The sequence below is a fragment of the Papio anubis genome, chromosome 8, assembly GCF_008728515.1.
Source record: "Papio anubis isolate 15944 chromosome 8, Panubis1.0, whole genome shotgun sequence".
Taxonomy (NCBI): Eukaryota; Metazoa; Chordata; class Mammalia; order Primates; family Cercopithecidae; genus Papio; species Papio anubis.
The window spans coordinates 36,993,466-37,261,820 of NC_044983.1; the positions used below are offsets into that span (position 1 = coordinate 36,993,466).

Here is a 268,355-nt window from a genome sequence, read left to right on the forward strand (position 1 = left end):
TGATCCAGGAGGGAGGAGGGAAGAAGAAAGCACAAAATAACTTGGCAAAAGAAGTTGTATTTCCCAGTGCTTTGCTCACCCATCTCAACACAGATGCTGGAGCCTTCAGCACCTTCCCAGCCCTATACTCGGGGTCAATCCTGACTCAATTCCTTGTTCATAATGTGCTGTCACCACCCCCAGCCCTTGTCACCATTTGCAAAGTTTCCCTTCCTTCGCTCTCTCTGTCTAGGTCCCACACACCCTTCGAGTTCTGATTCAAGTCCCACGACTTCCATGAAGATGCGTTCCGCTTACTCTGACTTCTGTCTTCTTGGAACTCCTGTCACCCTGGATTCAGTGCCACACACGTGGTTAGCACTTAATTTTTGTCTAACAGTTTTGTGAAAATTAGATCTGTCCTATCAGCACCTTGTCACTGTAGAGTGAGCACAGCCCAGATGGATACTGGGATGGGCTCAGTAAGTACAGATTGACAACGACTTCCCAGAAAGATGGCAAGTTCTTCCAGCAGCTGGGGATGGGTCACTGTACCCGTTTTCTGGAGCCTACCAGACCACGGGGCACATTGGAAGAAGGGTCTTTGGTCTTGAAATTTGGAGGTGAGGCCCCAGCAGGAAGGAGAACTGAGGTGACAGATGTATCCTTTTGGATGGGGCCTGGTTTTGGGGCCATTGCATAGTCCCACGCCAATCCCAAGGAGCCATTGGTAGCCCCTTTGTGAGGATTTGTTAGGGGGAGAGTGGACAAGATGTTGCCTTAGCATTTTAGGACCACAGTTTCCTTATCTGGATGAGTGGTTTCAGTAGGTGACCTCAATTTTGGGGAGACTGAATTGTGTCTTCCCAGAATTCATAAGTTGAAGCCCTGACCCTCAGTGGGGCTGTATTTGGAGATAGGGCTTTTAGGAGATAATTAAGATTAATTTAGATCATAAAAATGGGGTCCTATCCAATAGGATTGGTGGCCTTACAAGAAATCTCTCTCACTGGGTGCGGTGGCTTATGCCTGTAATCCCAGCACTTTGGGAGGCTGAGGTGGGCAGAGCACGAGATCAGGAGTTTGAGACCAGCCTGGCCAATATGGTGACACCCCGTCTCTACCAAAAATACAAAAAAAAAAAAAAAAATTAGCCGGACGTGGTGGCTTGCTCCTCTAGTCCCAGCTACTTGGAAGGCCGAGGCAGAAGAATCGCTTGAACCCAGGAGGCGGAGATTGCAGTGAGCTGAGATGGTGCCACTGCACTCCAGCCTGGGTGACAGAGCAAGACTCCGTCTGAAAAAAAGAAAAAAACCACAAAAACAGAAACGAAAGAAAGAAATCTCTCTCTCTGAGTATACTCATGGAGGAAAGGGTGCAAGAGTACACAGTAAGAAGGTGGCCGTCTGCAAGCCAGGAAAAGAACCCTTACCCAAAGCCAAACCCTGTTAGACCTGATCTTGTGCTTTGTAGCATCCAAAACTGTGAGAAAATAAAATTGTGTTGTTTAAACCACCCAATCTATGGTTTTTTGTTATGGCAGCCTAAGCTGACTAATACAAGAGTGTTCACTGTGTGCCAGGAACTCATACCTGTACTGAGGTTGTAGCCGTGAACAAACAGATAACAGGCCCTTTCCTCATGAAGCTTACACATTTTAACAGGGGAAGACAGATTAAAAACAAATGAAGTAAAATAATAGTATGTCAAATGGTGATAAGTGCTACAGAGAAAAATAAAGCTGAGAAGGAGACAAGGAGTGCTAGAGAGGTGTGTTGAGGCAAGGCCAGAGTTCCTGATGGGTTTGTCTAGAAGACCTCACCAAGAGACATTTATGCAAAGACCTAAAGGAGGTAAGCAGGTCATCCACAGGAATATCTGAGATTTTAAAAATTACACTAAAAATATCCATTGTACAAGTAAAAGGTATGGAAACTGAAGTCTAACATTGGTTCGTAATTTAGGGATTTAGTTGACTGCAAGTTCACCAAGAGTCCTGGGCATCCTGTGGCTACTCAGAAAGTGAATGATACATGAACAGAAGTATAGTAGACAGATTGGGTAGTGATATTTCAACTGTATCCAGACTTTTGTATAGACTCAGAGGATGTTGCATAGATGCCTCCTCTATCCAGACTGTTGCATATCTAGACAGTTCTGAGCACTGCATAAGACCACTCCAGACCACAACAGCGAGGCTGAGATTTGGAAACCACGTGCTTGGGAATAGTTGAGGGAACCGGCAATATCTAGTCTAGAGAACAAAAGATGGCCAAGCATGGTGGTTCATGCCTATAATTCCAGCAGTTTGGGAGGCCAAGGTGGGAGAATTGTTTGAGGCCAAGAGTTTAAGACCAGCCTGAGCAACATAGTGAGAGCCTTTCTCTACAATAATTAAAAAACTAGCTGGGCAGGGTGGCATGCCTATGGACCAGCTACTCAGGAGGCTGAGGTGGGAGGATTGCTTGAGCCCAGATGGTCAGGGTTGCAGTGAGCTGTGATCATGCCACCACACTCCAGCCTGGCAACAGAGCAAGACACTGTCTCCCCTCAACCCCCCCAAAAAAGAAAAGATTTGTACAGCTGTGCAAGGGGATCTTTTCCACTAGATGGAGGATTGCTAGAAGGGCTTATTGTGTGGAGACACTGAATGCAGAAAAAGAACTGATCGGCAATAATCCCAAACCCAGCAAGTCAGTGCCAACAATGGGACAGAAGTCAGGCAGGTATACTTGATGATTAGACTTTCCCCTAGGATTGGTGGAGGATGATTGCTCAGGGGTTGGGAGGAGGATGATACACGTGGTCACACGTCAAACATGCTGGGGAAGAGATGCCAGCACCGGGGAAAAGCAAGGACTGATGGGTTTTTGGTCCAGTCAGCTCTAAGGGGTCAATCAGAATGTGCATAGAGTACCACGGAATGATGGAAAGTTATTGAACTGGAAGATGGGACCCTTCTACACATCAATTAACCTCTCTGGGGTTCAATTGTCTCCTATGAAAAATGTGGAAAACAACACCTGCACAGTTCAAGGGCAAGGGCAAACCACGTAATTGTTTGAGAGTCTTTCCAGCTTAAAGATCCACTAATCTAAGTTACAGGGAGGAAGGCTGCAGTCCATCACAGAGAGCATTTCTAACCCTAAGTGCCACTGGACATGGAAGGGGTATCTCGCCAATGGATTTGTTTCTGTAGGAGCTGGAAGGCATCCAGTGAGACACACTAGAAGAGAGATGACCTCTGAGGTCATTTCCAGCACTAAGGGTCTTCTGTAAGATGACGACTCATGTGTCTATGCTCCCTGCTCTGTCTTCAGCCACCCATTAGCCGCTTATACTCAAATGTGACCCCATATTTTACCCTAGTATGAAAATCAGAACACGGCGTAGAGCAAAGTCAAACTGTAAGATTCTCCAGCTTCCCAACTTGATAGCTATTACCATTTGCCTCTTGAGTAGTGGAGTGGTTTTTGTCTCAGGACCTGGGTCTTCCGGTCATGGAAGCCAAAATAGGGTAAGATATATCTTGCAAAGACAGCTAGTGAGATGGGGGCTTGTAGAGGTAAGAATATATGATGGATACAGAGCAAACAGCTACTCAATTGGAGGACACTTTCTGAAAGTGACAAGGGCTTACTGCCCCTCCTGGGTTCTTGCAGAGCAGCCTAAGCTTCTCTTATTTCTTCATCAACTGCCCACCTGTCTTCTTCCAGACCTCTCTGTGTTCCATTCTAATAGGCATCCTTATGGATCGACAGAATCCTAACATTTCTGATCTGGAAGGTTTTTTTAAGAATATGTAGTTCAATGTTTCCCCAAATGTCAGTCTTTCACAGTTTTGCCATATACATATGCCAACTGTTCTATTATTTACTCAAGGTTTTATTTAAATTGAGACTTTTCAAAATGCTGCATGTTTTTATATTACCAACATAAATTGAAAACCAGCCTTACCATACATTTAAGATAGCCATGATTAATATAAACATTAAAATTTAAAAATGTTTGCCCATTTACCCATGTAAAAGCATCTTAAGTACCTTATCATAGTGCATCCATACCATACTTTGGAAACGGATCCACAGCAATGCTCCTTCTAAACAGATTTGAGAGCGATGACCCAGAAAGGTGAAGTGACTTGCTCAAGTTCCACGACGGTGAGGGTCCTAAACTCTTGACTCCCAATCAAAGTCTCTTGGTTTATTCTATTTTATAACTCTTTAGATGAAGCTGATGAGGATAAAAGATATCTACCATCTGAATTAGGGTTCCTAGGGCTGCAGTAACAATGCATCACAAATTGGGTGGCTTACCACAAAGAAATGTTTTGTCTCACAGTACTGAAGGCTCTAGTCCAAACTCGGGGTATTGACAGGACCATGTTCACTCTGAAGCCTCTAGGGGAGGATGCTCCCTTTCCTCCTCCATCTTCTGGTAGCCCTAGATGTCCCTTGGCTTGTGGCAGCATAACTCCAATCTCTGCTTCTGTCTTTACATGAGGTTTTCCCTGTGTATTTCTGTGTCATGGCCATTTTGTTACAAGGACACTATCTTCTTACAATGATACCAGTCATATTGGATCAAGGCCCCACCTTACTCCCGTATGACCTTACCTTAACATACCTAATTACACCTGCAATGACTCTATTTCCAAAAAAGTTAATGTAACATATCTTTTTAGGGGTATACAACTCAACCCATAACACCATCTGAAAGGGACCTGAATCTAATAGGGGACATTGAAAGACTCCAGATATATCATGAATAAAAGTAGAACGATGGGACTACATATGTCAATAATATATTAACTTGCACTGGCATTGTACACTGTGATATGCAAGCACTATCTTACTGGTTCCTCACCACAGCTCTGTGAAGCAAACAGGTATGGTAGATTGTTGCAGTAACAGTCCCCAGTGAATCATTCTCCCTGTGTCTATGCCTTTATGTAGCCCCTTTGACAATGATTCTGGGCCTGGCCATGTGGCTTGCTTTGGTCAGTGTGATATTAGTGAATGTGATGCAAGCATAGGCTTGAAAGTGCTTGTGTATTGGTGTTTTGACTTCTCTTGCTACCAGGAACTCTCCTGCTATCATGTGAAGCAGCTTAGACTAGCCTACAGAGGATGAGGCCTCATGGAGCAGACAAGCTGTCTCAGTTGAGGCCCTCAAAACCAATCAACCTCCAGCTGAACTGCCAGGTGACTGCAGCTGCATGAGTGACCCCAGGCAAGACGAGCAGAAGAGGCATCAACTGAGCCCAACCCAAATAGCTGACTTACGGAATCATGAACAAATAAAACGGTTGTTTTAAGCCACTAAGTTTTTAGATGGTTTGTTACCCAGCAATACATAATTGGTTTATCAGATATCACAGCTATTTTATAGATGAAGAAACTGACTGTCCAAGAATTTGATTGACTTGCACATCAGGACAAGGACTGGGATGGAAAAAGAAAGCCATGTCCTTCTTTGGTTTAAGAACCTAACAGACAAGTACAGTGTAATGGACATTCTGATACTGGAAAATTAGTAATACATCATGGGGTTTGAAAAATTTTGGAAGACAGAAATAAAGTATTCTAGGGGCTGAAGTCTGGCCAAATATAAAGAGACTGCAGAGATGTGGTCCATTTGGATTGGAAAATCAAATGTGAGGTGGCAGAAGTGAAGCCTGCAGAAACATGTTGGATACAGACTTGGCTCCCAAGGCTGAGAATTACAAAACTGAGGATCAGGGTGAAGACTCCAAGCTTGAAAGAGGCAATTTTAGGGCAAATTTTTTAATTTTAATTTTTATAGATTTAGGGGATACAAGTGAAGTTTTGTACATGAATACATTGTGTAGTGGTTAAGTCTGGGCTTTTCATGTAAGCATCATCCAAATAGTTTACATTGTACCCAATAGGTAATTTCTCATCCCATCCCATCACATCCCACCCCCTCCCATCTTCCACCTTTTGGAATCTCTATTGTCTATTATTAATTTTAGGATGAATTTTTTAAAAAGACATCTTTTCACAGTGGGCATGAAATTAATAGAACTCCTTAATTTCAAAAGCAGTTAGGTTAAAAATATAAATAGTTTTATTTATATATTACTATATCATATCATATTTACTGAGGGCCTACTATATGCTAGGCATTATGTTTGGAGATGGGGATTCAGAAATTAGTAGAACATGATCAGTTCCTTCACATTCCAGCAAGAGAGACAGACAACCTGACTAATCCATCTACATGTGGTTATTGAGTCCTATGTGCAGATCCTGCGCTATTTCCTGTGCTAGTTCTGCAGATGGAGGAGTGAGCAAAACAAACTTGCTTCTGCTCTCTTTGAGCTCACAGTTTGTTGGAGAAGGCAGATATTAGATAAATAACTAACTAATCATAATACATGATTGATTATTCATAGTGTTGTAAGATAGAAGTACAAGGAGCTTTAGAAATAGATATAAAAGGGAGTCATTTTCTAATCAGGGGAACCATAAAAGACTTCCTTGAAGATTTTAGTCTTAAGCTGACAAAAGAAGGCTGAAGATAGGTGAGGTTGGCACATACAGGGGAAAAATCTTCATAGAAGAATCATCATGCAGCAAAGGGATGAAAAGAACTGTTTGAGGAACTGAAAGACATCCAGTATGCCTGTGTTGGAAGGAACAACAGGGTAAAACCAGGCTGGAGAAGGTCCTACTCTGTCCTGTTGTGCACCCCAGGCGGGTGACCACTGAGACTGTGCCTCCTGGGCTCCCTTGCCCTCTGGCTTCCAGTTGGGTCTGGGTGATGGGAGTAATGAGTAGGAGATAAGAGAACAGAGGGAAGAGAAGCCATGGCATTTCCCCTCCTGCTTTCTCCCTGCCTGGGTGCTGAGTTTCTGGTGGTGCCTGTATTCTACAATAGCAGTTCCTGTTGGGTGGCCCCATTCCCATAGCTCCAACTTTGTTGGTTCTGGTAGCACCTTTTTCCCTCTGCCCATTCAGGCCTAGGAGTCACAATGGCTTCCCACGTGTGTTAGTCCTGGAATGCCTTAACTTCTCTTTTTATTTCTTTTAACCTTTGTATATAGTCTCTTTATCAAACCATCCTTGAAATCCTGGTTGAAGGTACTGTGATGGTTAATTTTATGTGTCATCTTGACTGGGCCCAGGAATGCCCAGAAAGCTGGTGAAACATTGTTTCTGGGTGTATTTGTGAGGGTGCTTTTGGAAGAGATTAGCCTTTGAATTGGTGGACTGAGTAAAGTACTTGGCCCTCCTCTGTGTGAGTGGGCATCATCTAGTCTGTTGAGGGCCTGAATAGAAGAAAAGGTGGAAGAAGGGTGAATACACTTTCTGCCTGATTGCTTGAGCTGGGATATCAATCTTTTCCTGCCCTCAGTGCTCATGTTCTTAGGACTTCAGGATCAGACTGGAACCTGCACCATTGGCTTTCTGGCTCTCAGGACTTTGAAATATACCACTGGCTTTCCTGGGTCTCCAACTTGCAGATGGCAGATTGTGGGAGTTCTCAGATTCCATAATCATGTGACCCAATACCTTCTAATACATTTATTTATAGATATATCTTACTGGTTCTGTTTCTCTGGAGAGTCAAATGTAAGTTGGCAGAAGTGAAGGCTGCAGAAACATGGTGGAAAGGTGGATACAGACTTGTCTCCCAAGGCTTTACAGGTGTAGTCTGTCTTCTGCTCAGGAGTGTAACTGAAGGGCTCACTAAGGATTTTGGACTTTAAGGGCAATGATAAAATGTTTATAAGATTTTAGCAGAAGAGTGATATGATATTTGCTTTTTAAAAAGATTATCCTGAATTTTCTGTGTCCAGTAATGATAGAATAAGGTCCTACCAAACAGACTCTTCTATAAAAATCTACTAAAAGTCTGGATAAGTAGCCAAAAGCAGCTATGTGAGAGTAAACAGAAGCAGACAGGCTCTTCTGGGGGAAGTACACCCTCCGAGGTAGGGAGTTTTACAAAGTGAGTTCCCGTTTTTGTGGCTTCTTTCCTGGGGCCAGGTGCAGTTGATGTGACCCTAGAGGAGACATGGATGCTGGTGGAAAAACTGGAGTCTTTCTGAATTGGGAAACTGGAAAACTGAAGCCAGGAAACTTGTAGTTGCTGAAGAGAGTGGAGGAATCATGGAAGGGAAAGAGCCAACCAGAAGATCCTGAGTGCTGACCACCCATACCTCTCAATGACTCCCTGAATGTGCAGATCAGACTGAAAGTGATTCAGCAAAAAATAAAAATAAAAATAAAAAATTTGAACAGACACAGGAACTGCCATCCAAGAAGCAGAATTTATAATTACCATAAAAGAAAAATGACAGAATCCACCTTTTCCACAACTTAGTATTTGTAATGACCAAGATACAATCTAAATTTACAAGACATACAAAGAACTATGAAAATGCAAAACTTACTCAAGAGAAAAGAACGTCAACAAAATGACCCTGAGATGCTCCAGATATTAGAACTAGCAGACAATGATTTTTAAATGATGATTATAACTATTTTTAATGAAGCAAAACGAATAATGAATGAAAAACTAGGAAATCTTAGCAGAGAAAGAGAAATGATTTTTAAAAGAGAACTCAATGGACATTTTAGAACTGAAGAATACAATGTCAGAAACAAAAATTTACTGCATGAACTTAGCATCTCCAGTGGAGATGACAGAGAAAGCATTAACAGTAAGTGACCTTGAAAATAAAGCAACAGAACTTGTCCAAATTGAAAAACAGAGAGAAAAAGATTCATTAAAGTCAAACTGCGGAAAGTCAAAAATAAAGGGCAATTTTTTTTTTTTTTTTTTTTTTTTTTTTTTTTTTTTTGAGACAGAGTCTTGCCCAGGCTGGAATGCAGTGGCGGGATTTCAGCTCACTGCAACCTCTGTTTCTGGGGTTCAAGGGATTCTCGTGCCTCAGCTTCCTGAGTAGCTGGAATTACAGGCACACACCACCATGCCTGGTTAATTTTTGTGTCTTTAGTAGAGACAGGGTTTTGCTATGTTGACCAGGCTGGTCTTGAACTCCTGGGCTCAAGTGATCCTCCCGCCTCTACTTCCCAAAGTGCTAGGATTACAGGTGTAAGCTACCGTGCCCGGCCATAAAGAACAAATCCTGACAGTAGCAAAAGAAGAATGACGCAGTATATACAAGAAAACAATTCAATTTAAAGTTGATTTTTCATCAGAAATTGTGGGGTTCAGAAGAGTAAAATACCTTTAAAATGCAGAAAGAAAAAACTATCAATCCAAAATTCTATAACCAGTGAAAAGAACCTTCAAGAATCAAGGTTAAATACAGACATTTTCAGGTGAAAGAGAATTTACTACCAGAAAACCTGCCCTACAAGAAATACTAAAGGAAATATACATATATTATACTTCATATATATAAAATATATACAGTATATTTCAACTGTAACGTGAAGGATAAGGCGAGACAGAGGAATATAGACCAGTGCAGTTGCAAGAGTTCCACAATGTATGTCAAATGGTACAATGTTCATTTTAAACATGCTGTAAAAACTTAAGGATGTATATTATAGTTTCCAGAGAAACTGCTAAAAAGAATGCAAAGAAGAATAGTTTAAAAGCCAATAGAGGCTGGGCACGGTGGTTCACGCCTGTAATTCCAGCACTTTGGGAGGCTGAGGTGGGCAGATCACAAGATCAGGAGTTCCAGACCAACCTGACCAACTTGGTGAAACCCCATCTCTACTAAAAATACAAAAATTAGCCGGGCATGGTGGCGCACGCCTGTAATCCCAGCTACTCAGGAGGCTGTGGCAGGAGAATCACTTGAACCCGGGAGACGGAGTTTGCAGTGAGCCGAGATTGCACCACTACACTCCAGTCTGGGCAACAAAGTGAGATTCTGTCTCAAAAAAAAAAAAAAAAAAAAAAAAGTCAATAGAAAACAACCTATGGAATACCATAAAATATTTGCACACCGTACATCTGATAAAGGGTTAATATCTACAATATATAAGGACCTCAAACCACTCAATAGCAAGAAAACAAATAACCTAAATAGAAAAAGACATGAACAGATATTTCTCAAAGAAAGACATACAAATGGCCAACAGGTATATGAAAAAATGCTCAGCATCACTTATCACCAAAGAAATGCAAATGAAAACCACAATGAGGTATTACCTCACACCTGCTAGACTGGCTACTGGAATGTAAGTTGGATCACTTAACGTTATCCAATTTAAAAACTTACCATAAAGTTATAGTGACCAAGACAATGTGGTATTGAAATAAATATAGATATTAGATCAATGGAATAGACTAGAGAGTCCAGAAATAGACCCTCACTTACACAGGGAATTAATTTTTAAAGAGTAGACTCTTTTCTTCCTTTTTTAAAAATAGACTGTATTTTTTAGAGCAGTTTTAGGTTCACAGCGAAACTGAGTAGACAGCATAGAGAGTTCCCAGATACCCGCTGCCCCTACATATGAATAGCCTCCTCTACTATCAACATCTGGCATTGGAGTGGCACTTGTGTCACAACGAGGGAACCTATGTCCACATGTTGTTATCATTCAAAGCCCATAGTTTAGGGATCGCTCTTGGTATTGTACATTCTCTGGGTTTGGAAAAATGTATGGTGACATGTTTCTACCATTATAGCGCCATACAAAATGGTTCCACTGTCCTGAAAATTGTCAACTGACTTTTGACAAAGGTGCCAAAGCAATTCAATTAAGATAAAGAGTCTTTCCAACATATGGTGCCGGGACCACAGAAGATTTGCATGAAGAAAAACCAACCAACCAACCAACAAAAAACCCCAAACACAAAAAAACCTAAATCTTGTTTCTTACCTTAAGCCATTCATGGTTTAAAATGAATACACTCCAAATGTATCAATAAATACATGTATCGTAGACCTAAATGTGAGAACTAAAACTAAAAGAAAGTATAAAAGAGGAATCTTTATTACATTATGTTAAGCAAATATTTCATAAAGGTATAAAAGGTACAAATCCAGCTGATAAAATTAGCTTCATCAAAATTAAAGAATTTTGCCATTCAAAAGGCGGTTAAGAAAACAAAAAGCAAGCCACTGACTGAGAGAAAATATTTGCAGAGCATACATATAACAGAGAGCTTGTACTTAGAACAAACAGAGAGCTCTTAGAATGCAATAAGACTGGGCCGGGCGCGGTGGCTCAAGCCTGTAATCCCAGCACTTTGGGAGGCCGAGGCGGGCGGATCACGAGGTCAGGAGATCGAGACCATCCTGGCTAACATGGTGAAACCCCGTCTTTACTAAAAATACAAAAAACTAGCCGGGCGTGGTGGCGGGCGCCTGTAGTCCCAGCTACTCGGAGGCTGAGGCAGGAGAATGGCCTGAACCTGGGAGGCGGAGCTTGCAGTGAGCCGAGATCGCGCCACTGCACTCCAGCCTGGGTGACACAGCGCGAGACTCTGTCTCAAAAAAAAAAAAAAAAAAAAGAATGCAATAAGACTGGTTGCTTAACCAGTGAAAAAGAAGCAAAGGATTTGAATAGAAAATTTTCAAATGAAGATATATGAATGGCCAATAAACATGAAAAGATGCCAACATTACTAGTAAAGAGGTAAATGCATATTAAACCCTCAGTGACATACACAGCCACTAGAATGAGCCAAGGTAGAAAAAAAAAAGACTAAAGCAAGTGTTGATGAGGATGTGAAGTGACTGAAACTCTCCCACAGAGAACACAAAATGGTACACTTTGGAAAACCGTTTCACAGCACTTTTTTCTTTCTTTCTTTCTTTTTTTTTTTTTTTGTTATTTGAGACAGAGTCTTGCTCCGTTGCCCAGGCTGGAGTGCAGTGGTGTGATCTTGGCTCACTGCAACCTCCACCTCCCAGGTTCAAGTGATTCTCCCGCCTCAGCCTTCCGAGTAGCTGGGATTACAGGCACGTGCCACCGTGCCTGGCTCATTTTTATATTTTCAGTAGAGATGGGGTTTTGTCATGTTGGCCAGGCTGGTCTCGAACTCCTGGCCTCAGGTGATCCACCCACCTTGGCCTCCCAAAGTGCTGGGATTACAGGCGTGAGCCGCTGCGCCCGGCCACACTATCTTATAAAGCGAAATATATACTTACCCTATGACCCAGCTATCCCACTCACAGATATTTACCCAAGAGAAATGAAAATACGTGTCCACAGAAAGGTTTGTACGTGAATGTTCACAGCAGCTTCATTCAAAATAGGTCAAAAGTGGAAAGAACACAAACTTCACTGCTGAGTGGATAATCAGATTGGGGTATACCCATACACTACTCAGCAATAAAAATGAATGAAATTATTAATACATGCACCATAAATGAATCTCAAAAATATCATACTAAGTGGAAGAAGTAAAACACAAAAAGCACGTTGTCTGATTCCATTTATATGAAATCTTAGAAAAGGCAAAACAGAGCAATCGTAGTTGCCTGGGCAGGGGTCGGGAGAAGATATGGACAGCAATGGTTGCATTAACAAAGTTTTTATGGTGATGAAAACATCTATACCTTGATTGTGCTCATGCTTACAAGACTGTGTAAAGTTACTAACATTTCATCAAACTGCCCAATTAAAATGGGTGAATTTTGTGTATAAAATTATACCTGGCGGCAGTGTACTGAACAGAACGGGAAGTGCGCATGAACGGACGGAGGGAGGCCAGTTGGAAGGTCTCTCCTCCCCGCCACCCCCCATTACAGCATTCCCTTCCCAATAGCTTTGCAGCTGAGGAGTCTGCCCTAACAGAATTGGGGAAACCTGGTTCTTTTCCAACTGACTATCATACAAAGGACCAAATCACCACTGCCGCTCTCATCTCCATCTCTGTCTCCCTGGCTGGTTCCCAGGGATGTTATTAGGATAACTGAGATCTTGTCTACAAAGCAACCCCAGTTCCATGGAGACAAATATCCACTAAGCCCGAGGAGGTTAAGCGGCTTATCCATTGCAACTTTATTTCTTTAGCCCCTCTGTGTTCCTGTCTGCAAAAGGAAGGGCTGAACTACATGGCCTCGAAGGGTCCTTTGAGCCCTAACAGCTTGTGATTTTAAGTCGAATGCAGGTTTGAGTTATTATTTATAGTCTTCATGTGTATGCTCCTCTGCAGGAATGCCCTCTCTCTTCCTCAGCACCCGGTTGCATTTTACTCAGTTTCCAAGGGCCAGCTGAAGTTCCCTTCACACTCCTTGAAGCCCCTTCTTACTATTCTTAAGTTCTGCTGATCTGGACTCCTCTTGCAGTGACAGCCTGTACTCAATCATCCAGCACTTCCATATGATAGAATGCAAACTGCTTTGGGATGTTATTATGTATATAATAATGGTTTTTTCTCCTCAACCAGTTTGCAAGAGCCTTGAAGGGCTTCTATTTCTTTTTCTTTTCTTTTCTTTCTTTTTTTTTTTTTTAGACGGAGTCTTGCTGTGTATGCCCTGGCTGGAGCGCAACGGTGCAATCTTGGCTCACCGCAATCTCTGCCTCCTGGGTTCAAGCAGTTCTCCTGTCTCAGCCTCCCGAGTAGCTGGCATTACAGACATGCACCACCACGCTAGGCTATTTTGTATTTTTAGTAGAGACGGAGTTTCTCCATGTTGATCAGCCTGGTGTCGAACTCCTGATCTCAGGTGATCCACCTGCCTCGGCCTTCCAAAGTGCTGGGATTACAGGTGTGAGCCACCATGCCTGGCCCAAAGGCCTTTATTTCTTATGTTCTTGCCTTCCCCAACCTCCCTGCCCTAGCAAACACACACACACACACACACACACACACACACACACAGACTCACACACACACGACTGAGTTTTGAGCATTAAGTACATTGTCAATCCAGTCTTGTTAGATTCTTGTTGCTCTTTTTCTGCGTCTACAACGTGCTTCTCTTTAATTCTGTTTAACTTTCACCTTCTCATCTGGCTGTCCTTGTGCAGGAATCAAGGAGTTCGGCAGCAGGTTCTCAGAAAACAGTAGGAAGCAGAAATCTTACCCACAGCCCTGATACCTCCCACCGTCCTCACTGTCCCTGATTTCACTAGAAGTTGGCAGTGTGTGCACTCAGAAATCTTCCCACCAAACAGATGTGTGGCCGGGCAGTGAGGAGGAGGAGATCCACACATGAGGACTTTCTCCATATTCTCTCAGAGACCTTCACTGACTCTAAAGCATGATTCGTTTTAGACATAGATGAATTTCTATTTGGCCTTAAGCACACGAGTCCCATACACGTGTGGATCAAGGCTTATTTCCAGGGTTTTATAGAAATAAAATGAATTTGCCATATGTTGAAATGTGTGGTCCTGGAAGTCAGCTAGACCTAGGGTGGAGCCCCGGATCTGCCATCTACACACTGTGTGACATTGGTCCAATTGCAGAACTTCTCTGTTTCCCAGTTTCTATATCTTTGGGATAAGGTTTATGAGAGACATGAAGGAACTGACACAGGCACCGTGCTCCGCACAGGGGCAGACAATTAATTGCTCAACAAATGGTACTTGTTATTAGGTTTTCCTGTCATGCATAAAATGTAGGGTGCAAGGCAAAACAGTTCTCCTTTTCCAGCGGGGCGACCCCAGCAGGGCGTGCACTGGAGGGGTAGCTGGTTCCATCCTGCTCTATCCACGGGGCATGTTCCCTAATTCCCATCCTGAGGGATTCTCGAGGGCCCTGCCAGGAAGCGGGAAAGGCTGCAACTGGAGACTGTAGGATTCTGGGCGTGTCTGTGCAGGATTCAAAGACTCAGTGTTTTCCTTTTGAAGAGGAGTCTTTGAAACTCATTAGCTCTGTGACAGAGGCCACCAACCAAATCAAATAGGGGTCTGACTTAGCCTCTGCGAGGTCCCCCAGTGACCTCTGCATGGGGATTTTGGAGAAGAGAAGCTTGTTTGCACTCCACTTTCAGACTAAAGCTCACTGTGAGGAGAGGCTGGGTGCAGAGCAGGATTGCATGAGCATCTAATAAGCAACAGCTCTTGGTGCTGATGAGAAAGCTTCCAACACAGCACAAGGACTCGCCTTCACTGCCCCGTCACAGTGTCATGCACATCTGGACACTTGGAAGAAAATATCATTTGATGATGATGTTGCTGATAATATGCACCTCCTCCCCAGCCCCTGACCCACCGAAGAACTCTCTGTTGAGATGCACATTAAATTCCAAGACAAATGTGCCCCTGCGGTACTCACCACACACTCGTCAGTGGCGCGGTTTTGATCCATGCCCTTGAGTGAAAGGGTGGGGCTTCTTATTTTTTCCAGCATGGGTAGAAACTATGGGTTGGGACCATAGAGAATCCCACAATCACGGGGCGCCTGGAAGATCCAGCCCAGGATTCTGTGTCCAGGCAGGAATGTGTCTAGGTTAATCTAATTGTAATGAGTACACTGAGTTCTGTCTCCAGACCCCTGGGAGGTGAAGGAGGGAGGAAGATTTGACAAGTCCCCTTGTTCACCACTGGTGGTATTTCATAGCCCTTTCTCTATCCTGGAAGTGAGGACAAGAAGCTTCCATTCACGGGATGGAAGCTGTCTTCAGAGAGAATTGCGTGTGTAGTTGCATATATAACTCTACACTGAGAAAATGCAAAGAACACTTTGCCCCCTGTAAACACCTTTCCCCAGGCGGGTGCTGCCTGATGTAATGTTAAAGTCTTTAATCCCACAATTAGGGAAGATTAAAAGGCAAATATCTCTAGGTAGACCTAACACAGGGTTTTAAATTCACACATACATAAAAATGACTGAGGTTGGGAGACTTTTCTTCTGGGGTGGAGAGGGTTAGGTTTTACAAACCCGGAGGGAGTGGGGCTATGAAGGAGCAGAAATGGTGTCAGAGGCGATTGAACCAGAGCATCTGCATCTTGAATAGGGGCTGGGTACAATGAGGCTGAGACCTACTGTGTTGCATTCCCAGACGGTTAAGGCATTGTAAACCACAGGGTGAGATAGGCAGTCAGTACAAGATACAGGTCATAAAGACCTTGCTGATAAAACAGGTTGCAGTAAGGAAGCTGGCTAAAACCCACCAAAATCAAGATGGTGACGAGAGTGACCTCTGGTCGTCCTCACTGCTACACTCCTACCAGCGCCATGACAGTTTACAAATGTCATGGCAACGTCAGGAAGTTATCCTATATAGTCTAGAAAGGGGAGGTACTTACTGGCCAGGCGTGGTGGCACATGCCTGTAATTCCAGCATTTTGGGAGGCAGAAGTGGGCAGGTCATTTGAGGTCAGGAGTTCGAGACCAGCCTGGCCAACATGGTGAAACCCTGTCTCTACTAAAAATACAAAAATTAGCTGGGCATGATGGTGCATGCCAGTCATCCCAGCTACTCGGGAGGCTGAGGCAGGAGAATCGCTTGAGCCCAGGAGACGAAGGTTGCAGTGAGCTGAGATCACGCCACTGCACTCCAGCCTGGGTGACAGAGTGAGACTCTGTCTCAAAAAAATAAAAAAAAAGGAAAGGCATGAATAATCCACCCCTTGTTTAGCATATCATCAAGAAATAACCATAAAAATGGGCAACCAGCAGCCCTTGGGGCTGCTCTGTCTATGGAGTAGCCATTCTTTTATTCCTTTACTTTCTTAATAAACTTGCTTTTGCTTTGCACTGTGGACTTACCCTAAATTTTTTCTTGTGTGAGATCCAAGAATCCTCTCTTGGGGTCTGGATTGGGACCCCTTTCCTGTAATAATGGTGTTCATGGAAGAGTGCTGCCTGAGGCCTTTACTTGGGATCATGAGTTAAAGGCCTGTGTGGACCAGAATGGCCTTTCTTTATTAGAAATTGGCAGGGTTGGATGTGGACCCATTGGTGAGTATGGACTATGCCAAATGGTAGGTGTTTGCTACTGATTTCAGATATACTCCTGACCTCAACAGGCTGACATTCTGATGACCTTTTGTCTTCTCTGTGTATTTAAGATGCCAAGATGCCTAGATGTCCCCAAGCACGTGAGAATGCCAACATTCTACCTCATTTAACCAGAGGAGACTCATGGGGCAGGAGGAGAAGGAAGGCAGTGGACAGAGAGAGACACCTTGGAGAGAAGGGGGTGGGAAGACAAATGGATTCAGGCACTTTTGAGTGTCAGAAAAGTGGGACTGGGGTGGAATTTGAGATGGGCAGGGAATTGGGGGTGAAGAATGAAGGAAGGAGGGAAAAGGAAGCAAGAGAGTGTTTTTATTTATTTACATTTTAAATAAACAAGTACATGGAGAAAAAGAGAAGGAGAGAAGGGAAAGAGATGAGGGCAATGTCACACAGAGAATCTTCAGACACTTTAAAATGGACCTTTACTTCCCTGCAGCAAGGAATCAAGAGAGTTTTTTGCGAACATGTTTTCTCATGCAGCTGTGCAGGGTAGATCTCACAAGAACCAGATCCTGGTTCTTCTGAGAATATTTTTTGAGGCTTTTTCTTGCCTTCCTGAGGCTGCCTGGCTAGCCAGCTAATAGTAAAGGCTCTCACTTCTCCTCCCCTCCCCACCACCCCATCCCCAGCTGCCTCTCCCTTTCCTCCGCCCCGCTGACCTCCCTCTCCTCCTCTCCTGGGCAAGCCCAGGCTCCTGCAGGAAAGGGCAGGAGGACTGTGCCAAGCAGCCCACAGCTCTCGCAGAAAGTGCTGGAGAAACTTTAATGAATTCAAGACCTGCTGGGCTGTCCCAGAGAAAGAGCTGGGCTTCAGCCTTGCAGGAAGAAGCAGAAAACTGCCCCCTTGTCGGGAAGATTTACACCCTGGAGGCCCAGCAGGCCCTATTGCATCAGGCAAGCAATTAGTTGGAAAACTACATTTTGTTGAAACAAAGAACACACAAAAAAACATCGAATTCCTTGCTGCTACCTCCCCCACTGCCGCTGTACTTCCCCAAGTCGCAAAGAACTGGAATTTGGCTGCTTTGAAATCAAATGAGAGAGCTGCAACGCTGTACCCAGAGGAGAAGCTGCCCTGTCTAGGGAGAGGAATGTGGAGGCAGTGAACCGCCTCCAGCCCAGGAATTACCTCTTGTTTGAACCCTTTGCCCTTCTAGTGCAAGCATGTTGGAATTCCCTCGTGCTGGGGTGGGGCGGTGTGGGCTTCGAACTCCAGAGGCAGTTTCCAGCCCTGCAGCCCTGCTACAAGATCAGCCGCAACCAGGCTCTGCCTAGCTCCGAAATCCCAACTGGTTAGGAGCAGCCACAAAATGTGGGTCCTCAAAGGCGGCCACAAGTCTCTAGAGAGTTCTCTGTGGGACTTGATTACTGTTTTCAAATACTTAAAAGGCTGCCATTTGGAGAGGGATAGATTTATTCAGTGTGGAGCCAGAGGATAAAATTAAGACCAAAGGTGGAAGCTGTAAGAAAGCAGATTCAGGGCTCAAGAAAAAGAACAGTTTTGCTGCTAATGTTATCGGGCAGTGTAACGTATGGCCTTGGTACTCGTGTAATGTATGGCCTTGGTACACAGTGAGTACCAAGGCCATACATTACACTGCCCCAGCACTGGAGGTGTTGAAACAGAGAGAATTTGGAGAAAGTCTTTTCAATGTTTGCTGTCTCCCCTATGTGCTTCTGGGGGATAGGTACTCAGCTTTTCATGTCTGTATGCCGTGCCTGGCACAAACATAGCAAGGACTGGATGGCTGTTGAATGAATTAATGATTCAGTGGGTTACATTAAATGGCATTTGAGATCTTTTCCAACAGTGATGTGCTGGGGGTTCTGAGTGTTTTCTCACTCTTCAGAGGCCAGAAATGAGACACAGTTTTGCTGGGAGAGAGCTGGGTCCACATATCGAGCTCCCGGGAGGCCAGCATGGGGACAGGAGCAAAGCTGTGGGGCTCCTTTCCTGTGGCTCAAAAGACCAGGCTGGTTTCCAGTGGGATCCAACCCGCACACATGGGTTTGGGGCAGAGATCTCTTTCCCTCTCATCTTTGAGTAGAACTACTCACAGCTCTCTGAGAGAACCCCAGGGCTCTGTGAGCCTTCTCAAATGGGGAGTGACAGGGTTGGGGTGGGAGCAGATGGAGTGGGACTTTGGCTCCATACTCCCTAGTTTGAACAAAGCCACTTTGCTTTCATCTGTCTTGTGTATTCGGATTCCTTACCATATTTTTTGAAGAAATTATTACACACTAAAAAGCTGAATATCACAGGCCTGCAGGATTCATTCATTTATTTATTTTTTTGAGACAGAGTCTCACTCTGTCATCTAGTCTGGAGTGCAGTGGTGCCATCTCAGCTCACTGCAACCTCTGCCTTCTGGGTTCAAGTGATTCTCCTGCCTCAACCTCCTGAGTAGCTGGGGCTACAGGCACCCACCACCATGCCTGGCTAATTTTTTGTATTTTAATAAAGACAGGGTTTCAGCGTGTTGCCCAGGGTGGTCTCGAACTCCTGAGCTCAGGCAACCTGTCCACCTCAGCCTCCCAAAGTGCTAGGATTACAGGCATAAGCCACCGTGCTCAGCCTCATTCATTTATTGAATACTTACTGTGTACTAGACGGTACTCTAGGCACTGGGGATACAGCAGTGGATCAAACTGACAAAAATCCCTTCTTTCATGAGCTTGTATTCTACTGAGGTAGACAAACAAACAAGAAAGTAAAGTGCAGCACATTAGAAGGTGATCAGTGATATGGAGAAAAATAAAGCGGGGAAAGAAATGAGGGTGGTCAGCCGGGTGTGGTGGCTCATGCCTGTAATTCCAGCACTTTGGGAGGCTGAGGTGGGTGGATCACCTGAGGTGAGGAGTTTGAGACCAGCCTGGCCAACATGACGAAACCTCGTCTCTACTAAAAATACAAAAATTAGCTGGGCGTGGTGGGGGGCGCCTGTAATCCCAGCTACTCTGGAGTCTGAGGCAGGAGAATCGCTTGAACCTGGGAGGCAGCAGCTGCAGTGAGCCGAGATCGGGCCATTGCACTCCAGCCTGGGCGACAGAGCGAGGCTCCATCTTGAAAAAACACAAAAACAAGGAAAGAAATGAGGGTAGGGGAGAGGCTGTTGCAATTTTAAGTAAGGTGGTCAGAGATGGCCTCACTGCTGTGGGAAGAGTATTCCAGATGGAGGACCAGCTGCGGCAAAGGGTGCAGGGTAGGAACATGCCCCACTGGTTCAAGGAACAAGGAGATCTGTGCAGGTGAAGAAGTGGGGTGTGGTAGGCAGCGTCTATGATGGCCCCCAGTGAGCCCTGCCTCCAGGATCCCTGCTATTGTGTAGTCCCTGTTGTTGAGTAAGGGCTGGACCTGGGGATTTGCTTTAAACCAATAGAACATGCCAAAAATGCTGGGTGCCATTTCTGAGAATCAGTTACCGAAAGACTCTGGCTTCTGCCTTGCTTGCCTTCTGTTGTCGTGTAACTTGCTTGCTCTGCTGGAAGCCACCTGCTGCATCGTGAGCTGCCCCGTGGAGACACCCCCATGACAGGGCACTGAGGGAGGCCTGTGGTCGACAGCAAGTGAGCAACTGAGGCCCTTGGTCCATTGGAACTGAGGAACTGAGTCCCTCAACAACCAGGTAGATTCAACCTCCAGTTGAGAGGACCACAGTTCCAGCCGACACCTTGATTGCAGCCTTGTGAGAATCTGAGTTGGAGGACCTGCTAAACCACACCCCACCTCCTACCTGGAAACAGTGAGATAACAAATATTATTTTAAGCCATCAAGTGCTGGGGTAATTTGCTATGCAGTCAAAGATAACAGCTACACAAGGGAGACTAGTAAGAGATGAGCTCACAGAGCAAATGCGAGCCAGATCATGTAGGATCTGTTGCTTATTAAAGCCCTTTGACATTTCCCTGTTGGCGGTGGGAAGCCCTTGGAGGGCAAAGGAGAGAAGGGAGATAGGTCATCCAACTTAAAAACCTATTGTCATAATCCAGGTAAGAGAAGATGATGGCTTGGACCATGGGGGTATTAGTGGAGGGATGGAAGTGGCCCAAATCTGAACATATTTTGAAGTAGAGTCAATGGAATTTCCTGCTGGATTGGATGTGAGGTGTGACAGAAAGAAGAGTCAAGAATGACTCCACGTGTTTCAACCAAGAGGTAGAAGAATGGAGTTGTCATTAAATGAGATAGAGAAGCCTGGGAGAAGATCAGGTTTAGGGGAAAAACTGACATGCTCATATGCTAAGTGAAATACGCCAGTCACAAAAGCACACATTCTGTATGAGCCCACTTATATGTGGTACCTAGCTCAGTAATATTTATAGAAATAGGAAGTAGAATGGTGGTTGCCAGGGGTTTGGGCAAAGGAGGAATGGAGGGGGCTTGTTTATTGGGTAAAGGGTTTCAGCTTTGCAAGATTAAACGGGTTCTGGAGATCTGTTTCACAACAATGCCAATGTGCTTGATACTACTGATCTGTACTCTTAAAAATGATTAAGTTGGTAAATTTTATGTCATATATATATTTCCACAATTTAAAAAATTGGCCAGGCCCGGTGGCTCACGCCTGTAATTCCAGCACCTTGGGGACCAAGGCGGGCAGATCACTTGAGGTCAGGGGTTTCAGACCAGCCTGGCCAACATGGAGAAACTCTGTCTTTAGTAAAACTACAAAAATTAGCTGGGCGTGGTGGCGGGCACCTGTAATCCCAGCTACTTGAGAGGGTGAGCAGGAGAATCACTTGAACCTGGGAGGTAGAGACTGCAGTGATGTGAGATCACGGCACTGCACTCCTGCCTGGGTGACAGAGCAAGACTCCATCTCAAAAAAAAAAAAAAAAAAATTAAGACAAAAGAAAAAGTAAGCAAACACTGACTTAAAAAAAAAAAAAAAATGAAGAGGTCCAAGCCAGAGCCCTGGGGTACTCCAGTGGGAAGAGGTCAGGGAGATGGGGAGGAACCAAAAAACACTGATCACAGGGAGCATCTCATGAGGTAGGGGGAAAACTGGGACAGTGTGGTATGTGGAAACCAAGTGAAGAAAGCATTTCAAGGCGATGGTGTTGATCAGCTACGACAAATGCTCTTGAGGGGTCCAGAAAGGTAAACATTGGTTTGAACAATGTGGAGGTCATCAGTGACCTTGAGAAGTACAAGCTGAGCATCTCAAATCTGAAAATCTGAAATTCAAAATGCTCCAAGATCAACAATTTTTGGAGGGCCCACATGATGCTCAAACAAAATGCTCATGGGAGCATTTTGAAATTTGAATTTCAGATTTGGCACGCTTAACTGGTAAGTAAATTGCCAATATTCAAAAATCTGAAAAAAAAAATCCAAAATTTGAAACACTTCTGGTCCCAAGCATTTGGGATAAGAGATACTCAGGCTGTATAGTCTCAGCAGAATGGTGAGTGTGAGAGCCTGAAAGGGTGGGCTGTGAGCGGTTAGGAGAAGGAAAATTGGAGACAGTGAGTGTAGCTAACTTTCTAGGAGTTTTGTTCTAAAGGTGAGCAGAGGCGTGGAGTCAAGGAGGCTTTTGGTTTTGTTTTGAGATAGGTAAAGTAATAGCATATTTGGATGTTGACAGGAATGACATAGGAGGGGAGAAACAGGAATGCTGCAGGAGAGAAAGGGGAAAATTGCTGGAGGGATGTCCTTGAATAGGCAAGAGGGGATGTGATCTAGTGCACACATGCAGGAAAATACACTCCAACCTCAAAACCCCAAAGGTTCCAGTAATCCCCAACTGTCTAGCCAGATTCTCCCCCTACTCTGTATTTTTTCTCATGGTGCTTCCTCCCCTAGAAACATTCTCCTCTTACTGTGGCACACTGAACTCCTGCCCTCAAAAGCCCTGCTAAGTGCTATCTTCCTCTCAGAAGTATTCCCTCATCACCCCAAGGAGAGGAAGTTTCTCTCTTACCCCCACTGCCCAGAGTTCTTCATCCATGCCCTCTTGATTTTCTTTTCTCCCTTGAATTGCAGTTTCGTCTGCGTCCTAGATGGAAAGCTACCCAAGTGAATGAGTCGTACCTCATCATCATCGTCATCATCCCAGTTGTGCAGAGCTGACTCTCTGCCAGCACCACGCTAAGTGCCCTGTGTCATTTAATGAAATTGAAGCTTAATTTTACAAAGGAGCAAACAGAAGCTTGGAATAACTTGTCTGAGTCACAGAGACAAAAAGTGATTCATAGAGAGGTCTGTGTGACTCTGGCTGGTGCTAACAGTGGCTTGTTCCTACCTCTGTACTCCCTGCTACATCTCCCACTGCTCAGGGCCCGGCACACAGCGATGCTCAATGTACAGATAGAGCTAAAGAAATACAGCCTGCCCCAGGAGGAACAGCTCCACAAATGTGACCGACTCTGCCTCTTATCTGAACCAATTTTTTAAAGCAGGGAAATAACCTGACACCACAGCCTGGCTTGCTGTGGAGACTGTGGGCTCCAGGGCTCTGCTGTGTGCCAGGTGTGTGCTGCACAGAGGCAGCGAGAAGACTTGGGAGGGCAGAGGAAAGGAAGAAAAGGCGAACGAAGAAAGAAAGAGGAGGGGAGGAAGAAGGACGGGAGAGGAGGGGTGAAGGGAGATGAGGAAAATGAACAAAAGGGGGAAATGAGTTGGGGAAAGAGCACGAAAGCAGAGGACAAAGTGGGGAAAGAGGAAAGGCAATTCCTTGGGACATTTGATTGTGTGCTGCAGGTTGACTATGTGTGTGAATCAGTGGGCTGCTTGAGCTATGCCGTGGCTCTGTTCTAAAGAGAAGGGGTGCCCGTAATCCCAGCACTTTGGGAGGCCGAGGCAGGTGGATCACTTGAGGTCAGCAGTTCCAGACCAGCCTGACCAACACGGTGAAACCCTGTCTCTGCTGAAAATACAAAAATTAGCTGGGCATGGTGGTGCATGCCTATAGTCCCAGCTACTCTGGAGGCTGAGGCAGGAGAATCGCTTGAGTCTGGGAAGTGGAGGTTGCAGTGAGCTGGGATTGCGTCACTGAACTCCAGCCTGGGCGACAGACTGAGACTCCATCTCAAAAAACAAAAAGAAGAGGCCTTTGTGACTTTTGTGGAAAGCAGAAAGGGGCCCTCTCCATTCTGTTCACTCAGCCGCACTGTACTCAGACCAACAAGTCAAGAGGAGTCAGGCGCAGAGCCTGGGCCTCTGGCCAACGGAGAGCAAGCTCCTAATAGGGCTGGCCTAGCACAAACCTTTCTCTACCTCTTGCAGCCCTACTTCATCCAGTGTGTGTTCATGTTCTTAACAACCACTGTGTCAAAGTAGTTACCTTTAAAAGGAGGCTGGGCATGGTGGCTCATGCCTGTAATCTCAGTACTTTGGGAGGCTGAGGTGGGAGAATCACTTGAGCCCAGGAATTCAAGACCAGCCTGGGCAACATAGCAAGACCCCATCTCTACGAAAAACAAAAACAATTAGCCAGATGTGCTGGCACACACCTGTGGTCCCAGCTACTTGGGAATCTGAAGCAGGAGGATGGCTTGAGCCCAGAATTTGAGGCTGTAGCAAGCCATGATCATGCCACTGTATTCTAGCCTGGGTGACAGAGCAAGACCCTGTCTCAAAAAAAAAAAAAAAAAAAAAAGCAATGTTTCTTTTGATAAAACTACATGGGTTTCTCAGGTCCTCCCTTGAGAGCAGCTTTTGGCTGGGGAAATGGCTGCTGGGGCACTGAATTGTGGGGAATGAAAGAACAGCACAGAGTGTGATGCAGAAGGAGCTGGAGTTGTGCCCAGACTACAGCTCAGCTCCCGAACCTACCCATTTTGAAGGCCTCTGAGGCCCAAAGGTCAGCTCGGATATGCTCTGTGGACTCCATCAGTGCTCCATCAGCGCACTCCAGGGCCCAGGTGACAGGCCTTGGCCGTTGTTCCCATCCAGTGATCCCGGTATATGCTGGGACTTCCTGGAACTGAGCGAGCCTCCTGAGCCCCTCCCTAGGACCCTGCCTTCTGAGGCTGTGGGGAGGGCCCATGACTTGGGGCAGTGTAAGGGGCAGGGAACGTCCTAGAGCAGAGCCACTGCCTTCTGCACAGAGGATTTGACTTCAGGCCTGAGTCATTAAGGGACTGCCATGGCTATAAAAACAAGTTTGGCAGGTTTTTAAAGAGCTAAAATAATTGCCTATGCATGCCAACAGCTCATTAGCTCAAGCCAGATGCTTCAGTGCGGACAGGAAGCCTCGCACCCTGGGCAGGGAGTGCCCTGCGTTCTTCTGCCAGCTGGGAAGCGGTGCTACAGCTTGGCCTTCCTGGGCAGTCAGCTCTCCGTCCAGCCAAGAGATGAAGTAGACAGGCGTTTATCAGACAACAGGCACCTCAACACTGAAATACCTCCAGTTTTCACACTTTCAGCTTCCAACTACCCAGTGGAAAAGCAGAAGAAATACAGACAGGAAGAACCCTGGCTGGAAGCTGTGTTCCCTTAGACAAGAACAACAGCCTTAGAAAATGGCTTTATTCATAGCTGAGGACCATCTCCACGCGGCCCAGGGAGTCTTGCGATTTGCAGACATGCTCACCTTCCTGCCATCCCACCTTTCCATTGTACAGAACTCAGCATTTTTTTTAATTAAAAAAATTTTGATTTTAGACTCATGGTGTACGCATGCAGGTTTGTTATATGGGCATATTGTGTGATGCTGGGGTTTGGGCTTCTAATAATCCCATCATCCCAGTAGTGAATATAGTACCCAATAGGTAGTTTTTTCAACCTTTGTCCCACTCTCTCCCTCCTTTCTTTTGGGGTCCAGTGTTTACTATTCCCATCTTTGTGCCTGTGTGTACCCAATGCTTAGCTCCCACTTATAAATGAGAACATGTGATATTTGGTTTTCTGTTCCTGTATTAATTCGCTTAGGCTAAGGGCCTCCAGCTGCATCCATGTTGCTGCAAAGGGCATGATTTTGCTCTTTTTAATGGCTGTGTAGTATTCCATGGGACATATGTGCCATATTTTCTTTATCCAGTCCACCATTGATGGGCACTTGGGTTGATTTTCATGTCTTTGCTATTGTGAATGGTGCTGCAATAAACATTTGAGTGCAGGTGTATTTTTGGTAGAATGATTTATTTTCCTACACCTGGTAATGGGATTGCTGGGTTGAATTGTAATTCTAGTTTTATTTCTTTAAGAAATCTCTAAAATGTTTTCCACAGTGGCTGAACTAATTTGCATTCCCACCAGCAGTGTATAAGGGTTCCCTTTTCTCTGCAGCCTTGCCAACATCTGTTATTTTTTGACTTTTTAATAATAGCCATTCCTGACAAGTGTGAGATGATATCTCGTTGTGGTTTTGATTTGCATCACTTTGATGATTAGTAGTGCTGAGCATTTTTTCATATATTTGTTGGTCACCTGTATGTCTTCTTTTGAGAAGTGTCTGTTCATGTCTTTTGCCCACTTTTCAGTGGGGTTATTTGTTTTTTGCTTGTTGAGTTGTTTGAGTTCCTTATAGATTCTACATAATAGTCCTTTGTCATTTGCATAGTGTTTGTAAATATTTTTTCCCATTCTGTAGCTTGTTTGTTTACTCTGTTGATAGTTTCTTTTGCTGTGCAGAAGCTCTTTAATTAGATCCCAATTTTCAATATTTTCTGTTGCATTTGCTTTTGAGGACTTAGTCATAAATTTTTTGCTTAAGTCAATGTCTAGAAGGGTATTTCCTAGGTTTTCTCCTAGGATTTTTATCGTTTTAGGCCTTATATTTAAATCTTTAATCTATCTTGAGTTAATTTTTGTATATGTTAAGAGGTAGGTGTCCAGTTTCATTCCTCTGCATATGGTCAACCAGTTTTCCCAGAACCATTTATTGAATAGAGCATCCTTTCTCTATTGTTCATTTTTGTTGACTTTGTCAAAGATCACTTGGTTATAGACATGTGGGTTTGTTTTCAGGGTCTCTATTCTGTTCCATTGGTGTATGTGTCTATTTTTGTACCAATAGCATTCTGTTTTGGTTACTGTAGCCTTGTAGTTTAGTTTGAAGTCAGGTAATGTGATGCCTCTGGCTTTTCTTTGCTTATGATTGCCTTGGCTATTTGGGCTCTTTTTGGTTTCACATGAATTTTAGAATAGCTTTTTTCTAATTCTGTGAAAAATGACATTGGTAATTTGACAGGAATAGTGTTGAATCAGTAGATTGCTTTGGGTAGTATGGACATTTAATGATATTGATTCTTCCAATCCATAAGTATGGGATGTTTTACCATTTGTTTGTGTCAGCTATGATTTCTTTTTTTTTTTTCTTTTTCTTTCTTTCTTTCTTTCTTTTTTTTTTTTTTAGACAACGTTTCGCTATTGTTGCCCAGGTTGGAGTGCAGCGGTGCAATCTCGGCTCACTGCAACCTCCGCCCCCAGGATCAAGTGATTCTCCTAAGTAGCTGGGATAACAGGCACCCACCACCTTGCCTGGATAATTTTTTGTATTTTTAGTAGAGATGGAGTTTCACCATATTGGCCAGGCTTGTCTCAAACTCCTGACCTCAGGTGATCCACTCACCTCAGCCCCCCAAAGTGCTGGGATAAGCCACCGCACCCAACCCTATGATTTCTTTCATCAGTGTTTTGTAGTTCTCCTTGTAGAGATATTTCACCTCCTTGGTTAGATGTATTCCTAGGTATTTTATTTGTGTGTGTGTGTGTGGCTATCGTAAATGGGATTAGATTCTTAATTTGGTTCTCAGATTGAATGGTATTGATGTATAAAAATGCTTTCAATTTTTGTATGTTGATTTTGTAACTCAAGGCTTTGCTAAAGTTGTTTATCAGATCTAGGAGAATTTTGGCAGAGTCTTTAGGTATAAAATCATGTCATCAGCAAAGAGAGATAATTTGACTTTCTCTTTTCCCATTTGGATGCCTTTTATTGTTTTCTCTTGCCTGATTGCTCTGGCTAGGACTTCCAGTACTATGTTGAATAAGAGTGGTGAGAGTGGACATACTTGTCTTGTTCCAGTTCTCAAGGAAAATGCTTCCAGCCTTTTCTTATTCAGTATGATGCTTGCAGTGGATTTGTCATAGATGGCTCTTATTATTTTGAGGTATGTTCCTTCAATGCTTAGTTTGTTGAGGGTTTTTAATCATGAAAAGATGTTGTATTTTTTGAGGGTAGGGGAGATGGTGTTTCTCTCTGTCATTCAGGCTGAAGTGCAGTGGCACAATCATGGCTCACTGCAGCCTTGACTTCCTGGGTTCAAGCAATCCTCCCACCTCAGCATTCTGAGCAGCTGGGACCACAGGTGTGTGCCACCATGCCCAGCTAATTTTTAAATTTTTGGTAGAGATGGGGTGTCACTAGGTGGCCCAGGCTGATCTTGAACTTCTGGGCTCAAGTGATCCTCTCACCTTGGTCTCTCAAAGTGTTGGCATTATAGGAATAAGCCACCGCATCTGCCTGGATGTTGGATTTTATCAAAAACTTTTTCTGTGTTTATTGAGATAATCATATGGTTTTTGTTTTTAATTCTGTTTATGTGATGAACCACATTTATTGATTTGCTTACACTGAACCATCCTTGCATCCCAGGAATAAAGCCCATTTGATCATGGTGAATTAACTTTTTGATGTGCTGCTGGATTTGTTTTGCTAATATTTTGTTGAAAACCTTTTTGTCTGTGTGCATCAGGGATATTGACCTGTAGTTTTACTTTTTTTGTTGTTGTGTCTTTGCCAGATTTTGGTATCAGGATGATACTGGTTTTATAGAATGGGTTAGGGAGAAGTCCCTCCTCCTCAATTTTTTGGAATAATTTCAATAGGATTAGTACCAGTTCCTCTTTGTACGTATGGTAGACCTTGGCTGTGAATCCATCTGGTCCAGGTCTTTTTTTGGTTGGTAGGCTTTTTATTACTGATTCAAATTTGATTACTCCTTATTTGTGTGTTCAGGATTTCTGGATTTTTTTTTTCCTCAATATTGGAAAGTTTGTGTGTTTCCAGGAATTTATCCATTGCCTTTAGATTTTCTAGTTTGTGTGCAAAGAGATGTTCATAGTAGTTTCTGAGGATTTTTTGTATTTCTGTGGGATTGGCTGTGATGTTGCCTTTGTCATGTCTGATGGTGCTTATTTGGATCTTCTCTCTTTTATCTTTGTTAATCTACCTAGCAGTCTATCTATCCTTAAAAAAAAAACCAACTTTTAATTTTGTTGATCCTTGGTATTTTTTTGGGGGGTCTCAATTTCTTTCTTTCTTTTTTTTTTTTTTTTTTAGACAGAGTCTCTCTCTGTCACCCAGGCTGGAGTGCAGCGGTGCAATCTACGCTCACTGCAATCTCCACCTCCCAGGTTCAAGCGATTTTCCTGTCTCAGCCTCCCAAGGCTGACGCCCAGCTAATTTCTTTGTATCTTTAGTAGAGATGGGGTTTCACTATGTTGGCCAGGCTGGTCTCGAACTCCTGGCCTCAAGCAATCCACCCACCTTGGCCTCCCAGAGTACTGGGATCACAGGTGTGAGCCACTGCACCTGGCCTTGGCTCTCAATTTCATTTCAGGAACTTGGCATTTAAAGTCAGAAGGTTTCTTGGCAGGAGATTTTGCTTTGAATCCTGTCTTGCCTATTTATCAAAAGTATAACCTTGGGAAGGCCAGTTGGTCCTTCTGAGTCTCAGTTTCCTCATTTCTACATCAGGATTGTTGTGATTTTGTGAGATCATATGTGAAAGTGCCTTATAAATAAGGAATCCAAGACATTGTGGGTGGAGAAATTTCAAAATTAGTAAGTGTCATAATGGGGCCTCATTAAATCTGGCTAATGAGGTCTGGCTTCCAGGACTATTTTATGACTCTCTAGGTCCTCATGGTAGAAAAGGAGAAGACATCTTTGGGGCCAATGTCTCGGTCTACTAGGAAGGTAGGCTTGTCCTGTCCCAAGGATAATGAAATATATAGCCTTAAAAAGGAAGGAAATTCTGACATATACTACAACATGGATGAACTTTGAGGATATTATGATAAGTGAAATAAGTCACAAAAAAAAAAAATCCTGTATGAATCCATTTATATGACATACCTAGAGTAGTCAAATTCATGGACACAGAAAGTAAAATGGACTGGTAGGAGGGGAAATAAGGAGTTATTGTTTAAGGAGTATAGAGTTTCAGTTTTGCAAGATAAAAGAAGCTTGTGGATGGATACTGGTGATGGTTGCACAACACCATGAATGTATTTAATGCCACTGAACTGAATACTTTAAAAATTGTTAAGATTCTAAATTTTATGTTGTGTGTATTTTATGACACTTAAAATAATAATAATAAATGAATGTTTTTAAAATGGCCACCCAAATTTTATAAGCTAATGCCCACACAATTGGGATCTACTCTTGTACATATGGTATATAATAGAATATCATCTGATAATTTCTTTCAAGGAAAATCAAGATATAAATAAAGACTACTATGTTGGGCATGGTGGCTCATGCCTGTAGTCCCATCTACTTGAGAGGCTGAGGCAGGAGGATCACTTGAGCCCATGAGTTTGAGGCTCCAGTGAGCTGTGATCATGCTGCTGCACTCCAAGCTGGGTGACAGAGCGAGACACTCTTAAAAAAAAAAAATCAAACATGTAGCAATAGATCTAACAAAAGAGGTATAAGATCTCCTTACTGAAAATTACAAAACATTACTGAGAGAAATTAAAGAAGAGATAGATGCTTTAGTTTGAATACTTGTCCTCTCCAAAATTCATGTTGAAACTTAATCCCTAACACAGCAGTATTGAGAGGTAAGGCCATTAAGATGTGATTGGGTCATGATGGCCCTGCTCTCAGGAATGGATTAATCTGTTCATGGATTTATGGGCTAATGGGCTAATGGATTAATAAGTTGTCATGTGAATGGGACTGTTGGCTTTATAAGAAGGGGAAGAGAGACCTGAACTAGTACACACAGCCCCCACCATGCGATATTCTATGCCACCTAGGGACTCTGCAGAGAATCTCCACCAGCAAGAAGGCTCTCATTAGATGTGACCTCTTGACCTTTGACTTCTCAGCCTCCATAACTATAAGAAATAAATTTATTTTCCTTATAAATTACTGAGTTTCAGATATTCTGTTGTAAGCAACAGAAAACAGACTAAGACAGTAAATATATACCACGGTCAGGAATTGGAAGACTCAGTGCTGCAAAAAGTCAATTCTCTCAAAATTGATCGATAGATTCAATACAATTCCAATAGAAATCCAAGCCAGGTTGTTGTTTTTTTCGTAGAAATTGACACGCTGATTCTAAAATCTATGTGGAAATGGAAAGGGCTATGCATAACAAAGACACTCTTGAGGAAAACAAAATCAGAGGAGTTATATGATCACATATCAAGACTTATCTTAAGCTATGATAATTAATATTGTATGGAATTGGTACAAAGACAGACATAAAGACCAACAGAACAGAACAGGACCCAGAAATAGACCCACATAGACACAATTACCCGGCTTATGGCAAAGTTATCACTGAAATGTAACGAGATGAGGGTGATCTTTTCAGTAAATGGTGCTAAGGTTAATTAGAAGTCCAAATGAAAAAAAGTAAATTTGGTCTCTAGAACATGCCATACACAACAATCAATTCTGGGTGAACCACAGACATAAGTATGAAGAGTAATACAATAAAGCTTCTGGAAGGTAACATGTGAATATTCTCATGATATTAGAGTATGTGAAGATTTTGTAAACAGATCAAAATAAAACCCCCTTGTCAAAAAGGTATAAAAAACTGTGAAAATTAAGAATTTCCATTCATAAAAAGACACCATGAAATGAGTTAAAAGGCAATATATATTTCTGTATTGCATATATCTGACAAAGGACTCATCTTTAAAATATACAAAACACTTCTATAAATCAATAAGTAAAAGAAAGACAACCTAATGAAAAAGAACTTGGCAAATCAGTACAGGCACTTTACAGGAGAGGGTCTCTAAGTAGCCAGGAAGCATATGAAAAGGTGCTTGTTGATGCAGCTATAGTGTGGAGCTCAGGCCGCCTTCTGGGACTAAAGCGCTCATCTCCTTAGCTTCTGGGAGCTTTCTCCTCCCCTGTGGTCCTCTCTAGGAACTGCCCTTGGCAAAAGAGAACTCTACTACCCAGTCATATTCCTTTCCAAAGACAACCTGCATTCAATGATTGGTCAAAACCACATTAAGTGATTATTGTGAAGGCCTGGCCCCCTTGCCTCAAGGAAGACAACTCTGAAGGGTCAAGCCAGCTCCTGAGTTCCCATGGGATCAGCAGAAGCCTATTGCAATGAGACGTCCATCCTGTTGCCTTCTGTCTCTGACAGGTGTCCATCTAAGGGCATTCCCCAATCAACTTCCTCATGCAAACCTCCATCTCAGTCTGTTTCTCAAGGGACCTGACCTGAGACAGTAGTCAACTTCATTAGTTATCGGAAAAATGCAAATTCAAATGATCATGGGTCTAAAATTGAAAATATTGACAATACTAAGTATTTGGGAGGATGAGAAGTTGTGGGAGTGTAAATTGGTACAAGCACTTTGGTAAATTGGCATTATTTACCAGAGTTAAAGGTACAGATACCCTGTGGCCCAGAAATTCCACTTTTGGGTTTATATCAAAATGAAATGTGAGCATAAGTTCACCAAAAGACATATATAAAAATGTTCGTAGCGGTATTATTTGTAATAGCCCCAAACTGGAAATAACACAAACATCCATCAACAGTAGAGTGGTTAAATGAATTGGTATATCTATATGATGGAATAAACAAGAACAAACTGCTGTAATATCAGATGAACCTAAATACTGAAGAAAAGAAACCACACATAGAAGAGTACTGATGTGGTTTGACTCTGTGTCCCCGCTCAAACCCCACTTCAAATTGTAATCCCCATGTGTTGAGGGAGGGACCTGGTGGGAGGTGATTAAATTATGGGGGCAGTTTCCCCCATGCTGTTCTCTTGATAGTGAGTAAGTTCTCAAGAGACCTGATGGTTTTAAAAAGTGTTTGGCAGCTCCCCTCTGTGCGCGGGCTCTCTCTCTCCTGCTGCCATATAAGACCTGCCTTCCTTCCCCTTTGCCTTCCTCCATGATTGTAAGTTTCCTGAGGCCTCCCCAGCCATGCAAAACTGTGAGTCAATTAAACCTCTTTGTTTATAAATTACTCAGTCTCAGGTAGTATCTTTACAGCAGTGTGAGAACAGACTAATACAAGTACATACTGTGTGATTCTATTTCTATGAACTACAAAGACAGGCTCAATTAATTTGTGATGATAGAAGTCAGACTAGTGGTTATTTTTAGAGGAGTGGTAGTAACTGGGAGGGGCACTCGGGTGCTGGGGTGCTGGTAATTTTCTGTATCTTTATTTGGGTGTTCACTTAATAAAAATTCATTGGGCTTTAATGTATATATGTTATGCTTCAATAAAAAAGTTAGAGAGATTCAGCCATAAACAGAAAGATGCTCTCAAACCATTAAAAAAAAAAAAAAAAAAAGAAGACCTTTAAAGGCACATTGCTAAATGAAAGAAGCCACTCTGAAAAAGCTATATACTATATACTTCCAGCTGTATGACATTCTGGTAAAGGCAAAACTATAGAGACAGTAAAAAAGATCAGTGAATTCTGAGGGTTAGGATAGGAGAGAGGAGGAGTACAGAGGGTTTTTAGGGCTGTGAAAGTATTCTGTAGGGTAATGTTAGGTACATGTCTTTCTTTCTTTCTTTCTTTCTTTTTTTTTTTTTGAGACAGTGTCTCACTCCGTCACCTAGGCTGGAGTGCAGTGGCACGATCCTGGCTCACTGCAACCTCCGCCTCCTGGGTTCAAGTGATTCTCCTGCCTTAGCCTCCCAAGCAGCTGGGATTACAGGTGCCTGCCACAACACCTGGCTAATTTTTGTATTTCTGATAGAGACAGGGTTTTGTCATGTTGGTCAGGCTGGTCTTGAACTCCTGACCTCAAGTGATCTGCCCACCTTGGCCTCCCAAAATGCTGGGATTACAGGCGTGAGCCACTATGCCTGATCAAGGGTACATGTCTTTACATTTGTCAAAACCCATAGAATGTACAACCCAAAGAGTGAAGATGTTAGTAACAGAGGAAACTAATGGGGAGGGTCTGTAAGAAAATTCGGTACTTTCAGTCCCATTTTCCTGTAAACCTAAAACTGTTAAAAAATAAAGCCTATTCATTAAAAAAATTAGAAACTGGGTGTGGTAGCTCACACCTGTAATCCCAGTGCTTTGGGAGACCGAGGCAGGAGGATCACTTGAGCCCAGGAATTCAAGATCAGTCTGGCCATCATAGTGAGACTCTCTTCTCTGCAAGAAAATAAAAAAATTAGCTGGACGCAGTGATACACACCTGTAGTCCCAGCTACTTGGGAGGCTGAGGCAGGAGGATTGCTTGAGCCCAGGAAGTTGAGGCTGCAGTGAGCTATGATTGTGCCACTGCACTCCAGCCTGGGTGATAGAGTGAGATCCTTTCTCATAAAAAGAAGAAGGAAAGAAGGAAGGAAGGAAGGAAGGAAGGAAGGAAGGAAGGAAGGAAGGAAGGAAGGAAGGAAGGAGAGGGAAGGAGGGGAGGCAGGGAGGGGAGGGAAGGAAGAAGGGAGGGAGGGAGGGAGGGAAAAAAAAAAGAAGAGAAGAGAGAGAGCATGTGAGAGCCCCAGAGCAGTGAAGCAATCTGCCGGCTGGAGCCAGTGGACTGGGGCATGCATCTGGCTTGCCTCATTCCCATGCCCTGTGATCTTGCTGCCAGTCATTGTTCTGGGTGCCATTCAGGTCTGCACTCCCTGGGGAAGGTGTTTCTATTCTGAACCTTGTCTTTTAATATCTATTCTCAAATTGTTGAAAAAATGGTAAGTAATGATAATAGAGGGGTTTTTTTGTTTGTTTTTTGAGACAGAGTCTCACTCTGTCACCCAGGTTGGAGTGCAGTGGTATGATCTTGGCTCACTGCAGCCTCAACCTCCTGGACTCAAGCAATCCTCTCACCTCAGCTTCTTGAGAGCTGGGTCTGCAGGGGTGTTCCACCACACCTTGCTAATTTTTTATTTTCTGTAGAGACAGGGACTTCCCCATGTTGGCCAGACTGGTCTCAAATTCATGGTCTCAAGTGATCCTCCCACCTTGGCCTCTCAAAGAGCAGCGATTACAGGCATGGGTTGCCCTGCCCAATGTATCAGTGGTTGAGGATTGTTCCTCTTTAGGGTGTTTTCATTTGAGCTTCCAGGAATGGTGCCAGAGGAATGGTGGTACTTGTGAAAGAGGGAGGAATGGTGGTACTTGTGAAAGAGGCTCCGTCTCCACAGCCCTCTCACTATCCCAGGGCATTCTGAGAGGCTTGCTGACTTAGACATTTTGATATTGAAATGATCTCTAAATACCAGCCTCCTCCTTCCTTCACCACTGTAGCAAAAGCTTCTGCCCACTGAAGACAGAGAGGGAAGGAATGAGGCAGGGGAAGATGTGAGAAGCTATTTTTTGGCTTCAAAATCACAAGATCTTTAGGTAGTTGCCATCCTGGGCCATAGGAAAATGATTGCACTCATTTCTGAAGTTTGAAACACCCTCAACTGACAATCAGCCAGGACATAAAGTATCTAACATTGTACGTGGCGCACAAAGAATGCTCCATAAATATCAAATTTCCTTTTTTCACTAGGGTGTGGCATGATCTGAGGATCCTAGAGGGGATACAAAGATAAGGCACCATCCTAGCCTGTAAAGAGCTTAGTGACTTAACAATATTCGGCTGTGAATCCAACCCACCGGAATGAAGAAAAAAGCACAGAAATCCCTCCCCACTGAGCCCCAGCCCCTTTGGAAGTGAAAATCAGAGGCATCAGTCTCTGCCTGCTAAGCCTCCTGCCCCTCTCTTTCCACCCCCCAAGTTTAATCTGTTTAATTATTTCTTCATGTGTGCTCTGGAGAGCCTGTTATTTTTATGGGTCTGTGTCTATTAATTTTTCTTCCCTAACCTTCCCTCTTTCAGCACAACCAGAGCGGTGCAGACAGAGGGCTGGAGTCAGGCTCCAGTGAACAGAGATTACACAGATATATATAGAGATGAGAGGAAGAAGGCAAGAAAATGTGGTTACCTCTGAGGCTGCAGAGAAGCTGTTAAGTGCTGGAGATTTAAAGCTTCATTCGCCTCTGTACTAACTTCAAGCTGTTCTAAGCACAGTCTTCCAGACGACAAAACTCAGACCAGCTGCGAGAGAAAGGATATGACTCTCTTGGGAGCCTTGGGTCTGATTTAGAGGGTGCTTAGAGGGACAAGTGGGAAGGAAGGAGTTGAACAATCAGAGTTTTGTTTCTGGGGAGACTTTCTGTGCTGAAGAGAAGGCTAAGGACAGAGAGAAAACACTCATCGGTTATTTGTCACAGTTACAAAGAATAGGTTGAGAACTGAGCCTAAATTAGGGCAGGAAAAAAATCAGGTTTAATCTAAGGAAGAACTCACCTAAAAGAGTGATTTAATAGTAGCAGAGCTATCAGAATATAGAGTGGAATAATTGTCTCAGTAAGATTTGGGCCACGCGTGGTGGCTCACACCTGTAATCCAAGCACTTTGGGAGGCCAAGGCACATGGATCACCTGAGGTCAGGAGTTTGAGACCAGCCTGGCCAACATGGTGAAACCCCTTCTCTGCTAAACCCCTTCTTTACTAAACCTCTTGTCTACTAAACCCCTTCTCTTCTCAAAATACAAAAAATTAGCTGGGCATGGTGGTGGGCGCCTGTAATCCCAGCTACTCGGGAGGCTGAGGCAGGAGAATCGCTTGCCTGCAGGAGGCAGAGGTTGTAGTGAGCCAAGATCGCGCCATTGCACTCCAGCCTGGGCAACAAGAGCGAAACTCCATCTCAAAAAAAAAAAAAAAAAAAAGATTTGGATAGTCACCTATCTAGAAGCAGGAGGCTAGACCAGATGACCTCAGAAAGTCGTTTCCCACTGTTTTGTTGGTTTTAAGAGCTGGTAGCCCGGGCACCCTGGAGCATGGCAAATCAGGTTTCCAAATGCAATTGAATTTGGTGAAGGTGGCAGTACCTTTGTGAGATTTTACCTAGCTGGCTCCCCGACTGGAGCAGAAATAACCTTGCGGACCCTGCAGTAGAAAAAACCTGGATCTGGAAAAGGAGCCACAGAACGAATGCTTGTTTGAGTGGCAGTTGGGAGGGAAGGTGGAAGTTGAGGATGAGCGAAGAGAAAGAGAATTTCATCTGTGGAGAAACTGGGAGAATTTCAGAGGTTAAACTGAGTAATCATTCTTGCAAGGGCGGCTGGGGTTGATCCCGGGCCTGACTGAATGAATCCCAGTGGCAGGGTTTGGGAATATGAGGGGGAGTTTGAGCTGACTGCTGCTAAAGAGGTGTTGTGTTCATCCCCAAGTCAGTAGCAGAAGCTTTCTCCAATGAGGGGTTCTCTGGGACAGTTTTGGAGCTGGTTAGCACTCAGGTTTAAGGACCTACGGATAGAAGATGACTTTGTTTCCCTTCCAGAGGTGTGTGATTGGGCAAAACAGAGAAATACTACATTTTCCTGTAAAAAGTGTCTGGGATGTAACTGCTACAGGGAGCAACTGGGCATGTGCCCAGCAGCCTGTGCAGTCGTGGGCCTGCCTCCTAGGCTGGAGCCGTGCTAGTGGCCTGCATGCATAGTGGGAATTTCTTAGATGGGCTTAGCCTTAGCAACAGGAAAGTTTGAATCTTGTTCTAGGGTTTATTCATCTCCAGAAGCCTTCCTCAAAATCTACCCTGTTCCCTTTTCATCTGGGACTTTCCTCCATCAGTGTTTTGCCTTCCCAACCAAGGGGTGGCTGAGAGTCAATGAAAAAAATATTTATTATGGCAGAGTGCAGTGCTGTACACCTATAATCCCAGCACTTTGGAAGGCAGAGGCAGGGAGATTGCTTGAGCACAGGAGTTTGAGACAGCTTGGGCAACATGGTGAAACTCCGTTTCCACAAAAAACACAAAAAAATTAGCCAGATGTGGTGGCACTTGCCTGTAGTCCTAGCTACTTGGGAGGCTGAAGTGGGAGGATCACTTGAGCCCAGGAGGTGGAGGCTGCAGTGAGCCAAGATTGCACCACTGTACTCCAGCCTGGGCAGCCAAGTGAGATTCTGTTCCTCCTGCCACCGCCCCCCGACCCCTCTGCAAAAAAAGAAAAAATATTTATTGAACCCACTATTCACTAGGAAGCACAGTGTCCTTCATGTCACCCCCTTATGCCTCAGCTGCCAGAAAAACAAAGGCCAAATTTGTTGCTAAAATATCAGAAGCAGAACATCCTCAGTGTCTGAAACCATCAATTCCTTCTGATTCCTTCAGATGGATTCCATTTAAACTGCTCCTGAACTGTATCCTTCTTTGGTGCCACCTTGAGTCACCTTGAAAGTAAATTGAGCATAAGAGTAAACATTAACTTTCATGCTCTGGACAATGCTAGGCAAGTAGATGGGGTCCAAAGAGCATTGTCTCTGCATCACCCTTTCAATAAACACAAGAGGGAAGACCAGATGCACACAAAGGTGAGAGCTGCATCTCAAAGGGGTTCGGCCCTATGTGATCAGAGCTAGAATTGAATGTAAAGATAACTCCCTCTTTACCTTTCTACCCTCCTTTCAATCAGAACTTGTCCTTGGGCTTAACTAGAATTTCCTGCTGCAAGTTAGAATTTCTGTTCTCTTAGTCATCTTACAAAGAGGGATGCTGTGGTCCAGAGAGGAAAAGTGATTAGCCCAAAGTCACAGAGCAAGCCCCTGGATGAAAAATGCCAAAGTCATGCAGAACACTAGGATTTCAGAGAAGGAAGAGAGCCCTTTTGCACAAGATAAGGGGATCTGGCATCCTCAGTTCCTCTCCAGGGTCTGTAACAGAGAACTATTGAATAATGGAAAGCTTCAAGGTTCCCAAGGAATCTAATAACGGGGTTCAGAAGAGAGCAGATTTTTTTATTTGAGAAAGGAAAGCATCCCTAGAACCTCTGAAATCGCCTGATTGTGTGTAAGGCTGGGCCTGAGTCTAGTCTGTAGTTCTGAACACTTTTCTCATAAGAATGGAAGCTTCTAGGGCTTCACCCTTGCAACACAGCAGAGAAATGTGGCAGAATGTGTCCATGGAGAGGGAATGAGTTTGAAGAGAGAAAACAAGGGTATACTTGAAAGAGAAGAAGCATTCAGGGAAGGAAAGAGGGGGCAAGATGCTGAAATGACCAAGCTCCGTAAATGACAGCAGAGAGGCATGAACTTCCCTCTTGAGGACTCTCTGGGTGCTGTGTGAACTCTTCCTGGAGAGCTTAGGTCCTCCCAGCTAAGACAATGATTGCATAACCTCTCATTTTCAGCCGACTAATGGGCTGCATTAACAGCTTTTTTTATTAGCTTTTTATGAGAGGATGATCTAGTCCTGGCTCTTTGGTAGTTAGTCAAATTGTCAAGTTGCTCATAAACCAAGACAAATTAGAAATGACCATCCTCTCTTCTGAAGGATTCTGGCTTGCCCACTGGCCATCTTTTGAGTGTTCAGACAGGAAGGCAGTGGTGGTGGGTAGAGCGGAGGTTATCCGGTTGTTCCCTAGAGCTTTATGCACTTTTAATTCAGCAACCCCAGGGATAAAGGAAGAATGTGATTCTGGACTCAGGAGCAAGAGGCCAAAAACAGAAGTCGGGAGTTATGATTTAATGGAATTTAATTAAGTACCATTCTCGTTTGAGGAAGATTTTCTAAGTCATTAACCTGTAATCTTCCTATTACAACAGATTGCCCCCAGGGAGAAAGGGAGAAAGTTTCTTCTTCCATTAGAAGGAATGAAGCAAAAGGATTTCAGGAATTTAATACCCAAATTCTCCTTTGTGAAGATGTCTCAGAACCCCACAAGCTTAGGAAACTCTAGGGCAGAGATTTGGAGTTTAGTCAGAAATATGTTAAATTTGGGTTCAAAGATGGTTTCCAAATGAATTATGTGAGGTAAGAGCTAAAAGAGTTTAGAGATTATTTCTCTAAAAGTGCCTCATTTTTGTAGATGAGGATTGGAAAGGAAGAGCCATCTACCTCACCCACAGGGCAGAATGGCAGAGACCCACCTGGCTCTGTGACTCCTATTCCCTTCCTACCTTGTTACATGGCCTTTCTCCCATGGAAGCTAAACATCCTCTTTGGCTGGGTGACCATAGGAGCACACTTTCTTTTTCCCTTGGTAGTCCCCTCCTTTCTTCTATTCTTCTCCTTGATCACTGGATCCTACTTATCCTGTTACATTGTTACCCATCCCATATAGCAAGGATAGAGCAGGGTGCTTTGCATTTGTATCAATGCATAAAAGAGGGACAAAACCCAAGAGATTCCATCTACAGCTTGAGATGCTCCGTCTTTCCCAACGCTTGCTGCAATGGCTTGTCTTAATTTTGAAAACACTAGACACTCACAATGGCTAAATCCTGCAGCTACTCATGCTTGTTCCGTCTTTATTCTAAACTTTCTCCACATCCTATGTGTATCCATGTGGCTTTGGTGCTGGGCAGGTGAAACACTGCTGCCCTCTAACTCCAGAACAGATTTAGAAATGGTGGGGAAAAGCTGCGCCCGAGGGGTATCCCTTCTCAGTAGAATGTCCCCAGCTCTGTCCGTTACCAGGAAGAGGCCACTGGCCACAGCTTTTTATCTTTTTACAGAGGGAGACTGGAGCCATACAGAAGGTGAATGATTGCCCAAGGTCAGAATTAGGGACACTCTTGGGAATAGAATTCAGATCCTCTGACTTGTACCGTGGTTCTCTTTCTACTACACTTCACTTTTAAAAATCAATTATCAATGCACTATAGCTGGCAGAATTCTAAATTAATGGAATCTCAAATTAATAGAATTCTTCAGGTATTATTAATTTGCTAGATTTTTAGAGCTATCTTTCCAGAAAGTTCAAGACACATTACATAGACATTGAGTCTTGCCATGAAAAATAAAGGAGGTAACAAAATTATATGGAAAGAAAAGAAAGCGTCGATTCATTTTTTCTTAATTAAGAAAATATTAATTCATGCTTTTATCCAACCTGGGTTTATGGAGGGCTTGCTATACTTCAGCACACCACGTTTGCTGCTGAAGGAGACAGAAAAATGTAAAACGATATTGCCCCTTCATGGGCTTATACTTAATTAGGGAAACATACAGAAGGAAAGATCAGTGGAAGCTTGAGAGGTCAGGAAGGGCTTCATAGATGAAAATAAACTTGAGGTAGACCTCAGAACGGGGAACAGATTTGGACTGACCTGAAGAGAACAGGGGATTCCAGGCAGGAGGAAAAGCTGGGGTCAGAATAAGCCTGACTTCTGTTAGTTAGCCTTGCTGAGCAGTCGTATTTGCTTTGGGAAAGGAACAGGAGATAAGTTGAGTAGGTAGGGTAGGGCTAGAGCATTGAATGCCAGGAGAAGGTAGAGGGTATGAATGAAAATGGGATGAGAGCCTAAGCATGGTTTAATTTAAAACTTCCAGCAAACTGAGATCAAAAGAACGTGGCCTTCTAACCAGTCTTTCCTTGGAGACAACCGAGGCGCCTGGGGTGGGCAAAGGACCCTCGGGCTTGAGGTGGCCACGGGCACCCCAGAGGGACGGAGGGCACCATAACGCTGTTGCCATGTTCCTGCATGTGTTTGAAATCTCGGCTGACAAGACGAGCTGGACAATTTTGCTCCGTTACGTATTGAATTCTCTTCTCTGTGGTACAGGATCCCCTTGAAGCGTGACAGCTGCAATGACTTCCAGATGTCCGCCTCCTGTCTCCTAGCCGACTGAGGTGGATGTGGTAAACTCCGCGATGGAAACCAAAACCCCCACCAGATGTGCCATGTCAACGTCAGCCTCGCGCACATCTGGCTTCAATGCCGGCCGCCAACCCCAGAACAAATGGCTGCTTTCCCGCTGTATTCGGCTCGTCAGCGTTCCCAGGTTAAAAGGCGCTGGGGCAGGGACGGCGCGGGCCTTCGGCGGGGACGCGGCGAGGCCCGGCCTGGGAACGGGCGCGGGGCCCGTGTTGGCTGCGCTGGGTCCCGGCTCCCGGGCGGCTGAGCCCCCGGCGCTCTTTCCTCGCGGCGCTGCGGTGGGGTGGCAGGGAGGGCAGAACGAGGGGCTGCGGGATGGTGTTCGGGAGAAAATCGTGCGAGTTTAAAAACATACAAAGTGAGCCGAGCTGGGCCCCAACCCTCGGCCTCGCGCACTCGCCAGGCCCAGGAGGCGAAGCAGGCGTCGGGACTGCGGCGACCAGAGCCTGCTGGACAAGCAGGGCCGGGTCCCTCAGGCTGGCCTCCTCCTGGCCTCCCTCTCCCCAGCTCAAGCATCCACCAGCAGGACCCCCTACAGGGCGGGCGCAGGAGTAAATCTTAGCTGTCACTACTCCCGAGGTGGTATTTTCTAAATGAAAAAATCAGACAAATGGATATTCTGAAAACAGGACAGAGCAAGTGAAACCTGGGCTGATGGAAGGATGGTGACCACACCCAGGCCCGCTTGTCCACAGCAGCCGTAGGAGCCGGCACTAACATGTTTAGGAGCTGCCGTTGTGCCTACCCACGAAGTCTCATTTACTCACAACAGATGCTGTGTATTGGAAAAGGCCCCCAACGGAGCACCGAAAGACTTGGGTGTGGGTCCTGGTTCCAAATGAGCCAGGAGATGTGGGGTATATCTTGGTTCTTCCTTTATAAGTTGGAATATATACCTATTTCTTTCTACTTCATAGAGTTCTCTGACTCTTAATTGAGCAAAGTTTACAAAGAGAAGTGAATTAGATCTAGAACTAGAATTCAGTTTTCACCGATAACTGGCTGTATAATTTTATGCTACCCACTTCAGGGAAATGGAAAATGAAAAACGGCTCTGAAAAGTCTGATGTGCTTTATACATGCAGGCTTTATTACGTTTATTGTTTGCAAAAAGAAAACTGAGGCTCAGGGAAATTAACCAACTTGCTCCAAAGCCATGTAGTAGATGGACACATTTCATTATTACTTTGGTTTGACCTGGGTTGACACATAATTAGAGTTTTATCAGTCACCTTATGGCTTTGCAGTTCATCTTTCCTTCTATCTTCAGCTTTAAGGCCAGAGCTGTTTCTCCCAGCTGACTTGGTCACCGAGGAAGAAGGAATCTCATGTTAGAGGCCCAAATCAAAACCACTCTGCATAAAGCCTAATTCAGTGGCTTCTCTAGATTCTGCCCACGGAATTTCCATGAAGTAGTTACTCCCTTCTGGGTCTATAGCCCATGACAAATGTTCAATGTGTCTCTGCCCTGTCTTGTTGTTGAATCTCATCCCTTCTCATTCTCTCTGGCTCCCTTAAATCTGCTTGTCCTTCCTCCAAAAACATCAACCTTTTGTTTCCATTTCTCTGTGGACATTTCTCTCTCTCAATATCTCTCCCTCTCTCTGTAACTTTTTTATTTTTTTTTTTTTTTTTTAATTTATTTATTATTATTATACTGTAAGTTGTAGGGTACATGTGCATAACGTGCAGGTTTGTTACATATGTATACTTGTGCCTTGTTGGTGTCTCTCTGTAACTTTACCTGTTGGTTACCTTGCATACTTGACCCATCCTCTAAGTTAACTTAGCCAAGGGCATTCTTTTTGCCATCTTTTATTAGAAGAAAAATTTTATTATTTATTTACTTATATTTACAAAGCACCAACCACTGAAGAATAAAAAAATTACTTTTGACTGAAGTGATGTTTAAAAGCGTTTAAAAGTCAAACATTACTACTAGACTGTAACAACAATAAGAAAAACAGCAATCCTTTGACCACTCCCAGTTACCCCCTAGCCAGAAACAATCACTTTCCACTCTTTTATCTGTTTCTTCTTGGTATTTCTGTCCTTATTTATAAATCACATTCTTACCCAGTTTTTCTTGGTTTACTGACTTTAGGAATTGTCTTTTGACTTCCTATCATGGAAAATGTGACCATATAGCTTACTAGTGGAGAGTATGGACTCTGGAGAGAAATTACCTCGCTTAAATCCCAGGTCCAATACTTACTAATTGTGTGAGTTTGTACAAGTTGCTTGACTGCTATAGGTCTCAGTTTCCTCCTGTGTAAAACGGATGATAATGTCAGAGGTGTTTGAACCACAGCAACTCCATCTTGAATAGGAGCTGGGTAAAATGAGGCTGACACCTAATGGGCTGCGTTCCCAGATGGTTAAGGCATTCTAAGTCACAGGATGAGATAGGAGGTTGGCACAAGATACAGGTCATAAAGACCTTGCTGATACAACAGGCTGCAATAAAGAAGGCAGCCAAAACCCACCAAAACCAAGATGGTGATGAGAGTGACCTCTAGCTGTCCTCACTGCTACACTCCCACCAGCGCCATGACAGTTTACAAATGCCATGGCAACATCAGGAAGTTGCCCTATATGGCCTAAAAAGGGGAGGCATGAATAATCCACCCCTTGTTTAGCATATCATCAAGAAATAACCATCAAAATGGGCAACCAGCAGCCCTTGGGGCTGCTCTGTCCATGGAGTAGCGATTCTTTTTTTTTGTTTTTTTTTTGTTTTTGTTTTTTTAGACGGAGTCTGGCTCTGTTGCCCAGGCTGGAGTGCAGTGGCCGGATCTCAGCTCACTGCAAGCCCCGTCTCCCGGGTTCACGCCATTCTCCTGCCTCAGCCTCCCAAGTAGCTGGGACTACAGGCGCCCGCCACCTCGCCTGGCTAATTTTTTTTGTATTTTAGTAGAGACGGGGTTTCACCGTGTTAGCCAGGATGGTCTCGATCTCCTGACCTCGTGATCCGCCCGTCTCGGCCTCCCAAAGTGCTGGGATTACAGGCTTGAGCCACCGCGCCCGGCCGGAGTAGCGATTCTTTTATTCCTTTACTTTCTCAATAAACTTGCTTTCACTTTATGGACTCATCCTGAATTCTTTCTTGTGCAAGACCCAAGAACCCTCTCTTGCGTTCTGGATCGGGACTGCTTTCTTGTAACAATAATAGTATCTTCCTCACAGAGTGACTATGAAGATTAAATGTTGAAAATATAATGGGCTGAGAATAATGTCCAGTGCACAGTAAGCACATGTAAACATTACTTATTATCATCATTAAACTGGCCTGCACACACTTTCCCTCTGCTCAACCTCCCAACAGAGTTATGCCACCATTTTTGGTAAAATCAACATTAAATATTTATTTTATGGCTATGTAAATATTATTCCCAGGTAAGCCACATAGAATCCTATAATTATGTTTCCTTTTTCATTCAGCCTTTTGTTTTCCCTGGAATTAACAGTTTTCTGTTTTTGTATTTTGTTTCGTTTTCTATGTACCTATTATTAATTCATCCACAAAATCTCCTGTCAATACATTCAAATACAGGTATTCTCTTGGTTTCATTATTTTCGTTGGCTGCCCTTCCTAGAGCTTTTTGGCTTTTCTGTTCCCATCTGGACTCTGCTCTGTGGCCTGATTTACAGCTTTAGCCCTGTGAACAGGACATTCTAGGGGTCCCTTAAACATCATCTGGGATTTATCTTTGTTGGAGTCCTGTTGCCTGGATTATACATATGGGGAAACTGCTGGTTATCCTCCCAAATCCTTTCTTTCCTTCTTTCATTGTGATAGAAATGTAGCTAATATGAGGTTGCCCAACTAAACACTACACTATCCAACTCACCTTTAAAGCTAGGTGTTACCACATGACTAGATTTTGCCAAATAAATGCTACCAGAAGCAATGTATGCTACTTCCTGGCCTGGTCCATAAAAACCTCCACACTTTTCCTCTCTGGTGAACTGGAAAATGAAAGTACTTGCAATCAAACTTTCTTTTTTTTTTGTCTTTTTTTTTTTTTTTTTCCTTTTTGTGGAGAACGGGGTCTTGCTATATTACCCAGGCAGGTCTCGAACTCCTGGGCTCAAGCTATCCTCCCGCCTCTGCCTCCCTGAGAGCTGGGATTACAGGCGTGAGCCACCGCGCCCGGCCTGCAATCAAACTTTCATCATGCAGAAAAGGATAATGCCCTAGGATAGTCATCTTCAAACTTTAGCATGCATAAGAATCACGTGGAAGTCTTGTTAAAACACAGATTTCTGGCCTCTATGCCCAGAATTTTTGATTCATTAGGTCTGGTGTTTGGACCTAAGAATTTGCATTTCTAACACATTCTCAAGTGATGCTGATGCTACTGGTCTGAGGATCACATTTTTGAGAACCATTGCCCCCAAGACGTGGCAGAAAAACAAGATATGCAGAAGGAACCACAATCTCTGAAAGGAAGCAGTTGTCCTGTTGACCTGAAATATTTATCTTGGGCTGTTATATGAGAAAAAAGTAAGTTTACATCTTCATTAGCTATTCAATTACTCTTGGTTTTCTAAATTACAGCAGTCAGCTTTCCCATCACTGTATCTTTTTCTCCTTTTCTTACTCCCATATTTTAGGAAGCACACCCACCAATAGTTTCTTGAGACAAGAAGATAAATTTTTTTGAGACTTTGAATGTCTGAAACTGTTTATTATATTTGGTACACTTAAGTGATAGTTTGGCTGGGTATAGCATTCTGGGTTAAAATCATTTCCCCCAGAATTTCTCTGTTACCTTCAATTGCCATTCTGATTCTCAATCTTTTATAAGTGACTTGTATTTTCATTTTAAAATTTCTTTTTAGAATCTTCTATGACCTTTTTACTCCTGGTGCTATGAAATTAGAGAATGAGGTGTCTTGGGTATGTTTTTTCTCATTCACTGTATTATGCATCACTCTCCTTCAGTTCAGACCCAGTACTGATTCTTTAATGACTTTTTCCTATCTGTTTTCTTGGTTCTCTCTTTCTGGAACATCTGTCTCAAGTTTTCTCATCCTTTACATCTAACTATATCCTTTATCTATGTCCCTTATTCTTCTACTTTTCTGGGAGATTTCCTCGACTATCTTTCAAAAGTCGATGTTTTCCCCCTCATATATTTAACTACTCAGAGCATTGCCTTGTTTTCTAATTTTTTAAAATAAGCTCCTGTTATCATTTCATAGATGCAGTATTTTTTCCTCTGCTTCCTGCCTAGGTTTTTTTTTTTTTTTTTTTTTTTCTCCTGAGCTTCTCTTTTTGGTTAGTTTGGCTTCTTTTGGTGTATTTCATATTTGGAGCTTTTCTCAAAAGTGATCCTCTTCCACATGGAGTGGGGAGACTTGTCAGTTGTTGGACTTCACTATAGCTTGTGTGGGGCCATTTCCTTAGGGGAAACTCTGTAGCCTTTTCTCTTGGACTCATCAGCTGCTCTCAGAAGAATCCCCCAATTTCCCACCAGGAAGCAAGGATGGGGAAGGGGAAAGAGTGTATGAGCCTGGCTGCCAGCATGCTGGGACTTGAGCTAACGAAGCGGCTGGGAGTCTTATTTTTCAGCGGGTATGTCAACTTTCACTTAAATACATCTCTTTCATGAAGATGTCTCATCCTACCCTCAGCAGTGCCTCCTATTTCTGATTCAGAATGGTTTGATTCAGCCTCTCCAGAAGGTAAATTGTCTGTCTTCTTTTAGGGCTACAGAGGGGATCAGAAGGATCTAGCTGCTTCATGTAAAGTCAGTGTGGGGTTTTAGTCATGGCACGAATTTTAGTTTCCTCTGATCCACCAAGTCAGTTATTGCTCATCTGATCTGCTTTTCAGCTCTCAAAATGTTGTTCACATCTTTTGGCTGTTGACATCTCCTATTCCATTCTTTTTAACATTGTGGGCTTATGAGTTTTTTGTTTTGTTTGTTTGTTTTTAGTTCTTCCTTGTCATTTCAGTGAGTTTCAGAAGGGAGCAGAAATAATAAACATCTGCCCATCTTTTACTTGAAGCTTCTCTCTCTTCTAAGGAAAAATAAAGTCACTGGAAATTCTAAATTGCCCAAATTGTATTAGTGTATATTAGTATAGTGGAATTGTATTTTTCCTTTTCCTTATTTTCTGTAATGCACTTATTCTTTTTAGAATATTTTAATTGCATTTCTTTTGATTCAGTGGTTCTAGTTCTTCTGGGAATTCATCCTAAGGCAGCAACTAATGATGTGTGCAAGAAACCTCTACAAAGCAGTTCCTCAGAGGGTTTTTATACTATCAAGCATTGGAAACAACCTAATTGTCTAACAATAGGAGGTTGGTTAAATACGCCAGGGTACATTCATGTAATGGCATACTCTGTAGCGTTAAAAATGTTGTTCTGGGAGATTAATGATGTATAAAAATGTTCATAATACATTGTAAGTTTAAAAACGATTACAAAAACCAGATGTAAAGTGTGGTTTACTTTAAAAAAATAGTATATGTAAATGTATATATTCATAATTAAAATGGCAAGGATATATTTATTAAAATATATTATAATGCTGATTGTGATAGTGACATTATTGAGTACCTACTATTTGCCTGGTCATGTTCTGAGCCTCTTATGTGGATGACTTTAGTTCATTCTTATAAGAACTATGTGAGGTCAATGCTATTATTATTTCCATTTCACAGATGAAGAAACTAAAGCCTACAGAATTAATGTAATTACCCAAGGGCACCTAGAGCCCTTGGTGGTATTTCAAGTGACCTTTATTTTGTGTGTGAGTGGCTGGAATGAAGAAGAGGGAGGGTGAAGAAATAGAAGGGATATGAAGAGGTTGACCTTTGTTGCATTGTTTTCTTTGCAATTAATTAGTGGAAAGACATCCCTCTCCCTACTTGCACAATTTTGTTTTGGAGGTCTGGGATCTAGACAATTTGTCTCTAATATATGTTTAAGGCCAGTACTTTTTTGGTGCTTGTCACATATCATTAGATGAAAAGTCATTGGAAGGCACAAGCTGTCCATGTTAAGCCAGGTTTCATTAGAAACCAAACCCTGTGACAAGAAATCTGAGCAACAGAAAGAGACACAATCCCAACTTTCCGACTTCTTTTGAGCCACATTCTGTTGACTGAAGTTGCAGCATTTTTTTTTTCTTTTCTTGTGTTTTTTCATCATACCTCATGCAGAGTGGTTTATGGGCTCTCAGCAAAGGCTGTGGGCCTCCTGACGAGTTGTCCTGAGCAATAATTTGAGAAACCAGTGCTGTTGTTGCTGCTTCCCCTCCTCAATGTTGGTGCTTTGAGCCTAGGACTCACAGAGCTAGGCTCAGGGCCTCTTGGGCTACAGTCAAGGACAGGCACTCTCAGGAATATTTGTGGGATGCTTGTACCTGTCATCCGCCTAGCAATCCCTGCAGGTCCCAGCTGAATCTGATTAAAGGTTTTTCCTGATTTATAGAGTCCACCTCCTCCCATCCCTTCCCCCATTCTCACTCTGCTTGAGTTGCTTGAGCTAGATCATTAAGATGCAGCAGGTGTACGATATTGTTTTGCTATAAAACTAAATGGGTTTAAAGTGTTCAGAGATAATGCATTCCTGTATCAGAGTATTTATGAAAGAGTAAAGATATTCTGGTTTGGCCCCTTTCCCAATGTATGCTCTTTTCCAAGCCCCACACATTAAAAACTGTATTTTTATTACTTTCCTGTTTTAAAAAAAAAATGTTTTTTTCTACAATGGTTGCCTCTGATTAATATCCTTGTGCTCTCTGAGACCCAGAAAGTGGTTGAGTTTCCCTAGGACACTTTAACAACAGTGTGATTTACAGAGCAATTCATTGGAGCCAGGGGGCAATGTAATATAACAAAGCATTTTTCACAGCCTTTCTCCCCAGAGTTACCACAAATGCAAAACCACTGTGCAGACAACACAGGAATGAAGGTAAATTCACTGAAAGAACAAAAGGCACAGGTTTTCCAAGGTCATTTTGGATAATCAAACATCCAGTAGGAACACACTAACCTTGGTAGACCCAAGCTGAGTGAAAAGCAGGCAGAGGTGGACTGGGGCCAGGTTGCCCTCAGTGGGATTCTAATCTGAGAAACTGGTGTTGCCACTTAGCAACTGCAGAGTGCAGTTGATTGGCACCCCTGTCTATTGTCACCAGCACTGGGCTGAATACAGCATCCCAAATCACTGAGGGTTGTATGATTTGGTGCTAAGGAGCAGACTAGAATCAGAACCCTATGACTTACTGATGTGTATGGATGACACTGTGCAAGGCCAGTGGCCCTTCTGCTCTGCAGAGCAGACTTGCTTCCCATGTCAGAAGCATTTCACAAATACTGGAGAGGTTTAAAAGAAAGTTCTGCTTGTTAGGAACCATTTCCTCTGGAAGCATTAGTGTTCACTTGGCGGAATGCACACAACCAGCCCACAATGTACAGGAACAAGGCTTCCAACAGCCTCATGAGTTAGTGGGCAGCTCAGTGCAAGAAAGGCTGCATCATTAGCCCCAGCTAAATGCAGCAGGCAGTCTCTGAGCCTTGGCCTAAGAGCCAGCCTTCTTCCCCCAGCTGGGATCAGCAGCTGCCTATGGAGTTTTGCTCTGGACTTGAGTGATGATTCATCTGACCAAGTTTTTTCCTTGCTGACTCCTCAAATTCCCAGACTATAAAAAGGAGGATTTAAGGAGGGTCTTGAAGTCAATCAGTCAGTGAATAACTCTTGATTAAACAACCACCATGTGTCTAGCAGAGGGCTTGCCACTGTGGTCCCTTACAAATAAAAAGAAGACATATGTTCCCTTCTCATAAGGAGCCTACATTCTAGTTGGGGAAGCCATATAAGTACATGCAGAACAATAAAAAGTGATAAAGTGCTGAACTATATATAATGTTGCTTCTAAATGCAGCTGAAGTTGCATTTAGAGTGCTGGCGCTATGCATGGAAGGTTCATGAATGGAGTGGGCTGGAAATGCTGGGTCCACTGGAGATCAAAATGTAAGCAACATAAAGTGTGCAAAGTTTCCTATACTGTGATCAAGTTGGAAAAAAAAACCTAAATGTAAGCCTCATAGGTTGAATTGTCTTTCCTTCTGGCTGTTTACCAGATTCTGTACAGGATCAAGGGCTCACCAAAACTTTCACAGCATGGTAACCATCCTCCAAGATGGCTCTGGAGGGGATCTCTGCCTCCTGGCATTCACACTCTTGTGTGATTCTCTCTCACATTGTGCCAGGGATGGTCTATATGACCAATTAGAATATGGCAGAAATATTGGTATGCCACTTCTGAGATTAGGTTATAAAAGATACTGTGGCTTCCACAGAGATCTGAGTCTCTCTTTGTCTCTGTGCCACCCTGTCTTTCTCTCTTACACTGGGCAAAGCCAGATGCTACATGCAGCCCAATGGAAAGAAGCCATGTGGAGAGGCCAACATGGCAAGGAACTGAGACTTCTACCTACAACCATGTGAGTGAGCTTGGAATTGAATCCTCCAGCCCCAGTCAAGCCTTCAGATGACTGCAGCCCTAACCAATAGTTCGACTGCAACCTCATGAGAGACCTCAAATCAGAATCACCCAGATAAGCTGCTCCTGGGCTCCTGACCCACAGGAATGATGTGAAGGAGTATAAATTTGTTGTTTCAAGCTGCTGTCACTGAGCACTCTTCTTTTCTGGATCAGCCCCAACTCTGTACTCCAGTCTACAGCTCAGGCTGTGCTCTGTCTTCTTTAGGTTCAGTAGAATGAGGACATCTGATTGCAACAGTCTTCAACCTGGGATCAAATTCATACCAGCTCTTTCCAATTCAGGACTGTCAAAACTTCTCTCAGTAATCAGATCAGCCTCTGCTGCCACAGTGGATTTTCAGGAATAGTCAGAGACTTCCTTGGCTGTGGGTACATCACACAGCACTACTGTGTACTGTACAAGCATGAGTCTTCAGCCTGCTGATGGGACAGGATGTGTAGTCTTCTTTGTGGTTTGTGAAAACCACAAGCTGGAAAAAAAAATCTGCAAGGAATGAATGGCATCTCCACCTTCCCTGCAATAGTGGACATGAGAACATGAGATGTTCATTCAGAGACCTTTCAGTGGCTTTTGCAGTTGCAAGAATAGTCTGAATCAGAAATTGTGAAGCTGCCCACAGACATTATGGTGAAATCCTGCCATTGGTGAAGCACTTGCTGAACACACAATTTTCTTTTGGTCAAAGTTGAGAACTGATGATGTTCTCAAAGTGACTGGACTGTGTGACACTTTGAGAGGATGGCAAAGAAGCAGATTGGGAAACACTAGTGGACTGTTGGGGAGAGGAGAGCCATGGTTCTATATCATGGACACTCTGCCTTCATGGGAGCACAGTTGGCTTCTCCTCCCAGTATTCTCTGTTTTGGTGACAGGCAAGACCATCACTTAGTTTTTTTAAAGACATGGGAGGGAATTGTTTTGGAGCCCTCACAAGTCTCCATCTCCTCATTATGTCATTGAGTCTTGTAGAGAACCTTCTATTTTTCCAACCCTTCTCCTTTCCTCCATCCCCACTGCAATTGTTTAGTTTGGGCTTTAGTCATTTCTTGCCTGGATTATCACAGTTGCTTTATACCTGAGGATCAGAGTTATCATTCCATGGCAAAGATCTGATAAGTGTTGCGGGAAGTCAGAGAACCTGAACGGAGGGACCGTCTGGAGCTGCGGCAGAGGAACATAAATTGTGAAGATTTCATGGACATTTATCAGTTCCCAAATAATACTTTTATAATTTCTTATGCCTGTCTTTAATCTCTTAATCCTGTTATCTTCGTAAGCTGAGGATGTATGTCACCTCAGGACCACTGTGATAATTGTGTTAACTGTACAAATTGATTGTAAAACATGTATGTTCGAACAATATGAAATCAGTGCACCTTGAAAAAGAACAGAATAACAGCAATTTTTAGGGAACAAGGGAAGACAACCATAAGGTCTGATTGCCTGCAGAGCCATATTTTTCTTCTTGCAGAGAGCCTATAAACGGATATGCAAGTAGGAGAGATATCACTAAATTCTTTTCCTAGCAAGGAATATTAATATTAATACCCTGGGGAATGAATGCATTTCTCGGGGGGAGGTCTATAAATGGCCGCTCTGGGAATGTCTGCCCTATGCGGTTGAGATAAAGACTGAGATACGCCCTGGTCTCCTGCAGGATGCTCAGGCTTACTAGGATTGGGAAACTCCACCCTGGTAAATTTTTGGTCAGACTGGTTCTCTGGTCTCAAACCCTGTTTTCTGTTAAGATGTTTATCAAGACAATATGTGCACCACTGAAAATAGAACCTTATCAGGAGTTCTGATTTTGCCCTTGTCCTGTTTCCTCAGAAGCATGTGATCTTTGTTCTGCTTTTTGTCCCTTGAAGCATGTGACCTACTCCCTGTTCATACACCCCCTCCTCTTTTGAAACCCTTAATAAAAACCTGCTGGTTTTGCAGCTCAGGTGGGCATCATGGTCCTACTGATATGTGATGTCACCCCCGGCGGCCCAGCTGTAAAATTCCTCTCTTTGTACTCTTTCTCTTTATTTCTCACCTGGCCAACACTTATGGAAGATAGAAAGAACCTACATTGAAATATTGGAGGCAGGTTCCCTCGATAGATAAGGTAATACATCTGCTCAAAAACATTCAGCATGGGCCAGTCGTGGTGGCTCACAACTGTAATCCCAGCACTTTGGGAGGCCAAGGTGGGTGGATCATGAGGTCAAGAGATTGAGACCATCCTGGCCAACATGGTGAAACCCTGTCTCTACTAAAAATACAAAAATTAGCTGGGCATGGTGGTGTACACCTGTAGTCCCAGCTACTTGGGAGGCTGAGGCAGGAGAATTGCTTGAACCTGGGAGATGGAGGTTGCAGTGAGCCGAGATCGCGCCACTGCACTCCAGCCTGATGACAGAACGAGATTCCATCTCAAACGAAAACAAAAATAAACGAACAACAACAATAGAAAACATTCAGCATGGTGGACAGAGTTCTTCTACTTCCATTACTGAAAAATCAAAATAGGCTTTACCCACATGGTGTAAAGACCCTGACTGGCGTTCTGGTTCCACTGCTGATTAAGTTCTCTAAGCCTCAGTGATCTCTTTTGTAAAATGAAATAATAGTGCTTGCCTGCTAGAGAGACTGGCACATAGTAGGTGTGCCTCGAATAATTGTTGATTGAGTGTATATATTTTTTATAAACATACAAATATCTCTTATATGTTGTAGTGGTGTTAGAGAAAGTGTATGTATTAGATGACCCTCTTTCTTAACTGTAATGGTATTACTGTTACCAAGTGTCTATATTTTAAGCAACAGTTACCAAACAACTTCTTATATACTCTGACCTCTCTCTTTTCATCCTCATTCAGGCATGACAGTCATTCTTTAATTGTGTCCTCACGTGATTGGTCTTCTTTATATAAAATAGTGTTTTCTTTATGCCTCCAGTGAACTTTTTTCTTTTCTGTTATTTTTTTTTTCTTTTTTTGGTTTTTGTTTTTGTTTTCTTCTTGTAGGTTTACCAAAATCCTTTCGAAAGAGTAAGCCTGTTCTTTCAGGTATTGTCAGACCTGTCAACCCCTCTCTTTTTCTCACAACACTTGTGCACGCACTCTTCATGTCCTCATTACTTGATAGAAATATGGTGAGTCCATACCTACAGGTCACTTTCAGATATTACTCCACTGTATTAAAGCCCTCAACAAAGAAACCTTCTACATTATTTCTCAGTCATTAGCCAAGCAAAAGCAATTGTCAATGCCTCAAGTAAGTAGTATCTCTCTTCTGATTCCAGAAACTCCAAGACCAAGAACAGAGAAAATGATTTATTTGGAAAGACACAGACTCACCTAAGACAATTCAACATTATGTCAGCAAAATAGTAGAAAACATGAAGAAAAGAAATTAAATGAATGTATGCAAATTCCTGACACATGATAAGCATGAAGAACTCTATCTCCCCCTGTGCTTCGCTTTATGTTCATGTCAGTTGATGTTTTCTGGTTGCAAATAGCAAAAACCAATTGTACTCCACTGAAAGAAAAGGGAATTAGAGAGATTTTTATTAGGTCCCGTGCTGGAATGAGTGCTCGCTAAACTTTTTTGTGTACATGTCTTGCTTCGTTTCACTCTACCTTGAAAGCTCCAGGAGAGAGAATCTGGCATTCTTAGTCTGGTCTGACTTGTGACAGGTGTCCAACGTGTAGGTGCCATTTGGAGTGGTGAATAGGTGGGTGGTCAAAGAATCAACCAATGTCCACTCCATGGCATGTAAGAGACTTCCCAGCCTGACTTCCATCTGCACCTCCTCCCTAGATGTGCTCCAGTCTCACAATACACTTTTTCCTACCCTTAAGATGTTTGTTACTTTATTCCTTCTGCATGATATTACCTTCCCCATCTCTCCTCTTAAAAGTCCTTAGCCAGGCATGGTGGCTCAAGCTTTGAGTAATCCTAGCACTTTGCGAGGCTGAAGCAGGAGGATCACTTGAGTCCAGGAGTTCGAGATCAGCCTGGGCACATTGTGAGATCTTGTCTCTAAAATAAAATGAGCAAAATTATCGGGGTGTGGTGGCACGCTCCTCTAATCCCAGCTACATGGGGGACTGAGGTTGGAGGATCACTTGAGCCTAGGAGGCAGAGGCTGCAGTGAGCTGTGATTGTGCCACTGCACTCCAGCCTGGGTGACAGAGCAAGACCCTGTAAAAAAACAAAAACAAACAAGCAAACAAACAAAAAACAAAACAAAAAAACAAAAAACCCAACCAAACAAAAAAGGTGCTATTTATCTTTCAAAACTCAAATGTCATCCCAAAGAAGACATGAAAATGGCCAGTAAGTACGTGATAAGATGCTCAACATTACTAAGTAATAGGGAAATGAAAATCAAAACAACAATGAGATACCACTTCACACCTATTAGGATGGCTACTAGGAAGGAAGGACGGGAGGAAGGAAGGAAGGAAGAGAGACAGAAAGAGAAAGAAAGAAAGAAGGAAGGAAGGAAAGAGAGGGAGAAAGGGAGAGAGAAAGAAAGAAGAAAGAGAGAGAGAGGGAAGGAGGGAGGAAGGAAGGAAGAAAGGAAGGAAGGAAGGAAGGAAGGAAGGAAGGAAGGAAGGAAGAAAGAAAGAAAGAAAGAAAGAAAGAAAGAAAGAAAGAAAGAAAGAAAGAAAGAGAAAGAAAGAAAGAGAAAAGAAAGAAGAAAGAGAGAGAGGGAGGAAGGAAGGAAGGAAGGAAAAAAGAAAGAGAAAATAACAAGTGCTGGTGAAGATGTGGAGAAACTGGAGCTCCTGTGCTCTGTTGGTGGAAATGTAAAATGGTACAGCCACTGTGGAAAGGTGTGGCCGTTACTAAAATGGTAATAATAATAATAATGAAAAATAGAATTACCATATGATCAGCAATTCCACTTCTGGATATATATCCAAAAGAACTGAAAGCAGGGTCCTGAAGATACATTTGTAGACCCTTGTTCATAGTGGCATTATTCATTACAGTCAAAAAGTGAAAGCAACCCAAGTGTTCATCAACAGACAAATGGATAGGCAAAATGTGGTATATACAAACAACGAAATGTTATTGACCCTTAAAGAGAAAGAAAATTCTGGCTGGGTGCTGTGGCTCACGCCTGTAAACCCGGTGCATTCTGAGACTAAGGCGGGAGGATCCCTTAAGCACAGGAGTTCAAGATTGCAGTGAGCTATGATCACATCACTGCATTCCAGCCTGGGGGTGACAGAATAAGACCCTCTAAAAAAAAATTCTGACATATGTTCCTACATGGATGAACCTTGAGGACATTAGGCTAAGTGAAGTAAGTCAATAGCAAAAAGACAAATATTGTATGAGTCTGCTTATATCACATACGTAGAGTAGTCAAATTAACAGAGATAGAAAGTAGAATGGTGGTTGCCAGGAACTGGTGCAAGGGAGAAATAAGGAGTTACTGTTTAATGGGTACAGAGTTTCAGTTTTGCAAGATAAAAGAGTCCTGTGGATGGGTAGTGGTGATGGTTGCATAACACTATGAATGTACTTAATGTCACTGAGCTGAATACTTATAAATGGTTAATATGGTACATTTTGTTATGTATATTTTACCACAATTAATAATAATAATAAATGGATATCAAAAAATGCCCACCCAAATTTTATAAGCTACTTTCCCCACAAAACTGGGATCTACCCCTGTATATATGATATATTATAAAATATCCTGTGATAATTTATTTTAAGGAAAATCAAAATTCAAATAAAGGCCAGGCTCAGTGGCTCACTCCTGTAATCCTAGCACTTTGGGAGGCTGAGGCAGGCAGATCACTTGAGATCAGGAGTTTGAGACCAGTCTGGTCAACATGGTGAAACTATGTCTCTACTAAAAATACAAAAAAAAAAAAACTGGATATGGTGGCATGCACCTGTAATCCCAGCTACTTGGGAGGCTGACATGGAAGAATCGCTTGAACTTAGGAGTCGGAGGTTGCAGTGAGCCAAGGTTGAGCCACCGTACTCTAGCCTGGGCCACAGAGCAAGACTCTATCTCAAATTAAAAAAAAAAAAAAAAAGAAAAGAAAAAAGAAAAATAAATAAAATAAAGACTATTACTTAAGAAAGAGAAAACAAACCTTGCAAGTGTCACTGCTTCTGTACACTCTTCTCAGAACAGTGACTCTCAGATTGGTGAGTGGTGCTCAAAATTTGGTGTAAATGAGAATTATGTGATAAATGTGTTAAAATACATCTTCCTGGGGGCCTTCCTCCCTGGGATTCTGATTTGGAAGATTTGGAGGCCTGAGAATCTACATAAAAATGTAGATTAAAGACAAGTTAAAAAGTCTGAATCTGCTTCCTGTGGTCTGTGCACAGCCAAGAGAGTTTCTGCTCTGTACTGGTGGCTCATTCAACATGTCTCTATTACGGCCTTTACCCTGTCCTATTCCCTCCGTTCCTGCCTCTGCCTCTTTACCCCAAAAGAGGTTCCGCCCCAGGTGCCTGGTATCCTTGGTACCCAGCACCGTGCCTGACACACAACAGACACTTTTCATGGATGCTTATTGAATTAGTCTCTCAAGCAGTGTTTGCAAGTGGCGATAATCAAAAGACACTTGTAAAGCATCATATTTTAAAACAGACTATCACTGACGTGTGAGTCAGCCAGGACATCCCCACTCCTCACCTGAACCAGCCTCGTGGATGAAGGAGAAGATGGCAGACCCTGCAGGGTGAGGGTAGGTGGTGATTATGGGAGTTCTGGAGTGAGAAGAAGATGAAGTTTATCAATAGACATAACCAACGTCCTGAAATATACCAAGAGAGAGAAAAAAGGAGGCGGAAGATGACTGTTTTTGGCCAGGAAATCCCCAGAAAAGAGCCCTGGCTTTTCTGCCTGCTTCAAACTAGCTACTTAAGAGAAGCGTGCCCTGCCAGAGTCAGGAAGACAGGCTCAGGCAGAGCCGCCAGCCTGGGGGACTGCCAGCGCCCGCTGTCGGGCCCCTCCACCAGGCACAGGGGCTTTTTTATGAGGAAACGAGAACAACGAATAATCCCAGTTGGCAGGGCACCCCCAGAGGAAGTCAAGAGGCTTGGCTTGCAGTTGCCTTCACTTCCCATATGCCGGTGTGTTTGTTGGCATCGCACTCTTGTTAATTAAAGGAAGTGTGTGCGCCTTGGGCGCTGGTACCCTGGCCCCAAACATCATTCTTTCCAGGGGTCTTCACCACAGTGCTGCCGCCAGTGGAATCAATTAGGCTCCCTCCCAAAAGTCAGGCTGATTTCCAAGCCCGGAGGTAAAATAAATTCCCCTGCTGCTGGAGCCTGGGGCTCACACGGCAGCCTCACGTCCCACCCAGGCCCAGGAGCTCCCTGGGCAATCGCCAAAATGAATTGAAAAAATAACTCATGGGGCAACTCACTATCCTGAGAGATCCAGGGGCTGCGGGGAATCTGCTTGTTTCACAGACTGGAGTCTCTCATAATCCATCACAATCCTGCTATACTATTTAACTTTATTTGGGCCTGGCCTTATAAACAATTTTTTATGAAGCCAGAGGAAAGGTGCCCCAAGCAGAGGTTTCTCTAGGAGTCAGTAAAAGCTTTTTTTTTTTCTTTTTTTTTTCAAGACAAGAGTCGCTCTGTCGCCCAGCTGGAGTGCAGTGGTGTGATCTGGCTCACTGCAACCTTCACCTCCCAAGTTCAAATGATTATCCTGCTTCAGCTACCTGAGTAGCTGGGATTATAGGCGTGTGCCACCATGCTCCGCTTTTTTGTATTTTTAGTAGAGACAGGGTTTCACCTTATTGGCTAGGCTGGTCTCAAACTCTTGGCCTCAAGAGATCTGCCTGCCTTGGCCTCCCAAAGTGCTGGGATTACAGACGTCAGCTACTACATCCAGCCTCCTAGGAATCATTAAAAGTTACATCTGAGGCCTGGCGCAGTGGCTCATGCCTATAATTCCAGCACTTTGGGAGGCTGAAGCAGGTGGATCAGCTGAGGTTGGGAGTTCGAGACCAGCCTGACCAACATGGAGACACTCCATCTCTACTAAAAATACAAAATTAGCCAGATGTGGTGATGCATGCCTGTAATCCCAGCTACTCAGGAGGCTGAGGCAGGAGAATCTCTTGAACCTGGGAGGTGGAGGTTGTGGCGAGCTGAGATCACGCCATTGCACTCCAGCCTGGGCAACAAGACTGAAACTCTGTCTCAAAAAAAAAAAAGAAAAAAAAAGTTACACCTGAAGTATAACAGTCTTCATTAAAATGACACCTGGGACCTTCCAACAGTCCAGCCCACTCTCCAAGCCATTCACCCAAGAGCCAAGATAGAGAATGGACCCATATGGGCCATGTTTGAGGAAACCCAAGGCTGATGGGCTGCTCCAGACAGGCTCTGGGGGGTCTTGAAGGGGGTTGAAAGGGCACACACTCATTCCTTTCTCAGTTCTCAAGCATCATCATGGGGAAGGCTGGTTGACCAGCAAGATGCCTTGGGCACTCAGACTGTTACTGAACTGCACTGGGGTCTGCTTGCCAGTGCAATAAGAACAGATATCCACACTGAGGTTTGCAGGGGAAGAAAGGAAGGCATTTATTTGCAGCGACTGAAGCAAGGAGGACCAGGCAGCCAACACTGAAATCTGACCTCTTCAATGGCTCATGGGTAAGGGTTTTTAAAGGCAAGCATAAATTTCAGGAAATTAGAAGTTACTGGCAAAATCATAAATCAATACCTGGAGGTTACACCTTGGTTTTGGCCTAAAAGGGTGGGATATCTTGAAGCGGGGGCTTATAGGCCATAGGTAGATTCAAAGATTTTTCTGATTAGCAATTGGTTAAGGAAGAGAAGCTTTATTTTAAAAATTGGGCTCAGTAGAATAGAATGTTAGCTCCAGCTAATGGGTGTGGTCCCCTCCCAAGGCCCTTCGAAAAGAAAGTTAGAACAAAGAATCATGATCTGACTCCAGTCCTCACTGCCCCCTTATCTGAGGTCTGCATAATGGCAGATCTATTGGGCGGAGGTCCAGGTTTCTGAAACACAACTCAGAGATGTATGTTAAGATGTTTTGTTTATCACTGATCCTTAGAGAAATGCAAATCAAAACTACAATGAGATACTATCTCATGCCAGTCAGAATGGCAATTATTAAAAAGTCAAGAAAGAATAGTTGCTGGTGAGGCTGTAGAGAGATAGGAACACTTTTACGCCGATGGTGGGAATGTAAATCAGTTCAACCATTGTGGAAGACAGTGCAGCGATTCCTCAAAGACCTAGAACCTGAAATACCATTTGACCCAGCAACCCCATTACTGCGATATACCTAAATCATTCTGTTATAAAGATATATGCACGCATATATTCATCACAGCACTATTCACAGTAGGAAAGACATGGAATCAACCCAAATGCCCATTGGTAACAGACTGGATAAAGAAAATGTGGTACATCTACACCATGGAATACTATGCAGCCATAAAAGGAATGAGATCATGTCCTTTGCAGGGACATGGATGGAGTTGGAGGACATTATCCTCAGCAAACTAACACAGGAACAGAAAACCAAACACCACATGTTCTCACTTACAAGTGGGAGCTGAACAATGTGAACACATAGACACAAGGAGGGGAACAGCACACTGGGACCTGTCAGAGTTGTTGCGGGGAGGGAGAGCATCAGGAAAAATAGCTAACGCATGCGGGGCTTAAAACTTAGGTGAGGGGTTCATAAGTGCAGCAAATCACCATGGCACACGTTTACCTGTGTAACAAACCTGCACATCCTGCACGTGTACCCCAGAACTTAAAATAAAATTAAATTTAAAAAAAGAAAAAAAATGTTATGTTTAATTTCTACAAGGGAACCAAATATCCTACAATTCTAGCTTCCTTGCTATTGTTTTAGGCTACTATTACCTTCTTGCTTAGCACATTGCTCATTTACTTTTTTTTTTTTTTTTTTGAGACGGGAGTCTGGCTCTGTTCCCAGGCTGAATGCAGTGGCCTGTAAGCCTCGGCCTCCCAGGTTTACGCCCATTCTCCTGCCTCAGCCTCCTAGTAGCTGCTGGGGACTACAGGCTCTCGCCACCGCTACTTTTTTTTTGTATTTTTTTAGTAGAGACGGGTTTCAACGGTTAGCCAGGATGGTCTCATCTCTCCTGGACCTCATGATCCGCCTCCATCTCTCGCCTCCCAAAGTGCTGGGATTGCAGGCTTGAGCCACCGCGCCCGGCCATTTACTTCTTAGGACTAACTCGGTGTCTGGAATTTTCCTTGAAGAAACTTAAGACTTTCTTTTATTTCCATTCTTGGGGGTTGTGGAGGCATGCAGGCCCCTAAGAGTGGGGGTCCCTGCTGTCTCAATAGGAGGCCAGCCCTCAGGGAGTTCACTGGGGCTCAGCACAGCATGGGCTCTGGCAGATCCTGGAGCTCCGTCCTTCCTGCCCCCATGCTCACTGGTCTCATGATGTCCTGACATTCAGAGTCATTACAGAAAATGCTCAGGGACCACCCCACAAACCACACACATTTAAAATACTTTATTTTATTTCTTTGAGACAGGGTGTTACTCTGCTGCCCAGGCTGGAGTGTAATGACACTATCTCAGCTCTCTGCAGCCTTTACCTCCTGGGCTCCCTCAATCCTCCCACCTCAGCCTCCCAAGTAGCTGGGACTACAGGCGCTCGTCACCATGCCCAGGTAATTTTTTGTATTTTTGGTAGAGACGGAGTTTCCTCTATGTTGCCCAGGCTGCTCTTTAATTCCTGAGCTTAAGCAATCCGCCCAGCTCGGCCTCTCAAAGTGCTGGGATTACAGGCATGAGCCACCACGTCCAGAACATTTTAAGTCTTAATTATAGCCTTATAATGAGACAGGGATAGTTGTCGCCCATTTAGAGATGAGATAACTAAGGCAGACACAGGGGGTCGAGTCAGAATTAAACCACTTTTCTTTGGACTCTGAACCCAGAACTCTTTCTGCTAAACCGTTTTCTCGCTGGACTTCCTGCTCCCGTTGACTCATTTGCCTCAAGCTGCTTTGGACTTGGTGTGCTTTAATTTCCAAGAGTATTTCAAATTTCCTTCTTTTCCTCCACCAGTAGTCTTAACACTGGCGGGATTGCTAATAACAGCAATGGAATGAATAGCAGAGCCCACTAGGGGAGATTACTGAGAGGAAGGTCGCCCCTAAAATTAAGCTACAAAAGCAAGTTACTTTGAGTCACTCCAACCCTGAAGGAGAGAAAATTATGTCAAAAACCCGCCAGCCCTGAGGTGGTTTTTAGCTCCCATGATGGTTTTATGTGAAAAGGTTTGACTCTTCCTTTTAATTGGCCTTTGCAGCCACAGCACAAAATCAGCTAAAAAGTTAAATGAGCAAGAATGTGAAAGTAAGAAAGAAGATAAACTTTAAAGAAACACCTGGCCAGGTGTGATGGCTCATGCCTGCAATCCTAGCACTTTGGGAGGCCAAGGCAGGAGGATTGCTTGAGGTCAGGAGTTTGAGACCAGCCTGGACAACATAGCAAGACCCTATCTCTACAAAAAAATTTAAAAAATAAAGCTTATCTGGGCATGATGGCACATGCCTATAGTCTCAGTTACTCAGGAGGCTGCAGTGGGAGGATCGCTTGAGCTCAGTGTTTGAGACCGTAGTGAACTATGATTGCACCACTGAAAAAAAAATGGACACATATATCATTACCAGTTATAAAGGAAATTTAGAAACTGTAGGGGTCTGAAATCCCAGCCTGGAGATTCTTTCCGGAGGTTCTACATGTTGGAGCCAGTCTGTGGGTAAATACGTGACAAGACTCTCGGCCCCAGGGCTGGGTAGGATTCCTGGAAATGAGGTACACCGCAGGACTGCTGAAGCAGTGGGGTCAGCTGGGACCTTGTGCTCTCAGCCAGCAGAACTTGAGAAGGATGGGAGGGAAATATTGTGCAGCCCATCCTGGCTGAATACCTTCCTCTCCTGGAGGCTTTCGGAGCCAGACTCCTGTTAGCAGGAGCGTATGAACCACCAACAAGCTGCTGTGAGGTTTGCCACGATATAATGAGTTTGGGTGGAGCACTTTGGCCACCTAAGGAAGCAAGGTTTGGAAACTGGTGTCCTGTTTGCCAGCACTCTTCAAATACAGCCATTGTGCTGGAGAACCAAATGAAAGCCCTGGTAGTGCTAGCTTCAAGGACCACACTGCTTCTTTGACAGAGCCAAGCCCTGCACCCCCAGGGCTTGGATGAGTTCCCTTTGACCACCAAAGAAGAGGAGGAAGAAGAGTGCACAGTCCTCGTGCAGCAGGTTCTTAGCATCTGACGAAAGTCTTGGATCTGGGGTGGAGAAAGAGAGAGACACTGGAAACAGAATCTTTTTCTTTTTTTAAAAAAGAGCATCTTGTACCAAGTTGTTCCAAGTTCACGAAAAGCTCCCAAGCTCCCAACATGGAGTGGCTGTTAGAGGAGTTTGTTGTACATGATTCAGAGCCACATGGATTAAATTTCTCTTAAAATATACATCAATTTGAAAATTAAAGGGGAAAGCGCTTGAGACGAGACATGTTTGGATTTCTGTCAAACTCAGGGCCTTTGGAAAGCAGCTCAGAAGCCAGGATGTGGCTTCTCGGGGCTGTGCCTGTCCTCTGCCTCTTTCCTTTGTGTGTTCCATGCTCAGGTCATCCTCCAGCTCTGCAGGGCTGCACTGGCTTTGGCTTTGTCAGATCCTGGAGATAAGAACGAATTTTATGTTAATTTCTTGGCTTGGGGTTCCCTTCTGATGCAGACAGTAGATATTTGGACTCTAAACTTCGGCCAAGCACATGGCTGGGGTTTTGAGTTTTCACAGGGGTCCGTGCTTTCCCCCAGCTGGAGCCAGGGTAGAGATGAGCTTCCTTAATGTCTTTCCGGATTGATGGTTGGCTTTTCTCAGAGCATCTGGGTTTTATTTTATGTAGGGGACTCAATTCCAACTAGTCGCTTTATCCAGGCGTGAGGCCTCATCTCCTGTCCCTGCATGGGTGTTAAAAGCCAAGCCTTTGGCCATAACTGGACCTGATTGTCTCCCCATGACCACTGTTTTCAGCTCTCAGCTTCCTCTTCACTTCAGCATCTGGGACTTCCTTTTCTACCTTGCAGGTTCATCCATGCGTTATTTGTTAACTTATTTAATTTTATTTTCAAAAATTGTGTTAAGATACACATAACATAAAATGTAACACCTTGGCCAGGCATTGTAGCTCACACCTGTAATCCCAGGACTTTGGGAGGTCGTGGAGGGCAGACTGCTTGAGCCCAGGGGTTCGAGACCAGCCTGGCAACACAGTGAGACCCCATATCTATGAAAAAATTAAAAATTAGCCAGACTTGGTGGCACATGCCTGTAGTCCCAGCTACTTGTGGGGCTGAGGTGGAGGATCACTTGAACCTCGGAGGTCAAGACTGCAGTAAGCGGTGATCATACCACTGTACTTTTGCCTGGGTGACAGAGCGAACCCCTGTCTCAAAAAAAAAAGTACCATCTTAACTATTTTTAAATGTACAATTCAGTGGCATTAGGTGCATTCATGTGGTTGTGCAGCCATCACCACCATTGAGCCACAGAACTCTTCTCATCTGGCAAAACCGAAACTCTGTACCGTTAAATGGTAACTCCCTATTTCCCCTCCCCCAGCCCCTGGCTTTCAGTCTCTGTGGATTTGAGTGCTCTTGGTACCCAGTCTCATTCAGTATTTGCCCTTTTGTGATTGGCTTATTTCACTCAGCAAAATGTCTTCTCCATGTTACAGCACATGTTAGAATTCTCTTCCTTTTTAAGACTGAATAATTGTCCATTTCATATACATACATACTACATTTTGTACATTCATTCTTCTGTTGATGAACACTTGGGTTCATCAACTTTTTGGTTATTTCAAATAATGCTGTTCTACAACATGGTATACAAATACCTCTTTGAATCCTGCTTTCAATCCTTTTGGGTATATACCCAGAGGTGGAATTGCTGGATCATATAGTAATTCTACTTTTAATTTTTTGAAGAACTGCCATGCTGTTTTCCATAGTAGCTGCACTATTTTACATTCCTACCAAATGTGTACAAGGGTTCCAGTTTTCAATTTCTCCACATCCTCACCAACACTTGTTATTTTCTGTGGGTTTTTTTTTTTTTTTTTTTTTGGATAGTAATCATTCTAATGGATATGAAGTGGTATCTCACCGTGGTTTTAGTTTGCAATTCTCTAATGACTAGTCTAGTATCTTTTCACGTGCTTATTGGCCATTTGTATATATTCTTTGGAGAAAATGTTCAAGTCCTTTCCCCATTTTTAAGTTAGGTTGTTTGTGTTTTGTTGTTGTTGTCCATGGATTTTAAGAGTTTTCTTTTATCTATAAATCATTTCTATGTGTTTATAGGGAGGATTTCCATGCCACCCTTTGGCCATTTTGCTGGCTCTCGGAGTCTCTGCCTTTCTGATGGCTTTCACTGTACCCTCTCCAATATCCTGTTTAGTAGCCAAAAAACTTCTCTGCATCCTTACTTAGCCTTTTCTGGAATGTGTCCTGTCTACTTCCTTGTCATAACAGACCTGGTTTTGCCCTGATGAGACCACTGTCCCTGAAACCCTTTCAGGTGAAGGACCCAACACTCCTCTCCCACCCTTTCAAAGCACACACAGGGGGTCTCAAGTGCAGGCGAAGAGCTTAGCATTTATTAAGACGTTAGTCTCCTCCCCACTCCCGCTTCTGCCATCCCCTTCCGTGCCCAGGCTGTGATCCCATTCATCATCTGAGCCTCAGAGTCACCTGATGGTGTGAACAGAAGCTTCACTCTGGAGATAGATGGATGGGACTTCAAAATTCCGTTTCCATGATCACTCTGGTTCCTAATCACTCTGCACTTTAATCTCCTTGCCTACAAAGAAAAAAAAAAAACAAAAACAAAAGATAGAGTAAGAAAACTTATCTTAAGAGGTGGTTATAAAATTTAAATGAGATAATGCATTTTGGATTGGACGCCCATCCCAGCCAGTTGTTAGCACAGGATAAGTGCTTATGATGTTTCTTTCAATTTCACTTCACTTCCACTCCACTTTCAACAAGCAGAAAACTGAAAGCTACAAGTGGTACTTTATTCTCACTCAGAGCAACTCTCCTGTGTGATGTGGAACCCTGGAGTTCTCCTTTGTGGCCCTATCTTCCTAACCTGCTCTATTGGTTTCCTGTGGTTGACGTAACAATTTACCACTGGCTTGGTGGCTTAAAATGATAGAAGCGTGTGCTCTCATAGTCCTGGAGACAAGAAATCCAGAATCAGCAACACTGAGCTGAGATCATGGTGTTGAGAGGGCTCACGCCTCATTCCCTCTGGAGGTGGCAGGGGAGGATCTTGTGTCTTCCAGCTTCCAGTGGCTGCTGGCCTTGCTCGGCTGGAGGCTGCAGCACTCCAATCTCCACCTCTGTGTTTACTTTGCCTTTTCTTCTTCTGGTGTCAAATCTTTCTCTATAAGGACATCTATGATTGCATTTAGGACCCAAATGGGTAATCCAAAATAATCGCCTCATTTCAAGATCTTTCATCACATCTGCAAAGTCCTTCTTTAGCCAAATAAGATGACATTCATAGGGCCCAGGGATGAGGATGTGGATGTGTTTTGGAGGGCCATTGTTCAGCCTAGCACACCATTCTCCCTCCCACGCCCTGTCATGCCGAATCTGCTTCTCAACTGCGTGATGTTGTTCAGCCCCCGTTACTTCCTATACTTAGAGTTATCATTGGTCCCCTACCTTCATCCCCCTCTTCCCCACACACCCCTCCCTCACAACGACACCCCTTTGCTTGTCATCTCCACCACACTCCCCAGAACCTTCCATGCCCTCATTCCTTTGGCCTTCGGCCATTTTAGTCCTTCGAATCCACCCAGGAACACAGACACCTTTAGGTGGGAACGCCCCCAATTCCTTTCCCTTTCCTCTAAAGTAATAAACATATTTCCTCCTCCACTCCTCTTTTCTCTCCCTCCTCTTTATCCATATCTTTCTCTACTTTTGGGTGTAGGTTGTGTTGAATGGGATGGGGGTTGGGGGCTGGAATGAGTGGAAGAGAAGGAGGGGTCTGAACACAGACCTGATGGGCAGGAGGGCTCTGGGACATCTGGGAATGTGAAGGTTTCCCTTGGTTCAGCCAACATGGCCATCAGCCCAGCCAGAGTCAGAGCCAACCTAGGAAGACGTGATGGTCAGGCTCTTGCTGCTGGAAGTGAGGAAGTGAGGGTGGGGCACTCTCACTCACTAACCAGGTGGCAGGTCACATGAGGCAGACGGTGCTGTGGATGTGAGGCTTCCTGCATAGTGAGAAGGATAGCATCTCTCTGGGTTGTGTACTATCTTTGTCTATGTATTATGTTGGTAAAGTCTCCCCCTTGTCCCTTGGAGGTGGTGCTGTAGTCACCTTATCCAGGTGTGTGTGAGTCCCAGAGGTGGTTTCATATCTAAACAGCAAAGCTGCACTTAGCCCTCCTCCCTGGATGGTTTCCAAAGTCCTCGAGGAGATAAGAGATTTCACTGTTAACAACACGGTGCTCTACACAACGGACATGCTGAGGTCAGAAGGAGATCTTAGGAATTTAAAAAACACATTAGAGATGAAAGTTTTAATAGAAAAGAATGATGATAGAGATGAAGAAATCCCCAGAAAGTAGAACAAAAAGAGAAGTAATTGGAAAATAGGAGAGAAAAAATAAGAAAATTAGAGGACAAATTCTGGGGATTTAATATCCAAACAATAGGTCCAAAAAGAAGGAACAGAGTCTATTTGGAAGGAAGAAATCATTAATAAAACAACTCAATTTCTCGGACGCTAGGGCTTGTGATTCCTGATTGAAAGGGCTTCCTGAGCGCTTGGCATGGTGGATGAAAACAGAGTTACACCAAGTACATCATCATGAAATTTCAGAATGTTGGGATCAAGGAAAAGCTCCAATAAGCTTTCAAAGAGAGAAAAAAAAAAAAAGTTACATGCAAATTATCAAGTGTCAAAAAGGCATTGGATTTCTCAACAGCAACCCAGAACATCAGAATGCAGTGAAGCAATGCCTTCAAAATTCTGAAAGAAAATTATTTCCAGTCTAAAATTCTATATCCAGCCAAACTGCCAGAGAGAATAATGTGTTTTCAGACAGTCAAGGCATCAAACACTTTACTCTTACATACGCTGTCCTCAGAAGCTCCTGGAGGAGAGACTCCACAAAAACAAGGAAGAAAACCAAAACAGAAGATGGGAAGGACAGAGGATCCCACACAAGAAAGAGTGGAATTCCCCAGACTTGTGGTGAGGAGGTGTCATCCTTCCATGGCCTGAGGAGGCGGCTGCTGGAAGTCACAGGGCAGTGAGAATCATTCCCTCAAGAGATTTCAACCTATTGGGAGGAGAACAATTTGATGTGCTCTTGGGGTTGAATTAGCGGCAAGTATACAGAAAACTAAGAAAACAAGGAATAGGACAGTCCTAATATGAATGTTGATGTAACCAAATTTTAACTGAGTTGAGCTGACATGGGGGCTGGGAAGTGGGAGTTTGCGGGCTGGGGTGAGTAAATTATTATTTTCCATTCAGGAAAGTCAATAGGTAGTTAAAGCCAAAAAATGAAGAAGTAGCAATATAAGCACCTAATTAGAAATATGAGGGTAAATATTAAATACCCTATAAATCAGCCCAGAGAGTTGAAGTTATTGTTTCTGGGAAGTGAGAAACAAAGAATAAGTCTTCGCTGTTTGGTTTGGCCTGTTGTGTTTTTCTTCTCCTTTTTTCAGAAAGCATCTCACTCTGTTGCCCAGGTGAGATTATAACTCACTGCAGTCTCGAACTCCTGAGCTCAAGTGATCCTCCTGCCTCAGCCTCTGCAGTTGCTGGGACTAAAGGTGCACACACTACACCCAGCCAATTTTTAAAAAATGTTTCGTAGAGATGGGGTTCCACTATGTTTCCCAGGCTGATCTCAAACTCCTGGCCTCAAGCAATCCTACTGCCTCAGCCTCCCAAAGTGCTAGGTTTACAGGCATGAGCCACCCACTCAGCCATGGTCTGGTTTTGAATGTGCTTTGCAGAACTGCCCATCTCCCTCAAATCTAAGTCAATGGCTCATATCACCACTGCATATGAGAGTCACCCAGGGAACTTCAGAAACACCAGTACCCGGGCCATCCATCCAACAGATTCTTACTTAGTTGTTCTGCAGGGAAGTCTAAGCTTCAGGATTTTAAAACATTCCCCCAGATGAGTCTAAATTTTAGCCCTGTTTGGGAACCACTAAAAACCATGCATGTATAACTTTGATAGAAATTAAAACTGACTTTGAAAAAGATGAATGTATAAATGAAGCATATGGGATATTTCTGGGCGCTCTGTCCTTAGATATTAATGCTTCCAGTGGGGCTTGTAAAGGTTCTGGAAAGGGGTGGCTTGAGATACTCAAGGCAGGCTTCACTCAGAACCTCCAGAATTTGATTCTTGTCTGCCAAGAAAACGTACATCAGGATCAATCTGAAATTCCTTTAATAGACGACAGCCTTTCATTTGGGGTTACAGCTGAAAGGGAATAGTGGCAGATGCCAGAGGATTAACTTTACATAGAGGTGTGAATGGTGTGCAGCTGATCCTGCCTTAGCAGGCCAAAGGGCAGAGATCAAGAGACTGATGCCTGAGAAGGGGAGGAAAAGCCTTGAGATGGGAGAGGATAAAAAAGGGGTTGGTTGAAACAAAAGAAACCAAACTTCAGCTCTTTTTATCTAATTCTAGATAAATAGCCTCTTCTACTGCTCTCTTAAGAACCTCCTGAAGAAGCCAATTTTGAGTCTGTACCTTAACTCATGGCCCTGGCTAGTTGCTGGTGACTTTCAGAAGGGGGAGTTCGGCCGGGCGCAGTGGCTTCTGCCTGTAATCCCAGCACTTTGGGAGGCCAAGGCAGGAGGATTGCTTGAGCCCAGGAGTTTGAGACCAGCCTGGGCAACATAGTAAAACCCTGTCTCTACAGAAAATTAAAAAAATTAGCCTGGCATGGGTGGTGGGCACCTGTAGTCCCAGCTGCTTGGGGGGCTGAGGTGGGAGGATCGCTTGAATCCAGGAGGTTAAGGCTGGAGTTAGTTCAGTGATTGCACCACTGGACTCCAGCCTGGGCAACAGAGCAAGACCCTGTCTCAAACAATAATAAAAATAAAATAAAAATAAAGGAGAACCTCTGTCCTTAGTTTCTCTTCCAGTCCCTGAGTCAAAGATAGCTGTGTCTCATGCCCTCATGGGAGGGTGGCTGCCTGCCTCTTGGCAGAATGGCATTATTCTTGCCATAGTCCTCACTCTCTTCTTTAACACATCCACAGGTGCACCGACCCTTTTTTACTGTGCCTCACACAGGCTGTTTTTTTCCTCTGCCATCAGCCTGCTCAGGATACAGGAACCTGTTATTCACCATACAGTGTACTGTTATCCCTTTTGATTTGCTGCTGTTTGAGCCAGATGATGTCTGTCTTCTAGCATTTCATCCTTTGAAAGGTTGAAGGAAGCAATTTCTGTGAAGGATGGCTCCTTATGAGAAAGCAAAGTCATATTGCACTTCATGCCAATCTCGCGAGGATTTCCCTGTCTCCACTCCCACTCTCAGAGATTAATGAATGAAGAAGTACATTTTGGTGGCTTTAAGCTGGCTGTCCCCTGAGAAATGCCAGCACATGCCAGTGATTATGAGGAGCCTGGAGGGCTCAGCTGCTGGTCCCTTTTCTGCACTGAGACCCCGAACTCTATCCTGCATCGTAAATCTAGGGGAACGTGAATCCCCTCTCTATAAAAATGATGCTCTTCCTCAAGGCATGTTAAGTGCCAGGAATGGAATAGACATGGTCCTGAGAAATTGCTTTTAAAAGAAAATTTAAAAGCCTTTCCATATTGAATCATTTGTATATCTTGAGTAATTTTTTCCCATTGACTTGTATTTCCATGTTTAGATATAATGAGAATGAGATTGACAAAATAAACTAAATCACCCTTCAAATAATTCAGTTAGCACTTTAAAAACCTACAATAAATGAAACTGTGAAAAAAATCCCACTCAGATGAATGAATCAGAGATGTCCAACATATGACTTGCAATCCAGTGGAACCCTCCAATCAACTGGGGACAATGGCACTTATTGAATCTTATAGATGCTACAATTAAAACTTGCATGGTGACTGGGTATAGTGGCTTATGCCTGTAATCTCAGCACTTTGGGAGGCCAGAGCAGGAGGATCACTTAAGCCCAGGAGTTCGAGACCAGCCTGGGCAACATAAAATAAAAAATGAAAAATATAAACAACATAAAACAAAACATAAAACAAAAAATTTTTTTAAAATAGCCAGGTGTGGTGGCTCACGGGCCTGTGATTCCAGCCACTCCAGAGGCTAAGGTGGGAGGATTGCTTGAGTCCAGGAGGTTGAGGCTGCAGTGAGCCACGTCCACGCCACTGCACTCCAGCACTCCAGCCAGCACTCCAGGACAAAAGAGTGAGATCGTGTCTCAGAAAAAAAAAAAAAAAAGAGTTATATTGCATCCTCTGAAACCTAAGACATGAGGGCATCTGAGTAACTAATATTAGAGAAAAAGATATTTTTATACAAATAAGTCTAATAGAAAAAAACACTTAAAACAGTGTCTGGCACAGAGAACAATATGCAGTAAACACTTTTACTGGAATACTATTTTAACAGGAAAATGTGGGCTCATGGCCCTGCACTCGGTACCCACTATGTGTGTCCAGAGCCATGGGGTCATGGTTTAGTTAGGTCAAGATACATGGTTCCTGGTTTAGTTAGGGATAGGAGACAGAGCCTAAAAAGAAGGAACGATGCATTTTGGGGTGTGCGGTGTGAGGGGAGAGGTTGAGATGTTTTCTGAAGGAAGAGATCTTCGATCTGAGTCCTGAAAAATGAGAAGGTGTTTCCTAGATGGACCCAAGAGTAGGGCTTTTCCAGGCCTAGAGAGCAGAGCTTGCATATACGTGAAGGTGGGAAAGCAGTTGGAAAGTAGTGGTGGAAAGAGAGGGTATGTTTCAGGGAAGTTGGACAAATGATGGAACTGGAAGGTAAGCAAGGCTCAGGTACCGGCAGACTCTTAGGTCCCATTTTAAGGACTTTGGACTTGACTCAGTGGAGCTGCGGAAGGGTTTTCATCACAGGGTGTGTTTGCATGTGTATTTGGCATGTTGGGGCTGTGTTGAATGACCACAAACATTAAGGCTTTCTAGAGGTTAACAGACAATTCAGGAAAGGAGCAGAGATTAGATGAACGAGTTGAATAATGGACATGATCCAAAGGCACCCAGTAATCTAGGAGCTACTCAGATAGTTGAGACAATGGAGAAAGACGTCAAGGAAGGGGAATCTTCTAGGAAATGTTGCTAGGGGTGCAACTGTGGAAACTGCGGAATGTTACCTCCTTCCTCTGGGTGGGGGGGTGGATTGTGAGCTCCTCTCACAAGCCTTTACTGAAGTGCAGTTGGTTTGAGAACTGGGAGCTGTAAATAGCTCCGCAGGTGATTGTAATACATATTAATCAGGACTCGAGTACTGCTTGTTTGTGTTGGGGACACAAAAGAGAAGGGAGAGACAGGCGAGAACTCATATCACAAGCTTGCTAGGCAGAGGTGACCCCCATGTGAGAAGCAGCCTACAATCTAGAACCTGGGCCACGTCTAACCTGGGCAAAAGCGGCCTCCATGCATCTGCTCCCTTGACTCATGGATGGTCTACATCCTGATCAGCTGTCACCCCAGCAGAGCAGTAGCTTTGTGCTCTCCTTAAAACAGCCATGTATGTGTTGTGCACAAAGCCAGGGCAGAGGAAGGAGACCTGAGAACAAGCCTGGAAGAGCTGGGTCCGACCATCACACCGCTCCTTACTGGCTGGCTGGCCATGAGCAAATCGCTTGACCCCTCTGAGCTTCAAGATGATAACTTTTTAAAAGAAGACAATGGAATCTGCCCCAGCTCCCTCACCCGGCTGTGGTGAGGGTGGCTAAGAGGAGGGAAGAACTGCAGCCTGCGTTGGTGGTGGGCCCCAGAGTGACAAGGAGGAGAAGCAGCTCCAAGTGAGGTCAGAGCTCAGTACCACTGTAAGACCTGCATGTGATTGAACATTAAACAGTAGCTGGGTGAGGTGCCTCACGCCTGTAATCCCAGCACTTTGGGAGGCTGAGGTGGGAGTACTGCTTGAGGCCAGGAGTTTGAGACCAGCCTGGGCAACATAGTAAGACCCTAGCTCCACGAAAAAAAATTTTTTAAAAAACAAGCCAGGCATGGTGGTGTGCTCCTGTAGTCCCAGTCATTCAGGAGGCTGACAGAAGAGGATTGCTTGAGTCCAGGAGCTGGAGGTTGCAGTGAGCTATGGATCATGCCACTGTACTCTAGCCTGGGTGACAGAGTGAGACCCCATCTCTAAAAAGAGAATAATTAAATAAACAGCAGAAAGGGCACAAGGGGATTTCCTGGTACCTTGGATTGGGTCTATAGTCTCAGGTGCTAGTTAACTGAAAGTATGTATTTGTCAAAATTCATTGAACTGGCTGGGCGCAGTGGCTCACGCCTGTAATCCCAGTACTTTGGGAGGCTGAGGCGGGCAGATCACCTGAGGTCAGGAGTTCGAGACCAGACTGGGCAACATAGTGAAACCCTGTCTCTACTTGAAACACAAAATTAACTGGGTGTGGTGGTGCATGCCTGTAATCCCAGCTACATGGGAGGCTGAGGCAAGAGAATCACTTGAACCTGTGAGGTAGCCGTTGCAATGAGCTGAGATCGCGCCACTGCACTCCAGCCTGGGTGACAGAGCGAGACTCTGTCTCAAAAAAAAAAAAAAAAAAAAATTCGTTGAGCTGTACGCTTAGGATTTGTGCATTTTACTATATATTGATTATGCCTCAATTTTTTAAAAAAAGAAACAGGAAGACGAAAACATCTGCACTGAGAGTGGCTAGCTGTGCTTTCATCCATGGCACACGCAGCCACAGCAAGGCCACAGGGAAGGGCCACTCCTCAGAGCCGAGCCCGGGGCTGCCAGGCTCTGGGCCGCAGCTCCCTCCCCAGATTCCTCAGCAGAGGGCCAGCACAGCTCTTTCGAGTTGTTCAAAACCTGCTGGTTTCAGTGCATTCTGGGAAAATTGTTGGCTTTTAAAAACAAACAGGATGCCCCGTGCTGAAAGGAGGGGGAGCCTCAGAACCACAGCTGAAGTAATAATGAAAAACGCAGCCGTCAGTGAATCAGTGGGAGAACAAATTCCCTGGAACACTCTGGCAGAGGGGCCCGAGAATTCTGGAAAGACGTCTTCATGAGATAAATGTGTATCCGTTCACTGAATTTTGCCTCCTAACAGGACATGCTTCTCTAGCAAAGTGTCTATATACAGTTGTGTAAGCGTCACAACCCTGGTGCCCGGGGCTCTTTGTATCACACTGATTTGCACTTGACGATGAATGTCATTTCCTGTTGGCTCCTTGAACGGTGCTCTCTCTCCTGAGAGGGGTTCTGTCAATGTGGCTGCCTGGCTGTGCCTCCGCGACCTTAGCTACCCACAGCAAAACACATCTTTTCCCTCTAAGCCACATGACCTCCTCTGATGGAACAGAACACAGTTCCCTAAGAGTTTACAGGACAAACATTACAAACCACCTCCCTGAGGGGGTGTCAAGTCATCACTGGTCCAGGCAGGAAGCTTGGAATCTAAGCAGCCACCTTTCCTGCAAGGAACCGTGGGGGCAGAGACTCCAGGCCCACGCTCCTCTCACTCATCTCCGGAGGCCAGAACCCTGTGGAGGAAAAAACAAGGCGGGGAGGGATCCAGCTTTCTCCAGAAGACAGGAACACGGGAAAATGATCCCACTGCTGTTTCTCCTGGGAGCCACTGCAGGGATCATTTCAAATTCTCCTGTACGGCTGTTGTAATTAAGACAATAACTCAAAAGTTTTAGTGAGGCAGCCAACATGAAAAGTCAAGGAACTTAGCCATCCAAATGTTCACGGTACCTTCCCACATGTTCTGCAAAGGGGAGCTTTCAGATAAGGCAGCAGGAGAAACACTGATGTGGATGGAGAGTGGCGGGGAGCGGTGATGGAGCTGGACTACAGAGCTGAATAGTGGCAGAAAGCCAGCTCCTGGCCCCATCAGGAGCAACGCATTCAGCATTTCTACCTTTCCCTCTGAGCCTTCTAGCAAAACGCAGCCTGGACTCCCTCTGAAATGAGCTCAGAAACACCGGCTCTGCCCCTGTCCCTCCGGGACCTCTCAGTGTCTTGGGGGCTCTTCAGGGTCACCAGGGGCTTCTACCTTTCTCTGACAAGTTAAAGGGCTTAGTTCTTTTATTTCCAGAATGCAAACCATAATCGCTTTGCCTCCGCTGTGGTGCTGGCTGGCCCCTTGCATGATGGTTTTCATCAGAGAAACACCCGTGAGTTGCAGTGGTATTCAGAATGACGTGATGCCAAGCCGAGGGGAAAAAATTGTTCAGAGACAGTTTACCAATATAAAATCGGCCAGGCCTTGAGGGAACAATGGACAAGTTCCTGGTTCCCCACCCAGTTGTACAGGCTGCAGGCTTGTCCTGGTGGCTTGTGTGACCTTGCCCTGGTTCCTTCCCTTGTAACTTCAGCTGGTTCCACTTCTGGACCTCAACACATGCACACACAGACACATGCATGCACACAGAGACACACACGGACACAGAGACACACGCTTGCACACACAGACACATGCATGCACACACACGTCACACAGACACACAAAGAGTCCCGGGCACCAGGGTTGTTATGCTCACACAACTGTATACAGACACACATGCACACGCAGACACACGCATGCACACAGAGACACACGCATGCACACACACTCTCACAGCCTTCTACCCCTGTCAGTAGTCTGGGATTGCACTAAATATCAGAAGCATCAACACACATTTTACAAAGATTAACCTCAAACAGTGCAATGCCTGGAATTTCTACCTACTATGCGTTCCTGCAAACATCTCAATTCACCCAATTGTGACAATTATAAATGCATGGGCCTTATTGCAGTCTCATGCTGTCTTTTCAGACTTGGTAACACACTTTGAGGGCTGGTTTTAGTCTTTGAGGTAAGACTGATGTCAAAGTGTCCAGTTTTTCCATTCAGCCGCAGAGTTTGCTGCCTGCAAAACATGTCTAAAGTTATCCCTAATTCCAAGTCCTCTCTACATAGTCAACCTCTCCAATGTAATAATTCCAAAACCTTTCTTGACTCCTGCTTTTAATAAAGTACATTTACAGAGGATATGAATTCCAGATTTGATTTCAAACTCTAGGGATGTATATTCCTCTTCTGGAACTTGTATATCCGGTCCTGGGATGAAAAAAAAAGGGGGAGGAGAGAAAGAAAGAGAAAAAGAGGGGGATGGAGGGCCCATAGCATCACAAGCATTCCTTGTATTTCTTCTGTCTTTTACATGCTGAGCATGTAGAGCAGAGACAAGCTGATGCACAGCATCTGGTTAAAGTCAGGTAAGTAACACTCTGGGGAAAAAGTCTGAAGTCCGTTGCCAACCTCTTTCTCTTTCTAGTGTGTTTTTGCAGATGGATGAAAACTGCAGCCAATAAAGTTTTCAATTTTAGTTGAGAAAGAAAGAAAGAAGGAAGGAAGGAAGGAATTAAGGAAGGAAGGAAGGAAGGGAAGGAAGGAAGAGAAAGAAGGAAGGAAGGAAAAAGAAAGAAAGAAGAAAGAAGGAAGAAAGGAATAGAAGGAAGAGAAAGAAGGAAGGAAGGAAGGAAAAAGAAAGAAAGAAAGAAAGGAGGGTGGGAGGGAGGGAAGAAAGAAAGAGAGAGGAAAGAAAGAAAGAGAAAGAAAAGAAAGAAAGAAAAGAAAGAAAGAAAGAAAGAAAGAAAGAGAAAGAAAGAAAGAAAAAGAAAGAAAAGAAAGAAAGAAAGAAAGAAAGAATGGAAGGAAGGAAGGAAGGAAAGCAAGAAAGCAAGCGGAAACATTTTGCTCAATCACTGCCCTATCAGCTCCATGCCATTTGGAACATCTGACACAACAAAAGGAACATGGAACCATGCCACCCACCCCCAGGCGTCACCACGCCAGGAACATCTTCAGCCATGGATTCACCTGAATGAAGGCTGGAATATATGACTGGGCCTGGACACAGGAAACTGAAGGTGTGCTTCTGAACACAAACTCCTGTCACCATTGTTCCACGGGCATCTCCTGCAGTCGTTGAAGAGGCTTTAACCTGAGGGTTCACGGCAACTGGAAAACAACTCACAACTTGTTACATAAAAGTCGAACCAGACTGGTCTAATGCAGTTACACTTGTTCTCTCCATATGTCAGATGGGGATACTAACCTGCCTCCCCTCTCTCCCACACTGGCCCAGAGTGCAGAGGAGCCTCTTCCCATACCTTTTAAGAAGAAGGTTAGAGTGTGGTGCAGAGTCCCCAAGGCACTCACCCTACTCAGAGCACAGAGGACTTGTGAAAATGCTCTGATTTTTCTTAGGAGCCCCAGCCCCACCATGACGCGGGAAACTAAATTTACTCCACCCTCTAATCTCAGTCCAAGCTCATGCTCTGGAAGTTTTCTTAAGATTTCTCTTTTGAAGAAATACCCAGAGTTTCAGATGTCTCTCTCCTTTCTTTCTCTCACCAAGATGGCGCCAGGGTGTAGGAGGAGGGTGGATTGTGTTCTCATGGCAGGAGAAGGGCAGGCTTGATTCCACATGGTGTCTTCGGGATCCTCGCTGTGTTTGTTGCATGGTGGCTGATCTGGGCTGCCCCCTGGACTGGTGACCACAGATGTGTGGCTTGTCTCATTCCTTGGCATTCTGCCGGTATCTGCCGAAGACTGTGGGTTGGGTAGCTTGTGGTTCATTTCATCTCTTGGCTAAGTCACAGTCCAGCCTTTTTTTTTTCTTTTTTTCCTAATTTAACCCCCTTGGCTCTCTATTACTGTGGGTCCGTGGGTCTGGCTACGACTCCAGTGAGGTCAGAACTCAGGCAGTTCATTTTGCAGCCCTTGGCCACAGCACCATCTTGCCCCCCACCACAGTCATCCTCTCTGGTAAGTTCTCCAGCCAGACTCAACCAGCATCTGTGCCCCACCCCTGCAGGGGCATGCAGGAGATCCTGAATTCTTTCCACACCACACAGGAACTTAGGGCAGCTTGGGAAAGCCAAACTTTAGCCCTTCCACTGCCCAACCACACTGGACTGCTGAGTTTACAATGACGTGGCCGCTTCCAGATGGACCTGGAAGCCTATGTTTCCATGTAGAGTCTTGAATATGAAATGGGGGAAAGAACCCTGTGTGGACTTTAACTTATTGAACACACCCTTCCCTCTGGGCAGTCCAGAAACAGAAAATCAAGATCAGTGTGTCTCTCCAGCATCTGTCTCCGTTCTTCTTCTCATGGTCCTTTGGGACCAGAAATGGGCAGGCTTTCTGCCTCTACAATTTATTATTCTCCTTTTACCCTAAAGCATCTACCTCCCTTCCCAGCCCAGTCATTTTAAACAGAACCAGTGCTTGCAGGCATGGAACCAGTGCTTGCAGGCATGGAAATGACTCTGTGATCCGAGTTTTACCTACAAGCTTGTTTCTCAGATGTTCAATGGGAGCTACAGAAATTTAGAAAATCCTATTTCTCTCCCAACAAAGCCTAGGTTTTGCAACTATTATTTCTACAAAAATCCTACTTTTGATTGGAAGACTTTCAATATTAACTTTTTTTTGCACTGATGCTATAGAAATCTAAAGCAAAGTATATCTCTGGCAAAAGGGTAAAGGGTAGTTCAGTCAATAAACACAAAAGAGAAAAGTATATTAATGTTATTCCAAAAATGTTATCAGACAACCTTCAAAATGCCTTCCAACTCAAAAGTATTTGATTTCTGAGATGATGGTGCTTGAGGATTCAGTTTGGAAAGATAACACACTTTTCAAGTGTGTATGTATATACTAACTTTTTTATCATCTTTCTTATGTTTTCCAAGTGTTAACCCCTCAGAAGCTGGCCCAGGGTAACGTTAACCTTGATGAATGGCCATTTAACCTGCTGATTCTGAATGATGCTTAGTAACATCTAGCAATGTCTCTTCTGGCAAAACTGTTTCATGAATTATTCTGAAACCTCTGCTTTGAGCTACTTTCTACTCTGATGTGTCACAGTCCTCCTATTCCCGGCTCTGCATGTGCAGACTCACCCAATCGGATGGGGATGAAAAATACTGCAGGCGGGGGAATCCACAATAAAAATTAGGCTGGGTGGGGTGGCTTGCGCCTGTAATCAGCACTTTGGGAAGCTGAGGCTGGAGGATTGCTTGAGCCCAGGAGTTTGAGACCAGCCTGGGCAATATAGCAAGACCCATCTCTACAAAAATTTATTGCAATTAGCCAAGCAGCACGGCCTGTAGTCCCAGTAACTTGGGAGGCTGAGATGGGAGGATTGCTTGAGCCTGGGTGGTTGAGGCTACTGTGAGCCAAGATCTGCCATTGCACTCCAGCCTGAGTAACAGAGTGAGACCCTGTGTCAAAATAATAAGAGTAAGAATAAGAATAATAAGAAGAAAACAATACAGGCCAGGTGTAGTGGCTCACACCTGTAAACCCAACACTTGGGTAGGCTGAGGTGGAACAATGGTTTGAGCCCAGGAGTTCGAAACCAGCCTGGGCAACATAGCGAGACTCCATCTATACAAAAACAGTTTTAAAAATTAGCCAGACATGCTGGTGTGCATGTGTAGTCCCAGCTACTTGGGAGGCTGAGGTGGGAAGATTGCTTGAGCCCAGGAATTCAAGGCTGTAGTGAGCTATGATCGCATCACTGCACTCCAGCCTGGGTGACAGAGTGAGACAGGAAAAAAAAGAAGGAAAAAGAGAGAGAGAGGGGTAGGGGGAAGGAAGGAAGGGAAAGAGGAAGGGAAAGAAAGAAAGATGAAAGAAAAAGAGAAAAAGAAAGAAAGAAGAAGAAGGAAGGAGAGGAAAGAAGAAAGAAAGAAAGAAAAAAAGAGAAAGAAAGGAAGGAAGGAAGGAAAGAAAGAAAGAAAAAGAAAGAAAGAAAGAAAGAAAGAGAAAGAAAGAAAGAAAGAAAGAGAAAGAAAGAAAGAAAGAAAAGAAGAAGGAAGGAAGGAAAGGAAGAGAGAAAGGAAGAAAACAATACAGTATCGTAACTATTTACATAGCATTTCCATTGTTTGAGGTATTATACCTAATCTGGAGATGATTTACAGTATATGAGAAAATCCAGGCATGGTGTCATGAGCCTAGAATCCCAGTTATCTGTGAGGCTGAGGGGGAAGGATCCCTAGAGCCCGGTAAGCTGCAATGAGCTATAATGGCACCACTGCACTCCAGCCTGGGCAACAGAATGAGGATGTCTCTAAACTAAGTAAATAAATAAAATAAAATATATGGCAGAATGGGCATAAGTTACAGGCAAATACTACACCATTTTACATAAGGGACTTGAGCATCCTCAGATTTTTGTATCCTTGGAAACCCTGGAACCTACTCCCCATGGATCCCAAGAAACAACAGTGCTTTGGAGATTAGGAATCAGATTCTGCTTGCTGTGGCTTTTCACTTGGGTGACTCACTTTATCCCCACTCCACCCCTTTGTTCTCATACCTCCTGAGAGAACCAGCTACCATGAAGTGGGAAAGGAATTAGAGAAGATGGGTTCCTCAGTTGCTCAAGAAAGTGGACAGGCGGCCGGGCGCGGTGGCTCAAGCCTGTAATCCCAGCACTTTGGGAGGCCGAGGCGGGCGGATCACGAGGCCAGGAGATCAAGACCATCCTGGCTAACACGGTGAAACCCCGTCTCTACTAAAAAATACAAAAAAACTAGCCGGGCGAGGTGGCGGGCGCCTGTAGTCCCAGCTACTCGGGAGGCTGAAGCAGGAGAATGGCATGAACCTGGAGGGTTGGAGCTTGCAGTGAGCGGAGATCGCGCCACTGCACTCCAGCCTGGGCGACAGAGCAAGACTCCGTCTCAAAAAAAAAAAAAAAAAAAAAAAAAAAGAAAGTGGACAGGCAAGTCTACTATGGAAGAGAATTGGCCTTTTCAGTGGAGGAGATAAAATTAATACTGACACAAATAGAAAACAAAATTAAACATTAAGTACCTTCTATAAGAGAAATATAAATCCAAGAAGAAAGACTGGTCTGAGAAGATTTCACAGATGACTGGAAGGATGTCTAGATTGGGATAAGCATGAGAGAGGAGAAACAACTTAGCAGGGGAAATAACAATGAAGGCATAAGCACAAGAAGATGGGCAAAAGATGGGGACTGTGAGGAGACCCACTTGACAGGAGAGCAGAGTATGGAGGACCCAAGAACCACGGCTACTGTGACAGACAGTGGAGTGCCACTGGAGGCTCATAGCATGCAATGTGATGAGGACCGCTGAGCTTTTAAGATGACTGGGGACAAGATGGTTATAATGTGGGAAGTGCCTAAAGCTGGAAAGGCTGTTGTCTGATTAGTCAACTGGACTATGGTCATGGCAGTAGAAGAGAAGAAAAAGCAAATTCTAGAGACACATACAACAAATAAATAGAAATTCCTGATAATTGGCTGGATATGGGAAATGAAGGAGAAGGAACTTAAAGGATTTTGGTATCAAAGTTAGGGAGAAGGGTGATGCCTTTGTGAAGAAGAAAATCAGCTGACTGGAAAGGAGGCCTATGATAAAGTGGGAGGGTAGCAGAGGAAGAACCCCATCTAAAAGAAGAGTAATGGTTTATCTTGGTTATTGGGAACTTGACCTCCCAGCTGGTAAAGTCAAATCGGACCTAACAATACCAAACATTTTGGCAATGTGGATGGTTCTGTCTACTAGCAATTGGACTTATGACTCTCAATCATCAATTAAAGAAGTCATAAACCTGCCTGCTTCACCAGATGGATGTGAGGACAGGAGGCTGCATACCACTGCAAGTTAGGCTCTGGAGTCATGCTGACTATTTTCAAATCTCTGCTCCACTACCTACTAGCTGTGTGGTTTGGGCAAATTATGAAACCTCTCTGTGCCTTACCCGCACCCATAACAATAGGGATAATTATACCTACCTCATAAGTGAGATCATTTGTGGTGAGCACTTGATACTCAACATAATGACTCAACTTAATCTCGACTCAAAAATTGTTAACTATTTATTAGTATCATCAAATACAATAATAAAAGTACTAAAATAATTTATAAATTTCAAAGTTTTCAACAAAGGGAAAGATTTTTTTTTTTTCTGGTAAAGACAGTGGGTGGATTGGAAAAAGTACTGGACTTGGAGTCTTGATTGTAATCAAGACTAATGTCTAATATCAATTTTGTTACTTGAGGCAAGGTTTTTTTTTTTTTTTTTTTTTTAAAGTAGAGACAGGGTCTTGTTCTGTTGCCCAGGCCAGAGTTCAATGGTGCAATCACAGCTTATTGCAGCCTCGAACTCCTGGGCTCAAGCAGTCCTCCCACTCCAGCCTCCTGAGTAGCTCAGACTACAGGTGCATGCCACGAACTTTGGCTAAGTTTAAAAAAAATTTTTTTTGCAGAGATGGGGGTCTCTCTATGTTGCACACGATGACCTCCAACTCCTGAGCTTGACTGACCCTCCTGCCTCGGCCTCCCACAGTGTTGGGATTACAGGCGCTAGCCACTGCACCTGGCTAGGGCAAGCTTGTTAACCTCCAAGAAGTCTTAGTTTTCTCATGCAATTAATGTGAGTAATAATAGGGTTCTGAAAATAAAAAGAGATGAGTCATGTGAACCTATTTTGTAAACTATAAATATTTTACGAAGGAAAGGTATTAATTAGTTATTATCATGACGGATATATTAAAAACCCATACTTCATTTACGTACGATGGTCAGAATGAATACCCAATTCTTGGAAATGCTTTTACCATGCCTCAAAATAGCATTCCATCGTAACTTTATTTGCACAGGTTCCATGGCTTAATTGCCATAGAAGATGTTCAGTAGTCTTGAGTTACTTTACATTGGCCTGGGCTTTGGAAATGGAGGGCAGTTACTCTGAATAGAACCATTGTAGAGCTTTGCACATTTATTATTTGTTTTAGTTAGGCCAACCCACAGGGTGGGGATGGATGTAGAGGGGCCTGGTCAACCATGAAACAGTGAATTTCCAGCTCTAATCAATCCTTTTAGAAAAAGCCCCAGCCTTCCTAATTTCTAAGTAATGTCCATCATGAACTGCACCTCCTTGAAGGTGAAGGCTCTTCCCGGGCCCTCCCTGGCTCAGCAGTGCTGAGTCATTAGTATGGATGGTTCATAAGAAAACAAAGCTTTGAAAGGCAGGACAGAAACAAATTCTGACTTGACCCCAAATTGCTCCCAAAGCCCAGGGTTTATTTTCCCACTCTACACATCAATCTCAGCCTTCGGGGGGCTAGCAAGATGGGAGCAGAGTTCACGGCACCCTTCAATCAGGAGTGGCGCTTTAGGCAGCAAGGACAGGCCATGAATTATGTGAGCTCATTAAAAATATCTTTCTTTAGTCATTTCATATTCCTTTATAGAATGTAGCTCTGTTTTGACCTTGGACCAGAATGAAACAAAGATTTTAACTTAACAACCCCTTCATCTGCTAATGAGAGGACACCTCTTGCACTTCAACTTCCTCTCTCGCTTGAATGTTTTTTTGGTTCAGTTTTAATTTTTTGTATTGCATTCATTTATATGCTCAGTTTAGGTAGTGAAAGTTCTAATTGTTGCCTGCAGAAAGGGTACAAGCCTCACAACTTTTGCCATGAATATGCATAGAGATTGACCTTGGGGAACCATTGTGCTACACTTCAGCATGGGGCCAGTCTGAAATCAGGGTACATTTTCAAGTCACCAGGTACAACTTACAGCTCCATAAACCAAGACCTTCCTTGGCACCATTCCCCCAGCCTGTGGCAATCACAGTAAATGGAACTGGCTCCAGTTCTGGATCCGGCCTTACGGCTCTGAGCAAGAAGCTTTGTCTGCCACTTCCGGTTTCCAGTAATCCTCATATGAGTAACCTTCAGGAATAAAGCACATTCAGAGTGCCTAAAAAATAAAATGTAATTACAGAACATTTCAGAATGTGTGGCTTTATCTTTTACTTCACAGAGTATTGAGGTGATATTTGGAAATCACAATTAAAGTATAATTTAGTGCTATTAATATGGATTTAAAAGATAGAGAACCAGTAGTTTGGTTCTTGACATGAATTTTTCTTCCTTCCTTTTTTTTTTTTTAGAGATAGAGTCTTGCTCTGTCACCCAGGCTGGAACGCGATGGCTTGATCTTTACTCACAGCAGCCTTGAACTCCTGGGCTCAAGTGTTCCTCCCACCTCAGCCTTGCCACATATTTTAAACTGACACTATTCACCCTCTCCAAATTCTTTATTAAATCAGAATGGGGGAAGAGAGGGTCAGAAATCTGCCTCCTACTCTAAAAATACAGGCATTTTCATGTGCATTACAAGCATATTAAAATATATATGCATTTTGAATTTATCTCTGTTTAAATGGATTCACATTAATGAAACCACTGTCACAGGGTTAACTGGAATTATAAGCCAGGCTTTAGGCAGAATTATAGCTAGGCATTGTCTGGGATATGAAAACTGATGCATTTTGACCCATTTCCCTGCAGCTGCTAAGTAACCAGAAGTCATGTAGCTCACTGACCATGTGCGCCCCCATTGTTCCTATAGATAGAATCTCTTAACGACTGGACCTTTTTACCCAAGAATTGCTTTGCTTGAGGTGTTTTTCAGATCCTGAATTCCAGCAGAATGGCGGACCTCAGCTGATCTGAAGACCCCCATCAAGGAACTGACTCAGCACAGGAATGCAGTTTCTTTATCTCCCTTTCCCATGAGGTCACCCCTCACTTCTCACTTCTCAATGAGTCAGTGATGATCATACGTTTTAGTCCTTTGCCAAACAAGATCCCTTAAACGCTCCATCCCCAAACCTCTTGGGGAGGCAGATTTGAGGTTTCTTCCCATGTCCTCATTTGGCTGCCTTACAATTATTAAACTCTTTCTCTGCTGCAACTCCTGCTGTTCCAGTGTATTGGTATGTTACCACACAATGGGCAATTGAATCTGGTGGTCCTGTAACATTAACATCTGACTTAATTACTTTACGGCAGTGTATCTGGGAATGAAGTTGTGATTTTCAGTCTCCCAGCTAGCCTGCCCACCACAGTAGATTTGGATAGAGGAAACAAAATAACATAAGTAATTTCTAACAAGATCCTATTTCTCTTGCAGCGGGAAATTTTCAGTAAGGGAAACTGCACATTTTTGACTTTGAAAATAATTACCTAATAAAAATTAAAAACCTACTTTGGGAGGCTGAGGCAGGATTACTTGAGGACAGATGTTCAAGACCACCCTGGAAAACATAGCAAGACCCTATCTCTATAAAAAAGTTAAAAATAAAAAAATTAGCTGAGTGCAATGACATGTGCATGTAGCCTAAGCTACTCAGGAGGCTGAGTGGGGAGGATTGCTTGAGTCCAGGAGTGTGAGTCCAGGAGTGTGAGTGTGACATGGTTTGGCTATGTCCACATCCAAATCTCATCTTGAATTGTAGCTACCATAAACCCCATGTATTGTGGGAAGAACCCAGTGGGAGGTAATTGAATCAGGAGGTAAGTTTATCCCATGCTGTTCTCACGATAATGAATATTTCTCCTGAGATCTAATGGTTTTATAAAGCGCAGTTCCCCTGCACACGCACATGCTTTCTTGCCTGCTGCCACGTAAGATGTACCTTTGCTCCTCCTTTGCCTTCTGCCATGATTGTGAGGCCTCTCCAGCCAGGTGGAGCTGTGAGTCCATTAAACCCCTTTTTCTTTACAAGTTACTCAGTCTTGGGTATTTCTTCATAACAGTATGAGAACAAACTAATACAGACCTATAATCATGCCACTGCACTCTAGCCTGGGCAGTGGAATGAGATCTTGTCTCTAAAAAAAAGGAAAAAGAAAAAGAGAAAGAAAAACATTAAAAACCCTTAAAGTCTTACTTTAAGCTAAATCTCACTGTTGCCAGACTCTGGGTTCTGCATTCTCAGCTAATTCAGAGAAGTAGATTTCTGCAAAGACAATTCTATACAGAAGTACAAATCCTTCTGCAGTTCCAGCCCAGGGAGTCATGAGAAGCTTACCCCATCATCCTTTCTTTTTTCTTCTTTCTTCCAGTTCTAGTAAAAAGACAGTTTGGAGGCCAGGCATGGTGGCTCATGCCTATAATTTCACACTTTGGGAGGCCGAGGCGGGTGGATCACCTGAGGTCAGGAGTTCGAGACCAGCCTGGCCAAGGTGGGGTGAAACCCTGCCTCTACTAAAAATACAAAAATTAGCCGGGTGTGGTGGCAGGCGCCTGTAATCCCAGCTACTCAGGAGGCTGAGGCAGGAGAATCACTTGAACCTGGGAGGCGGAGGTTGCAGTGAGCTGAGATTGCACCATTGCAATCCAGCCTGGGGGACAAAAGCGAGACTTTATCTCAAAAAAAAAAAAAAAAAACAGTTTGGCACCATGAGGAATTTGCTTATGTGTATCATTCTACTGCCATCAGCTGAATGCCACCTCATTTTAGGCACAAGATAGATAGTAATATTGTCTTTCAGTCACTGCAAACCATGTCATCAATGATGTCAAGAGGAAAACAGTTTTCCCTAATTCTCTTTCTGGGTTCCCTCTAACCAGTGTACTAAAGCTTCCATAGCAATAGACAAGGCAGCTGGATAATTTCAGGCTCACAAATGGATAGAGCAGCACTGTGTCCTGTCACATAAGGGTTGTTCATTTCTCATTTACAGTGCATTGCAAAGAGCCTAGGTAGGGAGGCTGAGTGTGTCTTAACTCCCATTTGGATAATTGGCACTCAGAGTCTATGCAAAGAAAAGAAGGACCAGTCAATAAACTCTCATCACTGCCCAACATTCTGCACATCTGAAGTGACCTATGAAGCTTCTTTCACTTTCTGGGGCCCCGAAAACATGCCACCAACTGATTCAGGGTCAGAACCAATGAGTACAGGATAAACAGACTGTTGGGGACCCTTGCCTTCCCTGGGGGTTGGGTTGGCCTGCTTGGCTGACCTGAGTCTGGAGTCTGGTGTGCGTGGGATGAGCACCTCCAGAGACTGAGTGTCACCCAGAACATTTGTCTTGCCTCCAGCCATCCTAGGGTTGACTTCAGTGTTCCAGGCCCTTGAACTTGGTCATTTGGACTATTGCTCCTCCCTGATAGGAATCTACCTTTTGTCCTCTCTCATAGTAGACAGCCTTGACCTCCTTCCAGTGACAGGTCCTACAGGTGACCTGCCACCAGTCTCTATATGACTCATATTTACAAGATACTTGTATTAGAGTAGGCTAGGTTGTGCTGTGATAACAAATTAACCCCCAGATCCCAAAGCTGAAAACAAAAAGTTTATTTCTCACATTTGCTATATGTCCATTGCAAGTCCAAGTTGGGCGTGTGTGTATATGCTTTCGTATATAATGGATAAGAACTAGGCACCACAAGAAAGATGCCACTCTGAGCAGAGCAGATGTTTCATGAATCCTCACAAGTTTGCCTCTGTAGCCTCAAGCAGGCACATGCAGGGTTCAGAGGTTTCTTTTCCTCCCACTGAAGAAGTCAAAGACCAAAAATATTTTCAGGGGTGCTGTTTCAGATAGCCAGGCTCCAGGGCAGCAACTTGGATGCCCTGAACAGTGGGGCCCATGCCACACTGAAACAGCCCCTAATGAGTTAATGCCAGAGCAGTCTGTGGTGCTGTCCGCTTCAGGCGTGCATACTTGGTCGGCACTTAAAATTCATGTTGAGCATGGCAGGCCAGGCCCGCTCTGAGAAGCCAGAGTATAACTTACTGGAACAGAAACCACATCAAAAAGCCTCTCACATGAGGAACCCAAACCCCACATCAGAATGCTTTGGATAGTGTAGAAGTCCTGAAATGTAATGTGTATTCTTCCCTGGGAATTAAGAACATGTGGGTCCAGTGCTAATTATAGCCCACACTTAATGTGTTTTTAATTAGAGATTGAGGCACTTGGGTTTTAGGGGCCAGAACTGACCTGGCTATGAGATGGAGGCCCCACTGACCGTGTCTAACTTCTAGAGAACTTAAATAAGCTGCACACTGTAAGTGCTCAAAACGTTGTTCTTTAGAATGATGATATCTTGTGTGATTTATGGTGATAGGGATAAAACTCAGCTGAATTTACTCTGCTGGTTCTTTAAAGGATAAAGACACATACCCCAGTGCTGCCTTAATTTCTTGGCAGCCAGTAGAAAAAGCTGGTTGCTTTCAGGATCTGAGAACCACCAGCAAACTTTAGTTATTAACAACAACAATAGTATTTTTTTTTTTTTTTTTTTTTTTTTTTTTTTACGATTCATTGTATGTCTACTCAGTTCTAAGGCACCGTTTGAAGAATTTAGCACAAATTATTTCATTTAATCCTCACAACAGCCTATAAGGAAGGGACTATTATTATCTTGTTTATACAAATGAGGAAACTAAGGCCTAGAAAGTTTAAGGAATGTGTCCAAAATCCCAAATTTTAGAAATACTGGAGCTGAGTTCTAACATGGGTATGTCTGATTGCAAAGTCCACACAGGTTTCAGAATAATTTCCTTTTAACAACCCAACTAATAGGAAAATTTTTAAATATTCATGTGAAAAATTAACAGGATAAATGTCATTTGTCATCTACTTTTCAGAGATATTCACTCTCACAATTTGATGTGAGGATAGCTTGGACTTCTCCAGGCTATTCCGATGTTGCTCACAGGTGACTGGACTTCCTTGTCCTTCCTCTTTGTCTACCTCCAATGCACGTCAACATTCCCTGGGATCATCCCCCTAAAGCATCCAATCCAACACAGAAATAATTGCCAGATACAGTCATGCAGCTTTTACTGACATGTTTGTAGCAATCTAGAGGAGACTACACGCAGCCATCTAGCCAAATCATCCCCCACACCAGCCCTCTGGACAACTCATTGTCTGTCCTTTTGTCTCCTTCAGACACCTCTTCCTTTCTCAGGAAAAACAATGTTTTCACTCTCTTCCCTTTTCTAATTTGCATCCTCACCTATCACCCTGCTCTGGAAAACAGCAGGTTCTTCTCAGGATACTCTCTTCTCAAAGGCAGGGGTCAGAATCATAAACAATGAATAAATTTACTCTCATATCTCACACACATTTCCTTACAAAGATAAGTTTATACTGTTAAGTAACCAACTTTCCTTTCCTCAAGAGTATATTCTGTTATAGAGGAGAAATCTTCAAGTTCTGTTTGTGATTGTTTTTCTAGGTTGATGAGGAAGGAAGAGCAGGTTGCCAGCCTGTGCACTGGGAGATTTCTGGTAGAACAGTTTCAGTCATATCCTTTTGAGTCATGAAAGTCATTCTGACTATATTTAGGTTAGTATTTAATATATTTTGGTTTAAAGTATACTATGTGAAAGAGAAAACTTTGTACAGGTCACCAAGACCTGACCAGATAAATATGTTATTTCTTCTATTAGTCAAACTCTGTTTTATTGAATGAGAGAAAGCAATGGCACCAATAATAGACTTTATTTTTCCTCCGTTGTCCTGTACCTATTCTTCTGACTACAGAGTCAGCAAGCCACTAAGACAGAAGTCTGAGTCTCATTTCCGATGGAACATTCTTTGTGAGCTGCATGGGTGGAGCCAGGCAGATCAGCTTCTGGCGGCCAGGAATTCTTCATGTGAGAGTGCTGAGGCCCAGTCAGGGGAGTGGGGCTGTGGGACACATTTGTTTGTCTAAATTATTGGTCTTCAGACACTTGTGATCACGTATTATGTGGTAGATTAAAGATGGCCACAAATTATTTGGCAGACTACTCATTAATAGATGGGGTCTATCCCTTTAGCCCTTGAATCATGAATGGGCTCTTGAACTGCTTTGACCAATAGACTATGATGCAGGTGATGTTACAGTGTTTTTTGGCTCCAAGCCTTAAGAGACTGGCAGCTTCTACTTCCTGTCTCTTGGAACATTTCCTCTTGGAACCCAGCCACCATACTGTGAGGAAGCCCAAACAGCCCATTGGAGAAACCATGTAGAAAAAAACTGAGGCTCCCCTCAGCCAACAGCCTTGACTGAGCTCCCAACTGATAGTCAGCACCTACTTGCCAGCCATGTGAGTACACCATCTTGGAGGCAGCTGCTCCATCTGATGCTACCTGGGGCAAAAATGAACTGCCCAATTGAGTGCTTTACAAATTCCTGGTCCACAAGATTATGAACGAGCCACTGGCTTTTCACTTTTAACTGAAATAAACTCTTGATTCAAACAAACTTTTCAGTTTGTTTGTTACCCAGCAATAGATGACCAGAACATACTTTATCATCAAAAACATTTTAACAACCTTTGCATATTTATTGGTTATATACTATCCCGTTTTACTGTGTACATTATAAAACACATTACTTATAAGGCACATGTATTATGTTCATTATAAAACACATTTATTATATTTTTACATTAAAAAGGGTTAACTAGAAATAGAAGTTCTAAGATCTCCTTTTCACAGACCAGTGCTTTATTTTAAGGATATTTATATTTTTGTAACCACTGCTTTAGAATAGATGATACTTTGAGACCCAACTCAATGCCAACAAATAATCTCCTAATATTAGTGAAATATTTGAAAATTGGAGCATGTCTAGATAGCACCAGCACATGTTCTAACGGGAAATAATTAACTTCATATCTATGGACAGCCAAATTTTACCCAAGCAAGGATACCTAAGCTTAAGTTTTGCCACTTCTGGACATCTCTCTTTTTAAGGCCCACAATACATAAGTAGGGTTTTTTGTTTGTTTGTTTGGCATGGGGTTAAGAATGATTCATTTGATTCTTGCTGCAGCCTAGGGAGAATTTATTTATTATTTTATTTTATTGACACAGAGTCTCACTCTGTCACCCACGCTGGAGTGCAGTGGTGCAATCTCGGCTCACTGCAACCTCCACCTCCTGGGTTCAAGCGATTCTCCTGCCTCAGCCTCCTAGTAGCTGGGATTCCAGGTGCACACCACCATGTCTGGCTAATTTTTGTGGTTTTGTAGAGATGGGGTTTCACCATGTTGGCCAGGTTGGTCTCAAATTCCTGATCTCAAGTAATTCACCCGTCTTGGCCTTCCAAAGTGCTGGGATTATAGGTGTGGACCACTGCGCCCAGTCAGCCTTGGGAGAATTTAAATGCATTAGTCTAAAGCCAATTCACAATATATGAATATTATCCCAAGTCAGTAAATGAAAGTCCATGTCATTATTTTAATAAATAAATGGCATTCCAATTGGTGGACAGATCATTTTTAAAAATCTATAATCATTGGATATTCAGGCTGTTTTCCAACTTCTGGTGATTATAACAATCATTCTCATAGCTAAATCTTTTCATATCTCCTTATTTATGTAATTATTTCTTTCAGATGCATTCCTCTTTTTTTTGAGAGAGACGGAGACTCGCTCTGTCGCCCGGGCTGGAGTGCAGTGGCCGGATCTTAGCTCACTGCAAGCTCCGCCTCCCGGGTTTACGCTGCCTCAGCCTCCCGAGTAGCTGAGACTACAGGCGTCCACCTAGTTTTTTGTATTTTTTTTAGTAGAGACGGGGTTTCACCGTGTTAGCCAGGATGGTCTCGATCTCCTGACCTCGTGATCCGCTCATCTCGGCCTCCCAAAGTGCTGGGATTACAGGCTTGAGCCACCGCGCCCGGCCTTTCAGATGCATTCCTAAAAGAAGAATGCTTGATTATAGACAAACAATGGATATGAATAAGCACTGTCAAATTTATCTCCAGAAGGTTTGCACCAGTTTATAATTTCTCCAACAATGTTAATTACCCAGCACCCTCAGCAATACTTCGTATTGTAACTTAAAAAATATTTTTGGGCCAGGTGCTGTGACTCGCGCCTGTAATCCTAGCACTTTGGGAGGCCAAGGTAGGCAAATCACCTGAGGTCAGGAATTCAAGACCAGCTTGACCTATATGGTGAAACACCATCTCTACCAAAAATACAAAAATCAACTGGGCTGGTGGTGGCAGGCGCCTGTAATTCCAGCTACTTGGGAGGCTGAAGCTGGAGAATCACTTGAACCCAGGAGACAGAGGTTGCAGTGAGCCGAGATCACGCCATTGAACTCCAGCCTGGGTGACAAGAGTGAAACTCTGTCACAATAATAATAATAATAATTTTTATCAATTTAATATAAAGATTGTGCTAAACATATACACATGTATTTCATGTATTATACACCCTTTGTGCCTATTTTTCCTATTTACTTTTATAAGCTGCCTCTTTTTTTGTGGGAAGGAATAAAGCATATTGTAAATAAACAGTTTTAAAGAAGTATTTCCTAATTCTTGGAGAGATAGAAATGGCAGTTTTATTAGTCAATAACTCCTTTCATTTGCAAGTGTCACAAACACGACTCCAATTGGCTTAAGCCAAAAAGGAATTTCTTGGCTCACTGAAGAGTTTCAGGCACAGCTGAACTCAATGGACTCTCTCTGTCTCCATGTCTCAGCTTTGTTGCCTCTGGTGCCTTCATTTCCAGACAGGCTCTTGCTTCACGGCAGCAAGGACCTAGAGAAAGAAAAGAGCTTTAACAAAAGGCCCAAGAAGACTGATTGGCCAGCTTAGGTCATGTGCCCATACCTGAGCCAGTTGCTGAGGCCGGGATCATGGAAGACTGGCGAGGTCTTAGTTCCGTATCTTTAGTAGAGGACAAGGAGGGTTTCACCATAGCCAAACTAGGTGAGTCGTATTATAGAATTGGGTGCTGGGAGATTCCCTAAGGAAGGAAAGCTGGACAGACGAAAAAAACAAAAGCATATTTCCTCTTGAACAGTTTTGATAGATTTTGACCAACCCACAACTCTTTCTGGATTCTGTAATGAAAGGCAATCGGATGCAATGGAAATCGTGTCTAGGAGCCAGGAAACCCGGGATTAGTTCTACCTTGGTCACTACTACCTGTAGTAGTTCTCTAAGCTCAGATATCTCATTCTGATGACATAGGGAAAGATAAATGTCCACCTTATCTAAAATGATTCTGGTAAAACTTCAAATGAAATTATAATGCAAAAATGTCAAGAATAAAGGATCATGCAAGTGTATGTTGCATACAAATAAAAATAAAACTAGGAAATCTCTGTTCCCCATTGTAGTTTCACATACATTGTAGTTTCACATTCTTGTAGTTTTTGAGAAACCAAAAGAAAAATCAGTGCACTGTGACTCTGAGGCCCATACCTCGCTTAACCTTGGCTCTAAGGCAGTTCACTTTAATTGTGCTCAAAGTCATGTTAAAATATCTTCAGGAAGCAGGAAAGGGTAGCAGCTAAAAGTTGAAAACAGTACTGACGTCACACTATGCTAGTTTCTTTCTAGGAACATTTGTATCCTGTCTTTGCTTTCCAGCTAATTAACAAGCCCGTGACCTTCCTTAGCACGGGGATGACCACAGTCCATCGTGGAGCAGCAGGAAGTGGACAGCCATGGAATTGCAACCCAGCTGCGTCCCAGCTTGGTGGAGGGCCAGAGAAAGAAGCCAGGCATGGGGGCTCTCTGAGAAGCTGAGCACTTTTGGCTGGGAAATTTGTTTGAAAGTAGTCATATGCAGGCAAGGGGTGAGCACATAGAATTATGCACAGGGCCTGTGTTTCACCCAGTTACCCAGAGAAACCTGCACTAATTGTTCTCAGCCAACAACACAGAACAGTTAATGCTCTGCGCCTAACAGGAAGGCAAGGCTTTTGCCCACGTTCCTGCTCATGCCTGCCAGACTATGGCAGGAGATGGGAGGCGCAGCCAAAGGAAACTCCAGCCAGCTTCTAAGCAGGGAATGCTCATGTGTAGGTGACTGTCTGCAGAATGGGGATTTGAGAGGTATACCTGCTCCACAAATGCAACTGTCTTATTCTCCCAACAGCCTGCCAAGTTGCTGCCTCAAATCCCCACAATTCAGACAGTTCTTCTAGAGGCACAGTATTGTCACCAGAAAGCCTGGTTAAAATGCAGATATGGGGAGAGGGTAGATGGGGAGAGAGACGAACAAACCCATTAAACCATTATCCTCCATTGAACCACTATCCCTCAGGAAAGGTAGTATCGGGGGAAGGGGATTCAGAGAGGGTGATTAAATAGGGGACCAGAATGAGGACCTGAGATACTTGAGGGGAATGAAGAGTACTGAAGATACATTTTGCCTGTCTCTGATGCTGTTAAAAATTACTTAAAATGGGGGCAGGGTGCAGGGGAGTGGGTATGATTAATGGGTACAAAATAAAGGTAATAGAAATAAATACGATCCAGTATTTGACAGTACAACAGGATGACTGCAGTCAACAATTTATTGTACATTTAAAGAATAACTAAAAGAGTATAATTGGAATGTTTGTAACACAAAGAAATGATAAATGCGGCCAGGCGTGGTGGCTCACGCCTGTAATCCCTGCACTTTGGGAGGCCAAGGCGGGTGAATCACTTGAAGTCAGGTGTTCAAGACCAGCCGAGCCAACAAAGTGAAACCCCATCTCTCCTAAAAATACAAAAAATTAGCCAGGCATGGTGGCAGGCACCTGTAATCTCAGCTACTAGAGAGGCTGAGGCAGGAGAATCGCTTGAATCCAGGAGGTGGAGGATGCAGTGAGCTGAGATTGCACCACTGAACTCCAGCCTGGGTGACAGTGAGACTCCATCTCAAAAAAAAAAAAGAAAGGAATGAAGGAAGGAAGGAAGGAAGGAAGGAAGGAAGGAAGGAAAAATACTTGAGGTGATGGATACCCCATTTATCCCAATGTGATTATTACACATTGCACAACTGTATCAAAACATCTCATGTACCCCATAAATGTATACACCTACTATGTACCCAGAAAAATTAAAAAGAAAAAAAAAATTCCTTCAAATGCCTCACTACAAACTGTAACATCTCCCAGCACTTGGTCACATCCGACCTCACCTCTTGATTTACATAAAGAGAAGACAACAGCCTTCGTCTGTCATTTTGACTCCGGATTTTGCTAAATGATTGTTTACATCTCAGTGCCCTGCTGGAGACTTCTGAGATGTGAGGTTCCCTGGCTGGAGCAGGTTTTCAGCAGAAATCTGTAAAAACAAACTCTGAGTTTTGATTTCCAGATGGTATCCGTTAATGTGAACACTGCTGCTTCAGGGACACTTTCAAGCTCATTTTCTCCTCCTAAACAAAATGAAGCTCTGGGCCCAGGGCAGCTTCCTTCCATTTTGCACTGCTTGGGTTCCTAGCAGCCTGGTCTTTCGCTCGCTCTTAGTAGTTCTGCGTTGGCCCGGGATTAGGGACTAGAACTGTATTTGCTTTCCTTGGCTGTGGCGCCCCCATTCAGAGCATTTGTATTACCTCACAACATATGGCACAGTGCACACTTTTGAAAGCAAGGAACTGGAAACTTTCTCTTTTGGCAACATTTCCCCCAGTCGCCCTGGTGATTTCCACATGCAACACTTTCCATACTCATTGAGCACGGAGTTTAGAGGGTTTGAAATAAAAGGCCTCTCAAGCTTTCAGTCCTGGCTAAGAAAGCCCTCTCCACTGGATGCCAGAACAACGGGTTACTCCAAACACTTTGGATCTGACACATCAGTCAATGCAGAGGAATTCAGGGGGCTCATGTCTTTTTGTACGGGTAGGCTTCATGGTAGATTTTTTCCCCCATGGTGACATTTAGCCCAGTTATGAAATCAAGCAATGAGATGGTCAGCTTTTGCAAAGGCAGGACTTCTGCTCCTTAAAAAGAAATGCAGTCAGCTATGCCGATGGGAGAAAGATAAGAATTACCTTGGGGAAGAGTGGCTAGATAGCCAGGGCCGCAGGGAGGAATTGCCATATAGGGACCTAATGTCAGTTTCACAGAGGCAGCAGCAACAGGAAAGCCACGACGAAGCCACATCAATGTATTGCTTTGCACTGTGGTCAAGCCGAGAGAACACACATTAAATAGCCTTTGTGCCACCTTAGAATGCCAGGCAAGTAGTCACCAGGTAGACACAGGAAGCCCCTGAACATAAAGAATGCTGAGGACGTGTCCAAGACCCACCCCACAACCCTGCCACTGTCCTGTGTGACCCACACACATCTCTTTCTCTGTGTATCCAGACAGGGGTGAGAAGTAGTATCTTAGGGTGAGAAGCAGGCAGAGCTAAAGGCTGCAAGGTGGAGCATTTTTAACATATCAGAGACTGGACACTACCCAAAGTGACAATTTAAATGATCGAAGCTTTAAACTAGGTTGTCTGGACGTTAGTGACTTATTTGCCTTCTAACCAGGATGTGAAACGGGGAGGGGGGAAGGCCAGCAGAATTACAGACAACATAAACGAATTACCTCTTTCTGTACAGCCCGCTGAGATGGGGTAATTGTCATTTTGCTACAGGAAAGGCAGGACCTGCCCCTCTCCTTCTCAGCCCACACTGTTTCTGTATCTTGCCACACAAACAGAACCTTCTGGGCTTTTGCTCCTGCCCAGATCCTCCCCGTGGATGAATACCTGTGATTTCACTTACAATCTGCTCCTGGAGACGTGAGCTGTCAAGCGCCCCATCCCTCACTTGCATCCGCTGGCAGTGCCGGCACATTTCGCATTTACTCATTTTCCCTCTGCACATTCTTCCCAAATCTTGCACTCCAGGGAGTTCCCCTTTGTCCCCTCCTGCAGTCCCAAGGGGCAGGACCAGACGAAAACTCAGACTGACTTCAAAGAAATGAATGAAAATGCAGAAAGAAATCTTGGAGAAGAGTCTCAAATCAACATGCAAACTGACAAAAGGCAGGCAGGCTCCTTTAGTGCATCTTACATGGAAGATGCAGTCCACCGTAGACCCACGATGAAGGCCAAGAAAAGATGAACCAGCCTTTTGTGCTTCTAATTATTCCCTGCTAAAGACAGGGCCTCCTCTTTTAACTCATTCCCACTTTCACTCTACCTACCCCATGTCTGTCCTTCTTGTTTGTGTATTTTGTTCTTAAGGACTCTTTTTTTTGAGAGGGGGAGTGGGGATAGGGTCTCATTCTGTCGCCCAGGCTGGAGTGCAGTGATGTGATCATAGCTCACTAAAGCTTTGACCTCCTGGGCTCAAGCAACTCCCCTGCCTCAGCTTCCCAAGTATTTGGGACTACAGGTATGCACCACTATGCCCAGCTATTTTTTTTTTTTTTTTTTTTTTTTGTAAAAATGGGGCCTCGCTATGTTGCCCAGGCTGGTCTTGAACTCCTGAGCTCAAGCAATTCACCTGCCTTGGCCTCCCAAAGTGTTGACATTACAGGTGTGAGCCACCATGCCCAGCCCTTAAGGACTGTTAATAAAAAATGATGACAATAGCAAATGCTTAGTGAGCACTTCCTATGTGCCAGGCTGTCTGTGAAGGGCTGGTCCTATGAAGCCACATAATCTCCTCTGAGATTGAAAAAATATTTAGGATTGAAAAATAAGCTGAGGAAACTGTGGTAGGGGATGTGGAAAAGCCGACTGAAGCTGTTGGCTTGGAATAGGAACAAGACACACACTCACAAAATACAATGCTCCACTCTCCTCTTTTTTAGCTAATTTCCAGACTTCCCGCTTCTTTTTGCTGCCAAAATCCTCCACATTGTGGCCGACACTCAATGCCTCCATCTACTATTCCCTAAACCACGGACTTCCACCCCCACAATTCTATTGAAACTGCATTTGCTGGAGGTTGCCAGGACTTTCTTCTGGCCAAACACAATGGTTTCCCCCCCTAGTCCTCAGCCTTGTTGACCTCAGGGCAATACTTGACATTGTTAATGACCCAGCCTTCCCAAGGGGCTTTCCCACCTTTTCCTCTTCTGTTTACATATTTGCTGTGTCTTCCAAGTGTGCCCCTGAGCATGGCTCTTCTGCAGGGCTCTCATCACCCTGGGGCCCTCTCTCCCCTAGGCAGCTCCTCTCATGGTTTTAACTAGAAGATCTCTCCTATGACTCCCAAATTTACCTCTATATGGTTCGGCTCTGTGTCCCTACCCAAATCTCATCTTGAATTGTAATTCCCATAATCCCCATGTGTCAAGGGCGGGACCTGGTGGGAAGTGATTGGATCATGGGGGCAGCTTTCCACATTCTGTTCTCGTGATAGTGAGTGAGTTCTCATGAGATTTGATGGTTTTATAAGTGTTTGACAGTTCCTCCTATGCATGCATTTGCTCTCTCTTACCTGCCGCCATGTAAGACATGCCTGTTTCACCTTCCACTATGATTGTAAATTTCCTGAGGCCTCCCGAGCCATGCTGCACTGTGAGTCAAATAAACCTCTTTCCTTTATAAATTATCCAGTCTTGGGCAGTTCTTTATAGCAGTGTGAAAATGGACTCATACACTTTTCCAGCCCAGACTCTGCCCCTGTGCCCCTGGGTGCTCCCTGGTTCCCCTTGGCCCTTGAAAGTTTTGCTGGAAAATCAACTTGCAAAAGGCAGATTCATTGGAGAAAAGGTATACACATTTATTTAATGTGTATGCTTTTGGAATGAAGACCCAAAGATGCAGGGGAAATTTTCCCTTTTTATGCTTAGGTTCAACAAAGTATGGATAGTCCTGTAGAAATATGATTGCACAAAAAGAGAACCATCTAATGCTGATAGACAGAGTGGGGACACACCCAGCAATGACTGTCTGTCTGGATTCTTCTTGGCCTCTCTGAGCAGCACTCCTTCCTTCTGGGTGTGGGGCAGGACCCTCTCTGGAAAAGGGGTCCTATGACCTACAGTCCAATCAGAGAGGTCAGAAAATTTCCTTATGGCAAATTTTTTAACAGAAGGCAAAGGGAAAGTTAGAGAGTAATATTTTTAGTTTTTATGGCTTGCTTTGGGGGGAAGGGGTTCTGGTTCCTAAGACTTGCCTTGGGGAAGAGAGATTCTAGTGTCTCTGGCTAGCCTCCGGGGAGGATGGGACTGAGAGGGCAGGAGAAGATCAGAGAAAAACTTTTGCTTCTGAGGCCTCCATTTTGAAGTATTGTTTTCTGAGCCCCAGTAATCCAAATCCTGCACGTCCCTGAGTAAATTTATCTTCTTCCCTCAAATTAGTTCCTCTTCCAAATACGCCCATGTCCCATTGTCTCTAAGGAAAACCCAAGCCCAATACCCTGAGTCATCTTCTACTCCCTGACCTCTTCCAATCTACACATCCAGACTCCAAAACTGCCCCACCGCGTGCTCTCTCTCTCTCTCTCAGAGATGCTACCTCTCCATACCTCGATATTTTCCTAAAGTACGTCACTTGAAAGCAGTTTTTGCTAATCAACACTGTTAGAATAGACATTCCACTTACAGAAATCTATCCTAGGGAAATCATCAGAGATTCATGAAAACAAAGACTAATGTGTCTGAATCTCAAATAGGAGCAAATTAACTGAAGAGGATGGAAGGCCTTAGTTAATACATTGCAGTGGGTCCACTGCAAGGGAATAGCGCGGCCCTTCACAATTGGGCTGCAAAAGGATATTTGATGATATGAGAAAATGTTTATCCTATATTATTAAGCGGAAAAAAAAGACAAGGCAGAACACAGAGGATTTTTAGGGCAGTGGCAATATCCTGTCTGATAATGCAATGAGGGATATATTATGTGATCCTACATTTGACCAAACCCTGACAGGTCTTAGAAACCAGAACCCCTTTTCCCCAAACCAGTCATAAAACCTAAAGTATTACTCTCTAACTTTCCATCCGCCTTCTGTATAAAAATTGGCCATAAAGAAACAATCTGGCGCGATGGCTCACGCCCGTAATCCCAGCACTTTGGGAGGCCGAGGTGGGCAGATCACTTGAGCTCAAGACTTCAAGACCAGTCTGGCCAACATGGTGAAACCCCGTCTCTACTAAAAATACAGAAATTATCCAGGCATGGTGGCAGGTGCCTGTCATCCCAGCTACTTGGAGGGCTGAGGCAGGAGGATCGCTTGAATTGAGGAAGTGGAGGTTGCAGTGAGCTAAGATTGTGCCATTGCACTCCAGCCTAAGCAACAAGAGTAAAACTCCATCGAAAGAAAGAAAGAAAAAGAAAGGAAGAAAGGAAGGAAGATAGAAAGAAAGATAGAAGGAAAGAAGGAACAAAAGAAAGAAAGAAAGGAAAGAAAGAAGGAAAGAAAGAAAGAAAGGAAGGAAGGAAGGAAGGAAGGAAGGAAAGAAGAAAGAAAGAAAGAAAGAGAGAGAGAAAGAGAGAAAAGAAAAGAAAAGAAGGAAAGAATCTGACCTACCTGGTTTGGCTGTAGGTCATCAGACCCCCATTCCAGCAGTGTCCTGCACCATACCCAGAAGGAAGGCGCTCTGCACAGAGGCCAAGAAGAATCTAGGCACACAGGCCCTGCTGGGTGTTTCTGCTGAGTCTATTAGCATCAGGTCATTCCCTTCTTATCCAATGTATAATAAAAGTTAAACAAAATGTACAACACCAACGGTGAACCCTAATGTAAATTACACTATTTGGATTATAATGATATGTCAATGTAGGCTCATCAGTTGTAACAAATATACACCTCTGGTGAGGGATGTGGATAATGGGGAAGCTGTGCATGTGGGGTCAGTGGGTGTATGGGAAATCTCTGTTAGGTCTTTAAAAAAAAAAAAAAAAAGAAGAGGCTGGGCATGGTGGCTCATGCTTGTAATCCTTGCACTTTGAGAGGCTGAGGTGGGTGGATTACTTGAGGTCAGGAGTTCGAGACCAGCCTGGCCAACATATAGTGAAGCCTGTCTCTACTTAAAAAAAAAAAAAAATTAGGCAGGAGTGTTAGCGGGCCCCTGTAACCTCAGGTACTCAGGAGGCTGAGGCAGGAGAATTGCTTGAACCCTGGAGGTAGAGGTTGTTGTGAGCTGAGATTGTGCCACTGCACTCCAGCTTGGGCAACAGAGAGAGACTCTGTCTCAAAAAATAAATAAATAAAAAGAAGAAAAAATAAGCTTTACCTTGACACACACACACACAACACACCCCCTACAAATGGGAATGTACACCATGAATCCTATCTCAACCACTCTCTTCCTGGCTCATTATACCCCAGCAACCTCCTCTTCTTTCATTTCTCTTAAGCCTTTTCTTTCCCAGGACATTTGCAAACATCAGGACAAACTGTGAAAGGCTTTGAAATGGGGGAAGAATTTGTAGACATTCTGACTTACTCTTCCTGGTCATCTCCATCTTTCATTTTCTGAGCTAGAGACAACTCTGCAAGTTGTAGATAACTAAGAGCAATGTAAGGGTTATTTTCCATACGCCGATACATTCTATCCAGTGGAGGGACAACTGACCTTCATCCACCGAATCTGGAATCTTTGACATGTTCATTTCAGCATTCCTGATTGACCTATGTAAGTGTGGTACTTTGAATTCGCCTTTGAACCAGTTGAAAGAGCTTAATGTTTCCCTCATTCATTAATAAGGTTAAAAAGGTGAAAGATTAAATAAAATATTTGACAGATGTTCATCTTATGATTCATCTGATTTTTTTTTCTTTTTCTTTTTTTTTTTTTTTTTTGAGGGTCTCACTCTGTGGTCCAGGCTGGAGTGCAATGGTGTAATCATGGCTCCCTGCAGCCCTGACCTCCCAGGCTCAAGTGATCCTCCCACTTCAGCCTCCTGGGTAGCTAGGACTTACAGGTGCATGCCACCAGGCCGAGCTAATATTTTGTTTGTGTGTGTGTGTGTGTGTGTTTGTGTGTGTGATTTTTCTTTTTGTAAAGATGGAGTTTCTCCACGTTACCCAGGCTGGTCCCAAACTCCTGGGTTCAAGCGATCTGCCCACCTTGGCCTCCCAAAGTGCTGGGATTACAGGTGTAATTAGCCTCTTAAAGAAATGCGTCCTTTCACACACCTGTTATGTGCTTCTCTCTCTCTTCATCCATCTCAGCCCTGCTCATCCTTCAGGCCTCAGCTTCGATGTTGCATCCTGGGAGAGGCCTCCTGTATTCTAGATCAGGTCTCTCTGATTTATTCTCTTGCTGGTCCCTTTCTTCGCAGCACTTGTTACAGTTGATAATTATGTATTCTGTGAGCTCACTCATGTCTGGGAATGAAATTACCCGTGATTTGAATCTCCTCCTTTATATTTTTCTTCATCTGACACGTTTCTATAATGAACATCTACACTTTTACAGTTTTTTAAATGTTATCTTTAATCACTACTTTCAAAAGGAAAAGAAAAAAAAAACTGTGGTATTTTTACTGTCAATTGCCCTATGCAGTTCCAGGGAAGGCTCCCTCCTCCAACTACGCCAGCCCACCCAGATTGCTCCCGTACACAAACTCCTATTGCAATTCTACTCAGTTTCACGCGATTATACTCACCAGAGCATCTGGTAACAGCATCGCGAGCACCTATGTGTATAGCACTGTGCTGGAAGCTGTAGGGGGTAAGGGGATGCATGAGACCCTAAAAAGGGTAAATTGTGCTTCCTACTCTAGAGCAATTTATGACCTTATGGGTGGCACAAGACATGGAAGAAAAGTTAGATAACAGTGTGCAGTATTATTTAATGAAGCGCCATAGCTTTACATAAATCTTCAGGCTTGAGTTTACCGAAGGCCAGAATGGTCATGCAGCCTTATCGTATGAGCCTACATGTTCATTAGTCTTGTGAGTTAGACTAGGGTGCAACCTCATGGATGGCAGGACTACGTCTTTCTCGGCTTCCTTCCTATAAACTACAGTAATGAACACAGAGCCCAGGTGCATAGCAGAGGCTTCTGTCGATCGATTCACTTACTGTCCAAGACAACTGGCTGGGTCAGTTCTCAGCACACAGCTTATCTGGGAGATAGGAAGTTCTACTGAGCCTCTCCTCACTCCAGCATAACGTGGATCTAGTCTTACCATGTAAGTGTCCACGTTGTTGAAAAGTGATAGGTTTGCAATGGTTGGATTCCTGCTGGATCTGCTTAGGGAGGTGATAGAGAATCTTGCAGTGGCTAATAAAAGTCTGGGCACCTGGGCAGGAGATTTTTCTACAATGGTGGGGCAACAATGGCTACTTTCGGCAAGTGGTTCTGTTCCAAGATCCCAGGGCTCAGAGAGCAAGAATGTTTCCAGGAAGATGGGCCATGGCTTAAACAGAAGCTGGAGATTCACCACCTTTACACACCTGGTCAAAATCTCTAACTCTTTGGTCCAATCACAGGGGTGTCAGCTGCTGTTTTGCATCGAGCATAACACCTGCCTTCTCTCAGGCCTCCTTGAAAATGCTCCCCACTATCCGTAGCTGAACCCCTAGTACAGAGACATGACCCTGGTCACTTCCAGAATGGATTTACAGTGCAGCCACAATAAAATACAGTGGACTAGGCCAGGCATGGTGGCTCACGCCTATAATCCCAGCACTTTGGGAGGCTGAGGTGGGTGGATCACCTGAGGTCAGGAGGTTGAGACCAGCCTGACCAACATGGTGAAGTTCCATCTCTACTAAAAATACAAAGATTAGCAAGGCATAGTGGTGGGTGCCTGTAGTCCCAGCTACTCGGGAGGCTGAAGCAGCAGAACCGCTTGAACCCAGAAGGCAGAGGTTGCAGTGAGCCGAGATGGCGCCACTGTACTCCAGCCTGGGCAACAAGAGTGAAACTCATTCTTAAATAAATAAATAAATAAAATAAGATGGACTAGAGGAACTAGGATTGGAGAGAGAGCTACTTTTTAATCATAATATTCTATATGTGGTATACCCTGCCTTTTTTGTTTGTTTGTTTTTAAGAGACCCAGTCTTGCTCTGTCACCCAGGCTGGAGTGCAGTGGCACGATCTTGAATCACTGCAGCCGTGATCTCCTGGGCTCAAGACTGCCTCCTGCTTCAGCCCCACAAGTAGATGGAACCATAGGCATGTGCGACCATGCCTGGCTACTTTTTTTTTTTTTTTTTTTTTAGAGATGTGGTTCCATTGTGTTCCCAGGCTGCTGGTCTCAAACTGCTGAGCTCAGGCAATCCTCCTGCCTCAGCCTCCCCAAGTGCTGGGATTACAGGAGTAAGCCACCACGCCCGGCCTACCCTGCCTTCTTTAGGTGGTCTTAGAAACTAAAAATATGTTTCTCACTTTTCTGACCTCGAATTAGTTGAAACCTCCTCCTACATCTTTTTTTATTTAACTCCCTGTTTGTACAATCTGACCCTCTTCATGAAACGAGACACCGAGAGGCTGATTATCTCTTTCTCTCCTTCTCTCTCTGCTTTAGGAGGCATCCTTTCTCTTTAAGCCTGACATCAAAGCAGTAGCTATGTTGTCCTCCAAGTTCTCTGTGATGCTGTTTTCAGGAAGGCCTCCTGGGTAGGGTGGAGCCGGGCCTAACTCATCGTGGTGATGGTTCCTGCTCTGGAGGGGAATCGCTGGATCAGGGTACCCGGGCATATCAGCCATAGGCACTGGGTGGTGGCTGGGAAGGGCAGCAGGTTCCCAAGACATGGGACGCTTGGGGCCCGGGATGGCTCAAGAGCACTGTGGGGGCCCTGTCTGAATGTGAGAGTCCAGAGTGTTACCAGAGCAGCCAGGTGTGGGCTGGAGTGCCGGGGCAATTGTATTAGTTCCTCATCCTGGGGCCTCTCGTCCAACCCCAGGACAGGATAAACGAGTGTCATGTAAGTTTTGCAACTTGGCTGGGATGATTTGCTCGCGGCATGTGGGCCACATTGTCCTGTTCCTCTGGCAGATCTTTGGCTCCGGAAGTGGTGTGGCACTCACTCCCCCTCACTGGCTCACTGCAGGCCTTCCCTCCTGGCAGCTCTGCTCTGGGGCCTGTCTGCCCAGGCCCGATTAATGCAGCCCAATTTCCCCCAAAGATACCTTGGAGGTGGGGGTGGGGGAGCGCTCAGTGAAGTCATTCTCACAGCCTAATTGACTGATGATTTTTATTTCTCCTTTGCTGTGGACTTCCTGTTTATTGCTCCTTCCAGCTTATGCGAAGCCATTTGCAGCCACATGATGTTTTAAGCTTCTCTTTATTCAGGGATAGTCAAGAGACAAAACTGGAGCCTGCCTGGAAAAAACAAAAGAGGCAATAGTTCCAGAGCATTCAGGCTCTGATTCCCTCGTTGCGGGGGTGGCTGCCGACTGCCTTGCCCTGCGATGTGATGATTGCCAGTTATTAAGCCTGTCTGGTGGAGGGGGGAAGCCAAGTGAGGAAAACAACAATAAAAGGAAATAAATGGTCTGAGGGACTGAGAACCGTGCAGATCAGAAAAAAAACCAACACACACACACACAACGAAACAAAACAAAACAAAAAAACCCCTGCACTCTGTTTAGAGTTCATAGCCAGGAGGATAAACACCACTTAATTCGCAAACAATTACCATTTGGAGATGATAAAAAAAAAATTAAATATCACTGGAAGAAAAGTTTACACAGAAATCGCAAGATGCCGTGCTGGGAACATTTGTGAATTCCTCCCCAGCCGCCTCCTGGACGACAGTTCACGGCTAGACTCCACGGCATCTATTCCATGGGTGGTTTGGTTTAGTGGCTCTCAAACCAGGGCAATTTTGTTATCTTCTCCCTCTACCTCCCCCAAACATTTGGCAATGTTTGTAGACATTTTCTGTTGTCACAACTCTGATGGGGAGTGAGGACTGCTAGCAATTCGGTGTAGAGGCCAGGGATTCTGGACAGCCTCTCACAATGCACAGGACAGTCCCCACAGCAACAAAAATTTCCAGTCCAAAATGTCAGGAGTGCCCAAATTGAGCAAGACTGGTAGGAAGGTACCCAAGGGCAGAAAGGAACACACAGAGTTGAACTGGGCTTGAGTTCTAGCTTTCTCCTTGGAAGAAGTCAGGGTAAAGGCAGGAGGTCCACCCGGGAAGTTCCAGACTTCCCGGAAACACACCAGGCCAGTAAGGTCTGTGGAACTGTATTCTTATCTTGGTATGATCAGAATGTCTCCAGGGTCTTCTAAAATCTAGGCGAAGTTGACGGCGCGGTGGCTCACGCCTGTAATCCCAGCACTTTGGGAAGCTGAGTCAGGCAGATCACAAGGTCGGGAGATGGAGACCATCTCGGCTAATACGATGAAACCCTGTCTCTACTAAAAATACAGAAAATTAGCTGGGCGTGGTGGCACGCACCTGTAGTCCCAGCTACTTGGGAGGCTGAGGCAGAAGAATCGCTTGAACCCGGGAGGTGGAGGTTGTAGTGAGCTGAGATCTTGCCACAGCACTCCAGCCTGGGCGACAGAGCGAGATTCTGTCTCTAAAAAACAAAACAAAACAAACAAACAAAAAAACTAGGTGAAGACGTGGACACCCATCACTAACTGGCTAGTGGGCCAAATGGGTCCGATGTCCATGTGTGTGCAGCCACTGCCCTCTAGGGGCAGAATTGTGTGGGACTGCTCACCATGGATGTGTGTTTTGAGGCCGCACCATAAACCCTCAAGGCTCCTTCTTCACTCTAGGGGTCTAGGGAAAAGAGTACTAATTGTATGGTTACCTTCAGTTCTACCATTTGCTTACAGTGACAAACCTCGTAACCTCTCTGAGCCCCAGGCGTGCCCTTTGTTCTTCACAGGTCATAGGAATCTCACGAAAGCATGGATGAGGAGACACTGTGTATTAAAACATCACACAAATAAACGTCCATTGCTGAAATACCTCTGGAATCTGATGGTCAGAGATGTCCGATCATTAACAAATAGGCATCGAGGGCTTACGCACATGAGGAGGTGCATGGTGGGTAGAGAAAGATGTGATTTCAGATGGTGTAAATTGTTATGAAAAGATCATACGGGACGAGGGGACACAGAATGGTTGGGATGGGGCGGTACGGATGCCACATCAGTTATTCAGGGTGGCCAGAGAAGGCCTTTCTATAAGGAGGTACCCAGGAGGCATGAAAGAAGGAACTACCCTTGGAAAAGGGCAATAGGGGCCCCTGTCCTGGGCCTGGGGATTTAGAGGACCCCAACCATTCTGATTATTTAACACGCTTCAGACTCCAGGGAAACACTTCTCCACCACCTTGTCCTAATGCTGTCAAGGCTGTGGGTGGTGCTGGAAAGAATTTGCATGGCAAAAGTGCTTAGGTGACAGAAGGGACAAAGTAATTTGTTCAAACCTTTCTCAAAGACAGCATCAGAGCACTAGATTATTGCAGGAAGAAGAATTGTTCCCCAGAGTTCTGAGCATCTGCCTTTTTCTTCTCTTTCTTTGTGTTCTGGAGAAGCTCATGGATTGAAGAAGTATTTGGGACGTTTGCACATGATGGATGAAGAACATTTGCAACGTCAAGTAATTCACATTTCCCTTAAATGTGTATGTATGTTGGTTTAGATGTAAGATGCTCAAAGCATACCAATTATTTACCTTGACAGCACTGAACACCAAAACTGAGACACGTTTTCTTTTTTGTTTGTTTGTTTGTTTGTTTGTTTGTTTGTTTTGAGAGAGGGTCTCCTTATGTTGCCCATGCTGGAGTGTAATGGCGCAACCATGACTCACTGCAGCCTCGACCTCCTGGGCTCAAGTAATCCTCCCGCCTCAGCCTCCCCAGTAGCTGGGACCACAGGCATGCGCCACCACATCTAATTACTTTTTAATGTTTTTGTGGAGACAGAGTCTCACTATGTTGCCCAATCTGGTCTCAAACTTTTGGGCTCAAGTGATCCTCCTGCCTCGGCTTCCTGAAGTGCTAGGATTACAGGAATGAGCCACTGTGCCCTGCCAATCTTTTTTTTTTTTTTTTTTTTTAAAGAGACAGGGTCTCACACTGTTCGTAGGCTGGAGTGCAGTGGCATGATCGTGGCTCACTGCAGCCTTAATCTCCTGGGCTCAAGTGATCCTCCCACTCAGCCTCCCTAGTAGCTGGGACTACAAACATGCACCACCACACTCAGCTAATTTTTTTTTTTTTAATTTTTGTAGAGACAGGATCTCACTATGTTGTCCAGGGTGGTCTTGAACTCCTGGACTCAAGTGATCCTCCTGCCTCTGCCTCTCAAATTGCTGGGATTACAGGTATGAGTCACCATGCTCAGCCTGAGAATTTTTTTAAAAAATAAGAATATCTAATATAATTTAGCTAGATGTTCCAAAAGAATTTTTCAACTTTATTTAAATAATTGTAATTTAAACATTTCATATTCACTAATTAGAACATGTATTTGCTTAATTATAAATAATTTTGAATATCTGAGAAAAATAACTTTTTTGAAAGGATATAGGAAAACTATTTTAATTTTCAAATATTTACTTTCAGTTATATTTTAATGATAATATATTTAAATTTTTTACACTTTGAGGACAATAACATTTTAAAAACTATTTTATATCATTCATCTCAATCGAACACAATTATTTGAAAATGATTATATTAGTGATTGTACTGAAATGAAACAAAAAAATAAACTTTGTGGAATAAACATATAAGTCATAGATAATATATATGTCTCTATTTTAGTACTCATTCAAATATCACCAACCAATCAACAGAATAGTTAAATATGCACAGTAATAAATTTAATTTGCTTTTGTATTTTGCTAATTTGCAGTCATCAAAGCCATGTGTTTAAACATATTTTTCAATTTTGTCATTATGAAGGCATTTGACATGGTAAGAGGCTAGAACATGTTTTATGTGATAGGTTTTAGAGTGGTCTATAGCTTTTAAATACTTGGAGATATGGTTTATGGGTTTCCATTCCTGCCCCTGTTCCTGGACCTCACTAGTGTTAGAGGTTGGGGTGTGTATGAAGATCTGGAGAAAGAGGCACTAACACGTTCTAAGCCTTGAAAGAGCAAAATGCTTGGCCTGTGTGAGGGACAGAAAGGTCCGAGTGCCTGGGCCTCGGACAGATGTTGAGAGGTAGGCAGGGGACATGCCAATGTGGTAAGGAGTTTGGATCTCCCTGGACTAGCAATGGAAACTCATTGGAGGATTTTCAATGGGAAATGATGGTCCTGGCTGCTCTCTAGAGAATGATCTTTAGGGGAACAAGAGTAGAGGCAAGAGAACAAGAGAGGGGGCTGTTATATTTGCTCTGACATGATGACATGACCTTCACCTGCGTTTTAGCAGTGGCGGTGATGATACGTGGGCAGGTAGGGGACATATTTGAAGGAAGAGAGGATTGAATTTGCTGACAGACTACGTGTTAGAGGCAGGGAAAAGAGAGAATGGTTTCTAGGTCTTCGGTGTGTGCAACTGAGTGGATGGTGGAGGGAACCCTAGAGAGAGAAGTGGGGAAGTACAGAATACCTTGTATTTGGAACGGAAGTCCCGCTTTTGTTACTGATAATGGCTAGAGGAGAAACTAACAAGGTAGGATCAATTTCACTGAAGTATCTTCCTGTCTCCCTATCAACAGCCTGCAGCATCACTGGGGCTGATTACCCAGGTGCCACTAAGAGCCTGTCTCATCCCCGTTGCCTGTCAACGATCCCTGCAAGGTTTTGATGGGATAACTGAAATATTACTTGCTAAATCCTTTCTAGCCTTGAAATCCTAGGATTTTAAGGTAATGAAGTGGCACCCAGAAAAATTTGAATTTTAAAAGAGTACTTTCTGAAGACAAAAAGGAATCAAACTGCAAAGGTAGGAGGGTTTGCAGGACAATCTGCCAATTGACCACCACCCTGGCCACAGCATTGTTGTCCACAATCCTTGTCTTGTTGCACACTTTGGTGCACATTCCCATACACGGCCTATTTTTAGAACTAGCAAGTTTGCTTAGATGTCATCATGCATTCTGTGAACTCATAGCTCAATGCACTCAAAATAAAATAACAGAATATCAGAACGAGAAAGAACTTGTTCAGCAGCTCTGATTCTTTGTTGCCCTGATAAGGGAAGTGAGGGTTCTGACATGTGACCGTCGATGATCACACAGCTGGCTGGTGATAGACATGGGCCGGATCCCAGGCTTTGAGACGTTCTGCCTGGTGTGCTTCCCTCTGCCCCAGGGATGAGTAATAGGTTGTGCAGGGTGAGGACCTGACATTAAAATAAGTCTCAGATTTCTTCTTGCAACGGCTGCAGATTTATGTCATTTTCTGCAATGTAGAATATGGTCATATTCCCAAGAGCTCAGAGCTCTTTCATAAATATAATAATATTGATCTCCACCATCATTCATGTAATCAACCAACATTTATTGAGTGCCTCCTTTGTGGACAAGCCCAGTGATGCTGAGGATGTAAAGAACAGGCCGTGCCCCCAAGGAGCTCCCACTGCCTGTGTGTGGTGGGCAGAGTGGAGACACTGACATTGATGACCCCCACGCAGTGTGTGTGGTGCTGTGATGGAAGTGTGCATATGATCCCACAGGATGGCCCAGCACTGACAGAAAGGAAGGGTAGGGAAGGCATCTGGAGCCATTGCGCCCTGGGCTCTGCAGAAGGACTAACTGGAATTAAACAGGAGAGAAGGAGCGGTTCCAGGACAAGGGAAGAGCATGTGCAAAGGCAAAGAAGGCAGCAGAGTTGGACACATTCGAAGAATTGCAAGAACTTGGATCTGCCTGGAGCATGGAGGGGGAGGAAGGAAAAAGCCATAAATGGGATGGCGAAGTGGGTGGGGACAGGAGTTGTGATCCCCATTATACTGGTGGTGCATCTAAAGCAGATATCAAATTGGCAGCAGGGTGAGTTTCTCAGGCCTTCGTGCGATTTACTCCAGAGAGTCAAGAAATGCCCAGGTGAGAGCTGCGTTCAAGTCACACCTTCTACTTCCATCAGCCATCCCTCCTCAAGGGCAGAATTTTAAACAGGTGAAATCTTCAGAGTGAAAATAAAGGATATGATTAAAAGTTTAGGGATGGTGGAAAAGACATCCGTGGACTGAGTCTATGAATGAGTTTTTCCTCTTCCCTTTAACAGCACCTGCTGCCTCCTCTTCCTATTCTTCCTCCTCCTCCTCCTCCTTCTTTTTTGAGAGAGGGTCTCAGTCTGTCACCCAGGCTGGAATGCAGTGCCACAATCATGACTCAGTGCAGCCTTGACCTCCTGGGCTCAAGCAATGCTCCCACGTCAGCCTCTGAGTAGCTGGGACTACAGGCGCCTGCCAACACACCAAGCTAATTTTTAAAATTTTTTGTAGAAAGGAGTCTCACTATGTTGTCCAGGCTGGTCTGGAACTTCCGGCCTCAAGCAATCCGCCTGGATAATTTTTTAAAATTTTTTGTAGAGACAAGGTCTCATCATGTTGTCCAGGCTGGTCTCAAGCTCCTGAGCTCAAGTGATCCTCTCGTCTTGGCCTCCCAAAGTGCTGAGTAATTTGCAGAGCCCAAGACAATCCCCGAGTCTTCCCATAAGGATGGCACAGGCTCAGCAGGAGACAATAACCTTATTAATCACAGAGTATCCGGCACATATTAAGTAGGTGCTTAATATGTATGTATCAAATGAATGAATGATGTGAGTGTAGCAACAGAAATTCTTTGTTTCCCCCCTGGGATTTCTCTGATTTGCCAGGGCCCCAAGTGTGATTGGCTTGGATAGGAGAAAGAAGAGTCCTTGGGGGCCGCCCAGGTGCTTCAGGCAAGCTGTCTCCTTTCATCCTTACAACACTCTTTACACCCTTCCAGTGTGTGCAACAGAGTGGATGGTGGAGGGAACCCTAAAGAGAGAAATGGGAAAGTACATAATACCTTGTACTTGGAAAGGAAGTCCTCCTTTCGTAGAAGTATGTGTGTTATTGATAATGGCTAGGGGAGAAACTAACAAGATAGGATCAATTTCACTAAAGTATCTTCCTCCCTTCCTTCTTTCCTCCCTCCTCCCTCCCTTTACAGTCAGTATTTCAGATTTACAATCTCTTACCCTAGAGCCGGGTGTGCTTCAGGATTCTGGATTTTCTCAGGTTTTAGGAAGGTAACACAACCCAATATACCTTTTATTATATCAAACCCCCAGTAGGCTAGGGGAGCACTTTGTAATCACACATATAAACCCTTTCTGCAGCGAAATGTGAGAATATTCACGCTAAGTAGGATAATACATAACTTCGGGTCAGTTGAGGTCAGGTCTTGCTGCCCCACGAGTTACGAAATGCTTGTGGTTTCCAGAGTGGGGAAGTTTGGAAATGTGGATAAGGGATCGTGGACCTACGAAACCATCACTTTTTGGATGAGGTAACTGAGATTCAAAGAGGTGAAGTAATGTGCCCAAGATCACTCTACTGGGCAGAGGAGTCCAGGTTAGTACACGAAGGTGTTGGGTTCCAAGATCCACGCGCTCTCTACTGCATAATTCTGGCCTGCTTCCTGCTGCCCCGTACGGAAAGGAGTAAACGGCAGTCCCTCCGGTGCTCAGCGGCAATGGCAATCAGACCAAGTTTACAAAGAACAGTTTTCTTTCTGGAACAGCAATGCCTCCACCTACTGGACATATATGAGAATGATACCTGACTCCCCCCAAAAAACAGAGTTTGTTGTTCTAGTAATGGACTCTTACAGGAGGGCAACGGAATTGGCTTCTGCGACTCTGCAAATGACATTTCAGGAGCCAGGAAGTGGCTGTTACATAACTGTTATGTAACTATCCTTCAAAATAATAACAACAACAAAACAACAATAATAATGTTGGAACCGCCAATGAGATTTGTTGCTTGCTTGCTTTCTCTACTGGACTCAGCTCCTGCACCGTGAAATGTACCTGGAATAAAGTAAGAAGTTGGGAAGGGCGCAGTGGCTCATGCCTGTAATCCCAGCACTTTGGGAGGCCCAGGCTGGAGGATCGCTTGAGTGTAGGAGGTCAAGACCAGCTAGGGCAACACAGGGAGATCCTGGTCTCTACAAAAATAATTTTTTAAATTGCTTTTTAAAATTTTCTCTTTCATCCAACTGCCAGAAATTCTATTGCTAAATTGCCAATTTCACCATTCTCAGCATCTCCAGAACATCCATTCTCAAACATGGCACTCTCCAAACCTTTCAGGAGCTCCTTATTGACTACAGACACCTGCTGCTCCAGCAGATTTGCCACGTCCTATATCTGCCCTAGATGGGCCCTTATCATACCACTATATCCTATTATAGTGCTCAGAACCGCCTATGAGATGTGTTTGGTTGGTTGCTCTCTTTACTGGACTCAGCTCCTGCACCTTGCAATGTACCTGGAATAAAGTAAGAGTTTGGGTTGGCCACGGTGGCTCATGCCTGTAATCCCAGCACTTTGGGAGGTCAAGGCCGGCGGATCGCTTGAGCCCAGGTGTTTAAGACCAGCTTGGGCAACATAGGGAGACCTCCGTCTCTACAAAAATAATTTTTTAAAAAATTAGCTGGACATAGTGGCATGCGCGTCTGGTCCCAGCTATTCTGAAGGCTGAGGCAGGAGGATTATTTGAGCCCAGGAGGCCAAGGTTGCCATAAGCCATGCTCACATCACTGCCTTCCAACTTGGGTGACAGGGCAAGATCCTGTATCAAAAAACAAAAGACAAAACAAAACAGAAAACCAGAAACCAAACAAAAAAGGGTTTAGTCATTTTTGAGAAAGGAAAATTTAGAGTGAATTTATTTCATAAAATTAAAACAATAAAAAATTTTTACATTAACTAAATGCAAATATAGTCATCATTGCCTTCTAAATTTCAGAGTGATTATACGTTTAAAATCCTTTCTTGAATATGTATTTTGGTAGAAGGCAGGATGGAGAGAACTCGGGAATATACATGTTGCCAAAGGAGGGAGATCTTCAATGAATGTGATAATCACGATATACAGGATACTATGTTCATATGAGAGATGGTTCTTCCCTTCAGTCTCCCACATCATCTCTTCTTTTCTCAGACAGTGCCTTGAATTTCTCAAAAATACCTCTTTCCTTCTTTCTTTCCTTCTTTTCTTTTCTTTTTTTTTCTTTTTCTTTTTTTTTTTTTTTTTTTGAGACTGAGTCTTGCTCAGTTGCCCGGGTTGGAGAGACCTTAGAATGAATTAGCCAAGGAAACAAAAAAGTGTACATGGAATGTGACACTTTGGAAGTTGGAATGGTTACAAGATAAATGGATATTTTTTCAGGTATGTGTTTTGTTTCTACAACAGTTCTCCATTTAGATATCATTCACGTACCATAAATTCACCCATTTAGAACAGCAGTTCAACAATTTTTAGTATATTCACAAAATTGTGCAACCACTGCTGCAATCAATTTTAGAATTTTTATTTTTTTATTTTTTTATTTTTTTGAGACCGAGTCATGTTGCCCATACTGGAGTGCAGTGGACTGATCTCCTCGGTTCACTGCAACCTCCACCTCCCAGGCTCAAAAGATTCTCCTGCCTCAGCCTCCCAAGTAGCTGGGATTACAGTTTTGCCCACAACACCCAACTAATTTTTGTATTTGTGGTGGAGATGGAGTTTCACCATTTGGCTAGGCTGGTCTTGGACTCCTGGCCTCAAGTGATCCATCCGCCTTGGCCTCCCAAAATGCTGGGATTACAGATGTGAGCCACTGCATCTGACCTAGAACATTTTTATCATTCCTAAAAGGAACCCCGTATCCTTTAGCTGTCAACCCCCAAGCTCCCCACGCCCCCAGGCACTGGCAACCACTACTTTCCATCTCTATAGATTTACCCATTCTGGACATTTCATAAAAATGGATCATATAATATGTGGTGTTTTGTGACTGACTTCTTTCACTTAGCATAATGGTGTCCAGGTTCATCTATGTTGTAGATGAAGTACCGAATGTATCAGTACTTCATTTCTTTTTAAGGCCAAATAATATTCTATTGTGTGGATATACCACATTTTGTTCATTCATCAGTTGATGGACATTTGGGTTGTTTACAGAAACAGCTGTTATGAATAATGCTGCTATAAGCATTTGTGTACAGGTTTTTCTGTGGACATATGTTCGCATCTCTCTTGAGTATAGACCTAGAAGGGGAAATGTTGAGTTAAATGAGATAGGTATTTTTAAGCCAGGCAAAGTGGCTCACTCCCATAATTCCAGCCCTTTGGGAGGCCGAGGCAGGCAGACCACTTGAGTTCGAGACCAGCCTGGCCAACATGGTGAAACCCCATCTCTACTAAAATACAAAACTTAGCTGGGCATAGTCGCCTGCACCTGTAGTCCTAGCTACTTGGGAGGCTGAGGCAGGAGAATTGCTTGAACTCGCGAGGTGGAGGTTGCAGTGAGCCAAGATCACAACACTGCGTAGCCCAGGCGACAGAGCAAGACTCAGTCTCAAAAAAACCAAAAACCAAAAAACAAAAAACAAAAAACAAAAAAGAAAAAAGAAAAGAAAGAAGGAAAGAAAGACATATTTTTATCTCATCTCCCTTCTAGATTACAAACATTCCTAGGGCAGGGTTTGAGTCATTCCACCCTGGCCCAGTGCTATGCACATTGGTATTTATTAAATATTTACTGACTGGGACGAATCAATGGATGACATTTTCAATTATAACATATAACATGGTAGGGAGTTGCAGGACTAGACAGGCATCATGAATACAATAAATCTTTCTTTTACAAAAGCAAGAAACTCAGATCATGAACAATCTTAACACTGGCAAGTAAAATTGCAAAATATACATCTCAGAACCTAAGCTCCCCTTCTGTAAAATGAGAGCAACAATATTTTATAGTGCTGTTGTATGAAAAATTGTGTTCTATCTGAGAAGGCCTCAAACAGACCTGGCACACGTAGTAAGCACTCAATCAATGCTATGTAGCCAGTTAAATTCAATATGGTCCCTCATCCACAAACCAATCCAGCATTTGGCCTTTTGTGAAATATTGTTTAGCTTTCACCTTGAAAAGCCTGGGTTTTCATCTCACCTTCAGCTCTGTCTTTTGCGGTTCAACGAGAGATTTTTATACTTGTGTCTATATTCATGATATCAAAGCAAGTAGTTTAATAATTGCAACAGAGGTGACTGATCTAGTGAATCTTGCTCTCAGGGTAAGAATCAGAAGTGCCAGCCAGGCGCGGTGGCTCATGCCTGTAATCCCAGCACTTTGGGAGGCTGAGGCGCGTGGATACGAGGTCGGGAGACGGAGACGATCCTGGCTAACACGGTAAAACCCCAACTCTACTAAAAATACAAAAAGATTCATGCCTGTAATCCCAGCACTTTGGGAGGCCAAGGCGGGCGGATCAGGAGGTCAGGAGATCCAGACCATCCTAGTTAACAAGGTGAAACCCATCTCTACTAAAAATACAAAAAATTAGCCTGGCTTGGTGGTGGGCACCTGTAGTCCCAGCTGCTCGGGAGGCTGAGGCAGGAGAATGGCGAATGGCGTGAACCCAGGGGGCGGAGTTTGCAGTGAGCCGAGACTGCACCACTGCACTCCAGCCTGGGCAAAACAGTGAGACTCCGTCTCAAAAATACAAATACAAATACAAAAAGATTAGCCAGGTATGGTGGCAGGCACCTGTAGTCCCAGCTACTTGGGAGGCTGAGGCAGTAGAATGGCGTGAATCCGGGAGGCGGAGCTTGCAGTGAACCGAGATCGCACCACTGCATGCCAGCCTGGGCAACAGAGCAAGACTCCCTCTCAAAAAAACAATAATAATAAAAAATAAAATAAAATAAAGAAAGAAAAAGAATCAGAAGTGACATCCCACTAACTCTGCTAGGCAACACTCCATATCTCTGGTCAGATGTGTTCATGAGGCTACATATTCTTCAAATTTGTGGAATTAGACTTCTGCCCTTAAGTGGGGGCATAATTAATCTTTTTAAAACTTAGTTTGTCTATTGTTTAGATATCAGACAGACTCAATCTGTCTACCTCTTTTCAGAATCTGGTTCTTGAGATCATATGTTTATTTTAATATAATGTTTAAATATGTTAGACTATAAAATAGACATCTAACTACATATTTTTAATGCTGGGTTAAAATTTGTTGATTAGGATTATCTCCACATTACATTGAGTTTGAAATGATAGACTATCTAAATTTCAGAATATAAATGCATTTCAATTACTTTCAAGTTTAGGTACAAAACTTAAGCCAGAACAGAAAAACATCACCTAGGGTCAGTCTTGCTTCACTGACTAGATAAAAATTATGTGTAATCAGTACATCAACTCAACAATCTAGAAATTGCTAGCCTTAGTCTGTTATACATACAGTATAATTTTTGTAAATAAAAGATACTCCTAAAACATTTGAAACTTTCTAACACGATGAATTGGCAATTTTTATTTCTTTTCTTTTATTCTTTCTTTCTTTTTTTTTTTTTTTTTTTGAGATGGGGTCTTGCTCTGCTGCTCAGGCTAGAGTGCAATGGTACAATCATAGCTCACTGCAGTCTCGATCTCCCAGGCTCAAGTGATCCTCCTGCCTCAGCCTGCCAAGTAGCTGGGGGTACAGGCACCACCGAACTGGCTAATTTATTTTATTTTATTTTTGTAGAGACAGGGCTTCCCTAGGTTGCTCAGGCTTGTCCTGAACTCCTGGACTCAAGTGATCCTCCTGCCTTGGCCTCCGAAAGTGCTGGGATTACAGGCATGAACCACTGCACCTGGCCTAACAAATTATTTTTTCTTACAATCTTACTTGCACTATGAATGTGCAAGTAATGATAATAATAGTAATAATAACAATAGCTGGTAAAAGATTGCAGTGCAGGCCAGGTGCTGTGGCTTATGCCTATAATCCCAGCACTTTGGGAGGCCAAGGTGGGCGGATCACCTGAGGTCAGGAGTTCGAAACCAACCTGGCCAACATGGCTTCTAATACATAGAACAGAGGAGATATTCTCATTTCCTGCTTGTGAACAAATTCCCAATTAACACCATGAAAACTACTGAGTTTTGTTGCAGGGGTCAAAAGTACCCTAAAGGTTCCCAATCTGTGGTGGCATTTGACAGTTCACAGACATGCTACCCCCTGGGCGGTTACCAACAACTGAATCTTATGATTAGCCTCTCAGCCCGGTTACTTCCACCCAATCACCTCCACAAATCACAACCAGGGGTCTTCCAGGCTTATCCCTGGGGTGGGGAGTGGGGGTGGGGAGTAGAGGAGATAGAGTTTGTAATTTGAAATGGGACCCCATTTGAAAAAGGTAGCCAATTCCTGTGTGACCATTATAGAAAGACCTAGAACTAAGAGACACCCTTGAAGACCGTCATTACCCGTTACCCCTCTTTACCACACAGGATGCACACTGTGCTGTGGGGAACACAATCACACAGACAAGGCTGAGTGAGGCAGCACGCTACCGCCCACAGTGTAAGAACAAGAACACACGCATTGCAATCTTTTTTCTTTTTTTTTTGAGACGGAGTCTCACTCTGTCACCCAGGTTGGAGTGCAGTGGCGTGATCTAGGCTCACTGCAACCTCCGCCTCTATGGTTCAAGAGATTCTTGTGCCTCAGTCTCCCGAGTAGCTGGGATTACAGATGCCCACCACCACACCTGGCTAATTTTTGTATTTTTAGTGGAGATGGGGTTTCCCATGTTGGCCAGACTGGTTTTGAATTCCTGACCTCAGGTGATCCTCCCACCTTGGCCTCCCAAAGTGCTGGGGGATTACAGGCATGAGCCACAGCACCCCACCAGCCCTGCAATATTTGACCAGCTATTGTTATTATTACTATTATTATCATTAGAGACAGGATCTCACTCTGTTGCCCAGGCTGGATTGCCATGGCTCAATCATAGCTCACTGTAGCCTCCAACTCCTGGACTCAAGTAGTTGGGACTACAGACACAAGCTACTGTGCCAGGCTAATTTTAAAACGTTATGTAGAGACAGGGTCTCACTATGTTGCCCAGGCTGGTCTCAACCTCCTGAGCTCAAGCAATTCTCCTGCCTCAGCCTTCCAAAGGGCGGGGATTATGGGCGCAAACCACTGTGCCCAGTCCAACCAGCTGTTATTACTATTTTTCAGTTAGAAGGAGAAAAAACAAAAAACAGAGGGATGTGGGTGTGTATGTTTCTTGGAATCCAAGCGATCGGGGGGGAAAATCCGTCAAAAATGTTCTCAGTACAAAAGTTGGCAAAACAACTCTTTTTTTAAACTGAACTTTGTAATAGGAGAAATACTCTCACAAGGAGAGGATGTTTCTGAGCCAAGTTGAAGCAAAAGAAACTTTTTCCAGCATGTCAGGAACGAAGCTGACGTTCCATTAAGAAAAAAAAAAAAAAGAAGAAGAAGAAGAAGTGCTAGAGGAAGGAGTAAGAGGGGAAAAGGCACCAGAATTCAGACGTAGCTTTAAATTCCAGACAGGGCCAGCGTCGGGAGCACGTAGGAAGCGCCCCTCGGAAAGGAGCCGGAGCCCCGGCTGACTTCGCACTTGAGCTCCAGCCCCGTGGACATTTCCTGTTCTGCCTCTGGAAATTCAAGCTGAAAGTTACAAAACATCCTTTTCCCTGGAACCAAGTGCTTGGTTGGGAGACCATGCCCTCCCCTTCCTTCCTCGGAACTCCTCCCTGATCGCCCCGCGGCTTCCCCAGGAGAATGCCAAATCAGCGGTAGCAGGTGGCGCAGAAGGGAGAGGGGAGCGACCCTGGGGACCCCCGCCGAAGAGGTAGGAAACTGGGGACTGCACGTTCCTGAGGCCACTTCACACTTATTGAGCAAAACGAAGTGCTCGAAGTGCTCGTCCTTTAAGCCCGGGGCTGAGGTGTTTCCCTCGCTTGGGTATGCACTGGGTGGTGGGTGGACTGGCCACGAATCTGGAATAAGTTCAGGCATTCCTTTTCCCTCTCTCTTTCCAAGTTGAACTTTAATTCTTGGGTCTCTGGAACCACATACTTTGTTTCGTGTGGGAGGTATTGAAAGGCAGAATTCTAGGAAGTAAATATTGTGAATCCCTGATTTTTCTCTTTTCTTTTCTTTTCCCTTTGCTTCTCTCTTCTCTTTTCTTCTTTTTTCTTTCCGCCCCTGAAATGCCCAGGAGCCGTCATAAATACCTTCATCTGGGAATAGATTCGGGGAGAAGTGAGAACGGGACAGGGCTGGGAAAAGCATTCTCACCACGGTGAGCTGGGCGCGGCTGTTTCCCGGGACCTGGGCCATGTGTTCTTCTGGCCCAGATGCTCCCTCCCTCCTTTCCTTCCACCCATTGCCTTGGAGACAACTACCTTGAGTTGTTTCTCTGGGTGCAGGGATGTGGCACAGACCCTGGTCAGGGTCCTTGAGCATCAGTGCCCTGCGTTTATGGACAGAACCCAGGTGCTGTCTAAAATGTTTCTGTCTGGGGCAAAGCTAACTGGTCTACCCAGTAACCTGCGTGTAGCCCTTGCCTTCGTGAGGCACGGGCTCCCGGCAGTGGGTCTCTGGAAGGCCAGCCTTGACAATACACGTGCTGACATTGGACCTGCTCAGAGAACTCAGCATGGCTTCTGCATAAGGACGACTCAGCTGGGTTCACGTTTATTATATACATTTGTTTCTCTTAGAAAATGGCTTTTGAACTTACAAAACATCTTGTGTGGCTGGGCACAGTGTCTCACACCTGTAATCCCAGCACTTTGGGAGGCTGAGGTGGGCAGATCACTTGAGGTCAGGAGTTTGAGACTAGCCTGGCCAATATGGTGGAACCCCATCTCTACTATAAATATAAAAATTAGCTGGGCATGGTGGCAGGCACCTGTAATCCCAGCTACTCAGGAGGCTGAGGCAGGAGAATTACCTGAACCCGGGAGGTGGAGGTTACAGTGAGCTGAGATCACACCACTGCGCTTCAGTCTGGGCAACCGAGCAAGACTCTGTGTCAAAAAAAAAAAAAGAAAAAGAAAGAAAAAGAAAAGAAAAGAAAACATCTTGTGATCTAAGGACATCCTTGCTCCTGGGAAGGGATGCAGGTCCCCTTTGTGGCGTTCACCGTGGAGCCTGGGGGCACCTCCTCTTCCCACTTCCAACAAAGTAGCTCCATCCTTACCTGACTTTTATGTCGAGGGTCCCAGTTAAAAGCATGCTTTTAAAACAATTTGCAGAACTGCTGACCTGCAATAAGCAGTGCTTTGCCTAGACTGAAAATGACTGCTTATGGAACAAAGGTGATTGATGGAGGGATTTTTAGCTTGCCCCTGTCTAGGCTCTTACTCGGCCTTCCCATCCGCCTCCTTTAATGATCGCCTTCTGCCCTGGGGAACCTGTTGGAGGTGGGAGTGCCAACCAGGCTCAGCGAGCGAGCTGTTCCATCTCAGGCACCTGACCTCCTGTGCAGGGACAGACAAGGGGCAGAGCCCCAGAGAGCTGATAATACAACTTGGCCTCTCTCTCTAAGTCTTTTCTGAATTTGTCCTTCTAAGTGTGCTCACAGTTATGAACTATGTGATCAATAATTGTAACAGCGAATTATTGATCTTCCTTTACGATATCAGATTACTTACTGAGCCAGGCATGGGACTGAGCACATTACACAGATGAGCTCATGGAATCCTCACAAAGCCCTGTAAGGCAGCTTTTGGCATGACCCCCACTCTGCTGTGTGGAGTGGAAAGGAAGAGCCACTGAGTGACTGGCTTGAGGGCACCCGGCCACTTAATGGTGAAGGTGGGGCTGGGGCCCCTCCCCCTGAGTCTGAGCCACACTGCCTTGAATATTTTTGCAGCCCTGTTTGACAGAAGTAAGAAGGACATTGTTGTGAGTGTGGCTTTTTTGTATTTTGTTCAAGAATGCCCCTGAGAATAGGCTAGGAGGAGCAGGGTCACAGGGCCAGGACGGAATGTTCTGTGGGAAGGAAGAGTGCTCCTAAGAATAAGTGGAGTTAGGATTCTTGTCCAAACTGCATCCCTGATAAACATCACTTTTTTCTCTGAGAGTTGGTATAGTTTTTGTTTGTTTGTTTTATTTTTTAGATACAGGGTCTTGCTGTGTCATCCAGGCTGGAGTACAGTGGCATAATCCTAGCTCACTGCAGCCTCAACCTCCTGGGTGCAAGTGATTCTCCCACCTGAGCCTCCCCAGGAGCTGAAACTACAGGTATGCACCACCATACCTGGCAATTTTTAAAAATTTTTTATTTTTTGCGTAGAGATGGGGGTCTCCCTATGATGCCCAGGCTGGTCTTGAACTCCTGGTCTCAAGCGATCCTCCTGCCTCAGCTGCCCAAAGTTTCAGGATTACAGGCGTGAGCCACTGTGCCCTACTGAGGTGGTAAGGTTCAATGGGAAAGTGCCAGGCTCTGTAGCCTGACTGCCTGGGTTCGCATCTCAGCTCTGCCACATTTTAGCTTGGTCATCTTGGGCAAATTATACAAACCTGTGTGCCTCAGTTTCTTCAAAAATAATATCCTCTGGAGAAAGATGATAACAACAGTACCTATTTCACCAAGATATCACAAAGATAAAATTAGTTAATCCACATGAAGCATTTAGAATTGCATCTGGCATATGGTAAACATTCAATAAATATGTTATGTGTAAAAGAGGTTGTTGTGTTAACCCAAGGAAAAGTAGCTTGGGGGCAGTCTGGAAATAAGAAGTAACTGGTATTTGAAACTATAAAATGGACACCAACAAATGCAGTGTAATTTCAGTTTGAGCTGGGGAGAGGATTGTGCTTGGACCGCAGCTAGGAAGGACCCTGGGAGACAGCCTAGGACCTTCAGGGAAGAGCTTATCTGTTCTTCCAGAGATAAAACTGAAAACAACAACAACAACAACAAAAACTAGTCTTTAGGGTTGGCATTGCCAAATCACATCCTTGCATTAAGTGAAGTAAGTGTAGGCTGGGCGTGGTGGCTCATGCCTATAATCCCAGCACTTTGGGAGGCCAAGGCAGGCAGATCACTTGAGGCCAGGAGTTTGAGACCAGCCTGGCCAACATGGTGAAACCCCATCTCTACTAAAAATACAAAAATTACCTGAGTGTGGTGCCAGGTGCCTGTAATCTCAGCTACTCCAGAGGCTGAGGCAGGAGAATTGCTTAAGCCCAGGAGGTGGAGGTTGCAGTGAGCCAAGATTGTACCACTGCAATCCAGCCTGGGTGACAAAGTGAGACTCTGTCTCAAAATAACAAGAAAAGAAAAGAAAAGAAAAGAAAAGAAAGGAAAGAAAGGGAAAGGAAAGGAAAGGAAAGGAAAATGGTATAAGTGTAATTTATTTAGCTTTGTAGTTGTGGAAATGAGTCCCACCTCTGACCTAATGTTATATAAAGCAAAAATATGGTTTTTTCTTCTCTCTCTCTCTTTTTTTTTAATCAATGTCATTGGCTGAACCACTTGTATTTTTGGAAGGATGACTTTAGGATTTCCAACTGAGATATGAAATTTAAGAGTTAAATGTAGCTGATTTAAAACAACAACAACAACAGCAAAAGTAGATCATGACTTACAAAATAATTCTGTGGTTTTTTCAAAGAACAAATTTGTGAGCTCGGCCTGAGTCTGGATTACATGTATAATGATCTTGAAACTAGTTTGCCAATTTTTACTTGAAGTAGAAGTAGATGAGAAATAAATCAATGGCTGACATTGACTGAGCACTTACTATGACCCAGGCATTGTGCTAAGTGCTTCCCGTGCATCACCTCATTTGTTTAAGCCTCATGGCCGCCTGTCAGGTGAATACTATTATTATCCCCGGTTTGCAAATAACGATAGCAAGGTTTAGAGAAGGAGATAATATGCACAAAAGCAGATAGCTAGTAAGCGCTGGAGTTGGCATTCTAATTTAGGACTATCTAATTTGGGTATGAGTGTTTAAACCCAACATTATAGTTCTAGTAAATCTAATAATTCCATTTGTGTCTGTTTGAAGAGTACGGCACATAGAAGCTGATAAACAACAGTCATAACTCTTGCAACATGCGCACAGCGCTAGTCTGGGCAAAACACACTTGGGCATTTTGGAGAGCAGAGTTTGGAAGATTCAGAGGGCACGGGACAGGAGATGCACGGCGTCATTGCATCTGAGCAAGGAAACTGTTCCAGGCAGCTCCAGGTGTGGGTAAAATTGTAAAGCAAGTTGCCTTCTTCACCTTTCTCTGTGCTCTCCCAGAGGCTTCGCTGCTCATCCCAGGCAGGGGTATCTTTTTCTTTTTTCCAGACATCTCAGTCACGCTCCGACAAGACAGAGACGATCCCAGCTGTGGACTCCCACCAAGCCCCGTTCTGCAATAAATACCCTCCGTCTGTCATACCCAGAATTGATTCTCTTTTTTGTTTATTTTGGTCCATTAGAACCCCCTTTAACCAGCACTTGATATTTAGCAAACTGTTTGAAAGTAATCAATTAATTCATACACTGGTGTAGCTCCCTTGGGGGACTTTTAGGCTTCAGTGTGACAGTGACTAGGGGAGATGCACTTAGGGCAGGGAGATTCCCAGGAAACCCCTTGCCCCATGCCACTGTGGTTATCTGTTCCCTGGCGAGAAAGGCACTCTCCTTTCTGATGGTCTGAGGTCCGGACCGCAGGTTCTTGCTGTGTTCCTTCACAGAGAGGCTGCTTACCTGAATTTTCCGAACAATTCCTAGCACCAGCTCAGCAGGGACAGCGCCCGGCAGCAGTAGGAAGTGGGTGTGATGTTCTTCCTGGGTGCCCAGAGCCCTCTCCCTCTGTCCTTTTTCTTGGTGGCCCCTCTCCCACCCCATTCCCAGCCTCTCCCAGGCTCCCCTTCCTTCCTCACCTCCAGGAAAGCCTCGAGGCTCTTAATTCACCGGACAACCTTAAAACATACACTGGCCAAGCGTGGGCGTGTTTATAACAAGAATCAAATTATTTTGCTGGAAACAAGAGGACAATGGAATTTAGGAATCAGCAGTTCTGGGAGTTTTTTAACATGTTGGAATTCAGGTCCTCCTTAGATGTCTCTGCCTCAAATAATGCACTGTAAACCGTTCTCATTCATGGCCCATCAGTCATTGCGCAGGGTCCTAGTTTAATAAGTAGGGGAACTGGGGAAAGGAAGGGAAACCTGTTGCTCATCCCAGGTCTCCCAAGATTTAGGGGATGGCAGAGAGGGGAGGGCTTCCACACCTTCTGCACTTTCAATCTTCTAGAGGCAATGCAGACACCAGATACCTTCTTCTTTAACTTCAGTCTTTTTTTTTTCTTTCTGTTTTTGAGACAGAGTCTTGCTCTGTCATCCAGGCTGGAGGGCAGTGGTGCGATCTCGACTCACTGCAACCTCCACCTCACAGGTTCAAGTGATTCTCCTGCCTCAGCCTCCTGAGTAGCTGGGATTAAATGCAACTGCCACCACACCCAGCTAATTTTTGTAGTTTTGGTGGAGATGGGGTTTCACCATGTTGGCCAGGCAGGCTGGTCTTGAACTTCTGACCTCAGGTGATCCGCCCTCCTTGGCCTCCCAAAATGCTGAGATTATAGGTGTGAGCCACGCGCCTGGCCATAAGCCTGTATTTTTAAAAGAAGGTTCCAGATGGATACAAGCAGAAAGGAAGAGTTGCAAAAGCAGACACAATACAGAACAAAATGCCCCAGGGTGGCAGAGAGGGCTTGGTATGTTTATTGTGCAACGAGGGACTCTCCTGGCCCTTGGAACTTTCCATAGTTTGACTTTCTGGTTAATCATTACCATCTGCATGGCTGCTGGCAGCCAAGGCTTTGCTTGGCCTGCCAGGCCTGGCAGTCGCGTTGCTGGCCAGCCTGAGGGTTGCACCAGCCATAGTTAGCTGCGATGCCCCCTAGAGTTTCCTGCGGGAACAACCAGGAGTGCCCGCGGCCTGCTGACGCAGCCTGGCGGGGAGTGGCTTGCCTTATGCCTGTCTCCTTGTCTCACAGCTGGCTCTCCAGGGTCGGTCTGGTTTTCGTAGTCTCACGTTTCCTTTTCCAGCACGCCTGTGTGTCTACATACCACGTGAGAACACAGCCTGCTGTCTTCCTTGGAGTGGCTGGATTTCCAGCAGGCACCGCACGTGCTTGTTCAGATGCAAGGATACGTCATGGAAAAGAGAGGCCTGGATAGATGTATCTTAGTTCATACACAGCTGTCAGGACTTGAGGCATGCATCAGTCGAGCCTGGGAAAAAGCATGAGATCTGCTTGTAGAATCATGAACACCAGAGCTGAAAGGGATCTTACTCTCTATTCGAAACCCTTCATTTCACAGCTTTGGAAAAAGAGGCTTAGAGAGGTGGGGAGTTGCCCTGGGTCACAGAGCAAGGTCCAGGGGTCCTTCTATTCCTTGAAACTAAACTGGTTGTGTGGAGAGTCTTGAGAGGAAGCTAAAGTTACATGGGTGCTGGATTTTTCCATTTGGCCTTAGCAATCACTCTCCACCATTTTCCACCCACGCTGTGCCTGGGAGGCTGGCCAGACTGGCACCCTTACATCTGGCTTCCAGGTAGATTTAGCCAGAGGAGGGCACCTGCAGGTAAGTTGAGAGGGAGGGGAGTGTGCCATGGAGGATTTAGTCCACTTCTTCCTTTCCTGCTGCTTCCATGGGCTGGTGGTGTCCCCTGACTGAAGGCCAGGACTCCTGTCAGCAACCACCCCCTGCACTCAACTCTCTCCACTGACCCTTCAGGCCTAAGGCAATGACAGCATCTCCTACAATGGGCAGCCCTGGGCTACGCTGCTGTTTCCTGTGGCCTCCCAAACCCTCCTCAGACCTTTGTAAATGGTCCCTTTATTAAACCCTCGAGTCAAAGAGTGTTATTTGCTGGGATCCTGATCCTGACTGACAGAATGGATCCTGACCCACCTGAGAGGTGGCTTTGTTTGTTAGCTTAAAAGAGAAAATCTGTAGGAAAGGAAGATGTCCCTGAAATTTAGGAAGAGGGTGTGTTAGTTTCCTGCGGCTGCTCTAACGAATGACCACGAACAAGGTAGCTTAAAACAGAACAAAACCCGAAATGCATTCTCTCCCAGTTCTGGAGGTGAGAACTGGAGTTGACTGGCCAGTACTCCCTCCAGTGACTCCAGGAAATCATCTGGTCCTTGTCCCTTGCCTCTTTTGGTGTCTGGTGGCTGCCAGCATTCCTTGACTTGTGACCATATCCCTTTGATGTTGACCTCCGTGGTGATATCTCATGTATGAAATCTTCCTTTGCCTCTCTTGTATAATGATGCTTTGGGTTGCATTTAAGGCCCACTCAGATAATTCAGGATAGTCTCCCTCTCTCAGAAATCCTTAATTTCATCACATTAGCAAATACAGTAAGATATTTACAAATAATAAAATATTGTTCCAAATGAGGTAACCTGGCTGGGCACTGTGGCTCATGCCTGTGCGGTGGCTCGTGCCTATAATTCCAGTGCTTTGAGAGGCGGAAGAAGGAGGATGGCTTGAGCCCAGGAGTTCCAGATTAGCCTGGGCAACACAGTAAGACCCCTGTCTCTACCAAAAAGAAAAAAATTACCCAGACATAGTGGCACATGGCTGTAGTCCCAGCTACTTGGAAGGCTGAGGTGGGAGGATCGTTTGAGCTCGGGAGGTCAAGGGTGCAGGGAGCTATGATTGCACCACTGCACTCCAGCCTGGGCAACAGAGCACGACTCTGTCTCCAAAACAAAAGAATAAGATAACGATAACCTTTACAGTTTCCAGGGATTAGGAACTGATAAATTTGAAGTCATTGTTCAGCCTCCTGCAGAGGGTAAGAGAGGCACATCAGAGTCCCCTCAGGACATCTCTAGTGACACCCTTATGCTTGACAAAAGTAGTGACCAGTCCCTGGGGGGAGACACATTTCTGAGGATTCTGTTCAGCTCCAAACTCTCTAATTCTCTTATCTTTGTGGCTGGCAGCCAGATATCATTGTGATGGTCCCATTCTGAAGTCAGCTGTTTTGTCATCAGGCAAAGCACTCAGAAAAGACAATATAGTGGGCTGTGATAAGGACACAAAAATTGTGGAAGGGCCCAGCCTGGGGACATTTAGGGCATGGAAGTCATTTGACTCAAGGGTTGGATCCTAGAGAACAAAAATTGGGAGGCCCTCAGAAATGACCTAGCTCTGCCACCTCCTTTACCAGGCGGGGAAAATTAGTCCTGGAGTGGGAATTTCCTTACCCGCAGCTGGTCAGCGACAAGGCCCAGACTAAAACAAAAGTCTTGGCACTCAATCTAAGGACTTCTCCGCCGTGCCTCCCTATCACGGCTTCTCACCACCTGGCCTCCTCCCCAGCAGTCTATGAGAATTCTTTGCAGGAATTCTACCCCCAACAGTTTCATTTACTGAAAGGTAGTGGGAACGTACTCGATGTCAAGTCTGTGATGCAGCATGAAAGAAGAAACAACGCTGGGGACGGTGGCTTTGCTCAGTGCCACTCACAGTGTCAGTTCTCGACAAGATCAGGAGACTGGGCTGGAACAGAAAGCCACATGCAGTTTCCTCCATGGAGAAAGTCTTGCTGTGGAGGCCAGGCCGGGGAGCAACAGTGCTTAGTGAGGCAACTGGCTTAGCTTCTGCCACAGGCTCCTTATCTCAGCACTGGCCAGTGTGATGGTCCCTGGTTGGAGAACGCCAGGAAAAGCATTGCCTGACTGCTGCTTGAGCAAATTGACCTCCCAAATAGGGCATGGTGGTAGAAGAATATGCCAAAGAAGACAATCAGTCGCCTCTGGTGTCAGATGCCTGTAGTCCTAGACTACATGGAGAGCTCAGATTGGGAGGATCACTTGAGCCTGGGAGGTCAAGGCTACAGTGGAGCCTCAGCCTCCCAAAGTGCTGGGATTATATAGGTGTGAACCACTATGCCTGGCTACATAAATTACTTGGAATTCCATCATGGACATTTGTCTCTTCTCTTCATTTATTTATTTGTTTAATCATTAACTTATATTTGTAGGGACTCATGGATTTCTTTTAATACTTTGGGTTATAATCAAATACTGATTTATTAGTTTTGTTGCTCAAATTGTTCCAGCTTCGCCCATTGAGCACTCTCTCATTTGGCTAGACCCCATTATTGTGGGTCTTGGTGTTGTATTTGTATTTTGAGCCCTTTTTTTTTTTAACCTTCTGGTGCTACAAGATACTCCAGGCTCATCTTATATGTTCCCTGACCAAGTCCTAGAATCAGCCATTTTTTCAAGTATCCCTGGTTCCTTTCACTGGTGCATGATGTTGAAAACCAAAATCTTGGTACTAGACGTGCTTGTTGATACTGGGGTGCCATTGGTTCTAGGCCCTCTCAGCAGATAGGACAAGGAGATATATGTGTGTGTGCTGACTTCTTTTTTTTTTTTTTTTTTTGAGATGGAGGTCACACTCTGTCGCCCAAGCTGGAGTGCAGTGGCACGATCTCGGCTCACTGCAACCTCCGCCTCCCAAGTTCAAGCGATTCTCCTGCCTCAGCTTCCTGAGTAGCTGGGATTACAGGCACCTGCCACCACGCATGGCTAATTTTGGTATTTTTAGTAGAGATGGGGTTTCACCATGTTGGCCAGGCTGGTCTCCAACTCCTGACCTTGTGATCTGTGTGCTTCGGGCTCCTGAAGTGCTGGAATTACAGGCGTGAGCCACTGCACCCAGCCCGTGTGTGTTGACTTCTATGTGTAGCCATCTATATCTATTTCAAGCTAAACATGAATTCATACTGATGTCTGCAACTCTAGTTCATTGTCATATGGGTCACTCTAGACCTCCCCTTGCTTACCTGTAACTTTCCACTACGACCTGAAACCTGGCTCCCACCATCTGCCATTCATCCACTCAATTGTTCAACTGCAATGTACACATATAGTGGCATTAGAGTTGTTAACATGGATCCCCATGAGAAACAACTTTATCGACTAGATGACAGTGCTTATGTACAGTTTCTTTCACCTTTCATCTTAATAGACTCCACCCATTCCTAAAGTTACTTAGGTCAACAGTTTTTCCCTACACCATCTTCAGTGCGGTTGTTTTATACATTTGTAATACAATTAGATTGTTTTGTCAGAGTCTGCATTTCATCTGCATTTCCTCTGAATGCGTAAATGATTTTTCTTCGATTTGCATACATAAAAGTTCACTTTCTGTGCTGTAAAGTTCTATGTGTTTTGACACATGTATAGTGTTCTGTTTCCACCATTACAGTATCATATAGAACAGTTTCACATCCTAAAAATCCCCTGTGGTTCACCTTACTGAGGAGTAACACCTAGGGGAGGAGAAGGACGGAAAGCAGGATTGGATAATGGAGCCTTCAGGCTGTGATGCAGGAAAAACAAAGTCTCTGCCTGCCCCATGGGGAGCACCATAGCAAAGCTTGGCCCTTAGAGGAGTACCCTGTTGGGCAGCAGTGGCCAGGACTTTATCCTACTGCCTTGCTCAGCCATTGTTTGGGGGCTGCCAGAGAAGACTGATTTCAGCTCAAGAGAAGAGACAGACCCAGAAGGCACTAACAACTGGAGGTTCTCAGCTAACCACATTTCTTGAAGCTGGCTTGCTAAGTCCTTTCTTGGAGAGAGATCTGAGTGCTGTAACTCTGGGTGTGCCAGAAATATCTCTGAGGATTCCAAGCAGGGGTTGCCTGGCCACTGGTCAGGAATCTTGAGCAGAGGATTCCTCCATCAGGTGGGATTTGGGACCAGATGATCCCATTGGTCTCCTTTAGCCTGCTTCAATCCAGGTGATCCAGCCATTCCATTCCGCACATTCAGCCCACTTTGTTCAAGCCTTTGCTTCCCTTCTTGCATTAATTATCTTATGCTCTGCTGCGTCCTAGAGGTAGGCTCAGAACACCTCCTTTTCCCCAGGGAGCATTATTGGAGGGCCAGAGAAGCCAGAAGACAGAGTCTAGGGTTGCCTGCACCTTTTTGATCCCAAATGCTCAAGAAAGTGGTTACAGTATCCATAGCAATATAGATCAAGGAGTTGAATGTGCATAAAAAGTTTGTGACAATGAGCAAGAAAATGGAAACATTCTAAGCTAAGACTTCAAAAACCAATCTTTGTCTGAAATGTCTCCTCCCTGTGGAATGTGCAAAAAGCAAAACAGCACTCCCTACTGATCTCTGCATATACCACGCCTGGCAGGTACTATCCTTTTATTTTCTTCCCTCTTAACTCTCATTCTTATAGCGCTCCTGGATTTTCATTTGCAGGCGCAGAGTCATTTTAGCGCAATTCTAATCTTTCTCCGCAGGAAGATGGAAAACTTTCAGACCTCTCGAAGAAAGCATGGCTCTGATGTTGTGTTCTATCTGTGCTTATTCTTCGTTGTATTTAACCTGCTTAAGGTTAAAAGCCCGTTGTGTTTTGTTGTACCTTGGCAGCTCTCTCTGGCTCGTGAGTATCCTAAAGTCACTATATGGCCTCTAGGGACAGTCTTGACTTCTAAGCCAAAAGAACCTTTTATTTTACTTTGTCTGCCTTTAGAGATTTCCTTTGAATGTTTGCTTCTGTTCTGAAGCATTTTCAGGCTCCATAGACCTTGATTGTTTTGCTCAGTCAGGGCATTTAAAAAAATATTCATGCTACAATTTTTTTTTTTTTTTTTTTGAGACGGAGTCTCCCTCTGTTGCCCAGGCTGGAGTACAGTGGCATGTTCTCTGCTCACTACAACCTCTACCTCCCAGGTTCAAGCAATTCTCCTGCCTCAGCCTCCCAAGCGGCTAGGGTTACAGGCGCCCACCACCATGCCCGGCTAATTTTTTTATATTTTTAGTAGAGATGGGATTTCACCATGTTGGCCAGGCTGGTCTCAACTCCTGACCTCAGGTGATCTGCCTGCCTCTGCCTCCCAAAATGCTGGGATTACAGGCATGAGCCACCGCACCTGGCCCATGCTGTTAATTTTACACAGTGAACCATGCATACTAATTTTAATTCCAAAGGCTCACAAATTAAAGAGCTTCTTTGAACCCAGGCCCTCAGGATTCTTGCAGTCTCCTGGTTTTTCTGTCTGCTTTGTCATTTCTCAGTGGAATGACTAAAGCCAGAACCTGCTGGGTTAGTGAGTGGAAATAAAGTATTGGTGGATGAATTCCTCCTGCTCTGCCCTTCCACACGAGGCTGTGGGGTTGGAATCCATGTTTCAATACTCAAACACTGCACCAGCTCACAACTGCAAAATTAGATGAGACCCCAAAACAATACAAAGAGTCAATATTCCAAGAAGATACTTGCGGTTACTGGGTCCAGGATGTTTGAATTATAGGTAGACTCTGTCTCTGCCAGGGACTAAAATACTGCCAGGGAATAAAAAATAGCCTGTTTTTTGTTGTTGTTGTTTTTAATCAATAAAAATCTCAGAAAGGGCACACTGTCCCTGAACCATTATATATGAAAAGAAATGACAAGTAAATGGAACAAAACACAAGAAATTTATAAAAACAAATGCTTTTGTTCCTCTCCCTGAAAATACAGACTGACATTGTACACTTGGCAGCTGTTTCCACAGCAAGGAAGGAGGGTCACAGGTCTGAAGCATGAGTTCTCTTCTGGAAACCTCCTACTTATTATAGGTGACAGTTGCATCACCTTGAAATGGAGGAATAAAGACTTTTTTTCTTTTTTGCCATAATTCAGCATTGCTAGCACAAAGTGTTACAGAACAGTGACACACAGAGTGGCTGGTAGAACTGCAGAGGAATTTCTGAAAGTGAGCCTTAGGCAAGAGGTTGGAAACTTGCACTGGAAACTTACCTTATGATTAAGCATGTGACTCCCACCTGACTTAATTCTCTTCCAGTCCCAAGGGTTCTAAGGCCAGAGAAAGGTCCTAGTCTTGATTGCTGGCATGTTTACTCTTCAAGTACACTGAGATCAAATGCAAAGACAAACCATCAAAGGTAATTCTTTTCTTTGACATTGAATATACCTGGGATGGATTTTAATGTAAAAATTTTTATTTTCTGGTGAAAAATAACAGATGTGTAATCTTTGTATTTGGATTAAGTGTGAATGAAGGAAATAATGATCGAGGAAAGAACAAAGGACTGGGTGGTAGTGATGAAAGCTGAGTCCTGGTTCTGGCTTTGCTACTAACTATAACTTGGGCAAGTCTCTACTGCTGCTGCATAGAATAAATTTACTCACTTCTTTTTTTGTTTGTTTGTTTCGGTTTTATTTTGAGACAGAGTTTCACTCTGTCGCCCAGGCTGGAGTGCAGTAGCACGATCTCAGCTCACTGCAACCTTCGTCTCCTAGGTTCAAGCAATTCCCCTGCCTCAGCCTCCCAAGTAGCTGGGGCTACAGGCACACACCACCACACCCGGCTGATTTTTGTATTTTTACTGGAGTCGGGGTCTCACTATGTTGGCCAGGCTGGTCTCGAACTCCTAACCTCACGAGATTCACCCGTCTTGGCCTCCCAAAGTGCTGGGATTATAGGCGTGAGCCATTGCACCCGACCAACTTACTTCTTTACTTGTGTGAATGAAAGAAGGTGGAACTACATGGCCTCTGAGGGCCTTTCCAGCTCTGTTCTGTGAGTCAGTTTCTTAGTTTTGATTTTTCATTGTTTAGGCAGTGGCAAAACAATAATGTGAAGTGGGTTAGGGTACAGATTTGCAAGAGGTTCATCCTGAGGCTGGTAGCAGGCCCCAAAAACTCTTACCTCAGCCATCATTTTTGCAAAGATGAATTCAGAGTAAGACAGACATCAAAGTAGGCCTTCAGTATGTAGTTGTTGAATGAATGAATGAATGAATGAATGAATAACTCAGGCGGCCTTGAGGAGGAAGAGAAAGGAAACATTCTGCCAGAAGAAATATAAGAGGAAATGTATTTGGGACAGGGGATGGATTTGCTTGATAAAAATGGCTGGGGGGCAGTTTTATAGACATTTTCAGCTGCAGCTGAATTTTTGGCCTGGGCAGTATTAGGGTTAGGGCTAGTTTACAGAGCACTCCTTATCTATAGAGTAGGGTGAAATGATTGCTGGCAAGGCTGCTAAGAAATACAGTTCTTCCAGGTACAGGTGGCTTGACTACAAGATAATGGTACTCTTTTTTTGCCCCAATTTAATAATGAGTATTAATTAGGATTTGATCTGGCTGACTGTTATAGAAACTCAAAATAATAGTGACTAAATGATATATATGTTTATTTTTCTCTCACATAAAAGAAATCTGGGCCAGGCTTAATAGCTCATGCTTGTAGTCTCAGCTATTTGGGAGGCTGAGGCAGGAGGATCACTTGAGCCCGGGAGTTGGAGGTTGCAGTGAGCTACTGCACTCTAGCCTGGGCGACAGAGTGAGACCCTGTTAAAACAAAACAAAAAAGAATTCCGGGTGGGCGAGCTAGGGCCGGTTCAGAGCCTCCATGGTTTCAGGCATTCAGCCTCCTTTCACCTCAGCACATGGCTTGTACTTCAAGATTAATCACGGCTGCTTGACGGCGGGTCCGAAGGTAGTGAGTTATGTCTTGGTCACAGTCAGTTACAGATCAGACTCCTTGTTCTACTCTATCCCCCTTCTCACTAATGCCCTCGACAGGTCTTGAAAAATAATATGTGGCTGCTTGAATTCAGCAATCCCGTCAGCATCACAGCCAGCAGGGAGAAGAAAAGACCAATAAAGGGCTCACCTCTGCATTCCCCATTCACGACAGTTCCTGGAAGTTGAACTTGACACTTCTATTTCTTTTTTCCTTGTTTGTATTTTTAGTAGAGACGGGGTTTCACCCTGTTGGCCAGGCTGGTTTCCAACTCCTGATCTCAGGTGATCCACCTGCCTCAGCCTCCCAAAATGCTGGGATTATAGGCATGAGCCACTGCACCCAGCCTGACACTTCTATTTTCATCCCATTGACTAGAACCTAGTTATGTGGCCAAACCTAGGTGTAATGGAGACTGGAAAATGCAGCTTTTATTCATAATAGCTGTGTGCCTAGCTATCAGGGTTGGGTTTTATTTGTTGGTTTGTTTGTTTTACTTAGAAAGGGAGAAGTGCTACTAGGACATAGTAGCTTCTGCCACATAGAGAGATTACAGACTTATTCCAACCACATGATGATGCCCCCATTGCTCAATTCCTTTGGCTTGTATCCCTTAAAATTGCCCATCAGGGTCCATAAGAACTATTTTCAGTATTCTTTGATTTTAAAAGTAGTCCAAGTTCACACAGGACAACTGTGATGCGTGTGTGTGTGTGGCGGGGGGCGGGTGATAAAACTGAATGTGACCATAAGAATAATATACGGGCTTCTGCTTCTGGCTATTATAGATGATTCTGGGTATTGTGACCATTCCTGCAGAACATAACTCTAAAATCTGGACATGATACACAAAGTGACTGCCTGAAGGAGTTGAAGAGAGGGCAGAAGTGGATCGCCTCTGCTGTTGCATGTTAGCTTGGAGGACAGAAGACAAGGAACCAAATAAGCAAGTCCTTCAGCCCCAGGCTCCTAGCACGGGGCTGCGTGTAGGCTATACATTCTGGGGAGTGAGGAGATCAGGAATGCTGAAAATAAATGAAGGAATCCAGAAAAGCAGGAGTCAAAGAGGGCATCTGCAGGCCAAATCTCTGATCAACCCCTGACCCACATATACACAAAATACACTCAAAGCAGCTCAGCTAAAGACAAAGGATCTGCACTCAGACTAGAGCTGCCTCCCCAGAAACAGAGCTTGCAATTCAGGCCCAGCAAGAAAATTACCTGCAAAACAGAGGAAAAACAACATCCATCAGAGAAAAAGAACAGAATCTGGAATCTTCACAACTTAGCATTCATCATATCCAAGATTGAAACCCAAATTCCATGACATATTTAAAAACCAGGAAAATGGAATATAGTCTTAGGAGAAAAGTCAATCCAATCTGACCTGGAGATGAATAAGATATTGAAACTTAAAAGGCAGGGGTTTTAATTTTTGTTTTCTGGGTTTTTTTCTGTTTGTTTGTGTTTTTTGTTTTTGTTTTTGAGATGGAGTCTTGCTCTGTAGCCCAGGCTGGAGTGCAGTGGTGTGATCTTGGCTCACTGCAACCTCTGCCTCCTGGGTTCAGGCAATTCTCCTGTCTCAGCCTTCCGAGTAGCTGGGACTACAGGCGCACGCCACTACGCCCAGCTAATTTTTGTATTTTTAGTAGAGACAGGGTTTCACCATATTGGTCAGGCTGGTCTTAAACTCCTGACCTCAGGTGATCCACCTGCCTCGGGCCTCCCAAAGTGCTGGGATTACAGGCGTGAGCCACCGCGCCCAGCGTTGTTTTCTGGGGTTTTTTTTTTTTTTTTGAGACAAGGTCTCACTCTGTCACACAGGCTGGAATGTAGTGGTGTGATCCCAGCTCACTGCAGCTTTAAACTCCTGGGCTCAAGCAATCTTTTTGCTTCAGTCGGCATGCTTGGCTAATTTTAAAATATTTTTTGTAGACATGGGTCTTGCTATGTCACCTAGGCTGGTCTTAAACTTCTGGCTTCAAGCCATCCTCCCACCTTGGCCTCCCAAAGTGCTAGGATTACAGGTGTAAGCTCTCCTGCCTAGCCGGCAAGGGTTTTAAAGTGTTATGTTATTTTATAGTTATTTTATATGTCATTTTATAGTTTTAGGAGGTTTTATAGCTATCTACAATGAAGTTTAAAAATTAAGAAAAAAAAGCTTGCTTTTGATGAATCAAAATCTCAGCACAGAAATGGGACATTTCATCAGAGAAACAGATACAATAAAGAAGAGCCAAGTGGAAAGCCCCCTTTTTTGGTTGCTCTCTTTCTGCTTTCAAGGTTTATATTAGCTCGACTTAGATGTGCGTTGGAGTGGACTTCGTTATGTTCATTCTACTTGGTGTTTGTCTAATATCTTGTATCTGCAAATCTCTGATTTTTATTACAGCTGGGAAGTGTTTGGTTATTATTTCTTTAAATATTTTTTCTACTTCAGTTTCCTATCTCCCTCTGAGATTTCAATTACATGTATGTTTGTTTGATATCATCTAACAAGTCTCTGAGATTTTGTTCATTATGTTTTAAATCTTTTTCCACTCTGTTACTCATTTTGAGTAATTTTGATTGATCTGTCTTAAAATTTACTCTTTCCTGTAACATGTCCACTTGGCTGTTAACTCCATCTGGTGAATTTTCTACTTAAGAAATTACACTTTTCAGCTGTCGAATTTACATGAAGAAGTACATTATCAACTGTAAATGGGCCATGAAAAGCTAAGGTTGAATTTTGTAATTTATAAATCAACTATTAAACATAATGCAGAATAGCTATCAAGCATCAGGAAAATTAAAATGGAATACATCTTAAAATATTAAATAATTTTTAAAGGCAGGAAAAAAGAAATGAAGAAACAAATGTCAGAGGAGACAAATAGAAAACAAAATAAAACAAAAATGATAGATTCATACCCAACCATTTCAAAAATTACATTAAACATTTATGAGCTCAACACTCCAATTAAAAGATAGAGATTAATTGTTTTTAAATGGATACAAAACCAAATATAACATCTCACCGAAGAAGATACACAGTTGCCAAAAAATTTGAAAAGCTGTTTAATAGTATATGTTATTAGGTAATCACAAATTAAGACAACAATGAGATACCACTACATATCTACTGGAATAGCCGAAATTCAAAATGCTAACACCACCAAATGATGTGGAACAACAGAAACTGTCATTCATTGTTGATGGGAATGCAAAATGGTTTGGCCACTTTGAAAGACAGTTTTGACAGTTTCTTGCAAAACTAAACATACTTTTACCATATGATTCAACAATCTTACTCCTGGGTATTTACTCAAATGAGCTGAAAACTTATATCCACACAAAACCCTGCACATGGATGTTTATAGCAACTTTATTCATAATTGCCAAAAGCTGGAAGCCATCAAGATGTCCTTCAGTAGGCAAACGGATAAACTGTGATATATCCAGACAATGGAATATTATTCAGTGTTAAAAAGAAATGAGCTGTCAAGCCATGAAGACATGGAGGAATGTTAAATGCATATTACTAAGTGAAAAAAGCCAATTTGAAAGGGCTGTGTACTGGATGGGTCAAACTATATGACATTCTGGAAAAAGCAAAACTATGGAGACAAAAAGATCAGTAGTTGCCAAGGGTTGGGTGGAGGAAGGGATGAACAGATGGAACATAGAAGATTTTTAAAGGAGTGTAACTATTCTATATGATACTGTCATGGTGGCTACATGTACATAAATACATTAGACATTTGTCAAAACTCATAGAATATATAATACCAAGAGCAAACTTTAATGTAAACTATGGACTTTGGATAATAATGATACATCAATGTAGATTCATTGATTGTAACAAATGTACCACTCTGGTATGGGATGTTGATAGTGGGGAGTCTGCATGTGTAGGGGTAGGGGGTGTGTGGGAACTCTCTGTACTTTCATCTCAATTTAGCTGTGAATCTAAAACTGCTCTAAAAAATCCATTTTTTAAAAACCCAAATATAAACTATGTGCAAAGACATACTTTCAATATAAAGACAGAAGGAAACCAAATATAGATGGATAGAAAAAGATATATTATGTAAATAGTAAGCACAAGAAAGCTGGAGTGGCTACATTAGTATCAAATAAAAATAGATTTCTTAAAAAAGTATCGTAAAAGATAAAGAAGGGCACTTCAGAAGAAGAAAAGGAATAATTGATCAAGATGACATAAAAATTACAAATTTGTTTGTGCCTAATAATAGCCTCAAATTACATAAGGCAAAAACTGATAGAATGAAAGGAAGAAATAGAAATTATAATTGGAAATTTTAATGTCACTCAGAAGTTGATAGAGTAACCAACAAAAAATCAGCAAAGACAGAAAATCTGAACAACGTTATCAATCACTTTGACCTAATTAATATTTTTAGAACGTTTCACTCAACAATAGCAAAATGCACATTCTTTTCAAGTGCACATGGAATGCTTACCAAGATAGGCCATATTCTGGACCATAAAAGAGTTTTAATAAATATTAAAAAGGTTGAAATCAGATAGTTTGTTCTCTGACCACAATGAAATTAAATTAGAAACCAAAAACAATAAAATAACTAGGAAAACCCCAAATATTTTGAAACTAAACAACACACTTCTAAATATTTATTGGGCTAAAGACTAAATCACAAGAGAGATTGAAAATATTTTGCACTGATAATAGTATAAATACACGTATCAAAATTTGTGCAATGTAGCTGACGTAGCACTTAGAGGGAAATTTACAGTTTTGAAAGCCTATAAGAAGTGGGGAAAGGTCTTAAATCAATGATCTTAATTTTCACCATTAAAAAATAGAAAAAAGGAGTAAATTGAACTCAACGCAAGCAGAAGGAAGAAAATAATAAAGATAATGACAGAAATCAATGAATTAGAGAACAGGAAAAAAGAGATTAAAAAATCATTAAACCCAAAAAACAGTCCTTTGAAAAAACTAATAAAATTGATAAATCTCAAGCCTGACTGGCAAAGAAAAAAAAAATGAACAATATCAAGAATGAAAGAAGGGACGTTATTACTTGAGATAGTAAAAGAACAACAATTCTCTATTGTTATGAACAACTTTATGACATTAAATGTGTCACAGATGAAATGGACACATTCTGGGAAAGACATAAATTATAAATCTAATCAAAGATGAAATAGAAAGCTTGAACAGCCCTGTATCAATTAAAGATACTGAATCTGTAATTAAAAACTTTCTGACAGAATTCTGGGTTCAGATGCTTCATTGGTGAATTCTAACAAACATTTATGAAAAAATAGTACCAATCCTACAAAAACTGTTTAATAAAGGAGGAGGCATGATTTTATGATGCCAGTATTATTCTAATTCTACAGCCAGATGAAGACATCTTAAGAAAAAAAAATTACAGTCCAATATCTCTCATGAATATAAATGCAAAAATCCTCAACAAAATATTAACAAGCCAAATCCAGCAGCATATAAAAAAGGCTATACATGTGATCAAGTGGCAATGCAAAGTGGTTTTTTTGTTTGTTTGTTTTGTTTTGTTTTGTTTTTTGAGATGGAGTCTTGCTCTGTTGCCCAGGCTGGAGTGCAGTAGTGCGATCTCAGCTCACTGTAACTTCTGCCTCCCAGGTTCAAGCGATTCTCCTGCCTCAGCCTCCTGAGTAGCTGGTATTACAGGCCACACCACCACGCCTGGCTAATTTTTGTGTTTTTAGTAGAAACAGGGTTTCACCATGTTGGTCAGGCTGGTCTCGAACTCCTGACCTCATGATCCACCCGCCTCAGCCTCCCAAAGTGCTGGGATTACAGGCGTGAGCCACCACGCCCGGCCAATGCAAAGTTGTTTTAACAGCTGACAGTTAATCAATGTAATTCAACAAATTAATAGAATAAAGACAAAAACACAGGCACAGTGGTGCAGTGTAGCTAACGTAGTACTTAGAAGGAAATGTATCATTTTGAAAGCCTGTAAGAAGGGGGTAAAAGGTCTTGTAGTCCTAGCTATTTGGGAGGCTGAGCCAGGAGGTTCATTGGAGACCAGGAGTTAAAGGTTGTAGTGTACTATCATTGCACCTGTGAATAGCCACTGCACTCCAGCCTGGGCAACATAGCAAGATCCTGTCTCTTGAAGAAAAAAAGGAAGAAAGTGTAAACAATATGATCAGTTCAATAGGTGCAGCAATAGCATTTGTCAAAATTCAATTCCTTTTCATCATTAAAAAAAAAAAACCTTTCGGCAAATTAGGAATAAATTAAAACTTCCTCAACCTGATTAAGGGCATCTACAAAATCTATCAGCTAACATCCTACTACAATGTGAAAAATCAATGCTTTCTACCTAAGATGAGGTAGAGGGCAAGGATGTTGGCTCTCACCATTTTTATTTAACTTAAATTGTATGGGAGTGCCTAGTCAGTGCAACAAAGCAAGGGAAAAATAAGGTATACATGTTAGAAAGGAATAACTAAAATTGTCCTTATTTACAAGTGACATTGTATAGAAAACCCTAAGAAACCCACAACAAAAGCTATTAGAGGACAAGGTTGCAGGATAAAATATATAAAAATCAATTCTATCTCACATACTAGCAACTAACATTTAGAAAGTTGAATCATAAGACACTTTGTTTACAATAGCATAAAATATTTAGCAAAAGACATGTATGATCTGTAGGCTGAAAACTACAAAACATGACAGGAATCTCTACATAAATGAAGAGCTATACCGTGTTCATGGATTCAAAGTGTCAATATTGTTAAGCTGGCAATCCTTTTTGAATTATTCAATAAATTCAATGAAATTCCCATGAAAATCCTAACAGGTTTAAAAAAAAAAAAATTACAAGAGTATTTTAAATGTTATATGAGACGTCAAAGGACCTAGTATAGCCACAACATTTTGAAAGAGGAGAACAATATTGGAACACTTCAACTACCTGATTTCAAGAACAGTATGTGGCTCTGAAGAAATGAACCAATTTCATTCTTTGATCTATAAATTGGCATTTAAATAATTTCCAAATGAGGAGAGATGGGTAGCTCTGAGATAAGCATGGGACTTCCCAAAGTGGCTAATTTGAAGGGTAATTCTCCTTTGGGATGATTGCTAGGGACAAAAAAAAAAAAAAAAAAAAATCCATGTTGAAATTAAGGTTTGTAATCAAGACAACTGGATTTAAATATTGGATGCGCTGTTCAGCTCTCTAAAACTGAGTTTCTTCATCTTAAAATGGGATGTGCAGTGTAAGGATTAAGGCAGTGAAGTATAGAGGGTAAGCCATGTGCTATAGCGTTGGAGCTATCTTACCCAGGTTTGAATCTAGCTTTGCCGTTTTCTAGCTATGTGGCCTTGGGTATGTTTAACCTTACTATGCTTCATCTTGCTCATTTGTACAGGCACTGCTCGTTTTATTGCATTTCACTTTATTGCACTTCACATATATTGCATTTCTTAAAATGGAAAGTTTTTGGCAACGTTGTGTTGGGTAAGTCTATTGCTGCCGTTTTTCTAATAGCATGTACTCACTTCATGTCTCTGTGTCAGCATTTTTTAGCAATAAAGTATTTTTTAAATCAAGGAATGTATATTGTTTGGACATAATGCTATTGCACACTTAATAGACTATCGTATAGTGTAAACACAACTTTTATATGCACTGAGAAACTGAAAATTTTGTGTGATTCGCTATAATGCAATATTCTCTTTATTGCAGTGGTCTGCAATGGAACTTGCAATATTTCTGAGGTATGCCTGTAAATGAGAAAACTAAAAGTGTCTAGCCATAGGGTTGTGGTGAACAGTAAATGACTTAATAAATCTAAAGCACTTAGAACCGAATCTGGGCACATAAAAAGTGCTCTGTAAGTATTACCCACTGTTATTTTTTTCCCAGTGCTCTAAGGCCCAAATGTGGTTACTTTTGTTAACCACCAAGTGTAGTTCCTAGTATCCAACAGATGTTAGTGCCCATCCCTCTGCAGAGCATAAGTAGCATTCTGGGGATAGAGTTTGACACTGAAGGATGTATTTTGCAATCTTATAGGCAACTTTGAATTTCAACGGCTTAAATTTTCTTTCCTTGCTATTTTTCCAATGTTTAAAAAATATCTTCTTGGCCAGGCACAGTGGCTCACACCTGTAATCCCAGCACTTTGGGAGGCCGAGGCAGGCAGATTGCCTGAGCTCAGGAGTTCGCAACCAGCCTGGGCAACATGGTGAAACCCCGTCTTTACTAAAATACAAAAAAAATTAGCTGGATGTGGCGGCGTGTGCCTGTAGCGACTTGGGAGGCTGAGGGAGGAGAATTGCTTGAACCCAGGAGGCAGAGGTTGTGGTGAGCGGAGATCACACCACTGCACTCCAGCCTGGGCAGCAGAGTGAGACTCTGTCTCAAAACAAAAACAAAACCCCAAAAAAACCCAAAACCAAAAAACAACCAAAAAACACTTCTTGGCCGAATTGTAATGTACAAGTGGAAACCTTAACCGTGGACATGAAATTCTACCCCACCTGGACTCCATCACAGGCCATGTGTCCTCTTTGGCTCCAGCTGGTCATTGTGTTCTGCAGCCCACTGACCCAGAGACTAAAAAATAAGGGTTGCTTCCCTCCCTCTCTTTTCATTCTCCTCCTCCTCCTCCTTCTTGTGTCACAGTCAGGTATAAATTACAGGGCACCAAAAAGTAGTAGATTTTATTCTCTCTATGTTCTGTATCAAATGCAATACCAAGTAGTGTCCAGCTACGATCCTCCTGCCCTCTGCTTGAAGGAAAACTCCTCAGTTCTGTGAACGGTTCTGAGCCCCAGAATTGGCGTCATGAAATTTCTCAGTCATTGGGGGCAGACAACAGCAGGGTTGCCCACAACTTACAGCTGGCCTCTGAGTGTACCATTTCAGAACCACGCCAAGGGAGAGGACATGTTTCCGTTTCTTTAATAACTTCCATCAGAGCAGAAATTGTGATTGCATAATAACAATTCAGTATCATCATTAGAGATACCGAAGTGTTTTGTTTTGTTTTGTTTTTTGGAGACAGACTATCGCTGCGTCGTCCAGGCTGCAGTGCAGTGGTGTGATCACAGCTCATTGCAGCTTTGATTTCCTGGGCTCAAGTGATCCTCCTACCTCAACCTCCTGAGTAGCTGTGACTGCAGGTGAGAGCCCCACCATGCTCAGCCAATTTATTTTTTATTTTTTGTAGAGACGGGGGACTCTCTATGTTGCCCAGGCTGGTCTCGAAGTTCTGGGCTCAAGAGTTCCTCCCCTCTTGGCCTACCAAAGTGCTGGAATTACAGGGGTGTGAGCCACCATGTCCAGCCTTTTGTTTTTAATTGAAATATAAAAAGCAAGAAAGAGTTTAAACCCAGGGACGTTGATCAGACATCCTACAGTCTATGCCTTTCTTGGAGATCTGCAGCCAAGCTCTGCGATGGAGAAACAGATCTTGGTTCTGCTTCCATGAGAGGGACAAAGCATTATATGTTGTGGAGTAAGAGGTGTCTGGGGATCTCTGGTCTGTCTTGGACATTTTTCCTGAAAAGCCCTCATAAGTTTAGTCACAAAGACAACACTTCCCTTCACTGTGTTCACTCGGCCTGACCCAAAGCCCCAGCTGCCATGCCAATTAGGGCAGCAAACCCAGTAAACGACATAAAGCAAAACCAGTCAACACACAAGCATCTTTGCAGAGATGCCCTTTGGGTCCCATACGTTAAATCTTTCACATTATTTCACAGAGTTCCTTTTTCCCTTGTCTCAATTTCTCTGTAACACAAGAGGGTGTAGGCTTCACTCCTTCCTTCCTTCCTTCCTTCCTTCCTTCCTTCCTTCCTTCCTTTCTTTCTTTCTTTCTCTTTCTTTCTTTCTTTCTTTCTTTCTTTCTTTCTTTCTTTCTTTCTTTTTTCTTTCTTTCTTTCTTTCTCTTTCTCTCTCTCTCTTTCTTTTGTTTTTTGGGTTTTTTGTTGTTTTTTTCTTTTTTGAGGCGGAGTCTTGCTCTGTCACCCAGGCTGGAGTGCAGTGGCACAAACTCCGTTCACTACAACCTCTGCCTCCCGGGTTCAAGCGATTTTCATGTCTCAGCTTCCCAAGTAGCTGGAATTACAGGCATGCACCACCACGCTCGGTTATTTTTTTAATTTTTAGTAGGGACAGGGTTTCGCCATGTTGACCAGGCTGGCCTCAAACTCCTGAACTCAAGTGCCACCCGTCTCAGCCTCCCAAAGTACTGGGATTACAGGTGTGAGCCACCGCATCTGGTCTTTTTCCATTACTTTCAACCATTTTAGTGGCGCCACCCTGTGCCTTTCTGCACTAATTAATAGTAGTAAGATTCCTCCCAGCAGCCCATCTTGTCTACCAGAGACAGAAAACTTACCCATTCCCACCCTCTTCTCCTGCCGCTCCCCCTCCTGTCTTCCCTCAGAATGACCCACTGAGAATAAAGACCTTTCTCACTAGGAGAAGCTGAGTGTTCCTCTGAAGGGAACTGCAGCTCTGACAGGGTTATGTTTGCATTACCAATGACACTTCAATCACATTGCCATAGTGTTCCAAACAGACTGTGGGAGGAACTTGAACTTAAAAGAAAAATTATCTCAGGAGTTCAAGGCTGCAGCGAGCTATGATCATGCCACTGCACAGAGCAAGACCCTGTCTCTAGAAACAAAAAATTATCTGCCAAGAGTCAACTTTTCTTTAGCTATTTGAAATTCTTCATAAAAAAATCTCAATTCCAGCCTCACTACACTTTTACTAATTTTTATTTTCCCACTTCAAAATACTGTTTATGTCTACCATGTGTCAACATCCTGGACCCTGGGAACTTTCTGGCTAAGTAGACTAAAGATAATTTATAAACAGGTAGTCAAAGTCTGATACATAAAAGAGAGATCTGGCAGGGAACAGTGGCTCACGCCTATAATCCCAGCACTTTGGGAGGCCAAGGCAGGCAGATCACAAGGTCAGGAGTTCAAGACAGCCTGGCCAACATAGTGAAACCCTGTCTCTACTAAAATACAGAAAATAGCTGGGCATGATGGAGCATGCCTGTAATCCCAGCTACTTGGGAGGCTGAGGCAGGAGAATCACTTGAACCCGAGAGGCGGAGGTTGTGGTGAGCCAAGATAGTGCCACTGAACTCCAACCCAGGCAACAGAGCGAGACTCCATCTCCAAAAAAAAAAAAAAAAAAAAAAAAGAGATCTGTTGTAAACGTAAATCTCTATTATGCGTTTTCTGATTCTTTCTGGAATTACTAAAATGTAGTCACATATATCTTTATTCCCCTATAGCTTCAAGAATGAAGTTAATGTTGAACACAATTCTGTGTGCTTCACCACTGGCTCATTCATTCATTCAGCAAATAGTTACTGTATATAAACTAAGAACCAGGCACTGTGCTGGGCACTAAGCTAGAATACAGAGATAAGGAGCATCCCTGACTGGGCCTGGTGGCTCACACCTGTAATCCCAGCGCTTTGGGAGGCCAAAGCAGGAGAATCACTTGAGGCTAGGAGTTTGAGACCAGTCTGGGCAACATAGTGAGACCTGATCTCTAAAAAAAAAAAAAAAAAAAAAAAAAAATTAGCTGGGTGTGGTGGCATTCACTGGTGGTCCGAGCTGCTGAAAAGGCTGAGGCAGGAGGGCTGCTTGAGCCCAGGAGTTCAAGGCTCCAGTGAACTATGATCGCACCACTGCACTCCAGCCTGGGCAACAGAAAGAGACACGGTCTTTCAAAACAACAACAAAAACAAGAGTGTTCTGCCTGTAAAGAACTTATATTCTAGGCCGCGGCCGGGTGGCTCACGCCTGTAATCCCAGCACTTTGGGAGGCCGACGCAGGCGGATCACGAGGTCAGGAGGTCAAGACCATCCTGGCTAACACGGTGAAACTCCGTCTCTACTAAAAAATACAAAAAAAAAAAAAAAACATTAGCCGGGCGTGGTGGTGGGTGCCTGTAGTCCCAGTTACTTGGGAGGCTGAGGCAGGAGAATGGCCTGAACCCGGAAGGCAGAGCATGCAGTGAGCCAAGACCGAGCCACTGCACTCCAGCCTGGGCGACAGAGCTAGACTCCTCTCAAAAAAAAAAAAAAAAAAAAAGAACTTATATTCCAGTGAAAGATAAACAAGTGAAGAGATAATAATAATAACTATTATTATATTAGAGATGAAGTTTTGCTCTTGTTGCCCAGGCTGGAGTGCAGTGGTGCGATCTCGGCTCACTGCAACCTCCACTTCCCGGGTTCAAGCGATTCTCCTGCCTCAGCCTCCTAAGTAGCTGGGATTACAGGCGCACACCACCACACCCGGCTAATTTTTGTAGAGACGGGGTTTCACCAATGTTAGTCAGGCTGGTCTCCAACTCCTGACCTCAGGGAATCCATCCCCCGACCCCCAGGCTTCCCAAAGTGCTGGGATTACTCACAGGCGTGAGCCACCGCGCCCGGCCATGAGGAGATAATTATAAAATAAGATGGTAAATGCTTCGTTAGCATAGTTAACAAGTGCTATAGGAACCCTGGGAAGGACAGTGATAACACGGGTGTAGGATGCCTGCATCCATCAACAATTGTGAGCGCCCACTGTGCCAAGCATGTTGGAGGAACACTGAAATCAAAACAGATTCCCTGTCTTCATGGAGCTTACGTTCTAGCGAGGGAGACAGGCAGTAACAAAGAAGATGTAACATCAAGATGCAGGATGGTGTCATAGAACGGAGGTTTGGGGAAGGATTCCAGTCTGCTGGAAAAAGCGCTAGAATAAGGACAGGTGGCTGGAGAGGAGGTGGGTGGGAGGCAGGAATGGGTGAGGAAGGGCATGAGAGATGCTCTAAAGGGAGTTGCTAGGTGCAGCTGGATCGCAGATGAGATAGGGATAGGTTTTGGTTGGTTGGTTGTTTTTTCCTTACTACAGAGTTTGGAGGAAAATTCATTGCTTGGTTGTCAGCGCCTAAAGGGACACTAAAAGCTAAAGATGAACATACTCCCTTGTTTTACGGATAAAGAAAACAAGCCTCAGAGAGGGTGAAATAACTTGTTACAAGTTACTCAGCTAGTTGGAGGCGGAACCAGGATGCACCCAGTTTTCTGTGCAGCGCAGTCCAGGCCTCCCTCCCGTCCCAGGAGGCAGAAGCGGTTTGGGGTAAAGGCCACGCCCTTTGCAGGGCCGCCTGGGTCCCCCGACCCCGGCACACACCGCCCCCTCCTGCTGCTTCTCTGAACAGCAGCTCCCGGGGCCTCTTCCCGCCGCTTCCCTTCCAGCCCTGGACCCAGCGGGCGGAGAGGGCGACGTCCGCGGATCGCGGGGTCCCGGGGGCGCCCGCAGGCCTCGCGCCCTCCACCTGCTGCTAGGGGCTCCTTTGCCGGACGAGGAGGCGCCGCTTCACGGGCTCCCCGCAGCCCTGCGCGCCCCAGGCGCTCCGCATCTCCAGGCGCCCGCACCGGCGGGGCCCTGCAATCTGCGGAGAAGTTGGCGGCATCTGAAGCCACCTCCTTCCCCGCTTTACCAGCGGCGGGGACCCTACAGCCCAGCGCCCCACCCCGCCCTCCCTCGCCCCACCCTTCCTCCCGCCCCACCGCCTCCCCGCCCAGGGTCTGGGCACAGCCGCCCGCCGCCCAGCACAGGCGGGTGCAGCCCGGGCGCCAAGTTCCGCGCCATGGGAGGCTCCCACTCTCAGACCCCGAGGGGCCGAGAACCCGCCGGGGAGAGGCACCCGAGACCCACGGAGACCGCGTGAGTCCCAGAGCCCTCTCCAGGGGCCGCCTTTGGGGGTTTGCGTGCCAGCCAGGGATGGAGCGCGCGGGGTCCGTCCCAGAAAGGCTGGGGAAGGTGGGGTTCCCGCTGGCTGCATAGGGGCACGAGCGCTCCGGGTTTGGTCAGCAGGGCCCCGGGGGCGTCCGGCTGGGAGCGTCCTGCCCCACCGCGACCTGATCGCGTCCGGGCGAGACCGTGGTCCTGTCCCAGTCCACACGGCACTGGCGAGACAAGGGGACCCCGGCCTCGTCCAAGCAGAAAACGCACGTGTCCTAAAGAGCTCTGAAACATTCACAAGACAGAGTTATTTGCAGGGAGGTGAAACTATGAGAGAGGCACTCAAGTCTCAAAACGCAGCTGGCGTTGGCCCTCGGGGTCCAGGAATTTTGACGCAGTGCTTGCTGCTCGCAAGAACTCCCTCTCTTGTTTGCTCCAAGGGCTTCATGATGATCTCAGAAAAAAAGGGCAGTATTGTAGCAGCAGCAATTAGGCTTTTGTTCTGGAACAGCAACAATTGGGGACACCAAGTACTGTAATGAAAGCTGTGAAGGGAAAGTTTTAGAGAACGTGATTAGGAGCAAGTTCCACGGTTTGAAAGATGGTCAATGCTTATAGACAGAGAGGCGATAACAATTTATTTGGAAACCAAATAGTCTTTAAATATTTATTTATTTTTTGGAATGCATGCGTGTTTTGGAATTGCAGCAGTGTCAGGGAATCCATACTCTTTATTTTAATTCAGCCAATGTAGAAGCTATTTAGTTTGAGAAAGATACGCTTAACCATCACAAAAGCAGTCTGGACTGTTGGAGGGCTTTTGAATCATCTTTTCAAGGCAAAGTAGCTTTCCGAATATCCAAGTGCTAATTGTGGCTCCTAATGTTACCAATGTTCACAAATCTAAACTTACTTCAGGCAGCTTATTAATAAGAATAGCTGAGGCCGGGCGTGGTTGGCTCACGCCTGTAATCCCAGCACTTTGGGAGGCCGAAGGGGGCGGATCCCCTGAGGTCAGGAGTTCGAGACCAGCTTGACCAATATGGTGAAACCCCGTCTCTACTAAAAATACAAAAATTAGCCTAGCGTGGAGGCATGAGCCTGTAGTCCCAGCTACTTGGGAGGCTGACGCAGGAGATCGCTTGAACCCAGAAGGTGGAGGTTGTGGTGAGCCAAGATCACACCATTGCACTCCAGCCTGGGCAGCAGAGGGAGACTCCATCTCAAAAAAAAAAAAAAAAAAAAAAAAAAAGTAGCTGAGATTTACTGAGCACGTGACATGTGCAAAACACTTCTAAATGCCCCACATGTTATTTAACCCCCAAGAGCGCTGAGCTATTATTGTTCTTGTTACTGTCTTCATTTTACTGGTGAGGGAACTGAAGCACAGAAAGATCAAGTAACCTCTCCAAGGTCACACAGCTAGAAAGTGGTGGACCCCAGAGCTCATGCTGCAGCTGCCTCCCGCCCAAGAGTTGGAACTATCCTAGGAAACAATCAAAACTTGTTTTAACTGGCAGAGCACACCCTCCTTTTTCCTTTAATTTTGTTTGAATAGGGAGGAAATCTGCAATAGCAATGCTTAGTAGCTAATAAGACAAAATTGCCAAAGTCAATTTAACTTGCAAAAAACAAATGTGAGAGGCAATATAACATTGAGAAGAAGTTAAGAGTTTGGGAGGCAAAGAGCCATGGGTTTAATTTCTAGGTGCTGCTTCTTAATGCTGGAGATCTTTTATCTGTTCCTTAACCCCTCTGTGTCTGTTTCCTTATGTGTGAAACAGGAATGATAACAATATCTACTTCACAGGCTATTCTGAGGTTGACATAAAATCATGTATATATGAATAATAAGTTATAGTTTATCTCTGAGCAATATACTCTTTTAGCTGAGGATGAAAGTTGACTATTTTTTGTAAATGTGTGGCCAAGTTTACTGTGTAACTTGAAAGTAAATAATGGAGTCATTTACTGATGGTATGCTGAAGAAATAAACTCAAGATGCGAGGTAGGGTTCAGTTGTTAGGGTGTTATCAGTTGTTAAATTATCCAATGGCTTGGCAACCTACTTGTTTTAACTGTATAATGTAAACATGTATAAAGGATCTCTCTCTTCATTGAGGCTCTGCATGCACCTTCAATATTTTGCAGAGCTTGCCTAAAAACAATCAAAATGAAAGCCCATCCCTGGTCTTTGCCTAGGAATACAGCCCTTCCCTACTCAAGTGAATACATGAAGCAAATAAACACATGCAATCAGTACTGGGATAACTGGCCTCATCTGCATGTGTAGATTCTGCTCAATGGGGCAGCCTCACAAATCATTTGGCATGCCCAGGTGGAAGACTCTAGAAATGCAAGATTCCAACCTGTAATATACATGAAAAGCAAAAAGGATGCTTTTTATCCAAGTTCTGCCTTGCTCAGATGTACAAGCGACAAGTCTCTCCAGGATACAAGAAAGTAGGAGGTTCATTGTTAATGTTACCCGGCTACAGACTTCCTGCCGAACATATGGCTGTCGTGGATAACGCTGACCTCAGGGAAGTTCTCCTACTCAGGCTGTAGCCTTTTCAAAATCTATTGTTCTTTTTTTAAAAAAATACATAAAAGTCACATGAATAATACATCAATGCTGGCATTTGTCTTTTGAGGGAGAAAGTATGTTTCAGAATGTTCACAATTTGTATTTCAGAATAATCTAATCAGGTACTAAAAGTAACTAGATTAAATCTCTCTTACAAGGACTCTATTGTGAAATATAAACAAGCATATATGTACATGAAAAGAAATGTCTGATTTTAAGATACAATTCATTATTATTGAGAAGCATAGCTGCTAACCTTCTCCAAACCCAAGAAGCCAATGAGCCAGCTTTGGTAAAAGCTAGTGGAAATTTCACTTCATTTATTCAAGGAGGCCACAAAGGAAGGTGATTAAGAGCAGAAATTGTGGAGTCAGGCAGACCTGGGTTGTAACCCCAGCTAGATCACTTAGGAGGTTAGTTTAGGAAACATTGGAAATACAGTTATTTAACTCTTCAGTCAGGCAAATTTCTGCGCCTGAAAAATGGCAATAATAATGAGACCTTTTTTTTTTTGAGATGGAATCTCACTCTGTCACCCAGGCTGGAGTGCAGTGGCACGATCTCGGCTCACTGCAACCTCCAGGTTCAAGTGAGTCTCCTGCCTCAGCCTCCTGGGTAGCTGGAATTACAGGCGAATGCCACCATGCCCAGCTAGTTTTTATTTTTAGTAGAAATGGGATTTTGCCATGTTGGCCAGGCTGGTCTCGACCTCCTGACCTCAAATGATCCACCCACCTCAACCTCCCAAAGTGCTGGGATTACAGGCGTGAGCCACTGTGCCCAGCCTCAGACCTAATTTTTGAAGTGGTGTATATTAGTAACACAATGGCCAGCACTTAGTGAGTGTGCAATACATAGTTATTACGAACACATTTGCACATATATGTACCCATGAACTAGAAGCTATGCTGGGCTCTTTGGAAGGTATATTCATGAGTAAGATAGGGTCTCTTCTCCAGGGAAGTTTGATTTGTGTGCCAATTCTACAAAGCCTGTGAGAAAAGCAAGGCAGTAACTTTTTTGAGTTAATTTTTCCTCATTTTTCACTTTCATTTTCCAGAAAGTTGTACTACCAAGAGGATGGAAATGCATTTGGGAATATGATAGTTTGATGAAATGTTTGAAATCACTCATTCCTTAGTTGTTTATCTTTTGGCGATGTGGCCAAGGTAGGTTTTCTATGAGTAGTGGGGAGTGGGGAATTTGTGGAGAGATTTGAAGGATGAGACAAAGCAGAACTTGTGATTCATTGGGGAATATGGCATGTAACTAACTCATCTGGCATTTGTTGTTTACCTTCTCTGCCTGGAATGTAAGATCTGCACCTGTTGTCAATTCTTACTAGTTAAGTTTCCAGACCAATCGTTTGCGTTTGGAATTTAGCATAATGAAAAGGTCAGTAGCAAAGTCAGGAGGAGTTTCTGACGTCTTCAGTGATTTTGCCGTCTGAATTTCTGATCAAGTAAATTAGGTGCAGGCTATGTGATATTCTAGTGAACTGCAAAGTCAGCAACAGCTAGGCTGAAGTGCCTTTTAATGAGCACGTCACTGTGGGACACATGTCCCTGACACTAAGCGGGAGGTACTGGCTTGGAGGTTTTAGACACAAGAAAATATGACTTAAAATAACTAAACTTAGGGAGCAACATTTGTAAATTCACTGCTTTCAGATTTATAATATTGTTTACCACCTTCTCAACACAAAATATTCGTTGTCATTAAAAGCATGTCAGTTCCCATTTGCTATAGAAGTTTTTTAAATGTCCATGTGAAAATGTCTTAGTGTATAATTAAGAGAGAGATTTAGAGTAAGTTTGTGGAGAAGACCCAGAGCAACCACTCTGTGATGAAAAGGTAAAAGAATTGTATTTAACTTGGAGTATTAATTGTATTAACTTGTAGTATTTAACCTGGAGAAGGGACCCAAGACATGTGGAAGTATATAATTTTTAGGAGATGTTGGCTGGCTCCATCTCCCGTGAAGCCAATCCCGAAGGAAACGGTTTGAATTGCATGACAAGGGAATTATTTGCATCTACTGAGTTTAGATATTGCAACTTCTAGACTATGAGGGTAGTTGAAATAGGAAAAAGAGTTAATAATGGGAAGAAAAATTCCTCTCTGCAAGCCATTAAAAAGTAAGATAGATACTCTATCAAGAGTGCAACCCTGAGGGAATTCAGCATCGTTTTGCTCCACAATTTCTTCTGCCTTTTAGCTGTAGTGGATAACTGTCCCCCACTGCTACTCCCCGCCACAGTCTCTCTCAGCTGGTACGTGGTTCAAGTATTAAAAATCAAGAAGAGCCTGGGCGTGGTGGCTCATGCCTATAATCCCAACACTTTGGGAGGCCGAGGCTGGTGGATTTCTTAGGTCAGGAGTTCGAGACCTGCCTGACCAATATGGTGAAACCCTGTCTCTACTAAAAATACAAAAATTAGTTGGGCATGGTGGTGTGCCTGTAGTCCCAGCTACTTGGGAGTCTGAGACATGAGAATTGCTTGAACCCGGGAGGTGGAGGTGGCAGTGAGGCAAGATTGTGCCACTGCACTGCATCCTGGGTGATGGAGCGAGACTCCATCTTAAAAAAAAAAAAAAACAAAATAAAAATCAAGAAGAGAAACAAACAAAAAAAAAAGAGGATAGCTGCTGATGTTCTGAGATAAGGAAGTGGATTATTTGAAGTCTAAGTTGGTTAATAGCCTGGGTGGGCTATAGGGCGCATGAATTTGCTAATCCAAGGTCTGGAAATGCACTGGTGCCGTCCACCTGGTCATGGCACATGGAGGGCCCCCTTCTGAGGAAGCTCACTCTGGCTACTGTGGGTGCTTTTTGGTTGTTGTTTTTTATTGTGGTGAAAGATACATAACATAAAATTCACCATTTTAGCCATTTTTAAGTATACAATTCAGTGACATTAAGTACACTGGACAACCATCACCACTACCCATTTCCAGAACTTTTTCAGCATCCCAAACAGAAATTCTGTACCCATTAAACAATAACTTCTCACTCCTCCTTCCCCCAGCCCCTGGCATCCACCATCCTATTTTCTGTCTCTACACATTTGACTACTGTAAGTACCTCATGTAAGTGGAAGTGTACAGTATTTGTCTTTTTGTGACTAGTTTATTTCCCTTAGCATAATGCCCCCAAGGTGTGTCCATGTTGTAGCATGCATCGGAATTTCTTTATGGCTGAATGATAATCCATTGTGTATATATACCACGTTCTGTTGATTCATTCATCTGTGAGTGAACATTTGAGTTGTCTCCACCTTTTGACTTTTTTGTTTTTTGTTTTGTTTTTTGTTATTTTTTTGAGACAGAGTCTCACTCTGTCACTGAGGCTGGAGTACGGTGGCGTGATCTTGGCTCACTGCAACCTCCACCCCCCAAATTCAAGTGATTCTTCTATCTCAGCCTCCCTAGCAGCTGAGATTACAGGCATGCGTTACCAGGCCCAGCTAAATTTTGTATTCTTAGTAGAGACAAAGTTTCACCATGTTGGCCAGGCTGATCTCAAACTCCTGACCTCAAGTGATCCACCCGCCTCGGCCTCCCAAAGTGCTGGGATTACAGGCATGAGCCACCACATCTGGCCCTACTTTTTGGCTCTTGTGAACAATTCTGCTTTGAGCACTGGATACAAGCATCTGTGAGTCCCTGCTTTCAGCTCTTTGGAGTATATACCTAGGAGTTGGATTGCTGGATCATGTGATAACCCACATCACTTTTTGAGGAACCACAAAACTGTCTTCCATAGTAGCTGCATCATTTGTCATTCCCACCAACAAATGCATGAGGGCTCTAATTTTTCCACATTCTAACACTTGTTATTTTCTGTTGCTGTTTTTAAATAGGCATCCCAATGGGTGCGAAGTGGTATCTCATTTGTTTTTGTTGTTGTTGTCGTTGTTGTTGTTGTTTTTAGACAAGAGTCTCGCTCTGTCACCCAGGCTGGAGTACAGTGGCACAAACATAGCACACTGAAGCCTTGAACTCCTGGACGGAAACAATCCTCCCACCTTAGCCTCTTGAGTAGCTGGACCACAGGTGCACACCAACATCCCTAGCTGTTTGTTTTTTAAAAAAAAAATTTGTGGAAATGGGGCTCTCGCTATATTGCCTAGGATATGGTCTCAAACTCCTGGCCTCAAATAATTCTCCCCCCTCAGCCTCCCAGAGTGCTAAGATTACAGGTGTGAGCCACCATGCCTGGCCTCATTTTGTTTTAGCATAAACAAGACATCACTTTGGAGATCTAAGGATTTTAGGAGTTGCACGCCAGGAAATGGAGTCAGAAACCAGATACATTATTTACAATATCACAATTGTAAAGAAAATAAACCACCCATAATCTCATCATCCGGAGATAATTGTTAACATGCTGGGACATTTTTTATAGTCTCTCTTTGTCCACCAAGTATATTTTTCAAAAATGGAGTTATGATATGTCTTTTGTATTCTCATGTTTTCACTTAACATTGTAAACATTTCTCCATATTACTTTACTGAATTCAAAAATATGATTTTAATGCTAGCTTAATGGTTCATTATCTGTACATACCATAATTAATTTTTTTCCTAAATGGTTGATATTTAGGTTGGTTATCACTTTTGCTCATATAAACAACACAGTTAATAAACATCCTTGTCATTCTTTGTACATTTCTGAGTAATAACTTAGGATATATTCCTAGAAGTTCAATTACAGGATCAAATAATGTATAGCAAGATTCTAAAATTTGCTACATATTACTATATATTGTCAAATTTCCCTCCTCCCCCCAATTAATACCAAGTTATACTCCTCCCAGCACTTCATACAGTGACAGTTTCAGAGCATGCTTTTCTTTTCTTTTTCTTTTCTTTTCTTTCTTTTTTTTTTTTTTTTTGAGACGCAGTCTCTCTCTGTCACCTAGGCTGGTGTGCAATGGTGTGATCTCGGCTCACTGCAACCTCCACCTCCCTGATTCAAAGGATTCTCCTGCCTCAGCCTCCTGAGTAGCTGGGATTACAGGCGCCCACCACCACGCCCAGCTAATTTTTGTATTTTTAGTAGAGACAGGGTTTCACCATGTTGGCCAGGCTGGTCTTGAACTCCTGACCTCAGGTGATTCACCCTCCTCGGCCTCCCAAAGTGCTGGGATCACAGGCATGAGCCACTGCACCTGGCCCAGAGCATCCTTTTCAATGCCGGGCATTATCATTTTAAATCAACTTGGTAAAAAAAAAAATTGCAATCTTGTTTTAATTTTTTAATTCATTAGTAAGAGAAGGTTATGTTTATTAGCCATTTTGAATTCCTTAGTTTCTTGTTATTTCTCCTTGCCTGTTATTGACTGAGATATTAATTTTTCCATGTTTATTTGTAAGAGTTCTTTATCTTTATATGATGAAGCCAGCTAGCATTTATTGAGCACTTACCATGTGCTAGGAAAATGCTAAGGTCTCAGTCGGGCGCAGTGGCTCACACCTGTAATCCTAGCACTTTGGGAGGCCAAGGCGGGCAGATCACCTGAGGTCAGGGGTTTGAGACCAGCCTGGCCAACAACTTTGAAATACCATTTAAAAAATTCAGTATCAGGCCAGGCACGGTGGCTTACGCCTGTAATCCCAGCACTTTGGGAGACCAAGGTGGGTGGATCACCTGAGGTCGGGAGTTTGAGACCAGCCTGGCCAACATGGTGAAACCCTGTCTCTACTAAAAATACAAAAATTATCCGGGCATAGTGGCAGAAGCCTATAATTCCAGCTACTCAGGAGGCTGAGGCAGGATAATCGCTTGAACTGGGGGGATGGAGGTTGCAGTGAGCCGAGATCACACCACTATACTCCAGCCTGGGTGACAAAGTGAAACTCCGTCTCAAAAAAAAAAAAAATTATGTATCATAACCTCTCTTTCTTTCTAACTCTTGATGGTTTTTTTTTTTTTTTAAGTAATGTGTAATTTTATTTCTGCCACATTAAACCTCCTCTTTGTCTAGGCCAACAAGTTTCCTCCTCCTCCAAGCACACACGTATTGGGCATTTGATTGTGAGAAACTCCTCAGATCATTGGAACTTGGTATGAAGTTACATACCTGTCCCTCCCCTCCAACCTGTGTGCTAATTATATTATGGAAAATAATCTTTATCTTGCTTTTTTCTCCCAAGAAAGCCTTGAGTCTCATCCAGAAGTCAGATAAGTGCTGGATCTCTTCTTCTCTTTGCTTGAATGACAAGTAGTTTTTTCTGATTCTAAAGAAGGAGACTGTTGTCCACACATGAATATCCACAAGGCTAACACTGCCCCTTTATTAGTCAGGAAGATATTTGGTTTTCAGCTTTCCCTTGATGGTTTTTGTCTTTTTATTCCCATTCATTGAACTAATGTTAATTTTTTTCTATTCACTCTCTTTCATTCAACAAGTATTAATTGACTGCCTTTTTATGTTTAGACACTGTGAACATTATTATGCACATGGGAATTTACACGAGCAGAAGAAAGCATTTCTAGACGTATGAAATCCGAACGTTTGTTTTATAATACTGCAGACAGGACATATGCCGAAAAGTCAAACAAGAGGAAATGACCTTGTGAATGGAGGGGGATGTGTGAAGCTGGAAAAAAATAGGACATCTATAACTGAGCTTTTCTCATAGATTTTTTTTTTAGCCATCAATTTTCAGTCCATCTGAAGGTTGCATTTTAAGCATTTTAGCTTCCTCTGCTGAAATGGTGGCACCTTCAAATGCTGTCGGTCATCAGTATGCTTTGTCAGGCATACATTTTTCAGGGACAGTTTTTAGAGTTTATTTTTTATAATAATAGGACATAAAGCACAGCAGATTTAATATAAGGAATGGCAAATGATGAACCACTGTTCTCTGCTCTTCCTTTATCTTCCAGCTCCTTTACTTTTATTTGTGGAGACTTGGTACCCTTGAAGAGTGACTATCCACAAGGATCCCTTACTGTGACATTGCTTCATTCCCAGAAGGCTTACTGTAACAGATACTTTGGATGTAATTTTTTCATTGTTTGTACAATTGCACAATACTACAGTTTTACCTTTATAAATCTTATATGTCTGCTACATATGATATTAATAACACTTCTAGGCAAAATACATTATATTTAGCCTCCTAAAATTTGGGAATGTTACATAGAAACATTAGAGTCCTGTCTATTTTTGGAAGGTAGAGTAGTTCCATTTCTGAGAAAACCCATCCTATTTATCTGTCTTATACTCTGCATGTTCTCATAAAAACCTGATGGCATGGAATGTCACTGGTAAAGATGGGAGCTCCCAGAAACCTTACAAAGATGCTTTGCTGTACAGCAATAGTTCTGAAAACTGTTCACAGATCCCTTGATAATATGATCAAACTTAGGGATCTTTCCCTGTGAAAATACACATATACACAAAATGTGAAATGAGGACTGTCAGAGACCCTGAAACCTATCCATTATCCCATTTAACCTGTCATGGATCCCATGAAATAGACATTATTATCTGCATTTTACAGATGAAGAAACTGAGGCCTAGAAAAGTTGAGAAACTAAGGCCACAGAGCTAGGTTTCAGTCCTGATGAACCCGGCTGAAGCAGAGAACACAAATTACCAGTCAATTCCAGAGAGTTTCTGCCACCCAGGCAACTCATGAACCAGTAGAGGCTTCTGTTTATCTACTAGAAAAGGAGTTTTTATGGCTATTTCCTACTGATAAGATAGTTTCAGGGAAGTAAATGTTTGAGAAAACATTGTCCAGCTCATTCTATAGCTAAATAGCTATAGAGAAATCCTGTATTGCTTTTACACAGAACTGAAAGTCTCCTGGGTTTCTTTGCTGAAGTATTTTTCTCTATGAGTCTTGCTTTCCTAACAACGGCAAAATGTTATGTTTCTATGGCTACATCAAAATTTTTCTTAAATAGGGGTTTGAGAAAACAAAACTAGGAAAGCTTGGGCAAGATATGAAGGTAGGAAGATGACTGATACTTCCTTTGCCTTTTCACACCTGTGTATCCATTGGCCTCAGAAGGCCGTCGAACCCCTTGATGACTGAATGATATTCAGGCGGTGGCATTTCCGGGCAGATGTGTGTGAAGCCGTGATTCCTAATAAGTGCCCCATGGGCCATAGTAACAGCACTTGGGAACACAGGTCAAGTCCTTATAACCTGGGCCCTTCACAGTTGATACCCAAAGCAGAGAATGGCAGGTTCTCTTGAGGACAAGACTAGAACCAAGAGATGTGCGCAAATTTCAGGAATACCTGGCAATAAGGGGGAAGAAGAGAGACAGGGAGAGTAGAGTCTAGAGAAGAGAGAGAGAGAGTAAAGTCTAGAGTGGGCTTCTTTCACCTCTTTTCCATCTCCTTCCTGCTTCTTGCCAGGTGGAGGGCTCTGTTCTGCCACCAGGGGGCGCCAGCCACCATCCACTAAGTTTTTGGCTTGGATTGGCTTGGTGGGAAGCAAGAGATTCTTCAGTCAACTCCTTTGCTGGGTGGGATAAAACGACAGGGCCATTCAGATACTGATTTATAGTACACGTAGGAGAAAAGAAAATAGATTAGGGGCCGGGCACGGTGGCTCACGCCTGTAATCCCAGCACTTTGGGAGGCTGAGGTGGGAGGACCACTTGAGCCCAAGAATTTGGGACCAGTCTGGGCAACATAGCAAGACTCTATCTGTACAAGTAATTTTTTTAAAAAATTAGTCAGGTGTGTTGTCGGCACCTGTGGTCCCAGCTACTCGGGAGGCTGAGGCGGGAGGATCTCTTGAGCCCAGGAACTCAAGGCTGCAGTGAGCTGAGATTGTGCCACTGCACTCCAGCCTGGGTGACAAAGTGAGATCCTGTCTTGGAGGGGAGGGGAGGGGAGGGAAAGGAAGGGAAGGGAAGGGAGATAAAATTGACCTTTTGACACCTCATTCCTTCTGCTGGCCGGGATCCTGCCTCTCAGGGGTGTGTCTTCAAATCCTGTGATTCACAGAGAACTTTCTGTAGCTTCTCAGAAGTTGGGAGTCTCCCTTCTGCAGTCGTTCAGTGCTTGTTCATTTGTATCCGCTGGTTAAACTGCAGTATAAACACCCTGCATTGGATGCAGAGGGGACTCATTGTGACTTTTTGTATTTATAGAAATACAAATGTTGAAGAAATTCTCTTCACATGCAAATGTGTTGATGGACGGTGTGTTGGAACGTTCTGGTGCCCTCTGGTGGCTGCTACGGCTCCTGGCTGGTAGTTGCAATAGTAGAAGGAAGGCACCGGAGGCCAAAAAGTTCACTAGTGGTCCCCCAACCTAGATAACTGTGTGCTTGTCTGACTGGATCCTAATAACCTGGATGACATGGGTCCAGGGCCGGAAGGCCAATGCATGTCAGGACTCTGAAGTCCCTGATATAAAAAGTACCAGACACAAGATATATCCCTGAGGGGATATAAAAGGTTATGTGTGTACTGCCTACATGTGAAACCGTGGAGGTGTGTGACTGTAAATTTATATATGAGATATAGGGGAGTGTGGTGTGTATTGTACAGAAGAATAGAGAATCCAATGCAGGGATGTGTGGAGACTGTACAAGATCCGTCAGGGAGGTGTGTGGACTGTGTGGTGTGTGATTCATGGGGGTGGTATATGTGCGCCAGATGAGACTGTGGGGGTGGGGGTGTGATATGTGGGTGTGAGACTCACATGTATATGAGACTGTGGAGGTGGAGGTATATGAGACCTGGCTGGGGAGTGTGTGCACTGTGTGTGCCAGCAAAAGTAGACTGCATGGATGGGGATGTGCAGGCGTGCGACCAGTGTGTAAAAGGTATGCGCGCGGAGATCCTGCGCGTCAGCGTGATGGCGCGGCGCGTGCGCGGATCGCGCGCGCGCGGCGCAAAAGATGATCCGGTACGGGCTTATGAGTCTGGCGAAAAGATCCCAGCGGCGCGCGCGCGATCCCAAGCACGGGGCGAGGCGCGATATGGCGCGGCCCGCGCAAGGCTCAGGTGCGCACGCGCGTACGCGATGACCTGGGCGTATCAATGGGGGAAGGCTGGCAGGGCACCATGATCCGGCGCCGCTGGCGCGCGTACGTACGCGGATACCGTACGACCGTGAAACGGCGCGCGTGATCACGTAACGCGCGCGGAGAAGAACGTATAATGAAGCGAATAAGCGCGCGCGTGCGCGCGCGGATCCGTGCGCGTGGCGCGTGCGCAAAAGTGCGCGAGGAGGATCCCGGGCGGCTGGGCGATGGCGCAAGTGGCGCGCGGCGCGGTCTGCGGCAAAAGGAGATCCGCACGGGGCAGAGGATGACGGTCTGGCGCGCGCGATCCGCGCGGCGCAAAAGCGCGATGATCCCGGGGCGTACGAAGATGCTGGAGCGCGCGCGCCTGATCCGCGCGCTAGTTGTGTGTGGCGTGTGTATGCGGAGACTGTATGGGTTGGGGGTGTGGTGTGTGTAACTGCGTGTGGTGCATGTATGTATGTGGAGGCTTGTATGGTCGCAAGGAAAAAGGTGGTGACTATGTAGTGTGTGTGTGTGAGACTGGTACGGGTGAGGGTGTGTGGTGTGTGTGATTGTGGTGTGTGTGACTGTGGTATGTGGTGTATGTGTGTGAGACTGCGGGCGATGGGGTGTGTGATATGTGAGAGACTGCTGGGAGGTGCTGCGGTGTGATCAGCAGGCATGCGTGAGTGGTATGGTGGCATACATGAGATCCCTCAGTATGGATGAGATGTGTGGAGTGTGAACACGAATGCTCCCTGCGCTGCCGGCTCTGGCTCTCTCCCATCCTTCCTCACGCAGCAGCGCAGGTTTGGCCACAGAGGTCGGGAGCCCGTGGCTTCCCTGCTGAGCTAAGAGCCCTCTTCAGGCCCTGTGGTGTCACTCTAGCTGACAGTGTCACGTCCACGATTTCTCACGCCCTTTATGAAGCAGAGAGGGGTTTTGATGCCGCATTGTTTAGCAGCATGCAGACATCTCCCTAGGGGCGGTACATTTCCTGCCTTCTGAACAATCTCGAGGGGAGTGTGGATTTCGGTCCCGGCGCCACCCACGGGTTTTCCCTCCCAGGCCCCCTCCGCCGCGCTCTCCCCCTTCGCACATTCGGAAACCCTCTTGGGAGCTGAATCATGTTCTCTCCTTTTTTGGTCCTAGTTGAGCTCTTCCACTTTCATCACCAGAGGCTTGAGATCTGTGAAAGAATCAGTTCCTCGCAGGCTGCGGTCTGTGCCGCGCCTGCTTTGTATGTCACACTCAGAGAGGAGCAGTGCCCTTGGAGTGCCCTGCTCTTGCTGAGAGTCGCGCGATAGTTGCCTTTGAATGACTGACTTTAATTAATGTGGCTGTCTGGAGATAAAATGATTCTGAATATCTTATTTGGGGAAGAAAAAAAGCCAGCTTCTTTCTTACGGGAGAAGAAAAGGACTCCAGCACCAGGAGTCTCTTCTGTATCCCTGAGAGTCGGGGGAACTCTTTTAATGTGGCCCTTGATGGTGTTGTGGAGGGAGAGTGAATTCTGGGAATCTCTCAGCAGCTTTTTGCCAAACAGATGGGCCAGGAGCCGCGGAACCAGGCTGAGGAATGCTGCCTCACGGTCTCACATATCCATTCCTGGCACCCACCAGCCCAGGGAATGCCTCTACCAGTTGTCAGCGTGAGGCTTACACAGCATCTTAAATAAAGGGGATTATTGAACCAAGAGGCCGGGGACTGATGGAAATGCCCGCCTTGCTGGTTCGTTGAAAAGGTTTGGCGAGGTTGTCAGGAGACATGAATTAGATGGGCTTGGGTCTTGTGCCCTTTGCTAAACCAAGTGCTGTATTGGGAAAGAGACGCGGAGAGACAGGGGTGGGAGATGCTCTTCAGTCAGGCCTGAGTCACTTGCCCAGCCCTGCGTTGGAGTGGGGGTTGGAGTCATGATCTCCAAACCGCAGGCCCCTAGAGTTTCAGAGAAAATGTGGATTGTGGATGGAAGATGGGGGGGTGACAGGAGGCAGACAAGGACAGAAAATCCCTCTTCCAGCTATGATTTGGCTGTGAGTTTGGCGCTCATGACACCATACACTTCCGAGGTTTGTTAAGGGGTTTCAGGATATTGTGGACAAAAGGGAATAGCAAATGATGTTCAGTCCATAGGTACCATTTGGAGGAGGAAATAATTGAACTTGCTGCTGATCAAAAGCTTTTTGTCTCCAGTTTGGATGTTGGAGACAGGTTTCTGTGTAAGAGAGCGAGGGTGTACAACATGATTGAGAAAGAAAACATAAGTGCTCATGGGCGTCACCTAGAGGCCTTCTTATAACACAGATGGCCAGGCCCACCCCAAGTTTCTCATGCAGTAGAGGTGGAGCTCACGAATGTGCATTTCTATTTTATTTACTTTATTTATTTTTGAGACAGGGCCTTGCTCTGTTGCACGGGCTGTAGTACAGTGGTGCAATCACAGCTCACTGCAGCCTCCAACTCCTGGGCTCAAGTGAGCCTCCCAACTTGGCCTCCCTCCCAAGTAGCGAGGACTACAATCACACGCCACCATGCCTGGCTATAGAATTTGCATTTCTAAGGTGTTCCCAGGTGATGCTGATGTTGCTGGCCCAGGGGCCACACATTGAGTACTGCTGTTTAAGGCAAAAGACTTAAACACTCCATTTATGAAAGACAGAAGGAAAGAAAGAGAGAGGAAGGAAAGAAGGAAGGAAGGAAGGAGGGAGGGAGGGAAGGAAGGAAGGAAGGAAGGAAGGAAGGAAGGGAGGAAGGAAGGAAGGAAGGAAGGCAGGCAATCCTTCAATAAATCCATTAAAACACATTCAAACTTCAGAAATAAACATGTTCAAATAAGACCAGCAATCATTGGTGGTGGCTTATCATTTCACCCATTTGACAGTTTTAAAAGATTGACTGAACTCAGTATTGATTAAGGTTTAGGGGAAAGGCTATCTCATACACTGTGTTTACAAATGTGAATGAGTACAGCCTTTCCAGAGGGCAGTTTGGCTATATGTATCAAAATATAAAATGTGCTTGTTTTGACACTACAATCCCACTTCTAGGATTTTACTCTAAGAAATGATAAGTGTGTGAAAAGATGCATATGCATGGGGTTGCTCATCACAGTTTCATTTATAATGAGGAACAGCAAACCCATTAAATATCCCTCCATGGGGAGCAAGTCAGGCAAATTCTGTACAGACACTCAAAGGCATGTTATGCAGTGAAGAGAAGGAGGCATACGTGGGTTCTGCAGAGAGGCAGATCCCAGTGAGGGGTCAGGACGGGACTTGGCTGCACATCCTGGTTTCCTCTTCCTCCATGGAGAGCAGAGCCTTATGAAGAAAACAAGCAGCATAATGAATAAGTACTCACCTTTAGCAAAAGATAGTATGTATAGTTATATCAATAAATATTAATTTGTTAATTTAAATGTTAATAAATATTAATAATGTTCATATAAATTAACATACTGATTTAAATATTACTGTTCCTTAATAAGAGAAACAATAAATTGATATTGTGAACATTAAATATTAATACATATTTATGTATTAATATAAATAAATACTAATAAAATTAATAAATATTTAAACATACATAAAGTACTCACCTCTATTGATTAAGGTTTGTATTAAGGTTTATAATATTAAGGTTTAATAATTAAGGTTTATTGTTGTATTAATACTTAACCTGAATAAGTACTCACCTCTAGCAAAAGACAAAATGTATACTAATAAATAGTAGGCCGGGTGCGGTGGCTCATGCCTGTAATCCCAGCACTTTGGGAGGCCGAGGCAGGCGGATCATGAGGTCAAGAGTTCGAGACCAGCCTGACCAACATGGTGAAACCCCATCTCTATTAAATATACAAAAATTAGCCTGGCGTGGTGGCAGGCACCTGTAATTCTAGCTACTTGGGAGACTGAGGCAGGAGAATTGCTTGAAATCGGAAGGTGGAGTTGTGATGAGCCGAGATTGCTCCACTGCACTCTAGCCTGGGCGAAAGAATGGAACTCCGTCTCAAAAAAAAAAATTCATTATTTTAAACATTAACATAAATGTTAATATGCTTATCAAATAAATTAAAATATTAATATAATATAAAAATATTTTATATTTACATATTGATATTTCTATTAATTAAATAAATATTAATGTGTATACCAGTAAATATTCATAAAATCAATAAATATTTAAATATGCATATTGTCTTTTGCTAGAGGTGAATACTTATTCACTATTTGTGTAAAAGTATCTATCTATCCATCTATCTATCTGTTGTTCCATTTGTCCAAATAAGTACATGCTTGTGTGTATGTAAGAGAGAGATTTGCAATCTTTATTCAGCCATCAAATATTAAGCAGAAGAAACAAGACAGGTAAGGTACTTTGTGTTCATGGAGCTTACGTCTAGTAGGGAAAGACAGATTATAAGTATTAATAGAAAAATATAAATATTTCAATTCCAGATATAAAAAGTACTTTGAAAAAGAGGGAAAAAAGGGTATATTGCTCACCAACATTTTAACAGTGGCTATTTATGAAAGACAATACTATGGGCAAGTTTTTTTCTTCTTTGAACTGCCTGTGTTGTCAAAAATTCACTTTTTCAGAGACAAGGATCCTTAACATGGTCTTCTAGGCTGTCATGCCTTGTGCCTCTCCCGCTTCACCAGCCTAAGCCCCTCTCCTCCCTCCAGCAGCTGCTCTTCAGCCATGCTTGCTTGAAACTGGAGGCTGCTTCTGTCCTTAGTGTCTTGAGGAGGGGACGCTGTTACCCTACATTTCACCCAGGCAGCTTCTGCCTATCCCTGAGGCTTCAGCCTGTCACTTCCTCAGAGCAACCTCCCTTGACATCTCCACCGATGCCCTCCACTAGCCATTCTCAGAGCCCCCTGCAATTTTTATATTTCATACGTGACAACTTATATATTACATATTTATTTGTTTGCTTACTAAGCTCACTCATATGCAAGTTCTATGAGGGCAGAAACTGGGTCTCTTTTGTTCAACACAGTGTTCAGCAGAGGCTGGCAAAGCTTGGTCATTTGTCAAATTTGTGTAATGAATGAATGAATGAATGAATGTACATATGTATTATTTTGCCTTAAACAGTAAAGGTATTTAAAAATACGTTTTTTATTGTTGTTTTGAGACAGGGTCTCACTCTACAGCCCAGGCTGAAGTGCCGTGGTAGCATCACAGCTCACTGCAACCTTGAACTCCTGGGCTCAAATGATCCTCCCATCTCGGCCTCCCAAGTAGCTAGGACTACAGGTGTGCGTTGCCACACCAGGCTAATTTTTTTTGTTTTTGTTTTTGAAGGGATGGGGTCTCACTATGTTGCCTAGGCTGTAAAAATATTTTTAAAGGCCAGCCATGGTGGCTCACACCTGTAATCCCAGCACTTTGGGAGGCTGAGGTGGGCGGATCACGAGGTCAGGAGTTCAAGGCCAGCCTGGCCAACATGGTGAAACCCCATGTCTACTAAAAATACAAAAATTAGCCGGGCATGGTGGCACATTCCTATAATCCCAGCTACTCGGGAGGCTGAGGCAGGAGAATCGCTTGAACCCCAGAGGCGGAGGTTGCAGTGAGTTGAGATCGCACCACTGCACTCCAGCCTGGGCGACACAGCATGACTCCGTCTCAAAAGAAAACAAAAACAAAATAACTTTTAAAACAAAGTACAAGGTTATTTGTATGTATTTGCTTTATAAAATAATTTACATTGCCTTTTAAAATGAGGTGAATTTTGGGGAGAAGTCATATCTCTATTATACATACCAAGTGGGCATATATTTTGGGGTTGGGGGGAAACTCCAGAATTCGTACCTTCCTTGTAAGGGTTATGAATCCTAGTTGTGCAAACTTTGGTGCCTGAGTAAACCTCCTTCCAAAAAGAAGGATATTGGACCCAGTGATCTTTGGCAAAGGTCCTTTCCAGCTAAAAATTCCTGTGGTTCTATGAGATCTGAGATGGATGCTTACAAGTCAGTGATTATCTTAGTCTGTTGAGGCTGCTATAAGGATACCATTGCCTGGGTGGTTTATAAACCACAGTCATTTATTTCTGGAAGTTCTGGAGGATGGAAGAGGGCCCATGATTAAGGGACCAGCAGATTCCACGTCTGGTGAGGGCTGACCTCCTGGGTGTCTTCCCCCTGTGTCCTCATTTGGCAGAAGGAGGAAGAGGGAGCTGTCTAGGGTCTCTTTTGTAAGGGCGCTGACCCCAGGAAGAACCCTCATGACCTAATCACCTCCCAAAGGCCCCACTTCTTAATATTCTCACATTGGAGATTAGGTTTTAGCCTATGAATCTGGGGGGGATATAAACATTCAGTCTGTAGCAGTGATTTATCATTTGTTCAGAAAATAATGTAAAACAAATATATTCTCCTCAGTGTCTATGCCTTGGCCAAAGGAAACAGAAAACACATATGATATTCCTATATCGTACATGATGAGGTACAGGGAAGACCGGTGAGGATAACCTTGCTCTTGCTTGTCATAGTTCTATAAAATAATACAACAAAATGACTTGACTAATTGAACCCATAAGAAAACAATCTCTAAAAAAATTGTGTGTGTGTGCTAGAAATTGTCACTAGCACCAGTTAGTGTTCAAGCCAAAGAACAGTGATTAATTCACTTATAGGATTTGGGTCAGTTATTATTTATTATTATTATTGTTTATCCTTAGAGTTGGGCAAATATTGGAGTTATACAATCATATTATTTCAAGGAAATCTTCCCAAAGAAGATAATAACCTTCATCAATATGTAAATCACATTCTACTTGGCCTTTGTGGAATCTAACTATTGACTTCCTCCCTCTTCAACGTTTTTGTCCACATCAGTCATCTTTAAAAATGAAACTGCCTAATTTCTAGAAAGTCAGTATCACAGCTCAACTCATTACGGCAGAAGGAAGGGTAGTCTCAGTCCTGTTTTTAGGATAATTAGGACATCCTCCATGGGGCAGGCTTGAGTCTTGTGATTCGGGAATTTTCTGCCCTGAGAAAAGACATCCTTGAGATACAGGTAGAGTGTTCCTTATCCAAAATGCTTAGGACCAGAAGTATTTCAGATTTCAGATTTTGGAATATTTGCATATACATAATGAGATAGCTTGGGGATAGGACCCAAGTCAAAACATGAGATTCATTATGTTTCATATACACCTTCTACACATAGTCTGAAGGTAATTTTAAACAACAGTTGTAATAATTTTGTGCATGAAACAAAGTTTTGACTGTGTTTTGACTGTGTTTTGACTGGTCACATAAAGTTAGGTGTGGAATTTTCCACTGTGGTGTCATGTTGACAAGCAAAATGTTTTGGATTCTGAAGCATTTCAGATTTTAGATTGTTGGATTAGGGATGCTCAACCTGTGTAAATTTATCATTTTTAAAAATGCATCAATCTTTGAAGGGAATTTAATGTAATCCTGTTCAGAAGAATGTAGAATGAAATTTAAGGCAGGTTCTTCCTGTACCTTCATCTAAGGAAGCTTAGATGCTGAAATCCCCCAGAGGAGGTTGTAATGTGAGGGCAGAGGTGAGGCTACCACTACAAAGGGACCCAGTGACACAGTCCTGTAAAGAAGATAGACTTTTAGGCTGGGCACGGTGGCTCATGCCTGTAATTCCAGCACTTTGGGAGGCTGAGGCAGGCAGATCACTTGAGATCAGGAGTTCGAGACCAGCCTGACCAACATGGTGAAACCCCATTTCTACTAAAAATACAAAAATTAGCCCGGCATGGTGGCACATGCCTGTGATGCCAGCTACTCGGGAGGCTGAGGCAGGAGAATCACTTGAACCTGGAGGTTGCAGTGAGCTGAGATTGCACCACTGCACTCCAGCCTCGGCAACAGAGTGAGACTCCATCTCAAAAAAAAAAAAAGAAGATAAGACTTTTCTCTCTCATGGAACAGTCCTCAGGCAGCAGTTAATCTAGGGCTGCAGGCTGCTCTGCTCCCCGGTCAGCCTGGCGCGAATTCTGTCTGTTCTGTGGCTCTATCCTGTCCAGAGAGTGGTCCTCACACAGCAGAAGTTGTGACATGCAGTTCATAACTTCTTCGGCCAGGAGAAACTGCACATGCACTTTTCTTTTTAAATACATTGGCCCAGGGGCCAAGCGCAATGGCTCATGCCTGTAATCATACTGCTTCTGGAGGCCAAGGGGTGAGAATCGCTTGAGCCCAGGAATTTGAGACCTGCCTGGCAATACAGCAAGACCCTGTTTCTAAAACAAACAAACAAACAAACAACAACAACATTAGCTGGACGTGGTGGTGTGCACCTGGAGTTCCAGCTACTCAAGAGGCTGGGGTGGGAGGATTGCCAGAGCCAGGAGCTCAAGGCTACAGTGAGATATGATTACACTACTGCATTTCAGCCTGGACAATAGAGCAAGACTCTGTCTCTAAAAGAGAAAAAAAGACACTGCCCCAAATTTGCACTTACCCCTTGTGCTCAAATCCCATGGGTCATAACTGAGTCACAAGGCCACACCTAGGTGTAGAGAAGGAAACGTGGCCTCTTGCTGTGTGACCATGTGCTCAGCAAAAATTCAGAGGGTTCTTTTACCAGAAGAAATAAGGAAATGATGGATATGGGATGTGGGATGAGGGAATTAGGCTCTACCATAGTGATCTTGTGGAAATTCAAAGGGTAGAGGTGCATAGACACACAATGTTAAAGAAGCATTATAGTTTTTCTTTTTTATCTTTGTGTGTGTGCATGTGTGTAGAGATAGGATCTCACTGCGTGGTCCAGGCTGGTCTCAAACTCCTGGGCTCAAGCGATCCTCCTGCCTTCGTCTCCCAAAGTGTCGGGATTACAATCATGAGCCACCACACCTGGCCTTTCGCTTTTTTATCTTAATAATTAAAATCGTGCACGCACGTGCGCGCGCGTGTGTGTGTGTGTTTACAATGGGTACAGAAGGAACAGAGCCATGAGTTATGTTTCACAATCTGTGTAGGAGATATCTTTTGACAGTTTTATCCAGTTTTCAACAGTTAAATATTTTAGTTTCCTCTAAGAAGATAGAGGTCAGTGTGACCCCCTCGCTCCATCAATGGACATTTCTCTTCCTGAGTGGAGGCCAGCTGAACCACTCCTGAGCCACAGGCAGGGGTCTCTTTTGTTCTCTGGGCAGAGCTGAATTTACCGTGAAGCTGAGGAAGCCTAAGCTTCAGGCTCCTCACTTGCTTGGGCCCCTTCATACTAGCGTGGCCCTAGCACTGTGTTCATGGGGTCCTGTAGCACTTTTCTTAAAGAGTGCTTCCCCAGTTTTTTAAGCTTCTTGCTTCACAAAATCAGGCCTTGGCAACCCGTTTCATGCCTCCTTTCTTTGCTGAGCCCTCCTACTTTTTCCCAGATGGGGAGAGGCTCCTGGGTGTCGTTTCCCTCATCAACATAGTTTCTTGGAAGAAACCACCCTAAAAGGAAGTATAGCGAAAGAACATCCCAAAGAAAGAGATGTTAAAATTAATCCTTTTGCACCTCCCACATAAAGTATGCCTTTTATGCTCTGGCCCAATTTTGTGTGCCTTTGAGGATTCTCATTTGTATCAGTAGGGGTCCTTGGGGTTTTTTTTTTTTTCTTTTCTTTTGAGACAAGGTCTCACTCTGTCACCCAATCTGGAGTGCAATCCTACAATCACAGCTTACTTCAGCCTTGACCTTCTGGGCTCGAGCAATCCTCCTGGGCTCAAGAGTAGCTGGGACTACAGGCGAACACCACCACGCCTGGCTACTTTTTAATTTTTTTGCAGAGATGGGGTTTTGCTATGTTGCTTAGGCTGGTCTCAAAGTCCTGGGCTCAAGTTATCCTCCTGCCTAAGCCTCCAAAAGTGCTGGGATTACAGGAAGACGCCACTATGCCTGGCTGAAAAGCTTTTTTTTTTTTTTTTTTATGGTACTTTGGCTATGGCAAATGCCTACTTGAAATGAGCGTTTCACACTTTGGTCACCACACAGTCACTTAGATGGAACCCACAGGCTGCCCAATGCCACGGGCTCCCACTGGGCATTTGGAGAAGGGCACACCCTTCCTGGAGTGGTGAGCACTGCTAGGCCTGCTCTCCACCCTTTTCCACCCTCTGGGTGTCTTCAAAACTGGCTGTTTCCTATACTAATTTCTGGCAGGTCTGGATTTTCCATATGAGGGCTTCTTTGGCCAGTACTTCTTTGTACTGAAGAATCTTATATTAGTTCCACTTTCAGATTCGAAAATCAATCTTTAGTCAACCTAAAACATTATTCCTGGAGTGGAGCTTGACTGTATGTGGGGAAGAGGAGAGGGAGAGACTGATGCAAATATGCACACACACATACTTTTTGCATACAATTTCAGGGAGGCCAGGACCTTCTGAAACCCTTCCTTGCTAAGCCCAGATCAACAGCCTCTGCTGTAGAGGTGAAAATGCAGCCAACTTAACTTGTTAACAACAACAAAAAGGCCATAACAATACTTTCCTCATGAGACTGTAAGAGTAAGTGGAGGCGATTAAATGAGACGATTCATGTAAAGTGTACTGTCTAACACATGGTGAGCAGTTATAATTGTTCACTTTTCTTTTGGGGCTTCAATGATCTTACTGGTTTTCACGAGTTGCTTAGGTAATAACAATACTAACAGCCTTTGTTTTTCCATGGCCTGTTGTTTGCCTTTTAACTTGAAGGGACACAGTCAGAAGCTTCATTTTTTTTAATGTAGCCAAATCTATCTTTATTTTGTGTCTGACTTCATTAATTACTTCTAAGTTGGATCCTCACCCTTCCTACAGAGCTCTGACAGATTCTGTTGCTTGTAGACTGTTTTCTCCCCACGGTTCGATTTTTATTATTTAGCCATCTAATCCATCTGGAATTTATCCTGGTATATGCTCTGAGGTAAGGGTTTAACTTGATCTTTTTTCCCATTGCCAGCCAACTATGCTCCAATCATAAATCTTCTTTCTCCTTACATATTGTAACATCTTCTTTTTTTTTTTTTTTTTTTTTTTTGAGGTGGAGTCTTGCTCTGTTGCCCAGGCTGGAGTGCAGTGGCACAATCTTGGCTCACTGCAACCTCCGCCTGCTAGGTTCAAGCCATCTTTTTTGGTATATAATAAATTCCTGTATCTTGTACGATCTTTTCCCGGGCTTTCTGTTCTGTTTTACAGAACAAAGATCTGGCTATTTTTGCATAAATGTGTCTCAATATCTTGTAGGACTAGTCTACTCTTAACTCTTAGTTGTTGTAGGTTTTTTTTTTTTTTTTACAAAATCTAAAATATGTTCACCAGTTTATTTTTCCAGATAAACTTTTAAACATTATTGATGAATTCTATGAAAAATCCCCTAGGAATTTTGATTGAAATCAAATTAGCCCTATAAGTTAACTGGGTAGTATTGCCATCTTAGCAATAGTGTTTTACTAACTTGGAGTTTCAGGATCAAAATACGGTAATCAAACTTTTACTCTAAAGAGATAAAAGCTGGAGTTTACAGGATGCTGCGTATCATATCACAGAGTTGGCTACTTATTTTCCCATCTTTTTATCTCCTAGAAATACAGGAAGATTATTGGTCACAAACATGTGAGTTACTGTAATGAAATCCCCCCAAATCCCTAGACTAAGGAATTAAGGTGAAGTGGGTGTCACAGTTATTTTCGAAAGCTTTTTGTGATTTTATTCTTTTCCTCTAGGTGGACACTTTCTCCCCACATCCTCCTACCAGTGAATCTGCTTTTGCCTTTCACTGCCCCTTCCAACCACCATCCCAATCTGTTACCTTGTAACTTCTTAGTGACAAGAAGATGTGTGGTCTCCTGAAGACTCACAATATATTTATGAGGATAGTGAGTAGAATATTTTATATTAGGATGATCTTGAAACATTTGGACTATATGATTAATGTTCTTCTAATCCATGAGGATGCACTGTTTAGGACATTTATTTTATTTTGGAGGTGGAGAAGAGAAGAAGGAATAAAATGGCTGTAGGTGAAGAAATATTCTTCTTCTTCTTCTTTTTTTTTTTTTTTTTTTGAGGCAGAGACTTGTTCTGACCCCCAGGATGGAGTGCAGTGGCGCGATCTCGGGTCACTGCAACCTCTGCCTCCTGGGTTTGAGCGATTCTCTCATGTCAGCCTTCTGAGTAGCTAGGATGACAGATGCGTGCCACATGCGCAGCTAATTTTTGTATCTTTAGTAGAGACGGGGTTTCACCGTGTTGGCCAGGCTGGTCTCGAACTCCTGACCTCAGGTAATCCACCCGCCTCGGCCTCCCAAAGTGTTGGGATTACAGATGTGAGCCACTGTGCCTGGCTAGGAATATTGTTCTATTTAAATGTCCTGAATTCCTTCAGCCTCTTTAATTCAAGTCTTAAATTCCACCCTCCCCACAAACAGGTAAGTGTAGTAAAGCAGATATCTCAAATTTGAAGTAATGTCCTTTACTAGAATCTTAAATTTATACACAACATAGCGGAAGTTTCAGATGGTTTTCTTGTCTGAGCTCTAGGTATAAAACTCTCAGACTTGGACTTGGACTTGGACAGCCCTCTTTTTTAACACCTAATCTGCTCGAAAGGAATCTGAGTTCAACAGAAGGAAACAAAATGTGCTAAATCAGTAAGAGTAATCCTCCAAGACGATATTCGTGTTTAACAGGCTCTGTAAATACAATAGTATTATTTAGCAGGAAAGACCAAACATGTCTATAGAAGGTATTCCTAAATTTAAAGATAGTTCACTGCTTTAAGTGGAGCTTTGTGTTTGCTTTTGGTTTGCTTGTTTTCAACTTTGGACTTGTGGTAGTTGGTGGGAAGAATTAGGGATAATGTTGAGATTATTTTTCTTCACTTAGAATAAACAGACTGACCTAACTCTGTTTACATCTTTTGCACTCAACAACTGCTTCTTTAATACGTTTACATCACAGAGTAGAGAACTAAAGTGAACTTTCTTATAAAGTCAATAAACATATAGTCATGAGTATTTGATGAAAATGAGAGAATCTCATAGAACTGGCTCTTCAATTACACTAGTGTAGTGTAAATATTATATTTATATGTATATATATGTGTATGTGTGTGTATATATAGCCCCCCAGCTTCTCTGAAAGCTGACACAGTGTAACTCTTCCATGTGGCAGTTCTGCTATAGGCTTGATCTGTGACCTAGGTTGAATGGCATACTTTCTGGGGAAAGCAAACTTTTCTTTTGTGATACAGAAGAAAATAGATCAATGGGTGGATATGACAAGAGTTGTTCACCAGAGCAAAGCCTAGGCAAGGGTCTTTGAGCAGACCCCAGGTGGGGGGGCTCAGCTAAGTCTTTAATGAATGCAGTTTGGATCTTTGTTAATCTTCCCGGAACTCTGAAAGAGTATTTTTTTTTTTTTTTTTTGAGATGGAGTCTCACTCTGTTGCCCAGGCTGGAGTGCAATGGCATGATCTCGGCTCACTGCAACCTCTGCCTCCCCAGTTCAAATGATTCTCCTGCCTCAGCCCCCCGAGTAGCTGGAATTACAGGCACCCACCACCACACCTGGCTAATTTTTATATTTTTAGTAGAGATGGGGTTTCACCGTGTTGGCCAGGCTGGTCTCAAACTCCTGACTTCAAGAGATCCTCCTGCCTTGGCCTCCCAAAGTGTGGGATTGCAGGTGTGAGCCACTGCTCCCAGCCCGAAAGAGTATTAACTATGGACATACTCTGAGGCCTCTCTTTTAAAAAAAATTGGAAAGGTGCTTCTCTTTATAATTTTCTGTATAAATGCATTGTACACATCCCTGATTTCGGTGTGTTTGGGTAGTGGAGGGAAGATTATAATTCTATAGATGATTGTAGTCTACAGGTAAAGGATAATTAGGTCAACATCTGATCTTGCAAGGTTAAGACTGTCATGTTAACATATTTGAATGTGGTCAGGTGCTGTTATTGGCAATGTTGTCTTGATTAGACATCATCATGCCCTTGCCTGGTTAGACCGAGGAGGGGCAGAAAAGCAGATAGGGTAGCCACAGCCTCCTGTTGGCAATGGTACGTCTTCACTGACAGTGTTCCTAGTTGTGACTTTGCAACCTGTGCCAGGTAAGAACGAAGCAGGACTAGGAGCAGCACACTGAAAGGAGCGGTCCAGCTGATGGACTCATATTCATCACTGCTCACACTAAGTTCAAGAACTTGCAGAGGAGTGACTTTCAGAAACCTTAGGCATTTATTTGCTTGTCCGGTGTCAAGAAGTTGCTGCAGGCCGGGTGTGGTGGCTCACATTTCTAATCCCAGCACTTTGGGAGGCCAAAGTGGGAGGATCACCTGAGGTCAGGAGTTCAAGACCAGCCTGGCCAATATGATGAAACCCCGTCTCTACTGAAAAATACCAAAATCAGCTGGGCGTGGTGGCAGGTGGTAATCCCAGATACTTGGGGGGTGAGGCAGGGAGAATTGCTTGAACCCAGGAGGCAGAGGTTGCAGTCAACTGAGATTGCGCCACTGCACTCCAGCCTGGGTGCAGTGTGAGACTCCATCTCAAAAAAAAAAAAAAAAAAAAAAAAGCAAATTGCTGCGTAGGTGAGGCTTAATCTTACTGGGGCCATCATTGGTCCTGAGTTCTGTTATTTTGTGACCCAGAAACTAGATTTCCCCAGGAGGAGTCAGGCTTTAGGAATTTATGTCACCCTAGCCAAACTCACAAGGACTATTTGTAAACTAGAATGTTTGTTTTTTCTTACATATGTGTTGAACACTTCCTGGGTGTGTGATTCTGTCCTAATTTCTGGGGGAAGTCCCACAGCGGGCTAAAGTTCCTTTAGAAGCTTGTGGGACAAATATGTAAATAAATACGTTATATATAGTGTGCTAAGCGTAGAATGGCCTTACATCCTGGTCTTCTGGAGACACTCCTGGTTTATGCCTGTAGTCCCCGTGTAACTGTTAAGCATGCTCTCTTTCACTTTCAGATCTAAGGCCACAGGAAGAGTTCTTTATGGATGTTTGGGGTATAGAAATGATAGAAAGGAAGGACAATCAGCCTGCTTCCCCCTGTAGACACCTGAGCTAAGTGCTGAAGGACGTTCGGGCAGCCGAAGCCTGGGAACTTGGGGTGCGCTGCGGTTGGGGAGGAGGTGTGTTCCAGGAATCTGCAAAGCTCCCTCTGCAGGCAAAGGGAGACTGTTCCCGAAGCAGCAAGCAGTTGGTTCAAGTTAGGCACTGTTTCCCAAATTTACCCTGTGATAATAGTTCCCCAGGACACTCAGTGAACACACAGATTTCCAGACCCTGTTGGCAATTTGGATTTTTTTTTTTTTTAAGAAGGCTGGCAGATGATTCTTGGGCATATTAAAGATCGACAACGAGTTCTCCACTGACTGTGGCTAGGAATACAAAAGGATGGGCATAGAGGCGAATGGGAACCGCAAGATTAGAGCACGAGTCACTGATCAGCCAGGCAGGGGTGACCTCAGGCAAGAAAGCCTTCAGAGGTAAAACCAGGTGGGAGTTATTTACAGTAGATCATGAAAGATGGGGAGTGCGAGAACTATGTCAGTCACCACGGGGATGCAAAGGAATGAAAAGATGAGAGAACTATTCAGGAGGAAGAACAGGACCTAGTGTATGCCAGTTACTAATTTGCTGGGGTAGTATTATTTCCTAGCAACAGAACCCTGTGTCAAATCCAAGAGCCTAGGGGACTGTAGAACCTGAAGTTTTACTGGGTGAGCATAAACCTAAAACTACAACAGTTGGATAAGTGGTGTGATATACATCACATGGACTTCCTGCCTAGTTCACTTCTTTATAGTCGCTAGAACAACTCATGACAGTTTATTTCTGGGAAGAAGCCAGGATGAATTCGAAAGCATCCTGACACCCCATCCCTTTCTTTTCTCTAGACTTCAGTCTAACTCCTGCCCTTCGGTTTTGATAAAACTACCCTGCCAACTCTTATCTTGTATTTTGCTCCTGTTTTTGTTATCAAATGTGTAAAACAGTCACGATGAATAGACATGCCAACTGCTTTCAGAGGCAACGGTTAGTCTCTTGCAAGTTTCAACGTGCACATTTTGGAGCTGCTGTCTCTGTGGGAACCTGCAGGCACCTCACGGATGCACCACAACTCAGAAATTACAGTACCACCCGAAACACCTGATCCAGGCAAGGGGATCATTAAGCCTGGTGTTTGAGGCAATCGATTCACTTGGAAGAAGGTGCATTGGTGGTTTTGAGAGGAACAATCCCTACATGAAATCCTTCCATGGGAAATGGAGAACATCAGCTATTTCCCATTGCCTTCAAATCTAAAGTTGTCACCAGGCCTCTTGGCTTGTTACTGAAGCAGCAAAAGAAGTCAGAAATCAAAGACTTAGAAGTTATGAAAAGAAAATCTCAAAAAGGAGAATGGGGTCAGGCGCGGTGTCAGGCCTGGAATCCTAGCACTTTGGGAGGCAGAGGCGGGAGGATCGCTTGAGGCCAAGAGTTCAAGACCAGCCTGGGCAACATATTGAGTCACCCATCTGTATTTTAAATAAATATGGAGAATGGGAAACCCATCAGGCTGTAATCTCACAGGGAATTTAGCACCCTTACCTAAGACAAGACCTGGGCACTTAGGAAGCCTCCCCGAGTGCGGTTTGGGGACGGGGAGGGCATCTTAAATTCCAGTCCTCGGTCACTCTTGTGGCTTTGCCGAGGGATTTTCAAATCCCAGGAATGCCAGGGATGGAGATGAACAGGCTGAAATCCCCCACGCTGCCAGGGTTAGGGAGGGGAAAACAACAGTTCACAGCGGCCGCGAAGTTTTGTATTTTGTTTTTTTGGTAACAAGGGGCTTAACTTGTGTGCGGTCCAGTATCACCATCGCCGTGAAGTCACAGTGGCAAGATGAAAACGTTTAAAACATTTTAAAAAAGAATAAGGAAAGAGGAAGAGCGCGGCGTGCCCCGGCTCAGAAAACCGTCCTCCTCTGCTCCGGACGCCGGCGGAGCTTTGAGGGGCTACCGGGTCTCCCCAGGCGCCGCCGGGAAGCCCCGGCTCTCAGTCGGGGCGCGACCAGCGTGACGCCGCGGCGGGGGGATCCGGCGGGCGCGCGGCCGACTTCAAAGCCCCGGCGCCGCCGCCGCCCCCGCGCGCGCGCGCGAGTAGTACGGTCCGAGGGGGCGGCTTCTGGGGCGCGGCTCCGGCGGCAGCTGATGCGCGCCCCGCCGGCCGGGAGGCGGGAGTCCGCGAGCCTGGAGCGGGAGCCGCCAAGGTCTAGCCGCCGGGCGCTGCTGGCCGGGGGCCTGAGGAGGCCACAGGACGGGCGTCTTCCCGGCGAGAGGAGCCCGGCGCGGGGCCCGCTGCGGCCGCACCGTGTGAGGAGTAGGCCGAGGAGGACGCGGTCCCGGCCGCCGGCGGGAGGAAGCGCTCCACCAGGGCCCCCGACGGCACTCGTTTAACCACATCCGCGCCTCCGCTGGAAACGCTTGCTGGCGCCTGTCACCGGTTCCCTCCATTTTGAAAGGGAAAAAGGCTCTCCCCACCCCTTCCCCTGCCCCTAGGAGCTGGAGCCGGAGGAGCCACGCTCATGGCGTTCAGCCCGTGGCAGATACTGTCTCCCGTGCAGTGGGCGAAATGGACGTGGTCTGCGGTACGCGGCGGGGCCGCTGGCGAGGACGAGGCCGGCGGGCCCGAGGGCGACCCCGAGGAGGAAGACTCGCAAGCCGAGACCAAATCCTTGAGTTTCAGGCAAGTACAGGGCGTCCCTGCCGAAATGCAGACGCGCTTGCCTCCATCCATCTGCGGCTCCCTCTGTGTGCGTGTGTATGGTCGCCACCCGCGAAACCGTCCTCACTGCGGTGCCGTGTCCCCGCCCGGAGCCAGGTCCCCGTGTGCGTCCAAAAGTTCGGGATCTTCTGTCCTCCCGTGTGTTTTCTGGCCCCCGTTTCGCTAGGAGCTTTCCGAACCCAACCCAGAATCTGCAGTCTCCGCATCCCCGCTGGCCTCGGTCACTTTCTCTAAGCTTCGACCCCCAGTCCCTGCCCCTCCACACAGGAGCAGCGTCACTGATCTCACCCAGTGCAACTTAGGGCCCCCCCCCCCGTGGGGAAGAAGTCGCTCCCCGGCCCTTCCCGGGGCCCTACCGTGTACCCAAAACGCGGCCGCGGTAAAGAAGGTCGCGTGATGACAGGCCCCTGGCAGCTGCTGGGAAATGGTGGTCTCTGCCGGGCTGTCATCCGCGTGATTGCGGAAGGCAGGTGACAGCATTCTTAGCCTCGGGCCCAGGGAGTTCCAGCAGGTAGAGGCCTACCGAGCAAAGAGGAATGCCTAGCATCGGCCTAACTCGGGGGTGGGACCAGTATTAATTGTTAAAGCCTCTGGGAAAGGGCTCTTGTGACAAAAGGAGTCTGTTGGAAATGCGCATTTTTCAGGTGTCTGAGGGAAGGATGACCTCAAAAATAAATGGTGCTGGAGAAAAGCTCCAGGGAATGGAGGAGCTTTCAAAGAGACAGGATGCCAGCCTGAGAAACCCAAGGAGGGCACTGCTCAGAGAACGCAGTTGCCTCCGCAGGTCAGACCCTGCTGAGGACCGGTTGGTTGTGAAGTTAGACAAACGTGCTGGACTTTTAGCCTTTGTGAATATGTAGATTTCAAAGGGTGTCGGAAATACCGTTGAAAGTGGTAATTCCTCATTTTTCCTCCTTGGCAGCTCGGATTCTGAAGGTAATTTTGAGACCCCTGAAGCTGAAACCCCGATCCAATCACCTTTCAAGGAGTCCTGTGATCCATCACTGGGATTGGCAGGACCTGGGGCCAAAAGCCAAGGTAAAGAAAAACTTGCATTTTTCCTGCCTGTTTTGTTTTTAAAGTTTTGAAAAATAGCAATGAAGGAAGGAAAAAAAGTGTAAATTTAGGACCATTTAAGAGGGTTTGACCAAGAAATAGCTATTTGAAACCTCCTGGCATATATATTTTTAGGCGTGTGGTGATCGAGGCTTTCTCCTCCGAGTAGAGTTTGTGCATTTGCAGTATGAGATTATCATTATCTAACATTCCTACTAGGCCTTTCTCCTCAGCCCCTAAAAAAAATGTGTATAGTAATGAAGTAGGAAGATCATGTTTATATTTGACTTCACAAATTTCTCAGGCTAAGTTGCTTTCTACTGGGGTGTGGCTGGAGACAAAAATTACAGGTAAGACTTGTCTTAATTTTTGATAGGGAGGGTTCTTAAGAGGCTGTTTCAGAATCACTCACCTCACCCACTTCCATGCAGGGATGTGGTGAGAGCCCTTCAGTCTACTTGGGAAAACCCGGCACATGGGTTCCCTCCCAGCCCCTCAGAGCCCATCTACAGGAGCTTCTGCTGTCTCACTTAATTAGTAGAAACCTTTTTTGTCACACAGCCAGTTCGGAATAAAATTTCACCTGTCCCCACATAATTCATATGCTTATTCACTAAATAGAGTGCACTGTGATTCAGCAGTGAAGTTCTACTCTCTTGAACTAACATTATGGAGGCAGAACCTGTTAAGGGTGAAGCGAAATATCTATGTCAGCTTGTGTGAAGCACTGTGGAGAAAAATAAAGCAGGGGAAGAGAGAATAGGGAATATGGGATGGGGATAGGGAAAGGTGAAGGGGAGTTAGGGGGAGCATTCATGTTTAGGTTACTTGAACAGAGACCTGAAGGCAGATTGAGGGAGCAGGCCTTGGAGGTTCCTGAGGTAGGAACCCTTCCAGCAGAAGGAGTGGCGTCTGCAAAGGTCTGACAGCACCAGCCTGCTGCAGGTGAGGCCCTAAGGTGGAGGGTTCATGGTACAGTTTGAGGACCAGCCAGGAGGTCAGTGTGGACTGACTACTCAGAGAGCAGGAGGAGCTGAAGTCAGCGTGGTCAGAGGAGGTACAGATGCTGCTGCATTGAGGATTTGGCGTTCTTTCTGAGTAAGGTGGAAAGCCACTGGAGGGTATATGAATTTCCAAGGACTGCCATAACAGAGTAACTGAGTGGCTTACAATAACAGAAATTTATTCTCTCACAGTCCTGAATAATTGAAATCAGAACCAGAAGTCTAAAGTCAAGGTGTTGGCAGGGCCTTACTCCTCTGAAGGCTCCCGGAAGAGTCTGTCCTTGCCTCTTCTAGCCTCTGCTGGGTGTCTGCAATCCTTTGTGTTCTTTGGCTTGTGACAGCAGAACTCCGGTCTCTGCCTCAACACATGGCTGTCTTCTCCCTATGTATCTGTCTTCCCGTGCCCTTCCTGTGAGGACACCAGTCGTTAAAGTTAGGGCCCACCCTAATCCAGTTTGACCTCATCTTATCTTGGTAACATCTTCAAAGATACTATTTCTAGATAAGGTCACTTTCATAGGTACTAGGAGTTGGGACTTTAACATATCATTTTGATAGACATAGTTCAGCCCACAACGGAGGGCTTTGAGCAGAGGGATTGTGCTTTGACTTCTTTTGTAAAAGGCTCCCTGGGCTACTGTGTGGAGAAGGGACTCTAGGATGGAAGTTCTGTTTATGTTGTTTCTCTGTTCCAGGATCTGACGCTGTCACCCTGAAGTGGCAGAGCCAGCTTTCAGTTATCTAGCTACCTAAATTTTGCACTGATTGTGACTTTCTTCTCTCCCCAGTAAGTATTTTTATTGCTTAGCAACTTCTTCATAGGTTGCCTAGGGGAGTCAAGTTACTCTGGTAATAGACTGCATGATGGAGCTGGAATTATTGGTAAAATGACATCAGCAAAAAACTGGTTTGGTTTTGCTTTAAATTGATTGCTCCATGCTGTGCTTACCCTGCTGAGAATTCAGCAATACCCTCAACTTGCCCTGGGCTGCATTTTGCCATTGTTCTAGGCAGGGACAACATGGGAATAGGCAAATTTATATACTGGAGAATTTGTGTGTGACACATAGCTGTGTAGCACTCTCAGTGATGAAGATAACACTTGTTCCTCATAGCTTCCCTTTTCTTCTGTAAAGATTGGCAGATCAGAAGGGAGATTTTGAAGCTTGAAAGAACTATTTGGTGGCTTTTCCATCAAATTTAAATAAAGCTCATAAGACACATTAAGGAACTGTTTGAAAGCCTTTTTGAATTGCCGTCAGCTTGGGCGGTCCTTCCTCGTCATTTTGTCAGCTGCTAGACTGATTCATCCCGCCACATTCTTTGCTGGTTGAATAGAGGCCTGGATGACCTAGGCCCCCAAAACCACAGAGACCCAATTGTTTGGTCCTTCCTGTGCCAGTGACTCTCACATTCTTTTTCATTCTCTCTAAAGGAAAACTTTTAAATGTTTATGGATCAGGAAAGCTCTGTGGGGTAGTTCATGAATGCAGACTGTAATTGTAGGGGTGGAGGAGTGTCCAGTCCAGGAAACAACCCTGCATATTATGAAGGCTTTCAGTTTAGAGTCTTTTAACAATAGGATGATTGCTCATCAACCTGGTAGTACCCTGACTTCCAGGGTCCTTGTGTACAACATCCGGAGCTAGTCCAGAGTACTGCTGATGGCCTTGTCACACATACACAGAAAATGTGCAAAGACAGCCACAGAACAGGTCTGACTGGAGGGGATTTCAGTGGGCAGAAAGCCCTGCAGAGTCATTTTATATTGAAGTTTAATTTCTGGGACTGGATAAGTTCCTTTCTCCCAAAATTATTGGTTGTTTTGTTCCTGGTAAAGATAGTCTTTTATATTTTTGTGGTTCCAAGACATGGTTGGACAGCAGTTATAAATTATATAAGACTAAATCATTCTGGAGGAATGATTTATGAGGAGTTAGGAGTTGGAGTTGAAATATGTAAAAGATTCTGGCTTCCTGGTATATAATGGCCCTCAAACGTGTGGGCTACATATACCATACCCATGGCTCCTGTGCTGACTTCCGTATAATTCTTTGAATTCAGGGAAACATCTAAGACTATTTTGAAATGACTTTTCTTATACTGGAACTGCTTTAGGAACTTCCAGTATCTAAACTGTATAATGACTCTTCCTAAGAGTTGTATGCTGGAAGTTAAGTAGTGGATAAGGTTGTAGATTTTTTTTTGAAGCCACATATAGAAGCAAGTTTTAGGCTTACTGGTAAAATAAAACTCTAGCTAAAGAGATTTCCTGAAAATAACCAGACTGTTAGCTGTAAAGCTTGGGCTGGTCTGTATTTGCTATCTGTCTGTTTTCTCCCACTAAAGGTGTTTAACGCTGCTGCTATTGTGGTGTTCTTTCTCTTTGCTGAGAAATATATTGGTGAAGAAACATCCCCTAGGCATGGGCTTTTGAGGAGGTGTAATCTCAAGTTCATCCTCTGTTTTGTTTTGTTTTCAGACAGGATCTCTGTCTAGACTGGAGTACAGTGGTATGATCATAGCTCACTATAGCCTCCAACTCCTCGGCTCAAGTGATCCTCCTGCCTCAGCCTCCTGAGTAGCTGGGACTATAGGCACACACTACCATGCCTGGCTAATTTTTTAATTTTTTTGTAGAGATAGGGTCTTGCTATGTTGCCTAGGTTGATCTCCAACTCCTGGCCTAAAGGGATTCTCCTGCCTCACCCTCCCAAAGTCCTGGGATTATAGGCATGAGCTACCATGCCTGGCTTTTGTATGTGCTTGTGTTTGTTTATGGAGGACTTAGGTGCTTTGGCTTTGTGTAGCTGTTTTAGTCACAAAAACTGCAGTAGGTGCCCTCTGCCCCTTGAGTTTCTCCTTCACCAACAGCCCCCCTTCCCCAAACACACACACCTCTTTCTGAGAAACAGAATCTTAATTAGTGTAGAAGCTCTCACATCACCCTTGGAACAACTCTGCAGTTTGATGTGTTAATTAAATGCCTAGGTATTTCAAAGACAAACCGTAGTTCTCTGGAATTTTCCCCAGAATAGAAGGAAAGAGATAAATGGGATCTATGCACAGATATTTAGTGCCTCAGGCCTGTGAGGGAATGCCAAGTTGTTTGTTGACACAGTTTTGGTAGTCTCGATCAGAATCAGCAAACTGTGGCTCATAGACCAAGCCCTGCCTGCCCTGTTTTTTTGCGTGGCGCTCGAGCAGAAGAATGAGTTTTACATTTTTTGATGGTTTAATGGTGATATGTGAAAATAATGTGAAATTCAAATTTCAGGGCCCATCAAGTTTGTGTATATATATGTGTGTGTGTGTATATATATGTGTGTATATATATATGAAATATGTATTTTGGTAGATACAGGATCTTGCTCTGTTGCCCAGGCTGGTCTTGAGCTCCAGGGCTCAAGTAAGTGATCCTCCCACCCCCGCCTCCCAAAATGCTGGGATTTCAAGTTTGAACCACCACTGTCATCCCCATAAAGTTTTATTGGAATACAGCCATTCTCATTCATTCAGGTATTGTCTGTGGCTGCTTTCACTCTACAATATCTGGGTTGAGTACTTGGAACAGAGACCAAATGTCTGGCAAAAGTCTAACATATTTACTGTCTTGTACAGAAAAAAATGTCAATCTATGTCTATATTATGACAATTTCAGTAAAAATACAGAGTTTAATTTGGAATAATGGCTTTAAGAATGAAAAGGTGGCAAGGTTATACCTGCTGAACAAATGAACTGTGGGCACGAGTTGCCATTAGTCTAGGCCTGCATGTTCAGGAAAGGCCCAGGGGAGAGCCTGAAGTGGCCTGGCTATTTGTCATCTTTGCAAAAGGGAAGTGATGTAATTGGTTTGTCAATTAACTTGATTATCAATTGACTCAAAGATCTAAGGAGGAATAAAAATTATTTAAAAAGGAAATTAGGGAAGAATGGGGAGAATATACACATAGACTTTTAACTTTTACCCATTAAATTTTTTTTTAACATTTTATTTTCTTAAAAATTTTTTTTTTAAGTAGTGATGGGGTTTCACTATGTTGCCCAGGCTGGTCTCGAACTCCTGGGCTCAAGTGATCCTCCCACCTTGGCCTCCCAAAGTGCTGGGGTTACAGGCATGAGCCAGCTGCACCCAACCCATTAAATGTCTTTAATGTAACTTTGGGTATATGAGAATTTGTAAGTTGACTGTAAAAGGTCGATATGGTGTATTTTTAGAATGTTTTAGACTCTGTGTGTGTGTGTGTGTGCGCGCACGTGTGTGTGTGTTTGTGTGTGTGTGTGTGTGTGTGTTATAGAAAACACAGAATGGAAACCTTGTTAAAATCCGAGCCTTTTTTTATTCTAAAGCTTTGGGTTGTATGTTTAATCAGATACTATGTGAAAATTTTCATTAGGTACATATTGAAGTGTTCCATTCAAGTCTACAGGTAAATCCTGCTAGGGATTTAGTTTAACATCTTTTCCCTGCTCCAACAAGGGAATGCTTTATTAGAGTTTCCTAGAAATAATGGGACTAATTAGGACCTTTCATATTACCTAGTCCAGCAGTCCAACCCATGTGGCTCCTTCAACAGCATTGCAGGCTGGTGCTTTTAATTTTAATTTTATAATGTTTTGCTGTGATTGCCTCTTTCACAGTTTGATTGTTTTGTGTTATATCATTCCATTTTAAGGTATTTAAAGCTTGAAAATCTTAGCAGTATGTTATTACTTTTTTAATGTATTTTTAGCTCTGAAGTTGGAGATTCCAACCAGCTAATAAATGAGATCAGAGTCATGTGTTTTTTGTTGTTGTTGTTGCTCTATCACAATGTAAATGTGCCCCTAGGAAGCACCTCTGCTTCTATATGGTGCCTTACCCGAGGGAATGTCTTTCTGGGGAAAAAAGTGTAGTTTTTCCAGCAGAAATTTGTGAGAGTGCAGAACCGCAGAGGAGCAACATTGTCTGAATAAAAAACTCCAGGGAGCAAAGTCTACCTGCAGAAAGGAAAGATTTCAGTAACTGTCAAATCACAATTTTTCTCTTAAGATGACTGATAAAATCAAGACCTTGCATGCCTCCGTTTTGGGTTTACCCAAGCATCAAATAAAACAGCAGAACTTACTTTGGTACTTGTGGGTGGCAGAGACGCTTTCTACCTGTGTATGTGTTTTGGGAGCAGGCAATCCTTCTGAAATTATATTGCTGCCATGTAATGTCCTACCTACAAAATGGATGTGGCCTAAAGCCATTTTAACATTTAAATGAAAGAGCAGTTGCAGTCTTTTTCAGGTTACCAGTTATACTGCCCAGAGGAAGTCTTGTGGGGTATAAACCATTTTGTCACACTCTTCTAAATCCACAGTAGTGATGGGAGATCATGGTTTATCCACCCAAAGCAACCCTCTCAGTGGAGATTTCATAACCAAGGTTGCTGAATTGCCTGGTGAGTATTAAATCTGGGCTTAGAAAGGCTTTGCTGCTTGTGAGTTGAAGATCTCACCCTCACCTTTGCATTTACATGACCTAATTTTATGAGTTCACACAAACATGGTTAGATCCCCAGGGTTTAGATTAATGATGGCCAAACTCACAAGGGAATAATAATAATGGCATGGAGTATTTTATTCACAAATGAAAAATGTATCTTGACAGTTCCGTTTGGCAGATGCAGATACTCTCCTAGGCAGTCGAGATACCCTCTTTCTTATATCATTGCTGGAAATATGACAATAAATGATTGATCTCCAGCTTTCCCATTATAATATTCCCACCTGGCAGATCAGCAGCTATCTGTTTCAGCTGTATTTATTTATTAGATGTGCTGGGAACAAGTAATCTTTGTTTGCAGCATCTTATTTGATTTTTATGACCATGATTCTGTGAGATAGAACACAAGTGATTTCCATTTCACAGATTGGGAAATTGAGGCCAGAGCCTTTACTGCTAGTAGTGGACCTGGGTTTTGAATTCAGCTTTTAAGATTGCAGATCGAGAGCTCTTTGGAACATATTATACAGCTTTTCTCTCCAGGAAATTTGTGAATCCCTCTCTCTTGTTCACTATCTGAAGAGAACATGTATCAGAGGAAATAAAGGTTCTTAAAATGTTGCCAGAGCAGGTTGGATGATGGGGGAAAGCATCGTCTTAAGTATTCTGTCAAGCGATAGTAGTTTAAAAAATCAGGAAATACGTCTTCCACATGTGTGAACTTGGCACATATTATTCTGAAGTATGAAATGTATTTTAGGAAGTTGAAACATCAGAAGTTTGGAAGCTTGCAACACAATTTAGATATAGATTAATAGTCAAGCAAAAATCATCACTGGAGAAGCAGTGCAGTGAGATTGAAAACATTTTGCTTCCCTAGTGCCTAGTTTCAGCTCATCAGTGAAAAATAAAGAAGGAGTGGATAAATTCAGTACTAGCCTTTGCATTCTGTCTCCACCTGAGTCGTGCATGGGTGAGAAGAGACAGGTGTATGGAGGTGTGTGCAGCTGCCTGGGGCTCTGTGCCTGTTTTGTCGTAGATAGAGGAGTTTTTAAGAGGCCTTTATTGGTGATCTCTGGCTGTATAACAAATTACTCCAAAACTGAAAACCATGAACATCTCACATAGTCTTTGTAGTTGGGAAATTTGGGAGCTGGGTGGTGTGGCTCAGGTCACTTGTAAGAATGCTCTCAAGATGTCAGCTGGGACTGCAGTTGTTTGAAGACTTGACTGAGGCTCAAGGATCCTCTCCAAAGGCGACTAACTAATTTGTCTGGGCTGTGAGTGCTGGCTGTTGGTGGGAGACTGCAGTCCTCACCATGTGGACCACTGCTTGGTTGCTTGAGTATCCTCACAACATGGCAGCTTGCTGCCCCAGAGTGAGTGATCCAAGAACAAGCAAGATAGAAACTGCAGTGTCTTCTGTGACTTAGCCTCAAAAGTCACACTTACTTCCACAGTATCCTTTTGGTTACATGGGTCAGTCCAAGGGCATGTGTACCAGGAGGTGAGACTCACGGGGGCCATCTTGGAGGCTGGCTACCACAAGGCCCTTTTCCACTTTTTAAAAAGCTTGCATGAAAGGATATACAAGGGTGTACATTCTTAGATGGCAAAGCTTTTCCCACTGCTTTCTTCCTTTGGCGTCTCTTCACTGCCCTTCCCAACCCCACTCCTTCCTGCTGCCCTCTTTCTTAAACAGGAGCAGAATTGGCCGAAGAAATTACATAGCTGCCTATTGTCTTGTGGTCCTGCCATGGATGTGTCTCGTGCACCCAGCATGCTGGCTGAGATTGCTCTGTCTGGAGGCGCCTCTCTTGCTGAACATCCCTCCTTCTTCTTCTTTATCCAGCATCAGCTTCTCAGCTCCATGTGGGTGGTTGCTACTTTGTGAGAGAGGCAGTTGGTATTTTGAATTTTCCAGTAATTATTTCTGAAGAGATGCACATTATGGTTGTTTGGCAGCAACAGATTGAAGTTACACAATCCCAGATCTCTGCACAGGAGCCCCATCTGTTAGCACGTGCTCTTTCCCCCCTTGCTCTTCCTGCCAGAATAGCTTGGGAATGGGGGAGAAGTTTTGTGGGGAGGGCCTTCTATGATTTCTGTCTGTGGAAGGGGATTTCTACTGTGTCTAAAATATAAACTCAAACAAATCCAGATGGTTCCAGAACCCATGGGCATCTCATGAGTGAGAAGAGAGGACACATTCATTGCTGGATTGGCTTCTTTGGAGGAGGCTTTGGCTTCCTGGTGGGTGGACACTTCCTGATAAGCAAATCCCATCCTCTTACCTTATAATCTTGGCCTTCAGAGATACAGTTTGGGTCTCTTTTTATTTTTATTTTATTTTTATTTTTTTTAAGAGACAGGGTCTTGCTGTGTTGCCCAAGCTGGAGTGTAGTGGTACAATCATAGCTCACTGCAGCCTCAACTCCCAGGCTTAAGGGATCCTTCTGACTCAGCCTCCCGAGTAGCTGGGACTACAGGCATGTACCACTACACCTGGCTTGGGTCTCTTTTTAAATAAAATAGCATGAAGTGCTGTCTTGGAAATTTGAAGTGCTTTCTTCATCCTTAGTACAAGCTTTTTTTCAGTTTATCAAGTGGTTTTCCAGATTATTCTTTAGCTGTAGAGTCAGGTTTTAGGGGGAGCCTCTCTCAGGAGTTAGAAGCTTATCTCAGGGGAACAGCAGTGCAGCTGGTGCCCTGTCTCTTAAAAAAGCAATGAAATTTGCCCTCCCTTAGCTTCTGGGTAATGTTTATGTTTGGTGTTTTTTTGGAGGTTAGGAAGGAAGGGTTTAAAAAGGTAGTTTGTTGTCTGGGTTCTGCGTGTGTGTGTGTGTGTGTGTGTGTGTGTGTGGTGTGTGTGTGTGTGTGGGATGTGTGTGTGTGTTGTGTGTGTGTGTGTGTTTTGTGTGTGTGTGTGTGTGTGTGTGTGTGTGTGTGTATTTTTCTACTCAGAACCCCCCTGACCCACCCCTCTCCCGTGGTTCTGGGGAGCCTGGACCCTAGTGGTTGTCGGGGCAATGTGAGCTATGCAGCCCATACCCTTAGATTCTATCCTACATTCATGGAAAAGGGCCTATTGTACGGTTGTTCCAACCCTGGACAATAAATTGTCTACTTCTCCATTTTAAGGCTAATGACTAAGTGAGAACGTACATATATAAAATACACTTCAACTTTGGAGGAATCAGAGAGACTGGGAACCCAAAGACGTGAAACTGGGGGAAAAAAAACACATTTTGGACTTTTAACAAAAATTAATGCTAATATACACCTGATTAACAGTCTCCTCAGGGCAGACCACTTGAACAGAAAGGGTTGGTGCCAGAATCATGCTTTTTTCCCTCCTGAAGCCCTTGACTCAGCGTGGGGGAGGAGGGCTGGGAGGGCAAGACCAAGGCACAGAAAGGAGGAGTGGGACCTTCAGGGTAAAGGACCAAGGGAAGAGCTATGCCAAGCCATCCCCCAGCCGTTAGCCTGGAGCTGAGCTGCAGCATCACTGAACAGTTAGCTAGGCCTTCTCAGTATGCGACAGATCATCAGGTGAGAAGGGGTCCTTCATGTATCAGACACTTGCCCTACAGTGGGCACTGATTGAGCATCAGCTCTGTTTTGGGTGCCCAGTTTCTGCTTCCAGGGATACACAGAGTAAGGCCCCTGTGGGGCTCTGAGTCTGGAGGGAGCTAGCCCTGTCCTGTTTCCCAGACCTCTTGGCCTCCTTGGCGTCCCAAGAAGTTTTAGCAGCAAAAGATAGGGAATTTGTGAGGGAAGAAATTCCCCCACTAATCTGGAAGTAGAATGTTAGAAGGAAGAAGTCAAATGTTAAAAGTTAGAATTTAAAAAATCCCCCTGCCCACAAAGTAAAAAAAGCCTTTTGGGCTTGACAATTATCATAACTCTAGAATGTTTCACATACCATACTTGGCTATATCTGTTGTGGAAAAGAGGGATGATGTCATTTTTTTCACCTCTTTCTGTAAATAGAATTTATGTAGCACATGTGGGCTTCCTCAAGGGAAATTTAAAACCCCAAATTGATGGGATGGTGAGACCTACCACCTCTCTCAAGCATGTGTCTCTCCAAGTGACACACATAAGACACTATTTAAAGCATGTACTGTGAATGTGTGTGCTGGCTCACTCCTGTAATCCCAGCACTTTGGGAGGCCAAGGCAGGAGGATTGCTTGAGACCAGCCTGGGCAACAAAATGAGACCCTGACTGTACCAAAAACAAACAGACAAAAATTAGCAGGGCATGGTGGCATGTGCCTTTAGTCCCAGCTGCTCAGGAGGCTAAGGTGGGAGGATCACTTGAGCCTGGGAGGTTGAGGCTGCAGTGAGCTCTAATTGCCCCAATGTACTCCAGCCTGGACAACAGAGCAAATCTGTGTAGTATAGTTGAACATTTTATTAGAAATCATAGGACACTCCTCCTCCTCCATTTCCCTCGTGTCTGAGCCTCCATGTTCTTTTTTAAAAAATAGTTTTATTGAGATATAGTTTACCTGCCATACAATTCCCCATTTAAAAGCTTTACAGTAGTTTTTAATTTATTTATTGACAGAATTGTACAACTATTGTCTCAATTTAATTTTTAGAACGTTTTATCACCCCCAAAGGAAACCCTGTACTCATTAGCAGTCACACTCCATTCCTCTTCCTTCCCACCTCCAGTCCTCGGTAACTGATGATCTAGTTTGTGTCTCAGTAGATTTGATTATCTAAACATGTCATGTAAGTAGAATAGTAGAATATGTAGTCTTATATGACTGAATCAGTTCACTAACTGTAATGTTTTCAAGGTTCAGCTGTGTTTTAGCAAGTATCAGGACTTTATTCCTTTTTTATTGTTGAACAATATCCATTTTATTGATATACTATATTTTACTTACCCGTTTATCAGTTGACGGACATTTGGGTTATTTCCACTTTTGGCTATGATGAATAATGCTGCTATGAACATTCACATTCATGGATTTATGTTTTCATTTCTCGGGTATATACCTAGGAGTAGAATTGCTAGGCCATATCATATGGTAACTTTATGTCAAACATTTTGAGGTACTGCCAGACTTTTTCAAAGTGGCTGCACCATTTTACGTTTCTGCCAGTAGTATTTGAGGGTTTCAGTTTCTCCATATCCTCTCCAACACTTCTTATTGTCTGTCTGTTTGGTTATAGCCATCCCAGTAGGTGTGGAGTAGTTTTGATTTGCATTTGGTTTTTATTTGCATTTCCCTAATGGCTGATGATAATGAGCAACTTTCCATGTAGCTATTGGGTATTTGTATATATTCTTTAGAGAAATGTCTATTCAGATTCTTTCCCCACTTTTTAATTAGGTTATTTATCTTTTTTATCACTAAGTTATATATTCTAGATGCAAATTCCTTATTAGATATGTGACTAAATATTTTCTTCCATTGTCTTTTCATTTCTTGATGATATCATTTGAAGTGCGAAAGTTTTTAATTTTGATAACGTTCAGTTTACTTGTTTTGTCTCTTGTGCCTTGATGTTGTGTCTAAGAAGATTTTGCGTGACCCACAATCACAAAGATTTACTTCTCTGTTTCAACAGTTTTATAGTTTGAACTCTTACATTTAAATCTGTCATCCATTTTGAGTCAGTTTCTGCATGTGGTGTAAGGGAGCAGTCCAGCTTCATTCTTTTGCATGTGGATATCCAGTTGTCCCAGCACCGTTTGTCAAAAAGACTATTCTTTTCCCCATTCAATTAACTTTGCACCATTGTCAAAAATCAGTTGGCCATAGGTACCAGGATTGATTTCTAAACTCTCAATTTTGTTTCTCTATATCTCTTGTTATGCTGGTACCACCACACTGTCTTGATTACTATAGCTTTGTAGTAAGTTTTGAAATCAAGAAGTATGAGGCCTCCAAATTTGATCATTTTTTCAAGATTGTTGTAGCTATTCTGAGTCCATTGCATTTCTATATGAATTTTAGAATCAGTTTGTTAATTTTTGCAAAGAAGGCAGCTGGGATTTTGATACGGATTGTGTTCAATCTGTAAATAAATTTGGGAAGTATTGCTGTCTTAACAATATTAAATCTTCCAATTCATGAACGTGGGGTGTCTTCCATTTATTTAAGTTTTCTTTAATTGCTTCAAGCAATGTTTGTTTGTTGTTGTTGTTTGTTTGTTTGTTTGTTTTGAGATGGAGTCTCGCTCTGTCGCCTGGGCTGGAATGCAGTGGCCGGATCTCAGCTCACTACAAGCTCTGCCTCCTGGGTTTATGCCATTCTCCTGCCTCAGCCTCCCGAGTAGCTGGGACTACAGGCGCCCGCCCGCCACCTCGCCCGGCTAGTTTTTTGTATTTTTTAGCAGATACGGGGTTTCACCGTGTTAGCCACGATGGTCTCGATCTCCTGACCTCGTGAACCGCCTGTCTCGGCCTCCCAAAGTGCTGGGATTACAGGCTTGAGCTACCACGCCCGGCCTGTTGTTTGTTTTTTGAGACATGGTCTCACTCTATCACCCAAGCTCGATTGCAGTGATGCAAACATGGCTCACTGCAGCCTCAACCTCCCAGGCTCAGACAGTCCTCCTGTCCAGCCTCCCTAGTAGCTGGAACCACAGGCACATGCCACCACGACTGGGTAATTTTTTAATTATTTGTAGAGAGAGAGTCTCCCTATGGTGCTCAGGCTGGTTCCTAACTCCTGAGCTTAAGTCATCCTCCTGTCTGCAGCTCCCAAAGTGCCAAGATTACAGGTGTGAGCCACTGCTCCTGGCCTTGTAGTTTTTATAGTATAAGTTGTCTCAGTCCGTTTTGTATTGCTGTAAAGCGGGAGTCCCCAACCCCTGGGCCTATTAGGAATGGGCCACACAGCAGGAGGTGAGCAGCAGGGTGAGCAAGCATTACTGCCTGAGCTCCGCCTCCTCTCAGATCAGCGATGGCATTAGATTCTCATAGGAGTTCGAACCGTGTTTTGAAAGGCACATGCCAGGGATCTAGGTTTTGCACTCCTTATGAGAATCTAATGCCTGATGATCTGAGCTGGAACAGTTTTATCCCATACCCCCACCTCCCATCTCCCTCGTCCACGGAAAAATTGTCTTCCATAAAACCGGTCTCTGGTGCCGAAAAGGTTGGGGACCACTGCTGTAAAGGAATACCTGAGTCTGGGTAATTTCTAAAGAAAAAAGGTTTATTTGGCTCACAGTTCTATAGGCTGTAGAAGAAGCATGGCACAGGCATCTGTTTCTGGTGAGGGCATCGGGGAGCTTCCAATTATGGCAGAAGGCAAAGGGGGAGTAGGTGTGTCACATGGCAATAGAGGAGAAGGAGAAAGAGAAAAGGAGGCGCTGGGCTCTTAAATAATCAGATCTGAGGAGAACTAATAGAATGAGAACTCACTCATTACCTTCAGGACAGCAACAAGCCATTCATGAGGGATCCACCCACATGACCCAGACACCTCCCACTAGGCCTCACCTACAACACTGAGAATCAGATTTTAACATGAGATTTGGAGGGAACAAATATCCAAACTATATCAACATCTTATATTTTTTTCGTTAAATTATTTCCTAAATATTTTATTTTTTGATGCTGTTATAAATGGAATCATTTTCTTAGAAATTTTTTTTTTTGGAATTTTCATTGCAAGTGTATAGAAATACAATTGATTTTTACACATTGATCTTACATCCTACAGCCTTATTGGTTTCATTTATAGTTTTTTGGTGGATTCCTTAGGACTTTCTATATGCAAGATTATCTCATCTGCAAATAGAGATAGTTTTACTTCCTTTCCAATAGGGATACCTTTTATTTCTTTTCTTGCCAGTTACCTTGGTTAGAACTTCTAGAACAATGTTGAGTAGAAGTCTCAAGAGCTGACATTTTTGTCTCGTTCTTGACCTTAGGGTGAAAACATTCAGTCTTCTATCAGTAAGTATGACGTCAGCTGTGAGATTTTTTCATAAATGCCCTTTATTAAGTTGAGGAGGTTCCTTTCTAGTCCTAGTTTGTTTAGTGTTTTTACCATAAAAGGGTGTTGGATTTTTTCAAATGCTTTTTCTGTGTGTATTGAGATGATCATGTGGGTTTTGTCCTCTGTTCTGTTGATCGTTGTATATTGTATGAATTGATTTTCAGATGTTAAAGCAACCTTGCATTCCTGGGATAGATCCTGTTTGTTTGTGGTGTATAATCCTTTTTATGTGTTGCTGGATTTGGTTTACTAGTATTTTGTTGAGGATTTTTGCATCTATATTCAATAAAAGATACTGGTTTGTAGTTTTTTTCCCCCTTGTGATGCCTTTGTTTGGTTTTGGCACCAAAGTAATGTTGGTGTGATGGAATGAGTTGGAAAGTGCTTCTTCCCTCAATATTTTTTGGAAAAGTTTATGAACAATTGGTGTTAATTTTAAAATGTTAAAGAATTCACTAGTCTGGTCTAGGTCTCTTTGGGAAAGTTTCTTGAATTTACCAGTTTATCTCTTTGCCTGTTTTTTTTAGAGCTGAGACGGAGTCTGCTCTGTCGCTTAGGGCTGAGTGCAGTGGCCGGATCTCAGCTCACCGCAAGCCCTACTTCTCCCGGTTTATGGCATTCTCCTGGCCTCCTGTAGCCTCCCGTGTAGCTGGGACTACAGGTGCCCGCCCACCTCACCAGCTAGTTTTTGTATTTTTAGTAGAGATCGGTTTCACTGCGGTCAGCCAGGATGGTCTCAATTCCTGACCTCGTTGATCCGCCTCCTGGCCTCGCCTCCTAAAGTGTTGGGATTACAGGCTTGAGCTCACTGCACCCGGCCTCTTTGCCTGTTTTAGATTCATTCAGATTCTTTCTGCTCTCTTGAGCTGGTTTCCAGTAGCTCTGTGTCTTTCTTGGAATTGATCTATTCTATCTAAATTGTCTAATTTGTTAGATACTCATGGTATCTTTTCTTATTTTTAATGGAATTAATAAATTTACTACAGCCTTTACAGGGTTAATTTGAGGATCAGGTTAGGTAATGTTTATGAAAGTGCTTTGAAGGCTGTATAAGTATGAAGTATTTTATTTGTTCTAAATTTTTAATTACAGGAAAACAATTGTTCTAGAACAAATTTTACATTAAATTCCTTTGCATTTTTCACACTCAACGTCAAGAGTAGCCCAGTGTTAACCACTGTTGCAATTTTTTTTTTTTGAGATGGAGTTTCACTCTTGTCACCCAGGCTAAGTTCAGTGGCACCATCTTGGCTCATTGCAACCTCCGCCTCCTGGGTTCAAGCAATTATCCTGCCTCAGCCTCCCAAGTAGCTGGGATTACAGGCACCCACCACCATGCCTGGCTAAGTTTTTGTATTTTTAGTAGAGATGGGGGTTTTGCCGTGTTGGCCAGCCTGGTCTCGAACTCCTGACCTCAGGTGATCCACCCACCTCAGCCTCCCAAAGTGCTGGGATTACAGGCGTGAGCCACTGAACCCGACCTGTTGCAATTTTTTATTTTTCAGATGTGATCTCACTCTTTTGCCCAGCCTGGAGTGCAGTGGCACTATCACAGCTCACTGCAGCCTCAACCTCCTAGGCTTAAGCAACCCTCCTGCCTCAGCCTCCTGAGTAGCTAGGACTGCAGGCAAACACCCCTGCACTCAGCTAATTTTTAATTTTTTTGTAGAATCAGGGTCTCCCTATGTTGTCCAGGCTGATCTCAAACTCCTGGGCCCAAGTGATCTCCCTGACTTGGCGTCCCAACTGTCTACGGTTTATGAAGTTTTTTAACATTTGTGATTTACTCCTCCTCTGTGAGTTGCACTTGAGGGGAGAGATTATTGCCCTTGTTACCAAAGGAATATGAACTAAGATTGAGTTGAAAGGACAATTAAAGTGATTTTTGGACCTATTTCCCTATTTCTTGAGGGATAGCAGAACATAGATCCTATAGTATCAGGCTCAAAGGGCATCAGTGCCCCATTAGGAAGTCATCTTTGGGCTCTGACCCATTTGTTTTTGGCTAGCATTGAGAGCAGCTGTTTCCTTTCTTCTCTGATGACTCACTGAGCATGATCTATTCTTTGGCTTCCTAACCTCTCTCATAGCCCATACCTTAGATGAATTATTCACATTCCCACCTCTTCGCAGCTTACTTCTAAGTCAATAATAAAGATCCTTTAAAAATACAAGTCAGCTGGCCTTCAAAAATAAAGCATAATTTTTTCTAGAGGTTTCTTCTTTTGCTGAATATGAAAACAAATTTAAAAAGGAAGTAATTCATTGAGAAAGGGATTCTGGTGACACAGGAAATGACTCCTTTAAAAGCAGAAGTCCAGCTGCAGGGTTTTCTGCGCAAATGTGTTGTGGGCCTTGAAGTGGCAGGCCTATGAGGCGGTGGTAGGGCTTTCCTCCTGACTCAGTACTCAGCTGGTCTCAAGGGGCTTTGAGTGTGGCTTTTGCCTCCTTAACTGGATGCCGAATAGGCCCCTTGCACTTATTTTGGGACTCCATTGTGCCTGTGCCCAGCACAGGGTGTGCTGCTGGTGGTAAGGACCTGTGCTTGGTTGGTTGGTTGGTTGGTTGGTTGGTTGGATGGTGATCTGAGAAGATACTCTGTGGTTCAATTTTAGGGCTTCAGGTCCTAGCAAAACTACCAGTTTAAATGAATTACAGAGTGCCGACATTGAACATCTGGTATGGATGTTTATTAGAATTTCTTAACACTACGGCTTACAGTCAGTTGCTTTTATATGTTTGTAAAATTTCACCATTAGTGGTGAGCCTTCCAAATTTGTGGCATCCTTTTTGTGTCTTCTATGTGGCCCTCAGTGGCAGAGATGCACACTTGGGGCTTGAATTCAGAAATCTAGGCCACTGCCTTGGTAACCAGGGTTTCTATTCTCTTGTTGTCAGAGGCTTGCTTAATATGAGACATATTGCAACCTGGGCAGTTGTGTGAAGCTGTGAGGTCACCTCCACTAATGAGGACAGAATAGAGGAGCTAGGGGATAATTCCATCTATTTGAGATACCTGGTCCCAGTGTGGTCATGTGGGTTCCCTGTCTGACTTCTGAGTGCTCAGAAGCATGGCCCCAGGGGTTTGTTCTAGAGACAGGCCGTCTGCTTCCATCCTGGCTCCATCCTACTCCCAGTGGTGTGACAGCACAGAGCAATATCCTTCACTCTATCATGCCATCAGCAGGAACCCTGGAGCCCTTCTTCCTTGGTTTATGGTCCACTTGGGTTTTCTCAGGTTCATCCTGTGAATGAAGAGAAATTAAATGAATGAAGATAGCTCTAGAATTAATTGTGGGGGGGGGGCCTCTAGCATGATTGAGTCATGGTCTGCCTGTGTGTGTGTGTGAGAGAGAGAGAGAGAGAGAGAGAGAGAGAGAGAGTGAGAGAGAGAGAGAGACAGAGAGAGAGAATATAAAGTCCATCCCTCTATCTTGGGAGGAGGAAGAAGGATGGGGCTGGCTAGGTTGAGAATGGGAGTCCTGTGATGAAGTGGAGGCAGAGGAGAAATGGGTAGAAGGGGACTTGGTTTTGGGTAAGAAGATATTTTTGTGCTTACTAAGAAGGATTCTAGGCCTGTATTCTTGCTGCTCAATAGACTGTGTTTATGTATCAGTGGCTAACCTGTAGCCTGTGGAATATGTAGTTCTTTTCTATACCAGTTCTCTGATTCTCCAGCCCCAACCGGGTTTTCAAAAAGTCAGTTCTATTCTGATACTTACTTCCTCGAGTTAGCCTCAGACTCCAAAGGCTTAAGGGCTCAATCTCACAAAACAGTTCTCACTTCAGATGCCAGTTGCAAGTCCCATATCCCAGTCACCTGCACTTCTGTCTGACTTTTCTACAAGTTTTGGGGTTTTCATACCCTCGCCCAAGTTTGATAATTCATTAGGATAACTGAGAATTCAGGAAAATGCTAAAGTTTACTGGTTTGTTATACAACTCAGGAATAGCCACATGGAAGAGCTGGGTATAAGGAGGAGCGCGCGGAGCTTCCATGCCCTGTCTGGGAACGCCACTCTCCGTGCACATCTGTGTTTGCCAGCCCAGAAGCTCTCTGAAGCTCATACTTCCAAGAGTTTTTATAACTTGGTCTCCAGCCCCCTTCCTTCTTCAGAGATGGGGGTGGAGAGTGCTGAAAATTCCTGTCTTCTAATTGTGCATTTGGTCTTTCTGGTGGCCAGCCCCCATCCTGAAGCCACTTGGATATGAGATACTGTTTATGTGTTTTGAGGTCAGAAAGAGAGCCAGCGTGTGTATGTGAGAATACAGGAGACTTGTCCAAATTCTGGCAGCTTTCTCAATTATCATATCAGATGTTTAGAAACCCATAAAAAGGACTATCTGTCGAAAGGAAAGGAAGTGGTGGACAGATCTAAAAGGAGCTCTTAGACAATATTTTGCCATACAGTTAAAATCTGGGAGGGAAAAGTCAAGCATAGCTGAGAATAATGCCAAATCTGAAGTGTTAATGTACATTGTTTTCCAAGTGGTTGCTGTCTTATCTCTTCTTAAATGAGATTCTACATGTAAAAGCAGCTAACCAGTTGATTCTCAGTATGTTAGTTGAATACATTTCTCTGAAGTTTCAAAAATATTTTGTGATAACATTTCCCCTCTTCTAAGACTTTCAAGTTTTTTCGTAGATTTGAATTTTAACCCAGTATATATTCAGCATACCAGAGTGCAAACTATAATGTTAAGCTGTTTCCCTTAATCCTTAAAATTTTGCATTCCGTGCCTTTTCTTTTAAAAAAAATATAGAGAGAGGGAAGAACTCTTTTTACTGAGAATAGTCTTTACCCTGAATAAGCATAAAAAGCATCTACTGTTTAAGATCACCCGTGGGCGATTCACACAACCTTTTAGATTTAGGGAAAGCTGACTATTGAAAGGAAGAGTTTCATTAACAGTAACAAATGGGCCAGAAGTGGAAATTTTGGTCTATTTGTGGATTTCCTCTGTGTTTGCTTTTAATTCATCTACTGATCTAATCTCTGTCTGTATTCACCAAGCCTCCAGGCAATGCTGTGCTTGTCAGAATCAAACTCATCAAACTCATTCTAGAGAGAGAGCCTAACAGTGCCCTGGAAGAAAGTGTTTAGGGAACACGGGATTTCTATAAAAATGGAAAGGCCCATAAAGGTAGGTTAGTTGCATAACAGTGCTTTCAGATGAAAAGCAAGGCCTGACTGCTGTGGCCCAAACTCTTTGTTATGGGAGATTCGGACCTGGAGCCTACTGAGGATCTGGATATGTAACTTATTACTAAAAGTTACTCGTGGTGGAATACTTGAAGTTTAGGTTCTTTCCTTTCCTTTTTCTTTTCATTTCCCAGGGACTTGCTGTGTTGTCCAGGGTGGAGTGCAGTGGTGTGATCATAGATCACTGCAGCCTCCAACTTCTAGACTCAAGTGGTCCTCTTACCTCAGCCTCCTGAATAGCTGGGACTACAGTCATGTGCCACCATGCTTGGCTAGTTTACTTTTATTTTTTGTAGAGATGAGGTTTCACCATGTTGCCCAGGTTGAGCTTGAACTCCTGGGCTCAAGCAATCCCCACTACCTTGGTCTCTCAAAGTGTTGGGATTACAGGCTTGAGCTGCTGGGCCCTGCCTAGTGTTTTAGGGCAGCACGAGGTATGTGGGGTCAGCTGGTACTGAGACACTTGCTGATAGTGTAAATGCAAATAGAATCTTACCCAAACATACCTTTTCAAGTTATGTGGTTAGTTTGTTTTTCTCTTTTTTTTTTTTTCATTCTCAGGGCTCCCCAAACTGGTTTAAGTAAATGAGCATTCCTCTCCCACCCACTGCCTCTGCCTGTTTGGACCTTCTCTTGGTGACTGAAGGTGCCAGACGGAGATATGGGGTCTGCAGTGACTTGGTGTAGGGCTGATCAAGTTTATTTACCTGGCACCTGCCCTGAGCTGGCCAAGAAATGACTCAGCGAGGGTGTCTTTTCAGGGGAGTTCCTTCAGCCCTCTGCTCAGCCTGGGGACTGAGTGGGATGGTGTTTGTTTTCCTTCTCCATTCCACCATGACAGGGCCATGCGTTTTACAATGTAGCAGATAAGGCTCCCTGTCACTGATGCTAACTTTGCATAAATCTCTTGATTCCCAGCTGCTTGACTGATGTAGGAACACAAATACCAGTGAGGAGCATGTGGGGGTGAAGCCATCTCACACAGTACTACCCTTCCTAGGTGTAGGGTGAGGAGATGACACGGCTGTTGACCCTTCTTAAACTGCAGAGCGTTTGGTGTCCAGGGACAGTTGCTGGGGCAGGGTCAGACTTAGAGCTTTTGTCTTGTGCTGAGGTGTGCTCCTTTTTCTTTCCTCCTCCTTCCCTGGCTCTCAGGTGGCTTTGCCCCTGTCACTGATTGGTGCACACCGCGTTTTGAGAATCTCAGGGACTCAGTTTGGTAAAAGCAGCTGGTGGAGATGCTGGAGAGAGGAGGAAGACTCTAAAAGGAGTGGGTACATGTGGAAGAAAGCGGGAAAGGCCCTGTCCTTGTGTTACGGAGATTAGGGCAGAAATAATAAGCTAGGAGAGAGTTTGGCAAAAGGTAATTCTCATAGACTCCTTTCTTTGGGGGCTCTGGGATTGATGGTGAAGGAGTCTGGGTGACAGAAAAAAAAAAAAGAACCCCAAGAGGTGGATGAGTGTGGGACTTACAGAAGGAGGGGAAAAGGGCTTCTCAGCTCCTGATAGCTGAGTGTTGGTAGTGCTTTACTTCCCTTCCCTTTAACCCTTAGGTTTTCTGGAAGCTACAGGGATAGAACACATAGCCCTGTATATTCCAGCCCTGGGATCCTATGAAGGAGAATGGTAGTAAATGTTTAGGAGTCCATGATAAAAAGAGTGAGAGAGAAATTGTGTAACTGTAAAAAATCTTTAAAAAACTAGGATCAGCTTCCAACACTACATACAAAAGTAGAACTTGTATTCCCATTGCCCAGATAAAGGACTATCAAGATTTTGCCATACTTGCTTCCACCATCCTCCTTTTTTTGTTTTTTCATTTTGTTACTTAGGTATTTTTAAAAGCAAATTCCAGATATCATGATACCACCTATGATCATGTCATTATACCTATGATGTAATTATCAATAATATTACTCTTTTAATTTAAAAATCTGTTTAAAATTCAGGTTTTATCTTATCTTAGATTCATATTTTTTAGGTAAACTTTTTTTAAAATAAACTTCTGGCTGGGTGCAGTGGCTCACACCTGTAGTCTTAGCATTTTGGGAAGCCAAGGCAGAAAGATCAGTTGAGGCCAGGAGTTTGAGACCAGTATGGACAACATAATAAGACCCCATTTCTACAAATTTCTTTTTTTCATTAGCTGGGCACGCTGGCCATATGCCTGTTGTCTCAGTTTCTCAGGAGGGTAAGGCAGGAGGATTGTCTGAGCCTAGGAGGTTGAGGCTGCAGTGACCTATGAGTGCTCCATTGCACTCTAGCCTGGGTGACAGAGCAAGACCATGTCTCCAAAAAATAAATAAGTATTTAAAACTTAAAATTAGGATTTAAAATATGTTAAAGCTCAAAGATGAAAGTGTAGAATGGATATCACTTATTATTATGTTGTATTCAGTGTGAATTACGATGATCACATCTATATCCATGGCTCTGGTGATGTCAAATATTGTTCCCAGCCCAGATTTCTTCTCTGAACATACTTCTACCTATTCAACATCTCTGCTTCAAAATCCCCGAACAGGCCAGGTATGGTGGCTCACACCTGTAATACTATCCCTCTGGGAGACTGAGGTAGGAGGATGATATGGGCCCAGGAGTTTGAGACCAGCCTAGGCAATGTAGTACGACCCCCTGATCTGTACGTAAAAATTAAAAACTAGCCGGATGTAGTGGTGTGCCTGTAGTCCCAGCTACTTGGGAGGCTGAGGAGGGAGGAACGGTTGAACCCAGGAGGTCGAGATTGCAGTGAGCCAGGATCACGCTACTGTCTTCAAGCCTGGGTGACAGAGTGAGATCCTGTCTCTAAAATAAATAAAGTATAACAATGTATTTAAGCTATGTTTAAATATTTTGTAAATGAAATATGGAATGATGAAAAAAAAAAAACAAAACCTGAAACAGATCTCAACATGTCCAAGGCCAAACCCATGGCCCTACTCCAACAGTCCCTAAGCATTCACTAGTATTTCCTGAATCTCACTGAATGGCACTAGTCTTCTAGTTTCAAAGGCTCAAACTTACAAATCATCTTTGCTACCTCTTCCTACTTCAGTCCTGTATCCAGCTTATCACCCAGCCTTATCAGTCTCACCTCCTTATTTCCTCTCTAGAGTATAACTTCTCTTCCTGTTGCGGGAAGTCAGGGACCCTGAACGGAGGGACCAGCTGGAGCCGTGGCAGAAGAACATAAATTGTGAAGATTTCATGGACATTTATTAGTTCCCAAAATTAATACTTTTATAATTTCTTATGCCTGTTTTTACTGCAATCTCTGAACATAAATTGTGAAGATTTTATGGACATTTATCAGTTCCCAAATAATACTCATAATTTCTTACACCTGTCTTAACTTTAATCTCTTAATCCTGTTATCTTCGTAAGCTGAGGATGTATGTCACCTCAGGACCACTATTGTACAAATTGATTGTGGAGCATGTGTGTTTAAAAAATATGAAATCCCTGCCCCTTGAAAAAGAACAGAGTAACAGCGATTTTCAGGGAACAAGGGAAGACAACCGTAAGGTCTGACTGCCTGCAGGGTTGGGCAGAATAGAGCCATTTTTCTTCTTGGAGAGAGCCTATAAACGGACATGCAAGTAGGAGAGATATCGCGGAATTCTTTTCCCATCAAGGAATATTAATAATACCCTGGGGAAGGAATGCATTCCTTGGGGGAGGTCTATAAATGGCTGCTCTGGGAGTGACTGTCTTATGCAGTTGAGATAAGGACTGAAATACACCCTGGTCTTCTGCAGTACCCTCAGGCTTACTAGGATTGGGAAATTCCAGCCTGGTAAATTCTGGTTCTCTGCTCTTGAACCCTGTTTTCTGTTAAGATGTTTATCAAGACAATACATGCATAGCTGAACATAGACCCTCATCAGTAATTTTAATTTTGCCCTTTGCCTTGTGATCTTTGCTTTGCCCTTTTCCTTGTGATCTTTATTGGCCTCAGAAGCACGTGATCTTTGTGACCTACTCCTTGTTCATACACCCCCTCCCCTTTTGAAATCCTTAATAAAAACTTGCTGGTTTTGCGACTCGGGGGACATCATGGACCTACTGATATGTGATATCACCCCCGGCGTCCCAGCTGTAAAATTCCTCTCTTTGTACTCTTTCTCTTTATTTCTCAGATTGGCTGACACTTAGGGAAAATAGAAAGAACCTACGTTGAAATATTGGGGGTGGGTTCCCCCCGATACTTCCTATTCATTAGCATCACCCTTGTCAAAGCCCCTAGAATAACATACTAGCAGTTTTACATGTTCCATTTTTACCCTCTTTAATCCTTTTCCACATTGCAACTGGGGTCTGTTCAAAATATAAACCTGAGTATATTCTTTGCTGCTTAAAAACTCCTTATGGCTTCCTGTTGCTCTTAGAATAGAACCAGATTCTTGACAAGGCCTGCAAGGCTCTGTAAGCATGATGCCTTTCTATTTTCCCAGCCTCATTTCTCCCTTTCATTCTTTCAGTAATTATTTAATCAATATCTCTCTATCCTGCTAGTCTCTAAACTGCAGGAGAACAGAGCCTCCTCTTTTTTGCTTGCTGTTACATCCCCAGTGCCAAGGGCAGAGCCCAGTACATAAAAATGCTTGGGTATTTGTTGAATGACTGAGTGAATATGTGAGTGAAATGGAGGGGTGAACCATTCCTGATGGATAGGGAGCTGGCTTCTCTTTGCACTCAATGCATGTTTGTTTGTTTTATACTGAGTTGAAATCCACTTTCCTCTTAATAGTTGTCCACATGATCCTAATTTTATCCTCTGAAGCTACAATAATTCTAATCCCTTTACCTCAAGTGCCCTTAAAATATTTGCAGACTCTATAGTGTTTCTTAGTTTTCTAGGCTAAATATCTTAGACTGATTGTTTACAGATACACCACCTTGATCCACATTCCTCTAAGGACATTCATTTTTGTTCACAATTTTTTTAAGATGAGGAGCTTAGAACTGAATTCAGAATCTAACTGAATTCACAATCCCAGATGTTGTGCAATCGAGGAGACTACAAGAAACTTTTCTGGCAATCAAGAGATGAATTTAATCTGTGGTTTAGTACCCAGGCCTTAGAGTTTGGACAGATTTGGGTTTGCCTACTGGTAAAGACTGATGTCTTGGTTCAATAGGATAATATCAGTGAGCTCTTAGTAGCCCATTGCCTGGTCCATCCAAACCCTCAGTGCATTTTACTCAGTACTGTTGTCATTGATGTTTCTGTTTATCTGTTAATGGGATCTGAGATTGCATTTGCTTTGTGCTCAGGTATGCCACCATGGTTGTATTGAGTTTGCAGTTAACTGCAATTGCGTGTTAGAAAATGTTGGCTGATTGTTCAGGTAGGTCTCTCATCCTGTACTTACATACAGGTTTGCTCTTTATCTCTGAGCTCCTTGAAGACATTGCATAGGACGTGATTGTAATGCGCATCCTTTCATATCAGAAGGGTTTATGTATTTGTCTCTTATTAGGTGACATCAGTTGATCTCAGAATCTTGGGACTTGAGTTTTCTGTGCACTTTAGTTTGGATACATTTGGTCTCAAAGGGCAGAAATCCACTCAGACTAGCTTAAATACGTATACATCATTGAGAAAGGGGAGTTTCATGGAAATTAAGCTGGGGCAGTGTAGGTAGGCCTTTGTGGGCATTGGAAAGTCCTCAGGTACCTCTGTTCTCTATCACTTGCCAACTGGTATAGGATGGTCTTCTGTCTCTATTTTATCCTGACCTCAGCCTCCTACAGATCCACTTACTGTCTTAATTCAGATTCTTGAGAGAGAATCTGTTGATTATTTGTATCACTTGGATAATGCAAATAGAACTTATTTAGGAAAAGACTAAGTAGAGCAAGGGTCTACTGCAGTATATCTGATGTGGTGTTAACATTTTGTAGGTCCAGAGGAGCCATTGGACATCAACAGCTTAAATGTGAGGCATGCAGATGGGTACTGAGTTCCCAGGCACAGCCTGACAGTTTCAGGATTAGAATTTTATGCAGTGAGCAGATTTGAATGGTTGGAAGTTAAAAATACAAATACAGTCATTCACCACGTAATGATGTTTTGATCAGTGACTGACTGCATATATGATGTGATCATGTAAGATTATAATACCATATTTTTACTGTACCTTTTCTGTGTTTAGATACACAAATACTTAGCATTGCGTTACCATTGCCTACAGTATTTCAGTATGGTAACATGCTGTTCAGGTTTGTAGCCTAAGAGCAATAGACTATACAATAGGTATGTAGTAGATATACTGTCTAGGTTTGTGTCAAGTACACTCTATAATGATCACACAGTGACCTGCACAATGACGAAATCACCTAATGACAGATTTCTCAGAATCTGTTGTTAACCAACACATAACTGTATTCCCTATTCCACAGAACAGGGTTTAAGTAATCAGACTGTTTCAAAAATAAATGGAAAACCTCCCATATCTGGCCCAGAATCACCTCTTTATAGACCAAAGTACTGAAATAACCAAATAAAAAAATCCATTGGAAAACAAATCCAAAGCAAATGAAAGGAGGTAGTTCTTGTCCTAACATTTAATATAGGCTAATTAGTTTATGGGTAAATATCACTTTATAAATTGTACACAAGAAAATGCATGTATAATACCAATATTTTAGAAGTAGAATTTTTCTTTTTACCAAATCCATCATGATTTAGTTAGGTAACAAGTTCTTCCAGTATATCAGTTTGATTTGTAGTAAAATGTAGTGTAACATAGTTTTCTAGATGGAGAAACAGTGGCTCAGGACCATTTCTTGCTTGTCAGCATATGGAAAGGGTGGCTCTCCCACCATGCCACGCCATCCACTCCTGCTGGGCGCACCAGGATAAAGACGTTAAAATACAACCTCTTGTATAGGATTTTCAGGATCTGTTACTTACAGTGAGGTCATCTGTAGTACAACTGAGAGATGCTGAAGTTCTCCTTAAAAGGATATGTGTATTAAGTTCCTAGAAGGGTTATTTATCCCCACTTACTTCCATATCACCATTTTTAGAGATGCACTTTCCACTTTAACCATAGTTTTCAAAATCTTAAGGCAGTGGAACCTTTTCCTCAAAAAAAAAAAAAAAATGTGGACTCTAATATATAATAGACTTTAAGGTGACATATATTATAGTTGTAAAGATTAAAAACATTAGTTTTAAAAAAATGAGATTTGTGAGATTGAAACATACAAAATAACTAAATCAGAGTCTAATTAATAACTAAGCCAGATGTGGTGGCATGCACCTGTAATCCCAGCTACTCAGGAGGCTGAGGCGGGAGGATGGCTTGAGCCCAGGAGTTCAGGATCAGCCTAGGCAACATAGTGAGACCGTGTTAAAAAAAAAAAAAAAAAAGAATCAAATTTATTTCAGTAGTGTTTGGGTTACATGATTGAAAGAACCTTGATTTATGCAGGTCAGTAGTTGCAGATAAGTTTTTTAATAATTCAGCTTAGTGCCTGAGAGCATGCCTTAATTAAACTATTCCAAAAGTCTGAAAGAGGAGCAGAGGGGAATTTGTGTTTCAGATTTGAGTTATTAACAATATCTAACAATTCGTCCAATTTATTAATTTTATAGATGTAAATTTTAGAAATAGTACATAAAGTGGTTCCTCATAAGTTTAAATCTTTTTGGTAGAAAATACAAAACTGAGATATTTAGAAGTATCATTTTTAAAAATCTCAGATAGTTTAGTGCTGTGTCTCTTAAATAGTCACTGTTAAAAGGCACATTTCCTGTTCTGGGTGTTCTCAGATTCTCCAGCACCAACTGGGTTTCCAAGAATTCAGTTCGTTTCTTACACTATCTGGTGCAGACCCCACAAGATAAGGTCTCAGTCCCACGAGACTGCCGCCACTTCAGATACCAGTTGCAAGTCTCAGTGCTTCTGACCAACTGGCTATAAATCTGGGGATTCTCAGAACTCCTCAGTTTCAGTAATTTGCTAGAACGACTCACAGAACTCAGAAAAATACTTACATTTACTGGCTTATTATGAAGGATACAACTCAGGAACTGCCAAATGCAAGGGATACATAGGGCAAGGTATCCCCATACCTGCAGGCGTGCAGAGCTTCCACGCCCTCTGGGCACACCACCCTCCCAGTAAGTCAACGTGTCCACCAACCTGGAAGCTCCCTGTCCCTGTCGTTTGGGAGTGTTTATAGAGGTTTCATCACATAGGTATGATTGATTAAATTATTGGCCTTGGTGATTGAGCTCATTTTCCAGCCTTTCTCCCCTCCCTGGAAGGAGTGGGGATGGTGCTGAAAGTTGCAACCCTCTAATTTGGCTTGGTCTTTCTGGTGACCAACCCGTTCCTGCAGCTGTCAGGGGACCCCCAGCACCCAGTCATTCATTAGCACACAAAAGACACTGACCAGTCAGGGGGTTCCAGGGGTAGGGAGCTCTGTGCCAGGGACTGAGGACAAAGGCAAAATACATATTTTTATTATACCACCTGTGTTGAATCTAAAAAGCTGACAATAAGCACCAACACTTAAAAGGAGTGATAACTATCTAAACCTTGATATAATCAAGACTCAGTGTTGGACAACGGGCCTGTCTTTTGACTGAGCCAGTTGTACACGGAAACACATGGATATTTGCAGCCCTAGGGTGTTGATGGCTTGTTTTCAGTTGTCTGTCTCCCCATCATCAGCACAAAGAAACAATAACACATTTATAACAGTTCGCATACATGGACAGAGATAATAGACTCTGTACACATAAGTGAAATTGTCAGTACAGTTTAAAATGTTCTTGTTAAAATTTTGTGTGTATTGCAGTTGAGTTTTTAAACTTTCTATTATGAAAAGTTTCACAACTGTATGACAGAGAAAATAATACAATGAAAACTCCCATATACCTATCCCTGGGCAACAGTTACCAAGATTTTGCCATACTTACTATCTCTTTTTAAAAAAATCCTTTTGAAATATGTTAAACCAAATTCTGGTTATGAAGCACTGAGACTTCGTATTAATAATAAACATATATTTATAAGAAAAATTTTAATTGGACATTTGTAGAATATCTGAAGTATATTTGTGAAGTATAATTTATAAACCACTACCCAATAATAATCATAAAAGATTCATGAGAAAGGTGTGTGAGTGCTTTAAAAAAACTATTCCAAATCCCAGCTACTCAGGCAGCTGAGGTGGGAGGATTGCTTGAGCCCCAGAGTTTGAGGCTGCAGTGAGCTATGATCACACCACTGCACTCCAGCCTGGGCAACAGAGTGAGAGACCCCTTAAAAAAAAAAAAAAAAGAACAGGCTGGTGCAGTGGCTTGTACCTGTGACCCCGGCACTTTGGGAGACCAAGGCAGGCAGATTGCTTGAGCCCAGTGAGACCAGCCTGGGCAACTTGGCTGTCCTGTCTCTACATAAAAAATAAATTAAAATAAAAATTAACAAGCTTGGTGGCTCATGCCTGTGGTCCCAATTACTTGGGAGACTGTGGTGGGAGGATCACTTGAGCCTGGGGAGGTCAAGGCTGCAGTGAGCCAAGATCAGGCCACTGTACTCCAGCCTGGGTAACAGAGACACTGTCTCAAGAAAAACAAAAATAAAAACTATTGCTATGATATTCCAGTGGTACTTGACTCTGCTCCTGGATTAGGATTAGGAAGTAGGATTAGAGGGTCATCTCTTAATTTCATTTAAAATCTTGAGATATTATAAGCAATTCACTGAGTTTTCTGTGCTACTCTTATTTCAGATATCTATGTCAGGAAATCACTTTGTGCTTTAATGAAATCACCTAATTCACACCTTCCTAATATTTGCAGCACTTATCCTAGTAAGACCACAATTAAAAAGGGTTTTTATTTTTCACAAGTGATTTAGAGAATTCCTGGTCTGGCTTAGAGACAGAGGTTCTAAAGAAAAAATAACTTTATTGTTTTATAATTTGTGTCTTAGTAAAATAAGGGCTATTTGTTTTAAAGCCATTTCCATATCTGGTTTTCCAAATTAGCTTTCTTATTTGGTTCTTTTAGTTTTTAGGGCTACGGAGAGATGATTCTGAGTTGGTCACAGTAGATTTTTTAAATTTATTTTTGAAACAGTCTTTTTAAATTCTGTTCTGTGGATACTTGTGGGTTTTTTTCTTTTTTTCTTTTTTCTTTTTTTTTTTTTTTTTGAGACGGAGTCTAGGCTGGAATGCAGTGGTGCAATCTCAGCTCACTGCATCCTCTGTCTCCCTGGTTCAAGTGATTCTCCTGCCTCAGCCTCCCGAGTTGTTGGGACTACAGGCATGTGCCACCACGCCCAGCTAATTTTTGTATTTTTAGTAGAGATGGGGTTTCACCATGTTAGCCAGGATGGTCTCGATCTCTTGACCTCATGATGTGCCCGCCTTGGCCTCCCAAGATACTTGTGTTTTTAACATCCAAAGATTCAAATCTGTTCACTGCATAAAGTTCTGACCCTGAAGCTGTCCGGCTGTGCCTAGGAACTATCTCAGCGCCAATCTGACTCCCTGCGCTGTAGCTGTTGGTTTCTAAAGATTCCTCCAGGCCAGTTTTACCCTACAGAATGTTAACATCACTTAATATACATTGCAGCAGACTCTTGCTCTATTTATCCTTTTTCTAAATAGCCCTTTTGGTGTAGTTGCCATTCGTATCACTTGGGTAATGCGCATACACAACTTGGGATAGGAAAAATTCATTTTAGGGTGTTGTGCTACTCTTCTTTTTCAGGCTGTGCTGCCATCCTTGCTGAACTTTAGAGATGGTTAATAAAAGCAAAGGGGGAAGAACTTGCTATTTGTTTATATGAATTCAGGTAGGAAAAGATATTTACCAATGACAGAAAGATAATTCTTTAATAGGTGGTTTTTGTGTTTCATTTTAGAATCACAAGAAGCTGATGAAGAGCTTGTAGCAGAAGTGGTTGAAAAATGTTCATCTAAGACTTGTTCTAAACCTTCAGAAAATGAAGTGCCACAGCAGACCATTGATTCTCACTCAGTCAAGAATTTCAAAGAGGAGCCTGAACATGATTTTAGCAAAATTTCCATTGTGAGGCCATTTTCAATAGAAACGAGGGATTCCACGGATATCTCGGCAGCCCTTGGAACAAAAGCAGCTCATGGCTGTGTAACTGCAGTCTCAGGCAAGGCTCTGCCTTCCAGCCCGCCAGACGCCCTCCAGGACGAGGCGATGACGGAAGGCAGCATGGGGGTCACCCTTGAGCCCTCCACAGAAGCCAGTCTAAAAGCTGGCAACTCCTGTCCAGAGCCTGTGCCCAGCAGAAGAAGCAAGCTGAGAAAGCCCAAGCCTGTCCCCCTGAGGAAGAAAGCAATTGGAGGAGAGTTCTCAGACACCGACGCTGCTGCGGAGGGTACACCTCTCCCCAAAGCATCCTACCACTTCAGTCCTGAAGAGCTGGATGAGAACACAAGTCCTTCTTCGCTAGGAGGTGCCATGTTGCAGAAGTCTCCCCCTGACCTTAAAGAAACTCCCGGCACTCTCAGTAGTGACACAAACGACTCAGGGGTTGAGCTGGGGGAGGAGTCCAGGAGCTTACCTCTCAAACTTGAGTTTGATTTCACAGAAGATATGGGAAACATAGAGGCCAGGAAAGCCCTTCCAAGGAAGCTTGGCAGGAAACCGGGTAGCAAACTGATTCCCAAGATGCAAAAAGATGGCATCAGTAAGTCAGCAGGTTTAGAACAGCCTACAGACCCAGTGGCACGTGACGGGCCTCTCTCCCAAACATCTTCCAAGCTAGATCCTAGTCAGTGGGAAAACGCCAGCTTCAACCCCTTTGGGAGCCACTCTATTCTGCAGAACTCCCCATCCCTTTCTTCTGAGGGTTCCTACCACTTTGACCCAGATAACTTTGACGAATCTGTGGATCCCTTTAAACCAACTACGACCTTAACAAGCAGTGACTTTTGTTCTCCCCCTGGTAATCATGTTAATGAAATCTTAGAATCACCCAAGAAGGCAAAGTCGCGTTTAATAACGTGAGTGACAGTGGGCGCTGGGTGTTGTGCTCTGTGTCTTCTCTGTGAGTTTGGCAGCTGGCTACTTTTGGCTTTGGTGAACTGAGTTTACCTTTGAGGTGCACCGAGGTTGATACAAAGCTCATAACGTTATCCTGCAGTCTTCACTATTTGGCCTGTTGTGTGGAATCGGAAATACCAGAAGTTTCCTTTTCCAATTGTTGCCTTATTTCTGAATCCTCGGCTTAATCAGCTAAGTTCTTTTCCCCTGGCCCTAGAGAGTTTTTTATGTTTAAAAAAAAATAGGCTGGGCATGGTGGCTGACACCTGTAGTCCCAGCAGTTTGGGAGGTCGACACAGGTGAATCACTTGAGGTCCGGAGTTTGAGACCAGCCTGTCTAACATGGTGAAACCTTCTCTACTAAAAATGCAAAAATTAGCTGGGCATGGTGGTGCATACCTGTAGTCTCAGCTACCCGGGAGGCTGAGACACGAGAATTGCTTGAACCCAGGAGGCAGAGGTTGCAGTGAGCCAAGATCATGCCACTGCACTCCAGCCTGGGCGACAGCAAGACTCCATCCCCCCCCCCCAAAAAAAAAAAAATGGCATGAGATAGGCAGGTAGAGATTTGATGGTTTTCAGAAATCCTGGCTGGGCTGTTAGGAGTCATGTTATAGACAATTCAAATGTCAGTGCTGGCCACCGTCTTCATATTCTTTATGGATGAAACAGAAATTCCAATCCTATAACTTACCTCTGTAGCGTCAATAACATGTGGGAAATGGTCCAAAAGGGTCTTGTAGAAAGCAGACTTTTTACATAAACAGAAAGCTATGATTTTTGTGGGAAACAAACCTACCACTAAAATTGATGAGAATTCTTGTCTCCATGTGTAATTTCTGGCTCATCGCCCAGAAGGTAAATTTTTAATAAGAATCAAGAATATTTTACATTATCAGTTAAAACTGAGTAGTCGGTTTAGTCAATCCCCCATCTCTCCTGGGAAATTATCTGACTTTTGCAAGGTCCTTGGAGTTTTCAGTATAATTACCTAAGGTCATATTCCATATCAAGTTTCAGTTTAACTTTGCTACAGGATTACTTTATCACAAAACTTGAGTAGATGATAATACAATCATACATCACTTAGCCACAGGATAAGCCACAGGGAAGTGCATCCTTTGGTGATTTTGTTGTGTGAACATCATCAGGTGAACTTACTCAAACCTAGGTGGTGTAACCTACTACATACCTAGGCTATATGGTACAGCCTATTGCTCCTAGGCTACAACCCTATACAGCACATTATCATACTGAATACTGTAGGTGCTAGGTGTGGTGGCTCACACCTGTAATGCCAACACTTTGGGAGGCCAAGGTGGGAGGATCCCTTGAGGCCAGGAGTTCAAGATCAGCCTGGGCAACATAGAGCCCCCCACCAGTCCCCTGTCTCTTTAAAAAATTTTTTTAAATTAGCTGGGAGTGGTGGTGCATACCTGTAGTCCCAGCTACTCAGGGAGTTGAGGCAGGAGGATTGCTTGAGCCCAGGAGATTGAGGTTACCGTGAGTCAGGATTATGTCATACTCCAGCCTGGCTGGCAGAGCAAGACCCAGTCTTAAAAAAAAAAAAAAAACTACTATAGGCAGTGTAACACAATGGTAAGTATTTGTGTATCTAAACATATCTAAGCATAGAAAATGTACAGTAAAAATATAGTATAAAAGATAAAAAATAATACACCTGTGTAGGGCCCTTACCATGAATGGAGCTTGCAGAACTGGAAGTTGCTCTGAGTGAGTCAGTGAGTGGTGAGTGAATGTGAAGGCCTGGGACATTACTGTACACTACTGTAGCCTCTATAAACACGGTACACTTCAGCTACACTAAATTTATTTAAATTTTTTTCCTTCATTAATAGATTAAGTTTAGCTTACTGTAACGTTTACTTTATCAACTTTTAAATTTTTAAAGAAATTTTGACTTTTGTAATAATACTTAGCTTAAAACACAAACACATGGTACAACTATACAAAAATATTTTCTTTATATCCCTATTCCGTAAGTTTTCTTTGTGTAAAATTATTTATTTATTTACTTTTTAAAATTTTTGTTAAAAACTAAGACACAGACACACACATTACCTAGGCCTACCCTGGGTCAGGATCATCAGGACATCACTAGACAATAGTTTTTCAGTTCCATTATAACCCTACGGGACCACCATCATATACATGACTGAAACGTCATTACATGGCACCTGACTGTATATCCTTTTGTGGCCCTGTGACATTTTACTAAAAAGTTTGAGTAAAATGTAGATATAAAGAAGGACCAATGAGATGCAGGATGAAATATGTACAAGGAGTATGAGAAGCACTGTGCTTGTAGTTGTCACTGTATGTCAGTTGGGGAAATGCTTCTCAGCATTGCTATGACTTAAAGAAAAACTCCAGATATCATGGTGACTTACAGCAGAAAGGAAGATGCCCAGAGGTTTAAAGAGCAGAAGGATCAACTTCAGGACCAAGAAAGTAGAGAGATGTAGGAACCAGTTCCTCAGCAGCCCCAGAATGGCTAAGGGGAGTGAAATGTCATTAGTAGCTCTCGATCTGTTGCTTGATTGTATATAAGCAGTTAAATGGTTGTTGGAAAATATTATTGATTGGATGCCCTTTTTTGTGGCTTTTAAGGTTGGTTACTTCTCTCTAGACAGCACTTAGGGTATGTACTGGGCACATCACTGCCTAGGTACTTCCTCCCCTAAATGTGGGAAGCTTCTGCCTACTGAAGTTGATGAGTCATTTGTGAATCTTTCAGTTGCATGCCACCAATGCGTTAAATAAGATGAAATCTGGGCCAAAGAAAGGGTAATTTATTCTACACTTTATATTCAGCAGCAAGAAGCACCATCTCTCGAGTTCTACCGCCCTCACCCAGTAACCTTTTTCCCCTATTCTGTTTTTGTTGAATGAACTTCTTGATCTAATACACTTAATAGGGGTTTAAGTCCTTATGCAATCAAAAATCTTGTCTTCTTGTTCCTTTTAGAAGAAAGGAGTGCTAGACCTCTTGGAAGTTTATTTTTCATCTATAAATTTGAATTTGTGGCATTTCTGAGTGTTTCTACCAGTCTGTTTTGTAGATGAGGTCTGTTCATCATTCACTCACTAGTGATAACATTCATGAATACATTTTTAATTTATATCTCACCTCATAGAAAGAATTGTGCAGCTTTTACATCTGCCAGACTAGAGTTGAATATTCCAGTCTTTACATGATTTTTTTTCTCCATCTGTCTGTCTCTTTCCTGTCTCTAATTTGGTTGGTGCATCAGGACTACTGAACAAGTGAAATTTCTCTGTTTTCTGTTGTAAGTACTCCTGCTGTTTCTTTTGTCACTGGGACCGTTGGCAGTTTCCTCTCCCCCTTCCCCCAGCCATCTCTCCATAGCATGTTTGCTTCTAATTCTGAGTTTGATCTTCTGATGATTTTTTTTGCATTTCATCAGTCACTTCATGAGTCAGCTTAGCCTTGCAGTTGTCCATACCTAAGGGAGTGGGGCTTGGTCTTTACACCTTAGGTGCTAGAGCTTGCGCTCCCTGGCTTGGCAGGTGTCATGTGGCGCTTTGACAATACCAAAAGCTGGCTTGGCCCCAAGATCATCGCAGCAGTGGTTTGAGGGACTGTTCTGCTATTTGATATTGGAACTCATTGGCTTTTTTTGGTAGGATAAAGCTACTGGCTTGGAACAGTTAATAAATTTTACTGAGTCAGCTCAACTTGAGTTTGGTGGCAGAGGGTAGCACTCAGTAAGAAGATTAGGGAAAGAAGATCATGAACTAGTGATTATGCACATTCTGGTAACTTATGTGCTTGTCTTTGTATTTTTTCTCACAAAAGAAAAAAAGTTGCAAATAATTTTTTCTCTTTTTTTTGGTCACAGTGGTGTTTTTACTGGAAATTCTAAGTTTATTAGAACAGAATCTGAATTAGTCCTGTGATCACAAGTTGTGTGCTAATCTACAAATAACAGGTGGTTCAAGCTTCCCCAGTTTCAGGCTTTGTGCAGCATGTGACATTCATCTTCCATCTTATTACTTAATAGGAATGGTGACAGTTTACCCACATAGTTTTATTTTTATAATTTTTATTGACAGTTCTTCTCTGTGAGCACACAAGTCTTAACTGGAACTGTTTTATGAGATGTCTATGGGTTTTAGAGCAATAAAGAATTTTTAAAGAATTTGGTCCAGTGTGATGATTTTTCTAATGAACGTCAAAGCCAAGTGAGTGAGGCTCAGAGGAACTGAATGTCTCCAGCTGCTAAGGCTCTACTGTCTGAAAAGCTTTTGGTGGCGTGTAATTAAAAACCATAGACATCAGAGTGCTACTGTTTGACAACTCACAGAAGCAAGCGGAGGGGGTCTTTTCAGAGAATGAGCCCCACTGTAGGTCTTTGCTTACCTCGTCTCTCTGGGGAAAACTCAGAGGCATAAAAGGTATCCCTGCCTCTCTCATGCGGCGATGTATGATTTGTGTGGTGCTGTACGCTTTGGCTTCTATCCGCACACACTGCTCTCTGCTCCATTTCATACCTTGACAGTTGTCAGTGTGATTGCAAACTGGCTTGTTTGTGTTTCTTCTCTTTCCAGGAGTGGCTGTAAGGTGAAGAAGCATGAAACTCAGTCTCTCGCTTTGGATGCATGTTCCCAGGTGAGTCTGTGTCCATCCCCAGAACGTCTCTTAGACCAGGGGTCCCCCAGTGGGAGTTTGCATACCCCTGGCAGGTGGTTCAAAAGGACTTTCCAATGGGTGCCTGAGTACTCAGTTTTAAACAGATCCTTACTGTCCCTGAAGAGAAGGCCCCTGAAGACAAGCGAACCCTTTCACAATGACTTTTTTTTTTTGGTAAAATTCCCACTTTAAGTGCTACAAAGATGCATCACCATCACCACAGGGTGTGAAAGTCTCCAGGGCACCAAAGGGAAGATCTGAAATATCGGTATAGGTGCTAAGAAGATAATTGACTAATAACTGGATGGTATTTTTCTTAAGTCAGATGGTTTTCTAATTCATTGCTTTCAACAATAGAGGAAAACCTGAGTTGTTAACTGATTTAAAAATAATGTTTGATGATAGATTTTTTGGGGCACATAACTTGGAAAGGGGTTCAAAGAATTGAAAGGCACTTATGTTACAGAACTACCTTCTGTTTCATCTATTGTTTATATAAATAAGGTTTCTTAATGATTATATTTATAAAAATAGAAACCAGGAATAAAATTGATATTGACCTTTGTTACATTCTAGCAATAAATAGTATCCATCCATGACCGTATAGACTAATTGCAAAATAAATAAACCGAAACCCAGGCCCATCTGATTGCAATGAGATCCTTTTGTTCTTTTTAAAACTTTGTCAGTATACTTATTACAGGAATACATTCATTGTTTAACAGAGTTCAATTTAACGCAACTTATCCTATACAATTTGGACCAGAAACTTGGTATATGGTGTAAAATGTAAAAAAGGGGTGTGGTGGGGGAAATTTGCAATCTGAGTTATTTTTCATCTGTTACAAATGTGTAAAAGATTCTCCCAGATTTTGCTAAAGTAGGCAGCAAGACCTATGAGAAATTTATCTTTGGTCTTCTTTAAAAAAAAAAAAAGAAACCCCAAACCCATTTATTGGATATAAAATAAAACCCATTTATTGCACTGTAAAAGTTTTTAAGAATTAGTGCAATAAAACATTTTGTAATTGATATAACAACTTACTTTTGTGTCTGATAATACTTATCAAAACTTGCAATATTTTGAAAATAAGTTATGCATTAATATAATAACTCTCTAGCAGAAAAAAATTTTAAGACTTACAGTCAAAGAAAAAAGTTTCACAGAGACATTGGATAGAGACCTTTAAAAGACTTCCAGCCATGCAGATGTTTTTCATTTGGATTTCATGATGGAAGTGAAATGGAAATACAGATTTAGAGAGGAAAAGGAATAACATAAACTTCTGACTTATTCAGGAACTTGTTAGTGTAAATTTACATATGGTATCAAATCACCAAGGTAACTAGATAGCATTAAGTAAATTCAATATTTAGAATATTCCAGATATTACATTCTTTGTGATTATTTAAACTTATGCCAAAAAGTTTTTAGCTGTCACTTGAAAATGCAGTGGGGTACATAGATTTTTTTAAAAATTAGGAGGTATACAAGCAAAAAAATTGAAAACCATTGTCTTAAACCACTTAAACTGCTTGCTTATAAACTTAACCTAGAGAAGATCATTTTTTAAAACCTCAAACTCAAATTACAGAAACTAGGTTCTATAAAACAATATGTCACAATTGAAAGACTCCAACTTCCTCCTTGCTTTGTACCCTGATCTGTGGTTAACCTCTCACATATCTGTATGGAGTTGTGTCTACCTTGTTCCATTCATGGGATGTCAGTTTTCCCCATTGCTTGCCCTCCTAAAGGGTAGCATCTTCTCTGTTGTGTTTCTCAGGATGAAGGAGCAGTGATCTCCCAGATTTCAGACATTTCTAATAGGGATGGCCATGCTACCGATGAGGAGAAACTGGCATCCACGTCATGTGGTCAGAAATCAGCTGGGGCCGAGGTGAAAGGTGAGCCAGAGGAAGACCTGGAGTACTTTGAATGTTCCAATGTTCCCGTGTCTACCATAAATCATGCGTTTTCATCCTCAGAAGCAGGTATGGAAGCATATCTTCATCTTTCTAATGTACATAAGCATGGAAATGCCTGAAAGCCTAATAAAGCAGGAGGCGCCTTACAGAGATTAAAGAATTGGGTCACTTGAAGGATAGATTTAGGATGCTGACCTATGCTTTGCTTCTTTACCCAGAAAAGGGACACAAAAAAAGGGCTTCTTGAAGTACTAGGAACATAGGGATACTTGTGACAAGTTGTATAGGAGATGCTGATGTGTGTGAGACTGCTTGAATTTCTTTATAATTGTATGTGAATATGGCCATACCTTAAAGTATAGTGGTGTGTTAGTTCATTTGTATAATTGTATGTGAATATGGCCACCTCTTAAAGTATAGTGGTGTGTTAGTTCATTTGCGTTGCTGTAAAGGAATGCCTGAGAATGGCTAATTTATAAGGAAAAGAGGTTTATTTGGTTCTTGATTCTGCAGCCTGTAGAATAAGCATGGCACCAGTGCCTGTTTCTAGTGAGGGAGACTCAGGAAGCTTCCAATCACGGTGGAAGGCAAGGGGGAGCAAGTGTGTCACATGGCGAGAGGGTGGGAGGAAGAGAGGGGGAGGAGGATGCCAGGCTATTTTAACAAACATCTCACAGAACCTAACAGAGCAAGAAGTCACTTATTACCACAAGGAGGGCAGCAAGCTATTCATGAGGGATCCGCCTCTATGACCCAGCCACCTCCCATTAGGCCTCACTTCCAACTGTTGATCAGGTTTCATCATGAGATTTAGGGGGCAAATATTTAAACTATATCAAATGGCCTATAAATATGTCATACGTTTGACTTTTTTGTGATTGTTATACTCATTGTTTAACTTAGAGAAACAACAACTAACATGTATGGTGCCTTACCATGTACAGGCATTGTTCTAAGTGCTTTGCATATACTCATTCATAGCAAGGTGTTACCTTTTTCTCCCTTCTTCAGAGAAACAAAGTAAGTCAGAGAAGTTAAGTGACTTGATTAAAGTCACTTGGCTAGGGTAGGACAGAAAAGTGGTATCTTTTTCCTCACCCACCACGGGGTTCATGGCTGAGACATCTCTAACAAAAGATCAACAAGAGAAAAGCATACAAATGTATTTAATGTAAGTTTTACATGACATTAGAGCCTCCAGAAATGAAGACCCAAAGGAACAGGGAAAACTGTACTTTTACAGATAGTTGTGCAGAAGTATAATTGGAGGACAGAAGGGCATGGTCTATGGTAATAAACCAGGGGAACGTAGCAAGTCCTGTTTGTTTCAGTTCCTCTTGGTGTCTGTGTCTTTCGGGATAAGGACATTGTTTTTCTCTGTGTACAAGGAGGTCCCTTTGTAATGAGGTCTTATGACCTATTTTCGGGGGAAGGTCTGAGGGATTCCTTTATGGCCTGCTTCAGGGAAGAGGGCAGGAGAGGGGCCGAGAGACCCCCCTGCTTCTGCTGTGTCCTCAAATGCGAAGGCACCATCTTTTGGTGAAGTGTGTTCTGAACGTCGTCATTAGTAAATGGCAGAACTACATTTGACTCTAAGCAGTCTGGTTCCATGGTCTTTTAGCCACAATGCCAAAGTATGATGAGATTATTTTCATGATACTAGGCTACTGTAAATTTTTCTGGTACAGATGTGGTAAGTTGAGATTGACCAGTGCACTGTAAAATATTTTGTAACATGCTAATGAGGAACCTGGACTAATCAGGGCTGAAACCTCTTACTGATGGACTTGTCAGATCATTCTAGAGCTAAGCCCCTCTTTTGGGACCCCAGTTACGTCCTTGGCCTTAAACCTTACTTACGAAAAGTTTAGAACCATGTTCCTGACTACATTAAACATTAAAAACTCAGATCTTCTTAACGTAATTTTATTTGTGGGCTTTTATGCATAGAATTTTAAAAGTCATGATCTGCCATTAAGCCAGGGAAGCAGATGGAAAGTAAGAACTTGGAGCAATTTATTCCCCCTGGCCTCCTCCTCATCCCAGGCCTCAGTCTCTCATCTGTAAAATAATGTGCCAGGCATTGTTCCTGATTTATTCCGATACTGCCTTCTGCCCTGATATCTTTCCCTAAGCCCTTGTTTGCCATTCCCCCAGTTTCTTGGGGTTAATCCTGAGTATTCTTAACACCTGCCTTGGTTTTTTTCCATCTGAAGTGTCTTCCGTTGCCGCCTCCTACACAGATCTGCACATCCCTTCAGGTCTCTGCAGCATGCTTTATGCTCCCACATTTCCTTCCCCCTTCCTGTTCCACAGTACCTAGTGCAGTGTGTTAATTACAGGAAGGTAATATTATAAACTTACTGAGGTTGGAGACTACCAGACAGTCCTCTTTGAGTCACCTTTGACACAGTAAATGGTAAACATTTATTGAATTATATTCTTCCCCACTGGAGGAAATTCCTTCAACAAAAATTTGTGTAGAGAGCTGGGGCCCTGTGTATACAGTGCTGTCTTCAAAGTTAGCAAACAGCAAGGGGAACAGATTTGAACAAGTGGTTACATTGTAACTGATCAGCCACATCACAGGCAAGTGGAGGCTGCGGTCCTGGGTGTGGGAGTGGCTACAGGCCCTGTTAGGTGAATCCCGACTGTGTCCTGGGGAGTGTCCCCTTGGAACTGGGTCCTGATGGATACTTACTAGATGTTCTCCAGGAAACGAGACTTTCACACAGCCATGGGAAGGAAGCTGCCGTGTTGGTAAAAGGCCTGGTGGTTTTCTGTAAGTACCTGGCCAAGTGGGAAACAAGGTCGTACTGTGGAATCTGGGCTTGATCCTATAGGTAGGGAGGGGGAGGTTGAAGGTTTTTGAACAAGGGAGTGATGGTCACATTTGTGTTTTAAATAATTAGCTATTGACAACAATAGTAGTTAGTGATTGCCATGTGGAGGATTGTAACTTTAGATTGTAAACTTTTATATGCTTTTCTGTATTTTTATGTTTACTTTAATGAGTGTATCTTCTGGTTATTTTATTTTTTATTTTTCTTATTTTTGAGACTGAGTTTCGCTCTTGTTGCCCAGGCTGGAGTGTGGTGGTGCCATCTCAACTCACTGCAACCTCCACCTCCCAGGTTCAAGCGATTCTCCTGCCTCAGCCTCCCGAGTAGCTGGGATTACAGGCATGCGCCACCGCGCCGAGCTAATTTTTGTATTTTTAGTAGAGACGAGGCTTCACCATGTTGGCCAGGTTGGTCTCCTGACCTCAGGTGATCCACCCACCTTGGTCTCCCAAAGTGCTGGGATTACAGGCATGACCCACCGTGCCCAGCCATCTTCTGGTTATTTTAAATGTCACCCTCTACCCTAGTAGAGGATAGGCCTGAGACAAGGTAGCCCATTTGAAGGGTGTGGAGGGGAGAATGAGTTTAGTTGTGCTGGCTTGAATTTTAAAGCTTATTATCTTATCTGCTGCATTAATTAGATCAAGGCCACCATTCTGGGCTGGAATTTAAATTCACTCCGACTTGATGATAAAAAAAATCAGTGTTACACAGCGTCCCCTTTCTGAAATAATGCCACAGTTAGTACAACGCATTTTTCCAAACTTCTAATGGACACAAGGGGGCAGCCTTGCTGTTCTTTCTGCCTGAAGGCTGACGACCTGTTCCTGGCGACTAACCACGTGCTCCTCTTCTGAATGCCATGGACTTCTAACAACGCTCAAGAAAATGCCAGCATTCCTTTTAAATAAAATCTTAAAATGCTTTTCATGTGTTCATAGTCATTCTCGGCCTACACTGGCGTTTCCAAGAGCCTTTCACTAGGGAGGAAAGGAACCAACTTCTTGGGATAACTATAAAAATGACTTTCTGTCTTAGGCATAGAGAAGGAGACGTGCCAGAAGATGGAAGAAGACGGGTCCACTGTGCTTGTAAGTTCCTGAATGTGGAGGGCCGGGTGGGGCTCAGATTTCTTTCAGTATTTGTTTTGAAGCCCATGTGAATTTGTTAAATTCTGGTCAGTGTTAGGTGACGAGGATAAAATGTAAATAAGATAGTTTCTTCACTTGAGGAACACGTAGTCTCTGCGGTGTTCTGTAGAGTAGCCCTAGCTGCAGGTAGCTGTTGAGCACACTTGAACTGTAGCTACTCAGAAAAAGAAGAAGCATAAATGTCTCAACTTTTTACATTAACTACATGTTGAGATGATAATATTTCAGATGTATTGGGCTAACTACGGTTTTTATTATTATTGTTGTTATTATTATTTGAGACAGTCTCACTGTTCCCCAGGCTGGAATACAGTGGTGCGATCTTGGCTAACTGCAACCTCCACCTCCTGGGCTCAAGTGATCCTTCCACCACAGCCTCCCAAGTAGCTGGAACTAGAGGTGCGTGCCACCACACCCAGCTAATTTTTGTATTTTTTGTAGAAATGGGGTCTTGCCGTGTTGCCTAGCTGGTCTCAACCTCCTGGGCTCAAGCGATCTGCCCACCTTGGCCTCCCAAAGTATTGGGATTACAGGCATGAGCCCCCGCACCTGGCTGGTTTACTCGGTTCTTTTTTTTTTTTGAGACCAAGCTTCACTCTTGTCGCCCAGGCTGGAGTACAGTGACGCAATCTCGTCTCACTGCAGCCTCCGCCTACTGGGTTCAAACAGTTCTCCCTCAACCTCCTGAGTAGCTGGGATTACAGGCATGCGCCACCACGCATGGCTAATTTTTGTATTATTAGTAGAGACGGGGTTTCACCATGTCGGCCAGGCTGGTCTCAAACTCCTGACCTCAGGTGATCCACCCGTGTTGGCCTCCTGAAGTGCTGGGATTACAGGCATGAGCCACTGCGCCCCGCCCGTTTACTCAGTTCTTAAAATTTTAACTTCCTGATTCCCAACTGATTCATCCATAAAATGAGTGGCACCCATCTGCCTCATCAAAATGGTTGTAAGGATAAGATAAAATGATAACGTGAAAGATTTAAGCTGTAAAGTGCTAGAATACACTAGTGGTGTGCTAGAATACACTGTTGTATTAGAATACACTGGTGTGGTGTTGATAGGAAACACGTGGAAAAAAGTGAAAAAGAAGAGAGTGAAAAGAAAAATGGCAAACTGTCTCTGAAGGCAGCTGGTGAGGAACATATCATATGCTGTGACCTTTTAAAAGCAACTCCATTTGAACTTCCCAACATAAATTAACTCCTACTTCTTTAGAACACTGAATAAACATTGTATAAAGAAATTTCACCATGCAAAACATTGAATGAAAAAATCATCTATTTAATCCAGCATTCACTTTTTAAGTTTCTCCGTGTTGCTCTGAAGTTCATTCCTATGCGGTCTTGTGCCCAGCAGTAGGTGGTGGCTGGACTGAGGCCAGAGTACAATCAGTGGTAGGAGTCAGTCTCTCCTTGCTTTTCAGCTGTTGTTCCACAGCATTTTTCATATAAGAAATTAACTTTTCTTTTTAAGTTTTAAATTTTTTAAAAGGTGAGTTCATTGGACTTTTTCGGGCATGTCTCTGTTAGAGTACGGCAGGGGCTGGTACTGCTCGGTTGTGATCGAGGACAAATGAGCACAGTCAGCACACTGCCACAGATTAGTGGTGCGAATTCTCCTGCTGCGAGGACACAGCCACGGGAATCTGTGGCATCTGTGCTCACTGTAAATTTGCAACCAGGAGTACATTGAGTTCTGTTGTCTACTGGTCTTCATTGGTCCTCAATTGTGAACGTTTTGAGGGACTGGGAGAAGCATTGGCAAACATGAAATGAAGCCCTTTTGGAAGGATATGATTGATTGATTTAGCATCTTCATTAAAGACATACTAGATGGCCCAGGCCTAAAAGAGATCTTCTGGCCAATTCTCTGTGATGGTAGGTTCTATAACAAGCTTGTCCAGCTTGCTTAATTTTGTTGTTGTTGTTGTTGTTGTTCTGATTGGTTTTGTTTTAGGCTTTTAGCAGCCTGAAGCCATGGTTTTTAGTTTCTGTCTCTAGTGATAAGCGGAAAAGAGGGATGAGGAAGGGGCTTTACTGCCCCAACCAGAAACAGAAACTAAACCCATGACTGCATTCTCTTCCTTGGACACCCCTGTGAGATGTTCTGCACTTTTTGAGAAGCAACCTAAAGGACTAAGGAATATAAAAAGTTAAATCCTAGGAGACTGGAAAAGATGGCTAAAGTAGGCAAGGGCATACATTCCTGCCCTTACACCTGTAAGAATTGTTGCATTTTGAGTAGTGAGGCTTATAAATGTGGCCAGGCAGAGAGGAGAGTGACTGGGGAGAGCCGGCAGGCTGAAGAGCCCACTCACCTGGAGACATCAAACACCATCTAAGGTTTGATCTCCCACCTCCTGCTCAGGATGCTGCCTCTTCTGGACCCCACATGTGTTAGCATTGAGTTGTTAAGCAGACAGACTGAATTCTTTTACCCCCTTAACAAATGAATGAGATGCTGAACTCTGTAATAGACGTTGATGTTTTCCTGGCTATGAAGATTTTTAGGGGGCTTATTTCCCAAATTCTCACGAACCTGGTAGCCATGGAAAGCACCGAGCGTCTGTTTCCTAAAGTTGACTCAACCTCGTGGCTTAAACTAAGAACTCACAAGAGACTGACCCATGAAATGTTATTAATTTAGAATCGGAAGTGTAACAGTGAGGTGAATCAAGTCTCAACCTGACCTCCTGTATTACCTCCCTTTAAGCAAGTAACAGTTTCTTGATAAGAAACAAGGCACAGGAAGTTAATGAGATGATTCAGATGTCCAGGTGTGTATCAGCTATCTGCTGCTGTATAACACATTACTCCAACACTTAAAGCAAGTGTTTATTATCTCATTGTTTCTGTGGGTCAGGAATCTTGGGCAGCTTTGCTGGGTGCTTCTGACTCAGGGTCTATTGCAGGCTGCAGTCAAGGTGTTGACCCAGGCTGCAGTCATATCCAGGCTTGACTTTTAGGGAGGATCTGGGAGGATCTGCTTCCAAGCTCACTCACGTGGTTGTTAGCTAGTCTTGGGTCCCCACTGGCTGTCGGCAGAGACATCGGCTCCTTGCCACATGGGCCTTTCCCTGTAGCTTCTCAAAACATAGAAGTCAGTTTGTTCAGAACCTAACCTCAGAAGTGATATCCATGACATTTGCCATATTCTAATGAGTCACTAGGTCCAGCCTACACTTGAAGAGATTACAGAGGGAGAGCATTAGTACTGGAGGTAGGGGTTATTGGGGGGCATTTTAGAGGCTGCCCACTGCAAGTGCCTTCTGGTTCTAGTGGTAGATCTATCCCAAAAGAGAAAAGAGAGGTTTTGTGGGGACCTTGGACTTCTGTTGGCATGGTGGGCTGCCCTCCCCCAAATGCTGCTGGAACATGGGCACTGCCGGCTTGTGGCTTTTGTATTTTGCTTTTCTGTGGCTTGAGACAGGTTTCTGTTTTGGGCCCATGGCTGAGATCTGTGAAGCCGCATGCTAAAATTCTGTTTCTGAGCATTTTCTAGAGAGAGGGTAAAACTATATAATGACTCTGAAAAATTTAAAAGCCACTGGTCTATGTTCACCTTGGACTTTCTGTTTAGTGTTGATTCACACAAGATGTAACTGATTGATTATAATCAATAACTAATTGATTAGTTATCCCACATTTAAGATTAAGATTATTCCAGGTCATTTTGGCATTTTGGATGTTCCCAAAGTATTAGATGACTCGTTTATATAAAAAGTTTACTTCCATAGGTGGGAGGAATAGCCGCCAAAAACGTCTTTTAGGAAGGAAAATAGTAGTACAAAGTCCGTGTTCTCATGAAAAAAAAGAAGTTTGCCAGTGTTTTGCTGTGGAACCTGAGTTTATGACAGAAGCGAGCAAGCACCTCAGAGAGTGAAGTGCTGCCAGAAGGGAGTGGAAGGCTTAGTAGCAAGGAGGTATCAACGCACAGGCATGGACCTTGACTTAAGTATGGCCGTTTTGCATATGGGCAACCGTGGCACACACCCAGCAGGCGGGGTTACCGCAGGAGGTCTCCGCAGAGCAGTGGAAGTTCAGGATGATCCTGAATCATCCGTGTGAAAGGGTGGGGGTGAGAGTTCAAAGAGTTCAAATATTTTTGCTATTTCTGCCTCCTTAGGCCTGAAAGTTAGTATTTTAGAAACATTTCCATCTGCAGTGGCTAAATAAAAATACATACAAAGCATCGATATGTAACAGGAGCAGCTGTCACTTGTTTTTGTTTTTTCTTTTTTAAAAAAAGAAAATTCCATTTACATGGAGCTTATCTCCAGAAACTTAATCATGGGTGTGTTTCTCTGTCATCCATGTGGTTCTTTGGTGGCTGACCACTATTAATAAGCACACTTTCTCCCTTTTAGATCAGACTAAAATTTCTCTAGGTTATCTTTTCAACAGAAGCTAAGACCACTCTGAGAGTCATTATAACAGTTTTTCTTTAGTTAGTTCCATAATTAGATTTGATTTGCTCCCCCCCGCCCACTGAATTTTCTTTAAACATGGTTTTAAAGGGTGTGATCAATTTAATAATGAGGAAGTTGTTGAAGGATGTCTGGGGTTAAGAAGCTGAAAGCTGATGTATTCAATCCCTTTCCCCACAGGGGCTGCTGGAGTCCTCTGCAGAGAAGGCTGCTGTGTCAGTGTCCTGTGGAGGTGAGAGCCCCCTGGATGGGATCTGCCTCAGCGAATCAGACAAGACAGCCGTGCTCACCTTAATAAGAGAAGAGGTAAAAGCTCTCCTATTTGGTCTGCTTATCACTCCATTTCTTTGTAAGGCCCATGTACCAGCAGGTAGATTGCATCTCTGCTGGCTCAAGTTATCCCAGGCTGGAAGTTCTTATTACCTGCAGCTTGTTTAGGTCGTAAAAAGGGCCCCCTATGGCAATGGTGCTGGAGTCCTGACATTCTGGTCTCCAGGGTAAAATGTTGACAATCTGAAATATTCTTAAGAATTTTGTACCCTTCTTTATCTTTCAGTCCTGACATTTAAAATATCTAATTTTGCCAGCTTTGCTCACATGTGTAACAAAATCAGTGCTTTTATTTTACGGAGGATATATGCTCATGCCTAAACATTTGTAATTTTTTTGCAGTAATACACAGTTGTTTCCTACTTTCATTCATTCTTTAAACAGTTCAACTCTCCGATTCCTGTATTGTGTTTCTTTAACAGCCTTTGTTCAAAATAGAACACTGCTAGGCCTTTCCTGGTTATCTGAAAAATATGAAAGACAATGTTGTGTACCATTGATCAGTTACCCACCCTCTCCTGTCCTATTTCTATGCTGTATTTTGTGTGTTTGGTTTGTGTGTTTCTTGACAATTCCACCTGTTCTTAAAGGACTGTGTGGTAATTTTATTTTTGTAGTTTTTAGTTATATAGTTTTTTTTAGTTTTAATTTTTATAGTATGCTGAAAGTGGTTAAGCACCTCAGCTGTAGGTCTTTTACAGCTTTATAAAATAGCATCAAGTTGGTAATGAGGGATGTCAGCTAGTCCTGTTTTCAAAACTTGGGAGCAGTGGTAAGAAGACCCACCAAAATCTTTTTTTTTTTTTGAGACAAAATCTTGGCACAGTAGCTCACACCTGTAATCTCAGCGCTTTGGGAGGCCAAGGCAGACAGATCACCTGAGTTCGGGAATTCGAGACTAGACTGACCAATATGGAGAAACCCTGTCTCTACTAAAAAAATATGAAATTAGCTGGGCGTGGTAGTACATGCCTGTAATCCCAGCTACTCGGGAGGCTGAGGCAGGAGAATCGCTTGAACCCGGGAGACAGAGGTGGTGGTGAGCCGAGATTGCGCCATTGCACTCCAACCTGGGCAACAAGAGCGAAACTCCATCTCAGAAAAATAAAAATAAAATAAAAGACAAGATCTCACTCTGTCACCCGGGTTGGAGTACAGTGGCACTAGCTCATTGCATCCTCGAACTCCTAGGGTCAAGCGATCCTCCTGCCTCAGCCGCCTGAGTGGCTGGGACTGCAAGCATGTGCCACTGTGCCTGGCCAAAATCTTGTAAATGAGAAAAATGACTTGATCTTTTTCCTGGGAGTTAAACTATGAGATCACCACCTAATGGATCAAAGTAAAGAGATGCCTGATTACCTGAAGAACACAGGATGCATCCTTCTATGTTCTTGAGATCCTAATAAATATAACGAAACTACCAATTAGGAAGAGAGAGGCACGGCCAGGGAAGTACAGTAAGTGGAGCGCCATGGCTGCCCGTGCAAGCCCTGCCCAGGGCAAATGGAGTTTGAGGCAATTAATTTAGAGTATTTCCTTCCAGTTAGCAAGAGCATCCCAAATATGAGCCTAGGTTCCAGGCTAACTAGCAAGACTCTACCGATGGTGCCAGATGCTATAGCTAGATGTAGCCAGCTCATCTGAGCCGCCTCCTTCTGACTCCGTTTTTATGAAGCTGTCAAAAATCTCTATAAAATGATAATGTGTTACTCATGCCAACTTCCAATGCTCTGATTTTGTGGCAGTTTCATTCTCTGGTGGCCTGGCATCAACCGTGATTACATGGCCTTAGAGTGAGTACCTGCCAGTCAGATGGCTCTGTTCTTGGTGTCTGTCCCAGTCAGGGCCTGGCCCTGCAGAGCTGAGAGCTAGACCCTGGACCAAGGTAAAGTTCACAGACGCTGTAAATACCACTTGGAATTTCTGGGAGATGTTCTACTCATCTTTATTCCCGTGGTTACATCCCAGCATCCTGTGTGGCTTAGAGTACACTTTTCCAAATGTTTACAAACATGAAATATTGAGGTTTATATTTCTAATATAGATTGAGTATCTTGGGTTAGACGTGGTTGTGTGCTATTTCAGTTCCCATTCTCAAATGCAAATTGTAATAGATTGGGTAAAACTAAGCTTTATTATACTTCAGATAATCACTAAAGAGATTGAAGCAAATGAATGGAAGAAGAAATATGAAGAGACCCGGCAAGAAGTTTTGGAGATGAGGTTAGACTGGAGGTTTGGGGAGGGGCTGGATACTTTTATGCACTGTTAGATTTGATACAGATGAAGTGATGACAGTGTTTGCTTGCCACAGAACCAAGTGTTGAGAGCTTGAAGGCTTTGCTGTTTGCATCTTGCTTTGTGATTGAGAATGTTATTTCAGGAGTTACTGCTAACCAGTTATTATATTCAAATACTGTAGTTTATCTTGTGTTGTCCAGAGCATAACATGTAAACAGAACCCACATAATTCTTATCTTCTTAGAAGAACTGACAGAAATTTGTATCAAAATATCCATTTAGAATACAGAAAAATAAGACTTATCCAATGATAGAGACATTGGAATTCATAATACTACCTTTTTTTTTTTTTTTTTTTTGAGGCAGGGCCTCACTCTGTCATCCAGGCTGGAGTGCAGTGGTGTGATCATGGCTCACTGCAGCCTCAGCCTCTTGGAATCAACTGATCCTCTCACCTCTGCCTCCCAAGTAGCTGGGACCACAGGCATGCGCCACCATGCCTGTGTAATTTTTTTTAGAGATGAGGTCTCACTCTGTTGCCCAGGCTGATTTCTAACTCCTGAGCTCAAGCAATGCACCTGCCTCAGCCTCCCAAAGTGCTGGGATTACAGGCATGAGCCACGGCACCTGGTCCGTAATACTTTTAAAAAATTAATTATGCATGAGAGTTTCAAATTACGTAACCACCAAATAGATGGTAGAAAGCTTGTTAACAAGAAACAAAATTGATTGACGTGAAATTAAAATCTTTTTATTTTTCCTCACTTTTAGAAAAGAGAGTTATGAGCCATGAAATGACTAAAGATGAAATCAAAGTAGAGAAGAAAAGGCATAAATAATTCACACACTGTGTGGTCAACACTTGAATGATTAAAAAACATTTTAAATATATCCCTCTAATTTGTTGCTCTTGTATTATTTGTCTTTTAAGCATTTCCTGGGTGTAAGGCCCTTTGCTGGGCTTGATGGAAAGGAAGGGACATTCCTGCTCTGAGAGAGTGGTAGCCATACATAATAACCAACTTGGATATGACGTCAAAAGTAATGGGGGCACCACTATGGAGGGCAGGGGAGGACGTGATGTGGCTCACAGAGCACCCAGCACTGGACTGGGTCAGAAGGACATTGTCACTCTTCACTAGAAGAAAGGTTAACCCAAGAGGATGATCTTTAAAGTCTTCGAATAAGTGAAATACTTTTGGAATTAGGTCACAAAATAAAACTTGTAACTGAATCAGAGGTAGTGTCTGAAAGGGTGGATTGAGGTCAGGAAAGCCTAAGGTCAGATCGCATCTCTCAGGAAGAGCCCAGAAGAATATCTTTAACTTAGTTTGTAAAAGATTGACTCGTCTAAGCAAAATGAATCTATTTCCTTGCGGTATTCAAATAGGTGCAAAGAGAAAGGGAAGGCAGTTGTTTCTATAAGTAAAATGTAAGTTTGACTAAACATAAAATCTTAACAGAAGATTTTTTGATCTTAAATCTTCTGTTAAAATCTTAACAGAAGATTTTTTTCTTAACCTTTTTTGAACCTTAAGAAACCTTATATAATGTAAAAAAAAAAAAAAAAGAGAGAGAGATAACAAGAGCCCCAAAGCAGATAAATGGATTACATAAATTGGTGGTATACGTTAATGTGCTTAATTGTTTGGGGCAGCATTTCTCCAACTTTCATTGTCTGAAAATCCTCCTCTGGTAATAAGTTCTTTTTTTCTCATTTAGGAAAATTGTAGCTGAATATGAAAAGACTATTGCTCAAATGATTGGTAAGGAGAACATTTTGTTTTACGAGGGTATGAGCCATAGGATCTGTCTTAGTCTATTCAGCCTGGTATAACAAAATACTGTAAGCTAGGTAGCTTATAAACAGCAAACATTTTTCATAGCTCTGGAGACAGGAAAGTTCAAGGTGCCCACAGATGAGATGTCTGGGGAGGGCCCATTCCTCATAGAAGGGGCTGGCTAGCTTTCTGGGGTCTCTTTTATAAGGACACTAATCCTGACATGATCGCCTCCCAAAATTCCCTTCCATGCCCACTCTCACCCTGAACATACTCACACACTGGGAATTAGGTTTCAATACATAATTCCCAGGGGTAGCATAAACCATAGCCGGATGCCTGGATGATTTTCAGACCATGTCACAAACTTTTGTCTGTCTGTCACTTAGATACAGTCGTCTCATTATTCGTGGGAGGTATGTTCTGTAAAGTTGCCACAAACACTGAATTAGTGAATACTAAACACTGCTCCTGGCCAGGCGTGGTGGCTCACACCTGTAATCCCAGCACTTTGGGAGGCCGAGATGGGTGGATCACCTGAGGTTGAGAGTTCGAAACCAGCCTGACCAACATGGAGAAACCCCATCTCTACTAATAATACAAAATTAGCTGGACGTGGTGGCGCATGCCTGTAATCCCAGCTACTCGGGAGGCTGAGGCAGGAGAATCACTTGAACCTGGGAGGCGGAGGTTGTGGTGAGCAGAGATCGTGCCATTGCACTCCAGCCTGGGCAACAAGAGCAAAACTCCATGTCAAAAAATAAGTAAATAAACACTGCTCCTAGGGGAAAGACAGAGTTAGATTCCTGCATCTGGCCACAACATTTTCATTGACTGATTGGTATATAACCTTGTCTTATGTGTGTTCCTGTTTAAAGACACCTTATTTAATATATATGGTTGATTCATTAACATTGAGGTCACAGTGGGCGGCACTTTGGCTCATATCTGAACACAGCTTCTGTAATGTATGTATTTTAAGGAGCCTCACTGTCTTCTTGTGCTTAGTATCACTAGACAGCACTGTAGCACTGCCCTTGGAGGCCACTCAGAACAGTGAGGTCTCCAGCAAAAGAACACAAATGCAACAAACGTGGCCCAAATAGACCACAAGAAGAACACTTGTTTATGGAATGAATCAAGAAGGCAGAGTATTGCTTTGTTCACTGTCAGCTGAGAGCGTGCATATCAGGTGACTAACGCATTTTTGCCACTCTGCACACATCCACAAATGACTATTGTAAGTCCAGGAGGATAGATTTGAGGATGACAAATTTTAGCAAGTAGGCGAATTGGGAAATATGTACTTGGTGAATAATGAGGGTCAACTGTAGTTAGGTTCATTTTAGAGGATGGCAGGCCTTGAATTCTGTGACTGTTGGTGGCCTGGTCACATCACTAACACCCGCTGGGAGCATCCTGTATTTTGGTGCAGGGTTCTTACTCTAGTGCAGGTTGTAATTTCTCTGCATCAGACCCAGTGGTGCCTTTACAAAACAACAAGATTGAGCCTCCTGCATTGAATTTAGAGTCTCTTCTCATCCATATCGTAAGGATCGACTCCCTAAACCAAAGTCTGGCCTTTCTCCACTAAATTACCGAAATGATACTTTCTACTGTCCACATCACCTAATACCTTCCCAGCTCCGGGCCTTACCACAGCTGTTCTTCTCTATAGAATATTCTCCTCCCAGGTAGCTGTATGGTTCACACCCTCATTTCTGTCCGGTCTCTGCTCAAATCTCTCCTCTGAGAGCGGGTACTTTCTGTACAGTAACAGCCCCCTCCTCACCCCCGTTCCCCCTTACCCTGCCTTGTTTTTTCCCCATCGCTTGTCACCACGCATCTCCCCCAACTACAATGTAAGCCGTGAGAGCAGGAACTTGGTCACATCCCCGGCTGTATCCCTATCACCGAGAACACTGCTTGGCTTCTAGGGAGTCTCTATTTGTTGAATAAATATGTCGTTCGTTTTGACTTGTGATTCCCAGAAGATGAACAAAGGACAAGTATGACCTCTCAGAAAAGCTTCCAGCAACTGACCATGGAGAAGGAACAGGCCCTGGCCGACCTTAACTCTGTGGAAAGGTCCCTTTCTGATCTCTTCAGGAGATACGAGAACCTGAAAGGCGTTCTGGAAGGGTTCAAGAAGGTAGAGTGTTTTTTCCCTCTGTTCCGGGTATATTTCCAATAGTGTATTTCCTTGGTAACTGGTCATCAAATACATATGCCAGAGGTTGTGGGTATCCTTCTAAATAGGAGCTCAGGACCTACTGGCCTTGTATCCTCTATTCCAGTGAAGCTGGATTTTTCCACATTTTTCCTTCTTTGGTTGTTCAGGCATCTGGCCCAATGGGTGGCCATGTCTTGGCCATTCCTCTCCTGTGTCAAGCCAATAAACCCCAGGCTGTGGCGTAGACTGCAAGAGCTATTAATTGAACCCTCAGACCTCAGGTGAATTCTAGAAATGTTCTTTCTGATAATTCACCATTTCAGTTTTCGTAAAAGGGATTAGAAGGAATTCCATGTCACTGAAAAATTCAAGCTGCATATTCTAGAAGAATTAAGTATAATATTTCAAATTTAGATATAAATGGGCCTGTTGATTTAATTTAGCTTTACCATATCAACCAGACACAATTATAGCAAGGAAATGTCTTTATTTTCATATTAAAATAAAAATGAAACTGGCCAGTTTATCAAATATGGAAGTCAAATTGCCATTCAGTTTTGAATAACTGCCTTCCTAAAGTAGGCATATTGGTATAACTGACCCTTACTGTATGATATTGAAAATTAACACATGAAGACATTATGTAGAATTTCCTCAATGAGAATTACATGTGGCTATTTCAAATTACTGCAGAGTATGAATAAAAGGCAGATATCTGAGTTAATTCGATTTTTCCATTCTTTAAAAAACGAAAACTCTGATACATGGTAGATTAGAAGAAACAAAATGGCCTGTTTAGTTTCAATTTTTGCTTTGGAACAGAATGAAGAAGCCTTGAAGAAATGTGCTCAGGATTACTTAGCCAGAGTTAAACAAGAGGAGCAGCGATACCAGGCCCTGAAAATCCACGCAGAAGAAAAACTGGACAAGTAAGAACTTGTAAATTTTGAATTTCACTCTTCATGATGTTGTGGGAAGATTGACAGAGGAAAAAAAAATTCACTGTTTTGCAACTCCAGGTTGTATTTGTATGTGTTTATTTCACTTTTTAAACCCCTTTCCCATTGTTAAAACGTTAAAAAGTAAGAAAAGGTATATCCGCTCCTGCCTCCTTCCACTGGATTCCCATCTTTCTCTATGCCAGGTAATCACTGTTGTTAGTTTCTGTTTTTTCTTCCCATTAAAATTTTTTTCTCCTTTTTTATATGATTATAGCATACTTTGCTGTTTTTGCTTAGCAATATAATTTTGAGAATCTTTCCCTGTCAGTGCAAGAAGAGCTTCCTCTTTTTTTTTCTAATGGTATTCCATTGTTGGAATGTATCATTTATTTAACAGTCCCCTCCTGTTAGCCATTAAAGTTAATTCAAATGTCTTGCTGCCACAGACAGTGCTGTAGTAAGTGACCTGGTAGGTGATGGTTTTGCATGCCTGTGAGTTATCTTTATGATCTGTATGTTAGAAAAGGAATTGCTAGACCAAAGCATATATGAATTTATAATTGTAAGTGTTGTTAGATTGGCCCCATTAGACTTTTATCATTTTATAGCCTTATATAATACATGAGAGCATCTCTTTTTTCTGCAGCTATGCCAACAGATCAACGTTTTTGTTTTCTGCAAATCAAATAGGTGAAAATGATATTTCAACATAGGTATTTGGTTTTGGCAAGCAACAGAGCAGTCATTTATTTATTTATTTATTTAATTTTTATTTTTTTGAGACGGAGTTTCGCTCTGTCACCCAGGCTGGAGTGGAGCAGTGTGATCTAGGCTCACTGCAACCTCCGTCTCCCGGGTTCAAGCAATCCTGCCTCAGCCTCCCAAGTAGCTGGGATTACAGGCACACGCCACCACACCCAGCTAATTTTTTGTATTTTTAGTAGAGACAGGGTTTCACCATGTTGGCCAGGCTGGCGTGGAACTCCTGACCTCAAGTGATCCGCCTGCCTCAGCTTCCCAAAGTGCTGGGATTACAGGTGTGAGCCACTGCGCCCAGCCCCAGAGCATTTATTTTAATGTAATTTTGATTTGCATTTATCTTATGAATGAAATTGAATATATTTCAGCATTTATTAATATATTTGCTTTACTATGAATTACTCTATTCTTTGCCCATTTTCCTATTGTCAGTTTATATATTTTATATATTAGGGACACCAACCCTTTGTGATAAGAATTTTGAATAATTTTTCAAGTTTATCATTTGTCTTTTGCCTCTGCCTGTGGTGTTTTTTGATATTCAGAAATTTACTTTTATGTGCTGAAATGTATTAGTCATTTCTTTTACAGCGTCTGGATTCCTTGTCATAGTAACAAGTATCTTCCCCATGCTGGATAGAAAATATTCTACCATGTTTTACTTACACATTTTGGCTTAGTTTTTTTAATCCTTAAATCTAATGCATTTGGAGTTTATCCTGGGGAGTGTTATCCAACTTGATTTTTTGTTTTTTTTGGGACAGAGTCTCACTCTGTCACCCATGCTGGAGTGCAGTGGCACAATGTCAGCTCACTGCAACCTCCACCTCCTGGGTTCAAGCGATTCTTCTGCTTCAGCCTTCCGAGGAGCTGGAATTGCAGGCACCCGCCACCATGCCCAGCTAATTTTTGTATTTTTAGTAGAGACGGGGTTTTGCCATGTTGGGCAGGCTGGTCTCGAACTTCTGACCTCAAGTGATCCACCCGCCTTGGTCTCCCCAAGTGCTGGGGTTACAGGCATGAACCACTGCACCTGGCCTCCAACTTGACTTTTTAACTAAAAGGTAATACATACTTCTACATTTTGATGCCTAAATTTCTATTTGTAGAAACAGAAGTTCCCCTGCCCCCTTCCCACTCCCATAGTACTGTATTAGGTTTCTTGTGTATTCTTCTCCATAGGTTATACAGATCCCTCTATGTATTATACATAGGTTTATTGTATATCCCTCTAGTCTTTTCATTGTGTCTGTATAAATACTATGATTTTGAACTATAAAAAATATTTACAATATTGGAATCACATTAGACAAATTTCCTTTTTCCCTCAATAGCATATCATGGCCATTTTTTCATGTCAGAACATACAGCTGAATCTCATTCTTTTTATTAGGTCATGGAACTCTAGCGTTTCTTTATTGATGGGCACTTAGTTACAAACTTTCTTCCATTGAAGGTAACACTACAGCGAACGTCCTGTGCACTCATCATTGTGCCAGGTGGAAGTATTTCTGTGAATACATAACTGAAAGTGGGATTGCTGCGTTGGAGGGCGTGTACACTTTAAGTTGTCCTGGTGACTACCGCATTGCCTGCCACAGGGCAGCGCCAGTTTCCAACCGCCCATTGGCACATGAGCCTGCCTGTCTCCTTGTATCTTGGCCCACACAGGACTATCCTTGTTAATTTTTGCCAATTCAATCAATTTTCAAAGCTTATCATTTTAATTTACATGCCTCTGATTACTAATGAGGCTTTAGCATCCTTTCATCAGTTTACTGGCTGTTCATCAACTGACATTTATGGTTTTTAAGAATGTCTTTCACTTCTCATTAATAAACTCATTCCCTGTAGGCCTGTGTCTCACAGATGTCAGTGGTTAGTATCCTGACTCTAGCTGTGATTGTCTCCAAAATTATCCAGTCCGCTTTTGTACTGGGCTATAAAAAAAAAAAAAATCTAAGACTGTTGTAGAAACCATTTGCTGTGAGATACAAATTTTGAAGTTGTAAATTGAATTTTTATAAATTAAAATGGGATTATTTAGGTCACCGATTTTTGTGTTTTCTTTTATCATGCAGTCAATTCTTTGGGGGCTGTGCCTCCCAGATGTCAGTGGTTAGTATCCTGGCTTTGACTAGTGGCTAATCATGTGCTTTTTGTCTCTTTATTCCACCCAAACACCATAAACAGAGCCAATGAGGAGATTGCGCAGGTTCGAACAAAAGCGAAGGCTGAGAGTGCAGCTCTCCATGCTGGACTCCGGAAAGAGCAGATGAAGGTGGAGTCCCTGGAAAGGGCCCTACAGCAGAAGGTACAGAAAGGGGCCTGATCTGGGTGGCCACAGAGACGTTTGGTTTTCCTCCTCAGCAGTGACTCGCTTATGACAGATGTGGGTGAAAGAGGCCTTGGCTTTCTGCTCAGACACTTCAGTCCATCTCCTTTCTGAACTGATCCAGGTGGAAACAAACAAGTCAAACCATTAAATTTACAAGCACATCATGCGGAAATCATCCCTAGGCAGGGTGCAGAGAGGAAGTTGCATTTTAACTGAAGTTCAGAACACCTTCCTAGTTGGGGTCTTGAGACTGCCTTTCTTTCTTTCTTTTTGTTTTTATGCAGTATATTAATATGAAGCCATCTCCCCCTTCATTGCTTTAGATCAGTGGTTTGCAGTTGGGGGCAGTTTTGCCCTCCAGGGGGTGTTAGGTGTTAGGTAATGTGTGGAGATATATTTGTTTGGTTGTCACCACTGGGAGATGCTATTGGTATAAAGTGCAGGAGGCCAGGGATGCTGTTAAACATCCTGCAATGCACAGGACAGCCCCTGACAACCCACTTATCCATCCTAAAACATCAGCAGTGCTGCTTTGAGAAACTGCTATAGATCAGTGAAAACCAGGACTAGCAACAATCCCTGTTTCTCACTAAGCAATTTTTAGCTTTCCATTTTCATATGTCTCCGGTGTATTTTCCTTACTGCGTTTCCAATTATGTACTCATACCTGTGCCATCCATTCATCAAGAGCAGGAGTTTTTATCACAGGGTCTGATAGCCCCTAGAATGGTGCTCCGTAGGAGATTCAGACTCCAGCATCCCTGGAGATGCTAATGGATTGAGTGAGACCCAGATACTTATGTTTTTGACAAGTACCCCAGATAATTCCTCTGATAACAAGAGAATTGGGGAACTAAGAGATTCATGGACAAGTTTCAGAGGGCTGGTGACTGTCTTCACCCTTTACTCAATTTAAGCATGATTTTATGAGTACATTGTTTTTGAGATGTGTAGCCTTTTTTTCTTTAAAGCATCTCTGATGTAGAAAAGTTAAAAATCACTGAATTGGGATGTCTAGGGTAGGGTATATCCAGACTTGGGACTAGTTAACTCTATTTGCCTTTATTTCAGAATACAAAGTGGCCTGCGTAATTGTGTCTTTTGTCTTTCAGAACCAAGAAATTGAAGAACTGACAAAAATCTGTGATGAGCTGATTGCAAAGCTGGGAAAGGCTGACTGAGACTCCCCCTGTTAGCTCAACAGATCTGCATTTGGCTGCTTCTCTTGTGACCACAATTATCTTGCCTTATCCAGGAATAATCGCCCCTTTGCAGAGAAAAAAAAAAAAAACTTAAAAAAAGCACATGTCTACTGCTGCCTGTCCCGCTTTGCTGCCAATGCAACAGCCCTGGAAGAAACCCTAGAGGGTTGCGTAGTCTAGAAAGGAGTGTGACCTGACAGTGCTGGAGCCTTCCAGTTCCCCATATGAAGGTTCCATTAGGCTGCTGAGTTTGGGTTTGTGATTTCTTTATGTTTAGTTTGTTTTAAAGTCATCTTTACTTTCCCAAATGTGTTAAAATTTGTAGCTCCTCTTTGGGGTCTTCTACACCACCTGTCTGATTTTTTTTTGTGATCTATTTAATCTTTTAATTTTTTAATATCAGTGGTTTTATTTAAGGAGACAATTTGGCCTATTGTTACTTCCAGTTTATAATCAAGAAGGGGCTCTGTGTCCCCTTTTATTACACACACACTCACACACATACATGTATATTTATAGATGCTGCTACTCTTTTCCCTGAAGCATAGTCAAGTAAGAACTTGTCTACAGAAGGACGTATTTCCTTCGATGTGAGACCCTATTTTGAAATAGAGTCCTGACTCAGAACACCAACTTAAGAATTTGGGGGATTAAAGATATGAAGACCACAGTCTTGGGTTTTCATGTCTGCAGAAGACTATTTGCCATGACATTTTGTTACCCTGGTATTTGGACACTCCTCAGCTTTAATGGGTGTGGCCCCTTTAGGGTTAGTCCTCAGACTGATGGTAGTATCTGCTTTCTGCATGAACGGCAATATGGGAGGCCCTCCAAGCTAGGGTTTGGCAAATCTGCCCTAGAGTCATTTACTCTCCTCTGCCTCCATTTGTTGATACAAAATCAACATTTAGTCTTCATTATCTTTTTTTTTTTTTTTTTTGAGACAGAGTTTTGATCTATTTTAAATATGTGAAGAAAATCTACTTGTAAAAGGCTCAGATCTTAATTAAAAGGTAGCACCGTTACCAATTATAAGGCGAAGAAATGTTTTTTTCCCATTGTTCTTCAGATGTTGAAAAGAAAGCAAAAATTACCTTCTAACTTAAGACAGAATTTTTAACAAAATGAGCAGTAAAAGTCACGTGAACCACTCCAAAAATCAGTGCATTTTGCGTATTTTTAAACAAAGACAGCTTGAATACTGAGAAGAGGAGTGCAAGGAGAAGGTCTGTACTAACAAAGCCAAATTCCTCAAGCTCTTACTGGACTCAGTTCAGAGTGGTGGGCCATTAACCCCAACATGGAATTTTTCCATATAAATCTCAATCAATTCCCTTTCATTTGAATAGGCAAACCCAAATCCATGCAAGTGTTTTAAAGCACTCTCCTCTTAATCTTACACCCTGAAAGTCTTCATGGTGATATGCACTATATTCAGTATATATATGTTTTCCTATTTCTCTTGTAAAACTATTGCATGATCCAACTTCAGCAATGAATTGTGCCTAGTGGAGAACCTCTATAGATCTTAAAAAATGAATTTTTCTTTAGCAGTGTGTTACTCACATGGGTGCAATCTTTAGCCCCAGGGAGGTCAATAATGTCTTTTAAAGCCAGAAGTCACATTTTACCAATATGCATTTATCATAATTGGTGCTTAGGCTGTATTTTCAAGCCTATTGTCTTAACATTTTGTATAAAAAAGAACAACAGAAATTATCTGTCGTTTGAGAAGTGGCTTGACAATCATTTGAGCTTTGAAAGCAGTCGCTTGTGGTGTAATATGAATGCTGTCCTAGTGGTCATAGTACCAAGGGCATGTGTCTCCCCTTGGTCTAACTGATTTCCTCTTTAGTCCTCTACTGCTAAAGAAGTTAATTTTGCATTTTGCAGAAACGTTGATTGCTAAATCTTTTTGCTGCTGTGTTTTGGTGTTTTCATGTTTACTTGTTTTATATTGATCTGTTTTAAGTATGAAAGGCTTATAGTGGCCTCCACTGTAAATCTATAGTCATCTTTTTAAGCTTATTGTGTTTAAGAAAGTAGCTATGTGTTAAACAGAGGTAACGGCAGTCCTTCCCTAGCACACTGGTGGAAGAGAACCCTTAAGAACCTGACCCCAGTGAATGAAGCTGATGCACAGGGAGACAGGGAGCACCAGAGTACCCTCGTTAAGTGATACTTGCCCTGGCCTCTTAGCCATGACCATTACAAGGAAATATCCCCCATTCTAACTTAACAGATGCCGCCTCTCCAAAGAGAATTAAAATGTAGCTTGTACAGATCAAGAGAATATACTGGGCAGAATGAAGTATGTTTGTTTATTTTTCTTTAAAATAAAAAAGGGTTTTGGAACTCCGGAGAGTAAGAATATAGTATAGAGTTTGCCTCAACATGTATGAGGGCCAAATAACATGCTAGCTAGGCAATAATAAACCCTGTTACAGAAGAGAAAAAGAGCCGGGCACAGTGGCTTATTCCCGTAATCCCAACACTGTGGAAGGCCGAGGCAGGAGGTTCGCCTGAGGCCAGGAGTTTGAGACCTACCTAGGCAACATGACGAAACCTTGTCTCTACCAAAAATATAAAAATTAGCTGGGCATGGTGGCACATGCCTGTGGTCCCAGCTACTTGGGAGGCTGAGGTGGGAGGATCACTTGAGCCTGGGAGGTCAAGGCTGCAGTGAACCATGATCATGCCACTGCACTCCATCTTGGGTGACAGCAAGATCTTGTCTCAAAAAAACAAGAAAAAAAAAAAAAGAAAAAACAAACCAGAAGTGAAAAAGGAAAGTAGAAGGCAGCTGTTGGCCTAGATGGTGGTTTGGGAATATTAGGTGATCCTGTTGAGATTCTGGATCCAGAGCAATTTCTTTAGCTTTTGACTTTGCCAAAGTGTAGATAGCCTTTATCCAGCAGTATTTTAATTGGGGAATGCAACATGAGGCCGACTGAACAATTTCCCCCGTGGCTGCCCGGATAGTCACAGTCAAGGTTAGAGGAGTCTCCTTCCAGCCAGTGACCTACCCAAACCTTTTGTTCTATAAAACTGCTCTGGAAATACTGGGAAGCCCAGTTTCTCACGTGGTTTCTAGCTTCTTCGACTCAGCCCAAATTAGGAAGTACAGAAGCACATGATGTTGAAAAACCTAGGATTTGGCAGCCTTCCAGAATGGTATGGAATCTGAGGGAAGATTTATGTTTCGTTTTGGAGGACAGCTCAAGTTGAATTTTCTTTCTAGCCAGTTACCCTTTCAACCTACCCATACTTTGTACAGCTCTCACACAAATACTTAGATATTTATTAGACAGCCCTGAATTCGTTCTAATTATAAACAGGGAGAGTAAACCGCCCCCAAATGTTCCTGGGCTGGGTAAAAGCAGCTGGAGTGAAGCACTCCTTTTCCATAAAGGTAACAAAGGGTTCAGTGGTTACTCTAAGTTCAAAAGGGTTTTTTAAGAGCAAGCATTGGTTAAGTCTGTGTATACTGATTGGAAGTGATTCAGCACATTCTTTTTTAGTGGAGTAAAATTTCTGAAGCCCCCTTTTAACTTCCTTTTGGTTTTTCATTATAACTGGTAGCCATCTCATGAACTGTCTCTGACTGTTGTCTCTGCCGTCATGTGATTGTGAGCTTGCTCTCTGACATGCATTTCTGACTTTATCCTGTTGTTGGGAAGATAGAAACTAGGTTTTGAAAGATTACATGATTCAAGTGAGGGATTTTAAAGTAAAGATGTGTATATCCTGAAGAATCTAAAAGATAACAGATTATTATTATTTGCTTATGAAAGAACAATATAGTCTGGGAATCCCAGAATGTCAAGCCAAAGGTCTAAGAAGTCTTATCTTCTTCAAATATTTTAATAAAGAAGTATTTCAAGGAGATATCTGCCCAGAAAGGTTTGACTGGCCTCCAGATTCCAGTTATTTTTAAAAAGCAATTTACCACTAAATCCTTGAGTCTCCATAGAGTAACAGTAAAGAAACTAATATAACGGACTCTCCTCTCAAAGGATCTCCTCTGGAAGAGGGTATCAGCGGCAGCATTCTCCAGGGAAGACCCATCCCCTAGTGCCAGAGCTTGCATCCTGGAGACTAAAGATTGCACTTTTCGTAGTTTTTCGTCCAAATGCAATCCCATTTCTGTGCCTCTTCGCATGCAGTTAGATTTGGACAAACAAGATTCCTAAGGAATGACTTTATTAACTATAATATGGTTACATCTATTATATAAATATATATATTCTGGTTATAGTTCTAATATGGAGATGTTGCGTGCAATGCTGGCCTGTGGCAGTCTGTGTAATGCTTTAACTTGTATGGAGGAGGCCAGACTCAGAGCTGAGATGTGGCCTGAACCTTCCCTGTATCGATCCTTTAATTTAGAACTCTCAAGATGCCACTTTCTCCCCCTCTGCCTTTTAGTGGTATCTGAAATAGACTCAAAACAGTAATTTCCTGGTCACATCATTAACTGCTAATTCTATATTTATAAAGAATTTTCAGATGGACATATACAAATCTGAACTCAAACCATCCCCAGTCCAGATACAGGGCAGCGTGTAGGTGACCACACCAGAGCCTCAGCCTTGGTCCTTCTCAGCCATCGGGATAGGAACCAGGCATTTCTTTTAAATCTCAGAGGTAGCAGTAAACTTTTCAGTATTGCTGTTAGCAAGTGTGTGTTTGCCAATAGATATCCATTATACTAATGTGCCAAGTAAATGTTCATTGCACATCTGCTTCCACTGTGTCCCCACGGGTGCCATGAAGTGTGTGAGGAACCCCTCATCTGGAGGGATGAGCGCTGCATTGACTACTGCTATCAGGATTGTGTTGTGTGGAATATTCATCTACATAAATTTTATATGCACAGTAATTTCCCTTTTTATATGTCAAGTAACTATTTGTAAAAGTTATACTCACAAATTATTATAATGATTACTAATATATTTTTTCCATGTTTCATTGCCTGAATAAAAACTGTTTACCACTGTTAGATTTGGGAGTGTGTGTGTGTGTATGTGGTGTTGGTACTTTTCCTGGTTATAAGTTATCCCTGAATGTGAAAATTTGTGGCAACCCTGCTTTTATGAGCCCCATATTTCAACCTAAAAATAGGAAAGATCACATTTTCTCTACACTCATTTTATGCATGTGGTTGGGTGTGTAACTAAAAACAAAACAAACTTTGGAATTCGGATACTGCCATGTAGATGTCGTGCCTTTGCATCTGTGCAAACAAAGTTTTTAGCTGGGTGCTTCTTGGTTTTGCTTAGAGACTGGTTGTCTGCCCTGGCATTTTTCAAGTCACCCCAAGCTTTCTGACTCGAAGGACCTGGGGTAAGGCAGAACTATGTAAATAGTGCAGAGCAAAGAGTTGCTGTGTTTTGTTTCTTCTAGGTTCAATGCAGTACCAGGAATAACTTTTTAAATACTAGCTAAGCCAGCTGTCCGCTTTAAAGGGATAGGAGATGGGGCAGGAAATTTTGTGGGTTGTGTTACAGGAAAAGACAAATTAAGAGGGTAGTTAAGGCTTCGTTTTACAACTAGCTGGAGATCCACTTAGGAAAATCAGAGAACTATCACTTTTCTTGCTGTTTGCCACATCTTCAGACAGTGTAGCCTCTACAGTCCTCAAAAGGCATATTTCTCACTCCTGTGCTCCTGAATCACCAGGAGAGAATCTTCTAAAAGTCTGTGATGGAGATTGCCATTTGCAGAATGTGAAACACAGTAGAAATCTGTTTCTGAGAATTACTGAGAAGAATAAGGTGGAAATTAACCTTGCTACTCTCTGACAGGATTGTATTCTTAGATAATTTAAGACCACCAATGTTTTTCATACTTTTACAAATAGGGGATCATGGGGCCTGCTTCATGGAATTTGTTACAGATGAAAATGAATATATGTGAACTTGGTCATGACACAAAATGACTTTCTTGCTGTGGCCAATGGTGAAAGCATGAAAAACCCTGATCTAGCCAACTGAAGTCCTTTCACAATGGAAACAGGCCCAGTGGGAGAAACAATGAAGCCAAGATCCCATGGCTTGTTTGTCAGTAAACATTGTTGCCCTCGCTCAAATGAGGGAAAAAAAATTAATTGCCACTTAGTTCTTTTCAAGCTCTTGAAATCCAAGTCCTAGGTTTGGGTAGTATTTATATCATTTTCCAAGTTTGTAGGCACTTAAGGACCAATGAAAGCCAAATACCTTTTTCTCAACATTAATTAATTCATTCACTCATTTATTTGCAGAGTTTAAAGTGAAACACGAAAAGTTTGAGGGACAGTTAGCCAAAGAAATTGTTTTTACGTTTTATTGAAACAGCATTTAAATATAAATAATAGGGGAATGAAAATGATTCTTCCCGAGAAGAAAGCCATCCCTAGGTTACATTTCTTGATTTTTTTTTTTTTGGGGGGGGAGTCAAGGACATTTATTTCACATTCACACAGCTGTACATTTCTATAAAGAATGTGGGGCTGAAATATTTACAGTCATCTCTTGCCCATGCCCAGGCTGCCTCTCTCTCCTGGCACCCCGTGCCTGGAGACAGCCTGCAGACACAGATGTGCAAACCCAGCTTGGTCTTTCCTGCGCACTCCCTGATGCTCAGGCAGAGCAGCCAGTGGTCCCTGGGACTCCACGAGCCTCGCCCACTCCGTCCTCTGAGGCCGAAGGCACGGCAGGCCACAGGGAATTCGCTGCTCCACTGCAGTGACAGAGGCTGTAGCAGGCAGCAGCCCACACTTGCGGGCCCCGGGCAGTAGCTGCCAGCTTGGGAATGCAGAAGGAAGCAGGGAGGCTGCCACTCGCTCCGGCTGCCCCCCAATTCACATTTCTTGAAAGAAAAAATGTAGTTGTGAGTTGTTGGTTGGTTATTATCTAAGTGAGTTATTGCCTGAGAGTGGAGAGATAGTGGTGCTTACGATCTATGAGATAAATCTAACCCGAACAGGCCTGTATTTTCTGCTGGTTGGTTTGTTTGTTTGTTTGTTTTTTTTTTGAGACGGATTCTCACTCTGCTGCCCAGGCTGAAGTGCAGTGGCATGATTTCAGCTCACTACAACCTTCACCTCCCAGGTTCAAGTGATTCTCCTGCCAAGCCTCCCAAGTAACTAGGATTATAGGCGCATGCCACTATGCCCTGCTAATTTTTGTAGTTTAGCAGAAACGGGGTTTCACTATGTTGGCCAGGCTAGTCTCAAACTCCTAACTTCAGATGATCCACCCGCTTCGGCCTCCCAAATTGCTGGGATTACAGGCGTGAGCCACCGCACCCAGCCCTATTTTCTGCATTTCTGAGAATTAACAAAATGTGCCAAGTTAAGATGTGCAAACTCCTAATCGCAAACATTCAACTGTGAGACATTATATAGACCAAGAAGACTTTTGTTTCAGACATCAAAAATGACGGCACAATTAGCTAATTGGGTGCATTCAGGCATAATCACAATATTTTACTAAAATATTAAGGAGTCCAGACAGCGTCTCTTGGATGTGCGATGATGAACGTACCTTCTATTTCACTGTAAGACTGGCACTCTAATTTGTCTTTTATGTAGTCCGTACTTTTCCAGATACATGTTTTTTTCTTTCTCCCTTTCAGTTGACTTGTATAACATCATGAATTTTCAGCACAAATGCCATGTGTAAAATGTGATTCAGTTAAGCATGGTGATTCACGCCTGTAATCCCGGCACTCTGGGAGGCTGAGGAGGGTGGTGGATTGCTTGAGCTCAGGATTTTGAGACCAGCCTCTAACATGGCAAAAACCTGTCTCTACAAAACACACAAAAATTAGCCGGGCATGGTGGTGCACACCTGTAGTCCCAGCTACTAGGGAGGCTGAGGTGGGAGGATTGCCTGAGCCAGAGGTCGAGGCTCCAGTGAGCCGTGATTGCGCTCCTGCACTCCAGCCTGGGTGCCAGAGCAAGACCCTATCTCAAAAAAAAATTTTTTTACATTAAAAATTTTTTAAATAAGCAAAATATGATTTTACTTCCTACGTCAACTTTCAGTGCAAATGAGTATGAGTGGTCACAGGAGGGTTCCATTCCCAAAGGTTTATTCTCTGTGGGGCCATGTCTTTCAAACTGCAGGTCAAAACCCATTTTAGAGGTTATGAATTAGAACAGAAGAGTGAACGCTTGTTGTAAAAGCGAATAGTGAAGGTGTAAGTGCTGTTTCATGAGATTTTATTACACTTACATGATATATATAGGTAATGAGTTGTAATTTTAAACGTCTTGGTTTGGGGGCCTAAAAGTGAAAAAAAAGCAAGTTTAAAAAAGCTTAAAAGCCACTAATTTTAGGTCATGGGGAGACAAGAGTTTTTGGATCAGTCAAGGATTTTATGGGAGTAAAAACAATGATTGCAATCTCCATTTGTTAAAAGTAAGCTACAGAGTTAAAACATTTAGTAACCCACAACCACAGTTTATGGCAACTTGAAGAAGAAATCAAAACTTCAGGACGGGAACATGAAGCTGTGTTCAGAAAACACGACCTAAAAATTCCTTTCTAATCCTCAATTGAGATGGAAAGAAGAAAAGAGAACGTTGGAACGGGAGTACATAAAGAATAAAAACCTGTAGACCTAACAAACCCTCTAGAAAATAACGTCTACTAAAAAATAAGAATAAACGTAAAATTCTTCCTTCCCTCTGCCGTCCCCAACATAAACTCATCCTCCTTGAGGCAGCAGAGGGCGGGCTACTCAGGTTCAGAGACACATTTCTGTTTTGCTGCCACTGCCAAAAACTAACCCGACTCTCAACTGAAAAAATGAAACCTCCTCTGTTAGAAGTAAGAATTCTCCTTGATTACAACTTCTTAGACTTAACTTTCTTTGCACAGTTCAATTCTAAATTACAATTGTTCCTATCAGCTGTAAACAATATCTTTCATTTAAATCTTAACTAGATGTTGGTGTCTGTTCTTCCGATGCCACACTTCAACTGAGTAACTGCAAGGCAATGAATACATATGTATGAAGTAAGTGACCAAGTCATGAGGTTCCACGTATTTTCAGAAATGTGATCAGATTTGAAGTTGAATATGAGGGTTTGAGTTAAGGAAATAAGCTTAAGGAGACAAGATCATTCACCACAATGTCCACAGGCAGAAATCAGATACCAATCAGAGAAGGCCAGAGGTGTGATAAAATAGTTGGTTAATTGGGGCCTGGCACAGTTTCTTATGCCTGGAATCCCAGCACTTTGGGAGGCTAAAGCGGGCGGATCACAAGGTCAAGAGATTGAGACCATACTGGCCAACATGGTGAAACCCCGTCTCTACTAAAAAGACAAAAACTAGCCTGACGTGGTGGCAAATGCCTGTAAACCCAGCTACTCGGGAGGCTGAGGCAGGAGAATCACTTGAACCCAGGAGGCTGAGGTTGCAGTGAGTCGAGATTGCCGCACTGCACTCCAGCCTGGTGACAGAGCAAGACTCCATCTAAAAATATATATATATATATATGTGTGTGTGTGTGTGTGTGTGTATATATGTGTATATATATGTATATATAGTTGGTCAATTGGGATGTTTGTGGAAATTAATTTCTCTAAACATTTAAAAATTATTTTGGAATCATTTTAGATTTGCAGAGAAGTTGCAAAGGTTCTCTAAACTTTCCTTCCTTTCATGGCTAGCTCTCTACTTCCACCCTTTCCTGGTTCTTCCTTTTTTTTTTTTTTTTTTTTTTTGACAGGGTTCTTTCTCTGTCACACAGGCTGGAGTGCAGTGGTACAATTATACCTCGCTGCAGCCTTGACCTCCTGGGCTCAAGTGAGCCTTCTCCCTCACCCTCCTGAGTAACTGGGACTACAGGTGCATGCCATTGCACCTGCCTTTTTTTTTTTTTTTAATTGTAGAGATAGGGCCTTAATATGTTGCCCAGGGTGGTCTTGAACTCCACAGCCTAGCCTGGGCTCAAGTGATCCACTCACCTTGGCCTCCCAAAGTGCTGGGATTACAGGTGTGAGCCGCCACAGTCGGCCTCTGCCTTATTTTGTATCCTGCTGGTGTTTGGATATTAATTGGGCATTTGCCATGTGCTGAGTCCTGGGTAGGCGCTGATGGGAGAAAGCGATCTTTCCCCCTCCACACGTCTCCTTATATAAGCATTATTATGAGGAAAGGCTATGAACTCCTCAGCCCTACTTTAGAAACAAGCATTACTGTGGTTATAGCAAAGTGGTGGTATCATGGATCATCTCTTTTCCAATAAGATATACTTAATATATTTTTAAAGCTGTAAAAGGTCAAATCAATATTTGATAATTTGCCATAGACGAAAACAAGGCCGCTTTCCTTTTCCTCCCTGCATCTTCTGTACAAAGAGCTTGGGTCAAGTTGAGAAGAGCTGGGTTTGAAACCTTGGCCTGTGACCTGGGGCCCTGGGACCGTCACTCATGCTGTGGACCTCTTTCCTCACCAGTATATCTATAAAATACCAGAACTTTGGGCCGGGTACAGTGGCTCACGCCTGTAGTCCCAGCACTTTGGGAGGCCAAGGCAGGTGGATCAGCTGAGGTCAGGAGTGTGAGACCAACCTGGCCAACGTGGTGAAACCCTGTCTCTACTAAAAATACAAAAAGCTGGGTGTGGTGACAGCACCTGTAATCCCAGCTACTTGGGAAGCTGAGGCAGGAGAATCGCTTGAACCTGGGAGGCGGAGGTTGTGGTGAGCTGAGATGGTGCCATTGCACTCCAGCCTGAGCAACAAGAGCAAAACTCCATCTCAGAAAAAAAAAAACAAAAAACAAAAAACAGAACTTTGGACTAACTCTGTGTTCTTAAACTGTATGTATTTAGGTGTTCTAACATTTTATATTTGTCTTTAAAACTTGGAGCTCTCTTCCAACCTCTTCTCGGGTTTCCTTCTTATTCCAGAGACATTCTCCTGACACAGCTGTTCTCCTAGTTTATTTGGTTATAATCCTGCATTGAGAAATGCTACTTTTTATGGAATTCCTATTTGAAAGTCCACTATCTAAATTTGCCTGAGCCCTAAATGAAATCAGATCATAGGCCCCCCCACCAAAAAAATGGAATTATGAACTCCTAAGCAAAAATATAGCTGTACCTTTGTGTGTGTAACTTTAGTAACTCGGTGTTCAAGCACACATGATCCTCAGGGAGGAGAGGGCTCACTTGGCTGGAGGCAAGTGCTTTTGTTCTGTTTGGGAGACAATATGAGGGAAGGGGAGGGAGGCGTGGGTACCAGGAGGCAAAGTAGGCAGCATCTGTAGATTCCAGTTGGGCCTATTTCAATTGTGTAGGTGGATCAAATGCTGGGCCTATTTGTGCTTTTGGACAGGGATCTGCCATTTTCCTAATGCTGGAAAATTCCTAATTCTGGTCTACAAAATTGACCAATGCCAGTATAATATAATTCAACATTTTCCTAGCTTGTTTAGAAGAGGCATGTTGCAATGTGACTTTGATCACATTTTTTGATCAGCAGATAAATCTAGATTTAGTTATAATTCTGTTTTGTTCTAAGAAGGACTTAAGGCAGTTCGCAGGCAGGGTACAGAACCATCGATGTCGCTTAAGATTGTCAGTTAAGAGTGATGATGACAAAGGACTCAATTGATGCAGTTGGGTCCAGTCACTTCCACCCCACCCACATGACAGGCATGGCCAAGACAGCCATCATCTTGTCATTCCTGCAAATGGAATCTTCTTGAAATGATTAGCAAGTCACTTTCCTAAAATGAGAATGACTTACATTTTTATTTGTTTGTTTATTTTTTTAGAGACAGGGCCTCACTCTGTAGCCCAGGCTGGAGTGCAGTGACACAATCATAGCTTACTGTAATCTTGAACTCCTGGGTTCAAGTGATTCTCCTGCCTCAGCCTCCCGAGTAGCTAGGACTACAGGCTCACACAACTCATTTTTAAATTTTTTCTAGAGACAGGGATCTCAAGGACAACTTGCCCGTGCCCACTTCTACATGGTGACTGAGCACCTGGAAAAAAAAGAAAAAGAGAGAGAGCATCTCACTATGGAGAGGCCCAAGCAATCCTCCTGCCTTGGCCTCTCCAAAGTGCTGGAATTATAGGCATGAGCCACTGCACCCAGCTGGCTTTTACATTTTTTAATGGCTGAGAAAAAGAAAATCAAGACAAGAATGATATTTGATGTCAGGTGAAAATTACATTAAATTTAAATTTTAGTGTCCATGCATAAGATCTGTTTATAACACAGCTACACGCATTTGTTTACATACTGCCTGTGTCTGCTTTCGTACAACAGAATCAAGCAGTTGTAACAGAGGCCATATGGCCCACCAGGTGTATAATATTTACTATCTGGTCCTTTAAAAAATGGATTTGCCAGCCCCTGTTTTTGTTTGTTTGTTTTTTAGAGGAAATCTCGCTCTGCTGCCCAGGCTGGAGTGGAGTGCAGTGGTGCGATCTCAGCTCACTGCAACTTCCACCTCCTGGGTTCAAGCAATTCTCCTGCCTCAGTGTCCTGAATAGCTGGGATTACAGGAGCCCACCATCACACCCAGCTAATTTTTGTATTTTAGTGGAGACAAGATTTTGCCATGTTGGCCAGGCTGGTCTCGAACTCCTGACCGCAAGTGATGGCCCTCCTCAGCCTCCCAAAGTCCTGGGATTACAGACATGAGCCATTCCTGTTAGAGCCCAGCCCCCTGTTCTAATTTATTCATTATTCAACTGATTTATTGGCAGTGTACTATGTTCGTTGTGCTGGGGTTCTTGGTGCTTGATTACTGTTCTCAGTGCTGGAGTTAGAAAGTTCCTAACCTTAATGGACCTTACACTGTAGGTGACATCAAAAATTATATCATGGTGAGTTGAGTCCTATCCTGTAGATATTAACAAGAATCATTAACATGGACGTGCTTTCTAGGTGCCAAGCACTATTCTAAGGATTTCATATGCATGAATTTACTTAACCCTCACAATAACTATGCAGTCTTCAAGGAATCTTTAGAAGAGGATACAACCATGACTTTCATACAGATACACAAAATCAACCCATGTCAAAGATTTTATTAAGCTCATTAGTTAATCAGGGAACCAGGAAATGTTATAACTGGTTCGAAGAAGAACTAAAAAAAATACAGAAAATAAGGAATTGCGAAATAAATGTATACATAGATGAAAAATGGGTCTATCCTCAAGGTGCTTATCATTCTGTCGGAGGCAGTCCATTTGCATTTCTATGGATAACTGTCATTTACAGAGTTTTGCAAGAGCTCAAAGACAATAAAAGACGGAGATTCTGGGTGCGGTGGCTCACGCCTGTAATCCCGGAATTCTGGGAGGCTGAAGCGGGAAGATCGCTTGAGGTCAGGAGTTTGTGACTAGCCTGGGTGACATAATGAGACCCTATGTCTACAGAAAAAAGAAAAAAAAAGACAGAGATAACACAGGTGAGCAAATTTAAGCACCCACTAAGCTTTTCTTGCCTATTTCAGTCTTTCTCAGTTTTTTCTGACAGAAGCCAGGACTACAGTATGTCCGTACAATATATTTGTATAGATTGAAGATGTCCTTGATGACACTACAGGCATACCTCCCTTTACTGCACTTTACTTTATTGTGCTTTGCAGAGACTGTGTTTTTTACAAAATGTGGCAAGCCTGCATCGAGTGAGTCCACCGCCGCCGTTTTCCCAAGAGCATGTGCCCACTTTTGTCCCTCTGTTACATTTTGGGAATTGTTACAATATTTCAAACGTTCTCATTATTATGATATGTGTTATGGTGATCTGCGATCAGTGCTCTTTGATGTTACTATTGTCTTTGTTTTGGGGTGCCACAATCCACATCCACATAAGATGGTGAACTTAATAAATGAATAAATGTTGTGTGTGGTCAGACTTCTCCACCGACCAGCATTCCCCCATCTCTCTTTCTCTCCTTGGGCCTCTCTATTCCTTGAGACACAACAATATTGACATTAATAAGGCTACCATGTCCTCTAAGTAAAGTGAAAGGAAATGTGTCATATGTCTGTCTCTTACTTTAAATCAAAAGCGAGAAATGACTGAACTTAGTAAGGAAGACACGTTGAAAGCCAAGACAGGCCGAAACCGAGGCTTCCTGGCCAAACAGCTGTGAGTGAATGCAAAGATGTTTCTGAAGGAGTTTGAGACCAGACTGGGCAACACAGGCAAATCCCATCTCCAAAAAAAATAACAGGCCAGGTACAGTGGCTCACGCCTGTAATCCCAGCACTTTGGGAGGCCACGGCGGGAGGATCACCAGGTCAGGAGATCGAGAGCATCCTTGCCAACATGGTGAGACCCCATCTCTACTAAAATCCAAAAAAAAAAAAAAAAAATTAGCCAGGCGTGGCGGCAGGTGCCTGTAGTCCCAGCTACTCGGGAGGCTGAGGTAGAAGAACCGCTTGAATCCAGGAGGCGGAGGTTGCAGTGAGCTGAGATTGTGCCACTGCACTCCAGCCTGGTGACAGAGCGAGACTCTGTCTCAAAAATAATAATAAAATAAAAATTAATTAAAAAATGAAAATAAGCTATTCCACTTCTAGCTTTACCTATTTCTAACAACAACAACAAACAAAACCACATTTCTTCCTCTTTTGCAGAGAAGTTCAATGATTCTTCCATGTGATCTTTTTCAGGCTTTGTTTTCACTCCCATCTTTTAATACCTAAATGCCTCTTCGAGATAATTTCCTAAACAAAAACAATGCTCTTCTTTAGAGAAATTCCTGCAGAGGACTCTTTAAACACATTTTTAACACTGAAAGATGACCTTGAATTCACTCTAATTTATATTTTCAAAACCACTTTCAAACTATGGTTCCCTGAGTGTCAATTAGTAATAAATTTTTTTTTTTTTTTTTTTTTTGAGACGGAGTCTCGCTCTGTCGCCCAGGCTGGAGTGCAGTGGCCAGATCTCAGCTCACTGCAAGCTCCACCTCCTGGGTTTACGCCATTCTCCTGCCTCAGCCTCCCGAGTAGCTGGGACTACAGGCGCCCGCCACCTCGCCCGGCTAAGTTTTTGTATTTTTTAGTAGAGACGGGGTTTCACCGTGTCAGCCAGGATGGTCTCGATCTCCTGACCTCGTGATCCGCCCATCTCGGCCTCCCAAAGTGCTGGGATTACAGGCTTGAGCCACCGCGCCCGGCCAGTAATAAATTATTTGCAGTACACCCCCGAGTCATTGAGAAGCACTCCTCTAATTGTCCAGTTTTGCACGTGTGGTAGATTACAGATTGATTTCAAGGTTCCGGAGTACTGTTTCTGTACTTGTCTCCTTACAATCAGAGCATCTGACAAAGGGTTTGTTGCATGTAATAGACTAAAAAGAAAATGTCTGCTGTACCTCTTTTCTAGGACTTCGTATTGTAGAACTGCTCTGGAATTAGTGAAGTGTTTCTTCGCTGTCCTCCACAGCACTGGTTTACAACATTTGCCAGATAATGTTGGCCAAGTTATGATTTGATAGGGAACAAAACCCGGGAGGAACCATGATTCCACCCCACATCTAAATGCTTGGAACGGAACGCTTTGTTTCCTAAACATCTGAAGTTATCAAATCAACCTTCTTGCCTCTTCTTTTGTTTTCTTTGCAAAAGTGAGATCCTGAAGGGCCACAGCTGCTATATGACCTCAAGTAACCACGTCAGCTAATTCTTCAAATTAGTGCCTCTGTTTTTAATGGTGCAGAAAGATCCAAGCTCAGAAAATCAAGGAAGAGAATTGGCATGGGGAGCTTGGCTCCACAGTGTTGCAAGAAGAGAGCTGAAGTCAGGACTGGACTGAGCAACTTGATATGCCCAAGTAGTGAAGGAGTTTAGGACCTGCCACCCCAAAATACGCTGCCTTGGCATATTAATTATTTTGGGCTAAATGCACTTCAAAAAGAGCAGATGCGCTGGGCGCAGTGGCTCACGCCTGTAATCCCAACACTTTGGGAGGCTGAGGCGGGTGGATCGCTTGAGGTCAGGAGTTCAAGAAGAGCCTGGCCAACATGATGAAATCCTGTCTTGACTAAAAATGCAAAAATTAGGCGTGGTGACTCATGCCTGTAATCCCAGCCACTCGGGAGACTGAGGTAGGAGAATCACTTGAACCTGGGAGGCAGAGGTTGCAGTGAGCCGAGATTGCACCACTGCACTCCAGCCTGGGCGACAGAGGGAGACTCCATCTCAAAACAAAAAACAAAAAAAACCCAAAAAAACCCAGCAGGTGCAAGAAGGACTCTGATCTCCCCTTTTCCTCCTAAAAGCAGGAGATGAAACTCCCCCATGAGAGATGCCCTCCCTAAAGTAGGAGGAAACCAGCATTCTTATCACTAGAGCTGAGGAGTCAAAACCGAGAGAAAACTACAAACAAACTTTGTGACACTAACCCTTATCTTTCTGGTTACTTTTCCACAATATACTACTCATCATTCAACTTAGTAGAGAAACCTTCAGCTCTCTGTATAAGCTGCTTCTCTGTGCCTTTATTTTTCTTGTGAGGGCTCCCATGCACATGTCAATCAATCACATCAATCAAATCTGCGTGCTTTTCTCTTGTCACTCTGCGTGATATCAGTCCCAGCAGGAGATTCCAGGAGTAGGGAGGAAAATCTGACCTTCCCTCCAGTGTGGATGGAAGAAAATGTCTACCTGAAGCTCCCATCACGATACTGATGGGCCAAAGCCATGCCACTTTCTGCTGGCCAGAAGATATTATTGCCAAAGGGCAAGACCCTTAGAGATGATCTAGTACTGCTCTGTGAGTTTATGGATGCAAGATATTAATAGCAAAGTGACCATCCAAGGCCACACAGTAACTTGGTGGCAGTGGTAGGATTATTACTTAGGGATTCTTGCCATGCAGCCACTTTACTTTTCTTGACGTATGTAAGAAAAATAAAGGAGGCTGAGGTGGGAGGATCACTTGAGTCAAGGAGTTTGAGGCCTGCCTGGGGAACCCAGGGAGACCCTTTCTCTACAACAAACACAGAAAGGGCACTTGAGTTCTTGGCGACAGAAGAGAACTTGATTGGCCTGCTTTTCTGACTGTGGCTGCCAGGCTCCTGTCAGCTGCTCAGTGAGAAAGCGGCTGTTGTCCTTGCTCAGCCTTGGGGATGGTCCTCTACCCAACTCTGCACCCGTCTTGCTGGTCCCGAGTCCGCCTTGTCAGGGCTGCCTGGCTTCTCCGCAGATGGCACTGGGCCAAGACAGTGATGCCCCCGGATGAGCTTCCCCTCCCTGACCTCTGCAGGCTTTGTCCAGCCTAGTCGACCTTGCCTTGGCTACAGCCCAGGGAAGATTTGAGAAGTGGGAATTTCAGGAAGTCGGGGAAATCTTTTTTGGTTGGGGGACAGGGTCTCGCTCTGTTTCCCAGGCTGGAGTACAGTGGAACCATCACAGCTCACTGCAGTCTCCAGCACCCAGGCTTAAGCCATCCTCCTGCCTCAGCCTCCTGAGTAGCTGAGACCACAGGTATGTGGCACCACATGCAGCTAATGTTTTAATTTTTTGTAGAGACAGGGTCTTGCTATGTTGCCCAGGCTGGTATCGAACCCTTGGGCTCAAGCAATCTGCCCACTTTGGCCTCCTAAAGTGCTGGAATTACTGGCATGAACCACCGTGCCTGCTCGGGGAAATCTTTTAACAGACAGTAGAATCAGTTTGAATATGAGCTGTTGAGAAATGGGGAAGTTGGTGGTTGAGAGAGCATCGAGCTGGGGGTTTGTGAAGGGAACAGAATAGGAATCAGTCTGACTGGACACTTGAAAGAAGTTTCCTTAGAATATGAAAATAATTTTGCAGAGGAATGTTTACACAAAAAACGATCTAAAGAAAAAACAGCTTACACACCGGAATCAAAATGTCACTTGATTCCCAGAGGGAATGAGCTCAGAAGTTAAAAAGAGAGGGATCCTTTCCAACTATTAAATGTATTTTTAAAGGCCCTTTTGGGTTTAAATTGGTTCCCGGAAGAATATAGGCCCTTATCCCAGGGGAGGTATCTTTGCAGATGCAAACAGAAGGGCCCAGAAGCTCACCATTTAGAATGGGGGTGGCGGGGGCAGAGGGCAGAGGGTAGGCAGGGCAACCAGAAATACTCCATCAATGGTGGTTTCAGCCAATAAATTCAGCCAGATTTTAAGATCAAGCAGAACTTCCTACTAGGGCTGCTTTTGTTTATCCTACTTCCCTGGCTGTTGGAGTTCGCAGGGAGTGATATCACTGGAAGAACTTTGAAAGCAGGTCCAAATTTTCTAAGGCACAACTTTCGGAATGGAAAACAGTTCTGCAAATTGGTTTGCAACAGTCATAAATAAACTGAGTGGGCAGTTTTAATAAGTGTGCTGCCTGAGCAGTGAAGGAAGTTGAAAATGCAACTGCCCAACTGCTAGCAGCTAGCTGGTCACTGCAAGAAAAGGGAAACAGGGTTCCCGATTGTCAGTCCGGTGCTTTTATTATAAACTTCATCCTATGGTCTGGAAGTCAACCTCGTAAGCAGAAAAATAGCTTCAGAAGTGAAGCTGACTTACGTATGAAGTACAAAATAAGATGCCTCGTCTTCCCAGGCACCACACAAAATCTGGACCTCTAAGCAACTTGTCACCATCTAAGGCCATCAAATCAAAAGGAAACAAGAAAGATGTTCCTACCTAGTTGAGGGGGAAGAAGGGGTTTGGGGGCCTGGGGCCTCAGGAGCTGACAGGTAGGCAACTCTTAAAGGTACTGTCATTTTGGGAAATTCTTACTTCTGTTTCTGCAAACCTCCAACTTCCTCCCCTTCCCCCAAGGCCCTATAGAGCATCCTTTGTTTACTCCTGGACACACTTTTGTCACTATGCCTTAGGACGGTGGTCCCTAACCTTTAGTGGTCTCCAACCTTTCTGGCACCAGCGACCAGTTTCGTGGAAGACAATTTTTCCATGGACCAGGGGAGGCAGAGTGGGGAAGGTTTCAGGATGCAACTGTTCCACCTCTGATCATCAGGCATTGGTTAGATTCTCATAAGCAGCGTGCAACCTAGATCCCTGGCACATGCGGTTCACAGTAAGGTTTGTGCTTCTATGAGATTCCAATGCTGATGCTGATCTGACAGGAGGGGGAGCTCAGGCAGTCATATGACGCTCACTTGCGGGCTGCTCACCTCCTGCCACGTGGCCCTGTTCCTAAGAGGCCAGTCCCTGGCTCAGGGGTTGGGGACCCCTGCTTTAGGACAACAAAAGCCAGGGGAGTTCATTTTACTGTAGGTGACTTAAAGGGAGCACTGGTCATCCCACCTACCCCCTCTCCATCCCTGCCTCTCATCTTTACCTGCAACCCACTCCTACGCAACTTTTTCGCCTGTTGTTTTGTGTCCAGGAGTCTCCCGAGTGTTAGAGGCATTTGAATCAGAGCAACTCTGTCTTGAATAGGGGCTGGGTAAAATAAGGCTGAGACCTGCTGGGCTGCATTCCCAGGAGGTTAAGGCATTCTTAGTCACAGGATGAGATAGGAGGTCAGCACAAGATGCAGGTCATAAAGACCTTGCTGATAAAACAGGTTGCAGTAAAGAAGCTGGTCAAAACCCACCAAAATCAAGGTGGCCATGACAGTGACCTCTGGTCGTCCTCACTGTTACACTCCCACCAGTGCCATGACGGTTTACGAATGCCATGGCAACGTCAGGAAGTTACCCAATATGGTCTAAAAAGGGGAGGCATAAATAATCCACCCCTTGTTTAGCATGTAATCAAGAAATAACCATAAAAATGGGCAACCAGCAACCCTAGGGGTTGCTCTGCCTATGGAGTAGCTATTCTTTTATTCCTCTACTTTCTTAATAAACTTGCTTTCACTTTGCTGTATGGACTTAGCTTGAATTCTTTCTTAAGAGAGATCCAAGAACCCTCTCTTGGGGTCTGGATCAGGACCCCTTTCCAGTAACACTAATAATGACTGAAGAAGTGTGTGGTCAGTTAGCACTGAGTCTTCAGCAGTCTCCATGTATCCAGCAAACCTTTACCAAGCTCCTTCTACAATCCCAGTGGCATGCTGAATATTAAGGATTCAGGAGACCCAGTCCCGGTTCCTCCACAGCCCCGCATGGGAGTCTGAGAGCAAACCACCAATGCCACCAATGCAACAACTCTGGTCACAAGGGTTTGTTGGGGGTTCAAACTGTGGCCATGGCAGCCAGCAGAGGGGAGATAAGGGAGGTGTACTTTCCTTGGAGATATGGGGGTGGACAATCCTATGGGTAGGATGCAGGTCAGAGGGAATAGAAAAGACACTGTACATCCAGAAAAACCACGTGCAGAGGAAGGAGGCAAGAGAAGGCATGCTGGGATGTCAGGAGCAGCAGGAGGCAAGGTTGAAGAGCCAGGCGTGGATCAAGCTGTGGAGGAACCGTGAGCCATTGTTACTGGGGGTGTCCTTGTTCTTGGAGTTCCCAAGATGGTGGTAGGCTGCTTCCAAGATGGCGGCAAGCCTCTTGTTCTCTGACCTGGGGTTCTTGGCCTCACGGATTCCAAGGAATGGAGTCTTGGGCCATGCGGTGAGTGTTATAGCTCTATCAGAAACTGTGGGTCATGGGAGAGAACCATGGAACCCAGCAACTAGTGTTCAGCTCGATTAGGATGAACCCGGGCACTTAAGCGTGCAGGAACAATGGTGAGTCTTTAGCCCAGTCCCCAGCGACAGTGGGTGCCTCGCTGGATCAGCAGCACAGCAGACACCCTGCCGGATCTGGAGGGGTGAACGTTAGCAGCGAGTCTGCCATGGCGGCAAACAGCAGTGGTGGACAGCAAGCAAAAGCTCAGCTGGAGCGGTAACAAACATGGACCAGAAGAGTGTGTAGTTGCAAGATTTAATAGAGTGAAAACAGAGCTCCCATAAAATGGGAGGGGACCCAAAGGGCGTTGCCATTCCTGGCTCCTAGGTTTATATCCAGATCATTGTCCCGCCCACTGTGCTCTCTGGCAATAGATGATTGGCCATTTCTTTATCTCCTGGTTTTAGCCTAATTAGCATTTTAGTGAGCTCTCTTTACTACCTGATTGGTCGGGTGTGAGCTAAGTTGCAAGCCCCGTGTTTAAAGGTGGATGCGGTCACCTTCCCAGCTAGGCTTAGGGATTCTTAGTTGGCCTAGGAAATCCAGCTAGTCCTGTCTCTCACCATCACAGGCATCTGAGCAGGAGGCTGGGATGATCCAGTTTCTGATTTAGAAAAATCACCTGGGGTCAGAGTGGGGAGAAGAGATGGGTGGAGAGGTGAGCAGAGATGGGTGGAGAGGTGGGTAGAGATGGGTGGAGAGGTGAGCAGAGATGGGTGGAGAGGTGGGCAGAGATGGGTGGAGAGGTGGGCAGAGATGGGTGGAGAGGTGGGTAGAGATGGGTGGAGAGGTGGGCAGAGACGGGTGGACAGATGAGCCTGTAGACAGATTAGATCAGGATCCCCAAGTGGTCTCTCAGCAACCTTTGTCCCACTTCCACAATGTCTAAGTTCTAGAGAAAGTGGGCCCTTGCGGAGATGGGGGCAGCAATCCTCTGAGAAGAATTCTCTGAGGGACCTCTCCATAGGTCTCTTTACACAGTTATGCGTCCATTTCCTGGACTTTTCTTAAGCCCCCCAAATAAAGTTCCAGGTAGGAGAACCTGAGACATTGCTAACACACCCTGGGGCAGCGGTTTTCAGATGGGGCCCCAGATCACTAGGACTAGCAGCATTGCATGAGAACTTTAACATCTCATCTTCTTGAGACCTACTTTATGGCTATTGAACCAGAAACTCTGGGGCCCAGCTACAGTGGGTTTTGTTTTTGCTTTTTTTCTTTAGAGACAGAGTCTCGCTCTGTTGCCCAGGCTGGGGTGCAGTCGTATGATCATGGCTCACTGTAGCCTCTAACTCTTGGGCTCAAATGATCCTCCCACCTCAGCCTCCCAAGTAGCTGGCACCACAGGGGCACCACCATACCCAGCATAGTGACAGGCTCTCATTTTACAGAGATGGGATCTCACTATGCTGCCCAGGCTGGTCTCAAATTCCTGGCCTTGAGTGATTCTCCCACCTCGGCCTCCCAAAGTGCTGAGATTACAGGCATGAGCCACTGTGCCCAGCCCCAGCTAGTGTTTTAACAAGTTCCAGGTGATTCTGATGCAAGGTTCAAGTTTGAGAACCACTACCTTGTGATAGCACAAACTCAGATGAGCTATATGGAGAACTGATCACCAGGCTCCCAAGATCCTATTTTTGTTTTGTTTCTTTAAGAGAAAGAAAATCTTCAAGCCTAATCAAAGTCACCACAAAGCAACTTAGATGTCCCATGTGCAGGCTGGGCGTGGTGGTTCAAGCCTGTAATCCTAGCACCTTGGGAGGCTGAGGCAGGCGGATTGCTTGAACGCAGGAGTTCAAGACCAGCCTGGGCAATATAGTGAAACCCCATCTCTACAAAAACTACAAAAATTAGCCAGGCCCAGTGGTGGTGCATGCCTGTAGTCTCAGCTACTTGGGAGGCTGACGTGGGAGGATCACTTGAACCCAGGAGGTGGAGGTTGCAGTGAACTGAGATCGTGCCACTGTACTCCAGCCTGGGCAACAGAGCAAGACCCTGTCTCAAAAAAAAAAAAAAAAAAAAGAAAGAAAGGTTTTATTTGAGAGACATGGAATGATTATAATTATGATTTATTTGATAATCTAGCAAATTATTTTTTAAAACCTACTATTTGCACTGAACTTTCTGGGCAGAGGGAAGAAAGAAATAAAAAAGACACAGGGTTCCTTCCTCCAGTAGGATTTTGCCATCATCACATCATCAATCATCATCATCATTATCAATCATCATCATCAACATCATCATCAACATCAACATTATTATCATCAATCATCACCATCCTCAAAAAACATCTTTTAATGCTAATGATAGTCACTTATAAGAATCCACGACTGAAAATCCACAAGGGATTTCTGAGAACTCATTTTGTACCCAGCTCTGTTCCCTAAGGCTTCTGCCCACAACTGATTTGCTGTCTGGTTCAGTCAGAACTTGAACACAAGAAGAAATCAGTCACACAGGGCAGCAGATAATTGTGGGCTACATGTTTCCAAGCTTAAGCAGGCCTTGTGGATTTGAGGGTCCTCTTCCAGCTTTATGCAAGTGGCCTTCATTTTCACTCCTTGCCCGAAGCCCTATATTTTTCTTCTCTTTTCTTTTCTTTTTTTTTAATTCAAATAGTGGCAATCATGTGCTACAAGATAAACAAGGTGATGCCCTTTGCATCTCCCTACTCTCGTATCCATAGCAATTTCCCAGCCTATTTTTCAGAACCCCCCAAAGGAATTATTGGGCTGGCTGTGCACGGTGGCTCACACCTATAATCCCAGCACTTTAGGAGGCTGAGGCAGGTGGATCACCTGAGGTGAGGAGTTCAAGACCAGCCTGACCAACACGGTGAAACCCCGTCTCTACTAAAAATACAAAATTAGCCAGGCATGGTGGCACACGCCTGCAATCCCAGCTACTTGAGAGGCTGAGGCAGGATAATCGCTTGAACCTGGAAGGCAGAGGTTGCAGTGAGCCAAGATTGCACCATTGCATTCCAACTTGGGTGACAGGGCGAGACTCTGTCTCAAAAAATAAAAATAAAAGAATATAAAAGGGATTATTAGGCCTAGCAGATCCCAAATACTGCCAGAATGAGGCCAGAATTTCCCAGGAATTGAGCTCCCACTCCCCACCCCGCAGGCATTGAGTCATGTGTCTCCAGGAGGGAGCATTTGGCTATACCTTTGGGGCTATCGAGGAAATCACGATGCCCAGTTGTCCACAGCTCTTAGGAATCTGAGCTTCTCCGGGTTTGTCCGTAGACATGGGGAGAGGAGTCTTTTGGTGCCCTGACTCTGAGAACTTTGACCTTTAATTGTGAAGTCCTGGGCCCCCATCATCTCTCTCCCAAAGGGAGTGTTTGAGGATATGGCAACCGCGGCATTAACAGATGATTCTAGGAAGAAGAGGAAAAGTCCTGTTCTATAAATAAATGTACTGTTCCTGAATGAGGCACTGTCCTCCTCCCTACTCCCACCCAATCACCCTTGTGACTCGTTCAGAGCAGAGCAGAGCAACCCCGAGCCAAGGATTAGTGCGATCACAAGGTCAACAATAGATACCCTCTCCATAAATACTCCTGGAGAGTTTTAGTCATTGACTAGGAGCCAGGAGTGGGGGAATAAGAAGAAGGGTAGGGAGAGAGCTGGAAGCCTGTAGGGCTAGCTTGAAACATCTACAGTTGCTTGTTTGTTTGTTTAAAGATGCCTGACTTTCCTTCTGAATGTGAAAGTCTTTGGAGGGCGTGGAGAAGGGAGGGGACATGGGCTTCAAGGAGGGGACACTGGGAGAGATGGACGATCCCCAGAGAAGGACTCTTGTTTTTAGGGTGGTTAGCTTTATCCTCAGAGCACAGATCTGCCCCCAAAATCTTTGTTAAAAGAAACCCAAGAGCTGGCTGGGTGCAGTGGCTCAGGCCTATAATCCCAGCACTTTGGGAGGCCAAGGCAGGTGGATCACCTGAGGTCAGGAGTTCAAGACCAGCCTGGCCAATATGGTGATACCCCGTCTCTACTAAAATACAAAAATTAGTTAGGCGTGGTTGTGGGCACCTATATATAATCCCAGCTACTCGGAAGGCTGAGGCAGGAGAATGGCTTGAACCCAAGAACTGGAGGTTGTAGTGAACCAAGATCACACCACTTGCCTGGGTGACAGAGCAAGACTCCATCTCAAAAAAAAAAAAAAAAAAAAAAAAAAAAAGAAAAAAGAAAAGAAAGAAACCCAAGAGCTGGTACCACCAGCAATTTTAGAATCTCTTTTGTTATATCTTCAGTAAGCAGGAAGAGAGAGCAAGGCTCCTGCATTGATCTAAAGCTGGGAAACAGTTTAATATCTAAGCTTTTTGAATATGAGGACCAATGAAGCCAAGTGCTAATCTGTTGGAGGGGCCTGTTCTGCAGATTCTGAGGACCCCGGGGATCTTCAAGTCCTCACTGTCTTTTTGGGCATGAACATTTGGGTGTTGCAGGCAGATAAAAGTGGTGGGGGAATGTGATCGAGAGATGGAAAGCTGCATGTAGGAGCATGCTGCCCACCAGCATTGCACCTAAATAAAGAAGGCCACGATGTGCTGTGACAGTGCCACAGAACTGATAGTCTGCATTTTCACCAGGCAGAGGGGAGGACAGGGGGTGGCTCGGCTTTACTGTCACCAGCAGAGACAACTTCCAGAGCAGCTTGGATGAATCATCTGGTGCACACGCACACTCAACATTTTAAAATATGGATGATGGGCTGGCGAGGCGCCAACTCACAAAAGCTGACTGTTGGGTACATAATTTTTTGGACCCGGTGTGTCTAATTCCATCTTCAATTATTGATTATTTTGATCCCTTTCAAGTGAAACTTTAAGTGACTTATCTAAAGATAGGCTACTGCTAAGCTGATGTTAGAAGGAGGTAAAAACCTAAGTTATTTAAGATGATGTGGCTAATGTAAGCGGCTAATCAGAAAACAAATTAGCTAATTGGTTGTAGTCACAATGTTATTAACATCAGATGCTACTAACATCTTTGTTTTACCTTTTTAAAAAATTTTAAGAGACAGCGTCTCACTGTGCTGCCCAGGCTGGTCTTGAACTCCTGGCCTCAAGAGATCCTCCTGCCTTGGCCTCCCAAGTTGCTGAGATTATAGGCATGAGCCACTGTGTCTGGCTGTTTTTTTTTTTTTTAAATCAAAGTTTAGGGTGAGGCATGGTGGCTTACACTTGTAATCCCAGTGCTTTGGGAGGCCAAGGCAGGAGGATTGCTTAAGACTGGGAGTTGGAGACCAACCTGGGCAACATAGTGAGACCTCTACAGAAAATTTAAAAATTAGCTGGGCCTGGTGGCTCACACCTTGTAGTTCCAGCTACCCAGGAGGCTGAGGCCAGAGGATGGCTGAGGCCCAGGAGTTCGAGGTTACAGTGAACTATGACTGCACCACTGCATTCCAGCCTGGGCAACAAGTGCAAGACCTTGTCTCAAAAATTAAAAAAAAAATAAAAATAAAACCAAGGCTTAGGTTCTGAGTTCCAGGGTGAATTTGTGTTTACAATTGATATTCAGAGCAAAAATTCACTGTCCCTTGGTCCCTATGTTGGAGAAAGGGCCTTAGGTGGACAGTAGATCTGACAAATGGCGCCATTTCTAATCCCCAGAAACGAAAAGCCACTGAATTAAATTCCTTATTTGTCTTTGGAGACACAGGTTCTACTTCTGCAGAAAAGATGAAAGAAGATTCTGGCCAAGCAAAGAATGTAAGAAACTCTTACGAGATTCAGAGGTCAAAAGCTACCTCAACATAGCTGTAAAGGACTTTTTTGTGTGTGCACTTGGAGCTATGTGAAGATGGGCTCTACAAGAGGTGTTAGTTAATCAATATTAATGCCTTGCTGTGATCCAAAAGGCTAAAACTTGCTAAGTCAGTCCAGTCACAGATGTTTTGCACAAGATTACTATGTACAATGAACTCCTGCTCTGGAAACACCATGTCCTCTGTATTAGATCAAGACATGAATACATGGAAAGCTAAAAAAATAACAAAACAAAAAGTCAGCTGAAATTTTTGACCATTAAGTAAGGAGAAACACTGACTTAACCTTCACCAAGAAGCTGCATTTTGGGATGGGCGCCATGGCTCACCCCTGTAATCCCCCTACTTTAAGAGGCTGAGGAGGGGCTGGGCATGGTGGCTCACACCTGTAATCCCAACATTTTGGGAAGCCGAGGCAGGCCAGTTTACTTGAGGTCAGGAGTTCAAGACCAGCCTGGCCAACATGGAGAAACCCTACCTCTACTAAAAATACAAAAGTTAGCCAGGCATGATGGTGGGCCCCTGTAATCCCAGCTACTCAAGAGGCCGAGGCATAAGAATCGCTTGAACTTGGGAGGTGGAAGTTGCAGTGAGCTGAGATCACGCCACCGCACTTCAGCCTGGGCAACAAAGTAAGACTCTGTCTCAAAACAAACAAACAAACAAAAAAAACGTCGAGGAGGGAGGATCACTTGAGACCAGGAGTTTGAGACCAGCCTGGGCAGCATAGTGAGACCCTATCTCCACAAACAGTAAAATTAAATTTAAAAAAAACAAAGGAAGTTGTGGTTTGCTTGATGCTTAAGACCAAATGAAATCACCACAATTAGGATTTATGAAAAGAAGGGCCATCACGCTTTATAGCTTGATTTAAAGTTTTCACATCTTTCTTCAGAAATTGCTCATGGTCACATCTCATCCGAGCTGCAACAAGCTGCCCTCTTCTAAGTTGTGCTGCTTGTGACGCAGGCGCAGGCAATGACATCCACTTGGCAAAGCTTCTGAATCAGCTGTGTCCAGAGAGCAAGGGAACTTAGCACCACTGGTCTTTGGCACGGGGAACACATCTGCCTTCATTTGTCCCCATCATGACTTTTTTCAGTAAGAACTCATGTAACAGTAATCAGTGACAGCAGTTCTCAAACCTGGAGAGCAGAAGTGCACAGACTGGCCTTAGATGTATTTCCCTGGCCACCTCTTCGCTACTCTGGGCCACTTCTGCCCCGCTTTCTTCTGAGCAGCAGATGCTGAAAAGGCAGGAAGGGCACTCATTCTGAAGATGTTTCTCAGCACACGGCAAGTCATTTGATAGACAGCAGAGAAACCACTTTGAGCACTTGGCAGGGTCATTTTCTGATTCTTTTTCTTTTTTTCGGTAACCCTTAACATCTGGTAATTTTTGGATTCTCTTTTGCTTCATCCTCATTTGTGGCCCAGTCTATGATAAGCAGACTCAAGCTGGTAGGAGCCATGCATTGACCTTCAACATCAAGGTCAAGAGACCTTGAAAAACATCTGTAGCTTTTGCTGTCTGTAACATACCGTCCAGTGCTTGATTATATAGCCCAAGTTTATCTTCTAATTATGTCTTGCCTATCAGTGTGTCAATTAACAACCATCAGTTGGTGCCTTCTATGGACAGAGTCATGATTTCTGTTCCCTAGATGTAGGAAACAAGTTATTTACTTTTTTTATTTCCCCCCACCTACACTCCACAGTGCAGAGCACTTACCCGGAAATTACTTGAAATTTTCAAATAGGGTCTCACTCTGTTGCCCAGGCTCCAATGCAGTGACAATCATGGCTCACTGCATCCTCAACCTCCTGGGCTCAAGCAATCCTCCCACCTCAGCTCCCTGAGTAGCTGGGACTACACGCACGCCATCACACCCAGCTAATTTTTAATTTTTTTTTTTTTGCTGGGGGGACAGGGTCTCATTCTGTTGCCAGGCTGGAGTGCAGTGGCACAATCTCGGCTCACTGCAACCTCCACCTTCCGGGTTCAAGTGATTCTCCTGCCTCAGCCTCCTGAGTAGCTAGGACTACAGGTACATGCCACCATGCCCAGCTAATTTTTGTATTTTTAGTAGAGATGGGGTTTCACCATGTTGGCAAGGATGGTCTTGATCTCCTGACCTCATGATCCACCTGCCTCGGCCTCCCAAAGTCCTGGGATTACAGGTGTGAGTCTCCGCACCCGGCCATTTTTAAATTTTTTTGTGGAGATGTGGTCTTGCTATGTTGCCCAGGCTCGTCTTGAACTCCTGGCCTGAAAAGTTCCTTCTACTTCAGCCTCCCAAAATGCTAGGATTACAGGTGCAAGCCACCAGGTCCAGCTTTAGCAGGAATTATGAAGTGACAGATTCTGTCTCTGACAGTCTTGCTTCAAGCAGCTAATGCATCCCCTGGTACCATCTGTGATTGGATGAGGACTGCGGAAATGGTGCGGACACTGTAGAATGATGAGAGGTGGCTAACAAGTCAATAGGCTTCAAAATAGCTTCCGCCCCATAGATATTTTTACTTGCTCAAACTCCTTCCAAGTTCCCTCCTTGCCAGTGGGGCTCAACGTGTGGATGTAGCTTATGCTGGGAATACTGGCAGCTCAAAGACAGAGATCTGCTATAAAGTCTCAACTGATATGTTCATTAAAATCCTCACATCTGTAATCCTAGCACTTTGGGAGGCCGAGGCAGGTGAAGCACTAGGTCAGGAGTTCGAGACCAGCCTGGCCAACATGGTGAAACCCCATCTCTACTAAAAATACCAAAAAAAAAAAAATTAGCTGGGCGTAGTGGCGGGTGCCTGTAATCCCACCTACTCAGGAGGCTGAGGCAGGAGAATCGCTTGCACCTGGGAGGTGGAGGTTGCAGTGAGCTGAGATCACGCCACTGCACTCCCGCCCGGGTGAGAGTAAGACTCCGTATCAAAAAAAAAAAAAAAGAAATTCTCACTGAGCTTCAAGCATCTGGTTTCCTGCTCCTTTGGCAGAACTATCATGTGTAATCTAAATATGCAAAACGGGGGAAATCCGTTCTTTTTACACAATAAAGTACTCCAAGCTCTGTGCTCACTGGTAGGGAATAAATATGAGTAACAAAGGGTCATGTGTGAACAGGGAGAGATGCATGTAAACAGACACGTGCTGTCAAACATTGAGGATGCAGAGGAGGGAATCGTCCGTTTAAAACAAATTTTTTTTTTTTTTTGGGGATGGGGGTCTCACTATGTTGCCTATGCTGGCCTCCAACCCCTGGGCCCTAGCTATTCTCCTCCCTCAGCCTGCCAAGTAACCGGGGTTACAGACAGGAACCACCATGCCCTGTGGGAACAGTCCATTCTATCGCGGGGGCAGTGATTAGGAAAGATGAGGTGACATTTGACCTTTGGCTTGCAGGATGTGTAGATTTTTGTTTGATGATGGATGGTGTAGGAAATGCTGTATCCAGAGGAATGCATCCTGAGAAAAGTCATGGCAGAACCCACGAGGCAACCTGGGAGTCGCTTGGCATGGCCGGGCAAAGGGGATAAAGAGACACAGGGAAAAATAAGGATGGAGCGAAACATAGGGCAAGAACATTCAGGGCCTTGTAGGCCAAGCTAAGCAGTTTAGGTGTTAACAGCAGACAAACGGGAGCCACTGGAAATTTTTAAAACCCAGGGAGACATGATCATATACTTGTCCTGGAAAGATCAACCTTGAAGCCATGCTGAAGAAGGACTGAAGAGATAAGGAAGGCCCAGGGAGACAGGTCACCCCCCTGATTAACACTTTTCAACAGCTTAAGGTAAAATTCAGACTTCTGGCAGGGCACAGTGGCTCACACCTGGAATCCCAGCCCTTTGGGAGGCCAGGTGGGTGGATCACTTGAGGCCAGGAGTTCAAGACCAGCCTGGGCAACATGGTGAAACTCCATCTCTACTA

At 43.6% G+C, this 268,355-nt stretch overlaps 1 protein-coding gene across 19 annotated transcripts; it reads left to right on the forward strand.

Moving 5' to 3' along the window:
- The first annotated feature begins 119,265 nt into the window (after positions 1 to 119,265).
- On the forward strand, positions 119,266 to 243,074 carry TACC1 (transforming acidic coiled-coil containing protein 1). Of its 19 annotated transcripts, XM_017961956.3 has the most exons (15): positions 119,266 to 119,735; positions 132,745 to 132,844; positions 179,439 to 179,554; positions 210,121 to 211,237; positions 214,553 to 214,588; positions 215,871 to 215,931; positions 217,740 to 217,947; positions 221,763 to 221,815; positions 226,488 to 226,613; positions 228,784 to 228,860; positions 230,601 to 230,644; positions 232,651 to 232,811; positions 233,655 to 233,761; positions 236,726 to 236,846; positions 237,983 to 238,161. In XM_017961956.3, exons 4-15 carry the CDS (start codon positions 210,429 to 210,431, stop codon positions 238,049 to 238,051), a joined length of 1,872 nt encoding a protein of 623 aa, XP_017817445.1. In that variant the 5' UTR covers positions 119,266 to 119,735; positions 132,745 to 132,844; positions 179,439 to 179,554; positions 210,121 to 210,428; the 3' UTR covers positions 238,052 to 238,161. The 19 variants fall into 19 exon arrangements, with proteins under 19 accessions (XP_017817445.1, XP_017817446.1, XP_017817447.1 ...); XM_017961957.3 differs by lacking the exon at positions 132,745 to 132,844; XM_017961950.2 differs by lacking the exon at positions 119,266 to 119,735 and having other exon boundaries at positions 237,983 to 243,074.
- Positions 243,075 to 268,355: the final 25,281 nt, after the last annotated feature.

Bases quoted from the DNA above. Each gene is read 5' to 3' on its own strand.
- TACC1 (XM_009212934.4), top strand. From the start codon at position 178,317: ATGGCGTTCAGCCCGTGGCAGATACTGTCTCCCGTGCAGTGGGCGAAA. The intron at 211,238-214,552 runs GTGAGTGACAGT...TTGGTGCATCAG, and splicing joins GCAAAGTCGCGTTTAATAAC to GACTACTGAACAAGTGAAAT. The intron at 226,614-228,783 runs GTAAAAGCTCTC...ATTATACTTCAG, and splicing joins TCACCTTAATAAGAGAAGAG to ATAATCACTAAAGAGATTGA.